The sequence below is a fragment of the Corythoichthys intestinalis genome, chromosome 7 (genome assembly GCF_030265065.1).
Source record: "Corythoichthys intestinalis isolate RoL2023-P3 chromosome 7, ASM3026506v1, whole genome shotgun sequence".
Taxonomy (NCBI): Eukaryota; Metazoa; Chordata; class Actinopteri; order Syngnathiformes; family Syngnathidae; genus Corythoichthys; species Corythoichthys intestinalis.
This window is the reverse complement of record NC_080401.1, coordinates 26336176-26612445: the sequence shown is the minus strand read 5'-3', so window position 1 is coordinate 26612445 and position 276270 is coordinate 26336176. Positions and strand designations below refer to the sequence as shown.

Below are 276270 nucleotides of genomic sequence, written 5' to 3'. Positions count from 1 at the left end.
TGAGGATAAGCCTGAGAATGATCGGTTTTCTGTCTGCTCCATATAAGCAACATTTCAACATTGCTTACACGGCCGAAAGTCGGGGCAAACTGCCCGTATGTGTGCGTGACATGCACAGACAGTGCTTGTATGCTATCGATCTATATACAGTGCCTTGCAAAAGTATTCGGCCCCCTTGAATCTTGCAACCTTTCGCCACATTTCAGGCTTCAAACAAAAAGATATGAAATTTAATTTTTTTTGTCAAGAATCAACAACAAGTGGGACACAATCGTGAAGTGGAACAACATTTATTGGATAATTTAAACTTTTTTAACAAATAAAAAATTGAAAAGTGGGCATGCAATATTATTCGGCCCCTTTACTTTCAGTGCAGCAAACTCACTCCAGAAGTTCAGTGAGGATCTCTGAATGATCCAATGTTGTCCTAAATGACCGATGATGATAAATAGAATCCACCTGTGTGTAATCAAGTCTCCGTATAAATGCACCTGCTCTGTGATAGTCTCAGGGTTCTGTTTAAAGTGCAGAGAGCATTATGAAAACCAAGGAACACACCAGGCAGGTCAGAGATACTGTTGTGGAGAAGTTTAAAGCCGGATTTGGATGCAAAAAGATTTCCCAAGCTTTAAACATCTCAAGGAGCACTGTGCAAGCCATCATATTGAAATGGAAGGAGCATCAGACTACTGCAAATCTACCAAGACCCGGCCGTCCTTCCAAACTTTCTTCTCAAACAAGGAGAAAACTGATCAGAGTCAGCCAAGAGGCCCATGATCACTCTGGATGAACTGCAGAGATCTACAGCTGAGGTGGGAGAGTCTGTCCATAGGACAACAATCAGTCGTACACTGCACAAATCTGGCCTTTATGGAAGAGTGGCAAGAAGAAAGCCATTTCTCAAAGATATCCATAAAAAGTCTCGTTTAAAGTTTGCCACAAGCCACCTGGGAGACACACCAAACATGTGGAAGAAGGTGCTCTGGTCAGATGAAACCAAAATTGAACTTTTTGGCCACAATGCAAAACGATATGTTTGGCGTAAAAGCAACACAGCTCATCACCCTGAACACACCATCCCCACTGTCAAACATGGTGGTGGCAGCATCATGGTTTGGGCCTGCTTTTCTTCAGCAGGGACAGGGAAGATGGTTAAAATTGACGGGAAGATGGATGCAGCCAAATACAGGAACATTCTGGAAGAAAACCTGTTGGTATCTGCACAAGACCTGAGACTGGGACGGAGATTTATCTTCCAACAGGACAATGATCCAAAAAATAAAGCCAAATCTACAATGGAATGGTTCAAAAATAAACGTATCCAGGTGTTAGAATGGCCAAGTCAAAGTCCAGACCTGAATCCAATCGAGAATCTGTGGAAAGAGCTGAAGACTGCTGTTCACAAACACTCTCCATCCAACCTCACTGAGCTCTAGCTGTTTTGCAAGGAAGAATGGGCAAGAATGTCAGTCTCTCGATGTGCAAAACTCATAGAAACATACCCCAAGCGACTTGCAGCTGTAATTGGAGCAAAAGGTGGCGCTACAAAGTATTAACGCAAGGGGGCCGAATAATATTGCACGCCCCACTTTTCAGTTTTTTATTTGTTAAAAAAGTTTAAATTATCCAATAAATTTTGTTCCACTTCACGATTGTGTCCCACTTGTTGTTGATTCTTGACAAAAAATTAAAATTTTATATCTTTATGTTTGAAGCCTGAAATGTGGCGAAAGGTTGCAAGGTTCAAGGGGGCCGAATACTTTTGCAAGGCACTGTACTTTGAATATAAACCTAAACTGGGATTATTTATGTCTGTTGTTTGTGTCCTCTTTTTAAAAAGCAAAATATGATATCCCTGGAATGACGGATGACAGCCAGCATGTGTGTTGATGCTTCTGCGCATGCGGGTCGTCTTGCTCGGCGCGTGTCAAACTGCGAATTAGTGCGCATGCGTAATACTTGAATGGTCTCAATTGACAAAGGTAGTCTGAATGGGCACGCCAAAAAAACAGATATGACAAAAAATCGGATTTGTGCATTAAGACCTGTAGTATGAACCTAGCCTAAGTGACACCACAAGCAATGACGAGCATTGTTTTTATATGGAGTGTAAAGCTTTCGGTTAGCAGTTTAGCGAACGTACCTCCGGTGAACATTTCAAAATAAAAGCACGTGATGTTTGTCATATAAATAACAATTTCTGGAGTTAATCCCACATACTTCAGAATTAATATTATAATATTTTGAGTAAATACAACAGAATACCGCTTCTACACTAAGAATAGCTTTCAAATGACACTCTTTATGACAAATATGATTGGCAATGAATAATTATTATAATTAGTATACTACTATTATACTGTATATAGTAGTTTACTATAATAATAATGCTATCATTTTTTTTTAAGAATTGTTTTGAATAATGTTGTATTTGTACTTTGATAAAGAATTTAAGTGTTCCAAAATGGTTTTGTGAAGTAATAGGCGTAAAAAAAAATAAATTTATTGCTAAATTAGTAAAAAAAAGAAAAAAGAAAATGATTTGATTAGTCGAGTAATCGTAAAACTAGTCGGCTGACTAATCAGGAGAAAATTTGTCGTTTTGGACAGCCCTAGTGTACTGGAACATTTCCTCCACACCCTTCTCACCTTTTTAACCCCTGACCCTTGAAGAGGGCCCCTGGATATGTTCGCCTTAGGCCCAGGGGTGAAAGTGGGCCAGAACGGTCAGGAACGCATTTCCGGTATAAGATTCAGGGCAGGAACACAGTTCCGGTATAAGATTCAGGTCGGAAATCTATTCCGGTACACGGTGCTTTGATTCGAAAAATATGACAGCAACTGTCAAAACGCTATCTAAAAAAAACAACAACAAAAACGCACATGCATTTAATCTCCAAGAAGAAAACAATCTACCCTCATCAGATTTACATACACAAGTGTTAACAACAAGCATAATGAAGTGCTTGTGTAGCATAATCCGTTGCCACCGATATTTTTTATTTTATTCCACGGACGGCATGGAGGTTTCCCCAGCTGCTGCAGTTATATGAGTCTGATGATGTTGAGTCACATCAATGTGCGAATCCACGCAGCAAAGCAAAACGCCTGGACTCACGCAGGTATGTTTTATTAGTTTGTTGTAGCTCAACTCAGTCATCAGTGATGGTGAGGAAAAATATGAGATTAAAAATCTCAGAAAAGTCACAAAACTTACTATAAACTAAATATACAGAGTTTAAAAAGAAGGTGTGTACTCATTTATTATTTAATCATTTTATATAGACATCAGAGCATAGATCAATATCAGTTACTCTATTTTCATTTGGATTGTAATATATGCAGTTTTTGGCCCTCATGTGTCCATATGATTGTGATTATTTCTTATACCCTTATTAGGCCTGTCGCGATAAATTTTAGTGTGCGATAATTTATTTCATAAATTATTGCGATATGCGATATTATTGCACCCCCCCCCCCCATTTAAAAAATTACAATAACACTGTGAGATTACAGTATATATTAATAGATGATGTACACCCATTTAAACGCAATAAATGTTTACTCTTAAATTCAAAAATACTTTTTAGGAAATCACAACTAAAAACAATAGACCATGCCTCTTTTAAGTAAAAGACAACAATATTAATACTGCACAGAAACACAGAAGAAATTAAATGTGTTTTTTAAGAAAAATACAATTCCACTTAATAATTTAAGCATCTAGGCAAATGAAAACGTTTCCCCTCATAGCTTCTGCTATGGCGTTACATGTGTAATACAGTGGTACCTCTACATACGAAGTTAAATCGTTCCAGGAGCTTGTTTGTAAGTCGAAATGGTCGTATGTCGAGCAGGATTTTCCCATAGGAATACATTATAATTCCAATAATTCGTTCCACAGCCCAAAAACCCACACTACATCCTTAATAAATACTGCTGTTACTATTGCAAATAGCAATTACAAAGAGCAAAACAAATAAAATATGAATAAAAATCAGAATAACAATAATATAATAATAGCAATAATAACAATAATACAGTACAGTACCTGTTATAATGTAACAAATCGGCTTCTAATGTGGCGGACTTTTTTTTTTGCTGTACCTGAACGCACCGCGGGGCTGACGGTTAGCAGGAGAGCGCTATCTTACTTTCTGTTTCGATCCTGGCGTCAACAGCAGTGGACACTTGGCGAGTTGATGGAATAAATTATTTGAAACCTGACAATAAGAACTGTCTCCTTAACTTATGAAGACTGGCGAATGGAGGGGGACCGCCGGCCGAGATCGGCATTCTACGACCCAGTTCATGGATGCACACACCATGCTTATATTTTGCTGTCATTCACATCTTCATTTCAATGGTAAGCGTCACCTTTTCTTTTTTTTCTCCACCTGCACTAAACTTCAACTGCACTCAACTAAAAACAGAACTAAAATGCATTTTGCGTAGTTGGTAACAAGGAAGCCGAACTTTTAACAGCACGTCAGCCGCACGCGCGCACGCAGGTGCACGCGAGGCGATAAATCGCAGCGGAAAAATTATCGCCTTCATTTTTATTTACCGTGCGATAAATGGAATTATTGCATATTGCGACAGGCTTAACCCTTATATACCTGTTAGATATTTATCAGATACTATACTGTACTACATTACAAATGGCAATAAGCACAGACTGAGCAGTGAGCACCACTGCAAGACTGAGGTGATGTTTGGAAAAGGAACATCCAGCTTTAAGTGGCACATGAGTGCACAGACGTCATTGTGAAAGAAGATCGCATTTCCTTTCCTTAGCTGATCAGAGCTTAGCTGCAGCCTGATTAATAAAATTAGAGTACTTATGAATCACTTCATAAGAGCATTACTATTAGTATGCAATGTGGACACACTACTAAGCAGGGTGAATTTAAAAACTAATTTGTGAACTGTATGTGTTAAAAAGCATAAATGCTAATGTTGTTATAGAACAAAATTTCTCTTGACAGCCATAAGAAAATTGACAGATTAAGTGAATCAAGTCAAATAAATATCTTGTTGAGCACGCTATTTTTTATGACAAAGGAAATTGTGTGTCAATGTGGGGGGTAACTACTTTAGTAACCAGAGGTTATTGTAGGCAAGAAGTGAATGTCTGGTTGCCAAGAGGGACCTGCATCACATTTCAACTCACTGTTTTGCTGGCTTGTTGTCTGCTTTGGTTGTACATGACTCCCACTTCCACCGCTATCCGTACATTTAAGTAAATTATATTGAATCAGTAGGGCTGTCAAACGATTAAAATTTTTAATCGAGTTAATTACAGCTTAAAAATTAATTAATCGTAATTAATCGCAATTAATCGCAATTCAAACCATCTATAAAATATGCCATATTTTTCTGTAAATTATTGTTGGAATGGAAAGATAAGACAAGATGGATATATACATTCAACATACGGTACATAAGGACTGTATTTGTTTATTATAACAATAAATCAACAAGATGGCATTAACATTATTAACATTCTGTTAAAGTGATCCATGGATAGAAAGACTTGTAGTTCTTAAAAGATGAATATTAGTACAAGTTATAGAAATGTTATATTAAAACGCCTCTTAATGTTTTCGTTTTAATAAAATTTGTAAAATTTTCAATCAAAAAATAAACTAGTAGCCCTATTCTGTCCTCAATGTGTGTGAGTACACAAACTGACAGATAGCGAACATAAGTTCCAAAAAGAAATCAGACGGTGTGGCAAAGTTTCATGGGCTTTACTGAAGTAATCTCTTTTAGACAGGAGCACGTTTCTTGTATTTTTGTAAAACTGAAAATAACAAGGCAATGTGTCAATAACTTGCATAAATCACAAAATAACATAAAATGTACACACACGTGTCCATTTGAGCAGTAGCACTAGCCAATTAGCTCACAAGCATCTAACAATGTAACTGCATTTCACCATATATGTGAACAAATTCAAATACACATCATCAATAACTATCTAATGCTCATGAATATAAACAAAGGAGGAATATAACTCACAAGCGATGCATGTATTAGACACAAACAGTGTGATGGGGCTATGAGAACTGCCACTGAATACTGGATGCGGACGTTAGCTGGTCTGAATAGCACTGTCTATTAGTGTGAGTTCGCGTCGACATATAACCACGTCAGAAAAGCGCGCCAAAACCCAAATAATCAGCTGCACTGAATCGCCAGCAGAGGGCGACATTACGCCACATAACATATGCAAGTCACACCCAAGCGCCAGCAGAGGGCTGAAAAACTCCATAAAACACAATTAACAAGTTGGCCTTTCACTGTACTGACATTTAAATCTGTCTGAGCGGGCCTAGTGCGTTAATTGCATCAAATATTTTAACGTGATTAATTTAAAAAATTAATTAACGCCCGTTAACGCGATAATTTTGACAGCCCTAATTGAATGTTTTCAGCACAACTATCAGAATGAATTGCCACAGTGACACAAAAAATGCGCTGCTCTGGCCATGCCCGTAAGGGGGATAAATGTCAAATCCAAGTTCTCCGGACAAATGTCACGGTGGCTTTTTAGCCCAAAATGTGGCACTTCAAGGCAGTTTGACTGAGCCAAACACTCTGGGACACCCGGTGAGGCCCAATTGTGTTATTTATTGAAATTTTTTTAGCTGATATACACTCCTGGGCAAAAGTTTTGGCACCCCTGCAATTCTGTCAGATAATGCTCAATTTCTCCCAGAAAATGATTGCAATTACAAATGCTTTGGTAGTAATATCTTAATTTATTTTGCTTGCAATGAAAAAACACAAAAGACAATAAGAAAAAAAATTAAATCATTATCATTTTACACAAAACTCCATAAATGGGCTGGACAAAAGTATTGGCACCCTTTGAAAAATCATGTGATGCTTCTCTAATTTGTGTAATTAACAGCACCTGTTTCTTACCTGTGGCACATAACAGGTGGTGGCAATAACTAAATCACACTTGCAGCCAGTTAAAATGAATTAAATTTGACTCAAACCGATTTCAGTAATACTTGAATCAGTTTAGTATGATGGAGTGTTGTTGTAAACCAATACAAATGAAAAAATAATAAGTACTGTTAAAATAATACCTCTGACTACAGGTATATCTTGCAGATGTATCTCGTGATTGGCAGTTGTAGTCTGCTTCTGATAACATCTCAAAACATTTCAAACCTGTTATATATTTGTGTAGCTGCTGCACTTGGTGCCAGGGTGCACAAAAACTGCAACGTCACATCAATCTGAATAAATGTGTAAAGTTATTAAAGTCTTTATAAACCAAAATTGAATGTAATAATATACTCCTCTGTGTACATTAATCTAAGACAAATAGTCTTATCTACCCTCCACATTGACTAGTGTGGCTTAACAAACCATTTTATTTTACACCCTCCCTTGTGCAGTGAAGCAGCAAAAATCTGCTCTGACAAGGAAGCTATGAATATTTCAGGTATCGAGTCCGAGCACTAACACGTGGCTAGCACTGCTGTGTGCATGCAGTTGGAGGCACACGGGAGTTTTACTCTAGTATTAAACATTTAACCAAATAATCCACATTAAAACCCCAGGAAAGTTTCTACTAATCAATTCAAAAACTTCGGACTGACCAATTATTATCTTCAGTTCAGTTTTGATGTACTATCTTAGTCTTCTCTTAACCAAATGAAGCTCCATTTGCAAAGAGTTTACCTCACAAAATCCAATAAAGCCTTGAATCAGGTCCACTTGAATATGGAGTTTCAGTTTGCTGATATTGATAAACTGAGAAATTGACTCATGACAATCAGACCTCCACTCTGCTCCAAATGTATTGGAACTGCTCAAGCATGTGCAAGTAGATGAACAAGATACTTGCACTGGATGCAGAGTGCAACTATTTGGTTGCAGTTTGGAGCCCTGACCTAGTGCCACCATAACTTCTATAGCCATTGTCGATAGAGATGCTCTTTAAACTGGTAAATTATTCAGATATATTGTAAGGGAGCATTAAAATTATGACATGAAAACCAGTGATGGGAATACATAAAGGCATTATTTTATCAGTAACGGGGTAATCTAAGTAATTATTTTTTCCGCCCTTACAACGCCGTTACCGTTACTGATGGTCAAAAGCGGTGCGTTACTTACTTTGAATAAATTGAAGAAACTACCAGCCGTAGCGAGTCTACTCTGCTCTGTTTATTTGTCATCCAAGACTTGGGGTGCTTTCAGGTTCATGGCAATTAAAATAGTAAAAACACATAGCCTACCTTTGCAAGAACGATGGAGTTGCCATTTAATACGGTCATAATGTGCAGGTCCTGCACCCATCCGCAGCAAAACTGTTCGAGCTTTGTACCGATTTGTAATTTCGGATTCGCTGATGAGTTTAGTAACATACACCAAACAAATACAGCAGAATGTCCATTTCGCCTAATTGTGGAAGCCCGTCGACATCTTTACTCCATTTGTCTTTGGCTTGCTCGTAAGGGTCAACATTGTTCACATCCTTGCAGTAGTAACGAGTTTGTCTCTTTATTGAACTGGCAAGTTAAAGTTTAATGTCCCGCGAGCCAGACCTGCTTCCAATATGGCTGCGTTGTTGTCAAATCTCACGTGATCCCGCATTCTGTGACGTAAACACTCAAGCCTAATAGCGCACGTACTTCAGAGCCGGTGTTTTCACACACAAACCGGAACAGCGCGTGCGACAAACACACACACGCAAAACAGATGCAGAGGGATATGATGGCAGAGCATTCAGAGGAAAATTTGTCCTTTACGAGGTGGAAATATAAACACTATTTCAAGTTGGTCGAAGTTAAAGGAAAGAACGTGCATGTAAAGTGTAATTTATGTCCCGGGGCAAAGCTTTTTCTCGACATCTGTGGTAAGCAATTCAAATCTGTTTATTTTTGTTTCACTTCAAGTGTAGGATAAATCTGTTGCTGGTGAGGTGCAATAAATATTACAAGGTTCTATAACACAACTACCTGTCTGTTCTTCTCCATTCAACTGACTCGAATACTGCTCAGAAAATTTCAAATCTTTGACATACAACAACTTCTTTTTAAAGTAACGGAAGTAGTTACTTTCCCTGGTAACTAGTAATTCAGTTACTAACCCAGTTACTTTATGGAAGAAGTAGTGAGTAACTAGAACTAATTACTTTTTTAAAGTAACGTGCCCAACACTGATGAAAACGCAGTAGCATTATTCAAGGTCAACCAGTTCAATCAGGAAGAGTGAAAAGGATTTTGCCATAAATTCCACACTACAGAACACACCTTAACATACGCCACACCACCCAAAAATTCACAAAATTCAAAGAAAAAAAAAAACATATAAACCCCACCTGATTATATGCCGCAGGGGCCACGCTGAAATGTGATTTTTTTTATGGTACACAAGCATACCACATAGAAAGATTTCTTTTCCCTCAAATGTTTAGTTACCGTATTTTTCGGATTAGAAGTCGCAGTTTTTTCATAGTTTGGCTGGGGGTACAATTTATACTCTGGAGCGACTTAAGTGTGAAATTATTAACACATTATTATATCATTTCACATGTTATTTGTTGTTTTGGAGTGACGCTGATGGTTTAGTAAACGTGTTAGCATGTTCTTTATGCTATAGTTATCTGAATAATTCTTAATAGCTATGTCACGTTAACATACCGGCCACGTTCGCATTTCGTTGTTGATGCATCATGTAACATTATCATACTGTACACTTATTCAGCATGTTGTTCTCTATTGTATTTTTATTTTAAATTGCCTTTCAAGATGACATATCTGTTCTATGTGTTGGATTTTATCAAGTAAATTTCCCCCAAAAATGCGACTCATACTCCAGTGCGACTTATATACAGTTGTGGTCAAAAGTTTACATACACTTGTGAAGAACATAATGTCATGGCTCTCTTGAGTTTCCAGTTATTTTTACAACTCTGATTTTTCTCTGATAGAGTGATTGGAACAGATACTTCTTTGTCACAAAAAACATTCATGAAGTTTGGTTCTTTTATGACTTTATTATGGGCGAACAGAAAAAAGTGATCAAATCTGCTGGGTAAAAAAAATATACACACAGCAGCGCTAATATTTGGTAACATGTCCCTTGGCCATTTTCACTCCTATTAGGCGCTTTTGGTAGCCATCCACAAGCTTCTGGCAAGCTTCTGGTTGAATCTTTGACCACTCCTCTTGACAGAATTGGTGCAGTTCAGTTAAATTTGATGGCTTTCTGACATGGACTTGTTTCTTCAGCATTGTCCACAAGTTCTCAATGGGGTTTAAGGCAGGACTTTGGGAAGGCCATTGGAAAACCTTAATTCTAGCCTGATTTAGCCATTCCATTACTACTTTTGATGTGCGTTTGGGGTCATTGTCCTGTTGGAACACCCAACTGCGCCCAAGACCCAATCTTCGGGCTGATGACGTTAGGTTATCTTGAAGAATTTGATGGTAATCCTCCTTCTTCATTATCCCATTTACTCTCTGTAAAGCACCAGTTCCATTGGCAGCCAAACCGGCCTCACAGCATAATACTACCACCACCGTGCTTGACAGTAGGCATGGTGTACTTGGGGTTAAAGGCCTCACCTTTTCTCCTCCAAACATATTGCTGGGCATTGTGGCCAAACAGCTCGATTTTTGTTTCGTCTGACCACAGAACTTTCCTCCAGAAGGTTTTATCTTTGTCCATGTGATCAGCAGCAAACTTCAGTCGAGCCTTAAGGTGCCGCTTTTGGAGCAAGGGCTTCCTTCTTGCACGGCAGACTCTAAGTCCATGGAGATGCAAAACACGCTTGACTGTGGACACTGACACCTGTGTTCCAGCAGCTTCTAATTCTTGGCAGATCTGCTTTTTGGTGATTCTCGGTTGAATCTTCACCCTCCTGACCAATTTTCTCTAAGCAGCAGGTGATAGCTTGCGTTTTCTTCCTGATCGTGGCAGTGACAAAACAGTGCCATGCACTTTATACTTACAAATAATTGTTTGCACTGTTGCTCTTGGGACCTGCCGCTGCCATGAAATGGCTCCAAGTGACTTTCCTGACTTGTTCAAGTCAATGATTCGCTTTTTCAGATCCATGTATGTATGTATATTTTTGACCCAGCAGATTTGATCACTTTTTCTGTTAACCCATAATAAAGTCATAAAAGAACCAAACTTCATGAATGTTTTTTGTGACAAAGAAGTATCTGTTCCAATCACTCTATCGGAGAAAAATCAGAGTTGTAGAAATAACTGGAAACTCAAGAGAGCCATGACATTATGTTCTTCACAAGTGTATGTAAACTTTTGACCACAACTGTATGTTTTTTTTCTAATTTGTTGGGCATTTTATGGCTTGTGCGACTTATACTCAGGTGTAACCCATAGTCCAAAAAATACGGTACTAAACAACACAAGCATACTACATAGAAAGATTTTTTTCCCCCTCAAATGTTTAGTTACTAAACACAAGGGTCCAAATCGTGGGAAATCAAGTAGCATTTTGTTGAGCAAAAGTACTTAGGATGTAATGGTAAAACATTCATTCATTAATTGATCTTCTTTATCATTTTTCCTCACGAGGGTCGCGGGAATGCTGGAGCCGCTGCCTATCCCATTTAACTATGAGCAGGAGGCAGGTACACCCTGAACTGGCTGCCAGCCAGTTGCAGGGCACAAACAACCTTTCACACTCACAATCATACCTATGGAGAAGTTAGGGTTTTCAATCAGCACACCACGCAAATTGTTGTTGGGATGTGTTAGGAAGCCGGAGTACCCGGAGAAATTTCATACAGGCACTTGGAGAACATCTAAACTTCACACAGGAAGGCCGGAGCTCGGGATTGACCTCTGGTATCCATCCATTTTCTCCTGCTTATCTAAGGTCAGGTCGCGAGGGGCAGCAGCTTCAGCAGAGAAGCCCAGACCTACCTCTCCCCAGGCACTTCTTTCAGCTCTTCTTGGATGATCCCAGGGAAAGTGTAGGGAGAGCTAAGTTTTTTTTGTTTTTTCTTTAAATGGCCAGTTTGCATCAAAACTATTAAAATCACAAGAAATAATTTGATTTGATCTGTCATAATTTTTTCCAATATGGTCTCTGTTCAGTCATGACAAAACATTGCTGTGAAAACAAGTGTGTTTCTGAATACTGACATCAAATGACTGAACATAGCAGTTCCAGTTCGCCTGGATTTAAACCATTATTTTAAGATTTAAAAAATAATATTATTAATCAATGTATACAAATTAATAAACAAAAATAATCTAATAATAATAATTATTATTATTAGGGACTGTTTGTAAATAACATTATTTTCCCTAAACCTGTGTTATAATTTGATATCTTCTTTTGTTATCATTTTTTTCCTGTGTGATAAGTCATCTTCTGTTTGGGTGAAGACTACACAGAAATCATTGTCACAACATGTGTAGGTGTTGAACTAGTTTTTCAGTGTGGAAAATAATGAAGCCCACCACCACAGAACAACAAAGTACTGCTGGCATTACACCCACTATAAATAGCTTCTCTGAGTGAGGAAATGTTTTTCATGCTTGAGTTGGTGAACAATAATAACTTGTTACAGTCAAAAATGCGCTTTTTACCCAGCCTGTAGGCCTATTCCCAACTTTGTTTTCTTTCAGTCTTCTGGATAAACAGTACTTATATTGACTTGGTGGGAAAGAATTGCAGACAACGCATACAGTTTGGGCCTCTTCTTAAAGCATTATTTCATTACTTTACATGTACAGTATATATTATTAGTCATTATGAGGCAAAAGTAGTATTTGAAATGAAATGTGTTTCAATTTCCTGTAATAACGGGATTAAATTTTTTTGACACGAGACAATGTTTAGAATGTCGCTAAAAGGAATACTGCTAGAAGTCAATTCAATATCACATACAAACACATGTGACAAGCGAGAGCAGGACTGATTAAAATTACAATAGCTACCCAGAGAGCAAAATATAACTAGAGCGGACATGGGCCAGATGTACTGAAAATGTTGGCTCAACTTTGTAAAACAGATCCACCCCAGTGTCTTTTTGAACAATGGTAAATGGTGTTATACTTATATAGCGCTTTTCCACCTTTCAAGGCGCTCAAAGCGCTTTATGGCCCAAACTCAGCAAGGAGTCACTTGCCGGATCAGCAACCAGTTTTGGGCCAGAATTGGTCCAAAGTAGCAGACATGACATTAATGCATGGCCCGGATATGGCACATGTTAACAAATCTGGGCCAGATTTGTATCAAAACCGTTTTCAGTATTAAATTTGAAGTCCATTTTGTTCAGTGTACAGCATTATACTGTAATGTGTTTATATTGCAAATTAAATGTCTATTCAAAGCAAAAATGACAAGACTTCTTTTTCATGTCATTTATTAATGCTAACATATTAATGCAACATACAACAACATAACAGTATAACATTGATTTTGCACAAAATATTTCAATTGGAACAAGCAACTCCACATTAAAGATGACCCATTTTTAGACTGTAAACAACATATTGTATTTGTGCTGGGGTAACGGACCTAATTCACTGACGATGAGAAGGAGTGGTAGATAGTGTCCAAAGAATCCAGTGGGCAGTTTGGTGATAGAATAGGGCAGGCAGGCATTTTGCCAGACAAGCAGTACAGGATTTAGGGGGGGAATAACACAAAAATCAGCTCAGTATCGGGATTACAAGATTCTTTGTTAGCTGAAAGTCACATACCTTTAGGTGAGTTGTTGATCTGGCAATGATGTGAGGCCAAGGACCGGTTTAAGTAAGCTGATGAGGATTGGCGGCACCTGGTCCCAGGCTTACCCATCTGTGCAATCAAGGCGACAAATAAGGCAAAACTGTCATAGTGCTGATCAGGGGTCGCGTTAACCGAATATTTTCCGTCGTTGACCGTTTTTTTAAAACGGCGACGGAAAAAACTGAAGCCCGTCTGTCATTTTGACCGGTTGCAATTCACACCCCAGACCACAGGGTGGCGAGCGAGCATATTAATTAGCTATTGTCTCTTTTGATGCATCTCGCTATCCGGGTGCTGAGTGCTGACAGCGCATTGAAGAGTTAAGGACAGGAGGCTTTGGAGCACGTCTGGGTCACAGACCGGTGCAGCTGAACCACTGGTTCAGAAGGAGCGCATGCCGCGGGATTTCCTTCCGCTGAAGCGGGTGCTTGCGGGTTCAGAAAACCCCTCGTTCAGAGAGTCTTGTCGACTTTTGATCAGGTCACTTGGAGAAATGTTCCCTGATTTAAAAACTTTGGCTGAAGTGGCGCTTGTAATCCCAGTCTCCAGTGTGGCCGCAGAGCGCGGATTCAGCCTCCAGAACAACATCAAAACAACCATGAGAAGTCGTCTGTCCGAGGCAAAAGTCCAAAACCTCATGACAATACCCTCTGCAGCAATCCCACTTAAGACATTTCATTATGCACAAGCAGGCACGCAATGGCGTACCGCACGCATGCTATTTATAGACTGTGACGTCGCATCGTAAAGCGAAAGTAAAGCCGAAGTGGGACATTATAGACCCGCCTTCGCATAGGAAAAACGTAATTTGTGCCGCTTTTCTGGGGTTAATCTTTCAAAAACAAACATGCCGATCACGCATTGCTTTTTTGGAACTTGTAGAAACGACTCTAGACATTACGACACATGAAGGATGTTTTCTTCATACGTTTCCAGAAACCAAAAACTCCAAAAAATGTGAAGACCGAATCAACTTGCGCGGACTTTAACACCAGCTCGGTGAATCCATTCACATTTCATATGCAGTAAACATTTTGTTGGGTTGTCATGGTCTTTCAGAGGACAAAGAGGTAAGTCATTTTTCTTATATTTTTTTAGCGTAACGTTGTGCCGTACTGCTTCTGTCTGACAATGAATGACCTGAAAAGAATTACAATGGTATCTGACTGCCACTGTTACCATATATACATATACCTGTATATATATATATATATATATATATATATTTAATATATATATATATATAAAACACCAAAGAACGGTAAGAGACGTAGGACAACCAGAGGATGTATAAGAGAAACTAAATTCTATTGAATATGTCATTATTTTCATTTAAAAAATTTAAGTGACTGGTAAAAATAGATTATGATCGGATTTTTATGACCCTGTCAGTCAAAATGACAGACAACGAAAAAGTCTAGCGCAACCTCTGGTGCTGATCCGGGCCGCATCTGGCGCTCTGACGCTAAGCGTGAGTTTGAGCACGTCTGGTCTGCAAGGTCCGCCCTTGAGCAGTGCGTGACCTATCATTTGGACTGTCATAGTGCTGATCCTGGCTGCATCTGACGCGCTGACGTCATGCGGGTGTGTTTGCTATGCGGATCTGGCGAGCTGAGGCCGGATCCGGCACACAGTCGCCTGGTATTGGGGTAGGGAAACATGTTTTGTACATGTAAAATATGAAACCCTTGTCTTTGACCCTGAAAGGCAAGTCAAGAGCCTACACAAGGCCAGAAAAACTACCAAGATCGCCATCACTGATTGTTTAAGGCAAACTACAGCATCACACGTTTTAAAGGGATCCATGGATAGAAAGGCTTGTAATTCTTAAAAGATAAACGTTATTATGAGTTAAAATAATTTGATATTGGAACCCCTCTTGTTGTTTTCGTTTTTATACAATTTGTAAAATTAGTTTAACTAGTAGGTCACCCTTGTTGTTGACGTCGCAGGCCGGTGACGTCACGTGATTACGCTGCCGGGCCTCCAGAGTGACTCTAGCAACAGAAACATGTCATCTGTTCAACCCTTTCAATTTGAACCCAAGATGAACATAAATGAGCATGACAGCAATGTTGATATTTCACAAAATGAGCAGCAAAAGCAAAATGAACAGGAAAGACGGGATGAGATGAGACGAGACTAGGTAAAAAAAAAGTGTGCGACACGTCAAAACATGCTACAAGAGGCGAATTTGACACCCAAAGTACTACTGTGCGCTTTCAGCTTGTTTTTTTTAAAGATGCATACAGACAGAGCATACTAAAGATGCCTTAAGAAAATACTTCAACGTAGTAATATCAAATAAAGGTGGTTTAAATATGCTACGTGACTCATGTGGTCAACGGTTCAACAATCTGCTTTAAAGCTACCACAAGAAAACACAATGCTTGAAAGTATGAGAGGGAAACACATGCAAAGGCAATGAAAGGTAATAAAAGACTCAATAAAAATAAAAATAGTAAGTACTTGCCGCTTTTGAGCGATGTCTCGCCGCAGAGAAGGAATTGCAGTAACCCGGTAGTGTTTGTCTAGTGACAGTGACAAACTACGTCATCATCCCGCGTGTCCATTACGCGCATAAAACATGGCGCCCTCTGTAGGTCAAAACATGTACTAAATATTATAGATGTTTCAAACAATGGCGATACTTATGTGTTTCTCATAACATATTTTAGTAAAATAGAACAATTGTGGCTTATTAGAGTTTATTAGTCCTTAAGTCCGAGGTTCTCTTTAAACGAATTTGAGAAGTGTAAGGTCACGTTTTCTATACTCATTCACTCAACGGTCAAGGCCCATCATAGAGGGTCCAATCTGGCCCATGGTGGGTTGCGCTAGCTGTTAGCCATATTTTAGTTCATTCATACAGACAGAATCTTATTTTGAAACTGGAATTTATTTTAGACAATGCCTCCTAAAGGAATCACCATTGTTTGGAATTGGAAATAAAATGGGGATAGTTCAAAAATTCATGTCAATCATAACATGAAATATTTGTGGGAGGAATAACTAACTGCAACGTGTCACCAAAGATGTTTACTGCACACCATCTGTGGAGTTGAATTATTCATAAGAGAATTTAGATAAAAGCCCTGCACTTTCTTGAATACAGCAAGTGTTCCCAATTCACCACAGATTGCTCTTGGATTTGTGTTTTTGGTAGTGCAATTTATAGTAACATGGACATAAAACAAAATGAAAATAGAACCTAGCACAGTAGCTCCTTAGATCTTCACAGGTTATGTGTCTTCATCTCCGACCCTTCATCCTGTCCTCTTCTTGTCCTGGTCCATTGGTTCCGTGCAGTGGCTTGCTCCTTACTATTGGGCCCGTTGGTGGGTGGGGACCTTTGGGTGGAGAGTTAGCCTCCTTTTAGGGGATAGTTGTTGGCTCTGACAGAGGAAGTTCTTGGGCCTGGCTGATGTCCTGTTGGATGCTAATTTTGGGTGTGATCAATCACTAATTATTTCGCATTTAGCGAACATTGATGTTTTCATTCCCTTTAAATGTGGCGCTTTAGTGGTGCGCTACCGTTCCTTGACATGAGGAAAATGAAACTGATTTACTTGAATCCATGAGTAAATGCGAGTTGAGTTCCAATCATAAATTTTACCACAAGTCCTCAGTACCTGTGTATCTATCTGCCTACATAGCGATGACCTACCAACATGGCACCAAAAGTTAGACAGGGTATATAGAGGCATGAGGTCAAATCGACAGTTACCATATTGTCACATGCGATTTTTATATGGTGAAGTGCAGATAAACCGTGTGCGAAAATAAAGCCCGAGGGCATTTCTGATGACTACCATGCATGTGTGATGGTGTTGATTCACTACCATGTCCCTGTAGATAGACCTATGGGATTTATTTGACTAGTTATGAGCCACTATCTAATTAAAAATATTTTCCCATCTGTATACCATAATATGTTTTTATTCATAAATTTTCTATACAGATTATCTTCACGAGGGTAACTGGAGCCTATCTCAGCTAACCATTGGCAGGTCGCGTGTACTCCTTTAACTGGTTGCAAGCCAATTGCAGGGTACATTTAGACAAAAAAAAAAAAACAAAAAAAAAACAAAACAGGTAAAATGGTCTCCAGTGTAATTAAAAAAAATAATGTAAAAAGACAAACAAACAACAAATTTCAATGCCACTTTAATTTTTGTTTTTGCTACTGTAAAACAAATCCAAAATGTGACAAACAGTACACAACTGGGCAGATAAATCAAGGGTGTAGGTTTGCATCGGGATTGGAGAGACATAACACTACCAACTTTTCAAGATGCTCAAATTGTCCCAACCAACCTTTGAGCAACCTTAATTGCATTATATAATGACTTCAGTTATATAGGTAATTTAGATTGTCTTCCCAAATGTTGTAAGGATAGAACTGACCCTACCATTACAGGGATTCCCCTATATTCAACAGATTGTGGCGCACCGCCACACTAAAATGAAAGCCGCCACGCCTGGCAAATGAGATGTATTTTATTTATTTGTTTAAATAAAAAAAATTTTTTAAGGCCGCTTCAAACTAGCGGCAGCCGAGTGGGAGGAGTTCAGCGGACACCTATTCATTGTGTATTGTAGCCTAATGTTCGTAACTATGCAGGCCCCCCTTAAGAGACGCAAGGGGAACGAGTAGGAAGAATGGGAGAACGAGCGAGATAGCGAGAGATAGCGGTCGCATGTCGTAGCAGCCCGCTGTTATTTTGTTATTGTTTTTCTTTATTATTGTTACCACAATAAAGTGGGTAAGCAAATACAGACTTCTCTCCTTCTTGCCCATATCCGGGGCATTACAATAATTTGGATCGGACTTTTCGGCGAAAGTGAGCGGTGGACGGCCGTCTTGGACGGAAAGCAAACTTTGACTAACTTGCGCTGAGAGACTGCGGAGAGGCGGGGCCCAAAATAAAGCCTTGCTCTATTTTCAGAGCGTTGGTCACAGTAAACGATTTATCAGTTCAAGCAGAGTAAAATGATACATATTCACGGTACAAGAACGTCGTTTCTGGTTCCATCGATTGGTAAGAAAAGGCTGTTTGTACGAGTGACGTGTGGGCGCTCCCGTCAGGGGGGACATTTCACGTGGAGTGGCTATTTTTCGGCACAACACCGGCGCGCCAACTTCAGACAATTACGGCTGACGAAACTTTGATAAATGCGCCCCCCCCACCCAAATTTCGCGAGCTCTGGGACACTCGAAAAATGACTCTCATACCTCTCCTTGCTAAGTTAATGGTACCTCGACGTGCCTTTGTGTGGAAATTTAGTTTACGAACAACGGGGAAAAAACTATTCACCTTCTCACCGAATCAAGTAAAACTCTTTACACGGCTATTAGAATTCCCCCAGTGCTCTAAATGGGTCAGTTGACAGAAGGACTGTTATTGTTGTGGTAATGTAGTACTTATGAGGGTCAAATAAAAGGAAAAAGGAGGACTACGACGGTGGTCTGCAACCCGCGGCTCTCGGGCCGCATGCGGCTCTTTAGCGATGCTTCGGAGCTTTTTTTTTTTTTTTTTTTTTTTAAATGGAAAAAGATGGGGGAGGGAAATATATTTTTTTGTTTTAATAGGATTTCTAGGAGGACAAACATGACACAAACATTCTTTCAATTCATTAATATTGTAATGAAGTTAAACTTGTGGTGGCATAGTACAACAGAGTAGTCACGTGGTGCGTCATTCTCTATAGGATCCACTGCAGGGAAAACAAACATTTAATCATGAAGGCTAATTACGTATTTCTATAGTAGGCTAATATAGCTAGTATCGATAATTATAAGGCTTGTAAAAGGCTTTTAATTTTTTGTGGCTCCAGACATACTGTATCAGGTTTTTTTTTGTTTTTTTTGGGGTCAAATATGGCTCTTTCATCAGTTTGGGTTGCCAACCCTGAGTCACTACGAGATGTAAGTCGTACTATTGCCACGAGAAAAAAAGTCGCATTAGTACATCGGGTAACGTAGCTGTAATCAGCTACGCATTTTACATACATGTACTGTAGCTGAGAGGTACAACATTAGCCTGGCTAATGAAATATTTCAAATATATCTTTGTTATGGTTCTTCTTGGGGGAAAAAATGAAGAAAAAAAAATTCGCTGTGGCACGACATGGTGAGGCTGTCCGACTCCGATGCAGCCCACCACCACAGCTTCAAAAAATCCTAGGGGAAACACTGCATTATTAAGTGAATTACAGTACTTTCATCATGTTCAGAATTAGATTGACCCCTTTTCACTTGCTGAATGAGCCAGTCCATTTTCCCCTCAAACGCACGTTTGATTGGCTGATGACTTGAACCCCCCCCCACCCCCACGACACACACGCATTCACAGCCCGACTGAAATATAACGTGCTACCTCCTCTCCCCCCTTCGAAGACGAGGGATATTAGACGTTTTTTTCCGCCAGCAGCAGCCACTGTAAGTAATGTAAAGAGACGTCAGTGTTGTGGAGGTGGGGAACACATCACTTATTTTGCTACTGATAGTTTGTCCTGCATCAGAGTTAGCATAACATTAATCTTTGCAAATTTCTCAAACTTGAGGAAGAAGCTGCTTTGAGAGAAATAACCTCCTATATGTTTTCGTTAACATTAATTAAACTGTCAGAAATGTAGTGATCAAAGGTTTACCCCCTTCTCCCTGGTTTTGATTTTCATTTTATTTATGTGATCTTAAAGCTGCCCAAATTAAGGAGTTTTCATTTTTTTGTTGAGTTTGGCTGTGTTTGTGGACAAAAGCAGTAGTGTTTTACCTGATGGAAGGCTCCATTTTAATTAATTTTTGTTTTTCCCTGACTAAGAAGTTTTTTTGTCATAAATATAGTAATTTATTTAGACAGACAATTTTGAGTGGTATTAAGACAAATGTTTATTTTGCATTCCTGGGTAGTTAAGAGATGATTAATGAGTTTGTATTTCTTGTATGTTTATATAATTTGTGTTCAAATATTGCAATCTTAATTTGCTAATAAAATCCAGACATTTATTCTGGAAGTTTTCAAAATGTTTCTTTAGTAGTTTTTGAAAACAAAGGTTTGAATCGAACGGTGTATCACCTGAACCAATACATATGCACTGCAAAAACCCACCTCCTTAAAAGTGTTAAAAAAAAAATAAAAAAAAATAAAAAAAAAAGGAAAAACGTAAATTCCTGTTTTCAGTACAAATCTACTAGAAAAAGGTGAAATTATCTTCAAATGCTTCAAGTGAATTATACTCACTTAGATTTCTTGAAATAAGAAAAATAGCTAGCTGAAAATAAGCTTGACAGACTTATTTTAAGCAAAAAAGTTTGCATATTTAATCTATTAAAAAAAATTGTCAGAAATATATTCAGATAATGTTGAAAACATTATTTGAAAGCATTCTTTTCTTGATTTGGGTGAAAAATTACCAACTTTTAGATGTACGGGCTTAACAAGAACAAATAGTAGTATTTATTTAAAGTAAGTGGAAGAATCTGACACATTAACCTGTTAACTAGCCTTTAACACTCAAAACAAAATAGAGAAAATTATTCGACTAGATTTAAGAAAAATTATCAGATTAGGATGTTATAAATTTGCAGTGTGAAAGTTAGTATAAATCAATACAGATTTATTTTGCATTAATCATTTAGCCTATCAATTAATTCGGTTCATATTCGTGAGGAATGTAGCCCTGACCTCGTTCACCCAATCTATTTAGCCACATTAATCTACCGTCCCCAGCAAAAAGTGTACATGCAGGTTATACTGTTATAGCGTCCCTACCAATATTAAGACCAAACCTATGCCCTTGTTCAGAACCCGGTAATTTAATCATCCCATTGATAAGTTGTTCTTTGTTAAATGAACTTTGATGTGTGCAATTTTATAAAATGCCAAATCAGAGGAGCTTTCAGTGTCCTGAAGAGCCAAAGTCCACCTTGCAAGTATCAGGTAAAGAATTACCACGTAGAAGACAGTTAATAATTGTTCAAGTCACACTCAATTGTTCAAAGAGAAAATTCCAGACAAACTTCAGAGAGCAAAAAATGATGATGATGTTGCAAGTGACTAGGTCTGACCTTCTGACTGGGTTATTGCTATAGCAAGTGTGACCCAGATAACATTGCAGGTCAATCCTAAGACACGCACATACACTGTGCTTTGCTGTTAAAGCAGCTTAACTTTTAACCATGCAGCTAGTGGTACACTCTAGTCATTTTGATGATTTGTTTATAAATATATTTGTTTAAAGATAGGTGGTGAAAATGTGCACAGACTTAGAAGAACTGAATGCTGAATCGCTGAGTTCTAGCTAGAACTCTTGCTTTCTTACCACGCCCTCCACCCACTATCTAAGAACCCAGTGCTTTCCACTTGGCACAATTGCAGCTTCCTCGTTCACTTCGTCATCAAGCTCTGAGCCAAGTTACAGCCCCCGATCCCCCAAATGCATCATCTCTCACATATAGATGAGCTTTATTTTATTTAGGCTATGTCTCGCAGCTGGCCATCTGCTACGTCTTCCATTATTACATAAAAACAACTTTACATAAAACACATATTAACCTAACAGAAAATGTGTTTTGCTGACAGAGGTCGTAATTTTTCTGCTGCTGCCAACACCGTGTTCTCAATTGCCACTTATCTGCGGGCATCCCAGGCCGCTGCTCGCTTCTGGCAGGCTGTTTCGCTCTTGCTAAGCCCCACTGACGAGAAAGATGCTTCTCCTGGTGTTCACAAGCCTCACTAGCATGGTAGATGGGCTATGTAGACATGAGAAATATATAAACAAAATGTCATCAAGGTTGTTGGAAACGAGACGTTTGACATTTGAGCAGGGCATGGTTTGTGCCCAATCATTGGAGGTTTGAGACCTGATGGCCTGACATTAATTTTCTTTTTTTTTTTTTTTTTAAGCCTCATTAAATATAAGTAGCATATATCTATTTATATATTTTTTTAAATGGCACAGTTGTTAACAACAGTCTTCACTTTGACCCAATCAAATACCGGTAACTCATTTATATTGGAGTGTCCGATGAACCAGTGTGATTCTTAAAACAATGGCTTGCATCACTCTGACCCTTTATTTTTCACCTATTTTTCATTCATGACAAGAGTTATTGACAACTCATTTTATCTTTGATTACTTGTACTTTAGTAGTGATAATCAAGCCCGTCGACATGGGTGGTGGGACAACCGGATATGTTGTCCTGGGCCTCAGGACCCCTGAATGACCCTTAATTAATTTTAGTTTACATTCACATATTTCTTTTTTATTTAAATCATTCATTCATTCATTTTCCATGCCGCTTTTCGCATTTCCTCACAAGGGTCGCCGAGGTGCTGGAGCCTATCCCAGCTAACTACTAACCTACTAACTGCTAACTACACCCTGAACTGGTTGCCAGCCAATCGCAGGGCGCAAGGAGACATACAACCATTCACGCACACACTCGTACCTAAGGACAATTTAGAGTGTTCAATCAGCCTACCATGCATTGGGATGTGGGAGGAAACCGGAGTTCCTGGAGAAAACCCACGTAGGCACGGGGAGAACATGCAACCTCCTCCAGGAAGGCCGAAGCCTGGGATTAAATTATATATTGATAAAATATTATATTCTACTCGATATATACTTAAAAACTTTAACATATTAAATACCCCTGCTCTGGCGCACTCAAGGCTACACTACGCATGTGCCCTTAAGCGGGAAATTAAAATCTGTCATTGTTATAAACTCTAAACATGGCGAGTCAGCATAAATTGGGTGCGCAGAAAAGTTCCCTATAATGGTCTCTTGCAAGTCTGTTGACAGCCCTGGTGATACAGTAGTACTATATTAAACAAGTAACAGCAAGTTGCATATAAAGAAACTATCCACTATCTAAGGGACTGCTATAAACTCAACTATTGCTTACACTAACAGACTGCTTCACTGACATATTTATTCAACAGGCCATTACACTAATAAATAATGTATCAGTTAAAAAAAAAAAAAAAAAAAAAGTGCCGTTATTAAGTGCAATTAAAGGAAAAGTGTTAAGTGAGTCTACACGTAGGCGTCCTGCTGTTGGGAAGCTGCCCAGGTTTCTTTACGTTTTGCAGCATGAAGTCATATCAAAAGCCAACAGTTATGATTTATGTTAAGAATTCTTTCCTTTGAATATTTATAAGTTGTTTGTTTTTGATAGGAAAAAGTGCTTCACAGTGTTTAGACTCTAGACTGGAATGTAAGATAAATCTTGATAGGACTTTGGTTGCAATAAAACATATTATGTACGCATGTACAGTCATCTATATTTTTTCCCCTCATTACTGAGCAACAGCTAACCATGTGCATCTACAAGGACATACAGTAAATATCCCAAATGACGAGACTGATCCAACCTACATCATTGTTTTCATTGTGTGCTCATCCAAGCACAAAATGACCCGGCTATTTGATATTTAGTAGAATACAATGGAAGATGAACAAATGCTCACCTTGTCGGCATGCTTTTTGGGTGGTGTTTGATTTTCCTGTGGGTTATTTTAATATGCCAGCAACAGCAAAGAACATTGTCTTACTCTTCCTGTATTAGTATTACAGACCCCAATATTAATTTTACAGGATGGTATCTTGGTTTACTGTGTATGCATACAATATAAAACCAATACTGTCAACATGGGGTTGTAAGTGGATTAATTGTTTAAAATGCAATTTCATAATTTTCTCCGGCACAACTTTTAAGACAATCATTACATTTAGAAATGTAATATCAGAGAGAGAACAACAATAAAAATATCTGATGTATTTATCAGTGACCTGCTATTGGCTGGCTAATTCAGGGTGTAATCTTGCCCATTGTCCATAATTAGCTGGAATAGGCTCCATCACCCTCCGTGACCCTTGTGAGGATAAAGTAAATGTATAACCTCATATGTTGCTCATGCAGCATAATTAACAATACTGCTCACAAAAAGTTCCTTTAAGTTTTGTGAGCAGTGTATATACATTTAAATGGTGCTGCATACCCCAGTAGCAGGCGACTGCGTGCCAGATCCGGCCTCAGCTCGCCAGTTTTGCATAGTAATCACACCAGCTTATTGCCAGTGCGCCAGATGTGACCCGGATCAGCACTATGACAGTCCAAATGATAGGTTACGCACTTTTCAGGGCCGGACCTTGCACACCAAACGTGCTCAAACTCCCACTTAACGTCAGTGCACCAGATGTGGCCCGGATCAGCACTATGACAGTTTTGCTTTACTTGTCGCCTTGATTCCACAGATGGGGGAGCCTAGGACCAGTTGCTGCTGATCATCGTCAGAAACTTACTTAAACCGGTCCTTGGCCTCACATCATCACCAGATCAACAACTCACCTACAGGTATGTGACTTTCAGCTAACAAAGAATCTTGTAATCCTGATACTGAGCTCATTTTTGTGTGTGTCCCCCAGATCCTGTACTGATTGCCTGTTAAAATGCCTGCCTGCCCGTTCACCTGTTCTATCACCAAGCTGCCCACCGGATTCTTTGGACACTATCTACCACTCCCTCTCATCGTCACTGAATTCGGTCCCCCGTTACCCCAACACCTTAACAAATACAATATACTGTTTACAGTCTAAAAATGGGCCATCTTTACTGTGGAGTTGCTTGTTCCAATTAAAATATTTTGTGAAAAAAACAATGTTATATTGTTATGTTGTTGTATGTTGCATTAATATGTTAGCATTAATAAATGGCATGAAAAAGAAGTGTTGTCATTATCACTTTTAATAGACAAATGTCATTTCCAACATAAACATATTACAATAAGATACATTGAACAAAATGGACTCCATATTTAATACTGACAACGGTTTTGATACAAATCTGGCCCAGATTGGGTAACATGTGTGCCATATCCGGGCCATATATTGATGTCGTGTCTGCTACTTTGGACCAATTCTGGCCCCAAACTGGTTGGTGATCCAGCAAGTGACTCCTTACTGAGTTTGGGCCCTTGTTCAAAAAGACACTGGGGTGGATCCGTTTTACGAAGTTGGGCCAAAATTTGCAGTACATCTGGCCCATGTCCGCGGCAGTTATATTTTGCTATCTGGGTAACCTCATTTGCTGCATAACCTCGTATGTTGCTCATGCAAAGCAACATACACACAACATAATCATAATTAACTATGTACATTAAAAAAAAATCTTGCATTGTTGAGTGAATTTCATATACTGTATTTTCTTGTTTTTTGGGGGGGATGGCGCGAGCTACCCACACTAGTGTCGCGATTGACCAGCGACGTAACGAGTACCGCCGATCTAGCCTATCAATTAATTAGGTTCATATTTGTGAGAAATGTAGCCCTGACCCCTGTTCACCCAATCTAATTAATGTCCTATCCCCAGCAAAAATTGTATACGCAAGGTATACAGTTTTATCGTCCCTACCAATGTTGAGACTAAACATTGCCCTTGGTGTTGATGTTTTGAGCTTCAGTGTTTTGGTTATAAACAATTGAAGTGCATGTTTTTTCTTTGGCATTCCAGATTCCACATGCTGGTTTCATGGTAAACAGAGTGGAAACCAAACACTGGTCTCCGGGCGCCCAAGCACAGGTCACATGATTCAGTGGCAACGTGGTACATTTCTGGAACACATTCCCACCCCCATTACAGTCTCTGAAGTTTATACACACTTACATAAAGTGCTTTAACTAATCCATAGAGAAATAATATAATGTTAAATTCACTTCTCTACCGATGAACGTGTGCTATTTCAAAAAAAGACCACTGCCTGTTTGGCATTAGTTGTATTGATTCATTTCAATTAACAGTAGTACTCCATATCTGTTGTTAAGACTTCATCAACAGTGCTCACTCAAGGAAATGGGAAGGTAGACATATACAGTAAATAATTTAAGGAAAATCTGAAAGACTTTTGTAGAAGAAAAAAAAAGTACAGTGATTTTTAACAAGATTCCTGCAAGTCTTTGGATGTTCTTGCATGCGCAGAACAGAATTTTGCATGTGGGTTGAAATGAAAGGATGGAAAGCCTAGTTTGGAGAATACTGCTGTTTGTTGTGTAATGCACTCATCTTTGCATATCCACCCACTTGCCTTCTCCCTATTCTCTGTTACATGGTTCACTTCAACGCAAATCCCCGCTCAGTATTCATCCCAACATCTGTTTGAAAATCCCTCCATAATTTCTTTATTGATAGTAGATCCCTTCGTTGCTATCATTACTGGTGAGTCTTTGCATGAAACTTCACCCGATGATCCCAGCTGATTTGTACAGAAAAAACACGCACAAGTATTAATGTTAGCACAGCGTGACAGAAGGAACATCAGCTAACAGACTGTAGATACAATTGCTAAGCTACTGTAAATGACAGCTCAAATCCCTGAGTCTTATGGGTCATGAAGAGAGAATGTAGAAAATGGTTTTGATTGGCATATAGTGTTTTGGTTTAAACAAGCATGGAATACAAAGTGGTTGACTGACTCAAATCTTCCTTATCCATTTTATACAACTCTCGGATTAAAATCCATTAGACAGGTGACTTCGAGATGATTGTTTTTATTCCCATGAATTAGAATCTCTACCAATTTGCAAAATGAAAACATTCTTTCTTTAGCAAACTCCATTATTTGTGGCACATCATGGCACATAGTTAAGGCAGTAGATTGCTATGCATGAAAAGTTCTTAAGAATACATAAATGGACCTTCAGTGGTTTATTTAAAGGTTTTGTAAAAGCTCCGGTTTTGTCACCTTGACACATTTCCATCACCTTGCCAAACCCGTAGCACACATACCATTTCATTGTTCAAGCAATACACCATGTTCCGGGTAGGTAACAAACAAATCATGACTCCAAGTCTGTCTCTTGTCTTTTAACATTTACAGTGCTGTTTGTGTATATTTTTAATGCTCTTTCAGCCTGTCACTTTGTAGGTGCGTTGACCTCTTGAGCTAGACCACAATATCAACATTTGTAAATCATAATAATGGTAGTGTGAGTAGAAATATAAACTGGAGTTGGCCACTTACCCAATAGCACCTCTGACAGAGTATACAAGCCAAGAACATTGCTGCTAATACTCTTGTTTGTATTACTAGCAAATATATAGTGTAATGACAACTGCAAATACAAGTTGAAATGAAATTGCCTGTTTCTGACTGAGCAAATGATATCCATGTACTGACATAGCATTGACCATTGTGTTGAAGAAGCATGCCCATTCCCGGGTTCATTTTTTTGTAATATTTCCCCATTTTTTTGTATTATTTTATTTTTTTGTGCAGTTCCGAGTACTCATTGTCAGTTTAAATATGTGTGTGAATAGCATACCCAGTGATTAAAAGGGGCCAGGGGGGAATGTCATTGCATGTAATTGACTTTCCAATATATGAATTTAAATTTAAGACTTTGCCGGTGAAATGTTGTCTATAAAATTAGCAAAGCAATAAAACCAACAACAAAAATGAATGAAATGAACAAAAAAATATTTTTATAACGGGTCAAAATTAATTTTCAAACAGATCATGTGATGAGTACCTTAGAGACGGTCATTTGCTTTGCCTAGCCAAAACCACCTTAGGACAGAAGAAACAAGATGGATATAAATAGTTTTTTTTTGTTTTGTTTTGTTTTAATCTAAGCTTTCAAAAGCGACAACAACTACTGAGCAAGAACCAAGGATTGAAGACATGGACCATGAAACGCCAGAAAGCACCGCCAAAATGGTGAGAGGAATTTCAGTTTATCCCACTAAAGATGCTAATTGTACAACAGAGCATATTCAATGGACACCGTCCTTGGCCAAAAGCATACCTGTCCTAAGCGGTCTGTTTTCGAATTCCCCTAAAAAAAATGATGGGAAACAAAAAACTCTCATTTTCAGTGAATGGTTACAAATAGTCCTGGTTGGAATATTCAGTCAAAAAGGATTCTGTCTACCGTTTTGCCTGCCGCCATTTTCAAACTCACCAGGGTGTGGGTTCGTTTCGCAAGGGTGTGACTGACTGGAAAAACATGGCATTGAATTGTATAACTCCGCGGAACGCAAAAATTGGCGTCTCCTTTTCCACAGAAAAACACGCGCGCTCAAACACGCACACACACGCACATAGCTGAGATGCTTATATTTACGAGCCTGGGTTAAGCTGCTAACCGAGCATATACAGTGGGGCAAATAAATATTTAGTCAACCACCAACTGTACAAGTTCTCCTACTTGAAAAGATTAGGGAGGCCTGTAATTGTCAACATGGGTAAACCTCAACCATGAAAGACAAAATGTGGAAAAAAAACAGGAAATTACATTGTTTGATTTTTAAAGATTTTATTTCCAAATTAGAGCGGAAAATAAGTATTTGGTCACCTACAAAAAAGGAAAGGACAAAAATAATCAGGCAACTTAGCTCAATGTCACTTACAGCTACAAATCAAGTCAGAACCCTTGGCGTAGTTATTGACTCAGACCTAAAATTTGATAGCCATCTAAAGTCCGTCACTAAATCCACTTATTACCACCTAAAAAATATAACCAGAATTAAGGGGCTTCTGACTCAACAAGACATGGAAAAACTTATGCATGCATTCATTTTCAGCAGATTGGACTATTGCAACGGTATATTTACGGGTCTTGATAAAAAATCAGTCAGGAAGCTGCAGCTAGTGCAGAATGCTGCAGCCAGATCCTCACAAATACAAGGAAGCTGGACCACATTACACCGGTTTTGAAATCGCTACACTGGCTTCCAGTGAGTCAAAGGATAGACTATAAAATACTACTGCTCGTCTACAAAACACTTAATGGCCTTGGACCAAAATAAATGCTTGATTTGTTAGATTCCTATGAGACATCTAGACCTCTAAGGTCGTCAGGAACCGGTCTTCTGCATGTTTCAAGAACAAGAACCAAGCAGGGTGAGGCAGCATTTAGTTATTATGCTCCTCACCTCTGGAATAAGTTACCTGAATGTCTGAAGTACGCTCAAACTGTTAGCTCTTTTAAATCAGGGCTAAAACCGCTTTTGTTTAGCACTGCATATCCATAACTGTCTATAGATTTCAATCTACTTGCTTTCTATTCCTCTTGTGCTTATCTCCATTGCTGATTTCAATTATTATTATTAGTAGTAGTTTTTGTTTTATTTTTATTTATTTATTTCTATTCTATTTGTTATTAAATGTGATTTTTATGTATAATTTTATTTCCGATTTTGATTGTCTTGGTTGTATTGATTTAAATGTGATTTTTATGATCTTCATGTGATGTAAAGCACTTTGAATTGCCTTGTGTTGAATTGTTCTATATAAATAAATCTGCCTTGCCTTGCCTTACAAACAAGCAAGATTTCTGGCTGTCAAAGAGGTCTAACTTCTTCTAACAAGGTCTAACGAGGCTCCACTCATTACCTGTATTAATGTCACCTGTTTTAACTAATTATCGGTATGAAAGACACCTGTCCACAACCTCAGTCAGTCACACTCCAAACTCAACTATGGCCAAGACAAAAGAGCTGTCGAAGGACACCAGAGACAAAATTGTAGACCTGCACCAGGCTCGGAAGACTGAATCAGCAATAGGTAAAACGCTTAGTGTAAAGAAATCAACTTTGGGAGAAATTATTAGAAAATGAAACACATACAAGACCACTGATAATCTCCCTCGATCTGGGGCTCCATGCAAGATCTCACCCTGTGGCGTCAAAATGATAACAAGAACGGTGAGCAAAAATCCCAGAACCACACGGACGGACCTAGTGAATGACCTACAGAGAGCTGGGACCACAGTAACAAAGGCTACTATCAGTAACACAATGCGCCGCCAGGGACTCAAATCCTGCACTGCCAGACATGTCCCCCTGCTGAAGAAAGTACACATCCAGGCCCGTCTGCGGTTCACTAGAGAGCATTCGGATGATCCAGAAGAGGACTGGGAGAATGTGTTATGGTCAGATGAAACCAAAATAGAACTTTTTGGTAGAAACACAGGTTCTCCTGTTTGGAGGAGAAAGAATACTGAATTGCATCCGAAGAACACCATACCCACTGTGAAGCATGGGGGTGGAAACTTTAAGCTTTGTGGCTGTTTTTCTGCAAAGGGACAAGGACGACTGATCTGTGTAAAGGAAAGAATGAATGGGGCCATGTATCGAGAGATTTTGAGTGAAAATCTCCTTCCATCAGCAAGGGCATTGAAGATGAGACGTGGCTAGGTCTTTCAGCATGACAATGATCCCAAACACACAGCCAGGGCAACAAAGCAGTGGCTTCGTAAGAAGCATTTCAAGGTCCTTGAGTGGCCTAGCCAGTCTCCAGATCTCAACCCCATAGAAAATCTGTGGAGGGAGTTAAAAGTCTGTGTTGCCCAACGAAATCCGTGAAACATCACTGCTCTAGAGGAGATCTGCATGGAGGAATGGGCCAAAATACCAGCAACAGTGTGTGAAAAGCTTGTGAAGAATTACAGAAAACGTTCGGCCTCCGTGACTGCCAACAAAGGGTACATAACAAAGTATTGAGATGAAGTTTTGGTCTTGACCAAATACTTATTTTCCACCATGATTTGCAAATAAATTCTTTAAAAACTAAACAATGTGATTTTCTGTTTTTTTCCCCCCCACATTCAGTCTCTCATGGTTGAGCTTTACCCACGTTGACAATTACAGGCCTCTCTAATATTTTCAAGTGGGAGAACACAATTAGTGGTTGACTAAATACTTATTTGCCCCACTGTATCTTGTAAGTTCATTTTATTGTGACTCCGCGTTTCGGGGTCATCAACGTGTTTGGACCACCCCCTCCACAAAAGTCAAACCTCGCCTATGGTGAATTGTTGTGAATGTGGATGAATAAATGCCAATTCCATAACAGTGCAAGTCCATCTCAACAGGGCTGATTATAAATGTGCTTTTGTGTGCACGTGACTGTGCACTGGTATTCGGAATAGTCCCCTTTACTCACACTGTAAAGAGTTTGCTATTGACAGTGAGAGTGACAGGAGAGGGTCAAAAGAAAGAATGGCAAGGGCTCACAAAGGATATACTGGTGTGTATGGGCATAGCTAATGAGCCCGATTGGGCAAATGAGTTGTGTTCATAACAAAAGATGGACTTTACAGTGTCGGGAGCAATTGAATCAAGGGATTAGGCGTGTAGGCCAACAGTTTTCCATGCCCCAGGGCAGGCTTTCTGGTTGGCTGACTGTCGGGATGGAACACATGTCATGTGGCTGTTGTTTTGGTGACAGAGGGGCCCTTTTTTCACATATGACAAGGGAGCCTGCTTCACACAATAAATTGAAATTGTCAACCATCAAAAACTACAAGTGAGCTCACCTTTTTGGCCTATTTTATTTATTTATTTATTTATTTGAAATTTTGCATCATTAAAATGTATAAAAGACATTGAGGTAATAAATGTAGGACGAAGACAGCCTGCAGTGTCAACTACAGGTGTCAAAGAATTGGGTAGCGATTTGGTTGACAGTTCGGACACAACCAGATTGGAAGTTCAAGTCAAATGATTCTTCCATCATGTAATGGACAGTAGTATTCTCAATCTCATAGACTTTTTGAGTGTAAGTACCCGATTGCTTCCAACTTTGCTGCACTTTTGCGGAAGGTATTTTTTCCCTGTTCATTGCAGGACTGTGCTTGCACATACACCATCAAAGCCTGCTTTGATGTTCTGACTTCAAACCAATCAAACGAGTGACCTTAGACCTCACAAATCTTTCTTAAATTTTGACTTCTCTGTTCCTGTTGTTAAGCTGGCCAGTTGTCCCAATATTTTTGTTTAATTTAATGCTTTCCACCAAAATGATTGTTTGTCAAACCTACTTTTGACAACATTCAGTTTGAAGTGTTACTCTAAATTAATGACTGTTTTCAATATTCAAGTAATTTCAGCATACCCAAGTGCCTATAATTTATAAACTGTATGGAAATGAAGTGCAAAGTGTTATTTTACACACTTGGTATTTTTTCGGGTCACATCACCGTTTTTCTCGACCAGTCGTCAGTAATGTAGATTCACACTATTTCATCAACCCACGTTGCTTTGGGATTAGTCATGTTATGTTAGACACTTTCGTCTTGAGCAAGTGAGAGGCTGTGTTAGCAATCATTTTCCATTTCTTGTATAAGCTTGTTGGGAACAGGATGAAACTCTGGATCGTGCTTAGAAAATGATGTGACTTATTAGTGTTAAAGTATGTGTTACACAATCACATTCTGAATGTTGGATTCATCACAGTGTATTTCAATCGTGCCTTTTCCATCCTTATTTGTTTACTATGCAAAATCTTTGACAACAGATACTCTTTTCCCGCATCATGGGTGTGCATCTTGGTCAGTGAGATTTGGATGACCATTTGAATGTTTCCATGGACTTTTCCTGCTTCTTCTAGGTATGACATTTTTTATAACTCTCCTGCTCCCCACCAGAAAATTGTTGTGGCTATAGGAGAAGAACACTTGGCAGGTGCAATGAGTATCAATTTTAAGTTCTGTCAATGACAAAATGATAATTTAGTTACAGTAAATTGACAGGTTTAGCCTTGGCATGTCATCAGTTTTCCTCAAATCAGTTTACTACAAATCCTGAACTGTACTCTTTATTTAATTGCATTATTATTTTGTTTAGTGTACTATATTGACATTCTTTATGTATCTATGGTATCTGGTAAACTAGTCTTTGTCTGTACATTTTAATTAATGGACGGGATAAATCATGTTATGTTAACTGATAGGCTGCACTCATGTTTTGTTAAAATGTATGTATTGGAAATAACATTGCAATTAAGAGCAATCTAAAAACTTTTTTTTAGGTTATAAATGTGGAGAACTGGAAGGAAATCTGCAATATCTTTCATACTGAAAGCAATACGCATTAGATTAATGAGTGCTAGTAAGTGATCAAAGTATGTGCCTGTGGCACTTTACACTATTCTTTCAGTACACATTGTCACAGTTCCCTCTTTAATCACAATACCTGTAGTGGTAGGTGTGTAATCTGGAGCCATTTAGAAAAGAACAAAAGAACCGGTTTACTGTTGTGATAAAGAAGCCTGCATGCACTCCATTCTTCCTGTTGAGGGCGCAAAAGGACTTGAAGTCAGCACAGTGTCAGAGGAGAGACCAAAGCACCCACCAAGGTTATTATCGTAAAAAAAAAAATGCACTGACGAAAACTGAATTGAAAAAGCAATTCTCGTTAACTGAAATAAAATAAAAGCTACAATTAAAAGAAAAACAACTATGAGAAACTGTATTGTGTGGTCACAAACAGTGCTTAATTTGTAAATCATAAGGTGCCGGAACGGAAAGTACATATGACAGCGCAGGGAAGACGAGACGGGCACAGGTCCCGGAAAACGCAGAAAATGGTGCTGAAAACAACACGCAAAAGCCCACTTGCTATGCTGTGGGACTTACTAGCCTCAATTTCAGATAATATCCATGGTATAACTGTTATGACAACAATTTACAATTATTTAGGCTATACTCTGCACAGCAAGGGCAATTCCCATAGATGGGACTTACAGTAACGTACAGTCTAACTTGTAAAAATAAAAATAAAAATTTTTTAAAAAATCTGAAATTACAAAAAATAACACAAACCCATTCTTTTGCAAGTTTCATCCCTCCCGTCTTCTCTAGCCCCAAAGTTCTCACCGCCTTATAAATTGTGCAGCCCAAACCCGAATTTCCCATAAGGGCATTGGCCTGTTGCTCCGGCTGTTGGTGGTCCACCTGGCTGACTGCTGCCGCTGTAGCTGGACCCCACCAGCTGCTGCCACGGTAGCCTTGGTTGGCTTCCCGTTAGCATTATCGCTGCAGCTGCCCTCATCGCCGGTTGTTGCTTTTCTGACTCGCTTTGAACCATCTTTTCCTTCTTTTTGAAAAATGCAACTGTCTTTTTGGCATGTTGAAATACCGTTTGATCCTGGCTGCTTGCTCCCCAGATGCTGCAAATTTCCAAAGTTTATTTTATTATTATTATTTTTTTTTATGTCAGGGGCGTGATTTGTTGGTCCAGCTTTTCTTTGCATCAACAAATCTCCGACTCTTTCAAATGACGTTAAATTTTTATAAACAACATGCAATTCATGGGATTTGTTCTGTAAATTAATTTATGTATATTATTATTCTATTTTATACTGTAATATATGTAACTGTTTTCCGAGGCACCCTGAAGTGCACGCAACGTTACTGTTGTTTTGGTCACATGATGTGGGAGTGAGCTAGAGAGGCACAGCCTGCGGAGAGCCACGGGTTGTGTTCTTGCTGTTAGCTCCATGTGTTAATAAAGAAACAAAGTTGTCAGCACGTCGTGTGTTTGATACCTTTGTCAACAAAAAGCACAAAACAAGACGCAGTTCATGGTCCCTTTAATAGAGGCTGGGACTGGAGAGCTGTGAGTAGTAGGAAGCGAAGGGGAGACGGGCGAAAAGCAAAAGTTCACGGTCGAATGTGGCGGCAGTCTGCTGTTATTTTGTTTATTGTTTTTTTTATTTTTTTTATTGTTGCCACAATAAAGTGAGAAAAGCCATCAACGACTCCTCTCCTTTTTTCTCCCCATTCGGGGCTATTACAATACATTTTATAAAAACGTTAACGTATTCCTATTATTTTCTATACACGAGAGGTGCCGGATCTGCCCAAATAAGTCCTGGAACACAGGGAGGCCAAAATCAAGAGGTGCCGGATCTGGTTCACAAATTACCTTCTGGTCACAAAACTAACAAAAACATTGAAATTAACGACACTAATCCTTTTGTTTTCATATTTACAATATTTACACGACAAAAAGACAATTGAAAATGACTGTATACTTTTGAAAAAAAATCATTATTATTATAAAGCAAAACACATTCTTAACAATAAATCACTCCACATTCTTTACTGTTCTTTGATCGTGCCATATTTACACTACTGTTCAGAAGTTTGGAGTAATATTATTATAAATGTACAATAATTTCACTATCCATATAGAAATGAGCTACAAGAATAGTACATAATGGTGGCTATAGGGATCATACAAATATTTTATTCTTAAAATCCATATCAATAAAACGCAAACAGCTCAGCTCATGTATAAGGCAATACACAAGTCACTTCCTGGACAGAAATGGTTCTTTAACAGAAAAGGGCATTGCAGGTTGAGGGAAGATCTTCACTTACAGCCTCAGAGGGTACAGACTGCAACCTTTTGTGTTTCTGTTTGTGGAGTGAGGCCATGGAACAAATTAGATGGGAGGGCTCAAGCAATGTCCACGCATGACCCAGTTTAGGAAGCGGTATTAGAACTGGTTTTCACAGGTTGTAGGGAAGAGGAAGGAGTTTAATTATAGGGTGTTTTCACAAATCTGTTATTGGCTAGATCTTTTTATTTTGTGTTTATTTTTCATCTTATTTTGGTGGTTATTTACTTTATTTATTTTGTTAATATGAGGACTAGCAATAACACCAACTGATAATTGAGAAATTGAAAAAGGCGATAGGTTTTCATCATGGTTTTCATAAGCAAATGCTTCATCCCTACTCCTTTTTGGGTGTATTGAATGAATTCTGGTATTATTATTACTATTATTATAAATATTACAGTCTTGACTATTGCCATCGTTATGTTCAATGTCTCATTTTTTCTTTTTGTTGTTGTTGTTTTATTCTTTTTATTTTCTTTCTTCTAGCATATGTCCAAGATAAAACACTCATTCATTCATTATTTTCAATCTTTCACCTGACAAATAACCTAACATGTGAAACTATCCATCCATCCATACATCCATTTATTTTCAAACACCGCTTATCCTTGGCACGATCGCAGAGTGCTTGACCCTATCCCAGCTAACTCCTGATCTAGTTGATATTAAAACTAGGGGTGTCAAACAATAAAAATTTTAATCAAGTTAATTACAGCTTAAAAGTTAATTAATCGTAATTAATTGCAATTAATCGCAATTCAAACCATCTATAAAATATGCCATATTTTTCTGTAAATTATTGTTGGAATGGAAAGATAAGACAAAAGATGGATATATACATTCAACATACGGTACATAAGTACTGTATTTCTTTATTATAACAATAAATCAACAAGATGGCATTACCATTATTAACATTCTGTTAAAGCGATCCATGGATAGAAAGACTTTTAGTTCTTAAAAGATAAATGTTAGTTCAAGTTATAGAAATTTTATATTAAAACACCTCTTCATGTTTTAGTTTTAATAAAATTTGTAAAATTTTCAATCAAAAAATAAACTACTAGCCCACCGTTGTTGATGTCAATAATTACTTACACAATGCTCATGGGTGCTGAACCTATAAAATCAGTCGCACCCAAGCGCCAGCAGAGGGCAGCAAAACTCCGAAAAACGCAACAAGTACACCTTTCACTGTGCTCTCATTTTAATCTGTTTGAGCGGGGCATTTGTGCGTTAATTGCGTCAAATATTTTAACGGGATTAATGTAAAAAATTAATTACCGCTCGTTAACGCGATAATTTTGACAGGCCTAATTAAAACTAATAAAAACTTAAAAAAAAAAAAAAAAAAAAAAAAATTCAAGTAAAACAAAAGTCAATAAAAACTAGTAAATTCGCACCAAAAATAAATTAAAACTAACTGAAATCAAATATAAATAAAATTAAACTATAATGAAAAATCCAAAAAATACTACTAGTATAACCTTGGCACCCAATTTAGTATCAAGGACATTCAAAGGATAAAAAGTATGCCTCTGTGAATAAAGTAGTAATATTATGTTAATAATGTTGTAATACTAGAAAAACAATCACAATATTAAAGATTTATATCGCCCCATATTATTACGCTGTGGGCAAGCACTATATGAGTCACTGTGTTTAGGAATGTACATTGTCAAGTGGAGATAATAGAGGTGATAGATCTCCAACACTTATTATTAATCTCCCAGAACAAAATAGTCCCACAGTGCCAGTCAATCTTATTAGTCCAAAGGTAAGTATTTATAACGTTGGCCCTCAAAGAACTTTTGCTTCTTGTTTCAGGCATATATATTATATTCATATTCATATAAAATCTTACTACAACAATTCAAACTTTGTAAAGCCAACGATGCCCTGAATCTAAGCACAAAAGTTAGTAAAACATAACATTGAAAACACTCAAAAGTCCAAACAATTCAGACAGGCCGACTTTTGCGCGTCTTTTGCAATCAGTGTAATAGACCGCAAGATGGCGCCACCTCCGTACAATTATAAGAAAAATATGAACGTTCTACGGCTTAATATACTGTATAAGTATGAGTGATTGTACTTCAACACCCAGAGCTCCTCGATATTCATGACTGAAATCCCATATCACAGTTAACATGATTTTGCGTTGATTTTTATATTAGTTAACAACTGAAAACAGTACTATCAGATAGCTAAGATGTGACACATGATGTGATGACCCTACATGTTGTTTTAAGTAGCGTTGCGCATGTGATTCCCTTACTGTCTTATCCTCCAAAGTGTTTTCATCCAATCAGAGTGCTGCTACCCTCCTTGAGCCTGTGCGTCTTGGAGGCGCTGTGCTCAGCTGAGCTGCTGAGAGGTGGTCTTTCTTTGAAAGAGTTCAATAAGGTCCACGGACCCTGCACACTTCGCTCATCACGGAAGACACTCAAACAGCGAGTCGGGTCCCAACAGAAAGTATTCAAGTCGTGGAAGGACCCCGAAAGTTTCTGGTAAAAAAAGACACCCGAAGAGTTCGGACGGAGGCGCACCAAAGCTGTACCATGCGCAATTCCTCTTTTGGCTTATTTTTTAACAGGTCTTTTTAAAAACTCAATGGCTGGTTATCAAGACTGACTGTTTTTTTTATTTTTTTTTAACGAGAAGATATTTTCACAGAAGAAATGAGAACCATGTTCGGGTGGTTCTTCTTTGCCTTTTCAGTGGCGCTCTCATTCGGGCAGGACGCGGACACAAAAACCGCAGAAGAGGACATCCCGGAGGGGGCAGCCACGCTCGCATTCGTGTTTGACGTGACCGGCTCCATGTACGACGACCTGGTCCAAGTTATTGAGGGGGCGTCCAAGATTCTGGAGACATCCTTGAGTAGACCGAATCGACCGCTCTACAACTTTGCTCTGGTCCCCTTTCATGACCCAGGTTTGATTAAGACCAATTTCATTCATTTCTTGTTAAATTGAAAGCCATTGATGCCTTAATATTTGCATATAGATAAGTGAGAAATCTGTTAGTTTACTCACAATCAGCCCATTGAGTGACCAAGTTGCTAACGCCACCAGATGAGGTTTGGTGTCTCCACACAGATGTTCACCCTCGTGGTCACTATCATTAGCATTCCGCCAGCTTTCGTGTAGCTTTGCAATATACAGTAGCTTGATCATTATCATCACCAAAGGGTGCTCTATCATCCCGGTCAGCTCGTGACTCCTACACGCAGGTCTTATTTGATATCTTTGAAATTCTCGTTTTTGTCCTCTGAGCGTGGACAACTTTGGCATACTAATAGGACAGTGACAATAATCCCCCCCCCCCCCCCCTTATTATTATCCTTTTTTGTTTGACCTTGACTAATTAGTGCACAGCTTTACGTCACCAGTAACATGCCCTACTAGTTTGCCAAAGTCTGCTGAGGACAGAGTGGACCTTGTGCTATGTACGTAGGCATAAACAGAAGTACGTACGTACGTACATGCATACATACATGCATATGCACAGTGGGGAGAACAAGTATTTGATACACTGCCGATTTTGCTGGTTTTCCCACTTGCAAAGCATGTAGAGGTCTGTAATTTGTATCATAAATTCTCTTCAACTGTGAGGGACGGAATCTAATACAAAAATCCAGAAAATCACGTTGTATGATTTTTAAATAATAAATTTGCATTTAATTGCATGAAATAAGTATTTGATACATCACAAAATCGGACTTAATATTTGGTACAGAAACCTTTGTTTGCTATTACAGATACCAAATGTTTCCTGTAGTCCTTGACAAGGTTTGCACACACTGCAGCAGGGATTTTGGCCCACTCCTCCATGCAGATCTTCTCCAGAGACTTCAGGTTTCGGGGCTGCTGCCGGGCAACACGGACTTTCAGCTCCCTCCATAGATTTTCTATCGGGTTCAGATCTGGTGACTGGCTAGGCCACTCCAGGACCTTAAGATGCTTTTTACGGCGCCACTCTTTAATTGCCTTGGCTGTGTGCTTTGGGTCGTTGTCATGCTGGAAGACCCAGCCACGACCCATCTTCAGGGCTCTCACTGAAGGAAGGAGGTTGTCAGCCAAGATCTGGCGATACATAGCCCCATCCATCCTCCCCTCAATACGGTGCAGTCGTCTTGTACCCTTGGCAAAGAAGCAGCCCCAAAAAATGATGTTTCCTCCTCCATGTTTCACGGTTGGGATGGTGTTATTGGGGTTGTACCGGTACTCATCCTTCTTTTTCCTCCAAACACGACGAGCCGAGTTTAGACCAAAAAGTTCTGTTTTGGTCTCATCCGACCACATGACCTTCTCCCATTGCTCCTCTGGATTATCCAGATGGTCAGTGGCAAACTTCAGACGTGTCTGGACATGCACTGGCTTCAGCAGTGGGACCTTGCGTGCGCTGTAGGATTTGAATCCATGACGGCGTAATGTGTTTCCGATGGTTTTCTTCGAGACTGTTGTTCCAGCTCTCTTCAGGTCATTGACCAGGTCCTGCCGTGTAGTTCTGGGCTGATCCTTCCTCATGATCAGTGATACCCCACGAGGTGAGATCTTGCATGGAGCCCCAGAACGAGGCAGATTGACCGTCAACTTGAACTTCTTCCATTTTCTAATAATCGCTCCAACAGTTGTTACCTTGTCACCAAGCTGCTTGCTTATTTTCCTGTAGCCCATCCCAGCCTTGTGCAGGTCTATTATTTTATCCCTGATAACCTTACACAGCTCTTTGGTCTTGGCCATTGTGGAGAGGTTGGAGTTTGTTTGATTGAGCATGTGAACAGGTGTCTTTTATACAGGTAACAAGTTCAAACAGGTGCAGTTACTTCCGGTAATGAGTGGAGAACAGGAGGGGTTCTTAAAAAAGAACTAAGAGCCGATTTTTTCTAGTTGGTAATGTATCAAAAACTTATTTCATGCAGTTAAATACAAATTTATTATTTAAAAATTATACAATGTGATTTACTGGATTTTCGTATTAGATTTCGTCCCTCACAATTGAGGAGAACTTACATACAGTACATACCAAGGGCGTAGGTTTGCATAGGGACGGTAGGGACATAACACTACCAACTTTTCAGGATGCTCAAATTGTCCCCACCAACTTTTAAGCAACCTTATTTGCATTGTATGTATAATGCCTTCAGTTATATAGGTAATTTAGATTGTCTAGCCATATGTTGTAAGGATAGAAATGACCCTGCCATTATTAAGTGAATTACAGTACTTTCATTATTTCCGACTTATATTGACCCCTTTTCACTTGCTCAATGTGCCAGTCCATTTTTTCCCCTCAAACGCATGTTTGATTGGCTGATGACACCTCCGCCCCCTTCAAAGATGAGGGATATTATAATTTTTTCCCTGCCAGCAGCAGCCACTATAAGTAATGTAAAAAGACGTCAATGTTGTGGAGGTGGGGAACATACCACTAAGTTTGCTACTGAAAGTCCGACATGCACCAGTTAGCATGACATGAATATGTGTGCATTTCTCAAACTCGAGGAGGAAGCTGCTTTGAGAGGAATATTCTCCTGTTTGTTTTCTACTATTAACGTTAAAGGAAGTGATCAAAATCACCAGGAAATGACGCAAAACTGGTTTAGTAAACCAAAATCAACAGGATGTGACCCATAAATGCCCTAAAATCAATCGGAAGTGACCGAAAATTGACAGGAAGTGAACTGTGAATGCCCCAAAAGGATGGTGCTTGTCCACTGTGAGAGACAATGTAAAAAAAAAAAAGATTTTTAGCAATGTATTTGTATTATACTGCTACAAATAAGTATTTGAACACCTGAGAAAATCAATGTCAATATCTGGTACTCTCGCCTTTGTTTACAATTACAAAGGTCAAACGTTTCCTGTAACTTTTCTCCAGGTTTGCATAGACTGCAGCAGGGATTTTGCACCACTGCTCCACACAGATTTTCTCTAGTTCAATCAGGTTTCTGGGCTGTCGCTGAGAAAGATGGAGTTTGAGTTTCCTCCAAAGATTTTGTATTGGCTTCAGGTCTGGAGACTGGTTAGGCCCTCCAGAACCTTGATATGCTTTTTACAAAGTCACTCCTTGTTACTCTGACTGTCTGCTTCGGGCCATTGTCTTGTTTGAAGACCCAGTCACGACCCATTTTCAATGCTCTAACTGAGGGAAGGAGGTAATTCCCCAAAATCTCAGAATACATGGCCCTGGCCAACCTCTCCTTAATACAGTGCAGTCATCCAATCTCATGTGCAGAAAAACAACCTCAAAGCAGGACGCTACCACCCCCATGGTTCACAGTAGGGATGGTGTTCTTGGGATGGTACTCATCATTCTTCTTCCTCCAAAAACTATGACTGGAATTAAGACCAAAAAGTTCCATTTTAAGCTCATATGACCACATGACCTTCTCCCATAACTCCTCTGGATCATCCAAATGGTCACTGGCAAACTTAAAACGGGCCTGGACATGTACGGGTTTAAGCAGGGGAACCTTCCGTGCCATGCACGATTTTTAACCATGACGTGTTAGTCTATTACCAAAAGTAACCTTGGAAATGGTGGTCCCAGCTCCTTTCAGGTCATTGGCCAGCTCCTCCTGTGTAGGTCTTGGCTGATTTCTCACCATTCTTAGGATCATTGAGACCCCACAAGGTAGATCTTGCATGGAGCCCCAGTCCAAGGGAGATTGTCAGTCATGTTTAGCTTCTTCCATTTTCTAATAATTGCTCCAACGGAGGATCCTATATCCCCAAGCTGCTTGGCATTTTCCCCGTAACCCTTTCCAACCTTGTAGAGGTCCACAATTCTGTCTTTGGACAACACTTTGGTGTTGATCATGTTAGTAATTGGAGTCTTCCTGATTGTATGGGGTGGACAGGTGTTTATATGCAGCTAACCGCCTCAAGCAAGTTAAAAAGTCAGACTCAAAGAGTCCACCTCCACTCCACTTACGCATTGGACTTTTTATAGGTGACTAACAAGTCTTCGAGGCTCAAAATTCTAGCTAATAGACAGGTGTTGAAATATTTATTTGCAGCAGTATAGTACAAATAAAGCAAATAAATTGTTAAAAAATCATATATTGTGATTTCTGGATTGTTTTTTTTTTTTTAAAGATTGTCTCTCACGGTAGACGAGCACCTACCATGAAAATTTCAAACCCACCCATCATCTCTAAGTGGGAGAACTCGCAAAATCGCTGGGTGTTCAAATACGTATTTTCCTCACTGTACATACATACATAAACCATACATACGCTGAAAATACATGGCGGTAAACACTTGTTCCGCTCTGAGACCCCAAATTTGGCCAACTTTCAAAATTGTCCGATGTGCATGTGTGATACATCATTGGAAAGCTTAACATCTCAATTTTCCGGGGGAAGAAAAATTTTGAACAGCAGGGCATTTCTAAAAAAAAAACTTTTTTAAACAGCAAAACCCTATCTGGAGTTGAGAGTACGCGAGAGCAGAATTACAGACGCCATGACTTTAATGAGATATTATTGTGTACTTACCTTGTTTCGATCCAAAAACTCCATGTAGCATGTGTCACTGGGTGCCAAGTCATAGCTATGAATGGCCACAGCTGGATTTTTGTGGGATTTTATGGGTGAAACATGGAAATATAACAAGGGTCGCGATGCAGAAATCGCAGACATCAAGGAGTTGTTGAGATTTACTTTTTCATGTATTTACCCTTTTAAACGGTTTTCTTTTTTTTTTTTCAAATTTTCTTTGTTTGGATCGATTATTTATCATCTAACATATCGGAGAACATGCGACAGTAACAATAAAAAATACAATGAAAGTTATGAAGTAGATATCCATGACTTTTTTACAGACACCATTTTTTTCATTGTGACATAATTTGTTTAAAAGTTTAAAATATGTGAGTGAATAATTTTTTTTAAGTAGTTTTTTTTTTTTAAACAAAATATGAAATATCAATTAATGATTCTAAGCTAAAAACGACAGACATTTTGAATAATAAATATAATTAATTACCTTCGTTTTATGGCTGGGTTGAAACAAAAGCGGTATCGCGACCTCTGTAAATGGGGGTTTTCAGGGTAAAACTGACAAATTTAAAACAGTTCGGGGGCTTAATGCGCCATGAATCTGCTATGGCAGCATATAGACATATTGTTCTATCAAACGCAACAGTTGTTTTGGTTTTAAAATACGGTAGTTTCTTTTAAAGAAGAGTGCAACAGCAGAAACTCCTTTTTCAGTCTTTTCTGTGTTTTCCGCCACATATTTGTGTAAATGTATATTTTTTATATTTATATAAAGACAATCACTATTAAGGCAATTACTATTCACATTTTTATTTTTAATGTTACATATTTTATCAAAATATGCATCTCTGCCACATTTTTTACACACTTTGCTCCCACCTGGATGTCACCGGGCTGTCGTGAACATGTGTCCAGGGAGAAGCCCTAGTAGAGTAGGTGTCACGTTCCTGTTTCTCAGAAAACAAATGTGTTTTCAACGGAATCAACAGCAACTCTGTTGATTGTAGCCAAATAAAGTACTCCATTTAGCTGGACAATCAATCAGGTTCTTAAATTAATCTCAAGTTCCTCGTTAATTTAATTGTTTAAATGATCTTCAACAGTATGTTTTGTTTTAAATCAAATGAAATATTGTATGGGAGACATGAGTTTCGTCTTAATGCTTCTAACAGACACTAGTGCATCCAAAGAAATCTGGGAGATTGTCATGTAGTATTGAGCAGTGAAAAAAGGGATTCCTATTCCAGATGTTTGTTTTCCCCAGCTAAATTTCCGCATGTCGCAGATTCTTTTTACGTTCATTTCTGCAATTATTTATTTAGGCAGGCAGCTGTGTTGACTACAATAATTATCTTTTGGGAGAAACTATGCACAGTGTACACAAATGATGAACTAATTATTTCATGACTCTGGGGAAAGGCAAAACCAAAAGATCATTAGAAGATAATAAAAGGAAGCAGCAATAGTAAAATTAGGCTTAATTCTAGGCAACTCTTACCCTCACCAGGAACATTGCAATTACACAATAGCTCTATTGTTGTTGTTGTTGTGTTTGTCTACCATATGACATCTATTTCTTTCTCCGAGCTTTTACGAGGCTTATGTGAATGTGTTCCCCAAAACCTTCAGTGAACTGAAGGATGAACAGCACACCATTCTGCAAGCCAAAGTAGCAGAACATTTCCTAAATGTTCTTCCCCAGCCTCACTGTTGTCCTTCCTCGACCATATATTTTCATTTAGCTTTCTCCCAAATAATCTTTTTGAATTAGAAAACTGTTTATTAGATTTAGATGCCTTTCCCTGCTGACCCAGAATGATAAAACAGTCTCCCCCGTTTGATTTGGCTCCCTTTAAATCAGAGGCCAGAACTGTGACAGAGTAAACATTCAAGTGTGTGTTTGTGTTTCACTCACTCTGTGTTGTGTGCTTTAGTGTGTGTGTGCGTGTGTCAAGCGAGTGTCAAGAGGATGCTTGGATATTTGGTTCAGCCAGGAAACCCCCACAGTCCTCCTGACCTTTCTATCCTGCAGAGAGATATAGCAAAACGATACTTCACAGGTTGTTTTACTGAGGCGCAGTCTCATCCATTTCAAACTGCATGCTCTAATGAATCTGTTGAAAGATACCTCTTTCACTTTCAGTCCTTCGCTACTTTAAAAAAATAGAGTTCAAATTTCTCTATTGTACACATTAGCGCTTTCTTTCTTTATTCTTTCTTTATTCCCATCGATCCCAAGTTGGCCTGTTTGTGTATTCACTCATTCCCAAGCCAGGAAGTGATAAAAACCTGTTGCTACAAAGTCTCTGATGCAGTATTTGCAACTTCTGAATTATAGGTTAACATATTTTGGTGTAAATCAGGGGTGATTGCTCTAAGACTGTAATGAAACTCAGCTTCCCCTAAAGTGTAAAAAAAAAAAGTGATCAAATGTATACTGTTGTGTGTACATGTCACTGATTAAATATGCCCGACAACGCGCTCAACTTTTGTTCAGAATTAGCTTCTTATCACTGGTTACGACGCGGATTGCTTTCACAGTTTTTTAAACAGTGCAGACTGCACTGAGTCTCCAGAGTTAAGATTACATTGTTCCACTACAGCGAAACGAGACGAGTCATTTGCTAAAGGCTAGGTTTATCTGGTCCGTCGGACACTCAGTGTCTCTGGGGGTGTGTGGGCAGTGGGCGGGGCTCGGCCGGCCTGGACTATGCAATTTATCCATGATGATCGGATGATTTGCCAGAGGCTGAATCCCTTTTTGATTGACAGCGAAATGAGCAAAATTAATCATAATAATAATAATAATACATTTTATTTGCACAGCGCTTTTTTCCAATGCTCAAATACGATTTAAAGTAGGAACAGAAAACAGCAAACAATGTGAACAGAAAAAAATAATAAAGAAAATAATTATATGTTAAAAGCTAGTTTAAAAAGGTGAGTTTTTAACAGTTTTTTGAATGTGGGAAGGTCTTTACAGGTACGGATGGGTTTAGGGAGCGAGTTCCAAAGGGAGGGGGCAGCAACAGAGTAGGCTCTGTCCCCCCCATGTTCGGTGTGTTCTTTGTTGGGGCGGTGCAAGGATGTTGCCATTAGAAGAGCGGAGGTGACGGGAGGGGGTGTGGGGACAGAGAAGGTCTGTGAGGTAGGGAGGGGCCAAGTTATTGAGTGCTTTGTAAGTGATAAGGAGGATTTTGAACTGAATTCTGTATGAAATAGGAAGCCAGTGCAGTTTATGGAGGACGGGGGCAATGTGGTTCCTATAGGGGGTCCGGGTGAGAAGGCGTGCAGCGGAGTTTTGGATATATTGTAGTTTATTGATGAGTTTGGATGGAGAACCGAAAAGAATGCTGTTACAGTAGTCAAGTCTGGAGGAGATGAAGGCATGGATGAGGGTTTCAGCAGCAGAAAAGGTGAGGGAGGGGCGAAGACGGGCTATGTTCTTGAGGTGGAAGAAGGCAGTTCTGGTGATGTGGTTGACGTGCTGGTTGAATCTTAGTTTATGGTAAAAAATGATACCTAGGTTGCGGGAATGTGATGAGAGAGGCAGGGTGCAGTTGTTGATGGTGACGGAAAAGTGACTGTCTGTGATGAGAGCTGCAGGGGTCGAATGGTAAATGGTGTTACACTTACTATATAGCGCTTTTCCACCTTTCAAGGCGCTCAAAGCGCTTTACACTATCTCACCATCCACCTACTGGTGACGCAGCACCAGGAAGATGATTATGTCTGATTTGTTACTGTTGAGTTGAAGATAGTTTTCTTGCATCCAGGAATTAATTTCACTGAGGCAGTTGTGAAGTGTGGATTTGGTGCTGTGCGAGATTTGTTTTGTGGATATGTAAATTTGGATGTCGTCAGCGTTACAGTGAAATTGGAGTCCATGTTTGCGGATGATTTGGCCAAGGGGGAGGATGTAAAAATGAAGAGGAGGGGACCAAGAACTGAACCTTGGGGGACACCTTGTGGTAGGGGAACAGGAGGGGATGTGCACTGATTGATGGCGATGAATTGTTGTCGGTCGGTGAGGTAGGAGCGGAATCAGGAAAGTGTGGTGCTAGTGATGTGTAAAGATTCTAGTCGGGAGAGCAGGATGGTATGGTTGATAGTATCGAAGGCAGCAGTGAGGTTCAGGAGGATGAGGATAGTGAGTTGTCCGGAGTCCATAGAGAGGAAAATATCGTTGGTTATTTTGAGAAGGGCTGCTTCGGTGCTGTGCTGTGAGCGGAAGCCAGACTGAAAAAAAAAAGCGCTCTGCACTTTCCACCGTCACAACGCACTCACAGGCAGACACACTTTGAGCTTCCCCTCATGGAAGGACTAGCATCTAGCATACCTGTCAACCCGAGGCCGTTGGCAATCTAACAAATAGTGACGTATGCCGTTACAAGTTGGTGACTAATCTTACAACGTTGTATATAGCGTGCAATATGAAACAAAAATAAAACTCAATTTTTAAAATAATATGAATTTATTGGTAATATTTTAACATATGACCTGGTGCAATCAAAGAACAATCAATTTCAATTGCTTCAGCTACATCATGATTACTAAAATTTAACAGTGACTTGTGTTATAGTTGTATGTAGAACTTTTTCTATCATGTTTCAATGGCTGCACTTCAGCCCGCAATTCAGTTTGACTTGAAAGTAGTTCGTTAGTGTGTCCAATTATAAATTAAAAAGGTCAATTGATAAAATTAACTTACTGATGCAATCTTTGAGTCAGGGAACAATTCTTGTGCTAATTCTGAGAAGTGATCAGCAATAGTTGCAGGCAAATTGTGTTCGGGAACAAATTGGCAGAATAAAATCTCTGCTTTCGTCACTTTTAATTCTGCAGACTTCATTTTTATGACCAGTGCTGTTAAACTTACTTTTAGAAATTACAGTTACAAATTACTTCTCCCAAAAAGTAATTGAGTTAGTAATTGTTACCTGAATGTAAGCGTAATTAGTTACTTGGCAAAGTAACTGGTGTTACCTTTTATGTTATTTTTCATTTTAAAAAATTAAAAAACATAGTAACCTTTGCTATGTTTGGAAATCGTTTAATGTTGTGAATGAACTGTTAAAGTTGTTAAAATTGCTACCGTTTTTGCATAGTTCCCTTCTCTCTACTTTTGACATGTTAAAGTTTTAAAACTGTTTCATCATTTAAAGATAGATTCAAGTCAAACTTTTGCTGATTTAGGAGTATTTTAGATAAAAAGTTACTTAGGTTCGCTAGGAAGGTTCACTACAACAGAGCCTTTCTGAGAAGTCTACTGCTTCAAAATGGCCACTGTTTATTAACGCCGCCATCTGTCATTTCGCATGTAGTTCTATAAGCGTGCGATATCTAGGTGTAGATTGTAGGCTGTCGGCTACAGTCAGGAAATATTGGAGCCACCTAGCCTAGCATCGCGTTTGCTACAGCGTCTCTCAGTGTCTCTGACTTTTCTCGCGTCATTCAACCAATGTAGTAATGCATCGTAACATACATTGTCTTGTTTGCCGAAATGGTGACAAAGTCCGAAAGGAGAAAAAAAAACGTAATGCACGAAAAACGTACAGATTTTGAACGCAGACATTTAAAAATCAGTGCTCACTTGTACAAATTACGCAGAAACCGTACAATTCGACAGGTATGATCTAGACATGTGCCAATTACTGGTTTCAAGGTATACCGTGGCATGAAAACGTCAAGGTTTCAAAACCGCAAAAATTTTCCGTCAAACCGTCCCCAAGGTATTAGCTATTTTTATGTCCCCAAAATGCATGGAGAAATCCCTCACTTGCAGCTGCAAGGCTCAACCCTCCCCCACCTGTTGTTGCTCAGTGTCAGTGAGTAAGCTGTGCTACACAATGGCTGGATGAGGTGAAACTCCTGAATTTTTTCCCCCAGCAAAGAAAATAAAATCGCTGGTATGGGAATACTTCGGCTACAGAAAAGTTACAGATGGCCGTGGTTTCGAGGAGGAGGGCCAACTGACATGTAAAACATATTTGCGGAGGGTGGCTGCCGAGGAGGCGATACCTCCTCGGCAGCCACCCTGCGCAAATATGTTTTTGCATTTATACAAAATTAAAGGTTAGTAAACACTGTCATGCATTTATTTTAATTTTATTTAGAATACTTATATATTAGGGCTGTCAAACGATTAAAATTTTTAAACGAGTTAATCACAGCTTAAAAATTAATTAATCGTAATTAATCGTAATTAATCGCAATGTAAACCATCTCTAAAATATGCCATATTTTTCTGTAGATTATTGTTGGAATGGAAAGATACGACACAAGACGGATATATACATATAACATACTGTACATAAGTACTGTATTTGTTTATTATAACAATAAATCCACAAATGGCATTATTAAAATTCTTTCTGTTAAAGTGATCCACGGATAGAAAGACTTGTACTTCTTAAAAGATAAATGTTATAGTAATTTTATATTAAAACCCCTCTTGCTGTTTTCGTTTTGATAAAATTTGTAAAATTTTCAATCAAAAGTAGAGTTAATATAATAATAATAATAAGAAGAATAAAAATAACAATAATAATAGAGTGACCAAAGTCACCAAGGATTTACGTAAGTTTTACATGTATTTTGCATAGCTATTTTGATATGAAATGCCAGTTCATCTTGCATTGTTGTGTAACTGTGTGAGAATAGGGCCTCATTACTATAGAATCAAGTGCTTTTCTTTTTGTGAACATTTTTTTTTTTTTTTTGAGAGATAGGAATATTATTTTTGTTGTGCTTTCATTAAACGATACTTATGTTTGTTGTGAAGAGTTGCCGAAGCTTATGCCAATATACGGCGCGGTCCAAAGAACGCCTGTGTCCACTCGCCTTTATAACATATATATCTCTGTACATAGCTTACCCAAAATACAACAAGAGACACATAATTGCCACTAAAAGAAAGAAAACCTATCGAAATATGTGTGGAGCACATAGCACAATGCGACAGCATAAACGTCTCACAACGACTAATTCTCCCACGTTTAGAGGGAATAACATTTGTATGGAACGGCACTGCCCCCAAGCGGCCGGTGGCATTCTCTTCATTCTTAATGTCCATAAACGGCGTCATTCTAATCTGTTTGAGGCAATGTGTGAGCGGATCATTCACTGCATGCGTTAATTGCGTCAAATATTTTAACGTGATTAATTCAAAAAATTAATTAACGCCCGTTAATGCGATAATTTTGACAGCCCTATAATATATATATATTTTTAAACCCAGATATGTCGAATTAACACATTTTAGAGCTGTAATCGAAATACCGTGATACAGTGAAACAGTGATATTTTGGCTTAAGGTTATCATACTATCAGAATACCATACCGGCACATCTCTACTAGCATCCGCAACTGGTGTAAACCCTGCGACAGATTGTTGCCTACTTTGTTATTGCTCTTTAAACATCTTAAACCTATTTTGTTTTGTTTTAGATACTTGTGACAGTTACATAGATCCCATAAAACTGCAATTGGCCTTTAACTTGCTTTTGTTTCCCATTTTCAAGATGCAAATATTATGTTACTTCTATGCAAATACTTTGCCTGTCCCCATCAAGTAAGTCAATTCTTTGTGAGGCACCTTTCTGCCAAATGTGTGTCGTTGAAAAGTCCAGTCTGAATCCGTGTCATTTCTTTGGTTATCTGCATGCATCGAAATACTCTTATGCTCAATAAAATTCACAAATATGTGTGCTGCTTCCTATATATTTTAAATGAATGAAAGAATGAATGAATGAATGAATGAATGAATGAATGAATGAATGAATGAATGAATGAATGAATGAATGAATGAATGAATCTGGAAAGGTTCTGCCAAGTAGATGACCTGCCCGGACTGGCTCTGCCATCTCTCTTCAGTTTGAGGACTATTGAATCTTGAAGTGTGGAACAATGAAATGATGGTGTAGCACAGGGGTGAGCAAACTATTCCACAAAGGGCCACAGTGGGTGCGGGTTTTCGTTGTAACCTATCAAGAGGAAACCTTTTCGCCAATCTGGTGTCATACAAGTGCAATCAGTTGATTTCAATCAGGTACAACTTTTTTCCCCGGACCTATTATTGGTTAAACTGCCTGTGCTTGATCAGTTGTAACAAAGACCAGGACCCACTGCGGCCCTTGAGGACCGGTTTGCCCAGCCCTGGTGTAGCACATCAAAGGTCCTCATCTCAAACTTCTCCTTGTTGGTGTTTATTGTCAATCATCCCCCTTTATCTTTGTGCTCTTCATTTTAGAGTGGGCGTTTCTGTCTGAAGTGCCCCGCCTATGTAAGATTACAAGGAACCTGTTTTTCACAGTCAATTCACAGTCAATGATGCTATTAGACAGGAATGTAAAAAGATAGGTGAGGATCGTTAAGAGAACAGATGAGTGTGGCTAATTAGAATCAGTGCGTTCATCCTGGTACACCATATTTGAATTGGCTTACATTTGGGCTGGGCGCAACCACACTTTAGGCCTTTGGGCGCTCTCAACACAGTAGCCTTCCACTCCATTTAGCTTTGTAATTAGTGCTCAATGGTTTTCCCGCTATTATTTAAGAAGTCATCACATACCAAAGGCCTACAGGAACACGTGCTAAGAGAAAAGTTATGAGGAATTTATACTGTAGAAGTCAATTAAAATGCCCTGCATGATATAGCATCATTTTGCTCCTGCTGTGATGGCAACATAAAAGCTGGTGACGTCACCCATAGAGTCTGGCTCCTCCCCTTTGAATCTCACTTTTTCTGGTCAGGACGCCACCTAGACAGGCGCCAAGTTTCCCTCTCGCATTTGTGAAGCCCATATTTGGGGTATTTGGGCTGTACGCGTTTTTCTACGTCAGTGTATGGTGTCAGTGTGGTATTGCACGTCAGTGTAACCCGAAAGGGATAGATTCTGACTTCAGGCAAGGCAAGGCAAATTTATTTGAATAGCACAATTCAACACAAGGCAATTCAAAGTGCTTTACATCACAGGAAGATCATGAAAATAACATTCAATCAAAAGAAAGTTAAAACAAAAACAATCAAAACAGAAACCAAAATTATACACAAAAATCGCATTAAAACGAGTATAATTAACAAAAATACATAATATAAGACGGTGTTTTTTGCATTGAAATAAGACTGAAAAAGTGGGGGTCGTCTTTTATTCGCGGTCTAGACATTATACCCATTCACGACGCTAGATGGCGCCAGATATCATTGAAGCGATGTTCTGTCATGACAGATCTCAGCTACTCTCAAGTTTAACCAGTTTGCATTATTTTATTGCAATGTTTTCCTTATTCAGATTTGTTTCAAGACTACAGTTACAGTTAGACTTCACTTTGATGGTTAATGCAGTTATTGCAATTTTGTTGTTTTATCACAATTTATTTATATTTCAAAAACCCGAAGCCATTCATTTACGAATGTGATTGCACTTTAGTTTACATATTTAAATGTTCAGAAAATTAAAATTAAAATTTGAATGAGGCAAAATATCATGCTTTTTTTTCTCAAATATATTGTTATAATCATTTGTTTCGGATGTACTGTAATTATTTTCTGTATAAAAATTAATTTGTTGTTCAAAAAGTCTTTTTTCAAACTTGAGTCCGGAAAAAGAGGGGTCGTCTTATAATCTGGGCCGTCTTATATTCGGGCTAATACGGTATATAATAATTGAAGGCAAATTTATTCGTACATTAAGATCATGAAAATCACATTAAATCAAAAGAAAGTTAAAACAAAAACAGGCAAAACAAACATTAAAATTATACATAAAAATCACATTAAAAAACGAATATAATTTTAAAAAAAAAAGTAATAATTGAAATCAGTAGTGGAAATAAAGCAGAAAATGAATAAAAAGCAAATAGCTTATATAGACAATTATGGACATGCTGTAATAAACAAAAGTGTTTTTAGCCCTGATTTAAAGGAGCTAACAGTTTGAGCGCACTACAGACCTTCATTCAGGTCATTTGTTCCAGAGGTGAAGAGAATAATAACTAAATGCTGCCTCACCCTGCTTGGTTCTTGTTCGTGGAAAATACAGGAAACCGGTTTCAGACGACCTCAGGGGTCTAGATGTTTCATAGGGATCCAACAAATCAAACATGTATTTTGGTCCAAGGCCATTAAGTGTTTTCTAGACGAGCAGTAGTATTTTATAGTGTATCCTTTGACTCACTGGAAGCCAGTGTAACGATTTCAAAACCGGTGTAATGTGGTCCTATTTCCTTATATTTGTAGGGACTCTGGCAGCAGTATTCTGTACTAGCTGTAGCTTTATGACTGATTTTCTATCAAGACCTGTAAATATACCGTTGCAATAGTCCAATCTACTGAAAATGAATGCATACAAAAGTTTTTCGATGTCATGTTGAGTCAGAAGCTAATTAATTCTGGCTATGTTTTTAGGTGTTAGAATAGCCTTTTCAAGAAGAAGCCAGCATGCCCAAGCCATAGTATGACTTCCACTGACTTGCACCGTATGTTTGAGAATACATCCCTTCTTTATCTTTGCTTTAGCAGCGGTTTTTCTTTCATTTTCTCAACTTTGCAATCGCTAGTTCTTCGCTCATAGAGAATGGTATTGTTTTCACGATTTTCAAACTGCTAATTATTGTAAATGTAGTCTTTACAGACAAAACCTGAACCTAAGCATCAACAATCAGTGCTATTTCTGGGGGCGGGGGTGTTCACTAATCAATATAATTGAACAAAAAATAAACCGTGTCAAGTCTAAAAGTCAGTCAAAAATGGTTTGATTCCAATGAAAAAAATGTGCTTTCTTCTAAGTTGTCTAGCAGAGCCAGATGTAGATACTGGGCAATAAGAGGCAAAATGTTGATTTATTGTCCCATATTAAACTTTTGACATTAAACCAGAACGTAAAAATAATGGAGTTGGCCTCACTCTTACAACACCTGGAAGAGAGAGTACTCCAAACGCGTGACCCATTTTAGAAACAACAGTTAAATCCTTGTATCACTTCTATATTCGCCATTAAAATCCCAACTGGTGTGTAAGGCTTAAGTACCCATCTTTGATCTATTTAATTTGACTTTCAATGTAAGTTTAAAAATGGCAATTTTGCAGTGTTCAGACTATTCATCTCCCACTGACTCGTGCACATCAGATGCCCCCCCCACCCAAAAAAAAAAAAAACCAAAGGAAAAAAAAAAAAAAAACGACTCAGAATCAGCCCAGGGGATCGGCCCCTTGCACTTAGCGAAGAAAAAAAAAAGTGTCTCTAAGTATTGCAGTATATCACAACACCTGAAAATGTTATGCATTAATTGAATATGTATACTGTATTTGTATGGCTTGGTGTGGCTCAGCAACAGCTTGAGATACTTTGGTTAGAAAATTTAAAGAATGCAAATGCACAAATGCAGGGTAATTATATTTTGGTAACTAATGTACCATGAACTGTTTGTTGACGTTTCATTAGATGTCAGAATCGAATTGACCTCTAACCAATGATTGTGTCAATTGATTTGTCTGAGACATGTTTTGCCTTGGGACTAGATATGACAAACCTGACTGCTGTCTGACTCTCACCATGTGTCCACAGCCTAACCAGCCACTCAGTCAATTTGTCAAGGGTGCCCCCCACCCCAGCCTCTGCTATAAACCCCCCAAAGAGCACTGTTGAAATCCATAAAAAGGGCTCCATGGTCCTTTGCCAGCTACAGTTAAGCATTGTTCTGTGAATAACTAAGTCAGCATCTTACTGCAGCATTTTATCACCCACAGTAATGTAGCATCTGCCTTAAAACTTTAACTTATTTATAAGGCTGTCAAACGATTGAAATTTTTAATCGAGTTAATTAAAGCTTAAAAATTAATTAATCGTAATTAATCGCAATTCAAACCATCTATAAAATATGCCATATTTTTCTGTAAATTATTGTTGAAATGGAAAGATAAGACACAACACGGATATATACATTCAACATACGGTACATAAGTACTGTATTTGTTTATTATAACAGTAAATCAACAAGATGGCATTAACATTATTAACATTCTGTTAAAGCGATCCATGGATAGAAAGACTTGTAGTTCTTAAAAGATAAATGTTAGTACAAGTTATAGAAATTTTATATTAACTCCTCTTAATGTTTTCGTTTTAATAAAATTAGTAAAATTTTCAATCAAAAAATAAACTAGTAGCTCGCCATAGTTGATGTCAATAATTACACAATTCTCATTGTGCTGAAACCCATAAAATCAGTCGCAGCCAAGCGCCAGCAGAGGGTGACAAAACATTAAAAAAACACAAGTAACAAGTGGACATTACACTGTGCTGTCATTTTAATCTGTTTGAGCGGGGCATGTGCGTCAAATATTTTAACGTGATTAATCTAAAAAATTAATTACCGTCCGTTAACGCGATAATTTTGACAGCCTTACTTATTTATTGTAGAGAAAATTTAGTACTGGTAAATACTTTCATCAATTTAACATTTCCTCAACAACAACAACAACAAAAAAACATTTGTAGGAATACAGTATGTTGCTTCTTGCAACCTAACTATCTCCCTAGTTGTATTAAAACATTTCATCTTACACAGTAAAACTTGATGCATTGTCCAATTTACATCTGCCTTGCAGGTTTAGTGCTGTTGAAAACGCTTTTTTCACTTTAGACTTTTTGCACCACATCTCCAACTGTGTGGTGTTGAAGCATGCGAAAAGGTGGCCTGATTGACAAGAATGTCTGCATGTTTTATAATACATGCGTCAAGAGGATGCAACACAGGCTGGAGGAGTTACAGCTTCCAAGGGTGAAGGTCAGCCTGTCTGTGCCCCCTATTCCATGCTTCAGTGATGTGCTGGTGAGAAGTCATGTATCATGACGTCGCCGCTCCATGGCTGAGTGGGAAACACAACTTTTTATCACTGTTTGCCAAAACAGCATGTGCATTTACTATATCACATATGCACATTTTTGTAAGCATACTTCTATTCCTTTCTACAATTATTGATTTATTTATTGCATATATCCAAAGTACATCCACAGAGTTTATTAAATATATATTCCGTCTTTACCATTTGAGTAATACAGATAGACACAAAAAAAAAAAAAAAAAAAAAGACAATAATGATCAGAAAGACTAGTACTATACAATAGCTCTTTTTTTACAACACATCCCAACATTGCTCTTGTAAGATCTCGAACACAGTCTGAAAATCTCTAATAAGCATCTCCGTGTGTGGTCTTCAGTGCTAATCTGGTACAACTTAGGTTTCTTTGTAAGTTTTAGCATGCATAATTACAATTTGCCTTTTAAAACAAACAAGACACTTTATACCATATTACATTCAGTCACTGTTGAATAGACTCGTTATAAAGTGCTCAGTCATGAGATTCGCAGATTTGTGGTTGCATGTTGCCACTTAGTGTAGAGACTACTTAACTTAAATGAAGCAATTTGGGCAATTAAGGGAATCAAATGATTCATAGAATCATGCCCCAGCATAGCTCAGGCTTAGTCACATAATTTCTGTTTGTTGTGACCTTTAAGTAAGAAGCTAGGAGTGGGAACCTCTTGTTACCTCACGATACGATACGATTTGCGATACAAGGCTCACGATAACGATGATCTGACGATACGGCGATACAACGATTATCGATATGTTGGTCAGGAAATCATTGTAGGATATTCTACAAACAACTAATCAATAGAAAAACAAGCTTCTGCTGTGAATTGGAATGAGTTTATAACTAGTAGACGTTCAATCCGTTTGAAGTGGGAGGGATGGCAGCGAATGAACGGATGTTCATTCGTGCTGCCAATGATGGCCATAGACGTTCAATCCGTTTGAACGTCTATGGCCGTCATTGGCAGCCAATGCCAGGCAATGAGATAATTTTGGGCCATTTAAGGTCATTTACCTGTTGGTTTTCAGTTACTTCCTGTTGATTTGGGGGTATTTTATGGGTCTCTTCCTGTTTATTTTGAGTTACAGAACAGGAAGTAACCTGGGAATCACCCAAATGATTAGGTAGTGACTCAAACTCAACAGGAAATGACCTGTAAATGAACAGCAAGTGACCTGTAAATGCCCCCAAAAATCGGACAGAATGACTGCGAATGCTCTGGTGTCGAATTAGTGCTGCAACGATTAATCGATTAACTCGGGTATTTGATCAGAAAAAAAGATTCAATTTAAATTTTGCTTCTTCGAGAATTTGTTTAATTAAAGTGGCGTTGTAATGGTTTGTTTTGAAAGTGTTTGCATTTATTTTCATCGATTTGGGTGGATACACGGCCCTTTAGTCTACCTCATTTCACATGGCTGAATCCATCTGCTCCCTGTTAAGACCAACATACATACAAAGTTTTGTTTGCGCTAATGATTTTTTTGAATGCATTTGTAATTTAGTTGAACTCATTCACTCCCAGCCATTTTCACCGGAGCAAGGGCTTTCGCTCCCGGCCGTTTTACTGGATTTTAACTGATTTTGCAAGGCCCACAGAAAATTCTGTTCTATTGCTATATAAACATGGAACCCACCAAAAGAAAGATTAGACTCTCTTCTTTCAGCAGAAAAAAAAGTAAGTCCATATCTTTTTCCATTCTTTAGAAATCAGCATTAGAAAATAGATTAGTTTGAGCAATTTTCCAATTTCTGATGAAAAAACGGAGAAAATGAGCTGTTTGTAAACGCAAAAATTTCAAACACAACTTTGACTTTAACACGGCTATTTTTTGCTTCAGTTACATCTCAAACCTCTGAATAATGTTTTCCTTTTACAAAATAACATGAACAACCAGCCAAATAGAGTTTTTGATAGCAATGTAACAATTTATTCACACTTACCTAACTGAAAGATGACGTTTGGTGGCTACGACAGTGGTTAAACTTTTCCCTCATTGCCGATTGTCTCGTAAAGATGGATTTTTTAAAAGTCTTTTTTTTTGTGGTGACCACTGTCTTGTTCACCTGGGGAACTTGTGTTCCTGGGGGGGAACTGGTTTGGCCGTGTGCGTTTCCGTGCAGGACACTCGAGCGTGCGGGGGACCTGAGCGGCAAGCCTGCGGAAGGGCTCTGCTAAGTTACTAGCACGGTCACAACAAAGTTGTACTGGTTGAATCGGGTTGGGGGGGGTCTTACCAAATGCGCTACCGCCCTCCAGTGGCCAGTTTTATTGCTTTGAAATTGGTTTTGAGCTTTGTTTTTTGTTTCGGAGATAGATCGGAAGCAGAGGTTGCGCTAGACTTTTTCGTTGTCTGTCATTTTGACTGACAGTGTCATAAAAATCCGGTCATAATCTATTTTTACCCGTCACTTACATTTTTAAAATGATAATAATGACATATTCAATAGTATTTAGTTTTCATTCATTTTTAATTAATATTCTGTCCGAACAAGCTTAACAAGAGGCAGACAGACAGCGGAGTGCACCAATCAGCGACGGGCAGACGTGCCGTTAGCAAAGCGACGAGGGCAGGACGAGGGACTTGCGCGCGGAAGTAAACATACGAGGAGAACGGAGTTTATTCAACATGGCTAGCGCGAGACAGACTGTTGTCAATGTCTCGTGTCGATGTGTTTTAGCTCATTTAAAACTGAATTTACCGCGGATTGGAACATATTCTCGGCTCTCCCGCCATCCATGTTGTTGTAGAGACGACTTTCGGCGCGCAAGAGTGACGTTGCTCGTGAAGAACACGTCACGCAAATAAACAAATCTGATTTGTCGATTGATTTTGTACCTACTCGAGAGGCTGTGTCCCAGACTTTTCTCTCAGTGTTTGAAAAATACAGGGAGAACAGTCTGGCCGTGCCAGGCAAACACTCAGTTGCCTTGACATTTTTCCGAGTAAGGCCAACGACGTCATGCATCAAGAGAGACAATAGCTAATTAATATGCTCACTCGCCACCCTGTGGTCTGGGGTGTGAATTGCAACCTGTCAAAATGACGGATGGACTTCAGTTTTTTCCGTCACTGTTTTAAAAAACCGGTCAACGACGGAAAATATTCGGTTAACGCGACCCCTGATCGGAAGCTATAAATGCTTCTTGTAAAAAAACCCGCAAAAGACGTATAAATACATTTTAGGGACAATGAAGCCTTTAAAAATAGAACGTATTTATACGTTTTCTGGGAGCAAATGAGTTAAAGGTATATATGTGTCTGAGCCATTTGTTAAGAGCATTGTAAAAATGCGTTAGCATTTTATAGCATTTAAGCTAGCGGACTTTTGCTATGTAAGTTAGCTAATTGTTCTTATGTTGTACATAGATCCTCTTTTTTTTTATATATATATATACCGTGTGAGGCTCAGCTCAGGTATTTAAATTTTTTGTCCCTTATCCGATTTCTCGATTATTCGAAATAAATAGTTCATCGATTAATCGGCTACTAAAATAATCGATAGCTGCAGCCCTATTTCGAATGAACGAACATTCATACCAGTCTAAATGGATTGGACGTCGAGCACCATCAATAGCAGCCTTAGACACTATTATGGTGGAAGATTTTGGTAGCAACTTGTTGGTCAATTTTTTTTTTTTTTTAAACACTGACACCTTTTTAAAACGATATCTCGATTCTTGGCAGGAGCATATCGATAACCTTTTGAGATACAAAGTATCACAATATATCACCATTTAGATATTTTCTCACATCTATAAGAAGCCTATAGAAATTTAATAATCAAACAACACTCGAAGCCAATTTCGTCATTTTGAATCTTCAGCCCGAGTGTCGCCAAGGTTATGAAAAGAGCATCTGTCTGACCTCTTTGCTATGATGACTAATTGGTTAGAAAATGAATGAATTTGTGCTGGAGGAGACTAAATCACAACAAATTGTCATAAAATTTATCTGAACCTTTCCTCCGTGGTTATGTGAAGTATCATGTGAAATATCAAAATTCTTCAGGGACTATTGATATAAATTCATTTTTATTTTAGAGGGGGATTCAGGGGAGCTGTCTACTGTATATTTGCATGTTGTCCAAGATGTGTCATCTGGAATTTATTAGAACTGCATAGTTATGCCTTAAGGAACCTTTTATGACCAGAAAACCCATCAAAGTATTGTCAAACTGATGATATTGATTAAAATTGGACAGATTGTTAATTAAATTCTGTTTTCTCCTCTTGTGCTATTAGTTTCAATCAAAGAAGTAGATAATGATAATGTTGTCCAGATGTGTATTCACCATGTGTGGATCGAACTCATGTCATGGAGTTCAAGTCCATGGTTGAACAGCCATTAGGGTCAATGGTCAATTGTGGAAATGGGGTCAGACAGGGCCTAAAACTCAGCTGTTGTTGTAGTGCCCACCTTTGAATTGTATATTTGAGTATGCTGTATATTATTCGAACATCGCAAACCTGGAACCAAGGTTATCCCATTTTATACAAGATGTCATTACCTATATTTTTGGAAGTAATTAACTGATAAGCTTTGCAATGAAATTTCACCGAAGGACTATTCTGTCACATTCTGCTGCTGGTCAGATTGCGTTTTGTTACAGAGCCAGTTGTGGGATGAGTTCCCGATGTCGCACCTGCATCCAATCCCAGCTCATCAGCAGTGTATTTAAATGCAGGTGATCTACGCATGGTTGCTGAGATATTGACTTGCTGGTTGCCATTTGACAATTTGTATTCTTGAGCCCTTTGTTGTATTTAACTAGTTGCACCTAGGCATGTGCCGGTTACACGGTTTACCGTGGTGTGAAAACGTCGCGGTTTCAAAACCACTAAAATTTTCCATCAGACCGTAGTACGGTATTCGCTATTTTTCATGTGTCAAAAATGCAGCCAGAAGTGGCTTGGCGCGGCAGCGCTCACCCCCTCCCGTTTGTTGCTGTGTGTGAAAGTGACGCTATCGGCCTTACAGCCATTGAACCCAAAAACAAATACTCCAAACATGAAGTGTACTTTTCTTCAATTTATTGAGCTCTCAAATCGTGGTAAGTGGAATATTCAAAATGAATACATCTAAAACGTTGTACAATTGTATTTTCCCATGTGTGAGTAGCTTCAACAGATTAGCACCATGGAAAAGTTCGCCAAAAGCAAAACACATTTTCCTTTCAAATTCAATATACAAACTAACTAAAAGCTTACAAAGACGAATGTTAGCCTAGGCTTAGCTAGGAGAGCAACTTCGTCGAGTGTTACAGTCGCAGAGTGAGAAAACAAGCTTGATTTGCTTGAATGAAGGGCAAAAGGGGACAACATCAAAGATCGCTAATTGCGAAAGATGCTCTTGCCCTAAGCACAAATCCACGTTCGCTGGCTCAAGGAGAGGTCTCACTCCCAATTTTCCACAACAATATTTACACTAAACTAACTTATACATTTTTAACTAACTTATTAACTTATGAATTCTTTGTTTTTTTTAACACATAGGCATCACATCTTGTAGACTAGAGCTGACACAGTGGCTGAAAATGGCGAAACTTCACTTGAGCTTTTCCACCTTAAAAAAAATGTCATGAAGTAGAATTTAAAAATTTTTTTTATTCAGAAGTGTTTTTACTTTTATATGGAAATTATTTTGTTCTTGCTCTAATCTTGAGCAACTTAGTCTATAATAGTCTATAAGCTAGTATATAAGATAGTATATAGTCTATAAGCTATATTTATTTTAATTTTATTATTGAAAATAATTGTTTTTTTAATTGATCATTTATTTTAACAATATATTTATGTTCCAATTTGCAACTGTGTTCTGAAAAAAAAAAAAAAAAAATCTGTTCAATGGAATTTTTTTTTTTTTACCCCATACATCTCAAAATAACACATTTTGGAGCTATAATTGCAATACCGTGATACCACGAAACCGCGGTATTTTTGCCCACGATTATTGTACCGTCAAAATCTCATACCGGCACATGCCTAGTTGCACCCTTGCCTTGTTTTTTTTAGTTTGTCTGCCACCCTTGTTTTTGGAATCCTCTTGTGCAGGTATTTGAGTGCATTATTTGTTTTCGCCCTGAATTTGTGACACTTTGCCTTTCTTTTATTGATCACCAGCGACCTGCTGTCACGGAATCTTTCTGTTATCTTCCTTTTCGCACATACGCATTTTATTGTGTGTGTATTTAATAAACACATGTGCGCAATCCTTTGCTTCTGCATTCGTGGACTGTAACTAATTTCTTTGTCATCAAATTTCTTTGAAAAAATGATTGATTTGTTTTACCGGTAATTCATTTTCTGAACTGCTTATCCTCACGAGGGTTGTGGGAGCGCTGGACCCTATCCCAGCTAGCAGGAGGCAAAGTGGATTTCTTTTTCAATTTTAATGCTGTAATTTGTTGCATGTTTGAATCCTCATAGAGTATTGGAATCAAGTGTACTGTATTTTTCGGACTAGAAGGCGCCACACATTATGAGGCGCACCAAGTTCAGGGCCATGTACACTCCCAATGTCACTGGGCCATGAGATGCGTTTTTTGTTTCTTTTAATAAATTTTAGGGCTGTCAAACGATTAAAAATTTTAATCGAGTTAATTACAGCTTAAAAATTAATTAATCGTAATTAATCGCAATTAATCGCAATTCAAACCATCTATATAATATGCCATATTTTTCTGTAAATTATTGTTGGAATGGAAAGATAAGACGCAAGATGGATATATATATTCAACATACAGTACATAAGGACTGTATTTGTTTATTATAACAATAAATCAACAAGATGGCATTAACATTATTAACATTCTGTTAATGTGATCCATGGAAAAAAAGACTTGTAGTTCTTTATGAAAAATGTTAGTACAAGTTATAGAAATTTTATATTAAAACCCCTCTTAATGTTTTCGTTTTAATAAAATTTGTAAAAATTTCAATCAAAAAATAAACTAGTAGCCCGCCATTGTTGATGGCAATAATTACTTACACTATAAAATCAGTCGCACCCAAGCGCCAGCAGAGGGCAGCAAAACTCCGCAAAACACAATTAACAAGTGGGCCTTTCACTCCACTGTCATTTAAATCTGTCTGAGCTGGGCAAGTGCGTTAATTGCGTCAAATATTTTAACGTGATTAATTTAAAAAATTAATTAACGCCCGTTAACGCGATAATTTTGACAGCCCTAATAAATGTATTTATTTATTTATTTATTAAGCATAAATGAGTCGCTGTCGGCGGACCAAACCATTTTGCGCCTCAAAAGGGATGGGGGCAGTAATGTCTAATATGTTGAAAGGCTGTGATTTAAAGTTCATTCTCCTACATTAATTCATTGAAGAGCCAAGGTTATTCAAAATGACAAACATTTTTTAAATAAAAATTTGGATTTTCATGGGCCCTCCTCCCCCTTTGGGCCGTGGGTAGTTAGGGTAAGTTCCCTCTACTAACCACACCCAAGCATATGAAAGGCCTGTTAGGTGTGAAAACATTTTTGTGCACTTTCACGAGCAAATGCAATTGCGTTTTAATTTTTTTCACGAACAAAAAAATATGAATCACAGTACACAAACATGTTGGGGAACATCTCATGGTTTGCACCGTTTTTGTGTTTTTACTGGTGGTCAACTTTAAATGGCAGGCTGTTTGTATGAAGTTAGCAATGTTTTCGTTCAACACAACCCGCCAAAATGTATATGGCGGAAAACACTCAGGTGACTTGAAGTTCCGCTCCGAGACCCCCAATTTGGCCAAATTTCAAAATTGTCCTATATGCATGTGTGATACATCATTGGAAAGCTTAAAATCTCAATTTTCTGGGGGAAGAAAATTTTTCAACAGGAGGGCATTTTGGGAAAAAAAAAATTTTTTAAACACCAAAACCCTAACTGAAGGTGACAGCATGCGAGAGCAGAATTAAAGATGCCTCGTTTTAGTGAGGTACTATCGCGTACTTACCTCTTTTCGATCCAAAAAATCAATTTTTGGGGGATGTCATGGGTGAAACATGGTAATATAACAAGGGTCGCGATGCAGAAATCGCAGACATCAAGGAGTGGTTGAGATTTTCTTTTTGATATACTGTATTTATGCGTTCATTTTTTTTTTTTTCAATTTTTCTTTGTTTGGATCGATTGTTTATCATCTAACATATTGGGGAAAATGCAACACTAACAAAAAAAATACAAATAAGCGATAGTTATGAGGTAGATATCTGTGACTTTTTTACAGACACCATTTTTTTCATTGTGACGTAATTTGTTTAAAAGTTTAAAATATGCGAGTGAATGATTTTTGCAGGTCGTTTTAAAAAACTTTTTTTTTAAACGAAATCTTGGACATCGATTAATGATTCAAAGCTTAAAATGACAGACATTTTCAATAATAAATATAATTACCTTCTTTTTATGGCTGGTTTGAAACAAAAGCGGTTGGGCGACGTCTGTAAATGGGGGTTTCCAGGGTAAAAGGGACAAAGTAAAAATAGTTTGGGGGCTTAATGGGCCATGAATCTGCTATGGCAGCGTATACACATATTGTTCTATCAAACACAATAGTTCTTTTGGCTTAAAATACAGCAGTTTATTTTATAGAGGGTTGCAAGAGCAGAAACTGTTTTTTCAGTCTTGTCTGTGTTTTCCGCTATATACATCGTGTTCATGCAATCGTAGTATAATTTTCCTTTATCACCATTCTTCATTTTGGAACAGTTTAAACGGCATTCTGTAAAACAAAAAAAATTGTCGCATTAGTGCATCAATATACTGCATTTGTCAGTTTTGTATTTAACATTGTAATTATATTTTATTTGGTTTATTTTTTATAGGTTTGATTAATGTGTTTCTTGAGTAATACAGGGTGATTAAAAAAGAATGCACCAAAAAGAGCTCCCAATGTTTTTTCATCTTCTGAATTGCTTATCCTCACAACGCTCTCAGTATTTAAAAAGTGAAAAACAATATCTAACTCCATCTTAGACACAAATGTCGTACTGCACATACAGCAAAGATTTTATTTCATATTTTACAAGTGCTCAGTGTGGTCACCACCGGCAACACGGACAATATCAAACCGATGTGAGAATTCTTCCCAAACATATCTCCCCTTGAACCCTTGATTGCAGCTGTTATTCAATCTTTTGTCAAGATTTCAATGAGTCCATTTTTCATTTTACTCATAGCAGATTCAAATGATTGTGCGTGGCACAACAATGTTAATACATTCCATTGCCTCAAGATGCAAAATTCAGCTCACTTAACAGAGAGGGTTATGTTTTTAATCTCTTTGATACAGACTAAAAGCACTACATTCCAACTCAGGTCACCTGTCAATACCATTGCAGTTTAGTGTTCTTGCAACTGACACAGATTTAGTATCAATGTGCTGTGACCACGGATCACACATGAAATTATCTAAATTAGAGATGCACGATAATATCGGTCACCGATAATTATCGGCCGATAATGGCAATTATGACGTCACACAGATAATCCAGATAAAATGAAATTTAACCGATAATGCAATCCGATAATTATATACTTGATTTAGCCTCCAAATGTGCGCAATCAACAGTTTTGTCCAATTTTGCTTGTTTTAAGGAGGTGTTTTTGCAGTGTAGTAATGTGATATATGTTAAGAATGGCTTACTTTTAAAGGCATTTTTGTGCAACTTGGGTGTTTACTCTCGAAGTGATTGTTGCCAAAAGCTTACTATTACACAATGTCATTGCCATTGTTTAGATGTTGGAATTTACTCCTTGTTCACATTTGATGTGGGAAAAAAATGGCACTAAATTACTTTTTTGCACAGTAACATTTTCATCTTTGTATACTTTAAAATTTTACATACATATTTGAATAGAATTATCGGCGTGACATTATCGGTTATCGGGTGGAAGAGGCAGGAAATTATCGGTTATCGATATCGGTTGAAAAATGTATTATCGTGCATCACTAATCTAAATACAGTATAAGATATTGCTACCAAGTTCAAGCTAGTCAATTAGTTGTCACCACAGCAAAACATTTACCGTATTTTTTGGACTACAAGTCGCCCCTCAGTATAAGTCGCACCAGCCATAAAATGCCCAACGAAGAGAAAAAAAACATAAGTCACACCGGAGTATAGGTCACATTTTTGGGGGAAATTTCCTTGATAAAATTCAACACATAGAATAGATATGTCATCTTGAAAGGCAATTTAATATAAAAATACAATAGAGAACAACATGCTGAATAAGCGTACAGTGTACAGTGCATGAACAACGAAATGTGAATATACTGTCCTCACCAGGCCTCTACGGCTCTGTCCTGACTATACAGCGAGCTAAACTCCCAAATGACGATGCTGGACGTCCATATAATTTGCTGAATCAGTTTTGTCTTAGATACCAAACAGGTTCAACGCATCAACGTAAATAAATGATAATTAGGTGCTATTACAGCAATGACACAAACGGTTAGCATGCATTCGCTTGCATTAGCACATCGTTCGAACAACCACACAACTGGCTCTACGTGTCCGATCGCGGGTGGAAAACACACAACAACAACATAAAAGATGATACACACAGGCCTTGCCTATCTAGAGATATTTTACAAGCATAAACAACGAACGTAGGTTCGCAGCCGTGTCTCTCTCACTTTCTCGCTCGCCCACTCGCTCAGAGACGCTGCGTAGTTGTCCGTCTTCTTCTGGCGTAAACAAGTGCGAGTGCGCCCCCACGTGGGCGTGAAAGCGCCACAAACTAAAAGCATGCATTTCAATATAAAAAAGTCAATAATAGCATAATAGCAATAACATGGCCATAGCTATTAAGAAATATTCAGATAACTATAGCATAAAGAACATGCTAACAAGTTTACCAAAACATTAGTGTCACTCCAAAATACCAAAATAACATGTGAAATGATATAATAATGTGTTAATAATTTCACACATAAGTCACCCCTGAGTATAAGTCGCACCCCTAGCCAAACTAGGACAAAAACTGCGACTTTTAGTCCGAAAAATACGGTACATGATTTGTTTAGTAGTGTTTACAATGGATTTTCATTATTCACTGTGCACATAATTGTTGCATAAATTAAGGCATTCCGTGGAGACATAAACTTCTCAATGTTTTGTCTCAAACAGTAAGATAGCCAAATTAGTGACTTGGTTGATTTCATAGTTATTGCCACGAGCGATGTCCCGATCTAATCCAATGATCGGAAAGCCGGCCAATCGCAGCATTTTTAGAGAATCAGAATCAGTTGAAAATGATCGGGTTTTTAATTTTAAAAAAATATATGTTTTTCTGCTTCATTTCTCGTACAGCCTCTCACCCTCCCTCCTGTACCTTTTATGGTCACCAGTGCAGCTGGCGTATGGTACTTAAAGTTAAGGATGATTGACAGATTTGTAACTCTGATCCGGAGAGAACAGGCTCGGTAGCTTCAAGATCAAAGGCACAAATGTGTTAATCATCGTTCTACATTGTCTAGAGCAGCGGTCTCAAACCGACTCCACAAAGGGCCGCAGTGGGTCCTGGTTTTTGTTCCAACAGATCCAGCACAAACAGTTCAACCAATGAGGTTTCTACTAACATAAGCAGCACCTGATTGCAATCAACTGATTACACTTGTAAGAAACCAGATTGGTGAAAAGGTATTTGTCTCGTTTGGTTGGAATGAAATCCAGTACCCCCTGCGGCCCTTTGAGGACCGGTTTGAGACCACTGGTCTAGAGGCTGTTGTCGGCAGCATGAGCATCAAAGCGTGAGTGAATTTGAGTGGACTCACTCAATGAAACATTTAATAAAAACCAGCATTTTCTACATTATTTTTGTTTAAAAATAATTCACATTATAAAGGCGGGACAGTGGTTAGCACGTCCACCTTACAGTTCCGGGACCATGGGTTTAATCCTGGGTCCGGCCTTACTGTGTTGTGGAGATTGCATGTTCTTCTCGTGCCTGCGTGGGTTTTCTCCAGGTTCCTGCCACATCCCAAAAAAACGTGCACGGTATGCTGATTGAACACTCCAAATGGTCCGTAAGTGTGAGTGCGTGCGTGAATGGTTGTGTGTCTATATGTGCCCGGCGACTGGCTGGCAACCTGTTCAGGACTTCGCCTTCTGCCTGGAGTTAGCTGTGATAGGCTCCAGCACCCTTGCGACCCTCGTGAGGATAAGCAATTCAGAAGACGAATGAATTATTTTAATTTTATGGAGAGTGATTAAAAATGTGACGTTAAAGGTGCAGTTTTATTTTTCCAATATCCTTCAGGCCTAATTTATATATATACCGTATTGGCCCGAATATAAGACGGTGTTTTTTGCAATGAAATAAGACTGAAAAAGTGGGGGTCGTCTTATATTCGCGGTCTAGACATTATACCCATTCACGACGCTAGTTGGCGCCAGATATCATTGACGCGATGTTCTGTCATGACAGACATCAGCTACTCTTTTAGTTTAACCAGTTTACATTATTTTATTGCAATGTTTTTCCTTATTCAGATTTGTTTCAAGACTACAGTTACAGTTAGAGTTTACTTTGATGGTTAATACAGTTATTGCAATTTTGTTGTTTTATCACAATAGATTGGTTTATTTACATTTCAAAAACTAGAAGCCATTCATTTACGAATGTGATTGCACATTAGTTTACACATTGAAATTTTCAGATATTTAGATTTGAATGAGGCAAAATAACATGCTTTTTCTCTCAAATGTATTGTTATGATAATTTGTTTCAGATGTACTGTAATTATTTTCTGTTTAAAAATTAATTTGGTGTTCAAGAAGTCTTTTTTCAAACTTGAGTCTTGAAAAAGAGGGGGTCGTCTTATAATCAGGGCAGTCTTATATTCGGGCCAATACGGTATTTACTTTTTAAAGGCTAAAAGCTAACAAAATAATCCAGAAATACATTGGCATTGCCATAAAATACAAAAAAAGTATACATTTTATGCTCCGCAAACACCCGGAAAAAGTGGAAGAGTCAGTACTGATAAGAGTACAGTACTGTAACATGTTTGGAACTTTTGTTCAAAAAAAAAAAAAAAAAAAAAAAAGGTATCTGCAGATGTTTAAAATCATGTGACTCGGACTCGTGTGCAAAAATATACGATCAGGACATCCCTAATTTCAACTCTAAAGTGCTTCATCTGGATATTTTTGCCTTTTTTTCCATACAGATGTGTGTGTGTACATTATGTGGGTGTCATTTTTTTATCTCTTCAACTAAAATGTTAGTGTGGGATCATGGCCCAGTATTCAGTGATATATCTGTTGGATTAAGTGAAGTGGTGCCATAATAAGCAGACACATGGTGGTCCTTCTCCATGTTCAGGAACCTTCCATCGCATGCAAAGTTTATGGTAGTTTGAAATGAAAACCTGATGTCATCTCGATCACTGCAGGCCAAAAGTCATTATATGTCAACTACAGTTATCTAACATGGTAGACAGAGTGAAGAAGGTGTTGTAGGGAAATGACCCTAGATTTCTGATATATGCTGTGAGCAGAGCTAAGGCAAAGTAGGGCTGAAAATTTCCAGCTAATGAGTTTTACTCTAAAGCTTTTTCTATTTTTCCTGAGCGCATGAATTATGTCAGATAACAATATGACCTTATTTGTACATACAGTATAATATAATAGCGTGGCTTCTAAAGGTACGGTAGTGTACAATGCACGTGTTCTCTCAGTGAAGCCGATGGAATGAATTCCAGCTGATGGTCACTGACTGCTACTCTTGTTCTGGCATATTTTACCCTGAGTCAGCGGAATGACAGTACCCAACATGTGTTTATAGCCTCTTTTGCCTTTTAAGTGCTGTAACAGCTACTTGTTGTGAACTGAACATACTGTATGAGTGTGTGGGCTCAAAAATGTTCAAAGATAGTTACTGTCCTTTGTCACACTAATACAGTGGATCATCTAAAGTCAACCTCTACCGAGGTTATACATTTATGAATGTCCAATAAGGAAAGAAGCATGGCTGTCCTACTTTCTCAATGGTGCTGCTGCCAAAATTTGGTTTCCTCTCAAGACATCAATAACAGTGACGCCTTGGAATTCCATGCTGCTGATGTTGTTAGAAAACAGAACGTCACACCCCTGTGGATACAAATGTGATTACTTCCAAATTAGCCCTGGGGGATCTTAAAATGTCTTGAAAGTTTAAATGTACTAATCTTGAATCTTAAATTCTTTACATTTGAAATTGCATTACATTGCAAGAAATTGTTTCAGAGGATTTTCTTAACTTTCTCAGACTTACTGATTTTTTTGTGATTTTGGCCTTGAACTTTACGCCAGAATGGGCCTAAATTCCGTTTTATGTTCTCTTAAAAATGTCTTAAAATGTCTTATATTTCACTTGATGAAAACTGAAGGAAAGCCTGAATATAAATTGGAGGTGAAAATGAGATTGTAATTGGACATTTGCCCTTGTTCAATCCAGCACATTAGATTATTATTTGAGTGTCTAATCTTGCACGAGATGTGCAGATGTAGGCTGCATTCATTGCATTACAGATGCATGCTGTAAGAATACCTAAAGCTTTGATACTTCCTTATTAGCTCACTTGTGTCAACTTGGATTATAAGTAAACCGAGACAAAAGGAACAGGTGTAGAACTTTATTTCTTTTTGTCTGATCTATGCCGGTCAATTCTTTTCCCATGGTTCTTCTTTAAAATCTTAGCAGCATTCTTTCCTTCTGACTTCATCCACTTAGCCTTGTCCATGCCAATTATGTGTTCTTTGTCATCTTGGAGGCATTAAAGCAACACTAGGTAATTTTTCAACCTTTATAAAATATTTTCATAACATTTGTGATGATATGTCGACTGACAACTAGTTGAATGCCACCTTTTATACCTTGAGAGTGTCTGTATCGCTATCACCGGCACTAATTAACTTTGAGGAGGGTGGCAGGAACCTTGCCACACAAAAAAACTAAAAATGTGCGGACTGCTTTACATCATATGTCACTTCCCCTTCCCCCATCCGCATATTCTGCAAAGATGGCAGAGCAACAAAAGAAACAAAAAGTTTTGTCCGAGGAGACAAAAAAAAAAAAAAAAGGAGGCTGCCAGTATAAAGGGACACTCAAAAATGAACATTGGCCTGGCTTTCACTCGCTGGCGTGACCCCCCCCCCCCACACAATTAGAGGTAAGATCGTGCCCAAAAAATCCATCCCGACCAGACACAAGTCCGCGGGTATTAAAGCCCGGCCTGTCCCAAACGTAGTTATTGCCATTTCGGGCCGGGTCGGGTTCGGGCTCAGGCTTAAGATCTTACTTCGACTCAAGGTGCCAGTCATTCTGGTCTCATATGAGAGCAAAGTGCCACATTCGTTACATTTAGCGAAGCCGACACAGGTTTTCGTAGTAGCTTCAACAATCAATTTGAAGCCTTTCCAAATCATACTCTTACCGGTGCGTGTTTGTCTTTTCAATTCCCCCGTCTTTAGTTTGTTTTTAACTTCTTGCTGCTCCATATCGAAATACTAGGTCAAAAATATGTAATGGATGCGTAGGAAGATTAAAAAGAGGGTGAGGACACGGCGTTCTTGTGCGCAGGGCATGCTCTGGCTCTGCGGCTCTCGTTTGCAATTACCATACAGCGCCTTCTCTGTTTTATCCAAATTATTTATTTCATCACAAGTATTCCTTAGTTTAACACCCATACATCGTTTTAGTATACATAATATATTTATTTTTTTAAAAAGTTAGCAAGAGAGAAGCTCAACCCAACCCGAACATAATAATTGAAATTTTGGTCCCGACCCACGGGTTCGGACTCGGGCTTAAGATCTTACCTCTACCTCCAACCAAACTCGGCGCCGCTAACGGCTTTGAGTGGTGGTCATATGATATTGTTTAGCCACAACTGGATTATTTACCTCATTACTATTCATCCTTCACACAGCTGCTGGAATAGAAATATCTTTTATTCCATCTGCAGTCGACCGGGAGATGAGGATTTTATGACACTGTGCGCTGGTCCTCATGGGAAAGGCAGTCTTCCTTAAAGCAAAACACTACCACTTTTGTCCAATTGCGTTGCTAAAATCGACAACAACTGAAAAGTTTAGCGTTGCTTTAAATGTATTTCCTTTCCTTTTCTCTGCCAGGATTGTAGTTAGGATTCTCCTTTAAGGCACGTTGTTATGCATGGTTGGTATGTATCATGTACGTGTAATAAATGTGATCTATAACAATAGACCAATCCGTGTATACAGAAGTCACTGATGTTTGGATATGTCCTGTATTGAGAAATGACATGAATAATTATGGAGCTAGACCTTGTTTCAAACTTTAATTGCCTAAAAGTATTTGTCAAAAGTATTAAGAGAATATAATAATTCTTTTACACAATCTGTTTCAGACTTTATTTTTCATTGCAGAAATCGGACCCGTAACAATCACAACAGACCCAACGAAATTCCAGTATGAGCTGAGGGAGCTGTATGTTCAGGTGGGTTGAGAAAGCATCGGTTTTATAGCAGTTTTGACTGGTAGCAAACTCATGCTGATACATTTATTAGATATAGACAATGGATCCTTTTCAGTCAGTCAGCAGCTTTGCCCGTTGGGCTTTTGTTTGTAAGTGGGTTTGGTTTAGGTTCCAATTGCCAGTGAGCTAAAGATTTTAACCAGTCTTAACCCACAAAATCCTTCCTAATCTGCTAACATTTTGTATAGTGTACAATTGAAATGAATGTAAATGGAATTCTCATTGACTAATGGCAACAGAGACAAAGCAAGAATACCTCAGAGAAAGCAGTTGCTTATTGACTGAGCAACATTATCAGCAGTTTTTGTGTGTGAGTGTCGCGTGGAGCTTGGCCACAATCCAATTTCCTCTTACTTCCTGCTGGCTTTACTAGCAAGCCTATTTGCCCACCCCCACCACCACTCTCCCTCACCGGTCCAAGTTGTTTCTTTTAAAATACAATATAGCACATGTATTATATAGTATATTTCACACATAGACGAATGAGGAATTTTAAAATGTTGCAGAGTAATTTGGGTATGCCAATCAATTTTGTGCCAAAAGTCCAAAAGCAGTGTGTGGCCTTTCTTATGACTGGAATTCTGCAGAGGAAGTTTCTCTTTGACCCTAACAGGCATCCAGAGACAGATATTGACCATAGAATAACCAAGAAGCCAAGAAAGGCAATCACATGCTTTTTCTAATCTACTTGCTATGTTTGTTTTCTCTCTGTATCACAGTTACGTGACGACCAACTACACGCCGCACCAACTTTTAACTCAACAAGAACATAGATTTCAGACATGTAATTTGTATTTTATTTTGGTCAAAATATTTCAATTGTTTGGATAGCCTTTTGGCAGAGTTTTGCTTAGTGTGTGCGCCATGGCCCTGTAAAAAGAACAATATATGTAATCGCACGAATTTGTATTGAACTAATGCACCTAGGCCGCTGCATTAAGGACACACACAAATAATCTTTGCAGTTTAGACGCCTGTAAATGAGATAACATGAGTGGCGAGCGCTGCTGAGAAGCACTGGCAGAATTTGGGATGGTCGCTTAACACCACGTGATATCGCAACGCCTGGACAGAGCAGCCGCTTAGATCACTTTCACTGCCAGGGAGCCTCCATAGAGCAGCAAAACATTGTTATTACAAAATATATTCTGAAAATAATAAGGCTGAATGATTACTTGCTTTTACATAGAAATACTGAATATAGATATTACAGTTTTGAAATCGCCAAAGCAACGATATTTCATGTGCGCTTCACTGCCCCAGGCTCTGTTGTGTTGTGTCTTGCGTGTCTGTTTTTTTTTAACACGTTCTTGCTCTGTCCTCCTAGCCAGCTATTCATCAACTAATCAGAAGTCCCATGCTAATGTGTGATTGTGGCAGGTCATACCAATCAGGTCAGAGCTGGTTAAAAAAAAAAAAAAAAAAAAAAAGATAATAAAACAAAATAACTTCTTCCCTGGGCCATATTAGGAGGAGCAGCCACTCGGTAGCTAGCATTGCCTTTGTAGGTCAGCAGAAAAGTGTATTATTTTGACGCAGTTTTTGTCTGTCCTAGATGCTGACATCATACTTGTGCTAACCTACTTAATTTACCTACATCTGTAATTTTCATTTCATAATATATCAATGTTGACTGGTTTGTTTAAATGATAGAATTTATTTGCTTAATGTAAATTTGTAAGCATCTAACAATGTACCCTTGTCACTGCCAGGGTGGTGGTGACTGCCCAGAGATGAGCATTGGTGCTATTAAAATTGCCCTAGAGATTTCACAGCCTGGATCCTTTATTTATGTCTTTACGGACGCCCGGTCCAAAGATTACAAGCTCACCTATGATGTCCTTCAACTTATTCAGCAGAAACAATCCCAGGTTTGGCTGTTATTCATCAAAATAGATATAATTTGTTCATTTAAAATATTAAATCATATCATGTGTATGTAGGTTGTGTTTGTTTTGACAGGAGACTGTGACGACAGGACTCACATTGGCTACAAGGCTTACGAGGAGATCGCTTCCACCAGTTCTGGCCAGGTTTTCCATCTAGACAAGAAACAGGTCAATGAGGTAAGAGTGTTACTAAACAGAAATGCAGGAGTGCATTTTTGTACTCCTCTGAACTTTTAAGTGCAAGTTATCTACGTAATGGGACAAATATTTCAATTCACAAACAAATGCCTGGGCCACAGTGATAAAAACAGTCAATCATGGGAAAAATGTGGAATTGAATTAACTGCCTCTCTATGTGTGTTATGTGGAACTAGAATACTGTTCATGTTCTTACTCAGTAAATAAAACGGTTTTGAATACATAGTACATGTAACATACAGTGGGGCAAATAAGTATTTAGTCAACCACTAATTGTGCAAGTTCTCCGCCTTGAAATGATTAGAGAGGCCTGTAATCGTTAACATGGGTAAACCTTAACCATGAGAGACAGAATGTGGAAAAAACCCAGAAAATCACATTGTTTGATTTTTAAATAGTTTATTTGCAAATCATGGTGGAAAATAAGTATTTGGTCAATACCAAAAGTTCATCTCAATACTTTGTTATGTACCCTTTGTTGGCAATGACGGAGGCCAAACGTTTTCTGTAAGTCTTCACAAGCTTTTCACACGCTGTTGCTGGTATTTTGGCCCATTCCTCCAGGCAGATCTACTCTAGAGCAGTGACGTTTTGAGGCTGTCGTTGGTCAACACAGACTTTCAACTCCCTCCACAGATTTTCTATGGTGTTGAGATATGGAGACTGGCTAGGCCACTGCAGGACCTTGAAATGCTTCTTACGAAGCCACTCCTTTGTTGGCCTAGCTGTGTGTTTGGGATCATTGTAATGCTGAAAGACCCAGCCGCGTCTCGTCTTCAATGCCCTTGCTGATGGAAGGAGATTTTCACTCAAAATCTCTCAATACATGGCCCCATTCATTCTTTCCTTTACACAGATCAGTCGTCCTGGTCCCTTTGCAGAAAAACAGCCCCAAAGCATTATGTTTCCAACCCCGTGCTTCACAGTGGGTATGGTGTTCTTCGGATGCAATTCAGTATTCTTTCTCCTCCAAACACGAGAACCTGTGTTTCTACTAAAAAGTTCTATTTTGGTTTCATTTGACCATAACACATTCTCCCAATCCTCTTCTGGATCATCCAAATGCTCTCTAGCGAACCGCAGACGGGCCTGGACATTTACTGGCTTCAGCAGGGGGACACGTCTGGCAGTGCAGGATTTGAGTCCCTGGTGGCGCATTGTGTTACTGATAGTAGCCTTTGTTACAGTCGTCCCAGCTCTCTGTTTCACTAGGTGTGGTTCTGGGATTTTTGCTCACTGTTCTTGTTATCATTTTGACGCCATGGGGTGAGATCTTGCATGGAGCCCCAGATCGAGGGAGATTATCAGTGGTCTTGTATGTCTTCCATTTTCTAATAATTGCTCCCACAGTTGATTTCTTTACACCTAGCGTTTTACCTATTGCAGATTCAGTCTTCCCAGCCTGGTGCAGGTCTACAATTTTGTCTCTGGTGTCCTTCGACAGCTCTTTGGTCTTGGCCATAGTGGAGTTTGGAGTGTGACTGACTGTGGTTGTGAACAGGTGTCTTTTATACCGATAATGAGTTAAAATGGGTGCCATCAATACAGGTAACGAGTGGAGCCTCGTTAGACCTCGTTAAAAGAGGTTAGACCTCTTTGAAAGCCAGAAATCTTGCTTGTTTGAGTAGTATTGAGATGAACTTTTGGTATTGACCGAATCATTATTTTCCACTCTAATTTGGAAATAAATTCTTTAAAAATCAAACAATTTGATTTTCTGGGTTTTTTTCCACATTCTGTCTCTCATGGTTGATGTTTACCCATGTTGACAATTACAGGCCTCTCTAATCTTTTCAAGTCGGAGAACTTGCACAATTGGTGGTTGACTATATATATATATATATATATATATATATATATATATATATATATATATATATATATATATATATATATATATATATATATATATATATATATATATATATATTTATAAATTGTTTTTAAGCACTTAAAATGTGATAATTATGATAAGTTTTTAACATGTTTTTAACATGTTTTAACATGTGTACATGTTGGTTTGGCCATTCTCCCAATAAGGCTCACACACATCTCCCTGGTGCAGCAACAAAAGCCTGCAGCACATTGGGCTGGCGTGATGCAAAAAATAAACGACTTAATCTGCAAAATCAGCTGAATCCACAGTCCTTCTGTATGCTATATAGTAATGGCTTTATTGTGAGATGGTGATCTGGCTGACATCACATTCTCATTCTTCCTCAATCCAGGAAGTCACTACTTTTCATGGCGTGGTATTAAAAAAAATTGAATAAATAAATCGATCGCTTCCACACACTTCCAAGCGGTCCATTTCATTTGGGAGCATGAAATACCGCGTGAAATATGAAATAAACATGCATGTTGCTGTCATAGGCACTTTAAGTTCAGTTTACTCATCGATAGAAGTATGGCCAACATACATTATAATGCAAGTTAAATTATCTTAGTTAATCAAGTTCACAATATTAACTTGATAAAAGGAATAAGGAATACAGTATATAACAGGCTACTTACGTTACTCACTTTTTAACAGTGTAGTGAAAGCTCTGTTAAATTATTCCCAATAAGTGCTGTTTGGTGAAAAAAAGCAGATTTTAGACAGATTCTGTATGTTGCTGTCATCACTATGTTATATAGTATGTAGACTTTTTTTTATTTTTATTTTTTTAATGGCACCATTATTCATGTCACAGGTCCTGAAATGGGTGGAGGAGGCTGTACAGTCCTCTAAAGTCCACCTGTTGTCGACTGACCACTTCACTGGGGTCAGCAACACCTGGCAGATCCCCTTTGACCCCAGTCTTAAGGAAGTCACGGTTTCCCTCAGTGGTCCCACACCAGACATCCAGATAATAAACCCCCAGGGTATGATACCTGTTACATATATATAAATGTCTATAATATTGCATTTTTTTATGGTAGAGGTGATTAGGATCCAACATATGAACTTGTACTGCAACATTTAACCAATTATGAGTAGGTTTTGAAAATAAATTCATGTTGCTAGTATCTGTGAACAGGATAAATAATCAGCCCGTGTTTGTTTTTCTACCAGGGAGGATCATGGGGAAGAGTGATGGTCTGACTGAATTATTGCACATTCCCAACTCTGCCAAAGTTATCAACATCAAGGACCCACAGACCGGGTTGTGGTCTATTAAGGTACAAGGCTGATTACAGTATTTAACCAACAAATCCAAGAGTTCAAGAATCCAACTGTTTTTAACAAAAGACTTCAAGCAAAGTCTCCAGCAATGTAACGTCCAGATGAAATCACAAATCCTGCAACCCGGTCGAAACTTGACATTTGAGAAAGTTTCTTAAGTTGAAATACTGCACTTACATACTGTATTAGTGTGTTCGTATGCAGTGATAATTAGAGGTCAACCGGTATGGGATTTTCAATGCCTACAGGGTGACCCAAAAAAAAGTTTACACTGCCATAATACAACTTAAATGCTATGTTTATTCATCTTAGAATTAGAATTTAATCACAAATTATACATTATGGTAAAGAACATGTACAGTACACTCTATTTTTCAATGTGTCCTCCCTTAAGTGTCACAACAGCCTCCAGGCGCCTGCGGAACTCTTGACAGGTCTTCTTTATGTAGGATGCTGTCATCTTTTCCCAAGATCTAACAATGGACCTCTCCAAGGCTGCCACAGAAGTTTGTGGCTTCTTACAGGCACTGTCCTCCACAGTTGCCCATATGCTATAATCCAGGGGATTGAGATCTGGACTCTGGGTGGCCACATATCACCTTGGCAATCAATTTTTTGGTCCCCACAGATCGGGCACTCCCAGACCCAGGTTTTCGTGAGGCTGTTCCAGTAGCTTTCAGCTTCTTTTTAACTTTGTAGACTGCACATCTGGATATTCTCAGATTTGCTGCAATCTCAGTAGGTGTCAGATCGGCACGCAGCAATTCAGGTACAGCTAAAGTTTTCTTCATTTTCAGCAGAAGCACAGGAATTGTAGAGACGAGAGATTACCAGCTGCATTGAGTGACCTTAATGAATCACTTAAGCATGACAACCTATTTAGATATGTTTCAATGGCTTTTAAACAAGCAGTCAACTGAGTGTAAACTTTTTTTTGGGTCACCCTGTATACAGATATCTAAAAAAAAAAAAAAAAATTCTGCCGATTGCCGATATCCAAAGCTGATTTTGTAAGCCAATATTTGAGGGCGATATACTGTACTTAAAATTTTTTTTTTTAAATCACATAGAAGGGAAACTTCGAAAAAAAAAAATGCATCAACAGCTTAAAATTTACAATGAATACCTGAGACTTAAAGGATTAATTCAGTCTAGTGCTACCAAACCAACAAACGCAGCACTTCTTTTTATGATTATACATACTTAGCAAGAACAGTACATTATTTTCAAATAATTAAACCCACCAGGACGTCACGACGAGATGCAAAGAAGCGAGAGTTGAAGAGGACGCTCGCCATGCTAAAGCTAATGCTACCACGAATGCTACGGTAACGCTACGAGTTACATTTAGATTGGAAGGATCACTCAGTAATCACCTTAAAAGGGTAAAGCAACATTGCATATTCTCTCATGCAAGATATAAAAAAATCTTACAATATTTACAAAACAGGCAAGCCTGAAGCTTCCTGTAGCAGCTTGCCTTCAAGCTGCTGGTGGGTCCTTCCGGGGCCCTACCATTGGTCAGCGGCGGCCACAGTTGCCCACACGGATGCCTGATCAAAATCCTTTTTTTTTCAACGGCTTATTTGTTTTGTTAATCGGCCAATGGCCGATGCTGAAAAAATGTACATATATCGGCCCAATATATTGGCCGGCCGATATATCGGCCCAATATATTGGCCAGACGATATATCGGTCGACCTCTAGTGATACCCAAATAATTTGACGTGTTCTCTGCAAGGCAGAGGTTGCGCTAGACTTTTTCGTTGTCTGTCATTTTGACTGACAGGGTCATAAAAATCCGGTCATAATCTATTTTTACCTGTCACTTAAATTTTTAAAATGATGATAATGACATTGTGGTGACCCTTTGTTTGGCATAATTCACCTTCCGTACTTGTGTGTCCATTTGGCCGAGCGCGTTACCGGCTAGACACAGTCACGTGACAGAGACACTTAAGAGCCGCGCGCGTTCCGGCTTGAATAGAGAGTTCACAGAGAGCAGGAGAGCTACAGCGGCTGGACACAGCAATTCGAGCTAACAAGACTCTTAACATTGCATACCGCTTCAACATATTCAATAGTATTTAGTTTTCATTCATTTTAAATTTATATTCTGTCCGAACAAGCTTAACAGAGAATCCACACCGTGCCATCATCACACATCAAGCAGATTAGGTTACATATGGAACAATAAAATTAACAGTTCACCTGCTGTGGCCTGAACGCAGTCTTCCTCCTGGTGCGCATGGACTTGAATTGCGTGCCCGCTTGTGCAGTCCCTGTTTTTTCACCTCTTTTTCAACACCATCGTCGTTTTGGGGCTTTTTGAAGAAACTTCGGACACTCAGTTGCCTTGACATTTTTCAGAGTAAGGCCAACGACGTCATGCATCAAGAGAGACAATAGCTAATTAATATGCTCACTCGCCACCCTGTGGTCTGGGGTGTGAATTGCAACCTGTCAAAATGACAGATGGACTTCAGTTTTTTCCGTCACTGTTTTAAAAAATCGGTCAACGACGGAAAATATTCGGTTAACGCGACCCCTGCTGCAAGGAGTCTAGATGGAATTAGAGGCGGGCAGTTGGCTAAAAAGACTTTTCGGGAGACATCTTGTGGAACCCCCTCACATAGGCTTCTGTAGTTGAAACTAATGGAACCTTATATCAAGGGTTTGCCGAACAGGACACATTTCATGATCGAATCAGTGCCAGATGTTGGAAAATGACATGCATTTTTGCCTGAGTGATTTGTGAAAAGAGCTATCTATTCTCCGCTCATCTCTGCTCTAACTTTTACCCTCATTACTTCATTATAGATCGGCATGCGCTTGATTTACTGGGGAAAATAAGACTTTTGTGTTAAGGAAGTGTGACATCACTTAAAATCCACCCCAAATGACTCGAGTGATTCTTAAGGTTCCCTGTTTTGGTTTTACATAAGAATTTGGCAAGGGGCTGAGCCACTGGAACATGATGTGTTGGTCTCAGCTCTTTTGTTGCTCCTAAATCTTACTGCTTAAGCGTATTGAGACTTTTGGACTTTTACATGCTCAATTTTTCTGTTCCAGCTCTACTTTGTCCCTAGAAATAGGGTGTAGTAAATTATAAGTCCGTTTCTCTCGGACACGGTACGATCTAGGCCAGTAGTTACCCAACAAAAAACAAAAATAAATATCCCGAAGAAAAAAAAAAAGAATACAACTGTATATATACTGTAAATTGAGGAATGAATACTTTAATCACTGTGATATTTTAACATCATGCGTTTCTCTGTGCCCTCCTGCGTGTGCTTAGAGCCAAACAACCAATGGCAATATTTCCATGACAAGAATCAGTAATTTCTATCAAAACTGTCCTTCAAACATGTTTTGAAAGGCAGCAAAAAATTATAAAGAGGGCTGTCTTTTCTTTGTTTTAATAATACAAGTGCCAAGTTACCAAATACCATAGCTAGCAATTAATGAAACAACTGGAACAGTAACTGAAGAAATAATTAACACAGAATATGAATTTTGATTGTATGCCCAGCAATGCATGCTAGGAGATATGTTGGATGACAACAGCGTTGAGAGCAGGTGGCAGCAAAGATGGACCATCTCCCCCAAGGGAGCAGTGATGGCCAAATACAGCATCTTGAAGCAATGAAGCTTTGCAGCCCATTGGTTCAAAGCTTCATGTTGGGTCATTTCGTCTGATGATGCAGCAGTCAAAGTGTTACAGGTTAATATCTTTCGGTGTAAATATCCCATAATGCAGTGAGGACAGATGCGGCTTATAGTCCAGTGCGACTTATTTATGAACAAATGCCGTTTTCGTGTCAAACTTGGTGGGTAGCGATTTATAGTCAGGTGCGCCTTATAGTCCGAAAATGAATACAGCGACAAATTCTGGTGAAATATAGCATGATTAAAAAAATGTTTCTGATGAAATATAACCAAATAAACAACATTTAGGTCATATCACCATGAGAGGGAGTGATTTTCTACTTGGTGTGTACGATGCGAAGCCGGACCACTAGTTTTTTGTTATACAGTTCTAACGCTGCTTCAGAATGAAATACATTTCAATATCGATTATTATTATTATCGATTATTCATACTTCAGCTGCATTTCAGTTATTTTTATTGTAGATTAAACAATTTATATTTTTATTTTTACCATTATGTGAGAATGATTCAGTTCTTGGTCTGGTCCATAAACGGTCAGAAAATGGGTAAAAATGCTGAACATTGTTTTCCAATGCAAACGAAGATATCCATAATCTGTTCCTATGAATGTCATGACTAGATTCTCTACCACAATGATCATTTTGGAGTATAATTCTCTTTTTACTTACGCAATTGCCCCACTCTCATCTCTTGTTTTGTGTCCAACAAGGTCCTTCCATTTCCCACACAGCAAGGCAGACAGGCAGGCGCTATGTTTTTCAAACTTTTTTTTCATATGTCAGGCATGGAAAGGTTTGGAGTATGGGGGATAATCAGAATTCTACGTGTTGTCCCTGGAAGACTTTAACTTGTGGTGTGACATTTTTATTTGATTTTTACTGGCGCTTTGATGAAAATCATTATTACGCTGATAGCTTTCATCTAAAAGCTTCTATCAGTTACTGCATCTTTCTGGTGTTCTCATTCATATCACCCAATAAAAATAAAGGAAAATATTGGTTTATCGTTCATGGTGTTGAAGATGAAGCCCTTTTCCAAACTCAGCTCCTCCACAACTCTTTGCTGGCTTCAAGACTAAAAATAGCACTTTCTCATGTTTCCCAGGACATCCAAAGAACTGTTGAAACATACTTAATGGGGATTTCACTTTTCTGCCATCTCGGGTTTCACTAATACTAATTATCTGTGACAGAGCAGTGTAATGCTCTGACCATGAAGTGTGTTTGAGAAATAAACAGATCCTTTTAAATCTGCCTTTAATCAGATATTTTACAGTGAAGTGGACCGAAGAGTTTCAACCAATTGTTGCACTACCCTTACTCAGCTCTTTCATGCAGAAAGCCTATTTGCAATATTCATACAAAATGACACTGTTTTGTCGTCTCCTTCACACTTAGTTTGCGCAATCACCCGTACAGCTTTTAGCACAAGGTTTAGTTGGATTTGTAAACGTTTTCTGGTTGCTGAAACGTGTGAAATTTCAGATTTAGTAATGCCCCTAATTCATTTGGAACTTAAGGTATCTCATTGGTTTAACTTACAGATTTTACTTCATAGATGTTATCTTCATTTATGTACAACACACAGAGGTGGGTAGAGTAGCCAAAAATTTTACTCAAGTAAGAATAGCGTTACTTCTAAATAATATTACTCAAGTAAAAGTAGTCATCTAAAAATGTACTCAAGTACAGTAAAAAACGTATCCAGTGAAAAGAATACTCAAGTAATGAGTAATATTTGGAGTAGCTGCTTAGTTTTGTTAGATTTTTTTTTTTTTTTAGACAATGGTACTTTTTTTCTCATAGCACAAACGTATCTATATGAACTGTTGTCATAATGATACTGTACAATAACCCATTATACAACCATATTAAGCCAAAGGGAAAAAAAAATCCAGCATGAGAGAAAAAAAAAGAAAAAAACAGAAATTAAGCATTATTCGTCCAAAAAGCATGAGTGCCTGCCCTCTAGTGGAGAAAAGAGTTTCTAGTTTGAATAGTGAATACTTTAGTTCCTTCATAATTACTGTTATGAAATTAAAAGGATCATATCTCTGATTTTCCTCGGTCAATCGGTGCCAAATAAAAACTAGGAGAGAGTTTTATATCCGCAATTTCGATTCATGTTGAGTCTATGTCAAATACTTCATTTTTTGCTGTGCTTTCAAGACGCCACGAAATTGAACAGGCTAGCGTGGTCATAGAACGGCAATTTTGCGTATGATTTTTATAATGGAGTCATGTGATTGTTGTTGCGACGTCGCATTGGTAAAATTAGTAGCGCTACTCTTGGCAATGGCACCGCTAGCAAAAAAATAAAAAAATAAAAAAATAAATGTAATATGTAGAATAAAGACAGAAAATTTAACGATTCTTGTGTAGCCCAAAGTAGTGGAGTAAGAGTAGCATTTTTTCTTCACAAATCTACTCAAGTAAAAGTATAAAGTATGGCTTCGTAAAACTACTCTTAGATGTACATTTTTCTCAAAAAGTAAATGTAACAGAGCACATTTAACGAGTTACGACCCACCTCTGACAACACATAACCTACTGTATGGACGAGGATTCTTTCAAGATGGAATTTTGTCATATCGGAGTACACAACCTTTATGTGTTCTCTTTCATGCTGGACAAATGCTACTCACAGTTTAAGAGCACTCACAGCCAAGTCTGTGACATCTCCAAGGTGTTTTACCTTACCGCTCCCTAACCTATACTTTCATAGTAATTACTCGGTCTCCATGTGGGTCAGGCATCAAAGAAGAACCATTAGATGCCTTTGATTATAGTGCTAGTGTGTCTCTAATGAAAGCACGAATGCCAGACTGATTGGGTCATTTTCAAATTGGAGATCCTTATAAGATCAGGTTTAAGTTGTTTGAATATCATACAGTCAGACTTAATCATTTTGACTTGTCTACACTTGCATGCGCACAAAGTCTGTTACAGAGACCTTAGCTGTTCTGTCTATTATTAGAGAGGCAATGCCGACAACTGTACAAAATGCTTTACAGTGAGAATTTGTAGTGAAATCCAGACAGAACATTTACAGATTAATTTACTGGTAAGAGCAGACCACAACATAGTTGGTTATTAACAGCGTTGTTAATCTTACTTTCAAAAAAGTAATTAATTACAGTTACAAATTACTTCTCCCAAAAGTAATTGAGTTAATAAAAATCAGCTACCTGAATGTAAGAGTAATTAGTTACTAGGCAAAGTAACTGGTGTTAACTTTCATGTTTTTTTTTTTTTCATTCCAAAAAAAAGAACATGGTAACCTTCGCTTTGTTTGGAAGTAATTTAATTTTGTGAATCGACCGTTAAAGTTGTTAAAATTGCTCCCGTTATTGCATTAGTTCCCTTCTGTCTACTTTCGACATGTGAAAGTTTTAAAACTGTTTCGTCAAGATTTTGCCGATTTAGGAGTATTTTAGATAAAACGTTACTTAGGTTTGCTACAACAGAGCCTTCCTGAGAAATCTACTGCTTTAAGATAGTGTCTGTTTACTAACGCCGGTGAGTCTATCATTTCGCATGTAGTTCTCTATATATGTGCTAACGCTTTCGTGTCTGTCATTTCGCATCTAGTTCTAAATACATGTGATATCTACCCGTGGCATCATGTGGGTGTAGTTTGTAGGCTATTAGGTACAGTCAGGCATTATTAGAGCCACCCAGCATCGTGTTTGCGACGGCATCACAACTCCCTTCCTTCCCCTCCACCCCACTCCCGCTCTGCCCTCTTGTCTCCGTGAGTCTGTGTCTCTTAGACTTTTCTCGCATCATTCAACCAACGTAGTAACACCTAGTAACGCACGCCTTTATATCCTCAGTAATGGTAACAGCGTTGCCAAGATCAGTAAAGTAATTAATTAGATTATTCACTTTTGAAAAAAATAATGCCGTTACTAATTCTAAATGGTGTTATACTTGTATAGCATTTTTCCACCTGTCAAGGCCTCCAAAGCGCTTTAAACTACATCGCCAGCCACCTACTGGTGACTCAGCACCAGGATAACGCCGTTATATTCTAACGCTGTTATTAACAACATAAATGATCAATGACTCCAGTATAAGACAAGGACAGTCAATATTAAAAAGTTCTAAAACTACAGTCACGGTTAATGCATTCATCAAACTTGGCTAGCAGGCTAAAAGCCATTATTTAGATGCAGCTAACAAGGAATGTAGCATCCTGTCACTCAAAATGATGGTGATGTTTATGAACTCAGATCTCTACAATTTTGGTTTCATTTCACATGGACAGTTTGTTGACCATCCAATAAGATTTGTCCCCTTTATTTCCTCTGTTATTGCAGACTTCCAGCAATGGGAGGCACTCCGTCCGGATCTCAGGTCTTAGCAGTATAGACTTCCGAGCTGGGTTCTCCCAAAAGCGAACAATGGATTTCAAAAAAACGATTAGTCGACCAGTTCAAGGTTAGTGAGGTGAAATAATTTTCCATTTGGTATTTTTTCTACTTTTGTGTCATCATCTCACTAGTTTTTTTAATAGTAGCTACAACACAAATATAAAATGTATGACTTTTACAGGTATTCCTACGTACATCCTACTGAACACGACTGGAATTTCACCACCGGGCCGCCCTGACAGGCTTGAGCTCTTAGCAATCACAGGCAAAGTTATTAAAACTCTGCCAATCCGCTATTACCCTGAACGGCAACCTTACAGTCTCTGGAACGTCACCGATTTTATTCCACCAAATGAAGCATTCTTTCTGAGGCTGACAGGTTATGACAGTAATGGTTTTGTTTTCCAGAGAGTCTCTAGTGTGTCCTTCTCTAGCATTGTACCAGGTCAGTGATACATGCTTTACATACGAGTATACACATGGACGATATCGACAATGACGAGTTAACCTTTATTTCTGATTTATCGCTTAAAAGATGCCCCAAAGGTGCTGATGCCAGCAACTACCCATGGTTATTATCTTCAGAAAGGCGCTGTTAGATGTCAAGTGGAAAGCCTGATTCCCTTCACTTTACGTTTTAGCAGGGATGGGCGACGACTTGGGGTGGATCAGCTATTCAGGTTGGCCGTGATGTGGTTGAGGACATAAAACCAACAACTGTATTGTTGCATATCCTAAAGCTCTTATTTGATTCCAGGGAGTCTGACAAGGCATTATGGGAGATAGAAGAGGTAACTTTAAAAGATGAAGGTTTCTACGAGTGTATTGCTGTCAACAGCGCGGGGACAGGACGAGCTCGCACCTTTCTGGATGTATCAGGTTAGTATATATTTAGGCATATATCCCATACACTTACATTATGAATATTCACAGACATCAATCACCCCAAAGTACATTCAAATTGCTATTTTGCAATTTGTGTCATCAGTCAATAGAAAATAATACATTAGAAAAGTTTTTCTTATGTGTGTTTTTAGTTCAGAAACTATGAATTCATCTGTATGAAACTCAGTAAAACTGTCTAACAGATATTACCAATTCATAAAACCATACAAGTAATATGCTTTTACTTGTAGTTTTAAAGAGTAAAAAATGTTTCTCATTTTTTAGAAATATTCAGGGGAGCATTATATTTTCTATGATAAAGGAACAGATTTGGCACCACGAGTCCCAGCACGGCCACTAAAAATCACGTTTGTCCAAATGTTGCTGTCCAAACTTCCTGCTTTTTGAAACTCCCCTAAGGTTACCTAAAAGGAGGCCAAGGATAATGAAGGGAAAATAGATGAAACCATAGGTTAAAACCATGAAACATTCAGTGGCCGAAAAAGTAATAAACTTTGAACCTTTCCACATATTTCAATGTTACAAACACAAACGTAATCGTATTATATTTCTGTGTCTATAGTATGTAACAGCTTAACATAAAGATTGACATAATGGCGAAAGGAATAAAACTATGTTTGCCTTGTTTTTTAAGATTTTCACAAATAAAAATCTCAATTTTAGGGAATAGCATTTAAGTACAGTGGTACCTCGACATACGATCGCATCAACATACGATCCTTTCTGCATCCGATGTAAAATATTACTCGTCATTTGTCTCGACATATGACGACATGCTCAAAATACAACGATTTTTAACAGCGTTGCAATTTCATTGTTTTCCCGCAAGACGGACGCTAAGCGGATTTTCTTTTGAGAGAAATCAACATGGGTCCCAAGAAGGTTAGTGCAAGTGTTGAGAAAAGGAAAAAGGTGACGCTTACCATTGAAATCAAGGAGGAAATGGTAGAAAAATATGAGCGTGTTGTGCGTGTGAGTGAACTGGCTTGACACTATGGCTGGTCTTCTCCAACCTCCGTTCGTCAGTCTCTATAAGTTAAGGTGACAATCAGGCATGAAAAGCACTCACCTTTCGGTGAAATTCGCCGTTTTGAAGTCAAAAAGGTTGACCTAGGTGAATTGTGTAGATCTGAGGAGAAAATTTTTAAGGGGGGGGGGGGTCGTAATTCCAGCTAACTAACAAATGACATGTTTTATTGAAGTAAATAAGGTAAATTTAGGTAAAGGTTTATTGAGCTAAATAAAAATGAGGGCAATTATTTTTCACGGCTGGATATTATCACCGCGTGCGTGCGTGCATACATTTGTGCGTGCGTTTAGAAGACATGTGAGACTCCAGTTCATTTCACAAATGTTTATTGGTAATCAACACGCCGTAGAATTACAGTTCAGACATACAAAATAAGGGAACCCATGTATATTAAACACTAAACGTTAGCATTGATACATTGAGAGTAATGGGGAAAAAAAGACAACTTACTTTAGCCTGCTATAAAACATTGGCAGTCTTCTCCAAAATGCAAACTTGCGGTTAAAAGGTGACACTTCAAACATGAAAAAAATCGCTGGTTAACAGCATCTGCAAACAAAAAAATGAAAAGGAAAAAAAGAATCTATGAGTAACACCACAAGCAATCGAAAAGTGCTTTTTTTGCGGAGTGTGAAGCTGTTAGCGGTTTAGCGAACGTACTTCCGGAGAACATTCCAAAATAAAAGCACGTCACGTTCATATTAATAACAATTTCTGGAGATAATCCCCCATACATCAGAATTAATACTATAGTATGTAAATACTATAAGACTACAGAATTCAGATTCTACACTAAGAATAGCTTTAAAATAACACCCTTATTTAAAAATATGATTGGCAATGAATATTATAATTATTATTATAATGCTATTATTTATAGTACTATACTATAATGATAATGCTAGATATTTTTTTAAGAATTGTTTTGAATCATGTTAGAAAGGCGAAGTCAGTGTTCTGAATATGTTTACATTCCATTCTTTTGCACTAGTAAATGCTATCAACATTTGACCTCATTGTTTACGTGGGATTTATTATTGTTATGAACATGTTTATTTGTACTTTAAGAATTTAAGTGTTCCAAAATGTTTTTGTGAATAAATAAGCGTCAACAAAAATGTCATTGCTAAATTTGTAATTTGTAATTTTTTTTTTAAATTGTATGTACCGGTATATATTTTAACTAAATATTAGACATCAATTAATGATTCTAAGCTAAAATTGATAAACATTTCTAATAATAGATATTATTACTTACCTTCTTTTTATGGCTGGGTTGAAACAAAAGCGGTTGTGCGGTGTCTGTAAACAGGGGTGTCCAGGGTGAAACGAACAAATTAAAAATAGTTTGTGGGCTGAATGCGCCATGAAACTGGTATGGCAGCATATAGACATATTGTTCTATCAAACAAAACAGTTCTTTTGGCTTAAAATACAGCAGTTTATTTTAAAGAGGGATGCAAGAGCAGAAACTGCTTTTTCAACAGCCTCGTCTGTGTTTTTCTCCCATATACAGTGGGCAAATAAGTATTTAGTCAACCACTAATTGTGGAAGTTCTCCCACTTGAAAATATTAGAGAGGCCTGTAATTGTCAACATGGGTAAACCTCAACCATGAGAGACAGAATGTGGAAAAAAACAAAACAAAACAAAAAAACAGAAAATCACGTTGTTTGATTTTTAAAGAATTTATTAGCAAATCATGGTGGAAAATAAGTATTTGGTCTATACCAAAAGTCCATCTCAATACTTTGTTATGTACCCTTTGTTGGCAATAACGGAGGCCAAACGTTTTCTGTAACTCTTAACAAGCTTTTCACACACTGTTGCTGGCATTTTTGGCTCATTCCTCCATGCAGATCTCCTCTAGAGCAGTGATGTTTTGGGGCTGTCGTTGGGTAACATGGACTTTCAACTCCATCCCCACCCCGTGGCGTCAAAATGGTAACAAGAACGGGGAGCAAAAATCCCAAAACCACACAGGGGGACCTAGTGAATGACCTACAGAGAGCTGGGACCACAGTAACAAAGACTACTATCAGTTACACAATGCGCCGCCAGGGACTGCAATCCTGCACTGCCAGACGTGTCCCTCTGCTGAAGAAATTACACGTCCAGGCCCGTCTACGGTTCACTAGAGAGCAGACTGGGAGAATGTGTTATGGTCAGATAAAACCAAAATAGAACTTTTTGATAGAAACACAGGTTCTCTTGTTTGGAGTAAAAAGAATACTGAATTGCACCATACGCACTGTGAAGCACGGGAGTGGAAACATCATGTTTTGGGGTTGTTTTTCTGCAAAGGGACTATGACGACTGATCTGTGTAAAGGAAAGAGTGAATGGGGCCATGTATCGAGAGATTTTGAGTTAAAATCTCCTTCCATCAGCAAGCGCATTGAAGATGAGACGCGGCTGGGTCTTTCAGCATGACAATGATCCCAAACACACAGCCAGGGCAACAAAGGAGTGGCTTCGTAAGAAGCATTTCAAGGTCCTGGAGTGGCCTAGCCAGTCTCCAGGTCTCAACCCCATAGAAAATCTGCGGAGGGAGTTGAAATTCCGTGTTGGCCAACGACAGCCCCAAAACATCACTGCTCTAGAGGAGATCTGCATGGAGGAATGGGCCAAAAATACCAGCAACAGTGTGGAGCTTGTGAAGAGTTACAGAAAACGTTTGGCCTCCGTTATTGCCAACAATGGGTACATAACAAAGTATTGAGATGAACTTTTGGTATTGACCAAATACATTCTTTAAAAATCAAACAATGTGATTTTCTGTTTTTTTCCCCTCACATTCTGTCTCTCACGGTTGAGGTTTACCCATGTCTACAGTTACAGGCCTGTCTAATGTTTTCAAGTGGGAGAACTTGCACAATTAGTGGTTGACGAAATACTTATTTGCCCCACTGTATATATATTATATATATTTCTTAATATTATTTGTGTAGAATTTTACCATCCATTTTTTAGTGTCTGCATGAAAACCCCGTTCCTTCATACTAAATAATAGAAACTCCTCCATTATAATGTCCAGAGCCACCTCCTGCTATCACAGTTGAAGCCAATGTAACAGTTTCACCCGGATCCCAAGCTGTCCTCACCTGCCACGTTGTCAGCACAGTAAACTTCAACCTGACTTGGCTGAGAGAGGGCCTTGATGCCCGTCTGGATCCTCGGGTACATGTCCTGACCAACCTTTCGCTTCACTTATCTGCTGTAACGCCAGCTCACTCAGGCTGGTATGAGTGTGTTGCTGTAAATGAAGGAGGGATGACAGCTGAGCGCGTCAACCTGATTGTACAAGGTAAGCAGTGATTGTTCTGTTACATTAAAATTGGGACAAGTATCGTTTTTCTCTTGGACAAGGAGTTAAGTGTTTTTGTTTTTGCTGGTGAAAGGGCTTATTGTTGCAAATAGGAAAGAGAATATAGAGGTCTTATTTGTTGGAAGAGGTGGCCTGGTTCAGATTCTCTGTTTTGTTGTTTAACTCAAAGAGACTGGGTTGAAGTGAAGGCTATGAAGTGCATTGACCAAATTCAGAAAAATGCCTCAATGGAGTCTTGTTTATGCACTGGGGAACAGAGAAGTGGCTGTACACAAATGTTTTATTTGGTCAGTCCCTTTTAATACCATTTTTCCAAACGATTTCAAATGATTTTGACCTTTTTTGTGTGTGCGTGTGCCTCATCTCCTGCCGCCTCTGTCAAACAGCTGTCAGCAAGCCCTTTGTAATTACCCCCTAGTCTTTTCTATCCTAGTCATTTGCTCACTTTGAAGAGGGTCTGGTCTGCTGACCTGTGACTTTGATGGAATAAAGCGGACGTGATAGTAGGTTCACATTTAGATGACACAACTTGAAAGACATCATTGCGCTTTTTCCTAATTTTTGGATCAAGTTACATCATATACTATGTATAGTATACAATATCAAAGAGCACAGTGGAGGAGTGGTCACTATATCCCCTCATTGTTCTGAGATCAAATCAAACATCCAGTATAATATAATATGCTAATATGACCAAATCTTTGCAAAGGATAAAATGCAAACAATCCCCACCTATGTAGTGTGGACACTACAAAACAACATCCATGCTAGTTTAAAGGATGTGTCTTTGCTATCTGTGGACATGGTGACTTCATACTTCTTAAAAGGCAAAGAGAAGAGCCTACGATGGTATGAAAAAAAATCTGAACCTTTTGGAATTTCTAACATTTCTGCATAAAATCACCATCAAATGTGATCTGATTTTTGTCAAAATCACACAGATGAAAATACAGTGTCTGCTTTAACTAAAATCACCCAAACATTTATAGGTTTTCATATTTTGATGAGGATAGCATACAAACGATGACAGGAGGGGGAAAAATAAGTAAGTGAACCGTCTACCTAAGCAGACTTAAAAGAGCAATTCAAACCAATTTTTAACAAACATTTTAAGTCAGGTGTGTACCCAATCACTAATGAGTGGTTTAAAGCTGCCCTGCCCACTATAAAACATACACCTGGTAAAACAAATATTGATGAGAAGCATTGTCTGATGTGCATCATGGCTCTGTCGGTCAAGAGAGCTGTCAGAAGACCTGAATCAAGGACTGCTGATTTTTATAAAGCTGGGAAAGGTTGCAAAACCATCTGTAAAAGTCTGGATGTTCATCAATCGGCGGTCAGAGAAGTTGTCTACAAATTGAGAGAGTTAGGCACTGTTCATTCTCTCCCAAGGAGTGGCTGTCCACAAAACATGACGCCAAGAGTTCAGCGCAGAATACTCAAAGAGGTAAAAAAGAACCCAAAAGTGTCTGCTATAGACTGACAGAAATCACTGGCACAGTCCAATATCTCTGTGCACACATAAACTATATGTAAAACAATGGCCAAGAATTGTGTTCATTAGAGGACTCCATGGAGGAAGCCATTGCTGTCTAGAAAAAAGAAACCACTGTCGCCTGTTTAATGTTCACAAAAAGGCACTTAGACACTCCACAGAGGTTTTGGCAAAATATTTTCTGGACTGATGAAACCAAAGTTGAATTGTTTGGGAGTAACACAAAACGTCATGTGTGGAGGAAAAATGGAACAGCTCACCAACATCAACACCTCATCCCCACCGCGAATCATGGTGGACGGAGCATCATGATTTGGGGCTGTTTTGCTGACTCAGGGCCTGGACAACTTGCTCCATTAATGGAAGAATGAATTAAAAGTTTATCAGGATGTTTTGCAGGAAAACCTGAGGCCATCTGTTAGACAGTTGAAGCTAAAAAGAGGATGGATGCTGCAACAAGACACTGATCCAAAACACAGAAGTAAATCAACTTCAGAATGGTTTCAGAAGAACAAAATACACGTTCTGAAGTGACCAAGTCAAAGTCCAGATTTGATTCGGGCACTTAGACTTCCAATCTCCTTGTCAAACAGCTGAACAGGACAGGTTTAAAAAAAAAAAAAAAGTCCTGACTTGAACCCCATTGAGATGCTGTGGCATGACCTAAAGACAGAAAGTCTTGCCTGACATCCATCAATGGGCCAAGATTAGTCCTGATTGATCTGCCAGACTGATCTGCTGCTACAGGAAGCATCTGGTTGAAGGTATTGCTGCCAAACGGGGGGGGGGGGGGGGGGGGGGGGGGGCACAAAATATTTGAATGCGATGGTTAACTTACTAATTTTATTCCCTCCTGTTATTGTTTGCATACTATCCTCATTAAAATATGAAAACCTATAATTGTTTGGGTGGTTTTAGTTAGAGCAGACACTGTTTTTTCATCTCTGTAATTTTGACAAAGATCAGATCACATTTGATTTTATGCAGAAAAGTGAGAAATTCCTAAAGGTTCAGATACTTTTTCATACCACTGTAGTCGGAATGTATGAAAAGGCCCTCTGATATACAGTACTTACTGCATGTCTGGCAATCTGGCGTGTACAGCCCCTTGCCATGCTATGTAAGGCCACGTTTAGACAAAAAACGTACAATTCAAAAACGCAAAAGTGGGGTTTCGTTGTCACTTTTTTGTGTCTGCGTGCACACGGTGATGCAAAAGTGTATGGAACTTCCAATTTGTAGCCTATGCATGTCCAGTGTGTAGGTGGCAGCACCACCAATACTTGATTCTTGCGTGTAAGCCTTCTGATCCTGTTCTGGAGTATAGGAAACAGATAGTGTTGCCAGATTGCGTGGATTCCCGCCTAATATTGCTATTTTCAGAGACATCAGCCTGGAGAAAATTGGAATGGGCGAGTTGATAAAATTTGTGTTACTTTTGAACGGGAGTTTGTAATTTAGCCTGTTTTTACTGAACTGGGCAGTTTTTATGTTGGGATTGAGCTGGAGACCGTTTTTTCGATCTGGGAATCCTGTAGAGACGGATGCTACCGTCAACCATTTAGATGGTGACGACAGGGTGGAGCACTGTCAAGATTTCCACTCTGAAAGAACTTTTCACATTTTCGCCCCATAACCCTGCCTAAATGATATGGACATCTGGGAAAGTTTTTTTTTTTCTTGTGTGTGTGTTTGTCCCTCATTAGCATTGTTGTGTAAATGGCCCCTAAAACCATGTAAAAGGAACACTGGATTATGATGTCTGCTGTAAGCAGTTTCCCACACTTTACTTAATATGAGTTCAGCGACTTGGCAGTTAGAGTGGAACACACCCTTTAAGAGATGATGGTCACATCATGAATCACTTGGCTCATCTATGAAAGATTCCACAGTTTACCATTTCTTCAGAAAACATAAAGAAGTTGTGGAACATTATTAGTTGGAGCAACTCTGACTGATTGAATTTATGTTTGCCTGAAGCAGATGCTGTTTTACTGTAGCAGTACAACACTATGATGGATTATGTAAATATTGAATGTCATTTTCTCTTTAGAGGTGCCTAGAGTCTCAGTGGACCCTAAGAATCAGACATTCACAAGAGGAGGACAAGTGAAAATCAGATGTTCAGCCAGCGGCTACCCTGAGCCCCTTGTGGCCTGGACACACAATGACTTATTTATCATGACATCAAGCAGGTAGTTTCACTCATCATCTAAAAAATGTTCTATTGGCTCGTACAACATTTTAAAACATAATTTTATCCAGACATAGAATAACAGTTGATGGCACGTTATCAATAAGAAACATGGAGAAGATGGATGAAGGTGTTTATGGCTGCTTGGGCAGCAACCAAGCGGGAACCGACTCCAAAGTTTCCATCCTCGTTTACATTGGTGAGTAATACACTCAGACATTTCCTGAATACTGTATACATAGATGACAGATATTTACTTTGACCCAAATACTACACAGTACTTACCTTGTTACTTTGTCAATAGAATCTCCTGTGGTGAAAGTGGCTGTTGATGACATCCTCACTGGTGTTGGAGAAACCACTGTGATGGCCTGTTCCACATCAGGAATCCCTCAGCCAGAGATTTGGTGGTACAAAGGTAACAACCAGTGTTGTTAATAACGGCGTTACAATATAACGGCGTTACTAACAGCGTTATTTTTTTCAGTAGTGAGTAATCTAATTAATTACTTTTCTCATCTTGGCAACGCCGTTACCGTTACTGAGGCGGGAAAGACGTGCGTTACTATGTGTTACTAAGTTGGTTGAATAAAAAAAGTCAGAGAGATGGACTCACGGAGACGAGAGAGCAGAGCAGGAGTGGGGAAGACGGCGTTGCAAACGCAATGCTAGGTGGCTCCAATAATACATGACTGTAGCCTACAAACTACGCCCACATGATACGGTAGATATCACATATTATAGAACTAGATACAAATGTTAGACACGGCTGCATCGGCAACATGTTTAAGGACTACATGCGTTAGTAAACAGCCGCCATCTTAAAGCAGTAGACCTCTCAGGAAGGCTCTGTTGTAGAGATCCTTCCTAGCGAACTTACTTTAAAAAAAAAAAAAAAAAAAAAAATCTAAAATGGTCCTAAATTGGCAAAATCTTGACTTAAATCTATCTTTAAATGATGAAACAGTTTTAAAACTTAGGCATGTTGAAAGTAGACAGAAGGGAACTAATGCAATAGCGGAAGCAATTTTAACAACTTTAACGGTTGATTCACAACTTTAAATGACTTCCACACATAGCAAAGGTTACTATCTAGTTATCACAATACCCTTGTGTCTAGTTAAGTGGAGGGTAAAGAATTGGGCTAGGGCCATTTGTCCCAAAAACCCTTTAAACTTCACATTGTGTGACCTTTTTTTTTTTTTTTTGAGAAAAAAAAACAAAACATGAAAATTATCACTAGTTACTTTGCCAAGTAACTAATTACTCTTAAATTCAGGTAACTGAGTTACTAATGCAATTACTTTTTGGGAGAAGTAATTTGTAACTGTAATTAATTACTTTTTTAAAGTAAAATTAACAACACTGGTAACAACAAAGAAACAGAACAACGGAAATCACATTTCAGACCCGCCCTCAAAAACGACTGAAAACCTTGGAGTAAGTATATATGCATTATGTTCTGCTCTCCAGGTAATGTAAAATTGCAGTCAACATTTTCAGTGGACATAGATGTGCTGGCAGGTACAATAACCATCAAGAATACCCAGGAAGTTGATGCTGGAGACTACACTTGTTTGGCTTCAAACAGTGCCGGCACCTCATCAGGAAAGGTTGCTCTTGATGTTGGAGGTAACTACAAAAAATGCTACAATGAGCAAGTTGATTTTATTCAGATGAAATGTATCTTTTTTTTTTCAACTTCACTGCAGATGCACCAAAGTTCACGCAAGTACCATTAGACATAGCAGTGGATATCGGGTCTAATGTGACTCTAACATGCCAAGCCCACGGTTATCCAGAGCCACAGGTCACTTGGAGGAGACAAGATGGCTTGCCCCTTTTCAATAAACACCACATACATAGCACTATTAGTCAAGACGAGGGAGGTCTTCATATCAGGAGTAAGTTTCTCATTTACAGATCGTATGTGAACGTCTTTACTTGGATTTATTGTAAATTTGACAATTTCTTTCCCATGTCAGACGTGTGGGTTGATGATGAGACAGAATATATCTGTGAAGCTTCCAACCATTTTGGCAAGATCCAAACCCAAGCAAGCATCACTGTTACGGGACTCGGTATGAGCACTATTTATTATGAAATATCCACACACACACATTTTATTCTTGTGTCAATATGTACAAAGTTTACTGATCTTTTTTGTGCAGGGGCATTTCTAAAACAAAAAAGACCACCTATAAAATCAGTGCCAACATTTTCCTTTATGTATCGCTTTGAGCATTGACACATGCTACTTCATTAGTGCTGGAACACATGTACCTTGTTAACAACTGTTTCCGTTTGACTGTTCTTTTACTGTGAAAACACTCATAACCCTTATATGTAGGCCAAAGATCAACATTTACTTACGCTTATCAATATTATCTACAGTGCTGGCCAAAAGTATTGGCACCCCTGCAATTCTGTCAGATAATGCTCAATTACTCCCAGAAAATTATTGCAATTTCAAATGCTTTGGTAGTAATATCTTCATTGATTTTGCTTGCAATGAAAAAACACAAAAGAGAATGGAAATTTTTTAAAATAATTATCATTTTACACAAAACTCCAAAAATGGGCCAGACAAAAGTATTGGCACCCTTTGAAAAATCATGTGATACTTCTCTAATTTGTGTAATTAACAGCACCTGTTACTTACCTGTGGCACATAAAAGGTGGCGGCAATAATGAAATCACACTTGCAACCAGTAAAAATTGATTGAAGGTGACTCAACCTCTGTCCTGTGTCCTTGTGTGTACCACATTGAGCATGGAGAAAAGAAAGAAGACCAAAGAACTGTCTGAGTACTTGAGAAGCAAAAATTGAGAGGAAGCATGTGCAGTTTCAAGGCTACAAGTCAATCTCCAAAACCTGAATGTTCTTGTGTTTACAGTGCGCAGTGTCATCAATAAGTGTAAAGCCCATGGCACCATGGCTAACTTCCCTAGAGGTTGATGGAAAAGAAAAATTGATGAGAGATTTCAACAAAAGATTGTGCGGATGGTGGATAAAGAACCTTGACTAAAATCCAAACAAAATCAAGTTGTCCTGCAGTCCGAGGGTACAACAGTGTTAACACGTACTATCTGTCAGCGTCTGAATGAAAAGGGACTCTATGGTAGGAAACCCAGGAAGACCCCACATCTGACCCAGAGACATAAAAAAAGCCAGGCTGGAGTTTGCCAAAACTTACCTGAGAAAGCCAAAAACGTTTAGGAAGAATGTTCTCTGGTCAGTTGAGACAAAAGTAGAGCTTTTTGGGAAAATGCATCAACATAGAGTTTACAGGGGAAAAAAACGAGGCCTTCAAAGAAAAGAAGACGGTCCCCACAGTCAAACATGGCGGAGGCTCTTTGATGTTTTGGGGTTGCTTTGCTGCTTCTTGCACTGGACTGCTTGACCGTGTGCATGGCATTATGATGTCTGAAGACTAACAACAAATTTTGCAGCATAATATAGGGCCCATTGTGAGAAAGCTGGGTCTCAGAGGTCCTGGGTCTTCCAGCAGGACATTGAACCAAAACACACTTCAAAAAGCAGTAGAAAATGGTTTGAGAGAAAGCACTGGAAACTTTTAAAGTGGCCAGCAATGAGTCCAGACCTGAATCCCATAGAACACCTGTGGAGCAGTTTGGAGAAGGCACCCTTCAAATGTCAGAGACCTGGAGCAGTTGGCCAAAGAAGAATGGTCTAAAATCCCAGCAGCGCATTGTAACAATCTCATTGGCGGATACCGGAAGTGGTTGTTCGCAAACATTTTGTCTAAAGGTTGTGCTGCCGAGTTTTAGGCTTCGGGTGCCAGTACTTTTGTTCGGCCCATTTTTGGAGTTTTGTGTAAAATGATGATTTTTTTTTTCATTCTCTTTTGTGTTTTTTTTGTTGCAAGCAAAATAAATTAATATATTACTCCCAAAGCATTTGTAATTGCAATCATTTTCTGGGAGAAATTGAGAATTATCTGACAGAATTGCAGGGGTGCTAATACTTTTGGCCAGCACTAGTATCTCAGTATTTTATACAGTATCTAGTATACACACAAACACATGTAAAGGGATGCACATTTTACTGTAGTTTCTTTTGGACACGAGAAATCAGTTTTCATGATGTGTGTCTATTTGTGAATATGAGTTGTGTTCGATTGAACGCATACAAACTCTGTACGCCTTGTGCGGTGCTGTGGGCAGATGCATCAGATGCATGAAAAAGTATTTGACGACTACGATACCTGGATTACTGCATACAGTGGTAAAAAAAAAAAAAAAAAAAAAAATCTTCATCTCATTTAAAACAGTAAACAAACACTTGCTTGAATTCATACTGATGTAGACAAAGTACTATGTGTTGTTGTTTTTATTGGATATACCATCGAAACATTTACCATGCACAATGGAAAATTTTAGCCTGGCACGCCAATTTGACTTCCGCCATGTACAAGGCACACGGCAAGACAGTCTGCTCTGTGGTTTTAACTGGATTTCCACTCCAATCCATTATGGACTGACAAATCACTGCCCGTGAGATGGGACTTGGTGATGCGTTATGAATGAGGGTGACGGCAAATCGTTTTTTTACACTCGTAAGAGTTTTGGAATCTTGGATCGAAGAGGCTGCTGTAGGGGACTCGACAGCACGTTTTTCATCATCCTGCCATTGCTTGTACGACATAGGATCTTGTTCGAAGCTTGAGAGAACACCAAAATAACTTTGCAAATAAGCTCTCACTTGCTATCAGACCGAGGAGTCAATGGAGGCCCAGTTCCATAATTATTTTGAACGGACTTTTAGCATTTGTTCTCTTTTCAAAAACAAGTGCTATAGTCGACATTATATCAAAAACTCTTAGATTTTTCCGCAAAACCAGCAGTTTTTGTCCACCAGTGTGCTCATTCGATTCGACTGCATGCTATGATTGTGAACTATAAATTGACTGCAATAAACAGCATGAGTCACAGTACGTTACAGCCGTGCTTTCATGATTTGTCTTTCAGATTGAGTCTATGCTTGTTAGCCCCACGTCTAGCATCTTTTATTGAACTCCAGCCCAAACCACAGAAGTAATGATTTATCTTGCACTTAGCGAAAGTCAGGCTGGCTTGCCAGGCTAGGAAAATGTTTGATTAGTCAGTCAAATTACTTCAAGAACTAATTGGAGTCAAGAGTCATCCTACCTGGAGGCCAAAAAGCATGATGAAATGACCAAATGTTAGATAAAGCTTCCTTGCCCCATTAAAAACAAACAAGAAAACATCAGTTTGAAATGTTCTATTTTCAAGAAGCTGTGTCCTTAGCTTTAATTTCATTGTGTGTGCCATATTTTTTTAATTGGACAAAACCCCTAACAGTTCTTTGGTAAGTTGAATGTTTTTCATGAACAGTTGCTTTTCACTTGCATGTTATCTTCAGCGCCACCTGTTATTGCAATAAGTCCAGCAGTAATAGGGGTGATCGAGGACCAGCAGGTGACTTTACCCTGTGTGCTGTTGTCTGGCAATCCACTTCCTGAGAGACAGTGGCTGCACAACTATGGCCTTGTAAGTACTGTACAGCAAAACGTTTATAAATGGAGCTGGGTCAAATACAAGTTTTATATTTACCAATAGGGGTGTTACATTTCACAGAAGTCATGTTTCGACACGCATCTCGGTTTTAGGTCATCTGCATTCATACACAAATTTAGTACAAGAAAGAAGCATTCTACCTATGCTCCATTTGCAAGTAATCTTGATCTTTTAAGACAGGATGTGTCACAGTCCCCCCCCCCCCCCTCCCATTTGAATAGAATAGAATAAAGTGTACTTGCACACCCACTCAGTAGGTGGCGGTGGCGCTCTCATTTTCAGAGTGTGGGCAGTATTTTTGAACCAAACAAGAGCACACAGCAAAGAGCTCTGGAGATAGGAAGAGAGATATATGACGAAGCGTATGTAGCCTTTGGATTTTGGCTTTGACTTTTAATACAGTAAGAGACAAGGAAAGACCAGTCTGTTTACTGTGTCTAAAAATGTTTGCAGTGAACAGCCGGAAGCCAAATCAATTAAGATGTCATTTACAGACATTAGACCCCAATCACATTGATTAGCCGCTTGATTGTTTTTCAACAAAAATGTGCCGAATATAACCAACATTTGTCCCTCTTTGTCAGTGTTACATCAGTAAACCAGCGAGCACCGTTAGCATGCTCAGTGCAAAATAACACACCATAGCAAAGGAGCTGATACTGCCTGCAGCAAAAATAAAATATGTGCCTCCGTCCAATGAAGTCGTTTTTGTTCTATTTTTGTTTTTTCGGTCAAATTGTCTGGCATGTTGTCTTTGTAAGTTAATGTTGCTAATCAATTGGAACTCATTATTATTGATTGATTTTTATTAAATCTTATTTTCCTATATCAAATGGTCAAAAATGTACCTTGAGTGTATTTTTACAGTTTGGATGTGACTTTTTTTTTTTTTTTATTCAGGCTAATTGATGCACTTTAAGTCTTTTCTGTTAAAAACAAAACAATTTGAATAAAGTTATACTATTCGAAGTTGATCTATATTGCTTTTTTTCCTTTAATATAAAAAAGGACACAATGTTATGCAGAAGTGTACTTATAATAATAGTAATTTTAGAGACAAATGGTACTATTTACAGTAGTGGCAGAGAGTTGGGGGGGCGCACAACGTTTACGTCTTTCTGGCGGAGGGGGGGCGTAACAGAAAATAATTGAGAAGAACTGCTTTACACACACACACGTTTTGACCCATTTGCAGTTGTAGAATGGGAACAGTTTCAAACGACCTTTAATTTCATACAACAGCTAGTGCGGGTCAGAGGGGTGGTCATAGGCAGGTGGCAAGAACATCTTTGGGGTATATCAAGGTATGGTATGGTACGGACCAGTTTTCTAATGACCTTTATTTTCATAAAACGACGTTGTGTACACGTCCAAGGGCTTATAAAAACTGAATATTCCTAGTTCTTCTATCTATAAATACAAAATACAGTTGCATAGTACAACACCTTATTTGTAGGTGGAAAAATATCCTCCTCTTTCCACAAAAGTTTTACAGTTTTACACAGTATGCCAGACTGTTTAGATCAGGGGTGCTCATTGCTTTTTTGCTTCAAGATCTACTTTTCAAGGAGACAACCTCCCGCGATCTACCTTTACAGCGGGGGGTGCTGCATAACCTAATATGTTGTTGACTCAAAATAATTAACTATGTACATTAATTTTTTTTGACCCCGCGAGCTAACCACACTAGTGTTGCGATCGACCGTAATGGGCACCCTGGTTTAGATTGTCTAGCTTCTAATACACCTTGAGTCTATTTCTTGTGTGTTGTACGTCATGGTAAAGTGTGTAAGTTTCAATTTCAATCATTTTTTAAATTGAATTTTCAATCTAGAATCAAGTCCTGCTGTTTACAGTTCAAATAAATTTGCTACATTTTACTTACCAAGTTGCAGGTTGTGTAACAGGAGTGGGATAGGAGAATGAGACTGTGACAGGATGTAGTTGCAACTGTATTTAAAGTCTCAAACCTGCCTTTTCCAGGTGTCCTCGGATGAGTATGTTACTGTACGAAGGGATGGCAGTCTACACATTGAGCGAGTTCGACTCGATGATGCTGGTGATTACACCTGCTTGGCTGAGAGCGTTGTTGGAGCCACCAATCACACTACCACCGTCAATGTCTTTGGTATAATTTATGATAGATTACTGACATGCGAGACACTATGAAAATGTTCTGGTTTGCGAAAATATTTCATTGACTCTTCTATTTTTTATTTTAGTGACTCCATCCATTCAGCATGGCCCTCAAGTGTTCAGCACTATTGAGGGGACACCTGTATCTCTGCCCTGCCGTGCTAGTGGGATACCTGCACCTGAGATCACCTGGTCTAAGGTAGGAATCAGTATTAACATTATTTTAACATTCTTATAAACTGCAGATCACCCTTAGAGGAGTGAAAAAAACCAAGAGCCTATCCCAGTCAACATAGGATAAATGTGTCATCCACCTACTCAAAAGCCTGTCAGTCACAGACAACCATTCACATTGGCATTCACAGTATAGAAACAGTTTAGTGTCTTCACAAACTGCAAATAAAAAGGTCTCAATTCAATGCCAAATATCATCATTTAAATTAATCAGAATAATAAACTGTAAGAGAAGGAATACATCATGAATTTAAATGTAACTTTTCAGGGCTGTCTTCATCACAGGCATCAGTATAATGTCATGACTAATGTCAGATTAAATATTTTCCACACATTCATCCAAATGCAGGAGCATTTTATGACATATCGACTCCTAATTTGTGTCAGATACGTATACTGTACTTCCTCGCTAGATATGTTTTAAGAGAGGCTGTGACTTGCAGGCATGTTTGCATGCATCAAGCAGGGATGAGCTCGGCGTATTAAGCTGCAGTAGCTGTGTGTGTATTCAGTATCTTAAAGCTGCAGGTTAAGAACTCTAGGAGTTGTTTAGTGTCACATGCCTGGAAATCTTGTTGCACTATAAATCGACTCTGGAATTTCAATATTCCATGATAGGTAAAATGTCTGTGTGAGACCACATGTTTTCCCCATATGTTTGTACTATTAAACTACCTGTACGAATTGGCTTGTACAGTAGACTCCATACTGACATTTGCTGATTTGTGTAGTCCCTCATAATTGTAGCGCAATGCCCAAAAGATGAATGTGGTTAAACATTTCAAGATATTTATCCCTGCTACTGTATGTTCCACACACAATGTATAATCAATTACATGTGATGCATGCTAGCTTTGAGTTTTGATTTTCTTTTGAGTTGAATTGTACTTTTAATAACTTAAACAGCAGGAGGTTTCATTCACTCTTTGTGATCTGTTTTGAAGGGTGGGAAGCTTGTGTACTTGGGTGGTCCAGCCTTCTCCCTGGACTCTGACGGCAGCCTGCTCATTGCCTCACCCTCTGGAAATGAGACAGGAGAGTTCCTCTGCACAGCTGCCAATGCTGCTGCTCACGTCTCAAGAAAAGTTCAACTCACTGTCTATGGTAATAATTATGCAAAAAAGAAAGGCTAGATACCCATACAGTCAATGCATTTGAATGTTAGTCAATACCGTTATGCTTACTTTTCTTAAACTCTGGGGAAGCAAAGTTGTATGCAAAGACAATGGGCCAGTTTCAATAAAGATTGAGATAATTTTATTAAATGTATTTTTTGAACCCCCCTTTCTGAGCTGTCACCTTGTCGTGGTTGGAGCAATTTGTGTGTCCCAGAAAATAGGCTCTAGCTTGATAAACAGTCTATTGTTCGGTTTGCCTTGACAGACAGCTAGGGATCCAGTACCAGTCTTCTCTGAGTGGGGTTGGACTCGCTTCCACTCTGGAATTGCTCTTGGTGAGAAGCACCGGTTATGTGTGTGCATACTTAATACCATAGGCGGATCTACTATTCAGGCGAAGTAGACGATGGCCTTAGGCCCCCAACCAGTAGGGGGCCCCCAACCAGCTGCCCTTGCCCCAACGAGCAACGGCTTGGGCCACCGGAGCCAGCAGCACCCCCAACTATTCGTCATGTATAATTATGTCAGTATACCAAACAAACAAATAACAAAACAAAAAAGAAAGCCATTTGAATGCTGCATTTATATTACCCCCCCCCCCCCCCCCACACACACACACACACACTCTCGCTACAATGGACTGTTCCACGACGACGGACAGAGTATCAGTCGTTTAGCATCGCTTAGCTCCGCTTAACTGTTCGTTAGCTTCACTTAGCTCTCCCGCGGTTTTCACTCAACTAAGCTTGCTATTTTTACTGCTCACTTGCTACTTTGCACGTCGGCTATCGTTTATTTCGAACACATGCGCGAACGTGCTCTCCATGAGAGCCAAAGTGCAGTGAGGGAGAAGTTGAGAACAGGCCTCTAATGCCTCTTTTAACTTTCTTCTTCTTCTTCACACCGAACATAAAATACATGACAGCACACCCTGTGGCGAAACAATGTAGTACAGTTCCAATCTGTCAAACAATAACACTCAACAGCTGGTTAACAGCAAAAGCACGTCATGTTCGTCATATAAATAATGATTTCTGGATTCAGAATTAGTATTATAATATGTTGAGTAAATACTACATATTACAGATTCTACACCAAGAATAGCTTTCAAATGACACTCTTCATGACAAATATGATTGCAATGAATAATTATTATAATTATTATACTACTATTATACTGTATATAGTAGTATACTGTAATAATGCTAGAATTTTTTTTAAAGAATTTTTTTGAATAATGTTGGAAAGGCAAATTCAGTGTTCTGAATCTGTTTACTTTCCATTCTTTTGCACTAGTAAATGCTATCAGCATTCAACGTCATTCTCAATTTGTGATAAATTATTGTTATTTACATGATTATTTATACTTTAATAAAGAATTTAAGTGTTCCAAAATGGTTTTGTGAATTAATAAGCGTCAACAAAAATTTCATTGCTAAATTTGTAAAAAGAAAAAAAAAAAAGATTAGATTAGTCGATTAATCGTAAAACTAGTCGGCTGACTAATCAGGAGAAAATTTGTCATTTAGGACAGCCCTAGTGTACAAGAGCATATTTCCTCTACACCCTTCTCACCTTTTAACCTCTGACCCATGAAGAGGGCCCCTGGATATGTTTGCCTTAGGCCCCAAAATTGCCAAGTCCGCCACTGCTTAATACCCTTCCCCAGCTAGGCAGTTTCTATTGGGGTTCAACATCCGTGGATCAGAGCTCGGCCTCCTTCCACCTCCGTGTGGTAGGACGGGTTGTTTGTACCTATGAACCAGACAGCAGTTCAGAGTACTCACCCTTTATCTAGTCCTTAGAGGGGGAGCTGACGACCTCTCTTGCAGATAGCCCCTTAGTGCTGCTAGGGGACTTACAGACACTATGACGGATAATAGCCTTAAAAATGTAATTAGACTAACGGTCGGCCACACTAATATACTACTTGCCTGGATTAGTTGTTACAAGGATTATGGAGGCGGGGAATATTACCCACCACTTAATATAGTACAACTATCGGATACTAAGGAAGTGACATCATGGAGCATGCCATCGCCAATTTTAGTGCGGCAAGACAGCATTGTAAACAATTGAGGCGGACAATGAAGACCTGGCATTCCTGCTCCTCTTTTCTTTACCACAGTCATTGTCTACAGTTTATCATTCTAGAGTGTAGAACAGGTGTCAGAAACCTATGTCTCGCAAGTAATTTCTAATTCTTTTGATGAGTGCATCTGCCTCTCCACCAAGCCGTAATTTTAAATGTGGTACTGGTGGGCTCGCTGGACTTGAACGAGCTGTGATGAGCTGATAATGCATTCACACATTTTTCTAAAACCTTCAAACGTACGTCGCAATAATATGCTTCAATTCAATGCCCATTTGTGGTCCTCCCATCGCAGATTAGTTTATTGTTAAGTCTCTGATCAGCCAGCAGCGGGGCTGGCCCTTTCCAACACAATGCCGGCCGAACTGGAGTATATAAAAACTTCATCGAGGAAAATTTTAAACCCCGAAAATGAACTGCGTGGTACCCCAAGTCACAGAGGCGCTAGATCGGTTTCATTTTGATGACATTTCCGCCTGCCAAAATTGTCGCCACTTCCAGGAGCGCCACTGTTTTGCTAACCACTTCCAGGAAATATACGCAGCATCAAACCATATGTTTCTATTTGTTATTTTCCAAGAAGTGATTGCGCAACTGAGCATTGATTGTAACATCCCAAGTAACAATGTCAGGCTTTCGTTTTTGTTCTTTCCTTAAGATTTATTTAAATCACAACTGAGCAACTGCTTGTAAAAGCCGAGTGTGCCCTCAGGCCCTTCACTCTCGCTCCCACGTGATGCGTTCAATTGCGATCACGAAAAAAAAAACAGCGATCACAAAACGGCGTTCCCGACCCCTGGTCTAGAAGATGTAGTCATTTCTAAGTTTCCCACCGGTGAGAAATGAGTTTCCGGTTCAGGGGTAAACCGCGCCGGCAATGATGTAACACATGAGGCTGCTCCTTTCTACGTATGCGGGGGGGCTTAAACACACCTTAAACATAGTGCAAAATACCCTGGAGAAAATTATCTGTCCTAGTGTATACATAGACCTTAGCTGACATGGCTAATTCCAGTAAGACCTAGATGGTGCCTGTCTGACCTGGCGAGCCATACTTATTGTAAGGGTCTGCTGTCACAATGAAGGATATTAAACATGTCCCTTGCTGGATCATGGGCATTGAGTCCGAGTGACCATGTTCTGTGCTTATTTTGTTGCGAGACCACTTAAAAAAAAAATTTAATTAATAAATAAAAGAATTATATAATTCAGGCACAGAACGTTGACCGAATGGTAGGACTCAAGCCTTCCCGTATGGAGTTTGTATGTTCTGATTGTACCTGCATTGTTTTTTTTTTGCTGCTCCTGTTCCAGTTTCCTCCCACATTCCTAAAAGATCTGTGCCCACGACCCTAGTGAGGATAAACAGCACAGAGTGTGGATACATATGTAATTCAGTGAATAAATAGGCTCAAATTGTTAATATTTTAAGAAAGCTTTGAAATCTTTTCATCTGTTCGTTCTTTATTTGTATTTCAAGTTCGCCCTAGGTCTATTGCTGGCACTGCCAGTGGCTCTTCTGACCCAACAAGAATGTCAGTGATAGAAGGAAAAGATGCAGTTTTACCATGTGAAGTCCACAGTGTCCCCCCACCGTCTATTAGCTGGACCAGGGAGAGACGGCTCATCTCTCCTTACTCTCTGAGGTAAACCTACATTTTTTGGACAACACAAAATACTTTTGTTTTAATAGAAAGTCCCCAACATCTGTGTATACCTCTGGTATTTAAGCGGTTTTAAGATCAAATATCTTCATTGTGCCTGCAATTTATGGTTAATATTAGGGCTGTCAAACGATTAAAATTTTTAATCGAGTTAATTACAGCTTAAAAATTAATTAATCGTAATTAATCGCAATTAATCGCAATTCAAACCATCTATAAAATATGCCATATTTTTCTGTAAATTATTGTTGGAATGGAAAGATAAGACAAGATGGATATACATTCAACATACGGTACATAAGGACTGTATTTGTTTATTATAACAATAAATCAACAAGATGTCATTGACATTATTAACATTCTGTTAAAGTGATCCATGGATAGAAAGACTTGTAGTTCTTAAAAGATGAATATTAGTACAAGTTATAGAAATGTTATATTAAAACGCCTCTTAATGTTTTCGTTTTAATAAAATTTGTAAAATTTTCAATCAAAAAATAAACTAGTAGCCCTATTCTGTCCTCAATGTGTGTGAGTACACAAATTGACAGATAGCGAAATAAGTTCCAAAAAGAAATCAGACGGTGTGGCAAAGTTGCATGGGCTTTACTGAAGTCATCTCTTTTTGACAGGAGCACGTTTCTTGTATTTTTGTAAAACTGAAAATAACAAGGCAATGTGTCAATAACTTGCATAAATCACAAAATAACATAAAATGTACACACACGTGTCCATTTGGGCAGTAGCACTAGCCAATTAGCTCACAAGCATCTAACAATGTAATTGCATTTCACCATATATGTGAACAAATTCAAATACACATCATCAATAACTATCTAATGCTCATGAATATAAACAAAGGAGGAATATGACTCACAAGCGATGCATGTATTAGACACAAACAGTGTGATGGGGCTATGAGAACTGCCACTGAATACTGGATGCGGACGTTAGCTGGTCTGAATAGCACTGTCTAGTAGCGTGAGTTCGCGTCGACATATAATCACGTCAGAAAAGCGTGCCGAAACCCAAATAATCAGCTGCACTGAATCGCCAGCAGAGGGCGACATTATGCCACATAACATATGCAAGTCACACCCAAGCGCCAGCAGAGAGCGGAAAAACTCCATAAAACACAATTAACAAGTTGGCCTTTCACTGTACTGACATTTAAATCTGTCTGAGCGGGCCTAGTGCGTTAATTGCGTCAAATATTTTAACGTGATTAATTTAAAAAATTAATTAACGCCCGTTAACGCGATAATTTTGACAGCCCTAGTTAATATGCAACATTGTAATAATGACTAATGTGTGTATGTTCCATCCAGGCACGATCAGCTCCCTTCAGGCTCACTGAAGATCTTAGAGAGCAAAATTTCAGACAGTGGGCTCTATGTATGCATTGCCTCCAACATCGCTGGAAACCTAACTCAGTCCATTGAATTGAGTGTTTTGGGTAAGCTCACATTAACAGAATACTAGCAAATAAACCACGCTGCATTGTTACTGGAACTGAAGATTATTGTTTTCATACAGATCCTAATTTCAAGGTGCTAATTTTCCATGAATTCATATTCATAGAATAAGTGTTTTAAAACACCTCTATCATAAGGAAAAGATACCTAAATAACAAATACATTTTTGTATCTTCACCCCTACCGCAGTGCCCCCTAGTATCCAGGCTGGTCCGAAGGTCATAAAAGTCCAGATGGGTCATCCTGTGGAGCTTCTGTGTGTAGTCCAAGGGGTACCGAAACCCACCCTTTCCTGGACAAAGGATGGCAAGAAGTATCCTATGTCACCTGCTGGCAGTCTCATTTTGGGCCCAGTGGGGCTGGATGATGAAGGAACTTACACTTGTACGGCAGTCAACATTGCAGGCAGTGATGAAGCTCAAGTTCAACTACTAATACATGGTTGGTTTTAAGTATTATTTAATTTTGAGAATATTGTGTTTAAATTGGCCAAAAATGTTTTTACAGACTAATGAACCGCATGTCTTTTGGTGTAAATATCCCATGATAACAATGTAGACACCTGCTTATAATGCGGCTGTATACTTTACATACATACAGTATATAGCAGGGGTCCTCAAATACAAATCTTGAAGGTCCACAATTATTTTTTTTCATACAAGCATGGGTCTATTTGTTAATGTCGGTCAAGTACAAGGCAGGTCGAAGGTGGTGAAGGTGGTGAAGGTGGTTTTCTTTGAACCAAACAAAAATACCGTATAGGCCCAAATATAAGACGGCCCTGATTATAAGACGCCCCTCTCTTTTTCAAGACTCAAGTTTGAAAAAAGTATTTTTGAACACCAAATTACCGGTAATTTTTATACAGAAAATAATTACAACGATATATTTGAGAGAAAAAAAGCATGTTATTTTGCCTCATTCAAATCTTAATATCTGAACATTTAAATATGTAAACTAAAGTGCAATCACATTCGTAAATGAATGGCTTCTGGTTTTTGAAATGTGAATAAACCAATCTATTGTGATAAAACAACAAAATTGCAATAACTGCATTAACCATCAAAGTGAAGTCGAACTGTAACTGTAGTCTTGAAACAAATCTGAATAAGGAAAAACATTGCAATAAAATAATGCAAACTGGTTAATCTTGAGAGTAGCTGAGATATGTCATGACAGAACATCGCTTCAATGATATCTGGCACCATCTAGCATCGTGAATGGGTATAATGTCTGGACCGCATATATAAGACGACCCCCACTTTTTCAGTCTTAATTCAATGCAAAAAAACACCGTCTTATATTCGGGCCAATACGGTAAAATGTACATCCTGATTAAATAAAAATAAATTAACAAAACATTTTTTTTACTTGATTAAAAATACAAAAAATAAAAACAAGCAAGAACAATGTTTACACATGTACACTAAATAATTGACTAGATCTTTCATTAAGGTGCCATCAGTAACTATTGACAGTATATTTTGTAACTAAAACACTGCTGGACGAAAATGAAAACGTGCAAGTAGTACAGTACATGTTCACTTGTTCAGATATAAATGACAAGTGCTGTCATCAAGGCGCAAACATAACAATTATTGACTGTAACTTTAACTGTAAAACATTGCTCAATTAGAGAAATGGCATTTGGGGGTCACAAAGCTGTTTACCCACATTATCAGCCAGCACTTCATTGTGTCGTTTGGTTGATAAATCTGAGAGTGAGATTTGATTTTTGTTGCCATTTCCTCCTTTTCTTTCCCGTTGAACATTGCTGTCATCACTTGAGTCATACACTCTTTTATTATTTCTCCATCAGACAACGGCTTCATATGTTTGTCATTCCATTCCTCATTGACACTGCAATTTTTGTTGTCCACTTTTCTTCTCTTGGTCAACTTTGAGCATGCCATTTTGTTAGATTCGGTCTTCTACTGGTGGCACGTGTGGTGTTAGTAAACGTTATCTTAACGTTGTGATCTTCTACTGGTGGCATGTGTGGTGTTAGTGAACGTTGCTTAACGTTGTGATCTTGAACGTTGCCCTCATGCAGCGAGAGTGCCGGGGTAACACGGGGAAATAAATAAATCATGTTTGCTCACAGTGTGACTCACGTTCTTGAATGAAAAATAAAAGTACACGACAGCATGTACAAACAGATTGCAAAGTGCCGGGTGCGACTAGTGTTTGAGGTTGCTGACACTGCTGCGGTCCGTCCACGCTAGCTAGTAGCATGCAGGCTCTCTAAGCCAATCAGCGCAACCATGCACGCTCTCTCAGTCAATCAGTGCATCCACGCAGACTCTCTCAGCCAATCAGCGCATCGTTGTCATAGCGATGACAACAGAAGTGAAAACGTATGATATTTGACTAAAAATCAAACAGAATTATGCGATAGAATAGTAGCGCAAAGCGATAGACCGGCAATTCATATAAATGATGTATGTTGAAAAAAAGTTGGGGTTTTTTTCTTTACTTTTTTTGTACGTCCGTGGGTCCGCAGAGAGGTGTGCCATGGTCCGGTCGTGGACCGCGGTCCGCTAATTTAGAACCACGGCTATATAATAGTACTAATAATACATTTTATTTACAAAATTTTTACATTTGAAAAACAAATCTCATGTAGTAGTATGTAGTAGTATAATATAGTATACGTCAGGCGTCCCTTTTGTCCAAAAATTACAGTACAGTATATTTGTACTTTTTTCTTTTTATTTATTATCATTATTTATAGTTTTGCTCTGTATAAAAAAGGGACAAACAACAAAACAAAACAAAAATCCAAAAATCGCAGCTGTTGTATTTATCCCAAACACATGTATAAGCCTTCCCTTTGAAAGACAAAAAAGAATACAGCATATATACAATGAGGCGCAGTACCTATTTTCTAAGTGGGTGAGCTTGTAAAATCACAAGGGGTGCAAATACTTCTGCTCCTCACTGTATGTCTCAAGAGCTGTACTCGTCTTTTATGCAGATACATAAATTGTCCTAAATTGTCCATGTGTGTATTTTCAGTTCCCCCAGTGGTTGATGTTTTGGAACCCCCATTCAATAGTCCCTTACAAGAGAGAATTGCAAAACAACGTATTGCCTTCCCTTGTCCTGCAAAAGGTACATCACAAGATTTTTACCTCTGTCTTTTACAACAATGCAGTATAATTCTTTTATTTCTTTGCCCGTGGTTACAGGTCTTCCCAAGCCTGTGATTCGATGGTTGCGTAATGGCCAAGAGCTGACTGGTAATGAGCCCGGTGTGTCTATCTTGGAAGATGGCACACTTTTAATTCTGGCATCTTTGTCACCGCTGGATGACGGGGAGTATGTCTGCACTGCTGCTAACGATGCTGGGTCTACAGAGAAGAAGTACCAGCTCAAAGTCAATGGTAGCTGCTCTGATTAATGTGCTCAGCACAACCAAAGCTGATTGCATTTCTTATTTTAGAGGTGCATCGAAAATTCTGTGGGCGATGATTTTTGGCTGAAATGTGACTAAGATTGTGGTTTTGAATAGGGATCTCCCGATCCGATCACGTGATTGGAAGTCAGGATAATTGCGCCATTTTTCAGAAGATCGGAATTGGGTGAAAAGAATCGGGTTTTCACTAAAAAATATATATTTATGTTTTTCTGCTTCATGCTCGTACAGTCTCTCACTCTTCCTCCTGCTGCTTTTCTTGGTCAACAGTGCAGGTGGAGTTTGCCACTTAAGATTAACAATGATAGGTTTATAACTTTGATCTGGCGACTGAAGGCTCTGTAGCTCTATGACCATAGGCACAAATCTGTTAATCCTCGTATAGTCAATTTCCTTTGTCGGGAGGCTGTTCTCGGCAGCGTGAGCGTCACAGCATGAGTGAATTTGAGTGGACTCACTCATAAATTATATGAACGTTACGGAGAGTGATTCAAAGTACGGCTTTAAAGGTGATGCAATGAAAAATGTGGGTGTGCCTACATTTTGTGCTGGTGCACCTTAAGAAAAAAGTTAGCTGCACCAGTGCAACCGATGCAAAAAGTAAGTGTGGAGCCTTGGCAATGTTTGTCACAATGTTAATTGTTTCTAATATCATTTAGGGCTAATTTATATATATACAGTGGGGAGAACAAGTATTTGATACACTGCCGATTTTGCTGGTTTTCCCACTTGCAAAGCATGTAGAGGTCTGTAATTTGTATCATAAGTTCTCTTCAACTGTAAGGGACAGAATCTAATACAAAAATCCAGAAAATCATGTTGTATGAATTTTAAATAATACATTTGCATTTAATTGCATGAAATAGGTATTTGATACATCACAAAAATCGAACTTAATATTTGGTACAGAAACCTTTGTTTGCTATTACAGATACCAAACGTTTCCTGTAGTCCTTGACAAGGTTTTCACACACTGCAGCAGGGATTTTGGCCCACTCCTCCATGCAGATTTTCTCCAGAGCCTTCAGGTTTCGGGGCTGCCGCCGGGCAACACAGACTTTCAGCTCCCTCCATAGATTTTCTATCGGGTTCAGATCTGGTGACTGGCCAGGCCACTCCAGGACCTTAAGATGCTTCTTACGGAGCCACTCTTTAGTTGCCTTGGCTGTGTGCTTTGGGTCGTTGTCATGCTGGAAGACCCAGCCACGACCCATCTTCAGGGCTCTCACTGAAGGAAGGAGGGTGTCAGCCAAGATCTGGCGATACATAGCCCCATCCATCCTCAATACGGTCTCTGTACCCTTGGCAGAGAAGCAGCCCCAAAAAATGATGTTTCCTCCTCCATGTTTCACGGTTGGGGTGGTGTTCTTGGGGTTGTACTCATCCTTCTTTTTCCTCCAAACACGACGAGCCGAGTTTAGACCAAAAAGTTCAATTTTGGTCTTATCCGACCACATGACCTTCTCCCATTGCTCCTCTGGATCATCCAGATGGTCAGTGACAAACTTCAGATGTGTCTGGACATGCACTGGCTTCAGCAGCGGGATCTTGCGTGTGCTGTAGGATTTTAATCCATGACGGCGTAATGTGTTTCCGATGGTTTTCTTCGAGACTGTGGTTCCAGCTCTCTTCAGGTCAATGACAAGGTCCTGCCGTGTAGTTCTGGGCTGATCACTCACCTTCCTCATGATCAGTGATGCCCCACGAGATGAGATCTTGCATGGAGCCCTAGAACGAGGCAGATTGACCGTCAACTTGAACTTCTTCCATTTTCTAATAATCGTTCCAACAGTTGTTACCTTCTCACCAATCTGCTTGCTTATTTTCCTGTAGCCCATCCCAGCCTTGTGCATGTCTATTATTTTATCCCTGATGTCCTTGCACAGCTCTTTGGTCTTGGCCATTGTGGAGAGGTTGGAGTTTGTTTGTTTGAGCATGTGAACAGGTGTCTTTTATACAGGTAACAAGTTCAAACAGGTGCAGTTACTTAGGTGCAGTGATGAGTGGAGAACAGGAGGGTTCTTAAAAAATAACTAAGAGCCGAAATATTTACGAGTTGGTAATGTATCAAATACTTATTTCATGCAGTTCAATACAAATTTATTATTTAAAAATTATACAATATGTTTTTCTGGATTTTTGTATTAGATTCCATCCCTCACAGTTGAAGAGAGCTTATGATACAAATTATAGACCTCTACGTGGCTTACAAGTGGGAAAACCAGCAAAATCGGCAGTGTATCAAATACTTGTTCTCCCACTGTACTAATATATGTTGACTTTTGAAGGGCTAAAAAGTAACAAAATAATCCAGAAATACAATGGCATTGCCAAAAGATACAAAAAAATATATACGTGTTATATGCCGCGATACTACAAAAATACTACAAAAATATATACGTTTTGTACGACACAATACTCCTGGAAAAAGCGGAAGAGGAAGTACTGAAAAAGTACAATACTGTAACATGTTTAACTTTTGTTCAAATAAAAACAAAAAACACAAAAAAACACAACTTTTTTTCGGTATCTTCAATACTCGGTATAATCAAATCCTCAAAATCAGGTAACTTGCACTCATACTTGGGTGCAAAAATATGCGAACGACACATCGCTAGTTTTGAAACTTAGAGGCTATGTAGCTTTGGCTAGTAAGTATCGATCCTGGAAGACCAATTCTTTTATTTATTTATTTAATTTTTTATAATAAGGACTGATTTATTTATTGCGGACTTAATTTTGCCGTACATTTCAAGTTAACCAGTATATGCAGTCTTCAGTGAATAGTAGTGTATTCGGGTTTTGGCCTCAGCTTTCTCATATTTAGTTTCAGACATAAATTTTCATTTTTATGTATCATTATTCTAATCACATCTAATGCTCTCCAGTGCCACCAACATTCACTGAAAGTGACTCATCACTAAACGTGTCTGTGGTTGAGAGGCATCCCACCAGTTTGATCTGTGATGTAACAGGAAGTCCGACCCCAGTTATCACCTGGTACAAAGATAACATTTTTGTGAGTAAAATCACCCTTTATATTGTAAATTTATAACATCTAAATCAGATTTCTTTTCTTTAATCTAGTCAAATAATTTTCTCCATTTTGTTTTGAGTGTTAAAGACTAGTTAACTGTTTAATGCGTCATATTATTCCATTCGCTTTAAGTAAATATTACTGTTTGTTCTTATTAAGCCCATACATCCAAAATTTTCACCTAAATCAAGAAAAAGATTATTTCAAATAATGTTTTGAACAATATCTATTCTTGAATTAAGAACATAACTGACACGAGCATTTTTTAAGATTAGATAAACTATTTATTGCTTAAAATAGCTGTTAAGCTTATTTTTAGCTAGCTATTTTTATTTCAAGAAATCTGAGTAAAATTTAATTGAAGCGCTGACAGATAATTTAACTTATTTCTAGTAGAGTTACACTGAAAACAATGGAACTAGTTTTAAGAAGGTATGTTTTTGCAGTGTACAAGCTCAACTATGCATAACATTTGGTCCTTGACATTGTTTTAAGGCATGTCTTTTTCAAACAATCAATCAATAAATCAATAAATCAACCAACCAATCCATCCATCCATCCATCCATGCATCCATCCATCAACTTTGTTTATTTAAAAGATCCACAAAGGGAAGATGGTGTAGTTAATTAGTTAGTTAATCAGTTAGTTGGTTAGTTAGATCAGTGATATGGTTAGCATGGTCCCTTATCAAGGTTTCGCCCCCCCTCCCCCAAATGTTTTTTTTTTTTTTGTCGCTGTTTTATAAGAATCATCATATACACTTTATGAACATTCTATCTGTTCGCCTGCTGTATGATCAGGATTTAACTGGTAGGTAGTACAGATAGTTAAAGGCCTTTTATTTTGTCCTTTTTTTTTTAAATGCTATGTGTTTATCTCATTCACTGCTAGTGTAGTATTCACAGTGTATGCTGGAGTAGTTGGTAAAATAATAAAGAAAAATACAAATATTAAGACATATTGACAAGCCAATCAGTAAATGTATGAAATAACATTAAAGTAGTTACAACAGTAGAAAGGTTGTTGATCTGTCTCCTGAGTTGTATGCGATAAAATGCCATAGTTACTGTGTGGTCACCATAAAAATATTCATGTTTAGAGCAGTTGTGGTTCGCAGTTTTGGTTCAGTTATCACTGCCAGTGGCACCCAATGACGTAACATGTCACTATGCTTCTCAACAGGTAAAGGCTAGTAAAAATATTCAGATTCTTGATAAGGGAAAATCCTTAAAACTACTGAAGGCAACCTCAGCAGATGCGGGCAGCTTCACCTGTAAAGCCATCAATATTGCTGGCAGCACTGAAAAAGACTTCTTTGTGGATGTACTGAGTGAGTAAAGACTGCGATTATTGGTAAATTATATATTGAAAAAATGTAAGACTTTCAACCACAATACACAAACATGCAAGTTACGTTATTATCAATGAATTTTTTTTCCCATTAAAATGAAGGTGTTTCCTTCAGTATTATTCAATTGCTATAGGCTTTTTTTCTCAGACATTACTGGGTAAAATAGAAGCAGTAATTGATTAGTTATCAACCTTACTTCTTCTGTGCCACAGTTCCACCAACAATTGCAGGGTCGGATTTTCCAGAAGATATGACTGGAATTCTTAAACAGGAGATCACGTTGCAGTGCAAGGTGAAAAAAGGAGTGCCATTTCCCACCATCCAGTGGTACAAGGACCGAAAGTTAGTATTCATTAATATTATAATGGACGAATTGCTCATTAAAGTGCTTCTTTAATCATTCCTTTCCATTTATGTATACGCTCTAGGGTGGTATTTCTAGGGGATCCAAACTTGGAGGTCAGTGATAATGGTCAAGTTTTAAGAATAAAGAGTGCCCGTCTAGGAGACCAGGCAAGGTATCAATGTAGTGTCATGAATACAGCTGGCAAACAGTCCAAGGACTTCAATCTCAATGTGTATGGTGAGTGTTTGACTGAAAAAGAGCTTGTGGAATTAATGATTAAAGAGACGGTTGGAAAAAATATGTGGAACTTTTGCTCGGAAAGTAATATGACTTCAAGAGTAGAATGTTATAAAATATGATTTACGTACCTGTTGTAAATCGACACTTTTCCAAAGAAGAATGTATTGCACAAATTTATGAAGACAGATTAGTATCATCCAATACATTGACATGAAGTTTGTCACACAAAAATCCAGAGGAAAATTAGCTTATAAATTAAAATATGAATTTTCCCTCCCTATTTTCCAAGTCCCCCCATCCATTAGAGGTGGTAACCAAACAACAGAAGTTACCGCCCTGTTGGATACAACAGTCACACTTGAGTGTGAGGCACGTGGAGTCCCACACCCCACCATCACTTGGTACCGGAAAGGAGAGGCTATCCTGTCTAGCCGTCAATCTCAGTATGTAGAGCAAGGTCGTTACCTGAAGATCTCTCGGGTGCAGGCATCTGATGGTGGACAGTATACCTGCAAGGTGACCAGTGTGGCCGGGACCGATGAAAAGCGCTTTGAACTTGACGTCTACTGTAAGAAATTAACATTTTATTCTTACCGGGCTACATCAATTTAGTACTCATGTGAATGTAAAGTACCGTTCTTTCTGGAGTATAAGTCACATTTTTTCCACAGTTTGGCTAGGCCTGCAACTTGTATAAAGGTGCAACTTACTAGTATATACCGGTCCTTCTCTTTTTTTTTTTTTTCCCTCATATTGACAGCTGCAGGAAGAGTATGCTAAGCTTCCAGACTTGTTCAGAGGTGATACTGAAAATGAAGACATTAATGGATTTGGTAGCGAGATTGAAAGTTTGATAATGTTGGCATAGACTTCATCATATATTGACGGGGCACGGGGCCAATTGGTAGGGGGCCTATCTCCGTCAAACTGACCGAGTGGAAACACAGACAAAGAGCTTTTTCAGTTGAAAATTGCTTGTGGATAAATGCTTAAATCCCTAAATTCTTTATAGATGTGGACATAAAACAGTCTCGATTCTTAGTTAAAAGCAAAACCAAAAGTGCAGTTAGCATTAACTTTACGTAACTATTGAGAACTATAATGCTAGTCAGAAAGCAAATTAGCGGCCGCCATATCACAAAGAGCTTTTTCCGTTGAAAATTCTTGTGAATAAATGCTTAAATCCCTGTATTCTTTATAAATATGGACGTAAAACAGTCTCGATTCTTGGTTAAAAGCAACAAAAAAAAAAAAAAATGTGCAGTGAGCATTTATTTTACGTAAATGATGCGAACTATGATGCTAGTCAGTAAGCAAATTAGCGGCCGCTATATGCAACCAAAGAGCTTTTTCTGTTGAAAATTCTTATGAATAAATGCTTAAATCCCTGAATTCTTTATAGATATGGACGTAAAACAATCTTGAGTCTTGCTAAAAAAAAAACGGGCAGTTAGCATTTATTATACGTTAATATGTCGAATGTGCTGCTAGTCTTTAAGTTACTGTGGCGGCCACCTTAGTACAACGAAGAACTTTTTGCGTTGAAAATTCTTGTGAATAAATGTTTAGATTTTATAGACTTGGTTAAAAGCAAAAAAAACGGGCAGTTAGCAGTTATTTTACATAAATATTGCGATGTATAATGCTAATGTTGTAGCGGCTAATTTCTCCCATTGATTTTTTTTCTCACCATTTCAAAATGGGTTAGGCATGGTACGAAAAATATAATAATTACCTTGGATCCTCGAACAAATCACTCCTGAGATAATCCTTCCTGTTTGTATGCAGTACAGCTTTAGTATTTTTTCAACCTAAATCCGGCGTTAGATCGCTGCATGTGACTGACTGCTAATAAATAAAGCAGCAAGTGGGACGGCCCCCTTCGGGAAGGCGTGACGCAGTGAATGGCGAATGTGTCACGTCAATATATTATGAAGTCTATTATTTTGCATTGTTTAGTCGTTAGATACAGTATCAGAAAAACTGTTAATATGTCACATTAAATGCCAAATTATACCGGGCACCTCTGCGGTACGGAGCCGCCAATCCCCGTGTTGACTGCGTGCTCTGCAGTACGTCAAAAATTAGAACAAAACATACCGCACAACTGCGGCCGGCAGCTCCATCCCGTCGTGAGCTCTCGTGTGATCGCGAGCGATAATGTGGCATTAAAAACAACGACAAACACGGAGTCTGTACTCAACAGAGAAGCAGAGAGAGAGGTGGACATAATTTGACTGAAAATCTTTTCCCAAATTTTTTTTTGCTTTTACCATGGGTTTGTGACACCTGGTCAGCGTCAACAACCCGTTCTCTACTATTTAATTCATGTTTTAAATTACATAACTTGCATAACTCCACCATCTTCATAGCTTCTGCTAAGACATTCCATGCAGATTCCTTTTTAAATGTGTGACTTTCCACCTCCATAATGAGAATCGTTCATCGTCCATGTTCGCTGGTGTTTGAACCATGAATAAGCACCTGGCCTGTTGATCACCCGGCCGGGCTCCGCCCATTTTGATGGGTGTGTCTCTGGCAAAATTTGAAAATAGTGCAAACCATCCGGCGGGCTACGGCACAAAGTCGGAGATGGTCTGTAGTCAATCCGTAGCGCATATGCGGCCAATATAATTTGAACAATATGATAGGAGGGAAACAGATTGGCTCCGCCGTTATCTCTTGGCGGATCCATACCACAGACGCGTCCGGTTTAATTTGGCCTTAAGAGACGCCTATTTAGCCTGCTCTCAATTTTTTTCTTATTACTATACTGTATAATGTTGTTTCATGGTCTCTGATCAAATTAAATACTCCCCCAAAAATGTGACTTATACTCCAGTGTAACTTTGTATGATTTTTACCCCCCTTTACGTTATGCATTTTTGGGCTGATGATATTTATAGTTCAGAAATGCGGTAATTCAACAAAGTGAATAGAGTTGATGTAGAAAATCAGATAACCTGAACCATTTTCTGCAATTCGTCTTCTACCCGCAGTACCTCCTTCCATAGAAGGGGAACAAAGCGGGGTATCTGAAAGAAAAGTGCTTCTCAGTAAGGCTCTCATCTTGGAATGTGAGGCTGGTGGCTACCCTCCCCCTTCTCTTACCTGGCTGAAGGACGGCGTACCAGTGCAAGATGGAGACACTCTCCGGGTGCTTGACCATGGGAGGAAAATACAAATCCTGTCAGCCAAGGTGTTGGACTCAGGACGCTACGTTTGCGTGGCAACAAGCATCGCTGGGGAGACAGAGGTCAAGTACGACGTCAGAGTTTTGGGTACGCACAAATAGCTGGGTGGATTTATATACTGTAAATTTATACTGATCCCTCCCTATTGTACTTCAAACTTCGCGCCCTCAGTCCATCGCGGAAAAAAATAAATAAAAAAATACAGATGAGCTGTCCCTATCCGATCGCATAGTCTCACTCTCCCTCCTGCTCCTTTTGTTGGTCAGGCAGTGCACCGGAGTTGCTTATTAAAGTTAACAATAATTTACAGACGTTAAGATTTGATCTTGCCAGAGATGCCTGGAAGCCGAAACTTGAAAGTGCCGAATGCATCATTCGTCTGCTGCCGCCTGCTGTCAGCACTGTTGTTGTCCAACATGCCTCCTAGCATGCATTGCAGCGCCACATATGTAAATAACAATGAAAATTCATGTTCTGTGCTAATTATTTTTTCAAGTTATTGTTCCAGTTTCATTAATTGCTAGTTATGGTATTTTGTAACACTATTTGACAGTGGCGCCATATGGCTACCATAATTATGACATGACACTGCTATGGGTACTACTGAATGCTTATGACAAACGTCATTTTGTGTCATCCGACAAATTATCTCACTTTTGAATGGATGTAAAATATCCGAGCTGAACGTAAATGGAGTTAATGACATAATTTGCAGGATGACACTTAATGACATCTGTCATAAGCATTCAGATAAGCCCATGATACTGTCATGACACAATTATGACAGTCTTATGATGCCCCTGTCAAATAAAGTGTTGCTTAAAAAGAAATCAAATAAACAAATAAATACAAATCAATAAAAAAATAAAACGCACTTGATTAAAAGCAGCAGGATTCAAAATAAAGGAAAAAAGCGGCTTATAGTCCGAAAATTAGGGTACCTAAAAGTTAATTTTAATTTTTTTTTTTTTTTATTAATTTGTTTCTTTAATTAAATTTGTTTGATATGTATCTCTTTCCAATGCTAAATCAATAATATTGAACACACACACACAAAAAAGGGGGGTGGGGCGCTACTTCGTGGTTTTTCACTTATCCCGGCGGGTTCTAGTCCCATTAACTGCGAAAAATGAGGGATCACTATATTTAGTATGTGGCTATGTGTTTATTTAAACTTTGGCAGAAAATCATTTCAATTTCTTGCACAAATAGATTTTGAAGACATATAAGCGTTATAATCTATTTTACCATCCCTAAAATTCTTTCCGCTCAGTGCCACCTTTAATTGATGGAGGAGATGGAGTCACTGACAGGACCGTGATAATTAACAGCCCTCTTGAGCTTGATTGCCATGCCACTGGAACTCCGGCTCCTGCAGTAACGTAAAGATTGTTTTTTGGGACCAATTATACAGAATCTGAAAGGAAAGTAATTGCAAAGTCTTCTTCAATCTTAGGTGGTTTAAAGATGGGCAATTACTCAGACATGGTGAGGGGCTAAGACTTGCTGTCAGCGGGTGGCGACTGATAATCCCCCGGGCTCAGGTCTCTGACACAGGTCGCTTTCAATGTGTAGCCACCAATGAAGGAGGAGACGATGAGAAGGACTTCAATGTGATTGTACAGGGTAAGGGTTTTTCAAATACAAATACATAGTTTTAACATTGTGTGTTGTGCAAATCTTTAGGTGAGCATTTTCCATCTTCTTTTGTGTTATCCAAATGCCAGTTTGCTCATTCTTTTGTTCTATAAAACAGACAGTGAGTCTACACTCTCAATTATTTCAGTTCCTCCATCAGTTCGATCAACTGGAAGTGCTGAACGTGCAGTGGTTTTGCACAAATCCATTAGCCTGGAGTGCATGCCCAGTGGCATACCAGCGCCCACCATTACCTGGCTGAAAGATGGTCGACCTGTTGATACATCACAGATGCACTTTAAGGTTGAGTATTTTTTTCAGTATTAAAAGAGAGAAAACATGTGTTGGTGTATGTTTTATGCAAGGGCGTAGGTTTGGTATCAATATTGGTTGGGACGATATAACAGCATAACCTGCATAACAGCATAACCTGCATGTTTACTTTTTTGCTGAGGACTGGACATTAATATAACATATTAATATAAGCTGCACACAGACTACTTTTCATTTTGTCAATTTGTCATTTTGTCAGTGTTGTCCCATGAAAAGATATACTTAAATATCTTGAGGAATGTGAGAGGTGTACTCACTTTTGTGATACACTGTATACTAACTTTCACACTTCAAATTTACAGTATAATGTCTTAATCTGATATATATATATTTTTTAAATCTAGTCGAGTAATTTTCTTCATCTTGTTTTGAGTGTTAATGGCTAGTTAACAGATTAATGCGTCAGATTCTTCCACTTACTTTTAGTTAAATCTTACTATTTGTTCTAATTAAGCCCATACATCCAAAAGTTGGTCATTTTTCACCTAAATCAAGAAAAAATCCTTAACAATAATGTTTTGAACAATAACAATTCTTGAATTAAGAACATTTCTGCGAAACTGTTTTTTTAAAAGATTAAATATACAAACTTTTTAGTTTAAGTATTATTATATTATTATTGTTATTATATATATTATTATAGTATTATTTTCATCTAGCTATTTTTCTTATTTCAAGAAATCTAAGTAAAATTTACTTGAAGCACTGGCAGATAATTTTACTTATTTTTGGTAGATTTAGACTGAAAACAAGGGAATATAAGTTGTTGTTTTTTCCAGTTTTAAGAAGGTGGGTTTTCGCAGTGCATATGTATTCGTTCAGGTGATACACCATTGGATTCAAACATTTGTTTTCAAAAACTACTCCAAAAACATTTTGAAAACTTTCAGAATAAATGTCTGGATTTTTTTTTACAAATTTAAATTGCATTATTTGAACACAAATTATATCAACATACTGTAGATAAAACATACGGCTTCGGAAACATAAGAAATACAAAGTTGTTAATCATCTCTTAAGTATCCAGGAATGCAAAAAAAAATAAAATAAACATTTGTCATAATACCTCTCAAAGTTGTCTGTCTAAATAAATTAAATATGACAAAAAAACTTCGTCAGGGAATAACAGAAATAAAGAAAAAATTAGCCTTCCTTTAGGTAAAACCCTACTGTTTTTCTCCAAAAGCACGGCCAAACTGAACAAAAAAACGAAAGCTCCTTTGGGCTACTTTAAGACCACATCAATTAAATAAAAATGAAAACTGGGGGGAAGGGGGAGTGGTTCACTACATTTCTTACAGTTTAATTAACGTTAACGGTAGAAAACATGCAGAAGGATATTTCTCTCAAAGCAGCTTCCTCCTCGAGTTCGAGAAATTCTCACAGATTAATGTTATGCTAACTCTGATGCAGGTCAGACTTTCAGTAGCAAAATTAGTGGTGTGTTCACCACCTACACAACATTTACGTTTTTGCACTACTTATAGTAGCTGCTGCTGACGGAAAAAACTTATATTCCTCGTCTTCGAAGGGGGCAGCAGCGGCGGCAAGTTGTTTTTGTGTGGGGGGGAGTGCGTGTTTGTATGTGTGGGGAGGGTCAAGTCATCAGCCTATCAAACATGCGTTTGAGGGGAAAATAATTTAGTGGCACATTCAGCAAGTGAAAAGGGGTCGATATAAGTCTGAACATAATTAAAGTACTGTAATTCACTTAATAATGGTAGGGTCAATTCTATCCTTACAACGTATGGGAAGACAATCTAAATGACCAATATAACTGAAATCATTATATAATGCAAATAAGGTTGCTTAAAAGTTGGTGGGAAGAATTTGAGCATCCTGAAAAGTTGGTAGTGTTACGTCCCTACAGTCCCTATGTAAACCTACGCCTATGGTTTTATGTAATTTGAAGACCAGAGAGAACAAATTTATTTTAACTGTATTTGCGCTCTGAAATCTCAGAAGAAATGGTTAACCGTCAATTTTAACATAAACAGTAATGAGGCATGTTTATTGTGTGTCGTTGCATGTGTTTTCCTACACCAGCTGGATTCAGCGGGTAGAGTGCTAAAGGTCACGCGGGCAAGACAAGAGGATTCTGGGAAATACACTTGTCTGGCCACAAATGCTGCTGGTGAAGCACAAAAAAGCATGCGGCTCAGCGTCCATGGTAACAAAACAATATAGACTTGAGTCTGTCGCATCTTGTTTTCTCCTGTTTGTTGTCGTGGATTCCTCCAAATGTTCTTATATTCTAACTCTGTTTCAAAGTGCCGCCCACAATTTCCACTTCTGAAGACATCATCAACCAGACCATCCTGTCAGGTTTCTCCACTGAGCTTAAATGCACAGTCACAGGAAGTCCATTACCTGGTGAGACTCCCAAATGTCCTCATCTCTTCTCTCGTTCCAAGGCACAGTTTCTTCTGACCCGTACTGTGGCCTTGGCTTTCCCATGAACATATCAGCAGAAAATTGATCTCAGATGACTCCCTACAGGCAACTTCATTATATTATCACTACCATTCCTTCCAAGCGGTGTAGCGTGCACGGTACAGATAAGCACTCGCATTCCAGCATAATGAAAGACTACTCCAGTGATATTTTTCTCTACTTTGGATCTGATGTTGCATTCCAACTCTATTGGGGTTTTTAAATGATACATTGTAAAAATGTTTTAATGCACATCTTTTGCGAGCTGAGAGATATTATGGGGCCTTTAAAATAAAGGCATCAAACTTTTTTTTGCCAGTTTTTATATATATATTTTTAAGGCTGTTTTTTACTTTATGGTTAAAGTGCCTTTGACAACATAAAAAAATCTTAACTAGCATTATTTTGTGAATTAAAATCTTATTTTCAGATGATTCGACTATATACAATTTGGCAAAGCGCAGATGACAAGAAATTATTTTTCTAATCTGCTGTTTTGCCTCGTCTGTCATTATAGCAGACTAGCATCCAAAGCTGGATGATGACGTTGGCAGGATCACGATTTCAGCTGATTTAGAATTCAGCCCATTAAGGGGGAAGATTCAGAATGAGGAAAATGCAACACAGAGCAGCAAAATGTCATGATTGTTTCAATCTCTACTTCAATATTTTTACAGGATATTCTTTTTATCTAAGTATTTTTTAGCAATTGCTAAATAAATGGTATGACAAATAATAGTCTTGTGCTAAATGGAATATGAAATATTAAAAATGCATTTATTCAGTACGACAGGTCAAAATTACTGCATAATGGTCAAAACTGCCGACTTCTTGCACCTCCCGAACGGTATTTTATGCCACCGGAGTTAGTCCGGCTTTTGTCATTTCCCTGCCCAGACTTCGGAGACAGAGGAAAGAGGTAAACAAAACAGGATGCGTGACAGCTAGCCGACATGCTAACCCGAAACGAGCAGCGTTTCCAAGTCTTTTTCTACACTTTCGAAAACGAAAAATCACACAAAACTACCCCGACTCATGTCACACACGGCGGCGGGGTTGATTATCTTCACCGATCGGTATAATATTTTGCTCCCAAAGCTGTTGTGACAGTGAACAAGCCGTCTTTTATATTCAGTCGGACTCTCAATGTTATCCACAGGTGCTAAATAAACAACATAACATCGTAAACATTCATACAAATATGGCGTAAATTGCTAAAATGCTTAACGACACGGCGAAGATGTAAACAGTAAGAGAGAGAGGCGTGCCGTTGTTGCGTGCAGCTAACATGACAGGATGGGTCTGAGAATTTTTCTACATGTCCATCCATGATCAAATTAAAGTAAATATTAATAAAAATTAATTAAAGTAAATATTCCTTTATTTAAAGAAAGTTTGTAGTGTTTACTTTGTAACCGCTGTATTCGCGGCCATTTCTGATGTGGTGCAAAACGAAAGTTGACCGAACACCAGCAGCAAGCAAGTTAAGGCTCGTCGTTCTGTTGTGGCCCCAGCGGGCAGGCAGAGAGAGGCCGACGTCAGAGTGGGGAGCTGCTTGGGGCAAAGCCTATGTGGGCGGGCACACGAGGTCTAACAGGGAGTATTGTCAACAGGCATGAAAATCACTCACCTTTCGGCGAAATTCGCCGTTTTGAAGTCAAAAAGGGTGAGCTACGTGAATTGTGTAGATCCGAGGAGAAAATCTTTGGGGGGGGGGGTCGTAATTCCATTCAACTAACTACATGTTTTATTGAAGTTGCAAAGCCTGCGTTTTATCACCGCGCGTGTGCATACATTTGTTCGTGCGCGTAGATGACATATGAGACTCTAGTTGTTGTGTCGAGATGTTTATTGGTCATCAACACGCCATAGAGTTACAATTCACACATACAAAATAAGGAAACACGTCTATATTAAACACTGTAAACGTTAGCATTGCTACATTGAGACTCATGGGGGAAAAAAAACACACGCTGTCTGGCTGTCTTTTCCAAAACGTAAACTTGCGGTTAAAAGGTGACACATCAAACATGAAAATCGCTGGTTAACGGCATTTGCAAATGAAAAAATGAAAAAATCTATTAGCAACACCACAAACAATGACGAAAAGTGCTTTTTGCTGCGTGTAAAGTTGTTAGCGGTTTAGCGAACGTACTTCCGGTGAACATTTAAAAATAAAAGCATGTCACGTGTGATTGGCAATCAATATTATAATTGTAATACTATTATATATAGTAGTAGTATGCTACAATAATAATGCTAGATTTTTTTTTTTTAAGAATTGTTTTGAATCATGTTGGAAAGGCGAAGTCAGTGTTCTGAATCTGTTTACATTCCATTCTTTTGCACTAGTAAATGCTATCAGCTAAGCCTGCACATTATATCGTTTGAACATTGCCATTGCAATGTGCGCATGCGCAATAGTTACATCGCAGGATGTGCAATTGTTTTTATTTTTTTCAATATTTAAACTTTTTTTTACTTCATAAACGCAGCAAGTGTGCAGATCCTGGATTAAACTCACTTATATAAATTCGGGCCGATGGCGCCATTTTTCAGAGCATCGGAATCTGGTGAAAACGGTCGGGTTTTTATTTAAAAACATTCATGTTTTTCTGCTTCATGCTCGTACAGAACCACAGCGTCTCACTCTCCCTCCTGCTAGGCAGAGCGACCAAACTGTTTTTCTTGGTCAACAGTGCAGCTATCCCAAACATAGCTATTCAAGTTATTTGGTGAAAAAAATTCTCGTTTTAGTATGGCTAACTCCCCAAAAATGGCAATGATAGTTTTTATTGTTCAGGCCTACTATCAGCATTTGACCTAATTTTTTATGTGTGATTAATTATTCTTATTTACATGTTTATTTGTACTTTAATAAAAAAAATCAAATGTTTTTGTGAAGTAATAAGCATCAACAAAAATTTCATTGCTAAATTATTTGTTAAAAATAAAAATGAAAAATTATTAGTCGACTAATTGTAAAAATAGTCGGCTGACTAATCGGGAGAAAATTAGTCGTTTGGGACAGCCCTACCGGAACATATTTCCTCCACACCCTTCTCACCTTTTTAACCCCTGACCCATTTTCATGCCTGATTGTCACCCACAAAATGCAAGCCACCTCCTTATTAAAACGTGTGCCATGATCCCAGTATTTGACATGATACAAAACACATAGTTTACTCACTTCCTTGTCGGTACAATGGTCCCACAGTTGTGGGACTTGTTTTGGCCATTCTCCATGTGGTAAATGGGACCTTTTTGAAACCCCAAAAGGCTCACACGCCTCTCCCTGGTGCAGCAACAAAAGCTTGCAACACAGGCGGCTGATGTGATGTGAGAAATACACAAATTTATCCACAAAATCGTCTGAATCTGCAGCCCTTCTGCATGCTATGGTTAATGGCTGTATTGTGAGATGGTGACCCGGGTGACGTCACATTCACAATCTTCCTCAATATAGGAAGTCATTTTAATAGCGCGGGATTTAAAAAATTGAATAAATAAATCAGTCGCTTCCACACACATCCAAATGGTCCATTTCATTCAGGAGCATAAAATACCTTGTAAAATATGAAAGAAACGTGCTTTTTGCTGTCATAGGCACTTTAAACTGAATTAAACCAAGTAAAAAACATTAATGGAAAAAATGCCAAAGTTGTTTGTGAATACTCTGAAATACTGTCATTCCTTTCAAAGAAAGATGAATCAAGGACAATGAGCGTCCCTGTTACATGCATATAATTATATGCAGTATTGGCAATCCTGCAGCAACAATAATAATTCACTTGGGAAATTAGTGAGTCTGTTATGGAATATTAAAACGTTTTATTTTGTGCATTTTTTTACTCAACATGCAGAAAATACTACAGGCAAATGTTGTTGATGCACAATATAAGTATGATTTTTTGTTTGTTTGTTTTTTGTTTTTGGCCTCAACATTCAAATTTCTTTGTATCATAGCAATAACATGGTACAAAGACGGCCGACCTCTGACAAGTGCTGCTGGTGTGACCATGCTGAAACGTGGCCAGGTGTTGGAGATTGAAAGAGCTCAACTATCTGATGCAGGGATATACAGATGCGCAGCAGTCAACTTGGCTGGAGTTGCTGAGATATCCCACAGCTTGCAGGTGTTTGGTCAGTGTCTTTCCCCCTCTCCATTACAACAGATGTTTTCTAATCATCTGTCCATTTGTGTCAGTCAGTAAGAATGTCCGCTGCAGTAATTAATTTGTGCAGTAAATCTAAACATCCCTCCTCCCTTTCTTGTGCAGTGCCTCCGGTCATTTCGAGTCGAGGTGGGACAGTAACAGTAATAGTGAATGAGGCCGGCAGACTGGAATGTGAAGCTACTGGGGTTCCCTCACCTAGTCTTACTTGGCTCAAAGATGGTAGCCCTGTCACAAGCGTATCCCATGGCATACAGGTTATTTTCATGTTCTATTATTTTTAATGTTTGACATCATATGACACCCACCCATGAAAACTCACAATTCACAAATTGCTGAATACGCGTTTAGAAAATTATTTTAGGTTGTCAATTATACAGTTGTATAACATTTTCCTTTAAAGGATTAAAGATGTGTTGGGCATTCACAATGACAGAATGCAATGCCTAACTTTAGTTCGTTGCCGTCCCACAGGTACTGTCTAGTGGAAGGGTGCTAGCTCTGAGCAGTGCACAGGTGAGTGACACAGGCAGGTATACCTGTGTTGCTGTCAACGCTGGAGGAGAGCAACAGCGAGATTATGATCTGAGGGTGCATGGTGGGTCCATCATCATTACTGCATGTTTCATTTAAAAATTCACCCATTTGGTATCAGTTCATACTTCTTTAGCAATTTCGATCAAAATCTGGAACCTTAATGGTCATATGATTTTTGTGGATGAGTGTGTGTTTTTTTTTTTTTTTTTTTTGTTATTTATTTGCTGCCATTGACGGACATCAAATCTTCATTCACCTTCAACCCTCACAGTTAAAATGTATTTGACGTCTAGCACAATAGGTGGCAGTAAATGTGTTACATAGCTGTGGTAATTTTTAAAAGAAAATCATAATTCCACTGCAGCGTCAGCAAGCTGTCACCAGACGTTAGTCTTAAGTGGGGCATATGAAATGCTTTGAAGGGCACAACAATTATTACCCTATTTTAAATAAGCTTACAGCCTACTATAATATATATGGCGGAAAACACAGACAAGACTGAAAAAGCAGTTTCTGCTCTTGCACTCCTCTTTAAAAGAAACTGCTGTATTTTAAGCCAAAATACTGTTGTGTTTGATAGAACAACATGGCTATATGCTGCCATAGCAGATTCATGGCACATTAAGCCCCCGAACTATTTTTAATTTGTCCGTTTTACCCCGAAAACCCCCGTTTACAGACATCGCGCAACCGCTTTTGTTTTAACCCAGCCATATAAAGAAGATAAGTAACTATATTTATTCTTAAAAATGTCTGTCGTTTTTAGCTTAAGATCATTAATTGATGTCTCATATTTCGTTTAAAAAAAAAACCACTTTAAAAAAATTATTCACTCGCATATTTTAAACTTTTAAACAAATTATGTCACAATGAAAAAAATGGCGTCTATAAAAAAGTCACGAATATGGATCTCATAACTATCGCTTAATTGTATTTTTTTTTTTTTTTTTTTTAACTGTCACATTTTCGCCGATATGTTGGATGATAAATAATCGGTCCAAACAAAAAAAATAATAATAATTGAAAAAAAAAATTAAGGGTAAATGTATGAAAAAGAAAATCTCGACCACTCCTTGATATCTGCGATTTCTGCATTGCGACCCTTGTTATATTACCATGTTTCACCCATACAATCAAAAAAAAAATCCACCTGTGGCCATTCACAGCTGTGTCTTGATACTCAGTGATACATGCGACATGGAGTTTTCTGATCGAAACAAGGTAAGTACGCGATAATGTCTCATTAAAGTCATGGCGTCTGTAATTCTGCTCTCGCGTGCTCTCACCTCCAGATAGGGTTTTGCTGTTTAAAAAACTTTTTTTTTTTAAAATGCTTTCCTGTTCAAAATGTTTCTTCCCACAGAAAATGTATCGATTTTGATCGACAATTTTGAAAGTTGGCTAAATTGGGGGTCTCAGAGCGGAACTTCAAGTCACCTGAGTGTTTTCCGCCATATATATACTATAATAAGCTTACTCCATCCCTGCAGCACTTAATCATTACGTCTGAGGCAGGATTGGCTATTTCTGCTAAGTTGCAAAACATAACAAATATTATTTTAAAAACAAAACAGTAAAGAGTAATCAACGGAATTCAAACCCGGGACAAAAAGGTGTAAAATTTTTGCTGAAGTATTGCACCACTAGATACGAAATATAATTTTTTATTTCAAAGTTTCATTTATTAATTAATTTAATAAAAAATAAAATAAAAAGTCAGACATTTTAAAAAGGTCTGGCTGAATTAGTGTATTAAATTGCACAAAGGAGGTTGGGAGTTGATGACCCCACCCTAAAAACGAGCTGGTTCAACAGCTCTGCAGTGACATGGATTTTATAATTTAATCTTCATTACGTGTAATTTTCCTTGTTCAGTGTGTTTTATGTTGCAGTTAACCTGAAATGGAGTTTAAGAAAAGTCTCTAGTTTTTTTTTTGTTTGTTTAAATAATCTTGCATCCATATGTAGATGTCAAGCAGCATAATTGGTGTATCGTGACAAAGGTTCCGCTTGGAATGCAAACTGCAATTGAAAATCCTATGTTTTTAAACTGTTTTTCTTTGTGTAACTTATTTATCATAACTACGTAGCACATTAAAATGTTACCCATAATTTTTACCAATTTTGAGGCAATTTGTTGACCAATTGCTTCAAAAATATAAACTCGTTCTTCCTCTGGCAAACATGCTGCCTCCCACCAAGTATGACAACCGTGGAAACAAAGCCGGATAGAAAGACAATACATATGGTGATATGAAAAAGTATCTGAACCTTTTGAAATTTCTCACATTTCTGCATAAAATCACCATCAAATGTGATCTGATCTTTGTCAAAATCACACAGATGAAAAACTGTCTGCTTTAACTAAAACCACCCAAACATTTATGGGTTTTCATATTTTAATGAGGACAGCATGCAAAAAAAAAAAAAAAAAAGATAGACGGGGGAAAATAAGTAAGTGAACCCTCTGCCTAAGAGATTAAAGAGCAATTGAAACCAATTTTCAACAAACATTTTAAGTCAGGTGTGTGCCCAATCACTAATGAATGGTTTAAAGCTGCCCTGCCCACTGTAAAACACACACTGGGTAAGAATTGTCTTGATGAGAAGCATTGTGTGATGTGCATCGTGGCTCGGTCAAAAGAGCTGTCTAAGACCTGCGATCAAGCATTGTTGATTTGTATAAAGCTGGGAAAGCATAAAAAACCATCTCTAAGTCTGGATGTTTATCAATCGACAATCAGAGAAGTTGTCTAAAAATGGAGAGAGTTTGGCACTGTTGCTTCTCTCCCAAGAAGTGGCCGTCCACCAAAGATGACGCCAAGAGTTTAGCGCAGAATACTCCGAGAGGTAAAAAAGAACCCTAGAGTGTCTGCTAAAGACTTACAGAAATCACTGGCACAGTCCAATATCTGTGCACACATCAACTATATGTAAAACAATGGCCAAGAATGGTGTTCATGAAAGGACTCCACGGAGCAAGTGATTTTGCTGTCTAGAAAAAAAAACACTTTTGCTGGTTTAATGTTCATTAAAGGCAAATAGACACTCCACAAAGGTTTTGGCAAAATATTTTGTGGACTGATGAAACCAAAGTTGAATTGTTTGGGAGTAACACACAACGTCATGTGTGGAGGAAAAATGGAACAGCTCACCAACATCAACACTTCATCCCCACCGTGAAGCATGGTGGACGGAGCATCATGATTTGGAGCTGTTTTGCTGCCTCAGGGCCTGGACAACTTGCAATCATTAATGGAAGAATAAATTCAAAGGTTTATCAGGATTTTTTGCAGGAAACCCTGAGGACGTCTGTCAGACAATTGAAGCTATATAGAGGATGACTGCTGCAACAGGACAGCGATTCAAAACACAGAAGTAAATCAACTTCAGAATGGTTTCAGAAGGACAAAAAACATGTTCTGGAGTGGCCAAGTCAAAGTCCAGACTTGAACCCCATTGAGATGCTGTGGCATGACCTAAAGACAGCAATTCATGCTAGACATCCTAGGAATCTGACTGAACTACAGCAGTTATGTAGAGAAGAATGGGCCAAGATTAGTTCTCATCGATGTGCCAGACTAATCTGCAGCTACAGAAAGCGTCTGGTTGAAGTTATTGCTGCCAAAGGGGGGTAGGGGGGGCACAAAATATTAAATTTGATTGTTCACTTAATTATTTTTCCCCCATCTGTCATTATTTGCGTACTATCCTCATTAAAATATCAAAACCTATAAATCTTTGGGTGATTTTAGTTAAAGCAGACACTGTTTTTTCATCACATTTGATGGTGATTTTATGCAGAAATGTGAGAAATTCCAAAAGGCTCAGATACTTTTTCTTACCGCTGTAGACATTGACAAATTCTTATGAATTATTGTGTGATTAGTGTGGCTGTTGACAAGAAAATAATCTGTTTTCTGATGAAATAATTAGAAACACTCATCCAAAACGTCTGTAGGTCCATTGGTTTGCCATTATTTTAAACCCCTCTGCCGATAAGCAAGTACTGTAATTTTTTTTTTTTCTTTCAATCAAGTATTTCTCATATTTTGTGCCAGAAATGTGCTATGTCATAATACAACATATTTAAATATCACACAAAAATGTTGATGATGATAAATGATAAAGCTATTGGCGCACAGAAAGGAGCAATCAGAAAATAATTGTTCTTTTTCCAACCTTCCATTCTTTTTTTTACTGAAAAATTGCTATTGACATCATACTGTACTTTGTCTTCCAACAGTATGACAGATCACATGGGTGGCGTATCACAGGGGTCTTGAAAAGCATTGTGCATTGAGGAAGTGTGGTCAGAATAAGCTTAGCTTTTCAGAACATGTGGTCAGCTTCCTACTGGGAGCTATGCAATGACGGCATATCAGTAGTTATACAATTCCATTCAAAGCGGATGTCAGTTTGGCCACATAAGACAACGTTTACATGGAGGGGATCTGGAGGCTGCCCTTGTTTGTGTCTGTCCCTTCCATGTCTGTTTGAACAGACACTGAACGTATGTGAAAGGCAAACATCCACATGGTGTGCGTTTCCTCTAAAAAATCAAGAAGAGCTTGTCCAAAGAAATAAAGGCAGATTTGCCGCAGTAATTGTTACCATTCTTTAGCAGCTGCCTCCGTCTTGCCAAATACTGAGTTAAGGGCTTCGTTGAATCCTTCCTTGTTGACTTTCCTTGGAGTTATTTTATCAAATAAAAAAAGTAACTAGAGAATCAACTTGAAAAACACGAGTAAATACTGCAATACATAACTGGCAAAGTAATAAAATTGCTGCTTGACTTAATTAATTTTAACTTTATTAATTTGCTACGATAGGATCCTGCACATCCATGGATTTAATGAGGGAAAGCAGTATAAACAACGGATGAATGGATGTTTTACACAAGCTGTTGTTGTTTTTTCTCACAGTTACATAAAAGTAAAAACTAAAACAAATTTACAAAAACTTACAAATATAAAACTAATTCTAGATCACATCTACACTGTAAAAAATATAAGAAATTGACTTTACTTTAAAAAAAAAAAGCAAACTTGCTGCCCGAGAAAATGTAATTTATGTTACTTACATTAATTAGATGCAATTTACTTCATTATTTCATTATATCAAATTAACCTTAATAACTGGATCATAGTAAATTGTTTAGTTTGAGTTTGCAGTACTCAAATTAACATGAATGAATTAGACTAGACTAACTAAGTGAACTTCATTTTTTCTTAAACCTAAAATAATTATACAATACAAACAACACATGCTAATTTAATTAATAACACAATTTCCGACACAAATGACCCTACCCCAAATAAATGGGGGACGCTCAATGGTAACTCAGAGGAATTAAACTATTTTAAAATGCTCAACAATGCATTTAACACATTGGCTCTTGACATGCTGCTGAATGTTTTGTTAATGCCTGGGGTAAATTATAGGCATGTGCCGGTATGATATTCTGATGGTATTATAACCTTAAGCCAAAATATCACAGTTTCACGGTATTGCAATTACAGCTCTAAAAATGTGTTACTTTGAGATTTCTGGGTTTTAAAAAAACTTTTTTTTCTTTTGAAAGGATCTTTATTTAATTTTTTATTTATTTTATTTTTCATATATACAGTGGAGCAAATAAGTATTTAGTCAACCACTAATTGTGCAAGTTCTCCCACATGAAAATAATAGAGAGGCCTGTAATTGTCAACATGGGTAAACCTCAACCATGAGGGACAGAATGTGAAAAAAAAAACAGAAAATCACATTGTTTGATTTTTAAAGAATTTATTTGCAAATCATGGTGGAAAATAAGTATTTGGTCAATACCAAAAGTTCATCTCAATACTTTGTTATGTACCCTTTGTTGGCAATAACAGAGGCCAAATGTTTTCTGTAACTCTTCACAAGCTTTTCACACACTGTTGCTGGTATTTTGGCACATTCCTCCATGCAGATCTCCTCTAGAGCAGTGATGTTTTGGAGCTGTCGTTGGGCAACACGGATTTTCAACTCCCTCCACAGATTTTCTATGGGGTTGAGATCTGGAGACTGGCTAGGCCACTCCAGGACCTTGAAATGCTTCTTACGAAGCAACTCCTTTGTTGCCCTGGCTATGTATTTGGGATCATTGTCATGCTGAAAGACCCAGCCACGTCTCATCTTCAATGCCCTTGCTGATGAAAGGAGATTTTCACTCAAAATCTCTCAATACATGGCCCCATTCATTCTTTCCTTTAAACAGATCAGTCGTCCTGGTCCCTTTGCAGAAAAACAGCCTCAAAGCATGATGTTTCCACCCCCATGCTTCACAGTTGGTATGGTGTTCTTCGGATGCAATTCAGCATTCTTTCTCCTCCAAACAGGAGAACCTGTGTTTCTACCAAAAAGTTCTATTTTGGTTTCATCTGACCATAACACATTCTCCCAGTACTCTTCTGGATCATCCAAATTCTCTCTAGCGAACCGCAGACGGGCCTGGATGTGTACTTTCTTCAGCAGGAGGACATGTCTGGCAGTGCAGGATTTGAGTCCCTGGCGGCGCATTGTGTTACTGATAGTAGCCTTTGTTACTGTGGTCCCAGCTCTCTGTAGGTCATTCAGTAAGTCCCCCCGTGTGGTTCTGGGATTTTTGCTCACCGTTCTTGTTATCATTTTGACGCTACGGGGTGAGATCTTGCATGGAGCCCCAGATCGAGGGAGATTACCAGTGGTCTTGTATTTCTTTCATTTTCTAATAATTGCTCCCACTGTTTATTTCTTTACACCTTGTACCTATTGCAGATTCAGTCTTCCCAGCCTGGTGCAAGTCTACAATTTTGTCTCTGGTGTCCTTCGACAGCTCTTTGGCCTTGGCCATAGTGGAGTTTGGAGGGTGACTGACTGAGATTGTGGACAGGTGTTTTTTATACCAATAATGAGTTAAAACAGGTGCCATTAATACAGGTAACAAGTGGAGCCTCGTTAGACCTCGTTAGAAGAAGTTAGACCTCTTTGACAGCCAGAAATCTTGCTTGTTTGCATGTGACCAAATACTTATTTTCCACTCTAATTTGGAAATAAATTCTTTAAAAATCAAACAATGTGATTTTCTGTTTTTTTTCCCACATTCTGTCTCTCGTGGTTGAGGTTTACCCATGTTGACAATAACAGGCCTCTCTAATCTTTTCAACTAGGAGAACTTGCACAACTGGTGGTTGACTAAATACTTATTTGCCCCACTATATCATATTTTGTATATTAGCATTTACATTGTACCCTGGAGTCATGTTGTCCCATTATGTGCCTTTTGATTTTGTTACTGTCAAAATTTATCTCAGTACATGTGAAATTTTGGACGTGATAACGTGTTTGGTATGACAGTGTTAAAGTATTTGCTGCTGCCTTAGCACATGATAAAAAGCATAAGTTGCACAAATGCATATATTATGTATCAAGGGAGATGACATCATTCTATCTAATGATAACATTGTATGAACTAGAAACTGCAATTTCGGGAGAAATTACACCTGGTCTTTCCTCTGTGGAGATACAAATCTTAGCCCCACGCAGGTCTATCACTAGAATGGACAAACATGCCTAACAATGGCATGAAACAAAGTAAACGCCATTAGAAATGAATGAGAAATTTGGACGTCAATGGCCGTCAATGGCAGCACCCTCCATAAGCGTCAATGCAATCGGGGACATTTGGGGTACACGTCCTATTGATATCTGGTCATTTCCTGTTGATTTGGGCAATTTTTTTTTTTTTGCCATTGAAAATGAATGGGAAAATATTTGGACGTCCATGGACGTCAATGGTATCAACTTACATAAGCGTCAATGGAATACAAGTACATTGACATCAATAGAATGAACAAACATGAAAAAATGCCATTGGAAATGAACGGGAATTTTCGACGTCCATGGACGTCAATGGCATCACCCTCCATAAAAGGCAATGCAATCGGGGACATTTAGGGGACACGTCCTATTGATATCTAGTCATTTTCTGTTGATTTGGGGGGGAAAAAAAATTCCTATTGAAAATGAATGGGAAAATTTTTGGACGTCCATGGGCGTCAATGGTATCAATTTACATAACCGTCAATGGAATCCAAGTACATTGGCATCAATAGAATGAACAAACATAAAGAAATGCCATTGGAAATTAATGGGAAGTTTGGACGTCCATGGACGTCAATGGCATCACCCTCCATAAGCGGCAATGCAATCGGGGAGATTTGGGGGACACGTCCTATTGATATCTGGTCATTTTCTGTTGATTTGGGGAAATTTAGTTTTTTCCTCATTGAAAATGAATGGGAAACATTTTGGACGTCCATGGCCGTCAATGGCATCGACATCCACAAAGTCAATTGAATTCAAGTACATTGGCATCAATAGATTCGACATGCATGGCCGTCAGTGGCATCAATGCAATGTAAAAAATTCAATTGGAAATCCCATTGTAAGTGAATGGGAAATGTTCTCATTAGAAATGAATGGGACAGTTTTTGGCAAATTTCCGGGGGACCGTAATTTTTTATCAAAATTCTGTATACAACTTTTATGCCCCTCACCGTCACAGAATTTTTGATGCCCAAATTATGTGATTTGGTCAAAAATTTAAGGACTAGATACATTTTGAAACTTTTCTTTGTTTCCCATTAAAAATGAATGGGCCAGTTTTTAGCAAATTGCCGGGAAACCGTAGATTTTATCAAAAAATTTACCGTGTCATTTTTATGCCCCTCGCCATCCCGGAATTTTTGACGCCCATCTTGTGTGTTTTCGTCAAAAATTGACGGACTAGTAACAGTTTGAAACTTGTCTTTTTTTCCCATTAAAAATGAATGGGCAGGTTTTTGGCAAATTTCCGGGGAACCGTATATTTTTTCCAAATTATATTAATAACCTTTATTCCCCTACCTGTCCTGGAATTTTTGATGCCCAAATTGTGTGATTTGGTGAAAAATTGTAGGACTAGATACATTTTGAAACTTTTTTTTTCTCATTAAAAATGAATGGGCAAGTTTTTGTCAAATTTCTGGGGAACCGTAAATTTTTTCCAAATTCGGTATACAACTTTTATGCCCCTCACCGTCCCGGAATTTTTGATGCCCAAATTATGTGATTTAGTCAAAAATTGTAGGACAAGTAGCGCTTTGAAAATTGCTTTTTTTTTTTTTTTCGGAAAATTGCCGTTTACGGGCAAACGGAAAATTTTTTGGGGACTTTTGAAAAAGTCCCTGCGTCGCGCGAAAATTCCGGATGTGTCGATACTTGAATGGTGCCGATCGGTCAAGCGGTTCGGGCTGCGCAGCGCGCCGAAGGATTCCCATTCAAAAAAAAAAACAGAATAACATATAGGGGGAGGCCGTAGAATCTCACTACCTGATCTTTCCAAAGGAAAGACCAGGTAATTACTTCATAATGCAAAGTAAAAGTAATGTATGGGGAAAGACTGTCAGGCATCTTATTTAAAATTTTATAATCATACTTTTTCACAGTGCCGCCTAACATCAAGGGTGAAGAAATGAACGCCACCGTGATGCTCGGTAGTCCCGTGGAGCTCCACTGTCTAAGTGATGCCATTCCCCCTCCAACCCTGTTGTGGCGCAAAGATGGACGCCCGCTGTTCAGGAAACCTGGTTTGACGCTCTCAGCAGATGGGAGTTTGCTTAAGGTTGGAAAAACACCTCAGTGGACTAACTACAAAGTAGTGCTATAATCACATTTTGTTTAATACTGTATTGAGTAGAGCTGGGCAATATATGGTGTTCTTGGGATGGTACTCCTCATTCTTCTTCCTCCAAACACTATGAGTGGAATTAAGAGCAAAAAAGTTTCATTAAATCATATGACCAGATGACTTTCTCCCATTACTCCTCTGGATCATCCAAATGGTCATTTGCAAACTTAAAACGTGCTGGTGTAAGCAGGGGAACATTCCGTTCAATGCGTGATTTTAAACCATGACATCTTAGCATATTACGAACAGTTACCTTGGAAATGGTGGTCCCAGGTTCTTTCAGGTCATTGACCAGCTCCTCCTGTGTAGTTCTTGACTGATTCCTCACCTCACCTCACCTCATGTTTAGCTTCTTCCATTTTCTAATAATTGCTCCAACGGTGGCTCTTATACCTCCAAGCTGCTTGGCACTTGCCCCGTAAACCTTTCCAGCCTTGTAGAGGTCTAAAATTCTGTCTCTGGTGTCTTTGGACAGCTCTGTGGTATTGACCATGTTAGTAATTGGAGTATTCCTGATTGTATGGGGTGGGCAGGTGTTTATATGCAGCTAACCGCCTCAAACAGGTCAAAAAGTCAGACTCAAAAAGTCTACCTCCACTCCACTTATAAATTGGACTTTTTAAAAGGCGACTAACAGGTCTTTGAGGCTCATAATTTTAGCTAATAGACAGGTGTTTGTTTGTTTGTCTGTTTGTTTGTATGTATGTTTGTTTGTGTATTTATTTCCTTTTCAGGCATGACAGATCCAAACATACAGCATTCAGTTATGTTTATATTCAGTAAAACCCAAGAGGACAAGGGCTGACGGGAAAAGCCGAAGCTTATTAAATCCCGGCCCTAGTAGACCATAGGACGCAAATTATCGAATAACAATTTTGACATTTCAGATTGTGTGATGATTACAATTTTTTTCCCCCTCCCCTTGATTGTGTGATGCACATCTTCCCAATAGTCATTGTCGATCGCGGAGATTAGTTCGTTATGTTTATTTGATCCAGTAGATTAGTTCATGTTTCAGTGTGAGTTAGTTAATTCTGTTGATTTGATCCAGGAGCTGAGCTCGCAGCCCGTGCCCGCCACCTCCTTTCGTCGATTCAATCCTCGTCACGGTCTTCATTCCTCGTCGCGGTCTTCTTTCCTTGCTGCATTCCGGCAATGAATGTTCACTTATTTGCGGCAGTATAATACAAATAAATTGTTAAAAAATCATACACAGTGATTTTTGGATTTTTTTTTTCTTTAAATTGTCTCTCACATTGGAAAAGCACCTACCATGAAATTTTCAAACCCGCCTATCATTTCTAAGTGGGAGAACTTGCAAAATTGCAGGGTGTTCATATAGCCTACTTATTTTCCTCAATGTATATGTGTGTTCAAACCTCATCAAAGACTAGGACGGACTTCAGATTGTATGGCAGGTTACACCTCAAGTACTCAGACATGTTCTTCTGGACGAAAAAAGGGGCAGGGAGTTTCGTATACACGCACGCACACACTCCAAAATATTGCACCTACATTGTCTGACTATTAATGCAAATACAAGTAATATAGGTGTCAAGGTCAGGTCTTCCAATACTGCTCTGTTCATTCCTTAACGTGCAGTATCATGATTGGAGTGACCTTAAATTTTTTCCTTGTGAATCTTATTGCTAGGTTGACAGTGCTCAGATGCAGGATTCTGGAAGGTATACTTGTGAGGCTACTAACATTGCTGGCAAGACAGAAAAGAACTATAATGTAAACGTGTGGGGTGAGTTCCGTGCTTTTTCGGTATCTGTTCATGAAAAACATACAGAGCTTTAAGTCATCCATATTTCATTTCTCATAGTGAAGTCTTTACATCTGTAAAACAAAGAAAATGATGCATGATTACTACTGTTCGAACTTAGCCAACGGTATTGTAATCACTAACCATCTTTGTTTGGTGACCTGTCACCATTACAGTTTCTCCGAATATTCGAGGCTCAGAAGAGGTGTCTCCACTCACAGTAATTGAAGGAAGTCTCATCACGCTGGTGTGTGAATCCAGTGGAATACCTCCTCCCAGTTTGAGTTGGAGAAAAGATGGTAGGTTGGAATGTGTATGTTAATACAAGGCAGACGATATACTGGTACAGTATATCATGTATACTTTGAGCATAATTTACAAATCATTGTATTCTGTTTTCATTTAATATTAATTGTTATCATATTTTTAACGCAACGTCCCAACTACATTTGAATTTGGGTTCTAATTCTCACATTTCATACAACTGCTTGTGTCACAGGTGCAGAGCTTCAGTCTGACCAGCGGGTCAGGGTTTTGTCAGGAGGACGTCAGCTGCAGATTTCCAATGCTGAGAGTGCAGATTCAGCTTCCTATGTCTGTACAGCTTCCAGTGCTGCTGGCAGCACCTCCAAGGAGTACAGCTTGCAGGTTTATGGTTCGTGCACATTACGCTAATGATTTAAGGCCTAGACACATGTGTCTTAAGTTGTAGTGCTCAAGTGAACACATGGACCAATGTATGTGCTTTTCTCACTTCAGTCCGCCCTTCCATCAGACACAGCGAGGGTGACAAAGATGCTGTCGTTGTGACAAAAGGAGGCGATGTGACATTGCAATGCGCTGCAGATGGCGTGCCACGGCCAGCAGTCACCTGGCTGAAAGATGGGCGGCCCATCACAGCCATTCATGGTGCCAAGCTTCTGAATGAAGGAGGGCTGCTGCAGATTAAAAATGCTAAAATTTCAGACACCGGACGTTACACCTGTATTGCTGTTAATGTAGCAGGGCAAGCAGAAAAGAAGCATGACATCAGCGTGCACGGTATCAAGTATCCACTTTATTGCTTAGTCTAATGGAATTGTGTTTTAGTTAATTTTTTTTTCTAACTTTTTCTAGTCCCTCCTACTATCACTGCGGATGTGCAATTCCCTGAAAATGTCAGTGTTGTCCTGAAGAACCCTGTGGCTTTGAGCTGTGAGGCTTCTGGAATTCCTCTTCCTGCCATCACCTGGCTGAAGGATGGGCAGCCAATCAGAGGAACCAGTTCTGTTCGCATTCTTTCAGGTAAAATTAATTTATGTACACCAATGTTGTTTTTGGCAGCCATTTGTCTTAGTCTAGACTTTTGGAGGAAAATACTTATTAGTAGAGGCGGGAATCTTTGGGCACCTAACTATTCTATTCCGATTACCATTCAGAGGCTCCGATTATTGATGCTCCACCCCCCCCACCCCACCCCTCGTTTTTAATTTTTTTGTACACTAGTTCCAAAATTGTTTAAAAATCCTCTCAGGCTAAAAAAACTACCATTTCAGTACCAACTTAACCGATAAAAACAGTAAATAAAATACTCAAGCCCCCATTCAGTATCGGCAGCTTTAAACTACATTCAATTAATTTAATGTGAATCAACCGTTAAAGTTGTTAAAATTGCTCCCGTTATTCCATAATTTCCCTTCTGTCTACTTTCGACATGAAAGTTTTAAAACTGTTTCATCATTTAAAGATTTTGCCGATTTGGGGTTTTGTTTTTTTTAGATAAAAAGTAATTAGGTTCGCTACAACAGAGCCTTTTAGAGAAGTCTGCTGCTTTAAGATGGTGCCTGTTCACTAGCGCGGGAAAGTCCGTCATTTCGCATCTAGTTCTTGGTATATGATCTAACACGGCCGTCGTCTGTCATTTCACATTTAGTTCTAGATATATGTGATATCTACTATAGCCGTATGTTGCCGTATGTTTGTAGCAACTAGCAACTGGGCGCTGTTTGTAGCGGCTGACGGCCGCAGTCAGGTACTATTATTTTTTTGTTTTTTTTTATCTAGCGGCATGAGTTGAACATGATATTTACTCTTGGTCTGTTCCTCATTGCGTCCTGAAGACCGTGCTGACTGTGTTTAATTTCCGATTTCCCTGGTGTAAATCAATAATCAGAATTTGGATGTTTGTGAATCGTTCTCGAATCTTCCACGGCCGAATCGCGAATAATCTAAGAATCGGAAATTTTGCACGCCTCTACTTACAGTATTAGTCTTAGTCATATTTTAATCATGTCAAAATGTGTTCGTCTTCGTCTAGATTTAGTCAACGAAAACTCGCAAATTTCGTCTAGTTTTAGTCGACAATTATCAAAATGTTTTCGTTTATGAACTTCAAAAGTTTTAGTCTATGAATAAATAGATAAATAAAAGGTTTCCAACAATTTCGAATGAACATGACAGACGAGCACATAACTGTAGAGTACAAGGACATCACAGTTTTAATGATGATAATACACATGCAGCAGGAAAACAGAAACAATATTTGCAATTGATTAAACTCACCTGGACGCCACGAACTGTTTGTAAAATGTTTTCCAAGAGTTTAAGAAGACACCGAGTCACTGCGCTAAATGCTAATGCGAACGCTATGCTAATGCTACAAGTTAGTTTAGTGGGTGATCAACACTCACCACAGAACTTTAAAGGCTAAAGCAACATGGCATATCTAGCCAACATAAGAAAATAAAACTTACCAAGCTGCACCTGACACATATGTTTCACAAAATGAGCCTGGAAAGGGCACCAGCCGGTGAGTAAGCGTGTGTGTGTGGGGCGGAGGGAGGCACAGCACATCACATGAGTGACACGACCAAACACTGCTATATTTGTTCACACTACACATACAATAAGAAAATATCACACATTGTGAATTTATGATGGAAACTATGGCGAATTTTTAGCTTGTTCTTGTGTTACTGTCATCAGACGACAACTGTCATCCATCTCGTATAATTTCATATAATTTGAAGATGCAGTGTACTATCCATAAAGATTTTAAAAATATGAATGACACAAAATTATCATTCATTTTAATGTTCTTTTCATTTAGGCGGACGGAATCTGCGTCTGTTGCATGCAGCGGTTGAGGATGCTGGGAGGTACACCTGCATCGCCTCGAACAGTGCCGGAGAGGAAAAGAAAAATTTTCACCTCGACGTTCTTGGTAAATGAACATTTTATCCCATATTACGATGGTGAGTACCGATTATCAGGTTTTTACCTCATCACAACAGTTCCACCAAGCATTGAAGAGGAAGGAAGCGTGACAGACACAAAAGTCAAGGAGAAACACAACATTACTCTGACCTGTGAGGCCTCAGGTAAAATACATTATAAAGGATGTTTGTCAAAAAATTCCAAAGACTGTTGTCCGACATCAGGAATTTTAAATTCAAACTACAAAATTGCTCCCTTTAAATCAGTCCTTCTCAAATAGTAGGCCAATGCAATGCCAGGGGTTTGCGTGTGAACTTAGGGAACATGCTTTTTTCTGGGCCCTACTATAATTAAGTGTACTTGCACATCCACTACAGTAGGTGGCAGTGGCGCTCTCATTATCGCTATGATGCAGGGCTATTTTGCACTAAGCAAACAATATGAAGATTACAAACAAATCCTCAAAAGGCAACATTTTGCACAGGGATGAAAAGAATGGTGATGTTACGTGCACTGCCTTTTTAGTACCAGCGGCTTTCTATATGTGTAAGAACACAGAGTGCGCATGCCCGTTAGTGTTAAGCAGTGCTGTTAATAACAGCATTAGAGTATAACTGCATTTCTAACGGTGTTGGGTTTTTTTTCAGTAGTGAGTAAAACAATTAATAAATGTTTTCATCTTTGCAACGCCGTTACCGTTACTGAGAATGTGAAGGGGCTCGTTACTACAATTTGGTTGAATGAAGTGTGAATTGTCGACAGTTGATTTTGCCACACATTAGCTAACTCCTACCTGGAGAGAGCAGAGTGGGAGTGGGGAGGAGTGAAGGGGGTTGTGACACCATTGCAAACGTGATGATGATTGGCTAGGCTGTAGGATCATGCCCTGCTTCACTGCACGCTCTGGCAAACACAACAAGATAGCGATAATGGCGACAGCTCAGGGAATTTCAAAGGTAGCGTTCTCTAGCTGGCACTACTTTTCACTCATTGCAATTACAGCAATCCCTCGCTACTTTTCACCCTCAGTCCATCGCGGATTTTTTTCAATTTAAAAAAAAAAAATACAGATGAGCTGTTCCGAGCCAACCGTGTAGTCTCATTCTCCCCTTTCTCCTTCTCCCAGCTTCGTATTGGTTTTTGTACTTGAATTATTTTCGAGATTTAATGTTGTTACTTTACGAAATATTGTAGGACAGTGTTCTTTTTTTATTGTGCAGAAGGCCAATCATATAGTTTCAGAGATTTGCCTTGGTTGATGGTCAGCTTACCTTTGTGTTTTCTTAACAGAACAACATTATTTGATCCAAATAAATACCAAATGTTCTAAAATACAGTATATGATGTTTTTATTCTTCAATCAGTTAATACTGGAAATAGAACCATCCAGTAAGCGCAACTCACTGTTGTTTTTGTTGTTCTTAGGGGTTGGATGGGGAGTCATAACAGAAAATAATTGCAAAGCACTGCTTTAAAGTAGGCACTTTACCAATATTTAAGTGGAAAACTCTATGGTTTGGATTTGAACTTTATCTTCTGTTACATCAGTCTTGAAACATTTTGTACATTTTGACACCATCCGTTTTAAATTGATGTTACTTTTTTCATGTCACTTTTGTTTGTTAGGAAACCCAGTTCCAGAAATTTCCTGGCTAAAGGATGGGAAAGATATCATGCCTGACAGGCACCACCAAATCTTGTACCATGGCCGTTATCTCCAAATTTCTAGTGTGCAAGTAGCTGATACTGGCAGATACAGCTGCCTTGCATCGAACAATGCAGGAGATCGCAGCCGCCATTTCAACCTCAATGTCCTGGGTACATAATTGAGGATCTTTCCATTCCTGAGTAAAAATGTTCTCACGTCCTATAATTTGACTGTCTTCTATTCATGTCAGTCACTCCCACCATTGCTGGGTCAGGACCGGACGGTTCAGCAGAAGAGGTGACAGTAACGCTAAGTAGCCCCACCTCACTAGTGTGTGAAGTTCAGTCGTACCCTCCTGCACTGGTTACCTGGCTCAAAGATGGAAAAACGTTCGAATCCAGCCACAATGCCAGAGTTCTTCCAGGTTTTTTATATTTAAGTCTAACATTAATTTTATCATACCTATTAGGGATGGGAATCAAGAACCGGTTCCTATAGAGAACTGGAACCGTGTGTTTCAATTCCATGGAATAGTTTGGCAGTTTATCTAACAATTCTCTTATCAATTCCAACCAGCACGAATTAGGTTACGTAACCTCTGTGTTCTCCACTGATGGAGACACCATAAGTCCATAAAGATCGCGAATCCTTCCTGGAAAAACAGGCCATGCTTATTTTTTTGCAAAAGAATTGTTAATTTTGCATATTTGCACTACACACTGTTGTATTGTATTTGACAGTATTTACAGTGCCTTGCAAAAGTATTCGGCCCCCTTGAATCTTGCAACCTTTCGCCACATTTCAGGCTTCAAACATAAAGATATGAAATGTAATTTTTTTGTCAAGAATCAACAACAAGTGGGACACAATCGTGAAGTGGAACAACATTTATTGGATAATTCAAACTTTTTTAACAAATAAAAAACTGAAAAGTGGGGCGTGCAATATTATTCGGCCCCTTTACTTTCAGTGCAGCAAACTCACTCCAGAAGTTCAGTGAGGATCTCTGAATGATCCAATGTTGTCCTAAATGACTGATGATGATAAATAGAATCTACCTGTGTGTAATCAAGTCTCCGTATAAATGCACCTGCTCTGTGATAGTCTCAGGGTTCTGTTTAAAGTGCAGAGAGCATTATGAAAACCAAGGAACACACCAGGCAGGTCCGAGATACTGTTGTGGAGAAGTTTAAAGCCGGATTTGGATACAAAAAGATTTCCCAAGCTTTAAACATCTCAAGGAGCACTGTGCAAGCCATCATATTGAAATGGAAGGAGCATCAGACCACTGCAAATCTACCAAGACCCGGCCCTCCTTCCAAACTTTCTTCTCAAACAAGGAGAAAACTGATCACAGATGCAGCCAAGAGGCCCATGATCACTCTGGATGAACTGCAGAGATCTACAAAGAAGAAGAAGGTGCTCTGGTCAGATGAAACCAAAATTGAACTTTTTGGCTACAATGCAAAACGATATGTTTGGCGTAAAAGCAACACAGCTCATCACCCTGAACACACCATCCCCACTGTCAAACATGGTGGTGGCAGCATCATGGTTTGGGCCTGCTTTTCTTCAGCAGGGACAGGGAAGATGGTTAAAATTGATGGGAAGATGGATGCAGCCAAATACAGGAACATTCTGGAAGAAAACCTGTTGATATCTGCAAAAGACCTGAGACTGGGAAGGAGATTTATCTTCCAACAGGACAATGATCCAAAACATAAAGCCAAATCTACAATGGAATGGTTCAAAAATAAACGTATCCAGGTGTTAGAATGGCCAAGTCAAAGTCCAGACCTGAATCCAATCGAGAATCTGTGGAAAGAGCTGAAGACTGCTGTTCACAAACACTCTCCATCCAACCTCACTGAGCTCGAGCTGTTTTGCAAGGAAGAATGGGCAAGAATGTCAGTCTCTCGATGTGCAAAACTGATAGAAACATACCCCAAGCGACTGGCAGCTGTAATTGGAGCAAAAGGTGGCGCTACAAAGTATTAACGCAAGGGGGCCGAATAATATTGCACGCCCCACTTTTCAGTTTTTTATTTGTTAAAAAAGTTTAAATTATCCAATAAATTTTGTTCCACTTCACGATTGTGTCCCACTTGTTGTTGATTCTTGACAAAAAATTAAAATTTTATATCTTAATGTTTGAAGCCTGAAATGTGGCGAAAGGTTGCAAGGTTCAAGCGGGCCGAATACTTTTGCAAGGCACTGTATCTTTTTAAAAAAATATTTTTAAGTGCTATCAGCTCATATGTTCCTTTAAAAAGGAGGAATTTTCATTTCTTTTAGAAAAATGTTTCAGTAAAATGCTACACATTCTTGTGTATTTGCCACAGTTACAAAATGCCACAGTTAACCTTGAGGCTTTGGGCCTCTTTTGACCTCTATGTGAGTTTGTAAGGTTGTGACTTCTGATTAAACAAACTTGATGCCTATCAAAATATTTGTTCTTCTCCTTCCCCAAATTAGAATCGATAAGCGAATCGATAAAGACTAGAATCGTTGGGCAATATCGATAATGGAATGGGAATCGTAAAAATCGTATCAATTCCCATCCCTAATACCTATAATATAATTTTATAACGGACCACATAATTTACTTTGCTACAGGAATATGTATCAGTTTGATGTTAGTAACATACTGTTGAAACACAATGTGAATAAATTACTTCACATCCTGAAGTTCTTTGTTTACCCTTTCTCAGGTGGCCGAACCCTGCAGATTCTTAATGCAAAAGAAGAGGATGCTGGTCGTTACACATGTGTTGCCACTAACGAAGCCGGAGAGACACTCAAGAACTTTGACGTCAAAGTATATGGTGAGTTCACGTCCTTGCAACTTATTCAGTAAACCTTGCACCTCCTCATTCTAATAATTGGCTGTCCCTTTTCTCTTTGTTAACCCCAGTTCCCCCACAGATCGATAAAAATGATATCCCAGGTGAAGGGCTTTCTCCAAAAGAAGTCAAGATCAGGGTCAACAGCACACTTACCCTGGAATGTGCAGCTCAGGCCTTTCCTTCCCCAGCATTGCAGTGGTATATGGATGGAAAGGTACACTATCACCTTTCAACTTTTGGATTCACCTTATGTCTGTAAATTAAACTCTTTTCTTCCTCATAGATTCTGCGGGCAGACGAGCACGTGTCCATCACAGCTAATGGTCGAATTGTTCAGATCAGACATGCTCAGGTGTCCGACACTGGCCGTTACACTTGCATAGCCACTAATGTAGCTGGAGAGGACGAGAAGGACTTTGATGTAAATATACAAGGTGAACTGGGTTGACTGATGATAACAGACTAATACTGAATTTCATGGGGTTTTATATCGTTGATGTGAAATATGTTATTTAAAACTCTTGAGCGTAATTCCAAATTATATGTTCAGTCATATCTCATGAGATTACCGCACTGCAACATAACAAACTGGTCCATAATTATTTTTTCCCCTTTTAATAAACTCTCAAAATGGAAATACAGTATCTTTCTTTGTTTTTTGTTGTTTTTCCCGGCAGTTCCTCCTAGTTTCAACAGACCCACTGGAATTGGCGATGCACTGTCTCCGTCAGGCTTCGGAGTGGATGCTCGTGATGTGATACTCAATAATCCGATCTCTTTATATTGTGAGACCAATGCTGTACCTCCTCCCACACTCACGTGGTACAAAGATGGCCAACCCCTGACCTCCAATGACAACATTTTGATCATGCCAGGTGAGACAGAAGCAACTGAAAGAAAGAGTAGAAAGAGAGAATGAGTGAAGGCATGCCGACATATACAGTGAGGAAAATGAGTATTTAAAAACCATGCGATTTTTCAAGTTCAACCATGTAGAAATAATGAGTGGGTTAGAAATTTTTATGGCAGGTGCTTGTCCACTGTTAAAGACAATCTAAAGAAAAAAAATCCAGAAATCAAAGTGAATGATTTTTTTGAACAATTTATTAATATTATACTGCTGCAAATAGTTATTTGAACACCTGTCAATCAGCTAGAATTGTGAGTCTCAAAGACCTGTTAGTCGCCTTTAAAAAGTCCAAGAAATAAGTGGAATAGACCCCAATCACCAACGTCACACAATCACGTGATCGCCGTATTGTGCCGCCATATTGTCCGTCATTGTGTGTCCGTATTGTCAATGATCATAGTTTCTAAAGGTGGATTCACTTGCAAATTATGGAAGCCCCGGTGCTTTCAGACGCTGTAAACTCATTGGATGAGTCGAATAAAAACCGTCATTTGGAAAAGCTTTGTTCGATCCAGTCGCCAGATCCATATTTGATGCTCAAATCGATGTTTCTTCCTGTCCGGTCCCATCCCGTGCAAAAACCTCCAGTCATACTCCAGTTGATGTTACGATGACGCGTCAGGTACCCAAAATCGGCACCGGCCCGAATATAAACCGTCATTTGGGCAGCTGAGCGTCACCATTGTCACGATTGTAAAATGAAACTGGATCGGCGGTTCGACAACGGGCACGCCTATTTATAACGCTTTATTGAAGTGAAAACATCAAATGTTTTCATGGACGCATTACAGTTTTGGATTTACGACTGTAAAATCAGTTTTAAATAAATAAATTACGCAAAATATTAGTACTGTATTTTAGCAACAAATCGTGGTCGTGGGCTGGGCCACATAACCATCTTTGAACAGAAATGTATCAGTCTACAGGTTTTCACGACCATATCCCAATGACAATCACACAGGTATGACATTTATTAGTTCAAGCAGAGTAAAATAATACATGATGATGTCTGCGATCGTGTTGGCATCACGACTATTAATGTTTTCGCCGCTGTCTGACGGCTGTCGACACAAACGCATCATGGACCGAGATAAACAAGCCGTGCTGCTTTAGAGATTTGCCCTTTTAACAATGGGCACACAGTAACTACTAAAATGACCCTTATCTTCTCTGTTACTGCAACCAACCGCCACACATGCCTTCACCATTTTGATTAATCAATGTTAACAGGAAGGTTTTTGGGTTTGTTAACTAGGCGGTGATTCCTTAGACAAGCAGAAAAACACGCAGTAATAGGAGGAATGTACGTAGTGGTAATATATAAACACGATGAGCTGACGAACAATATGGCGGCTCAAATCAGGGGGGCGGAGTTGTGACGTCATGTGAATGGGGTCTATAGAGGTAGACTTTTTGAGTCTGATTATTTTTACCTGTTTGAGACCGTTAGCTGCATATAAACACCTGTCCACACCATACACCCAAAAGAGCTGTCCAAAGACACCAGAGACAGAATTGTAGACCCCTACAAGGCTGGAAAGAGTTACGGCCAATTGCCAAGTAGCTTGGTGATATAAGATCCACCATTGAAAAAATGATTAGAAAATGAAAGAAGCTACACATGACTGTCAATCTCCCTCGGACTGGGAATCCATGCAAAATCTACCTCGTTGGGTCTCAATGATCCTAAGGATAGGGAGGAATCAGTCAAGAACTACACAAGAGGAGCTGGTCAATGACCCGAAAGGAGCTGGGACCACCATTTCCAAGGTTACTGTTCGTAATACACTAAGACATCATGGTTTAAAATCATGCATGGAACGGAATGTTCCCCTGCTTAAACCTGCACATGTCTTTGGCCCTGCCAATGACCATTTGGATGATATAGAGGAGTCATAGGAGAAAGTCATGTGGTCATATGAGATTAAACTTTTTGGTCTTCATTCTACTCATAGTGTTTGGAGGAAGAAGAATGATGATTAACATCCCAAGAACAGCATCCCAACTGTGAAATGGGGGTGGTAGTGTCAGTCTTGGGGGGTTTTCCTGCTCATGGGACTGGACGACTGCAATGTATTAAAGAGAGGATGACCATGGCCATGTATTGTGAGATGTTGGGGAAAACCTTCTACCTTCAGTGAGAGCATTGAAAATGGGTCATGACTGGGTCTTCCAACATGACAATGGCCTGGAGCAGAGAGCCAGAATTACCAAGGAGTGGCTTTGTAGTAAGCGTGTCATGGTTCTGGAGGGACCTAGCCAATCTCCAGACCCAAACCCAATAGAAAATCTTCGGAGGAAGCTCAAACTTCGTGTTTCTCAGTGACAGCCAAGAAACCTGATTGATCTAGAGAAGATCTCTATGGAGCAGTTGTGCAAAATCCCTGCTGTAGTCTGTGCAAACCTGGTGAAAAGTTACAGGAAACGTTTGACCTCTGTAATTGTAATCAAAGGCTACTGTACAAAACATTAACATTTTTTTCTCAGGTGTTCAAATACTTATTTGCAGCAGTATAATATTGATAAATTGTTGAAAAAAATCATACGCAATGATTTCTGGATTTGTTTTTCTTTAGATGTCTCTCACAGTGGACAATTACCTACCATGAAAATTTCAAACCGGTCCATCATTTCTAAGTATGAGAACTTAGAAAATCGCAGGGTGTTTAAATACGTAATTTCCTCACTTTAAGTACTTTACTGTCAGGTGGAAGAGTGTTACAAATCCCCAGGACTCAAGCGGACGACTCGGGCAGATACACATGCGTGGCTGTCAACGAAGCAGGAGAAGACTCTATTCAGTATGATGTTAGGGTATTATGTGAGTACCGGATATTAAATTTGGACTGAATTCAGCATTTTTTTTTTTTTAATGTATTTTTCAACCTCAGTTGATATATATGTCTCATATCAGTTCCCCCCACAATACGTGGAAAACAAAATGACTTACCCGATGAGGTGACAGTTTTGGCCAATAAAACAACTTTGCTGGAGTGCCGGGTGGATGGAAATCCTGCACCCAAGATCACCTGGTTTAAGGACAGTGAGGCAGTAAGCCCTGATGGAAGTCATATGATTCTGGCCAATGGCAGAACACTTCAGGTAGCATGTTTGTATATATTATATATTCATTCATTCATTCATTGTCCATGCCGCTTTTCCTCACTAGGGTCTTATATATATCATATTATTGGACAATAATTCACAATAGTCTGTATGTCTGTCTTTATTTGGACACTATGACTTACACAGTCATCAAACTTTGGAAGGAAGATGTATCTTGGCCTAAGGAAGAATGACTTTATATGTTTTAAGCAGTTTGTTCACAAATGGTCTCAAAACCAGTCCAAATATAGTATTTATATGAGGATTCTGAATTCGTAAAAAGGATTCTAAATACAGTGGTACCTCGATATTCGATCGCTTTGACACACCATCTTCTCGACATCCGACGAGAAATTTGAATCGCCATTTGTTTCTACATCCGACGACATGCTTGAAATACGACGATTTATGACAGCGCTGCAGTTTCTTTGTTTTCCCGCATGACGGACGAACGGTGGATTTTCTTGGGAGATTAATCAACATGGGTTCCAAAAATGTTAGTGCAGGTGGTGAAAAAAGGAAAAAGGCGAGGCTTACAATTGAAATGAAGATGGAAATGACAGAAAAATATGAGCGTGGTGTGGGCGTCCATGAACTAGCTCCACAATACGACCGTAGAATGTCTACTATCTCGACGGCCTTCCTTCGACCTCCGTCTGCCAGTCTTTATAAGTCATGGTGACAGTTATTATTGTGATAACATCGCTAAAACAATCAGCATCTTTGTCAGGGTTTTAATCATTTATTTCAGAACTTGTACAACACAATATGCAAACACAACACAACAAAAGTAAAAAGTCCTCTCTCAAGTCAGCCACGTTCAGGTACACCACGCGAAACACATCGGCCACGTTAGAACCCGATTCGTTACATTATTACAGGTGTTATTATTATTACTATTATTATATTATTTTTCTCATTTTTATTCATAATTTATTTGTTTTGCTCTGTGTAATTGCTATTTACAATAGTACCAGCAGCATTTATTAAGGATTTAGTGTAGGTTTTTAGACTGCGGAACGAATTAATGGAATTATAATGTATTCGTATGGGAAAATCCCGCTCGACATATGACCATTTCGACTTACAAACAAGGTCCTGGAACGAATTAACTTCGTATGTAGCGGTACCACTGTATTAGTCTCATGACAAGGAAATTTACTCATAAGTTGCACGTATTCAAAGGATTGAAATGTTTTTATTGCCACTGTAAAGGACACCGTGACGTTCTTTTCCAACATAGGTTGTACTCCACACATGTTTTTTACAGGCTGAAGGCCTGAAAAGTAGCCATAGTTGTTGTTAGAGTTCTTGTTGGTGGTGTGTACACCAAGGGCATAGGTTTGGTCTCAACATTGGTAGGGATGATATAACAGCACAACCCGCATGTACACTTTTTGCTTGGGACGGGGACCAAACAGATTGGGTGAACGGGGGTCAGGGCTACATTTCTCAGGAATATGAACCTAATTATTATGATAGGGTAAATGATCAATGCGAAATTAATCTGTATTGACTTATACTAACTAAATATAACTGGAAAAAAAGGTAAAACACAACTGCTTTTGGACACAAGCACAGCCAAACTCGACAAAAAATGAGAGCTCATTTGGGCTGCTTTAAGACCACGTATATAAAATAAAAATGAGAAGAGAAGAAGAGGTAAAAACCTTGGTTCACTACATTTCTCACAGTTTAATTAACGTTAACAGTAGTTAACACTACTCGAATTTTGCAGCTTAGCAAATTCACACAGTTTAATGTTATGCTAACTCTGATGCAGGTCAGACTTTCAGTAGCAAAATTAGTGGTGTGTTCCCCATCTCCTCAACATTGACGTCTTTTTACATTACTTACAGTGGCTGCTACCGCTGCTGGCTGGAAGGAAAAAAAAACTTCTAATATCCCTCCTCTTTCAAAGGGGACAGAGGAGGCGGCATGTTGTTGACATGTTGTATTTCTGTCAGGGCTGTGAGTGTGTGTGTGGGGGGGTCAGGTTTTCAGCCAATCGAACGTGTGTTTGAGGGGGGAATGGACTGGCACATTCGGTCTAAACATAGTGAAAATAATTCACTTAATAATGGTAGGGTCAATCCCATCCTCACAATTTATGGGAAGACAATCTAAATTACCTATATAACTGAAGTCATTATATAATGCAAATAAGGTTGCTTAAAAGTTGGTGGGGACAATGTGATCATCCTGAAAAGTTGGTAGTGTTATGTCCCTACCGTCCCTATGCACACCTACGCCCTTGGTGTACACCATCATTTTGAGCTATCCCTCCATTATTCAGATCACAATAAAATCTGGCAGGTATATTCTAGAGATGTATAGGCATCGATCCTCAGAGCTTGATTTTTATATTTTTTTGTATCAGGGCTAATTATTTACGGTAATTGTGGAATTATAGCTAGGAGTTAGCCGGTAGAGGGCAGCCTTCTGTAGGTTAGGAAATTGCCAGTAAAGGGCATGCGCGCACAGCACAATGACTCATTGGTGCCTGTATTGCCTGTAGGTTACAGGATTGCCAGTAGATAGCTGCCTTCAGCCTGTAATAGCACATCCAATTCTTGTTTTGATCAGTATTCTTCAGCATTCTGTTTTCTTATTTTTTTTAGCTTATTTTTTAAATTAATTTGGCCCCAGCACAAATAAATTTCCTTATATAAACTGCGTGCTTAGTATTTTATGTAATTTGATGGGTGGAATGTAAAAATGTCTTGTAACTGCCTATGACAGGTAACCACTTATTTCTAGTTCAGTCGACTTAACGCTTATATTTAATACCTGTCTTTGTGTTTGTGTACTGTCAGGTGTTGACGGCTCAAGTGGCTGACACAGGACGTTATGTGTGTGTGGCTGACAATGTTGCAGGAAGTGTTGAAAAATCTTTTAATCTTAATGTGCACGGTAAGATAGAAACTGTAAATTTCTTCCATTAGTTTGATTCGTTTTTTGACCCAATTCTCCGTGTAACTTTCTTCTTTCAGTTCCTCCTACTATTTTAGGCCTAAGCCATGAGAATGTGACTGTGGTAGTCAACAACTTTGTTTCCATGTCATGTGAAGCCACTGGTTTTCCACCTCCCACCTTGAGTTGGTTAAATGACAGGGGTCCAATTCAGGCCAACACCAATGCACTCATCATGCCAGGTACATTAAATGGATGTCAGAGAAAAGTACTAAACTGTAACAATTAATTATGCAGATTCTTAATATTACACATCTTAATATTTGTTGCAGGTGGTCGTACTTTACAAATCCTAAAAGCCAAAGTATCAGATGGCGGAAAGTACATTTGTGTAGCCATGAATGCAGCCGGGGAGACTTCAAAGAACATATACCTTACAGTTTTTGGTCAGTCGTCCCTGTATGTGCTGTACACTGCATGCAAAAAAAGAAAGCATCATTCAAGAGGGTAAAAAAAAGTACCATCCTTCCTGGCTTTTCAGTTCCCCCCAGTATCCGGGGCAACAATGGGGATTCTCCGGTGGTTGTGAATGTGCTTGCTGGTGAATCAGTGACCCTGGAGTGTGAATCCAATGCAGTACCTCCTCCTACCATCACCTGGTACAAGAATGGAAGGATGGTGACAGAGTCTGGCAACTTGCGCACACCGGCTGGGGGACAGACACTAGAAATCAGAACATCAGAGGTAAGACTCATTTTTGTTCAAATGTAGTTTTGACCCATTTCGATGTATTTGTCAAGTTGTTTATTCTTGTTTGTTTTTGCAGCCTGTATGTTGGGAAACCATCTTTTTTTATTGTCTTTAGTATGTTTACATAAAATAAATATGGCGGAAAACACAGGTGACTTGAAGTTCCGCTCTGAAACCCCCAATATGGCCAACTTTCAAAATTGTCCGATATGCATGTGTGATGCATCATTGGAAAGTTTAAAATCTCAATTTTCTGGGGAAAGAAAAATTTTGAACAGGAGGGCATTTTAAAAAATGTTTTCTAAACAGCAAAACCCTATCTGGAGGTGAGAACACGCGAGAGCAGAATTACAGACGCCATGACTTTAACGAGATATTATCGCGTACTTACCTTGTTTCGATCCAAAAACTCCATGTAACATGTATCACTGAGTGTCAACAAACAGCTGTGAATGGCCACAGCTGGATTTTTGGGGGATTACATGGGTGAAACATGATAATATAACAAGGGTCGCGATGCAGAAATCGCAGACATCAAGGAGTGGTCGAAATTTTCTTTTTCATATATTTAACTTTTTAAATGTTTTTTTCCATTTTATTTTGTTTGGATCAATTATTTATCATCTAACATATCAGAGAAAATGCTACAGTAACAAAAAATATATATAATTAAGCAATAGTTATGAAGTAGATATCCGTGACTTTTTTACAGACGCCATTTTTTTCATTGTGACATAATTTGTTTAAAAGTTTTAAAATATGTGAGTGAATCATTTTTTAAAGTCGTTTTTTTTTTTTTTTTTTAACAAAATAATGAGACAATGAAATATGAGACATTAATGAATGATTCTAAGCTAAAAACAACAGACATTTTGAATAATAAATATAATTAATTACCTACTACCTTGAAACAAAAGCTGTTGTGCGACGGGGGTTTTCAGGGTATAACGGACAAATTAAAAATTGTTCGGGGGCTTAATACGCCATTAATCTGCTATGGCAGCATATAGACATATCGTTCTATCAAACGCAAAAGCTTTTTTGGCTTAAAATACAGCAGTTAATTGTAAAGAGGAGTGCAAGAGCTGAAACTGCTTTTTCAGTCTTGTCTGTGTTTTCCGCCATATATAAATGGATGATTAAAAACGGAATCTTACATTTTAGAGCAATCTGATAAATATAATTTCATTTCCAGGTGTCTGATACCGGACAGTATGTGTGCAAAGCCACTAATGTTGCTGGTCAGGTGGAAAAAAACTTCCATTTAAATATTTATGGTATTCAGTCTTAGCTAACCATTTATTTATATGCATTTTAATTTTGAAGTAAAGACTGTTCATTTGGACCTCCCTTTTAGTTCATCCTGGTTTCGAAGGTCCGGCTGATGAAAAGATTGTGGAAACCATCAGTAACCCAGTTACCTTTGCCTGTGATGCCACAGGGATCCCTCCTCCCAGCCTAAGGTGGCTAAAGAATGGACAGCCAATAGGTAAACCTGTCCACATAAAGACATGCAGTGTTTTGTCTTTGGGGGTCTTCATGTCAAGTTGTCTCAGTGGTTTGAAAACTTTTAATATTAAATTGTGTTGGAATTTTTCATTGATTGAATAAGTTATGTCAATGTGATTTGTTTAGAGAGCTCAGGTTCTTTGGAAATGCACATCTTCTCTGGTGGCAGCAAGCTTCAGATTGCACGATCACAGATGTCAGACAGTGGCACTTACACTTGTTTGGCCTCTAACCTGTTAGGCAAGGCGCAGAAAAACTACCACCTCACCATACAAGGTATTTGAAGCTTTGATCTGGAAGTCTTATAACATGTTCTCAAACAAACGTGTTGCATTACCTGAATGCGTCCGAAAGCTTGACACTAAAACCAACCGTACCCTTCTAAGTTCCCCCTAGTATCTCTGGATCAGAGCTGCCCAGTGAAATAGGAGTACTACTAAATGAAAGCATACAACTGGAGTGTCAGGTCAATGGATTGCCGACACCGTCCATTCAATGGTTAAAAGATGGAGAAGTCATCAACAATGCAGGGAATAAGGACCTCAGGTACATCATTTACATATAGCACTGAAAATATACACATACCGGATGGATATTGCTGCTATGCTATTATGATGATGTCATGGCCATGTTTAGAATTAGTCCAGATGGCAGCATTCTCACTGTGACCGCTGCCAACACCACTGACAGTGGCAAGTACACTTGTGTAGCCTCCAACAGAGCAGGGGAAGAAGACAGGATATTCAATTTGAACATATATGGTGGGTCAAACACAAAAGTGTAATGTTTGCCATATAGAATTACAGTAATCCCTCATTTTTGCTGTTAATGTAGCTTATATATATATATGCATTTATTCAGATTTAGCATTGGAAAGAGATACATAAGACATGTTTTTCCCTTTTTTTCCCCAAAGTATAATCCTTTATTAAATGCTTCATTGAGTGGGTCCTCTCAAATCAACTCGTGCTGCTTAGAACAGCACACAACACAATGGCTACGTTCATACTACAGGTCTTAATGCACGAATCCGATTTTTTCGTGTTTTTCCGACTCGAGTGAGGCATTAACTTGACGGTCTGAACGTGACAAGTCGCATAGAACTGGACCATTTCAAATCCAATCTGGGTCACTTTCGTATGTGGTTTAAATCCGATCTGGGCCACATTTTTCCAGACTGTCGCGGCAGTCTGTACTGTCCAGTCTCTTAAATCGGAATTCATGCAGCAATTACGTCATCAAAAAGCAAGAGAGACGCCACGGTAGCGGTGCAGCTGTGCGTTATTAGCGCCTAGCTTGCCTTGAACACGGCTTTTTAGGAAGGGCCGGACTTGACAACAGTCATAAAAAAAAATAAAAATGGGTTGAGGATAAGCCTGAGAATGATCGGTTTTCTGTCTGCTCCATATCAGCAATATTTCAACATTGTTACACGGCCGAGAGTCGGGGCAAACTGCGCGTATGTGTGTGTGACATGCACGGACAGTGCGTGCATGCTATCGATCCATATACTTTGAATATAAACCTAAACTGGGATTGTTTATGTCTGTTATTTGTGTCCTCTTTTTAAAAAGCAAAATATGATATCCCTGGAATGATGGATGACAGCCAGCATGTGTGGTCATTTGTTTTGATGCTTCTGCGCATGCGGGTCGTCTTGCTCAGCGCGTGTCGGACTGCGAATTAGTGCGCATGCGTAATACTTGAATGGTCTCAATGGACAAAGGCAGTCTGAACGGGCACGCCAAAAAAACAGATATGACAAAAAATCGGATTTGTGCATTAAGACCTGTAGTATGAACGTAGCCATTGAGTCGCCATAGCACACTACAGCCAATGTTTAGCAAGTTCAACTAGTCAGCGCCTTTGAAAGGTAGTACTCTCAAGCTTCTGTGGCAAGTTCACAGCAGCTCCCTTGTCACTCATCGTTAACTTTAACAAGCTGCAGCTGCCTGGTGAGAAAGAAAAACTTCTGGTGGGAGAGTGAGAGGCTGTACGTGATATCTATAAAATCTTGCTTTTTTTTTTTTTTTAATTGAAAAAAAATCTGCAATGGACATGCGATCCATCGCAGATTTTTTTTCCCAATTAAAACATAAATAAAGTACAGATGAGCTGTCCCGAGCCGATCGCTTAGTCTCACTCTCGCACCCTCCCTCCTTCCCTCTCCATGCTCTTTTGTTCGTCAGGCATTGCACTGGAGTTGCTTATTAAAGTTAACAATGTAGACATATGTTTGGGTTTGATCTTGCCACAGATGCTTGTGAGCCAAAGCTTCAAAGCGCCGTGTCAATCATCGTTTTAACTTGTTAAACAGTTGCTGTGGCAACTCATCGTGTGTAAGTGAGCATCTTGAGAGGATTTGAGAGGACTCACTCAATGAAGCATTTACTAAAGCCAAGCATTTTTCTACTACTTTATTCTTGTTTAAAAATAATTCGGTGGGACAGTAACATGTTTAAAACTTATCATAAGTATTACATTTGAAGTGCTTAAAAACCATTTATTAATATATATATATATATATATATATATATATATATATACTGTACAGTTGTGGTCAAAAGTTTACATACACTTGTGAAGAACATAATGTCATGGCTCTCTTGAGTTTCCAGTTATTTCTACAACTCTGATTTTTCTCCGATAGAGTGATTGGAACAGATACTTCTTTGTCACAAAAACATTCATGAAGTTTGGTTCTTTTATGACTTTACTATGGGTGAACAGAAAAAAGTGATCAAATCTGCTGGGTCAAAAATATACATACAGCAGCGCTAATATTTGGTAACATGTCCCTTGGCCATTTTCACTTTAATTAGGCGCTTTTGGTAGCCATTCACAAGCTTCTGGCAAGCTTCTGGTTGAATCTTTGACCACTCCTCTTGACAGAATTGGTGCAGTTCAGTTAAATTTGATGGCTTTCTGACATGGACTTGTTTCTTCAGCATTGTCCACAAGTTCTCAATGGGGTTTAAGTCAGGACTTTGTGAAAGCCATTGGAAAACCTTAATTCTAGCCTGATTTAGCCATTCCATTACCACTTTTGATGTGTGTTTGGGGTCATTGTCCTGTTGCAACACCCAACTGCGCCCAAGACCCAATCTTCGGGCTGATGACGTTAGGTTATCTCTAAGAATTTGAAGGTAATCCTCCTTCTTCATTATCCCATTTGCATCAAAACAGCCCCACAGCATAATACTACCACCACCGTGCTTGACGGTAGGCATGGTGTACTTGGGGTTAAAGGCCTCATATTTTCTCCTCCAAACATATTGCTGGGCATTGTGGCCAAACAGCTCGATTTTTGTTTCGTCTGACCGCAGAACTTTCCTCCAGAAGGTCTTATCTTTGTCCATGTGATCAGCAGCAAACTTTAGTCAAGCCTTAAGGTGCCGCTTTTGGAGCAAGGGCTTCCTTCTTGCACGGCAGCCTCTCAGTCCATAGAGCTGCAAAACACGCTTGACTGTGGACACTGACACCTGTGTTCCAGCAGCTTCTAATTCTTGGCAGATCTGCTTTTTGGTGATTCTCGGTTGAATCTTCACCCTCCTGACCAATTTTCTCTCAGCAGCAGGTGATAAGTTGCGTTTTCTTCCTGATTGTGGCAGTGACAAAACAGTGCCATGCACTTTATACTTACAAACAATTGTTTGCACTGTTGCTCTTGGGACCTGCAGCTGCTTTGAAATGGCTCCAAGTGACTTTCCTGACTTGTTCAAGTCAATGATTCGCTTTTTCAGATCCATGTATGTATATTTTTGACCCAGCAGATTTGATCACTTTTTCTGTTAACCCATAATAAAGTCATAAAAGAACCAAACTTCATGAATGTTTTTTGTGACAAAGAAGTATCTGTTCCAATCACTCTATCGGAGAAAAATCAGAGTTGTAGAAATACCTGGAAACTCAAGAGAGCCATGACATTATGTTCTTCACAAGTGTATGTAAACTTTTGACCACAACTGTGTATATATATATATATATTAGGGCTGTCAAACGATTAAAATTTTTAATCGAGTTAATTACAGCTTAAAAATTAATTAATCGTAATTAATCGCAATGAATCGCAATTCAAGCCATCTATAAAAGATGCCATATTTTTCTGTAAATTATATATATATTCTGTAAAATAAATTGTTGGAATGGAAAGATAAGACACAAGATGGCTATATACATTCAACATACGGTACATAAGGACTGTAGTGGGCATTTCACTCTACTGTCATTTAAATCTGTCTATGCTGTCCTCACTCCGAAGCGTCTACTTTTTCCAAAGCTAGACAGCTAGTGAACGACGCCTTAATAATCAGACTTCTTCCTTTTTCATCTGATTTATTAATAAAATGGCCTCAAAACATTGTCCTCTTTAGACTGTAGTAAAACTAAAAAAAAAAGTACACAAGCATTGCATTAGCAACAACGTTAGCTTAGCACGCTATACAGGTTCACTAAACATAAACAAAAAGCGTCTCATACAAAAAATATAACATTTCGCTTACTAACATAATATGTACATTCTTTACAACAACCATACTTACGGACAAATCTTGTCCAAGGATCATATAAGCACATCATTACAACGTAGGCGTCAGCCCGAGACGTCGTGCAGCCATATTGAACTGGCAAGAAAGCAATAAACCATGTCGCAAAGCGACCACAAGAGTTCGCTGTTAGACAGCACAAAAAAACTTGCTGTAAAACATAACAAAAGGCAGAATACTGTCTGACCGGGACATGTGCGTTAATTGCGTCAAATATTTTAACGTGATTAATTTAAAAAATTAATTACCGTGCGTTAACGCGATAATTTTGACAGCCCTAATATATATATATATATATATATATATATATATATATATATATACATATATATATGTATATAATATATATATAGAGAGAGAGAGAGAAAGAGAGAGCGAGAGAGAGACCAGCGGTATAGATTATACATAAAATCGGATTTCTTGATCACACCCATCATTTATTTGCTCACTCAAAACTGTTAAAAATGAAAGATCTTGTCAACTATCATAAAGCTATAATTTTTATTTAAAAAATATCATAAATTACTGCCATATAATGTCCAAAACCTTTTTAAGGTTCATGAGAGTATGCATAGTCTGTGAGGCTCTGGAGATTTTATGTTACCCAGATTTCGAACTACTCGCAAACGCTTTTGTGTGTCTGTATGTGGAGTGAAACTTTGGAACAATTCAGACAATCACTTCAAGCATTGTCATAATATCCCAAAATTTAAATTTTCTATAAAAACATGGTCTGGTGACAGTATAATAACATTTGCTGACAACGTGTGTTGGCAATGCTGAATCTTAATAAGTACATTGAACACCCAATGGGGTTTGGGGGTGCGCTACTTTGCGGTTTTTCACTTATCGCGGCGGGTTCTGGTCCCCATTAACCGCGAAAAACGAGGGATCACTGTATCTCCAAACTTCTTTGCTTTCCTGCTAATCACATTATGGCCCACCTACTCCCTCAGTGCCTCCTGTGATCGAAGGCAACACTCTGAAAGCTAAAGAGTTGACCACAGTCCAAGACAGCTCAGTCAACATAGAGTGTGTTGCAAAAGGATCTCCTCCACCACAGCTTAACTGGCTCAGAAATGGCCTCCCCCTTCCAGTGTCTTCACACTTACGTCTTCTCTCCGCAGGTCAGGTGCTCAGGTAGGTCTTTTGCATACATCCCAAGTTCCAAAAAGTCAATTCAGGGAGATGTTTATCGACCCTATCCAAAGTCGTAGTCTCAGTTAAACTATAGAGAAGTTTCCGAGGTTCTTGCGCATTTCTACTCGCGACTTCCGTTTTACACTTTCTCCAACCAAAACGACAGTGGAGCTGTAGTAACATTACTCATTAAAATCCCTCAAAAAAGACAACTTGGAAATACCGGATACATCTGCCATCATCACGACATGGGAGGACAACATGTTGTTGAAGGCAGATGTTGAACCAAGCCCGTGCCACCACAAAGACTGGGTGTTTATGTAGCCATGTTGCCGCTGGTGTTATGGAAGTTATGTTCTTCCTATCCCTGCATTTTCATGTGTCCGGTGCTCAAAAAATACTAAAGCTAAAATCTTGCGCATGAAACGACTTGTTGTTTTTGATATTGTTATGTTACGTCGATGGACATTTCGCGAGACTACGTGCGTTCTACTTTGATGGTGAAAGGCTCCACTTATGCTCCATCTTCGTTAATATTTCTCTAATATTTTTTATAAATTGTGATTAATTCACCTGTTTTGCACATGCACCAATCGTTTTAAATGAATCAAGAAATGGAATCATGTTGTCCAAATGTTTCATTGCGATCAATATCTGCAATAAAAAAGAATGAAATTCTATTTTTGTTTATATGTACATAACTTGTAGTATTTCCTTGTAACAACAAAATCCATGTCAACCCTTCTGCATTTGGCAACTGTAATATTATTTGTCATTTCACCTCATTTCAGTCACTCAAGTGGCTGGCGTATCAATCCACACCTCACATCAACACAGGCTGACAAGTTGTTATAATTTGTCCACGAATGATCAAAAAAGGATAAGAACAAACATACAATCTTTTATGAAGAGCTTAGTTTTAAAGCACATCCGTAACTTATTGTCTGCAGCTGCTTTCGATTTAAGGCGTATAGCGAGGTAGATCCACACTGAAGCTGGACGCTGTTCAAAACATTCCACTTCCAACATTATATATAGGCACTTCCAGGAGTTCCCGCACAGCACAGAAAGTCTCGGAGTCTCATCTACGTCGTGCTGAATCCATTTTTGGAGATTCCGTGGGTTCCTCTGGTTTGATTTTGCTCTTTTCACTTTGTCATCACACTGCTTCCTTCACCCGCACTTCATGTTGTTCTGTCTAAACCGGAAGTTCCGAGCAGAAATTATCAAAGATGGCGCCGCCCATGTTTGGTTCAGGAAACTTATACTGCGGAAAATACAGAAGTCTGTGGTGCCTTGATACAAAACTTCAATTGTCAGATGTCACATTGTTTAACATATTGGGCATGATCCATCAACCAGAATTACACGCATCCAAGTGTCAGATGGAGGTAGCTACACCTGTGTTGCATCTAATAGAGCAGGAGTTGACAACAGAAATTACAACCTCCATGTGCTGGGTAAGTCTATTGTGATAATGTTTCAAACTCTCAGACTACAGTCTATGAGAAACTCTACACTGTTAACACGTTATTTTTCTCCCAGTCCCTCCAGCTTTGGATGGAGCAGGAAGCACTGAGGAGATGATTGTAGTTAGAGGAAGCCTGGCATCTCTGCTGTGTGTAGCAGATGGAACCCCGGCCCCGTCTGTCGCCTGGCTCAAAGACGGGGTGCATCTTTCATCAGAAACCAACCTGAGACTACTGAACCAAAATACTACTATGCAGATTGTCCAGGCTCAAGCGAGCGACACAGGACACTACACATGCATCGCGAGCAACACAGCAGGTCAAGCAAGCCGTCACATTAACTTGAAAGTGCTTGGTAAGTCACAACAAGATTTTTAGCTTCCCTTACCTTCTTGAGATTAGTGATAGGTGATGTGTCTAAACATTTCTTTTCAGAACCTCCACAAATCAAAGCATCTGGTGTACCAGCAGAAGTGTCTGTGATAGTTAATAATGTACTGGAGCTTCAGTGTGAGGCCTCGGGTATCCCTCCACCCACTTTAACGTGGCTGAAGGATGGACGCCCACTCCCACAGACAGACAGCCTGCGACTCCTTCAAGAAGGACATGTGCTTCGTGTAGCCTCAGCACAGGTCATAAATTCTATTATATTTTAAGTGGTATTTTGCATGACTTGTTGTTAACGCATACTACAATACAAGCAAAATATTTTATTGAATAGCAAAAGATTCATTTTAAATTAAAGTTTAAAATGTTATTTCAGTTGGAGGACACTGGCAGATACAGCTGCCTAGCCAACAGTCCAGCAGGTGATGATGACAAAGAGTTTGTGGTGAGAGTGCATGGTGAGTAATACTCATAGTTAGAGTTGGTGGTACCCAAATCCTTTAAATGGGGTGTAAAATGTATCAAGCTTTGTTTTTCAGTTCCTCCGAACATTGCGGGCGAGACCACACCTCAGGATGTGTCAGTGTTGCAAAACAGACAGGTGACTCTGGAATGCAAATCCGATGCGGTTCCACCTCCAACTTTGAGCTGGCTCAAAGATGGTCAACCATTGCAAGTAATATTTATTTTCTTTTCTGGGTGTTGCAATGGCTTTTCCTGGTTCATGTGCATTTATGGCTTTTTAGGTGTCTGCACGTGTGCGTCTTCTCTCAGCGGGCCGTTACCTACAGATCAACATGGCTGGCCTCAATGACAAAGCTCAGTATACTTGTGTGGCCAGCAACATCGTTGGGGAGACCACACGGGATTTTAATCTGATTGTCAATGGTAAATGTATTTATGTATACACAATGCAGAATGCTGGTAAACAGTAGGCAAACTTCAAAACCATGTTGAATATGTTCCCATTGATCTTTAAAATAACCTTATCATGCCTTTGATAGCTAATTGATGAATATGTTGCAGAAAATCCAAAAGTGAAGGCCTACTTTTGAAACTGAACTGTCAATTCTGCAATGATCCATCTGTGGTAAATTTTTGTGTGCTTAATGGGTCCAATGAATAAACTATTAAAATTTGTCTCTTCAGCGGCCCCAAAAATTCAAGATGGCCCACAGACAGTGTCTGTTCATCTCAATAAGACAGCTGTACTTGAGTGTATTGTTAGCGGTGTACCAGCACCTCGGGTCACATGGAGGAAAAATGGAGCTATGCTGGCTGGAAATAACCCAAGGTAGTCACACACTCTTGCACATGCTCAAAAGGTTGTGTGCTATACTTCAAGTTCATTTGGTAGGAATGGTACTACCACCATTGTTGTGCAAACTCTGTCATGCAAACATGCTAGTTTTTTTTTATCCATTTGTGTGCAGGTACACGTTTATTGAGGATGGCTCATTACAGATCCACCCTGCGCAGGTGACTGACACAGGCCGCTACCTGTGTATGGCAACAAACCAAGCTGGGACACAACTGAAGAGAATGGACCTTGAAGTATATGGTGGGAAATAAACATTCAAAGACATGAATATATACAAGTAACTGTTCAGCTGCAAATAAACACATTATTTGTGTGCTCTGATCTTGCAGTGCCCCCTTCTATTCTTGATGGACGCACCAATGTGACGGTCACAGTTAATGTTCAGACTACCCTTGCTTGTGAGGCCAGTGGCATACCCAATCCCTCTGTGATCTGGATGAAAAACGGCCAAGCAATCAATACTGACCAGAACCAGAATATGTACAGGTTGAATCAGGTTTTACTAATCCTCTGTTTAAGTTCTCCAGGGTCCCCTTACTTAGACCACTAGCTCAGACAGAATATTTCAAATACTCAATTGGAGTGGTTTTCATATATTTTACAGGTTCCCCTTTAAAGAATACTTGTCTCCTAGAACCACCATCAGGGCAAAAATTGAAATATGTTAGTGTATAAGGCTGAAATGTTCACAAAAAAGGCGAGTCATTTTTTTTTTAATTCATTTTTATTTTTATAAGACACAGTTTGAGCATTAACACTGAATTTAGATTTTTTTTTTTTGAGGGAAAAAAAATGTAATGCACTTTAGAATTGCTTTAAATGGTACAACACATAGATGATATTCCTAAATATTTGAAAAGAAACAGTTCTAAAACAATAAATCTGAATCTTTTTTTATTAATTTAAGTTGTATAAACCAAACAGGTGGTGGTTTTCAGCAAATAACAGAAGATCCAAGAAAACTGAATGCCAAACTACAAATATCCGAGTGTTTTCTGTACATCCAAACCAAACCTTTACTTTATTGTTATTTGTAGGTTACTTTCATCAGGTTCTCTGGTCGTGATAGCACCCACAGTGGAGGACACAGCTTTGTATGTGTGTGTTGTCTCTAACGAGGCAGGAGAAGCTTCCAGAACCATCAGTCTCACCGTCCAAGGTGACATCATGCTTCCTTTAATATTTATATTTTTTATCAGTGTTTGTACTCTGCATATGATTTGCATTTATTCTAGTATTGCACCGATACCGATACCTGGCTGTGCAGTATCGGCCGATACCATACCGAAACCATTTAGTTTGAAATATATATATATATACAGTGCCTTGCAAAAGTATTCGGCCCCCTTGAACCTTGCAACCTTTCGCCACATTTCAGGCTTCAAACATAAAGATATAAAATTTTAGTTTTTTGTCAAGAATCAACAACAAGTGGGACACAATCGTGAAGTGGAACAAAATTTATTGGATGATTTAAACTTTTTTAACAAATAAAAAACTGAAAAGTGGGGCGTGCAATATTATTCGGCCCCCTTGCGTTAATACTTTGTAGCGCCACCTTTTGCTCCAGTTACAGCTGCAAGTCGCTTGGGGTATGTTTCTATCGGTTTTGCACATCGAGAGACTGACATTCTTGCCCATTCTTCCTTGCAAAACAGCTCGAGCTCAGTGAGGTTGGATAGAGAGTGTTTGTGAACAGTAGTCTTCAGCTCTTTCCACAGATTCTCGATTGGATTCAGGTCTGGACTTTGACTTGGCCATTCTAACACCTGGATACCATTCCATTGAACCATTCCATTGTAGATTTGGCTTTATGTTTTGGATCATTGTCCTGTTGGAAGATAAATCTCCGTCCCAGTCTCAGGTCTTGTGCAGATACCAACAAGTTTTCTTCCAGAATGTTCCTGTATTTGGCTGCATCCATCTTCCCGTCAATTTTAACCATCTTCCCTGTCCCTGCTGAAGAAAAGCAGGCCCAAACCATGATGCTGCCACCACCATGTTTGAAAGTGGGGATGGTGTGTTCAGGGTGATGAGCTGTGTTGCTTTTACACCAAACATATCGTTTTGCATTGTGGCCAAAAAGTTCAATTTTGGTTTCATCTGACCAGAGCACCTTCTTCCACATGTTTGGTGTGTCTCCCAGGTGGCTTGTGGCAAACTTTAAACGAGACTTTTTATGGATATCTTTGAGAAATAGCTTTCTTCTTGCCACTCTTCCATAAAGGCCAGATTTGTGCAGTGTACGACTCATTGTTGTCCTATGGACAGACTCTCCCACCTCAGCTGTAGATCTCTGCAGTTCATCCAGAGTGATCATGGGCCTCTTGGCTGCATCTCTGATCAGTTTTCTCCTTGTTTGAGAAGAAAGTTTGGAAGGACGGCCGGGTCTTGGTAGATTTGCAGTGGTCTGATGCTCCTTCCATTTCAATATGATGGCTTGCACAGTGCTCCTTGAGATGTTTAAAGCTTGGGAAATCTTTTTGTATCCAAATCCGGCTTTAAACTTCTCCACAACAGTATCTCGGACCTGCCTGGTGTGTTGCTTGGTTTTCATAATGCTCTCTGCACTTTAAACAGAACCCTGAGACTATCACAGAGCAGGTGCATTTATACGGAGACTTGATTACACACAGGTGGATTCCATTTATCATCATCGGTCATTTAGGACAACATTGGATCATTCAGAGATCCTCACTGAACTTCTGGAGTGAGTTTGCTGCACTGAAAGTAAAGAAGCCGAATAATATTGCACGCCCCACTTTTCAGTTTTTTATTTGTTAAAAAAGTTTAAATTATCCAATAAATGTTGTTCCACTTCACGATTGTGTCCCACTTGTTGTTGATTCTTGACAAAAAAATTAAATTTCATATCTTTATGTTGGAAGCCTGAAATGTGGCGAAAGGTTGCAAGATTCAAGGGGGCCGAATACTTTTGCAAGGCACTGTATATATATATATATATATATATATATATATATATATATATATATATATATATATATATATATATATATATAAATATATATATTATTGGATCTGAAATCATTGCTATCGTGGCTTTGTCAGGCTGGTGCTTACCATTCTGAAACACGAAAAAGACTAATACAAAGTGAATCCAGTATTACTTTTATTCCATACCTGGTGTGGGTGACAATCATAAAATAAACCTTTGGCTCTTAAATGCCAAAAAAGTGCTAAATTCGTGAAATTAAAACATGTATAATACTAGCCCAACAGTAAGAAAGTAAAAAAAAAAAAAAAAAAAAAAAGAATGAACTGAATCAACTTTTTTAAACCGTGAGTTTTGGCTCTCAAAGGCCAAACAGGGCAACTTTCATGAAATTATAAGTAATAATATATGACCACAGCATCCTCTATTAGTCTTTCTCTATTAGTCTCCCTCTTTGTGCACCAGCATCAACATAACTGAACTCCATCTATAGCTACGCACAAATGCAAACAGCGAACGAGTGAGACGCTCTTTGACACAAGCACACTTAGCCAGTTAGCTTAGCTTACTTTGCTTACTTCTACAGCACTTTTGAATAGGCTTGCCACCAGCCCTTTGAAATAAGGAATCGTTCTGAATTGGGACTTAAAAGTTGTGTTCCGTATTGAAAGAATACGGAATACATATAAACAGATACATTTCTATGCATTTTAGGAGCTTTGGGGATGTCTCTTTTCTTTCATCACCTGTACGGCTTTGGGCGCAAGGAGGATGTCCCTTATTTTTATTTCTGAATGGTGGCAACCCTACTTTTGAAAAATGGTTTCAAATTACTGCGGCATTTATTTCAGTAAAAGACAATAAGAGTAAAGTAGATGAAGTGAACTGACCAGGGATTGTTGCGCCGGTCCAGTCCCTTCCCCTGGATAGCAGTCCTGCTGTTGCAGCCTGAAATTCTTTGTGTTCATTGTTTATGTTTTGTCTTCAAATGTTTTATCAGTTTCGCGGTATTGAAACTGGCGGATTTAACTTCACCTTTCGAAACTTTCAGGAAGCAAATTTTGCATGCAGCCATTGTACTTGACGGAGATCTTTCTATGCTGAAATATTTCCAGACCGCCAACATTTTCCTCTCCTAGTTTGTTTGTTTTTCCTCCATATAAAAAAGCTGACCCGGCATTGGTTAAGAGCGGCTATTGGCCCACTCTCATTGGTATGAAGCATGTCAATAGCGATAGCTGCTTGGCATCACGTGTGATCACACAACAAAGAAGTGAAGTGAGCGTCAGGAGAAAGAAGGCTGGGGTCAAGTGTTATATTACTGGACCGGTAAATGGTATCGGGGCCCTATTTGTTGGTACTCGCCAATACCGATACCACCATTTTAGTGCTGGATTACCACCACCCCCCCCCACCCCCCGCCGATATTGGTATCGGTATCGGTGCATCTTTATTTTTTTTCCTCTAGAGAAAAGATCATTTAAGTCAAATGTATAACTGCTGTTGTTTTCCCAGTTCCTCCATCAATCGCAGATGAACCCACAGACCTGGTTGTCACCAGATTGTCCCCAGTGGTCATTGCATGTACTGCATCAGGTGTCCCAGATCCCACAATTCACTGGTCCAAAGACGGCATTAAACTTGTCAAACAGGGACAAGGATACCAGATCTTGCAAACGGGTCAGTGTTATAATGTCTTCTTTTTTGTTATTACTTAGTTCAGCTTCATATTTTCACAGTAGAGCAGGTGTACCTCCATCTGGTTCTTGTACTGTAGAACAGTGATTAATTGTGCTAAATTAGTTTATTGCATTGTGTTCAGGTCAAGTAGGCATAGACTCAGCTGAACTCAGTCATGCAGGACGCTACTCATGCACAGCTAAGAATGCTGCAGGCTCCACTCATCGCCATGTGCAGCTGACAGTACAAGGCAAGAAGAAAAGCATTTGTGTTTTGTTCCAGCTTGCTTTGTTGAAACATTTTGAGAATTGCAATATGACTTGCTCCCTTTTACATAAGTACTTCAATGATGTTATATTTTCCCAGAGCTTCCTGTGATCCATTCCCACCCATCCAACCTGGAGGTGATTCTAAATAACGCCATTGTGCTGCCCTGTAATGCCACAGGCTCACCAAGGCCAACAATAACCTGGCAGAAGGAGGGCATTAATATACATACCACAGGTAACCATTTTTCCAATATGTGTCTGTGTAAGCAATCATTTGTGATGGCTTGTACAATAAGTCTTTGGTTTTTCAATAGGTGGAAGTTTCACAGTGCTACCTAATGGAAGTCTACAGATAGCCAAGGCATCTGTGGCCAACTCTGGAACCTATATTTGTGTAGCTCAAAACCCAGCGGGTACAGCCTTGGGAAAGACCAAACTCAGAGTACAGGGTAAGACACGGTTACTGAAATTTTTGGACTATAAGCCGCCACCCACCAATTTTGACATGAAAATTTTAAGCCACACTGGACTATTAGCCGCAGGATTTAAAATGAGTAAAAAAAGTAGTGGCTTATAGTCTGAAAATTACGGTAAGTTCTTGAGTCTGTCATTGTAAAGTCATTTGTTTTGTGAAACAAAAAAAAACTAGAAGCAACGAGACGGTAACACGTGGTGATGAAACGAGGTAAAGACAGAACGTCAATGTTGAATTGTGATATAGTTAGGGATCGCGGAACCGGGGGGAGGATCCCCACACAGACAAAGGGGAAGCAGAGTAGGTTGATGTCACGTTTATTTAGCACAGGGGCCTTTTTCTCAGGCGGAAAGGAGGATTGTTGCGGTGGGCACCGTAGATGCCAACGTGAGTAGCCGGCAGTTGTCTGGTTTGGCAGTAGGGATGGGCGAATCGATACCAAAATATCGATATTTCGATCCAGCGCATTATGTTTTAGGTATCAATCCCCAAGCAAAAGTATCGATACTTGGAATTAATATATTATATTTTCTTTGTCTTTTTTTGGGAATATTTTTGCGCACATTTTTGAAAAATATTTTATGTTTAATATATATATTTTTTTGTTTAATATGTATTTTTCTGTGAAATATTCTTCCTTATTGTTTTTATGTTACAAACAAATGCTTGATTTCTTATGTTTTTTTGCTATTTTTATTTGTTAAAGGTCCGTTTAAATTATTTCAAAATCTGTTTAAAAATTGTGTTAGTAAATTAAAATTCAAAAACAGCAAGTGACTATTGTTTATTGGATTTGTTTTTAATACCATTAGAGGGTGGTAACATACTACTATTAATTCGTTCTTTAATTAGATCAATAATGTTTAACTTAGAGTAAAATTTGATCAAATACAACGTGTAGCAGGGAATGTTCAGTGCATATGAATTTAAGGGTCACTAGCCACGTTTACATGGAGCCAAATATTCCAATTGCAATCGGTTTAGATGTTCAAACCGAATAAATGTGTTCCATATAAACACCTCATTCGGAATGAACAGGCCCAAACCGAATGGAATTTCATTCCGTTTGACAGGGGTGGAATATTCCTTTTCCCAAACCGATTAGAAGTAAAATTATATCATGTAAACAGGGAAGCGGAATGGTGTCTGGTTGCGTTCTTTCTGTACATGCTCCGTACTGACGTGGTGACGTCACTTGGTGACGTAAGTAACGTCACCTGCAACATGGCTTCCAAGCACACGCACAGCGCACCTAATTGGAGTCCGGCGGAAAGTTTATATGCATGAATCCCTCCACCAGCCCACACAACTTTTTAAATGAACGGCGTGTCATTCTGAAGTTTTGTTTCCACTCGAAAAGTTAAAACAGCAGCTGATCTGACGATCGATCTCCATGTTTTGCAACGTGACGCTTTGTTTTGATTAATCTGCGCATGTCAGACAGCAGTTGTCAAACGTCCTTTCGGAATAAAGGCAGACACATGTAAACGCTGAATCGGAATAGATGAAGTGACATATAAACAGCTGATCTGAAATTTCCATTCGGAATTATTTGAATCGGTATGAATAAAAGTCAGGATGTAAACGTGGCTATTGTTAAAGAGACTGACAAACCAGATTTTGTGAGTTTGTAGGGAAACTGCTTTGCTAGTTATTAAAAGCAGCAATTTTTCCATTGCAATGCATATTTAACACAAAGAGACTTTTAATAGTTTTTTTGTGCTTGCTGTAGTTGTACATTAGATATCATCAGAATGGCTGAGAACTCTGCAGGGTTGTATATATATATTATATATATATATGAACTTCTGGTATCGATATCGGATCGGGATCACAATATTTGGCCTTGGTGTTACTTGGTATCAGATCGAATCCAAAATCACTGGTATCGCCCATCCCTATTTGGCAGTTCACCGGGGAAGCGGAGATATCCGACAAGGGGCGAGCTGATCAGGTCCTGGAGGCAAGGAAAAGAGGTCGTGAGCCAGGTGTCAAAAGCAATATGTATAATAGGAGTGCGAGAACAACTGACCGGAAAACACAACAAGCTGATCGGGCGAAGTGGTGGTGCGTCCGCTGGGCTTTTAAAGCTGGCTGATGGTAATTGCCCACAGCTGTGGCCGCTCCACCCATCTGACCTGTAATCAGGCAAAATCCCCTCACCTGAGGCAGGGCTCAGGAAGGAGGAGCGGAGGCCCTAACATAAGGTGACCATATTTTGATTTCCAAAAAAGAGGACACTCAGCCCGGCCTCAAGATACTTGAATTTTACTCCAAGTTCACTCAAAGATGCCTATATCACTTTAAAGTGTGCCCCCTCACTCTGAATGGAAAAATGCAGTTTGGAAAAAAAATAAATAATAATAATATATATAGAATGCAGACCCATGGAAATGTAGTCCAGTCAATACACATCCACACAGTAGGCTATGTGCCAACTAAACATTTTTATAAATTACTATCACGACAATTGTCCTTGACGAATTGTTATTCCCATTCAATTGATTTTCTCATTCAATGTTCTAGATTGCACACAAACAATAACCGAAATAAACTGACAAACAATTCAACCAGCATGTTTCCAGACTTTGCAGTTCAAAACTACGTTTCCCATAATGCCTAGCGTGGTTTAGCTTACTGATAGCTACCTGAGGCAAAAATAAAACTTTGCTATAAAAGTTGAATCATCGGCAGCGCAACGATGCGACACCAAACGGGATTTTACAGTCAAAGCTCCGACAGAAGTCAACAATTGCCATTATGTACGTATTTATCGTAAAAAACTTAACAACTGGGCAGGTGTTGTGGCCAAATCGTCAACCCAGTAAATGGCGGTAATGCCTCATGATAGGGGTAAACTGCCAACAAAAACAAGAAGAACTACTCCTTTCCTCCCTACTACTAGGAGTCATGTCATCGCAGGCAGGCGCTGCCACCCAGCGGCCGGAGGGATTCTCTTCAAATTGGTCCCGTGAAAAATCATAAAAACCGGACATTTTTATGAATTTATAAAACCCGCCTGGACGACGAGGATACTACGTGAAAGTAGGACTTGTCCGGGCAAAAGAGGACGTTTGGTCACCCTACCCTAACAGATATTAAAAAATGTGACATAAAACAATCTAGCAATCAAATGTCAATGTCATGTGTGCTATTCTCAACTGTTGGCTTGATTGTTTCAAAATATGGCTAGGTTCATACTGCAGGTCTTAATGCACAATTCCGATTTTTTGGTCATATCTGTTTTTTGGGCGTGCCCGTTCAGACTGCCTTTGTCCATTGAGCGTGTTCAAGTATCACGTATGCACACTAATTGACAGTCTGAGATGCACTGAGCAAACTGACCCGCATGACAGGAGCATCAAAACAGATGACTACACATAACGCAATAACGCACACACACAGTTGCCCGACTGTCCACCGTGGAAGCAGTCTTAAAATATTGTTCATTTGGAGCAGAGAGAAAACTGAATATTTTCAAGCTTATCCTCAACCCATTTTATTTTTTTGATGACTGTTGTCAAGCCTGCTCCTTCCCCAAAAGCCGCGTTCAAGTTAGGCGCTAACGCTAATGCACAGCTGCACTGCTATTGTTGCGCACTGTCTCTCTCACTCTTTGCTGATGTAATTACTGCATGAATTCCGATTTGGGGGACTTGACAGTTCAGCCCGCAGCCACATTCTGGAAAAATGTGGTCCAGAATTGATTTTAACTATATACGAAAGGGACTTAGATAGGATTTGAAATGGTCCACTTATATGCGACTTTTCCCGTTCTGACTGTCAAGGTAATGCTTCACTGGAGTCGGAACAACACGAAAAAATCGGATTCGTGCATTAAGACCTGCGGTATAATCCCAGCCTATGTGAATTTAAGGAAGCTTGATGGTAGTATTATCCTATTATCCTCTCCAGTCCCTCCAGTCATCAACTCAGAAACCCAAAAATACTTGGCTCCTGTGGACTCATCTGTGACGCTGCAGTGTCTGTCGGATGGTGTCCCTAGCCCTTCGGTCACATGGCTCAAAGACGGGCAACTCCTGAGCGAATCTGTACGGCAGCGGGTACTCAGTTCAGGCTCCCTACAGGTCGCATTCATCCAGCCGAGTGATACAGGAAGATACACTTGCACTGCTGCCAATGCTGCGGGAACCACGAGCCTCGAGATGAGCCTGACGGTGCAGAGTGAGTTGTCATACCTGCTCACGGTTATTGTTATTCTATTTGTCAAATATCTTTCTGATCATTAATAATTGAACTCTTTCCAGTTCCCCCCTCTATTCTTGACTTCGAACAGGAAGTAGTTGTGGTTGAGCGTAGTCATGCCCAGCTGGTTTGTGTAGCGATGGGTGTCCCTCAACCGACAATTTCTTGGGAGAAGGACGGTGTTCTGTTAGGTGAAGAGATTGGGGAGTATACCACTTTGCCCTCTGGAGAGCTAGTTATTGATACTGCTCAGGTGAGGCCTATACTTCTGTATTTAGTGAATGTTCGTACTGTACGTTGTGTGTTCCATTTAGTTTCTCACATGAAAAATAATGAAGTCCTTTTTTTTTCACCATCTCCATCAGCCTGGTGATGCAGGCAGGTATACGTGTGTTGCCACCAACGATGTGGGTCATGATAGTAAAACAGTGATCCTGTCTGTTCATACCCACCCTATCTTCACTCATTTGGTTGGAGATATCTCACTCAACAAGGGTGAACGCCTTCTGCTGGACTGTGGAGCCAATGGTATCCCCCTACCGAGGATCACATGGGCCTTCAACAACAAAATAATGCCAGGTGCAACTATTGATGATCAAAATTACACTGTATAGGAACGAGTAAAAGTTTGATAAAATAAACACGTTCTTATTACTTTAAAGAGGCGGTGATCAAATCCATTTGGACTGCAAGCCCTCCAAACTAAAATGTAATACTGTAATGAGTTTACATGAGTTAATGTTAAAGTTAAATGAATCATAAGCATTTATCTTTTAAAGCTTCATTCGCAGACTAATTTAGTTTTGCAATCTTTTAACAGTTTTCTATCATTCTCTCCCATGTATTGCTGCTGTAGTTCACTATGATCACATGAACGGCCACAGTGAGTTGGTGATCGAGAAAGTGAGTAAAGAGGATTCTGGTACTTATACCTGTGTGGCAGAAAACACTGTTGGAAGTATCAAGTCTTTGGGCTTTGTTCATGTCAAAGGTAAGAAGACTTTTCTCATCCTCATCAAGGACGTATAGGTTTGCATAAGGAGGGTAGGGACATAAAACTACCAACTTTTCAGGATGCTCAAATTGTTTCCACCAACTTTTAAGCAACTGTATTTTGCACTATACAATGACTTCAGTTATATAGGTAATTTAGATTGTCTTCCCATATGTTGTAAGGATAGAATAGACCCTACCATTATTAAAACCCTTTAATGCCTGCAATATGAAGCAATTATCAGAGAATCACAAAATTTGAAAAATAGGGTCTTAATGAAACCTTTTTTTCAAATTTGTCAAAAGAAAAGTCAAAATGTATACGTGTAATAAGCGCTCTAATATCTTTAACCCTTGCTAACACCTGTGTTTTTTTTCTCATGGAACCTGAAGATGCATCCATCATTTTTTTTTTTTCAAAAAGAAATGTCAAAATTCTGAATTAGTCTCAAAATCATGAAATTTTAGGTGTATCAAATGTGATACATTTGGCAATATAGGGTTAAGTGAATTATTTTCATTATTGTCAGATTTGCATTGACCCCTTTTCATTTGCTGAATGTGCCAGTCCATTTTTTATTCTCCTCAAGCGCACGTTTGATTGGCTGATGACATGACACCTCTCCCCAAAGTCAAAGTTTTTTTTTTCCACCAGCAGCAGCAGCAGCCACTCTAAGTAATGTAAATATATCAGTGTTGTGGAGGTGGGGAACACACCACTAAATTTGCTACTGAAAGTCATCAGAGTTAGCATAACATTAATCTGTGTGAATTTCTCGAACTCGAGGAGGAAGCTGCTTCGAGAGAAATATCCTTTTGTATGTTTTCTACTGTTAATGTTAATTGAATTAAAGAAAGGTAGTGAACCAAGGTTTACCCCCTTCTCACCAATTTTTATTTTTATTTTATTTACAGTGTATGTGGTCTTAAAGCAGCCCAAAGGAGCTTTCATTTTTTGTTGAGTTTGGCTGTGCTTGTGGACAAAAGCAGTAGTGTTTAACCTGAAGGAAGGCTCCATCTTTATTTATTTTTGTTATTCCCTGACTAAGAAGTTTTTTTGTGATATTTAATTTATTTAGACAGACAATTTTGAGGGGTCTTAAGGCAAACGCTTATTTATTTATTTATTTGTTTAGTTATTTTATTTTATTTTATTTTTTCGCATTCCTGGATAGTTAGAGATAATTAACAAGTTTATATTTCTTGTGTATGTTCATATAATTTGTGTTCAAATATTGCAGTTTAAACTTGCTTATAAAATCCAGACATTTATTATGGAAGTTTTCAAAATGTGTCTTCAATAGTTTAAAACAAAGGTTTGAATCGAACAGTATATCACCTGAACCAATACTGTACATATGCACTGCAAAAACCCACCTCCTTAAAACTGGAAGAAAAAAAGGAACTTAAATTCTCTTGTTTTCAGTGTAAATCTACTACAAATATGTGAAATTATCTGCCAGTGCTGCATGTAAATTTTACTCAAGTTTCTAGAAAATAGCCAACTGAAAATAAGTTTAACAGACTTATTTTAAGCGAAAAGTTTGTATATTTAATGTTTGTCAGAAATGTTCTTAATTCAAGAATAGATAATGTTCAAAACATTATTAGAAAGCAATTTTTTCGAGGTTTAGGTGAAAAATGACCAACTTTTAGATGTATGGGCTTATTAGGAACATATAGTAATTGTAGGATCCACAACGAAGCCCTCAACCCGACACTATCCTCTTCCGTCCTCTTCACTAGCCCGCGGGACAGCGGCAAAGAAAAACTCTCACGCCGCTCTCTTGAGTTAATCCACAGCTTGACATCCAAAACGTAAACAAAAGGGCAACTGAGAGATCGATGGAAAGAGAGGTAGATATAAAGAAAATGGTCAAAAAATTGTCTGGGCTCTAATCCTTACTCCTTCCTGCCTTTACGCTGACTCACTCGCCCAAAACAGCTCTCGCTTAGCCTTTATATCGTACGACATGATGTCACAAGCCCGTCTCACAAACCCAAACAACCAAATAAACAGCCCGTCCCATATAACCAAATAAATTATTCCCAATTAACATGAATAATTATCCAAACGTTATTTTAGGCACCTACAGTAATATTAAAGTAAATGGAATAATCTGATGCATTAACTAGCCTTTAACACTCACAACAAGATGAGGAAAATTATTCGACTGCCTATCAATTAATTAGGTTCATATTGGTGAAAAAAGCAAAAAGCAAAAAGTGTACATGTTATGCTGTTACATCGTCCCTACCAATATTGAGACCAAACCTACGCCCTTGATCCTCATATACAGTTGAAAACTTTATTTTTACATTTTTCCACTTGCACGGTCAGAGCCTCCAATCATTGACGGGGACCTTCACTCCAATCGAATTGAACCTCTGGGCGGCAATGCTATTCTGAACTGTGACGTTCGGGGAGATCCACTTCCCAAGATTCAGTGGAGCAAAAATGGAATGAACCTGCACATTAACAACCGCATCCGACAACTGGACAATGGTTCTTTGGCCATCTATGGCACTGTGGTAGGAAAGCACTTTGGATAGTGCGTGTCTAACATTGTAACGATTCTCAGGTATTTTCTTCGCATAACATTGTGTGGCTTTTATTGAAAATTTTAGACTGAAGATGCAGGCAACTACGTTTGTGTGGCAACGAATGATGCTGGTGTTGTGGAAAAAAGTGTTATGCTTACTTTGCAGAGTAAGTCTCTTACAAAAGTAATTTTCAGAATTCACCCAAAGACCACTTACAGTACTTATTTTTGATTTCTCAGGTGCACCCACCATTATAGTAGAACCTGTAACAACAGTGGTTGATGCTGGCACTACATTGGTGCTCAACTGCCAGGCGCAGGGTGAGCCTACCCCAATAATAGAATGGTCCCGCCAAGGGCATCTTCTTTTAGGCAACGACCACTTCTCCACTTTATCGAATGGGTCTCTCAGGATAAAAAGTGCCCAGAAGGAGGACACAGCTGAATATATATGTGTGGCGAGAAACTCACTTGGCTCAGTACTGGTTCCAGTTGGTCTAACTGTTCGTGGTAGGTCTCTGCTTGTAATCATCAAGATCATACATAATACCAAAACATTGACAATGGTGTCTTTTGGTCTATTTTCTAGTTCATGGAGTTTACTCCGAGTGGGCCGAGTGGGGTCCTTGCAGTTTAACATGTGGGATTGGTTCTCAGAAGAGACAGAGACAATGTAGCAATCCCGTTCCTGCCAATGGAGGACGCCACTGTACTGGATTAGACACAGAGACTCGCAATTGTCATGGGAAGCCTTGTCCAGGTACGAATTTACAGTCTCTGATGGTGGATATTATAAATGTAACAGCACAGTGGGGCAAATAAGTATTTAGTCAACCACTAATTGTGTAAGTTCTCCCACTTGAAAATATTAGAGAGGCCTGTAATTGTCAACATGGTTAAACCTCAACCATGAGAGACAGAATGTGGAAAAAAAAAAAAAAAAACAGAAAATCACATCGTTTGATTTTTAAATAATTTATTTGCAAATCATGGTGGAAAATAAGTATTTGGTCAATACTAAAAGTTCATCTCAATACTTTTTTATGTACCCTTTTTGGCAATAACGGAGGCCAAACGTTTTCTGTAACTCTTCACAAGCTTTTCACACACTGTTGCTGGTCTTTTGGCCCATGCTTTCATGCAGATCTCCTCTAGAGCAGTGATGTTTTGGGGCTGTCATTTGGCAACATGGACTTTCAGGTCCCTCTGCAGATTTTCTATGGGGTTAAAACCTGGAGACTGGTTGGCCACTCCAGGACCTTGAAATGCTTCTTACGAAGCCACTGCTATGTTGCCCTGGCTGTGTGTGTGGGATCAGTGTCATGCTGAAAGACCCAGCCACGTCTCATCTTGAATTGCCTTGCAGATGGAAGGAGATTTTCACTCAAAATCTCTCCATACATGGCCCCATTCATTCTTTCCTTTACACGGATCAGTCGTCCTGGTCCCTTTGCAGAAAAACAGACCCAAAGCATGATGTTTCCACCCCCACGCTTCACAGTGGGTATGGTGCAATTCAGTATTCTTTTTCCTCCAAACAAGAGAACCTGTGTTTCTACCAAAAAGTTCTATTTTGGTTTCATCTGACCATAACACATTCTCCCAGTCCTCTTCTGGATCATCCAAATGCTCTCTAGCGAACCGCAGACGGGCCTGGACGTGTACTTTCTTCAGCAGGGGGCCACGTCTGGCAGTGCAGGATTTGAGTCATTGGCGGCGCATTGTGTTTCTGATAGTAGCCTTTGTTACTGTGGTCCCAGCTCTACGTAGGTCATTCACTAGGTCCCCCCGTGTGATTCTGGGATTTTTGCTCCCCGTTCTTGTTATCATTTTGATGCCACAGGGTAAGGAGGGAGTTGAAAGTCCGTGTTGCCCAATGACACCGCCACAACATCACTGCTCTAGAGGAGATCTGCATGGAGGAATGGGCCAAAATACCAGCAAGAGTGTGTGAAAGGCTTGTGAAGAGTTACAGAAAACGTTTGGCCTCCGTTATTGCCAACAAAGGGTACATAACAAAGTATTGAGATGAACTTTTGGTACAGACCAAATACTTATTTTCCACCATGATTTGCGAATATTTTTTTAAAAAATCAAACAATGTGATTTTCTGTTTTTTTTTTCCACATTCTGTCTCTCATGGTTGAAGTTTACCCATGTTGACAATTACAGGCCTCTCTAATCTTTTCAAGTAGGAGTACTTGCACAATTGGTGGTTGACTAAATACCTATTTGCCCCACTGTACCATATTTTGTATATTAGCATTTACATTGTACCCTGGAGTCATGTCGTCCCATTATGTGCCTTTTGATTTTGTTGCTGTCAAAATACATCTCAGTACATGTGAAATTTTGGGTGTGATAACGTGTTTGATATGAAAGTGTTAAAGTCTTTGCTGATGCCTTAGCACAAGATGTTGTCATTTACAGGCCTCGCTAATATTTTCAAGTGGGAAAACTTGCACAATTAGTTGTTGACTAAAGACTTATTTGCCCCACTGTAATGCGAAACTTGACAATTTGTCCATTTCCATCTTTAGTTGATGGTAAGTGGTCAGAGTGGTCTTCGTGGGAGGAGTGCTCTCGTACATGTGGTCATGGTAACAGAACAAGGGTGCGGACCTGCAGTAACCCCACACCTCAGCATGGTGGGAGGCCCTGTGAAGGAAGGACCGTGGAGGTCATCATGTGCAGTGTCCGACCTTGTCCAGGTAAGCATAAGACTACTGTAACACTGTGGTCGCTGGTCATTATACAACCTAATGATTTATCATTGAAGCATCAAAGAAATCCCATCAAGGTGCACGAAGGTAGGATAAAGTTTTGCCAAAAATGTACAGTTCCACCAAAATCTGTCTTCCCTCATTCATTTCCAATCGTCCCATTCATTTTTAAATGTACATTTATTTAATTTCAACACATTACTAAAAAATTGCACACTCTTGACCAAAGGTGCACCAAAATCAGTGTGAGTTTATTGACCAGCATTGAAAGCATTCCCATGCAATTACTCCAGAAATGGCCTTTTCTAGTTGTCAGATTAGATCCCAAGGTTGCCTTTGCAAAGTTAATTATAATCCATGTTTATTTTTTGTTTGTTTGTTTTTTAAATAATTTTATCACAGTGAAAATGAAGAATTACTATCTAACATTCTACATGGGCCTTAAGTGAATTGCTAACTATTTGCACCGATGCAGTTGCAGGTGGCTGGGGGCCTTGGCTACCTTGGAGCCCATGCAGTGAGACCTGTGGAAAGGGTATGCAGTCAAGAATCCGTCTGTGCAACAACCCCCCTCCGGCATTTGATGGGTCACCGTGTGAGGGCACAGACACACAAACGCAAGTGTGCAAGGAGTGGCCATGTCCTGGTAAGCACTCTGTAGTTGGCTGTATACCCTAACCCTAACTATTACCTAGTTGGGTCATTCCATAAATGGAGGACATTTCACGTCCTACCCTTCAAATTTTAAATAACCCACATACAAAATACTAAAACATGCAGTTTATGTATACAGTAAATGTACTTGCTCAGAAAACCAGCACCCCGTAAAAATGCTATTTCTTCCTCTTCCCACCCCAATGACCAAAATGAAACGCAAATATAACAGTTATAGTGAATGCACAAAATGCATGCAACCCTTTTACCATAATCATTTTATACTGGTAGATGAAGAAATCAGGGAATCAAAAAAGAGTTAGCCTTGATAAAATGTCTCACTTTACGTCATTGTCTTAGTCAATTAGACAATTATTATTATTATCCTTAGTCAATTAGACAATTATTATTATTATCCTTATTTTGATTTTTTTTTTTTTTTTTTAAACGAATTCACAGGATGTTAGCCGAAGAGCAAAATTATTGTTGTCTTTTTTTTTTTGGGTTGTTTATTTTTGGCAAATTGAGATTTCCGCATGTTCCTCTCCTACCATTTGCTGCATCATCTAGCCATACTGCCTCTCTTCTAAGCCAATCAGAACCGTTTAAAAAGACTCTTTTTCCAAAAATGCTTAAATATGATGAGGTAATTATGCTATTAGGCTAACAATAAGTAAATTTGTCCTCTTGATCAGCAGTAACAGCTAGATAAACTCTGATTTGACCAAATACTGTAATAAATCATGGGGTAAATATTTTAACATTGGTCTGTAAGGCGAGCTAAACTAGGGTGACCAAATGCCCTCTTTTGCCCGGACATGTCCACTTTTCACGTTCTGTCCTTATCATCCGGCCAAGTTATATAAATTCATGAAAATGTTTTTCATTTTTCACGGGACCAATTTGAAGACAATCCGTCCGGCTGCTAGGGGGGCAGCGGCTGCCTGCGTTGACTTGGCTTCCACTAGTGGGGGAGAAGGAGTAGTTCTAAGAGATGTTTATGCTACCGGCATCCCCAAGGGGCCGCTATCCTTTTTCAGTATGACTGGCATTACAAATATAGCGCAAAACAAGAAATTGGGCAGAGCGAAAGAGAGGCAGGTGTTGAAGTTGTGCGGGAGCACCGTGTTGAGTGGCAGTGTCCCAGGCTGGTTTTGTTTTGTTCATAAAAAGTTTCCACTGAAAAAGCCATCCGACGCACCCATGTGTTTTATACACTTCGCCATCCACTCGAAGGAAGAATCTGATCTGTTACTTTATCTCCTGTGAATGTGGATAATGTGTCTCCTGTTGTATATTGGGTTTACACAGAGATACAGTGTATTGTATTAGTCTTGTAGTAATTGTTCTGCGTTCGTGTATTTGGTTGAATGTTAGTATTATATTCTGAGTACCTGTGTTTCTTATGGCTCAGGGTTCCGTCATCTATGTTAATAAAAGGAAATTCCAAACTGACACAGAGGAGTATTTCTTCACAATTAGCGTGTGTTGAAATTGACTGACACTTTGCAGAGAATACCACGATACTGTGCTGCCTGTGACGTGTTCCCATAGAGCCTGCCCAGTTGTTAAGAGTTATGATCAATACGTACTGTATATAATCAAATGAACCCAAAAGAGTAATTAAGTTGAAAATACCTTTATTCTACATACAAATTTGCGCATGCGTACGCAGTCACAGGCTGCATACATACATATATTTCCATGGGTCTGCATTATATTATTATTATCATTATTATCATCATACCATTATTATACGATTATTTAATTATTATCATTATTATTTTTTTTTTTTTTTTTTGCGTTTTTATTGTTTGATTATTTTTTAGGAACAATAAAGCCTGTTGAGTAACCTATAACTTGTTTGGTAAAAAAAATATTGCCATATAGTATATGATATATACTATGTGGCAATATTTTTTTTCATTATAAAACTGAATTTTTCTATCCAGACCGAGGCACACTTTAAATAAAAGTTATATAGGCACCTTTGAGTGAACTTAAAAAATTAGAAAATTAAAATTTAGTAAAATTAGAGTATCTTGAGGCCGGGGTCAGTGTCCTCTTTTTTGAAAATCAAAGTATGGTCACACTAAGCTAAACGAGTCTTTGATAGTTTATTATCTACACTATTAATGAATATGGAGCAGCAAATCAGAAAGCGAAAGCAAATTTTGAATCAGAAATGTCCTCCAATTCTCGAATGACCCAGTAGACACATTAATTGATGATGTCATAGTGAAATTGCTTTTCAGGCATGTAGGTAACTTAACAAATGCTCATATTGACTAGTGGATGGGAAGTGGTCATCATGGATGAGCTGGGGAGCCTGCAGTGTTTCCTGTGGGGGCGGTACCAGACATAGAACACGTTTCTGTGCCAGCCCCGCACCGCAATATGGTGGCAGGACATGTGAAGGCAACGACGTACACAGCGACTTTTGTAATAGCGAACCCTGCCCTAGTGAGTTATCCGGTTAAGCTATGTACATGTTATATGTGACTTCATTCATGTGGTTGATCTTGTGGTACATTCTGCCCATCAGTCAGTGGGAACTGGGGTCCATGGAGCAGCTGGGGAAGTTGCAGCAAGACATGTAATGGAGGACAGATGAGACGCCACAGGACATGTGACAACCCCAGACCGGCCAATGGTGGCAGAGCGTGTGCAGGCGCCGATGCACAAACTCAGAGATGCAACGCAGCCACGTGTCCTGGTGTGTGTTGGTAACTTAAGTTGAATACGGTCTAGGCTTCTGCACTGAAAAACATACTCCAATTTTCGAACAATCAACATTTTTGTTTGTACATACAAATGAGGTGAATTTGTTTTGCGTTATTGTAGTTAATGGAAATTGGGGAGCATGGCAGTCTTGGGGAGAATGTTCTGCTTCCTGTGGGGGTGGAGAAAGAACACGCGTTCGTCTCTGTAATAACCCGCCGGCGAGCAACGGGGGGCGCCCGTGCCCAGGAGACTCCTCCCAGCTGTCAAGATGTAACGTTGAGGCTTGTCCAGGTAAAATGTGTGGATACCACGTGTCTTGTTGTATTGTTGCGCTAAAACATCATTTAAATATCTTGTATCCTTGTTAGGTGGACCACAGATGGCACGAGGAAGCATCATAGGGAATATTAACGATCACGAGTTTGGTATCGCCATACTAAATGCCACCATCATAGACACTATGTCGGGTAGCAAGCTCATCAAAGCATCGATTTCAAATATACCAAGATCATTAGGTCAGTTTCAAAACCAGTTTACGCAGCTGTCATGGTTTGAATCCATTCCAAATGAATGGTTATTTCCTCTAAATTTCATTGAAGGGCCTGCAATGAGGAAGCTAATTTCCATTCTGAATCCCATCTACTGGACCACAGCACAAGAAGTAGGAGAGGCTGCAAATGGCTACACATTAACTGGGGCTATCTTCAGGCGGGAAACACAGGTGGAATTTGCTACAGGTACATATTTTGCGTAAAACTCACCGTGGTTCATGTACCTGACAGCTGAGCAGGCAGCTTGGGTTCAGTTTTGCCAGAACGAAAAGAGTCTCCTAAGTCTCCAGCCATAATTATGACTTCTGTTCTGATGTTTCCCCTATACTATATCTCTATGTATAGTTTGGTCGAATCATTGCTGTTTCGCCCAGAAGCGTCAGGGGAAATGTAGGTCTTTAAAAGGTTAAAACTATTGTATTATTCAATACAGTAAGGAACACATCTATTAATAATTAACCGTATATTTATTCATTATGCAAAATAAATAAATAAAAAGAAACACATGTTTTTCCATAGAAAGTTTGTCAAAGTACAACTTTAACAAAATTTTCCAGAGCTGATTCCAAAGTGCATTCAAAGTATTTCGATTGAGATTGGTGTCAAATGCAAGAAGTCCACCTGTCACTGGGAAATGATTGAAAACACACCTGGATAAAAAGCAAAATAGGGATGTCCCGATCGCATATTTTTGCACCCGAGTCAGAGTCACCTGATTTTGAAAATCTGCTGATACCGAGTCCCAATCCAATACCGAAAAAAAAGTGTTCTTAAAAAGAAAAAAAAAAATCATTTTAAATGTTACCTTCCCACTAAATTATTTTTAAACAAAAATAACTTTGAAAAATGCTTAAATGCTTCATTGAGTGCCTCCACTCAAATCCACTCATGCTGTTGAGAAAGCCACACATACACAATGAGTTGCCACAGCACACTACCGGTAGTGTTTAACAAGCTCAACAAGCGCATACTTTCGGCGCCTTTCAAAGTGGCGCTCCCAAGCTTCTCTGGCAAGATCAAAGCTGTCACTCATAGTTAACTTTAACAAGCAGCTGCTTGGTGAGCAAGAAAAGCAGCAGGAGGGACAGCGAGATGCTGTGCGAGCAAGGTGCAGAAAACCAAATGTATTTTTAAAATTAAAAACCCAAACCCGATCCTTTTCACCCGATTCCGATCCTCTGAAAAATAGCGTGATCTGCCTGATTTCCGATCACGTGATTGGATTGGGAATTCTCTACAACAAAATCTAAACAAATACAGTGCATCTAACGCGTTTTAACATCATGTCATTTTTCAAATTATTATGTACAGTGATACCTCGACATATGATCGCTTCGACACACGAGCTTTTCGACATCGACGTAAAATTTGACTCGATTTGTTTCTACATCCGACACCATGATCGAAATACGACAATTTATGACAGCGCCGCAGTTTCTTTGTTTTCCTGCCAGACGGACGCACGATGGATTTTCTTGTAAGAGAACTCAACATGGGTTTCAAGAAAGTTAGTGCAGGTGGTTAAAAAAGGAAAAAGGTGATGCTTACCATTGAAATGAAGATGGAAATGATGGAAAAACGTAGAATGTCTTTGATCTCGACGGTCCTCCTCCTACCTCCGTTTGCCAGTCTTTATAAGTTAAGGTGAAAATTATTATTGTGGTAACATCGCCAAAAAATCGCCAGCTTCGTCAGGTTTTTAATCATTTATTTCAAAACTCGGGCAACACAACATGTCTACTGTCCACCGCAGCTGAACAAAGTGAAAATAAAAAGTCCCTCTCTCACTCTATCAAGTCAGCCACGTGGTACGTTTAGGTACAGCACGCAAAACACATCCGCCACATTAGAAACCAATTTGTTACATTATTACAGGTACTATTATTAGTATTACTATTATTATATTATTATTCTGTTTTTATTCATAATTTATTTGTTTTGCTCTGTGTAATTGCCATTTGAAATTGGACCAGCAGCATTTATTGAGGATTTAGTGTAGGTTTTTGAGCTGTGCAACAAATTAATGGAATTATAATGTATTCTTATGCGAAAATCCTGCTCGACATACGACCATTTCTACTTACAAACAAGGTCCTGGAACGAGTAACTTCGTATGTAGAAGTATCACTGTAGTTGAATTTGACCATGTACCTAAAATCAGAAATTAAATTTTTTAAATCGAGTTAATTACAGCTTAAAAATTAATTAATCGTAATTAACTGCAATTAATCGCAATTCACCCCATCTATAAAGTATGCCATATTTTTCTGTAAATTATTGTTGGAATGGAAAGACACAAGATGGATATATACATTCAACATATGGTACATAAGGACTTTTTTTTTTTTATTATAACAATAAATCAACAAGATGGCATTAACATTATTAACATTCTGTTAAAGTGATCCATGGATAGAAAGACTTGTAGTTCTTAAAAGAAAAATGTGAGTACAAGTTATAGAAATTTTATATTAAAACCCCTCTTAATGTTTTCATTTTAATAAAAATTGTAAAATTTTCAATCAAAAAATAAATTAGTAGCCCGCCATTGCTGATGTCAATAATTACTTACACAATGCTCATGGGTGCTGAAGCCTATAAAATCAGTTGCACCCAAGCGCCAGCAGAGGGCGGCAAAACTCAAAACAATTAACAAGTGAGCGTTTCACTGGACTGTCATTTAAATTTTTCTGAGCGGGGCATCTGCGTTAATTGCGTCAAATTAATTGAAAATAATAATTAACGCCCGGTAACGCGATTATTTTGACAGTCCTAGTTAAAACTAATCAAAACGGTTTCTTCCAAAACTGCAGAATCTTTTAAGAACTATCCCACATTTTATCAACCTACCCAATGCATTTCTCTCACACAGAGTCTTTGAAAATAGTTCGATTGGGTGACAACCCGCCCAATCTGGCAACTCTGAGTAGGTTCAGTACCCTCTCATTAACAGTTAAAATTTAAAATGATTGTCTCTTTTGTTGCTTCACAAATTTAGGTGAGATTCTAAGGATGACTCACATTGCCCGGGGCTTAGACTCAGATGGAGCCTTGTTACTGGACATAGTAGTAAACGGGCACATCCTCCAGCTGCCTTCACATGTCGACATTACCATCAAGGTATACAGACGGATAGGCATGTACTGCCCTTGTACAATCATTTGTGAGCCATTCCACCCAAGCCAGACAATTAGGTCAAAAATGGCATTGCATTGCATTTTTGTCCTTCAATTTGAGGAAATTTAAGATATTAGAATATGCAAAAATGGCCAAAGACGCCTTTGAAACCATCCTTTTTTTTGTTTTTTAAACTAAACTATTGACCATAATTTTGGTCATTTATAGAAAATTGGCATGACCACCCTGATATTGTATTTAGCTGCTTGTGTCTCTAATATGGTGAAAATCATCTCAAAAGGGTATAGCATTGTTGTTTTTTTTACTGATATGTTTGCTTTAAAGGATGCCAACTTGAAGGGAATGTTTATGATGTTATAGTTATTCGTAAAGCATTTAGAAAATAAAGTCTTTGAAAAAATACACTTAGTACCTCCAGAGAACGTCATATGACACTGTGAGGAGTGTCTGGTTTCAGTGGAACGGCCCACTTACTTTTAATATTCTCAAATAGTCAGCGCAAATACATAACGCGTTAATAGGCTAAAGCCATGCGTGCCATGTTCATGTCAGGACTACACAGAGGACTACATCCAGACAGGCCCAGGCCAGCTTTATGCTCTGTCCACACGAATGTTCAGCATTGACAGGGAGAGCGTGCCCTACTCCTGGAACCACACCATTTCCTATGACGTGTCTAGAGGAAAGATGCCCTATTTAGTGCAGACGCTTCATGCCACAGCAATCAGTGCTCAGTATCACGCCATGGAAGAGGTGCTGGAATACAGCATCCAAGCTCGTATTACCAAGGGTAAGAGGAATGACATTGCTGAAAAATCCAAACAGAGTTATTATGTTTCTTTTAGGTTTATATATTGTTTTCTGTCCTTCACGAATAAATTCCAATGTTCATCATTTTAGGTGATCGCAGCAACCAGTGTCCTCATGGGTTTACTTTGGTTTCTGCCGGGCCGTACTGTGCAGGTGGGTCTTGGCATAGTTTGTTGTCGATAATGTAACTCTTAGCGTTGACATTCTTACTTGAGAAAATTTGCATTTGGCGGAAAGGGACTCATTGCTTGAGAATTAAAGTACCATGTAGATCTTGTAGTCTAGCTTTGTTGATGCCATTCTTGTATAAATTACCTGGAAGCGATAGGAGGGTAAAATAATACTGAAATTTCTGTGGTCCTCAATAAAAGATGGCGAGAATTTACTGTTGTTTACCCTTTTTATAAATATATAATAAAAATAATAATAATAATAAAATATATATTTGCTTTTTACTCTTTTTGCCTTTAGGCCACTATTAAAAGGCTAAAAAGCAAATACAAAGAAAGGACAAATTTGGGGGGTCAACTATGTCCCAAAATGATTGAATCGTGATTATACGAGTAATCCATTCATTTGCTCATCAATGAATCGATAATCAATTAATCTTTGCAGCCTAGTTGGCAGACATAATAGCCTCCTCACAATTTGACGCAGCTCGGACAGCACGCAGGTCAGGGTGGTGGCAGATCGTCCTCTCATCATTTCATTAGAACCTAACATGCTCCAAACTCACCTCTTTTTTTGGGATTAGAAATACATTCACACATCTAAAAGAAAAAAAAACCTATTGAAGAGGAGAAAAGAGGGCACTACTGAGCTGTGCAGCCTGATGCAGGTTTGAGGCCAGTTGATTTTTTTTCCCTTGGAGGAGGAGCCTGTCTCGTATAAAAGGGTGTTTCTTGTTCTCAGCAATGGGCGCCAGGCCTAATGGGTAATATTCCACTGCAGTTATGTTCAGGTTGGGATACCTCTGGGATGCCAGATATGAAAAAGACTGAACCCTGTATCAGGGAGTTATTAGTCATTTATTGAATTTGGCATGCTGCCAGAAAATGTCCGACTTTGGCAATCGCCCAGGTCCGGCCCGTGAATAAAAACTCACCATTTGGATAACTTAAGATCTCATATGTCTCATGAAAATTCTCACCAATTTTGAGTAGGATCCAACTAACTCCCTAGGCGCCAAGGTCTCAAACGTCTCAAACCCTGTATATCGACTAAAATTGCATATTTATTTACATTCAATCCAAAATACCCGATTTACTGTTGGGTTTGGTATGTGGGTGCGGAGACTTTTTGGAGCAGTTTTGCACAAGGTATCGAAATTTCATCGCTCTATGTTGAAGAAATGTAGTAGGAGAGGCCTTTTTGAAAAATTCAAGACGGCGCCACTGCACCATTGTGTTACATTTTTTTGCAACGTTGCAAGATTATCAAAATTTATACCAAGTCGCATGTATGTGCAAATTTTGGTGAGTTTTCGAGCATGTTAAGGCCTCCAAATTGCCCATTTTCACTTGCCATGAAAAAAAATCCTTTTCATTCCAATAGGGCTCTCGCACCACTCAGTGCTCGGGCCCTATTTAAATTGAATTTTAAAACATGAAATGATTCTGGTTCTGGCCCCCAACAACACTTGAAAGTACATAATACGTATTTAACTAATCTTTCAGTGCCACTGACAGTACTACACATCCCATCCACTTTGACTTAATTAAATGAGAGCCCTATAAAGGATTAAGTACCGTAACAGAGTATTTGTGCTTCTTTACATGATAAGACTGGCTAACTACTATGTACTCTATGTGTCGCAGATGAGAATGAGTGTCAAGTGGGAAACCCCTGTTCTCATGCATGCCACAATGCTATGGGCACGTACTACTGCTCTTGTCCTCGTGGCCTCACTATCTCAGCCGACGGCAGGACCTGTCAAGGTATACAGCACACACATAAGACAATAAACATCCATTGTTGCCATCTCAGAATGCATTATAACCCAAACATTTGCCCCACCAGATATTGACGAGTGTTTGTTGGGTGCGAACGTGTGTCACGATGGACTGGACTGTGAGAACACTATTGGCTCCTACCGGTGCGTTATGCGCTGTGGCCGCGGGTTCAGGAGAACAGCAGATAGTCTCAGTTGCACAGGTACAAATAAAACAGTAGAACTAGCAAATTATTCCTTTTCTGCAGTGAGGCATTTTGAAGTCTTAACTTTTTAAATCCGTTATCTTTGTTGCTTAGATATAAATGAGTGCCAAGAGTCCAATCCTTGCAATCAACACTGTCTTAATACCATTGGTAGTTATCGCTGCACCTGTGAACCTGGATTTCAACTCCGGAACAGACGCTGTGTTGGTAAGCATCCTCTTAAAATAGTTATTTACTTTTATTAAGATGCTAACATTGTAGTTTATCCCATACTGATGCCCTTTCTCTCAAATGTCACCTCAGATATAAATGAGTGCAGACAGAGAGTTTGTCGATCAGACCAGCAGTGTAAAAATACCCGCGGTGGTTACAACTGCATTGACCTATGCCCCAGCGGTATGACCAAGGGTCCCAATGGGACATGTGTGGGTGAGTTTGACACACTCTTTGTGCATGTACAACATACTAGGTGCGTTTTTGGTGTACACCACACTCTGTCATAGATATTGACGAGTGCAGAGATGGCACTCATCAGTGCAGATACAACCAGATCTGTGAAAACACAAGAGGGAGTTACCACTGCACTTGTCCGCGTGGCTACCGATCTCAGGGAGTGGGCAGGCCCTGTGTTGGTACGTGCTTCCTCTTTGATTTGTTTTGATTTACAAAGACTGAACAGCTTTTAAAGTATTCATTCACAAAGACTGAGCAGCTAACTTTTAATTGCTGGTATGCAAAAATGGTACGCTGAAGGGGTGAACTTTGCTGCCAATTGAATTTTTTTAAGGACCTGCTTGTTGCTCGTGCTTCTCTTAAGCTTTTGTATGTCTGCCATCAAATTCTCCTGTAAACACACATGTACAATAATTGTGCTGCTGTCTGCCATCTTGTCCGAAGAGGTTATGGTTACTTGCAGAAGTAAGCATAACCACGTTGTCTCACTGTTTGCCTACAAAGGACTCTAGAGTAGGGCTGTCAAAATTATCGCGTTAACGGGCGGTAATTAATTTTTCCAATTAATCACGTTAAAATATTTGACGCATTTAACGCACATGCCCCGCTCAAACAGATTAAAATAACAGCACAGTGTCATGTCCATTTGAAACTTGTGTTTTTTTTGGTGTTTTGTCGCCCTCTGCTGGCGCTTGGGTGCGACTGATTTTACGGGTTTCAGCACAATGAGCATTGAGTAATTATTGACATCAACAATGGCGAGCTACTAGTTTATTTTTTGTTTGAAATTTTACAAATTTTATTAAAACGAAAACATTAAGAGGGTTTTAATATAACATTTCTATAACTTGTACTAACATTTATCTTTTAAGAACTACAAGTCTTTCTATCCATGGATCGCTTTAACAGAATGTTAATAATGTTAATGCCATCTTGTTGATTTATTGTGCTGCGTCACCAGTAGGTAGATGGCATTGTAGTGTAAAGCGCTTTGAGCACCTTGAAAAGTGGAAAAGCGCTATACAAGTATAACACCATTTACCATTTATAATAAACAAGTACAGTACTTATGCACAGTATGTTGAATGTACATATCCGTCTTGTGTCTAATCTTTCCATTCCAACAATAATTTACAGAAAAATATGGCCTATTTTATAGATGGTTTAAATTGCGATTAATTACGATTAATTAATTTTTAAGCTGTGATTAACTCGATTAAAAATTTTAACCGTTCGACAGCCCTACTCTAGAGTGCAATTCTATAGCGCTTTATCTGTATTACTGGTTCTCTAAGTGAAGTAGGAATACCACCAGTAGCGGTACACGAATCCTTTGTATTTACCAAGGACTATTGAGTTGCATTCAATTTGCAAAACCTCTCATTTAACGTTTTAAAAAGGTTTATTTTAAATATTTGGGAACAACATGTAAGGCAGGGGTGCCCAATCTCGGTCCAGCTTGCTTTCCATGTCTCCCTCCTCTAACACACCTGAATCAACTAATCAGGATCGTTATCAGGCTGCTGCAGAGCTTGCTGATGAGCTGATCATTTGATTCAGGTGTGTTAAAGGAGGGAGACAGGGAAAACAAGCTGGACAGGGGCTCTTGAGGACCGGGATTGGGCACCCCTGATCTAAGCGTTGTACCGCTTAACTCAATCTTAAGCAGAGGTGAGTAGAGTAGTCAAAAATTTTACTCAAGTGAGAGTAGCGTTACTTGTAAATAATATTACTCAAGTAAAAGTAAAAGTAGTCATCCAAAAATTTACTCAAGTAGAAGTAAAAAAGTATTCATTGAAAAAAATACTCAAGTAATGAGTAACATTGTAACTGCTTGCTGTGTCAGATTTTTTTCCGCAGCACAACTTCATTTATATGAACTGTTATTATTATACTGTACTGTAACCTATTACATTACCATATTAGGCCAAAAAGATGATACAAAAATCATCAAATTCAGACCAGAACAACACTATGAAACATCACCGTCCAAAGAGCTTGAGTGCCATCTACGGAGAAAAAAACATTGTTACTTCTTATTGGTGTAATGGAGTCATACAGTTATTGTTGTGATGTCTCATTGGTGAAACTGAGACAGCTACCGCCAGCATATCTGGCAAATAAAAGTCAATATATAGAATAAATAGGAAAAATGACCAGCACCATTTCATTTCATATCTGCCACACCCTCCCTCTTTTTACTCTTTTCCATTCTTGTTCAAATCCTCATTTGACTATGCTTCTTAACAGCGCACTCCCACCTGTGAAATCATTAACATGTCTTATGTTGTATTTTGTCTTAAAACTCTTGTCAAATTTCCCCCTTCATTCTTATATTTTCAGATTTTGGCAAATGTAATTGATATCGTTGGGGACTAATGGTCTTCAAATGTAAATGATAAACTTTATATTAGAAGCAGCAATCCTACTAAAAGACTAATGTATATTACGACGCAATACATTTCATGTAGCATTGAAATGTATTGTTATATAGTGAAGTAACTGATATATCCCCCATCCTCATCTCTCCTTATTTTTCAATTTCCACCTCATCTTATTTCCTCTTATGTCTCCACATGGCTTACCTATGCTTACTACAACTTCCTCTACTCTCCTTTATTGCTTTTTCTATTCTTCTGGTGCTGGTCTTTGTGTTGAGGGCAGATATGAATGAATGCGAGCGGATTCCGCATCCCTGTGCCCATCGGTGCGTCAACACTCCAGGCAGCTTTAGATGCACCTGCCCACCGGGGCGCTACCTGCTGGGGGACGGCAAGTCTTGTGCCGGGCTTGAGCGTCTGCCAACTTTTGAGAGTTACTCATATGGCTTCCGAACATCGCAGTCCCAGCCCGAACGCTACTCCTATCGGCGCCTCAACCACAACTTGGCTTCACACAGCTATCACTCCTACAATGCGGACACTCGCGTGCTCAACAGGGGGCGTAATCGCCGAGGAGTAACCATCAGCTCGGCACATCAGGACCTTGAAGCTTGTCAGGATGGGTTTGTGCTCAAAAATGGTCACTGCTTAGGTAAATATGGAGTGTTGGGAGGAGAAATACAGAGCATCTGCTTTAATTTTAACTTGTTGTATTACACTGATTAGAATTCTTCTAGGAGAACATTATTGAACAATCTTCTAAAATATTTATTCCATGTACTTTGGACTTTTTATATATGGCGGAAAACACTCAGGTGATTTGAAGTTCCGCTCTGAGACCCCCAATTTGACCAAATTTTTAAATTGTCCGATATGCATGTGTGATACATCATTGGAAAGCTTAAAATCTCTATTTTCTGAGGGAAGAAAAATTTTGAACAGGAGGGCATTTAAAAAATAAAATAAAATAAACAGCAAAACCCTAACTGGAGGCGAGAGCACGCGAGAGCAGAATTAAAGACGCCATGATTTTACCGAGATATTATCGCATACTTACGTTGTTTCGATCCAAAAACTCCATATAGCATGTATCAACGAGTGTCAAGACACAGATGTGAATGGCCACAGCTGGATTTTTTGGGATTTTATGGGTGAAAGATGGTAATATAACAAGGGTCACGATGCAGAAATCGCAGACATCAAGGGGTGTTCGAGATGTTCTTTTTCATATACTTACCCTTTTAAAAGTTTTTTTTTTTTCAACTTTTCTTTGTTGGTTCGATTATTTATCATCTAACATATCGGGGAAAATTCGACAGTAAAAAAAATAAAATAAAATAAATTAAGCCATAGTTATCAGGTAGATATCCGTGACTTTTTTTACAGACACCATTTTCTTCATTGTGACGTCGTTTGTGTGAAAGTTTAAAATATGCGGGTGCATAATTTTTTTAATATAAGTAATATAAGTTTTTTTTTTTTTTTTTAAATGAAATATTAGACATCAATTAATGATTCCAAGCTAAAAATGACTGACATTTTGAATAAGAAATATAATTACTTACCTTCTTTTTATGGCTGGGTTAAAACAAAAGCGGTTGTGCGACGTCTGTAAACGGGGGTTTCCAGGGTAAAACGGACATATTAAAAATAGTTTGTGGGCTTAATGCGCCATGAATCTGCTATTGCAGCATATAGACATATCGTTCTATCAAACACAACAGTTATTTTGGCTTAAAATACAGCAGTTTCTTTTAAAGAGAGGTGCAAGAGCAGAAACTTCTTTTTCAGTCATGTCTGTGTTTTCCGCCATATATAAAATAATCAATTCGTAGTCTTTAATAAACAGCAAAAATATTGAACAGAGGCATTAGTTGAACAGTTCTGTATGTTTAGTGATGTGGTACTGTTGCAATGTTATGTAATTTCATTAATCATAGCGGGAGGTGATTCGAGGTTTTTTGTAAAATCATCTAGCTTTATAGGAAGGGCAAATACGGCAATAGAAACAGTAACCCAAGTTGAATATTGTGTTCAACTTACCGTTTTGATGATTCTCTGCTTGGGTTCCCCCATATGTTACAGATATTAACGAGTGTGAGGTGAGGGATTCCTGCCAGCATGAGTGTTTAAACACACCTGGGAGCCACAGGTGTCTTTGCCCAGCTGGTTACCACCTCATGACCAACGGCAAGACATGTCAAGGTGAGCACCTCACTTCTGCATCACTAAAACTGATGGGATTGAATGACTGTTAACCAGATTTAGGCCCACCACAATGGGAAAAGACATTTGGACATAAGTTGCCTGCTGTATTTCCAGACATTGACGAGTGTCTTGAGCAGAACATCCAATGTGGAGCCAACCGCATGTGTTTCAACATGAGAGGAAGTTACCAATGCATTGACACACCTTGCCCACCAAACTACCAGAGAGAGCCTTCTACAGGGTAAATAAAAATTCATCAGAAAGTTTCAATACCCGCTCAGTTTAAACTCACAAACCCGCTTAGCTTCACTGAAGCACTTAAGCATTATGTATTATGCCTTTTATTTAAAGGGATCCACGGATAGAAAGACTTGTAGTTCTTAAAAGATAAACATTATTATGAGTTACAATAATTTGATATTAAAACTTTTCTTGATGTTTTTGTTTTTATACAATCTGTAAAAATGGTTTAACTAGTAGATCGCCATTGTTGTTGATGTCGCATGGCGGTGATGTCACATGGTTACACTGCCGGGCTTCCAGGGCATGACTCTAGCGAGATAAACGTGTCATCTGTTCAACCCGAGAGGAACATTAATGAGCAGGACAGCACTGTCGATATTTCACAAAACGAGCAGCAAAAGTAAAATGAACAGGAAAGACGGGATGAGAGTAGTAAGCGTCCTACAAGAGGCGAATTTGACCTCCAAAGTAGTTCCGTGCACTTTCAGCTTGTTTTGTAGATGCGTACAGACAGGACACACTAAAGATGCCTTAAGAAAACACTTGAATGTAGTAATTTTAAATAAGAGTGATTTAAATATACTATCCAGATCCACAGATCCACAAGCTGCTTTAAAGCTGCCACAAGAAAACTCAATGCTTGAAAGTATGAGAAACACATGCAAAGGCAATGAAAGGTAATAAAACTCAATAAAAACACAAATAGTAAGTACTCGCCGCTTTTAACCGATGTGTGCATGTGTTGGACGTCTCGCCGCGTAGAAGAAATTGCAGTCACCCGGGAGTGTTCCTCTAGTGACAGTGACAAACTACGTCATCACCCCGAGCGTCCATTGCGCGCATAAAACATGGCGCCCTCCGTAGGTGAAAACATTTACTAAATATTATAGATTTTTAAATCAATGGCAATATTTTATGTGTTTCTAATAACATATTTTAGCAAAAGAGAACAATTGTGGCTGATTAGTCTTTAAGTTCAAGGTTTAAAAGATCCCTTATTCTAAAAATGTTTTGCTCCTATGCAGTTTAATGCATTCCTCCAAACATGATACCTCAAATACCTTTAGAAAAAGTTGATTTTCTCCCCCCTAAACGTCAGAAACACAATGCTTTGTGTTTAATGGTCACAGTGTAGCCATTCCAACGAAGCCAGACAAATGTAAAAACTTGAACAACTAGATTTTTGGCTGCCATTTTGGTGCTTTTTGTTAGGTGAGGTTAAATGTGTTTGGATGGTAGACTCCGAATCTTATGCAGCCCGATCACAAGCCACTGTACGTATTGGCCACAGCATTGCATGATAACCCTTTTCTCACATGCTTACTCACTGGCTCACTATGGCAAACTTCATGTGAAAGTACACATCATGTCCTCACTGGAACAGTTTAGACCTGGACGTAATAGCAAAACATATGGCAACTGCTCATAACAAAATACGAGCAAAAGGGAATACAGTGGTACCTTGACGTACGATCCTTTCGACATAAAATTTGCCACCTCATTTGTCGAGAAAAATGACGACATGCGCGAAATACTTCAATTCGATTTACAAACCAGGTTCTGGAACTAATTAAATTTGTATGTAGAGGTACCACCGTAATTGTTGTATCTTCATTTAGCAGCTTAGATTTGCAATATAGTGAAAGCTGCTCAAAACAGGCAGCTTTGGAATTCTAATAGCTGTTTTTAGCTGTGATATCTCATACCTAATCTGTAGGTTTTAGTATGACTTTGGCCTGTCATTTGTAGCTGCAACAGCTTCAACCATTCTGAGAAGTGTTTGCTCGAGGTTTAAGAGTTGACGTGAATTGTTCGACCATTCTTTTAGAAGCAATTTGTTAGGATACTCACTGATGTTGGATGAGAGAGCCTTGATCTCAGTTTCTGCACTAATTCATATCACAGGTGTTCTGTCAAGTTGAGGTGAAGATTATACACTTAAATTCATCCTCACAAAAAGCTTTACTCCATGTCTTTATCTACATTTGAGCAGTGGATGTTAGAACAGGAAACTGCTATCACCAAACTGTTTCCACAAAGCTGTGGAAGCATAGAATAGTCCAATGCTGTAGTAATAAATGTTATTTTCACTGGGCCAATATTGTGGACAAGGGCATAGGTTTGCATAGGGACGGTAGGGACATAACACTACCAACTTTTCAGGATGCTCAAATTGTCTCCACCAACTTTTAAGCAACCATATTTGCATTATATAATCGCTTCAGTTATACAGGTCATTTAGATTGTCTTCCCATATGTTGTAACGATAGAACTACAGTACTTTCATTATGTTCAGACTTACATTGACCCCTTTTCACTTGCTGAAGGTGCCAGTCCATTTTTTCTCCTCAAACGCATGTTTGACTGACTTATGACTTGACCCCCCCCCACACATACACACACACACACACATTCACAACCCGAGAGAAATACAACATGCCGCCTCCTCCGCCCCCTTTGAATACTAGTTTTTTTCTGCCAGCAGCAGCAGCCACTGTAAGTAATGTAAAACAACGCCAATGTTATGGAGGTGGGGAACACACCACTAATTTTGCTATTGAAAGTCTGACCTCCATCAGAATTTCTCAAACTCAAGGAAAAAGCTGTGTTGAGGAAAAGGATCTTGCATGTTTTCTATTGTTTACGTTAATTAAACTGTAAGAAATGTAGTGAACTAAGGATTACCCCCTTATAGATAGTTAATTGATGATTAAATGTATGTTAAATGTACTAATTAAATCCAGACATTTATTCTGGAAGTTATCAAAATGTTTCTTAAGCAGTTTTTGAAAACCAAGGTTTGATTCGAACGGTGCATCCCCTGAACAACCATACACATAAAAGTTAATATAAGTCAATACAGATTTATTTTGCATTGATTATTTAGCCTATCAATTAATTAGGTTCATATTGGTGAGAAATGTAGCCCTGACCCCCGTTCACCCAGTCTGTTTGGTTTTAGAAATGTCCCGTCCCCAGCAAAAAGTGTACATGCAGGTTATGCTGTTATATCGTCCCTACCAATATTGAAACCAAACATACACCCTTGATCGTGGACAATGTCATGTTCCCAAATTTGTTCAGGGATGGCCTGTTCATGTCCAAAAATGGCTTTGCCCCAATGTGTAAAAGTAAAGATGACAAAGCTTAGTGTAGATTAACCTGATTGGTCTTAACGAAGTCCTTACCTGAACTCAATAGAACACTTTTGGATATTTTCCGAGATTCCGGCTGGTCATACAAATCAGTGTTTGTTCTTACAAATGTGCTTCTGAAGAAATGGTCAAAAGTTCCTATAAACGCACATCCATTCATCCATCCATTTGAAAACCCTGTCCAGAAGAGTTGAAGATGTTATACCTGAAGAAGGTGGCCGAAAAGTGTCATTGCATGAAATTGACTTTCCTATATATATAAAAGTTGCAAAGCAATAAAACTGCAACAAAAATGAATGAAATGAACAGAAAAATATGTTATTATAATGGGCCAAAAATTATTTTTTTTTAACAGATCATGTGACTAGTGTCTTAGATATCATTTGCTTTGCATATAATTTTTCAAAGAAAAAAAAATTAGGGGAAGGCAATTTTATTTTTCAAATATTTTTGTACATGCCTATCCATGATCAAACATAAGTAGTCCTTTATTTAAAGAAAGTTTATAGTGTTAACTTTGTAATCTCTGTATTCGCGGCTATTTTTAACACAAAGTTGCAATTACAGAACACCGGGCATATGAAGAGGGCTATAAGCAGACTATAGTGCTCTCCCGGCAGGGGGATGTGCAACAAGCCGCCAGTCGTCGGCCGAGGGGACAAGGAGCATTTCAGCCACAAAATGCAAGCCACTTACATATTAAAATGATCCCAGTATTTGACATAATACAAAAGACGATGTTTACTCACTTCCTCGTAAGTCCCATGGTCCCACAGTAGTAGGGCTTGTTTTGGCCAAAATCCACCGGCGAATGGGAACATTTTAAAACCCCAAAAAGGCGCTCACGCTTCTCCCTCGTACAGCAAGATTTTTCTGCAGTCGTTTGGCTGGCGTGATGCGAAAAATAAACGTATTAATCCGCAAAATTAACTGAATCCTTAGTCCTTCTCATACAACAGCACGGCTGTATAGTGCAGAGGACTCCTTCCTCCGTACACATCACAGCGCCCTCTTTCTCAACTCGAAACTTTTGCCGGAAGTCACTCATTTTCATGGCGCGGAATTCAAAAAACTAAATAATTATAGCGATCGCTTCCACACACATCCAAGCGGTCCATTTCATTCAAGAGCATAAAATACCGCGTAATATGAAATAAACATGCTTTTTCGTGTCACATGCACTTTAAATGTAAGCAGTTTAGAGTCACTTTATGACTGCTGTATTTCAGATTCTGTCTGAAGAACTGTCCTCCAAACGACCTCGAATGTGCTCTGAGCCCTTACGCTCTCGAGTACAAGCTCCTCTCCCTTCCCTTCGGCATTGCGGCCAACCAAGACCTCATCAGACTGGTGGCGTACACACAGGATGGAGTGATGCACCCTCGGACCACTTTCCTCGTTGTGGATGAGGACGTCACGTTACCTTTCGCCATTCGAGACGAGAACCTCAAAGGGGTGCTGTTTACTACTCGAGCGTTGCGAGAGCCTCACACTTACCGCATGAAGGTGAGAGCCCTCTCCTACAGCGAAGACGGAGGCATCGAATACCAGACCACCTTCATCGTCTACATCGCAGTCTCAGCCTACCCTTACTGAGAGCACTTTAAATGATAAAGACTAAAGGTGCTGGGTTTTCATTACTTACTCCTCAGGCAACACCACTGGGATACATTGAGAATCAACTGAGAACAATGACTTGTGTGTGCGGGACTTTTGGAAAAAGTGGATTAAAAGACAAAACAAGTTGCGGCTATTTATTTGAATTCCTGCCCTCGTATTTGTAAGTTAATCATTAAATGATGAATATGGTTTCCTGTCACATGTATAACACTCAGAAAAGCATCTTCATTCAGCGGTCAAAGGGTATTGGGACATTACACTGACAGGAATTAAAATAAGAGCATTTGGAGATGTGATGAAACAAACAACAGGTTGCAGACCAACAACATTTGCTCTAGTTCATCTCAGACCTGTTCAGTGGGCTGGAAAAAGCCTCTTCTAAAATGTGTCCACAAAAATGCAATTATCCAAAATGTCTTGCGAAGATGAAGAATTAAACGTAGAGGTGTCCCAAGGTTTTTGTCCTCAAATATTTTATCTTATTGGGAGGTTCTTGAACATAATTACTTGGAGGAAATGTCACGCTGCGTCATTCATCAGTTGATGCTAGGATGTATTTTATTATCATGACTTGTACATATGTTTTGTAACATGTCTTGCTATACTGTACTTGATTATTTTTTAAGATAAAATAAAATTCCATCACAGTGTAATAAAGCTTTTGAATTTAATAATAAATGCTGGCTTGCTGAAGTAGCTGGACCACGCCCACCGCGGCCTTTTGCCACTGTTTTGTGGCAAAAGGTGGATTTTTCAGATGAATCTTCCATTGAATTACAACACAATCGCCACAAATATTGCAGGAGACTTACTGGAGCCCGCATGGATCCAAGAGTCACTCAGAAAACAGTGAAGTTTGGTGGTGGCAAAATCATGATCTGGGGTTACATCCAGTATGGGGGTGTGCGAGAGATCTGCAGGGTGGAAGGCAACATAAATAGTCTGAAATATCAACAAATCTTAGCTGCCTCTTACATTCCTAACCATAAATTCTGCAGCAGGATGGTGCTTCATCGCATACTTCAATCAGGATCCTGCAGGACTGGCCAGCTCAGTCACCAGACATGAACACCATTGAGCATGTCTGGGGTAGGATGAAAGGCACACGGTGCTTTGATTCCGAAAACGTGACAGCAACTGTCAAAACGCTATGTTTTAAAAATGCTAAGCTGCCACACATGCATGTCAGCTCCAAGAAGAAAACAATCTACCAACATCAGATTTACATAGACAAGTGTTAACAACAAGCATAATAAAGTGCTTGTGTAGCGTAGTCCGTTCCCACCGATATTTATTATTGATTTTATTCCACGGACGACATGGAGGTTTCCCATGTTGCTGCAGTTATCGGAGTCTGACGATGAGTCACGTCAATGTGCGAATTCATGCAGCAAAGCAAAACGCTTGGACTCATTTATCTGTTCAATTGGCTGACAAACTGACATGTGATCAGCAGAGATGGTTAGCTCTGATTGTTTCAAATGTGCATGTTTTCTGGAACAGCAAAAAAAAAAAATAGAAGCTTGTTGAATTGATGCGACAAAAAAAAGGGCAATGCAACATAAACTGGATCAAATCTTTAAGAGCAACAAAAGAGTTGAGGAGGCTTATTTCTCATAGTTTTATTTGCTCTGATGGGGAGGTTCAGAACGTCTTAGCTGTCAGTGTGCACTTTGGACTTATATTTGTTCATTTATGTTCGGCTACCAATTCATTTCCTTATGATTTAAAAAAGTCAATGTTTGCGCAATCTTCAAAATATATTCCATTTCACTCTGCATAAGTAATTTGTACATATTTTTCTGAATGTATTTTTCTTTTATCTTTATTATTAAAAAAAAAAAAAAAAAGTAAATGTTTACATGAACTTCAATTTGAATATATATCCTATGTTCATAAGTAGATAAAACTGAGATTTGGCATTTAGGATGTGAGGAATTGAGGGAAAATAAAAATTAGGAGACGGAGGATGGGGTTATTGCTGTTTTTTTTTTTAACTTTTATTTTGCAAATCATTGAAAAATTACAAGTTTGAATAAAAAATAAATTTTTAAAAATTCTGGCTCCGTGGCGACCTTCACGTCGGGGAGTTCCGGCAAGAAATTCTAGCCACTTTCACCCCTGATGAAAGGGGAAGCATGGAAGACGATTTTTGTACATTCAACATCATTTGGGAGAGTTAGCTTTCATATGAGACGTTTCTGAAACAAATTGAATAGTTAAAAGTCAGGTTATTAGTAATTGTTTCTACAAAATGGATAAGCGACAAGACTTTTGTCAGGGACTGTACTTATGAACCCCAGTAAATTACAAATTACTTATTGAAAAATCATACAATGAGAGTTCCGGATTTTTTTTTTTTTTTTAATGTTTCTATAAGTGGAAATGGATCTATGATTGAAATGTCAGACCTCTACCTATTTCCTAAGTGGGTGAACTTGCAAAATCACAAGGGGTGCAAATACTTCATATAGAGATTAACCAATTTTAAAATTATATAATTATAATTTAGACCTGGCGTCCACATACCTAGACATCACATTTTGGGTGATGTAGGCCACACTTCAAAATCAAATGTTAAAGATGCAGGCACTAAAGTAATTTTCCAGTACTGAACGGTTTCTTGTAAAAGATGTGGAAAATGCGAGATTGCCTTGGTTGAAATGTGTTATCGGTGTCGTTGATTGCTATTGCATTTCAAGTTAATTAAAATTAAAAGTTTCAGAATTGGTCCTGGTGTGATGTCACATAATTATGCAAGTACCTGCCCTCTTTGTTCTAACTCCATGCTCACTAATTTCGGGAGCGCTGATCACTAAGCAAATCCGTCTGAAGGTTGCCACTTTTTAAGTGAGCCCCACCAAGCATACGGTATAGTGCAGTATTCAAATGTATATGCAGGAATTCGCTGTGGTTTTGTACAATACTTTTGTCACACGACGGATATCTTAAATACAACTACGACCTCCAGCCTTGAAGCCATAGTTGTCTACAGCCTTTTGTTTGTGTTGGCGCCAGGTTGTCAATATTCCTTATTTCTGCGTAAATAAAAGCGGCATGGAAAATGAATGAATGAATAAATCATCAACAACGCATTTTGGAAGCAGGAAGTTACAGCAAAAGCTTGCCTCCTGACTGAAATACGCCTCGTTTGTGCATGGAAAGCCCTTTTCTTGAAGCGAGAGTGTCAAGTCAGTGACTATTTTAGGGTTTTGTAAAAAAAATAAAATAAAAATAAAAAAATGAACACTTCAGTCCCTCTCTAATATTGCGGGCTAAAAGACCCAACATGTTATGTTCGCCTATATTTACCATTTACCATTACTGTATGAGGATGCCAGCTCTTAATGAGTTATTTTTTCTTTTTATTACCAAAAATAGTCACTCTGTAAAGGGCTAAAATGGCAAATTGAACCCAACAATGGCAAAAATCATAATGGATGGTAGGAGAACAAACAAAAAGTCAGTTTAATCCAGCATTCATACCATTTATTTGTTTTTTGTCAAAAAAGCACAAACATAAAAAAGGAATATTTTATAAGGCAATTTTTTATACATCAGTTTGGTATGTTTCCTTCACTCCTCACCCTGCGACTAGAAACATGAAGCAGAAGCTGTGTAGTTCTGCTCATGTCAAAACAGCCTATACTGCATTAGAAAATACATCTAGCATGTTAAGATGCATAACCACCTGATGACATGACTAAACTATTATGACTTCTTTTCAGTGAATGAAAATAAAGTCAAGAGTAGTGAAGCTTTGGTGGATCAATGAGGAAACTTCAAGCATCAGTGATTGGAAATAAGCAGAGAAATCCAAAACTGTAGAGGGAATGCATTATTGCCTCTAAAAAGGGTTGCTGCACTTAAATAGTTGTATTTATGTCCATGGTATTATGTTTACTATACAAGGGCGTCTAAGTAATTGTTAACTGAACCTAATGGTTTCATTTGGCAACAGATGAGCTCTGCCCATAAGGCAGACAACACAAAATGCTGGGGATAATAACGTAAAGAAAAGACAAATCGATGTGCGTTGTATTTGAACTTAACACACAAAATATACAAAAACAACACAGGGTTAAAGCCCAATTCTTTTTTTAAATTGACAATTTCTCTATGTGCTTACACACACACACAGGCCAAAAAATATTTATCACCTATTGGTCTTTCTCACAAAGCACGAATGCTGATCTTGTTCAAAATCCTTTAAAACACTTGAACGCAGTTGGGATTTGGTCATGAGGTGGTTAAAACGCAGAAAAAAGAACATATTTCTGTTGAACAATGTAAAAGAACTACTGAGGGCCATTAGTCCTAGTTGGAAAAACTCCTAGAAACACAAACGGTGGATTGAAGATGTGTGCACTTAGTGACAAACATGACTTTGAGCACGTGGATAACAGTGCCCATTTCTTTTAGAACCTATTGTGACCCAGATAAGATTTAGTCAAGCAATTTGACACAATCCTACCGGGTTCACTCATCTGATTTTCCATGTAGTCCGTTTTACATTGTGTGTGTCAAACATGTGCTCCTAATTTTAGACCGTCTTCCTGGCTGTCAGCACCCGAACAATGCTGCCCACTCCTCCGGCGGCCAGTGCCTGCAGATATACACAAAAGGTTTCTTTTACTTGACAGTCAACAGATATTTTGCATTGATAGTCATTTTCGGACTATAAACTGCTATTTTTCTTCTCCATTTTGTCCAGATTAGACAGACTGTGTGCAACTCCAGATTAACAAATGTTACACTAAATGCCTCCCAAAATGTCCCCCACGTCAATCTTAGACAGTTTAGCCTCTTGGACTATGCCACTTTAACAGAAATTGTGTCAAAATTAAAGCCCACAACATGCTGCCTTGACATCCTTCCTTCAAACTTTTTCAAAACTGTTTTTCATTGCATAGCCCCAGACATACTTCAGATTATAAATACTTCTCTCCAAACAGGAGAGTTTCCTCAGACTTTAAAAACTGCAGTAATAAAACCTCTCCTAAAACAACCTAATCTGGATGCCTCAACCATTAGTCATTACAGGCCAATATCAAATCTGACATTCCTGGGGAAAATTATCGAAAGGGTTGTGTTCGAACAGATCCAGAATTATATGATGCAAAACAATCTTTTTAACTCATTTCAGTCTGGATTTCGACCACAACACAGCACCGAGACTGTGCTTATCAAAGTCCTAAATGATATTCGTCGGAATACCGATGCAGGCAAATCATCTGTTCTGCTACTATTGGATCTCAGCGCCGCATTTGACACGGTTGATCACAACATACTACTCAGCAGATTGGAACAGTGGGTAGGGCTTACTGACACTATTCTTCAGTGGTTCACATCCTATTTACATGATAGGGATTTCTTTGTGTCAATCGGAAACCATCAGTCAAAACGAACCAAATTCACGTGTGGAGTCCCTCAAGGGTCAGTTCTTGGACCACTCTTATTTAACATCTATATGCTTCCGTTAGCTCAGATAATGGAACAGTACGACATCTCCTATCACACTTATGCAGATGACACACAACTGTACATTTCTGTGTCCCCACATGATTATAGTCCCTTAGTCACCCTGAGCAAATGCATTCATCAAATCAATGAATGGACGTGCCAGAATTTTCTCCAGTTAAATGTGCAGAAGACAGAGGTGATCATTTTTGGGCCAAAAAAGGAAAGGTCAAAGATAAGCAGCCAACTTAGCACAATGTCACTTACAGCTACAAATCAAGTCAGAAACCTTGGCGTAATTATTGACTCAGACCTAAAATTTGATAGCCATTTAAAGTCCGTCACTAAATCCGCTTATTACCACCTAAAAAATATAATCAAATCAAAATCAAATCAAATTCCAGAATTAAGGGGCTTCTGACTCAACAAGACATGGAAAAACTTATGCATGCATTCATTTTCAGCAGATTGGACTATTGCAACGGTATATTTACAGTTCTTGATAAAAAATCAGTCAGGAAGTTGCAGCTGGTACAGAATGCTGCAGCCAGAGTCCTCACAAATACAAGGAAGTTGGACCACATTACACCAGTTTTGAAATCGCTACACTGGCTTCCAGTAAGTCAAAGGATAGACTATAAAATACTACTGCTCGTCTACAAAACACTTAATGGCCTTGGACCAAAATACATGCTTGACTTGTTAGAGTCCTATGAGACATGTAGACCCCTAAGGTCGTCTGGAACCGGTCTTCTGCATGTTCCAAGAACAAGAACCAAGCAGGGTGAGGCAGCATTTAGTTATTATGCTCCTCACCTCTGGAACAAGTTACCCGAACGTCTGAAGTATGCTCAAACTGTTAGCTCTTTTAAATCAGGGCTAAAAACACTTTTGTTTAGCACTGCATATCTATAACTGTCTATATATTTCAATCTACCTGCTTTCTATTCCTCTTGTTTTTATCTCCATTGCTGATTTCAATTATTATTAGTAGTAGTAGTTTTTGTTTTATTTTTATTTTATTTATTTATTTTTATTCTGTGATTAAATGCGATCTTTTGTCTTCGTTTCTACGTTGTGTTGATTTAAATGTTATTTTTATGATCTTCATGTGATGTAAAGCACTTTGAATTGCCTTGTGTTGAATTGTGCTATATAAATAAATTTGCCTTGCCATTTGAACTCTGCAGCTTTTATAATGAAGCAGCTTATTTAGGATTATCATTTTGGGACAAATGAGTGTGATGATTTCTTGTTAAATTTTTTTTTTTTTAATTAACATTTCATTTACTGTATTTTCCGGACAATAAGGCGCAACTAAAAGCCTTTGATTTTCTCAAAAACCGACAGTGCGCGTTATAATCAAATGTGCCTTACATACAGTGGGGCAAATAAGTATTTAGTCAACCGCTAATTGTGCAAGTTCTCCCACTTGAAAATATTAGAGAGGCATGTAATTGTCAACATGGGTAAACCTCAACCATAAGAGACAGAAGGGGGGGGGGGGGGGGGGGGGACAGAAAATCACATTGTCTGATTTTTAAAGACTGTATTTGGTCAATACCAAAAGTTCATCTCAATACTTTGTTACGTACCCTTTGTTGCCAATAACAGAGGCCAAACGTTTTCTGCAACTCTTCACAAGCTTTTCACACACTGTTGCTGGTATTTTGACCCATTCCTCCATGCAGATCTCCTCTAGAGCAGAGATGTTTTGGAGCTGTCGTTGGGCAACACGGACTTTCAACTCCCTCCACAGATTTTCTATGGGGTTGAGATCTGGAGACTGGCTAGGCCACTCAAGGACCTTGACATGCTTCTTACGAAGCCACTCCTTTGTTGCCCTGGCTGTGTGTTTGGGATCATTGTCATGCTGAAAGACCCAGCCACGTCTCATCTTCAATGCCCTTGCTGATGGAAGGAGATTTTCACTCAAAATCTCTCGATACATGGCCCCATTCATTCTTTCCTTTACACAGATCAGTCGTCCTGGTCCCTTTGCAGAAAAACAGCCCCAAAGCATGATGTTTCCACCCACATGCTTCACAGTGGGTATGGTGTTCTTCGGATGCAATTCAGTATTCTTTCTTCTCCAAACACGAGAACCTTTGTTTCTACCACAAAGTTCTATTTTGGTTTCATCTGACAATAACACATTCTCCCAGTCCTCTTTTGGATCATCCAAATGCTCTCTAGCAAACCGCAGACGGGCCTGGATGTGTACTGGCTTCAGCAGGGAGACACGTCTGGCAGTGCAGGATTTGAGTCCCTGGCGGCGCATTGTGTTACTGATAGTAGCCTTTGTTACTGTGGTCCCAGCTCTCTGTAGCGAGATTGTCAGTTGTCTTGTATAGCTTCCATTTTCTAATAATTGCTCCCACAGTTGATTTCTTTACACAAAGCGTTTTACCGATTACAAATTCAGTCTTCCCAGCCTGGTGCAGGTCTACAATTTTGTCTCTGGTGTTCTTCGACAGCTCTTTGGTCTTGGCCATAGTGGAGTTATGAGTGTGACTGAGTTGTGGACAGGTGTCTTTTATACCGATAATGAGTTAAAACAGGTGCCATTAATACAGGTAACGAGTGGAGCCTCGTTAGAAGAGGTTAGACCTCTTTGACGGTCAGAAATGTTGCTTGTTTGTAGGTGACCAAATACTTATTTTCCACTCTAATTTGGAAAAAATTCTTTTAAAATCTAACAATGTGATTTTCTGTTTTTTTATTTCCACATTTTGTATCTCATGGTTGAGGTTTACCCATGTTGACAACTGCAGGCCTCTCTAATCTTTTCAAGTAGGAGAACTTGCAAAATTGGTGGTTGACTAAATACTTATTTGTCCCACTGTATATGGATCAATATTGGTTACTCATGGCATGACATTCCCTTTAGCGCAGCTCCATCTAGTGGATACATAACGCAACCCCAACCACTACTACTACTACTACGCCTTATAATGTGGAAAATAAGGTTGTTTCGCTCGTTTTCGCGTCAAGATGATTTTGCTACATGGGTATGTGTGCATTCATAGTCTCTAAAAACTAGCACAAGTGTTCCATTAAGACAACACCTGAGTTTAGTGCTGCAATGATCAATCGATTAAATCGAGTAATTGGATTAGAAAAATGCTTCGAATCAAATTTTGCTGCTTCGAGGATTCGTTCAATTAGGGTGTCATTGTCATTTTTTTTTTTTTTTTTTTTTTTTAAGTGTTGCATTTCGTTTTATTGACTTGGGTGGACACAACAACAATGAATATGCCATAACTCCATAACTCATCTAACATGGCTGAATCCAGATGCTCCCTGTTAAGACCAACGTAAGTTTTTTTGTTTGAGCTCATGTATTTATTTTTTTATACTATAAAGTGTTTAGGGGTGCAGTTATCGATTATTTTAGTAGTCAATTAATCGATGGACTAGTTATTTCGAATAATCGAATAAGGAATATAAAAAAATTTAAATACCTGAGTTGAGCCTCAAATGGTATAAAAAATAAATGAGGATATATGTACAACAAAAGAACAATTGGCTAACTTATATAGCATAAGTCCGCGAGCTTAAATGCTATAAAATTTCATTGTTTTTTTTTTTTTTTTTTTTTTTAAAACAATGCTCTTAACAAATAGCTCATATTCCCACAAGAAATGGCTAAATAAACATTTAAACTAAATTACAAATGCATTTAAAAAAAAAACCATTAGCTCCAACAAAAACGTAGCTTATCTTGATCTTAACAGGGAGCAGCTGGATTCAGCCATGTGAAATGAGGCAGACTAGAGGGCAGCGTATCCGCCCAAATCAATAAAACTAAATGCAAACACTTTCAAAACAAACCATTACAGCGCCACTTTAATTACTCGAAGCAGCAAAATTTAATTCGAATTTTTTTTTTTCAAATCGAATACTCAAACGAATAATCGTTGCTGCACTAAAAGTGTTTGAAGAAAAACTCATATTTTGTTTTTGCATTTAATATTTTCTTCAAAGTGCAATCTTGGCAAGGCAAAATTAATGTTATTGCAGGCATAAACACTTGTTTTTTTGTTTCACATATCCTATAATTTATTCTGCAGCACATTAAATGTTTGTAATCCGATTACTCGAGTATTTGAATGAACAAATCCATATAATTAAAGCATATACTTAAATATTCCATTGCTGTAGCCCTACTCGAGTTCTCGTGTGCTCCAACGCAAATACATCCATAGCTTTGCGTCAAGGTTCTAAAAACTGATTGTAGAAGATGAGCTTTTAATGCAAAAAAAAGATTTTTAGCGCCAATACAATGCACTGCAAGCACCAATTAGCAGTGTTGAACCAGCACTGAGGACTTTATTGTTGACAAAGGATCAGTTCAATGCTAGATGCCTTTGCAGAAGAATAATTTAAGGCTAGATGTGACAGATTTAAAGAGGACAGACAGCCACAATGCGCTACGACAAAGTTGCTCAGCTGTTAATGTAATAATATTCGAGATTTTCACTCAGCATCTCTGTTTCCACAGCCTGTCATAAATATGATATTAACAGATGAAGTTACTGACCAAAGATGAACAATCAAATGTTCAAAAGCGTTCATACTTCATCCTATATTAGTTGTATGATACTTTTAGGGAGCCGGGTGATCATAGTTCATTTGAACTTGTTCTAATATTCCTGAGTGGACCTGGATTAATAATGTACCTTTTCATGCCACTGTAGGAGGACAGCGCTGCTATTTTCCGATGGCCTCTCAAAGCCTTTGTAAATGTATTTCATCAGCAGGTCCACTCCATTTTTGTCCAGTGACTGAACTCCTTTCTCAATGTCGCTGCTCTTGAAGGCGCTGAGCACTTTCAGCACCAAGTTCTCCGCACGGTCCTGGTGAGAAATGGAAAGAGCTGGGATGATCCAAACACTGCACCAGATGACAAAATGGCATGAAGAACCAAGACCCACCTTGACGTTCTGGTTCTTGGTGTTGATTGGTGGGTTCTTGAGAACAGCGTGTAGAGCTGCCATGTTGTCACCTGTGCAGGGTCCAATTAAGGATATGACATACTAACAAGCTAAATGAGACATAATAGCGTACCGCACAAAGGCTATTTTTAGACCGCAAGGCTGCGTGACGTCACCATCGTAAACCGGAAGGGGGTCAACATAGAAGCGCGCTTGCATACACCTAATGCTAGAACTGCTTGTTTTCTGCTGGTAATCTTTCAAAAAAGAACATGCTGATTAAACATTGCTGCTATGGAACTTGTAGAAACGACTCTAAACATTACGACCGTCCGCATACGAAGCATGTTTTCTTCATACGGTTCCCGAAGCCAAAAACTCAGAGGGAAAAAATGTGAACAATGGATTAACTTGTGCGGACGTCCAAAACACCAGTTAAACTAGAGGTGCCCGATAATGGGAATTATGACGTCATCCCAATAAATCCAATAACAATATGTTATCAGACCTATTAATATTTTTGGCACGGTGTCGGTTTGGGATGTGTGCGTTGGTTTCCATTCCTGTTTTGCCGGTATGCAAAGTTTTGTTACTGTTCTAGAGGCCATATTTTTCCTTCACTGAGTTATAAACCTTACTATGGCAATTAGCAAATGTTTGCATTTTACAGTGTTATGTTTACAAGTTCTAGAGAGGCCTTTTGGTTATTGATAGGCTTGCTGTTCTATAATTGACAAGTTAAGAAAGTCGTTTCATGGACCAAGACGAACAAAGGCTCCTCTCCTGTTGCACCTAATGTTTTATCTGCTGACAAAGCACAATACCTGTTGGGTTTATGTTTGTTTTAGATCAGTGCTCATGGTTCAGGGGGACACATCGTCAATGATATTGACTGATTGATTGTGATTGACTCAAATTATATTTATTTGAAAAAATTAATATGGGCACTTTATTTGAAGTCAAAACTGTTCTTGTCATTGTTTTGTTTATTATAATAATGTTCATATCATCATGAAAATTCTGGTTTGATCAAAGGCAAATCTATGCTGAATCAACCACTAATATTTTTTACCTACAGGTGTTCAAAAACTCAGGTGAATATACATTGAAAAATTATATATATATTATAGGTTATCATATCAGTATCGGCCTTAAGGAGTAGGAAGTTATCGATATCGGTTTCAAAAAATGGATATCATCCACCCCTAAGTTTAACGCCAGCAAGATGAAGCCATTCACTTTCATATACAGTAAACATTTTGTTGGGGGCCATGCTCCTACAGATCGACAATCCTGCCCCGAAGAGGTATGCCATTTTGATATTTTTACTTATTTTTTAGCGTGTCGTTTTGCCGTGGTGTTTCTGCCTGACAATGAATAACCTGAAAAAAAATTAATTTTTATTTATATATCACAAAAGTCATGTAGGCCTATTTTTCTAAACTATGGATATTTAAATAAATTAGCCATGTTTGGCCTTGGTCTTTTTGTAGTAAGCCTGTTCATGCTTACAGGTAGGCTGTGGATCAGGTCAGCTCTTATTCCCCGTGTTTTTAAACCCTTGACACACAAGCCATCTCTTTAACTCAACATTTGTATACTCTTCCACATCTTTACCAGTGAATTTGGCACCAGCGACATCATTTTCAGACAGAATTGGTAGGTTTGGCTCAGTAAACATCTCGCTTGTAAACCATTTACATACATCCAGCATGAGGGACTAACGTGAGTTTGACCCCCACCTAGCAACAGTTGCTAACGTTATGAATATTAATGAGCAAAGGTGACGTGTTACGAGCGGTATTCTACTGTTGCTTTTTCTTTAAAATAAATAATACTATCACTGAATAGCATTCGATTGGCAGAAACAAATGTTTAAAAAAAATAAAAAATAAATAAAAAAAACAATACAACGAATCTTCCTATCTAATAGGCGGAAAAGTGAGGTGGGTGGGGCTTAGCCCTTTTACAATAAGGAAGTGCCGCACTTTCATACCTTATAAGGCCTAACATCCAAACATTACCCGTCGCTTTGCTATGTAACAAGTTGAACCGCGCAAAAAAAAGCACTGGCGTATTGTGTTTTTTTTTTTAGCAGTAGTCACTCGTTTTTCGAGAACTAATGGTTTAAACACAAGGGAGAAAAGGGGAAGCTGGCTTCAAGCGTATTCAGCCACACTTGGAAACAGAAATCCCTAGGAATGTGACTAACAGGCAAGTCTAGGCAGTGACTGGCCTCATTCGTAGACGCCCGATTAGGAAGAGACCGTGTCTTCTATCTTAACGCTACAAAAGCAAATTTCGAACAGATTTTACTGTAAAACTGTAACAACAACAAAAACTCCGCAATATGCTTTGCATGTTATAAAAAGCGGGATAATACACGAAAAGGATATTGTCTGACGAGAGAGTCCACCTCCGCCTCGTCGGGACCCAGCTGGTTCTCCCCTCCGTCCTCCTCGTCTACAAATTTGTTCTCGTCGTACTCGTCCACGTCCACTCGCCTAAAGCGGGCAGACATAACGTTCTTCGACATTTCGCTAATGAAAGAAAACGGCGAATTCCTATAGAATCAAAGAGCGTTAATGTTGAAGCTTAATTTCCGGCCTTTTCGCAGTCAACTGACAAGCAGGAAGCCTCCTGGCGTGCTCTCCTTCCTTGTGTGGCTTTTGGTTCCGCATTGTACGCCATTGCCCCTCGTGGTTAATATCTGAAACTGCAAGCAATCCTGACCGTGACCGCAAGAGAGCCCTCACACCTAGCAAATGTGTCAAAAGAGTGAACCTTTACAGCGATACTGGGTTTATTCTAATTTTATTTAAACCATATAATAAAATACGGAATCCAGCACAGCTCTTAAATTCAACGCTAAACAAGAACGTTTTTAAAGAAATAATTTATTGACACGTCATTCCATTACGAGCCCTTTACAGACAAGTGACTGTGTTATTTTTTGATAAATAAAAAGACAAAAAAGAAACAACCTCATAAAGATCTCGCGTCCACATACGTAGACATCACATTTTTGTGGATTAAAACTGAAGATAAGGTAAACATTGACTTTTATATATATAATAATAATAATAATAAAGATATGAGTAACAAAAAATAAGTACAAATGACTTTAATTATGCACAGTGAAATGGAATATATTTTGAAGATAAAGCAAAACATTGACTTAAAGGAAATAAATAACTAGCCTTACATAAATGAACAACAATAAGTCCAAAACGCACAATAAAATGGAAGCTGTTCCGAGCCTCCACAATAAAATAAAATAAACCCCATCAACTCTTTTCCTATCTCTTAGAGATCTGATCAGTTTTCTGTTGTCTTGCCCGTGTAATTCAATAAGCTTGTTTTTTTTCTCTATTGTTAAAAAACGTGCAATTAGAGCTAACTATCCATGCTGATCACAAGTCTGTATGTCAGCCAATTGAACAGACAGCAGAGTCCAGTTATTTAAAAAAAAAATTTTTTTTTTTTGCTGCCTGCTTTGTGCTCACCGACGCGACTTGTCAGATACAGAGAGATGCTGGAAAGAACAATGTAGAAAAAATAAATGAATAATATCGATGGAAACGGATTACACTACTCAAACACTTTATTAGGCTCATTGTTAACACTTGTGTATGTAAATCTGATGTTGGTAGCTTGTTCTTTTTGGAGATGCATGTGTGGCAGTATGGCATTAAAAAAAAATTTTTTTTTAAACATGGAGTTTTGACAATTGCCGTCATATTTTCGGGATCAAAGCACCGCATGCCGGAACAGTGTTCCAGCCTCGAAACTCATGCCGGTGTAGGTTCACTATCCTCTTCCCCTCACTATCCACTCGCTCTCGCTATATGATTGGCCGAAGAGTCGAAATGCTGTCCTGTGAAATGCCTGTTTAAAAATGTTCCCGTTGTTACTTCTTGCGTTCGCTTAAAAGTGCCCATTTAAAAAGGAAAAGCAATGGATGATACTCCATGCAGAGCGAATTATTAACAAATGTTACACCATTAACACCATTATAATCATATAGCGAGAATAAGGAACGTCACTGAGAAGCGCAGGCCCCCGCGAGTGGATAGTGAGGGGAATAGGATAGTGCACCTACACCGGTACGGAGTTCCGGCTCACTTTCACTCCTGCCTTCTTGCATTTGCACCAAAAAATAATTTGTTCCGAAGAGAGAAAAAAGAAGGGAGCACTAGTGCGAGCAAAGATTTTTCCTCTTTAATTCACTTTTGCTCCTGTAAAACATAAGAGATCTGAAGATGTCTTGATCCATATCTTTTTAGCTCACAACTAATCAGTTGTTATTTTAGAGCTGACAATTTTTACAGGCGAGTATGCCTCCAATAGCTAGCAAGATTCACAAATTCCGATCAGATTGGCTCAAACTCTTCACCTTGGCTAATGCTAGAAGACTATCTTATGTTCTGTAATTATTGCAAAGGGCAGAAGCAAACTGCGGTCAAGCCAGCGGACCTTCGTGTTCCCGTGATCAAATGAGTGGACCCTAAGATTAGCACACACGCTTAGTCTAAGCATAACAGTAAATGCAATCCAAGGGGCAGGGCCGGCGCTAGCTATTTTGGTGCCGTAGGCATAAATGCTTTGTGGTGACCCCCCTCCCCCATCCACCAATACAAGACAAAACATTCAGGGATTATACGGTGAAATATTGTTTTGAACCATGGTACAAACATTTTCTAAATTAATTATAGTATTATGCAGGCCTATATTTGAAACACAGATACATGAAAACTTTAATATTCTACCTTTATAGACATGGACTGATAGGGCACTATATAAACATTCTGGACATAATGTGGAAACAATGAATATGAAAGGGGAAATCTACATAGCTTTAAGATTTTTTTTTTTTCTAATTAGTTTCACCAGTAGATGTCGCTCTTGGCCTCTGAACCTCTCGAAAATGACTACGGCTTCTTACTAATGGAAAAATTTCGGTATCAACATAGTCGTTGCATAAAACCACTACTGGTATGTCTCGTAACATTCCATTTAATTTTCATTGTGCAATGAATTTGCAAGTCACATCATTTCCACCACAGCGTTTTGGAGTGTTTTTTTTGGTTGTGCACACTAATTAACCGATCATAACCCGATTTCTGAAGTTAACATATTATTCAACTGGTCATGTAAAGAGCATGATCCGCTATCCTTTATCTGATAAACACCGCTATTTTACATCTCTGAGCATGTGTACAAATGGAAAAACGGATGTCGCTAGAGAGGCCTTAGGGACGCCAAACTGATTCGCTATCAGCCTATGGGCCTACTCTGCAGTTAGCGAGCTTGTGTAACGCAATCGCCACACTCGCATTTGAAGAGGTTCAGTGGGACAACTTCAAACAAGCATGGGTTTTTGGTAAACATGGAGGAAGGCCTATGCTGAGACCAAGAGTTTTACGTCATGTACTTGGAAAGAAATCGAACTATTGACTTAACATGTAAACCAGTTTTTTCCTGATTATCACATCACTGAAGTGCACGTAAATGCGTCAAATCTCATTATTGTCATTACGTGGTTATTCCCAGTTATCAGATTATTGTAGTCATGTAAACGTAGCTGATAATAAATAAACAATTATTAAAAAAAAAAAAAAAAAAAAAAAAAAAACATTCTTACCTGCAAGTGATGCACGGGCATCATCTTGCTGCTTTTTCCTCTTCCTTTTTTCCGCCCCTGACTCTTGTCTTTTCGATGACATTTCCTTTCAAGAATAAACTTCTGCCAAATTTGCGACTGAAGCATAATGGAGCAAACCACTAGGGAATTGGGGGGGGGGGGGGGGGGGGGGGCACCAAAGGTAGACTGAAGAGAGGGCCGCACAGGAGATTCTTTTTTTGTGTAAATAATGAGCCTATGTTATTTATATTTGTATTAATTGCATTTATCAGGCTTTACAAAGTTTTATTTTAAATACTATATATTGTTGTTATTATTACAATTACTATTTTTTAGGATTTTTTACAAACTTGATTTTTTTTTGTGCCCCTTCAGGCAGAGTTGGTGCCCTACGCGCAGTGCGTGTTATGCGTATGGGGAGCGCCGTGTCTGCCAAGGGGTAAGACTAGGTATTAGGTGGTAGGGTGTCCTAACTTTTTCCTCAGTTAGAATATGCATTTTTGTTGATATATTTGGTTTAATGAGTAAAACAATGTTAATTTTTGTTGTTTACTTGCAATTAAATCTTTCTTTTCCAGAGATAAAGAAAAACAAGATCGGACATTGATATGTGAACATTTCTTATTATAGAACTGAATATTTAATGGCGTGGCCTAATTTTTTCACATGACTGTAAATAAAAAGCAGCAGTATGGGAAGTTTTTGCTGCTCAAAAAAGACAGAAAATTTTGAAATGCCCTGCGAATTCATTGCCAATCATAGATGAGCGATGAGCGCAGGCAGAGGGCGATGCGTGTCGCGGTCGCTCGCCGCTGCAGTAGCATCGCGCACCTTGTGTTGGCTTTCAGCTCAACGGCGATGGCTTTCACATTTCGCCATCGCTCATCACCTTCCGTGTGTTCTGCTCCCTAAAAAAGGTGCTTAGGGGCATCGCTTATATCTCCATCTCTGCCATGGTGACTTTTTCTCTGTGGCACCAAACCCCGCAAGACTATGGTGTAAAGAAGCCACCCGGGATAACGCTCACAAATGTAATAAAAATTTTGTTTTAAAAACTCACGAGATGTTGTTGTTACATCAGCAGACTGCAAGGCAATGCTGCTGCGCACTGCCAATAAGTGGACGGGAGTAGAAGTGCAGCCAGTGAACGGTTTATTTCCACCAAAACACACATATAAGAAATGATACAGCTGGATTTTGAATTGCTACGAGAATTGCGTGACGTATTATCACGGTATATCTCAGAATAGATTTTTTTAAAACCCCTAGTCAATAGTCAATAAAAATAAAGAAAACACATTGAATGACAAAGTTTGTGATGTTTATTTAGAAAGGGGGCTTGAACAAATAACTTTAGGCCCAATTTACTTGTTTGAATAATTCTTGGATTTAACAAGGTCAGTGAGCTATGCATCAAGGTCTGCCTCCTAAATTAAACATTCTTTGTAGAAATTAGGCACATTAAGAATGATGAACTTCACCCCCAAAACCAAATTATTGTTAAATTGCACAGGCATACAAGAAACAATCCAAAACCCATTGAGACAAAAGTATGCATAAAAGATGCAATGATGAAAGAGGAACTGGATAGAATATATAGACTATATATATATTATATGTAAGTATAAACCTTATATATGAAGCATTACTTTTTTCTTTTCACATAGGGTGCACTTTTACCTCATGGTACATCACATTCGCCAGGGATGTGGACTTCCAACCCACTACGTTACGCTTTACAACACAGCCAACCTCTCACCAAACCATCTCCAAAGGTTACTTTAGCCCAGTGCTTCTCAATTATCTTCTGTCACGCCCCCCCAAGGAAGATGTAAATGTTTCGCACCCCCCCAAACTCTCTGCCGCCACTGTAAATAGTATCATTTGTCTATAAAATTACTATTATAAATACGCATCTGCCTAACATTGTGTCCTTTTTTTCTAATAAAGAAAAAAATTAACAGATCAACTTATAATAAAGTATAACTTCATTAACATGGTTTTGTTTGTAACAGAGAAGACTTGACGTGCATCAATTTGCCTGAATTTTTAAAAAAAATTCACATCCAAACTAAAAAATACACTCAAGGTACATTTTTGACCATTTGATACAGAAAAATAAAATCAGTAAATAATAACAAATTAAAATTGATTGGAAACATTCACTCATGAGGACAATATGCCAAAAAATTTGACCGAAAAAACAAAACTGAACAAAAGAGGGAAAAAAAAGGTGTCCTTGGACAGGACAGTTTGTATTTTTGCTGCTCACAGTATTTACGTCCTTTGCAATGGTGTGGAGTTATTTTGCAATGAGCATGCTAACAATGCTCACTGGTTTACTGATATAACACTGAAAAAGAAGGACGATTGTTGGCAATATTCGGCACGTTTTCACTGAAAAAAATCAAGCGGCTTAACAATGAGATTGGGGTCTAATGTCTTTAAGTGGCGTCTTAATTGATTTGGCTTCTGGCTGTCTGCTATAATTTTTTTTAGACACAGCAGTGGTCTTTCATCATCACCCACTGTATTAAAAGTCAAAGCTAAAAGGCAAACGGCACGAAAAAAGCGCATTCACGGCGGCCGAGGGAGAGCCGTAGGTGAGGGCGGTCGTCGTGACGATCCCAAGCCGAAAATGGCACTTCTCGGGCGGCGACGTGAGAACCGGACAAGACAGTGGGTCGCTGCGTGAGTGAGTCCGGTCGGAAAACGGCTTTTGAAAACGGCGGCGGCACACTGCTCTTCATATCTGTTGTCTGTGTGTGCTGAGTGCTCTTCCTTAGTTCAAAAATACTGCGCGCACTCTGAAAATGAGAGCGCCACTGCCACCTACTGAGTGGATGTGCAAGTACACTTTATTCCAGTACGGCAAAAAAAAAAAAAAAAAAAACATGTTCCCCGAGGACACGTGCGCCCCCCCTGGCATCGCTCTGCGCCCCCTCAGGGGGGCGCGCCCCACTATTTGAGAAGTACTGCTTTAGCCAAATATGAATCCAAATAATGCTGATGTACTTTTCAAATGGATTTCCCTTTTGAATAAGCACTATGCACTTAAATGGTAACACATTACATGTTTAATGTAAACACAGCACACGTTATTGTGTTGACAACTCGTTTTAACCAGTTGACAACTCATTTCAACCTACTGCTAACCATGTTAATGTATTGCCACACTGGTTTTAACATCTCATTTTAACATATTGGCAAACTCGTTTTAATGTATTGGCAAACTCGTTTCAACGACTAGTTACTGGCAAAGGCTACATGCTAAAAACTTTACCTTTTCCCATAGTTCCCCAGTGTTTGGGCATGCACAGTTGATGGCTTTATGAGCGAAACAATGGCAAGGCACAGAGAGACAGTTCCAGTTTGACCTGAAGAGACCTCAATTTGAGGATGGTGTGTTGGAGGTCAGTGTTGGGGGTGAGGGACTGTAGCTCCTTCAGGTAGCCAGAGATGTTGGTCAGGCACATGTTGGTGAAGTGGGGTCTGATACGAAAAAGAAATTGCTTTGAAGTTGAAATCGGACTGTACAAATTTAACCTAAATGATTCATTCTAGTAAGGGGGTATTCAAGCTTGTAAGGCGACAAAGTTACCCAATAAGACAGGATACTATTTAATGATGTAATGGAGGGATGAAAGTGATTTTGTAACTTTTGAGATTTAAAACAAGAATTGCCTAAGCATGGGCCGGCATTATAACCTTAAACTACTGATGCACCGATACCAATACCAGTCTCGGCAGGGGGGTTGATACGACCCAAAATAGTGGTATCGGTATCGGCAAGTACCAACAAGCAGGGTGGAGATAACATTTACCGGTCCGGTAACACTGAATGCAGGCTTTTTTTCCCTTACACTCTGTGTTGTGTGATCACACGTGATTATTTTGCATGCCAAGCAGCTATCGCTATTAACCTGCTCCAGACCAATGAGACCCGGCCAATAGTTGCTCTTAACCAATGCCCGGGCAGCTTTTTCATCATATGGAGGAAAAACAAACTAGGAGTAAGATTCACTTTGTATTAGTCTTTTTCCTGTTTTGTAAAGGTAAGCAGCAGCCTGACAAAGCCATGATAGCAATGATTTCACATCTAAGTATGTAGCTCTTTGGAAAAAAAAAAATATATATATATGGAGAGGTATCAGTATGGTATCAGTATCGGCTAATACAGCACAGCCAGGTACCCTACCGTTCAAAAGTTTGGCGTCCCTTTGACCCCAAACTTTTGAACCGGATTGTACATAATAAAATATCCCATATGATACACTACTGTTCAAAAGTTTGGACCGGATTGTACATAATAAAATATCCCATATGATACACTACTGTTCAAAAGTTTGGGGTCTTCCAAACTTTTGAACGGTAGTGTAACAGTATCGGGGCCAAAAAATGGTATCGGTGCAACACTACCTTAAACCCAAATTTCCCGGTTTCACGGTATTGCAATTATAGCTCTAAAATGTGTTACTTTGAGATATCTGGGTTTAGAAAAAAAAAACTTTTTTCCATTGAACAGGATTTTTATTCTTCAAACGTTTAGGTTAGTTTAAGGCAAAATATTTTGTACAACATAACAAAATATTCTAAATAAATTATAAACACAGTCCTATAGGTGTAAAATGTAAATATTTTGGTTCCCATTTTTGACATTTTAAATTTTTTTTTTAAATAAATAAAATGTTTATTTAAAAATAATTTGTTTAGTAATAATAATTTAGCAATCATTTTAATTGTATTAACATTCTTTCCTTTTTAAGTGGAAAAAAAATCAAAAAGGGAAAAGTGGGAAGTGTATTCTGGATCTACCCCATATTCCTGCCAGGGGGGTTAAGGGTAATATAAAAATTAACCATATTAACCAGTAGAGTACTTTCTATTGACAAACAACAAACAACAGTAGGTTTCATTATGATAACCATTTGGTACAAGGTGTGTTCCTTCATTCACTGACCAGATTGGGACAAAGTAAAAAAATCAAAACCGGTGCATGCCAGTGCCACTAAGGTGGAAAACGACAAAAGTTCATGTCACCGAAGGTTACGCCGGGCCAATCTGACTGTGACCATAGCGTGCTCAACTTTTGAGAAAATTAGTGTCCGTTTCCGCGTGAGAAGTAATGTTAAAGTTAGCAAATGCACCACGGACAGGTACCGATCCCTGGCACAATGGTTGGGGTTCACTGCTCTTGAGGCCTACCGTTCAGAAGTGGGCACTTTGCTGGGGTCATCCACATAACCTGATAGGAGGTGGTGGATGCACTCCATTAAGTGAAGAGGTTTGTTCTGAAGCTGCCAACAAGGGTCCTTTGAAGGAAAATGTTCATGCATCGTTATCACTTTTCCTTTTTGACATTTTTTAATGACTGATACTGTAACTGAGATGATACGTGGTACTTGGCACGTGCCTTGATCCTGAAAAGCTGGTCGTACACCTCGAAAAGGCGCGGCAGCTGAACCCCGATCTCCCGCATGATGTCGGTGACAAAGCCTACATCCCAGGAGAGGCGGCAAACCTCCTGCTCCAAATACTTCACCAGGAATTCTACAAACATATAATGGACACAGTAGACACTGCACCATACAGTACTTACCATAGAACACATAGCACAGACGTCAACACATGACATATCAACCACACGATGTATAAACTAGCTAATGTGTGTGTGTAAGAACACACAGTTAACAGGGTATAACATTTCATTTTAAACTCACACAACACACACACAAACAAAACACTGCACTAGGAAGGAGTCCACGGTGTGAGTCTACAGCAGTGGTCTCAAACCGGTCCTCAAAGGGCCGCAGGGGGTACTGGATTTCATTCCAACCAAACGAGACAAATACCTTTTCACCAATCTGGTTTCTTACAAGTGTAATCAGTTGATTGCAATCAGGTGCTGCTTATGTTAGTAGAAACCTCATTGGTTGAACTGTTTGTGCTGGATCTGTTGGAACAAAAACCAGGATCCACTGCGGCCCTTTGTGGAGTCGGTTTGAGACCGCTGGTCTACAGAGAGGACATGCTAAAACGAGGCGCTTTAATGTCAGGAAAACTACTAAGGAACAAGAAATGATTTTAATTACACACCTATGAGCTACATAATCAGCACAACAAGATGCACTAAACTGGGAGACTTACCTAGTGGAAAATATTGCGGTGTTCCTGCATAGATCTTGCCCAGCGAAACAAGCTTCAAACTGAGGGACCGCATTCTGCTCACCGGACTCATGGCCACCGTGTCCGCCAGCTCTGGAACACAAGATTGGCAGCATCCAATCAGCAAACAACAGTGGAATCAAATGCTAAAGAGAACAAAGAGAAAAGGTATACACCTTTCGCTTGGATTTCCTGCCACAGCGAGTTCACTAGATTTGAATCGGAGTGTCTTGTATAGTGAATGATGGCCAGCTTACACTCTGACAGTTGGAAGTGGTCTGCATATTCCCCATAGAGCTGCAGACATGATATCACACAGATACAAATGACTCACATTACGTCACCTGGAGGACTCCTGGAGCGCAGACCTCCACCTAAGCAGGTTACCTCAAAAGTAGGGGTAGGAACCTCCAGGTACCTCACGATACGATACAAGGCTCACGATAGCCAGGGTTAGACAATAAGGGAAATTAGTTTAACGGATTAGTTCAACGGATCGTCGCATACGTTTCTTCGAAACAACATGGCTGTGTCAATTTAAAAAATCGGTCTTTATATATATATATATATATATATTAGTGGTGGGACTCGATTAAAATTTTTAATCGAGTTAATTACAGGGTCTGTAATTAATTAATCGAAATTAATCGCATTCTAATTGAAAACCATATATTGACAAAACAAATCGTGTTCTCAATAAAAAAGCCTTTTTGAGCTTAACAACAAATTTATTACTGTTAATATGTAATGTCATCAGCATACAATTGGTCAAAGTGCTAATACAGCTATTCAGGTTTAAAGTGTTTCAGGCACCCGGATTATTTATGTTCTTTGAAAACATTTTTCTTTAGATAGTTACTGTTTTTTAACTGTATACATAACTACTTTTCAGTAGTTACAAGATAAAACTATGAGGCATAAAATATTGCCAAATATTTTCTTTCAAATAGTGAAATATAAACACTGATAATTAAACTGCAAGAAAATAACAAAGTGCAACACTTCAACATTAAGTTATTCAACAATCCGTACCAATTGTTGTGACTTTTCGTTCAATCTCCCAAGACTCAGCTACCGAAAAAAAACTGGTCTGCACGGTTTACTGTTTAGCGTCTGTCGTTGGCTTTTTGCACAGTCAGGACGAAAGACGCCAAATGACATTCATTGTTGACGACTTGTATTGTATGTGCGGTCACTCCGTAATAGTTAGAATTGCTCAAGAAAGTCCAGTGGTCCCGTGTCAAACCAACATACTCAACAGACTTCAATCGGTCTTCTTTGGTCTGCTTTTCGTCATCGAATAGCAGCTTGCACAAGCGCCGGCCGAGGCAGCCCGCCGGGTGCAACCGTGACCGCCAAGCCGACCGCGCCGGGACCCTCGCCGCCACTGCGCCCTGGTTAAAGGGTGGGGGGGAAGAGGGGGACGAGGAAGGCCCGCGGCCGTGTCGGCAGCTTGCACAAAACAATGCTCTTGTCCATTGTCCCATCAGGATGCGTTTTATAAGGGAAAACTAGCCCCTAACTGTCCAAATAAAATGTCGCCTCCCATCACTGCTGCTGTTAGCGTTTGTTTGTGTGCGTCAGATTTACCGGCGTACCAGAAACACATGATTAGGAAGGTTCCGCATGCGGACAAATGGAACTGAAACAATTAATTGCGTTAAAATTTTTAACGCGTTAAAAGCTTTATAATTAATTAATCGAAATTAATGCGTTAAAGTCCCAGCCTTAATATATATATATATATATATATATATATATATATATACATACATATATATATATATATATTTCTGTCTACATCCCTGTACCCGTGTATAATGCGCACCATGATTTTACAAGTTGATTTTGTGGAAAAAAAAGTTTGCGTTATATTCGGGAAATTACGGTAAATGTAACGAAGTAAATGTAACTCGTTACTACCTCCCTCTGGTCACTTCCTGCAGATTTTGGGTTAGAGAACAGGAAGCAAATGAATAGGCAGTGACTCAAAATCTACAGGAAGCGACCATCTAAATGGCCTAAAATGAACAAAGTTAGCTGTAAATTCCCAGAAAATTGTAAAAACTGGCTGCGAATGCTCTGCTTTCGAATGAACAAACGTTCATTCAGCCCTCCCAGTCTAAATGGATTGGGCGTCTTGCGCAGGCAGAATATTTTGTTAGCAACTTGTTGGTTCCTTTTTTAAACAGTGACACCTTTTTAAAATGATATATTGATTCTTTGGCAGGAGCATATCGATAACCCTTTGGCATACAAAGTATCACGATTTCGATATTTTGTCACACCGCTAATCCAAAGCATTGACATATTTGATAGAGTGGGTACTAACTTCTTTCTTGTCTTTCCTCTCGTTAACTGACCTTCCCTCCAAATTGGAGATAAACAGGCTGATCCGTCATCAGGTTATTGCGAAATTCGTGTTCTGAGACCTTTGACCTCATTATCTTAAAAATTAAAGCACCTCTTCTGTTTTCATATTACAAACATATCCAGCAAGTTATTATTTATTTGTTCTTCAGTTATCTTGAACACATAACCTCCCGCTTTGCAAGTTCCACCTACTGGCAGAGGTAATTTGTTTTTTCATCCTTTTAGCACAAAACAAAAATGATCTGAAATAATTATCTTGTCTTAATATAGTCACAAATTTACAGTGTGATCAGCAATGATTTGATTGTATGAATGGCAAAAGGAGAGCTACACAAGATTTGTCGTGGCATGGTGTTTTAAAGTGCCTGTGACACGAAAAAGCATGTTTATTTCAAAATACACACAGTATTTTATGCTCCTGAATGAAATGGACCGCTTGGATGTGTGTGGAAGCGATCGCTATATTTTAGTTTTTTGAATCCCGTGCCATGAAAACGAGTGACTTCCGGCAACAGTCTCAAGTTGAGAAAGAGGGCACTGTGACGTATACGGAGGAAGGTGTCCTCTTCACTATACAGCCGTACTGTTGTATGAGAAGGACTAAGGATTCAGCTGATTTTGCAATTAATACGTTTACTTTTCGCATCACGCCAGCCAAATGACTGCAGAAAAATCATGCTGTACGAGGGAGAAGCGTGTGCGCCTTTTTGGGGTTTCAAAAGGTTCCCATTCACCGGTGGATATTGGCCAAAACAACCACCTTTACTGTGGGAACATGGGACTTACGAGGAAGTGAGTAAACATCGTGTTTTGTATTATGTCAAATATTAGGATCATTTTAATATGCAGGTGGCTTGCATTTTATGGCTGACATGCTCTTTGTCCCCTCGGCCGACGACCGGCGGCTTGTCACACATCCCCCCGCCGGGAGAGCACTATACTCTGCTTACTGCCCTCTTTATGTGCCCAGTGTTCAGTCAAATTTTCCGACCGATCAGAAATTGCAACTTTGTGTTAAAAATAGCCGCGAATACAGCAATTACAAAGTAAACGCTACAAACTTTCTTTAAATAAACGACTACTTACGTTTGATCATGGATGGTCATGTAAAAAGCTCTCCTCATACACATTAGCTGCAAATGTTAGCTGCACAACAACTGCAGCCGCCCTCCTCCACTGAGTCTCTCTGTTTATGACTTTGCCGTGTAGAAAAGCACTGTTTCGTCATATTCGTGTTGACCATTTGGCAGCGACACGCTCCGCCGACGTCAGGTCATTGTCCAGCTGCTTCCCCGGCGAGCTCTGCTGTCCTTAGTAGCAGGGCAACGAGCTGTAAACTACTCTCCGCCGGGCGGTTTGCCGATCGGCAAAGACAATCGACAACCCAGTCATCATGTGAAATGACCCGGGCTAGTTATGTGTGATTTTCCGCTTCGAAGACTTTGAAACATCACCCGGTTCGGGTTAGCATGTCGGCTAGCTGTCACACCTCTTGGTTTGTTTACATTCTCCGTAGCCGGGGAAGGGAAATGACATAAGCCCGATTTAGGTGGCATAAAGTATCGTTCGGGAGGTGCGACAGTAAAGTTGAAGTCGACAGTAAAGGTGAAGTTGACAGTTTTGACCATTATGGAGTAATTTTGCCATGTCGTCCTGAATAAATGCAATTTTGTTATTTCATATGCCATTTAGCACAAGACTTATTTGTCATGACCATGCCATTTATTTAGCTATTGGGGGAAAATACTTGGATAAAAAGAATATCCTGTAAAAATATTGGAGTAGAGAGACTGAAACAATGACATTTTGCGACTCTCTTCGTCACGTTTTCCACGTTCTGAATAATTCCCCCTCAACGGGCTGACTGGTCCTTCTCAAGCCATTTATTTAGCTATTGGGGGAAAATACTTGGATAAATAGAATATCCTGTAAAAATATTGGAGTAGAGAGACTGAAACAATGACATTTTGCGGCTCTCTTCGTCACGTTTTCCTCGTTCTGAATAATTACCCCTCAACGGGCTGACTGGTCCTTCTCAAGTCATTTATTCAGCTATTGGGGAAAAATACTTGGAAAAAAATGAAAATCCTGTAAAAATATTGGAGTAAAGAGACTGAAACAATGACATTTTGCGGCTCTCTACGTCGCGTTTTCCTCGTTGTGAATAATTCCCCTTCAATGGGCTGCATACTAAATCAGATGAAATAGTTACTACGCTGACGTCATCCACCTGTTGGGGAAGCTAGAGCCCTGTAATGGTAGGCGTGGCTAACAGGCAGATTAAAATTTCTCATCATCTGCACTTTGCTAAATTGTTATATATAGTCGAATAGTCTCAATATATGATTCTAATTGACATAATAATCCTATTTAAGACTTTTTTTCTCTTGTCGTATGCACTTTAAATCACCCTGAGACATACCACAACCAATTTTAAACTGAATGGCCTATTTGCCCTACAATTGTGAAGCTTTTGTATGCGACTGCCAGCGTGGTACAAAACACCACAGGCATAACTTACAAATTAACTTATTATGTGTCACCTTGGTGATGTTCACAAGTTTCGAATCCAACTGAGAAATGGCATTTTTCACCGAAGCGCGATTGGAGTACTGCTGGATCAGCGCCTCCTGAATCTGAACTTGGATGCGCACCACCTAGATGAATGCAAAGTAGCATTAGTCTTGTGGAATTCTGCTTTTTAAAAATTTTCCAAATCACTCAGGGCAAAAAAATGGAAACAAGGTTACAGAATGTGTATTTGTATGTTGTAAACAGTTTTATGTATTATTTTTATCTGCATAATACCTCTCTCTTGTGGTCAGGAGTCAGGACGCACCAATGAGTAGGAACACTCAAATTCTTACCATTCTTCCACAATAATGTGAGGTGATTTTTTTTTTAATAAAAGCATGTTACAATTCTTTTAACTCGGTAGTGGAAGGGACTTTTAACTAGCTAGCTAACTATTAAAGGTGACTGACATCTAATCCATTTGAACTGGAAGGGCTGGCAGTAGAGATTAGTCAATGGAAGTGAAGCATGATCAGTTAAATGAATAGGACATCTGTCACCATTATTGTCAAGACAGTGAACAAGTAAATAGCATTTCATTTGAGATATGAGTGTTTTAAGTTTTGAGCTTCGCCACTGAATAAATGACTGTATTTTCCAGACTATAAAGTGCTCAGCAGTGTATCTCATACTAGTCAAATGATGTCATGTCATCGAAAAAAAAAAACAAACAAACAAAATTCGCACCGACCTATAAGTTATCTTTTTTGTGGGGAAAAATTTACGTCACTCTTAACAAAAACACCCACACAGGCCACCATACATATTGTGCACGACAGGCTAATTGCAGGCAGGACACTCAAAAATGCACAAATCTAACAGTACAGGACCTCACTCAGCTTCTCCATTTCATAGCCACTTCCACATACTTCCAATTCAGAAACACCATCTACAGGCAAAAGGAAGGATTCGCCACGGTAGACACACTGTCTGCCATCATGTGCGGTTTCTTCATGGAACAGCCCCAGATGAATACAGACCCACACTAAGGAAACGCTACGTAGACGACATTCTGGAAAAACTAAAAACAGGACATACACAACGACTCACGGACCACCTCAACCCCATAGACACCACTGGCAGCATCAAATTCACCCATGAAGAGGAAACAGATCAATCCATAGCCTTTCTGGACAGAAACATACATAACACTGTTAGGTTTTGTGTTTGTTTTCTCCTAGTGTGACTTGTCCCTGTGATTGCCCATTGCTTTCACCTGTGTGTGTTCTCCCAGTGTATCCTGCAATCTGCATCCACCTGTGTTACCCAGCTGTTCCTCGTCTCGTTACCCCTTGTCTGCGTGTGTGTATATAAAGACCCAGTTTCTTGTCACTCCTTGTTGCGTCATTGTCAATGTACTGGTCCACGTTCATGCCTGCGTTCCCCCCCAGTTCCTTGTGTTACTCGCCCTGCTTTGAAAGTAAGTTTTGTTTGAACCTTGCCTTTTGATCCCTAGTCCTTTTGTTTGTACTTTGTGCTTTTGTTAGTCATAATTAAAACCATTTTTTGAGTTCTCTGCCACCTGCCTTGCATTATTGTTTCACTGCATTTGGGTCCACACAACCTGCCTGCCCGCGCATTCCCTGACAAACACAGACAACGGCCACATCTAAATAAAAGTACACAGAAAACCCACATCCACCGACCAATACCTTCTATGGACATCTGAACACCCCACTGTCCACAAACTGTCAGTAGTCAGAACATTACATGAACGTATGACAATAATCACAGACCCGGATGACAGAACACAGGAGGAAAAACTAATACAAAATGCACTAAAATGGTGTCAGTATCCACAGTCAGGAATAGTAAAAGGTGCAAGACATGTCAAAAACAAGAACAGCACAACACAGGGGGGAAAGAATAAACAAACCAAACCAGAACAGAGATATGGTGACCTTGCCATACATGAGAGGAGTCACGGAATATATCCAAAGAGTCATAAAAAAATACAACATAAACACACCGGTCGAACCACACACAACACTCCGCCAGATATTGGTCCATCCAAAGGACAAAATCCACCCAGAAAACAAATGTAACTCCATATATGAAATTCCATGCAAATCATGCAATAAATCATACATCGGGCAGACAAGGAGGAGCCTTATTACAAGAAAAACAGAACACAAGAAGGATTGTGAGGAGACAACAATAAGACAAACAAGGGCAATGAAAGAATAAGCACAACAGGAACATCACAACTCAGCCATCACCAATCACTGCAAAAGGGAAAACCACATTATGGACTTGGAAAAGGCCAGAGTCATCTGCAACGGAGAAAACAAATATCAGCATTGGATCAGGTAGGCCATTGAGATCCTCAAGCAGGGCCCGAGGACCATCAACAGGGACGAGGGTGCTTACATGCTCCCTACTACCTGGACCAGCATCATGGATGAGGGAATGGTCAGCAGAGGGCGTGACTTGCATGTCAGTCTGACAGGCAAGTCACTCGCCTGTCAATCTCACAGGCGAGTCACTCGCCTGTCAAACTCACAGGCGAGCAGGCGAGTCACTCGCCTGTCAATCTGACAGGCGAGTCACGCCTTCATCCATCATATGATAAAGATGCATCACTCCAACAATAGTTACTCTCTGATAAAGGTGGAAGTGTGCGCCGAAACATGTCAGGTAATTAAAACAACTTAAAACAATTGACTGGGATAAAAGAAAAATTCAACTAAAAATGTTTGTCATCCCCAAATAGCTATTCACTAGTAATACTTTATCATTACTTGGCATCGAAACCACCTCAGTGGCAAATGGATGCTCCTTTTACAAGTGGTCTAATAAAAAACACAGCTACAAAAAATATTGGTGTAGAGAGACTGAAACAATGACATTATGCGGCTCTCTTCGTCACGTTTCCCTCGTTCTGAATAATTCCCCCTCAACGGGCTGACTGGTCATTCTCAAGCCATTTATTTAGCTATTGGGGAAAAATACTTGGATAAAAAGAATATCCTGTAAAAATATTGGAGTTGGAGTAGAGAGACTGAAACAATGACATTTCCGGCTCTCTTCGTCGCGTTTTCCTCATTGTGAATAATTCCCCCTCAATGGGCTGCATACTAAATCAGAAGAAATCGTGACTTCACTGACATCATCCACCTGTTGGGGATGCTAGAGCCCTATAATGGTAGGCGTGGCTAAACGACAGATTAAAAGACTAATTTCTTGTCATCTGCGCTTTGCTAAATTGTTGTATATAGTCGAATCGTCTCAAAATGATTGTAATTCACATATTAATCCTATTTAGGACTTTTTTTTTCTCCTGTCGTACGCACTTTAAGTTTAAGGCACAACTGTTTTACAGCCTATACTTTATTTTCATAGGCTCAAGACACTCTTAACTGTACCTCCATTTTCTTTTCCAGCTCAAGGAGAAGCTTTTTGTCTGCCACCTTAGCAGAGATCCAGAAGGCGGTCTTAGCAAACATAATGGCCCGTGCAAGGTATTCCAGTCGCTGCTTGAGGGAAATCTCAGTGCTGTGTATTTTTACAGTAAAGAAGCACACTGATGGTGGTATAACGACATTGTTCGGTGTTTGTCACCTTCACACACCTATGTATGTCAACGAGGCATGACAAGACATGGGCAGCTTCGCCAAAGTTGCGGTTTTTCTGGTAGTAGCGCCACAGAACATCCATGTTGTGCACCTTGCTCTGATCCTGTTTGATAATATGAATGAGATGCTCTTCAAGGTACGGTGAATTCACCTGGACAACAGAAGGTACAAATAGAAAAGATAATCATTTTTCATTCTCAATATATATATATATTTTTTTTGACTCGTGCACGGGACACATTAGTTAGAGTAGGCAAAAACGCTTTATTTTTATTGTCGCTCATCTGTCTAATTTACCTGCGTCGATTAGGCCGGCGTACTCAAGCCATAGTAAAGAGCCCTGGAGGACACCAAAAATAGTTGCATCTAACAAAGGCTGCCACAAAAAATTCCAGTTATATTACTTTGACTTAACCTTTTAGGTTTCATCATGGACTACATATATTAGACATTTTGTGTTAAGAGGCTTAACGGGGAAGTTCAGAATTTTTAACATCACGCTTAATCTTCGAATTAGCGAGGGTTTAATTAGTCAGGAGAGTTAATTTCAACAAATTCCGTGTAGTTTGTTAGTTATTTCTTAGTTTCAGGGCTCCGGAGTGGCTAAGCTAGCGCGAGTCAATTGGGCTGACTTAGCATGCCAATAAAAAACAACATATGCACACATGAAAATCATCGATGACCCATGCAATCAATAGTGTTGGCTATGTTTTCAGGATAAAGTTAAAACTTACCATTGCATGTCAATAATTGCAGTATGAACTGCAATATTTGTAATCAAGCAGCTCTGCAGAGGAGCAGAGCGAAGTGATATCACATCGTTATTTTCACCGCTGATTTTTTATGTCGTACCCAGCAGTAAGTAACCAGTTTATATTGTTCCTCATTTTTCATAGGGAATTTGGGGAAACTTTGCTTTTCCCATATCTTCTGTCTGTTTCCACAGCCTCTAAATGCACATTTTGACATTCTGTCAATTAACTCAGCAGACTGATGCTGCATTCGAGGAAGGTGGGAAGTTTCCAACCTCCGATCTGGAAAAATATCATTGGAACGCCTCCGCTATTTGATCGCTTCCGAGAAGGCAGGTTTGCTGAAGGTAAAAATGTCTTTTGATGGCCAAAATAATAAAGAACTTGGCGCGACCAGCCATGTTTGCTGTTTACATTCGCTTGAAACACTTTGAGGTCGCAACTGGTGCCATCAAGTTGGGATAAGTGCGACTTCCTACCTTCTTCGAGTGCATCGTGAGCACGAGTGGCCAAAGCACTCCTCTCTATTGTGGTCATATTACGCATCTAAAAAAGTAGTCCCGCAAAATGAAATGAATTATGGCAGTTTGGTGTGACATTGTTTTGGCTGCATGGGTGTTTTGGTACAATGACCTGCAATTTGAATTTATTTGACTATGTTGGATCTGTTTGTAGATCTGTAACGTTTGTACTGGCATGATAAGCAGGCACCTTTGACTCTCAGGGAGTGCCAAAAAATCGATGATTAGATGCATCGCGATTTGACACGTGATGATTCGATTACGATTCATAAATGTACAAAAACGATGATTTTCCCTATAAATGTATGACAGCCGCTCGTAGCGGAAAAAAATTCAAGACAAGTCTGCCGCCTGGACACCTTTACCGTACGCACGCAAAACGTTCTGTTGGATGCTGCTGGTTACCGAGCGAGAGATTTACTCCTTTTCAAAAGACTGCAAAATAAATTTGTGTATGAATGAGGCAGGTACCCAGCGGTCACGCTTCTGTGCGCAAGTTATATTTTAGAGCGAGAGGGAAAGAGAGATAGTTTGTTGCTCCTTGTCTCTCAGTTGTCCATCAGTAGTTTCAGGTCATGCCAATTGAAAAATGTCTTGCGTGTGTTTCTAAGACCCGTGTGCGTCTATAGACCCTACTCACATGACGTCACAACCACGCCTCCGCGCCATATTGTCCGTCAACTCGTCGTGTTGACGCATTACCGCTATGTAAATTCCTCCCATTATTGCGTGTTTTTCTGCTCATTAACATTAATAATCAAAATGGTGAAGGCGTGTGTGACGGTTGGTTGCAATAACAGAGAAGAAAGACGGAGAGTCTTGAAGTTCTACCGTATTCAGAGAGACCCGGAGAGGAGAGCGAGATGGACTGCTGCAATTCGACGAGAAAACTGGGCTCCAAATGATTACCACAGATTATGTAGTAGTCATTTTATATCTGGTAAGATGCATTTAATATATATTTAGAGGTTTTTGGGCTGACAACCACAATTAAGATCATTGCGAGGCTAATCGCCAACAACATACAGTTTCAAATTCAAGATGCTTAGTTCTTCCACCATCATTACATTTTGAATAATATTTAGCTGGTACCAAGTGAAAGAAGCTGGCCTCGTCTACGGATCATCAGTTAAACAGGTGTGTCCAAACCTTTTGCAAAGGGGGCCAGATTTGGTGTGGTAAAAATGCGGGGGGCTACCTTGGCTGATTTACATAGAACAATATATTTAAACAAATTTTAGCAAGCCCTTCTGTGTGTCACATTTGCTTTATTATTTTTTTTAATTCATAATTTCAACAGTCTCATCTTTGTGGCGTTCTCTTTCGACACTCAGGCTCTTGCGAAATACTGCTGCTGTGAAATGAAACTAGCTTCAAGTTGCTATAATTTCTCGCTGCGTATCTTCCCTGTAATGTTGTCGTACATGTCAGCGTGTCTTGTTCGGTAATATCATTATCGCGTCACATCGAACTCTTTGAAAACAGCAACTGTCTCTTTGCAAATGAGGCAGACACAGTTGTTGCGTGTTTTATTGAAGAAATAGTCCAATATCCACCTATCCTTGAAGCGTCGGCCATCGCAGTCAACTTTTTTTTTTTAATTGATTGTCGCCATTTTAGAAAATTGGAAGTAAAGGGTCACACGGGGTAATGTTGCTTAGAGTGCTGCTCTTAAAGTTTTTCAAACTTTCGTGAGAATAGCCTGATTTTGTGTGGACAATATAGTTGTAGATATCAGGGTAGCAGATGTCAGGCAGAGAGGGCGAAGGCAGCGGGTCAAAAAATATCGATTTAGGCATCAAATATGGATCTGGCGAATGGATAGACTGAAGCTTTTCCACATAACGCCTTTTATGCAACGCATCCAATGAGTTTACAGCGTCTGAAAGCACTGGGGCTTCCATGAATTGCACTATAAATTGCACGACAAATTGAAACCATTGAGAATACGGATAAACAATGACGGACAATATGGCGGCCGGATACAGCAACACGTCATTCTGTGACGTTGGTGAGTAGGGGCTATAAGAGGTGAGTACACGAACCCTCTTGTACTGTTTAGCCTTTATTGTTGTTGTTTTTGAGATGTTAACAGTTAGCGCCGAACGCTAAACTAATTAGCTCATTTGCTATCGTGTATTTCCAAGTCTTTTTGTGCGTTGTTTGTTGGTGTACAAAAATCCATATGCAGAACGTGTAAAACCATGATTAAGTATACAGCGGTAACACTACAAACATGCGAAATAGTACAGAAATTTATGAAAACAAAGTATATTGGTTAAAAGAAATCTTATTTCTAAAGACACTTTGTTTCCAGAAAATGTGGAATTAATTCAACCTCTGTAAATATTATTGTGAGTAGGCTACTGCCTTTAAAATGGTTAATGTTTTTGCACTCTAAAGCAGTTTATGGGCAGCATTTTGTGGTATGGGCATGTTTCCATCGTTCCTGTTGAATCATTAGCGTATTTTAAATAAATAATGGACAAATTTGTTTGGCTACTTTATTAATCAGCAATGTACGATGCATCGATAATCGTGATAATTGTGATAACCGTGATCATCGTCAATACCATGATCATCGTTCAACAATCGAATCGTAGCACCCTGAATCATAATCGAATCTAATTGTGGGGTGCCTAAGATGGCACACTCCTAATTGACTTGCACTACCTTAGCCACTAGGTTAGCCAGAAAAAAATTGTACCTCGAGCAGCTTGTCTGCTAGATTGGCCTGAATAAGCCAATTGTAGAGGATGATGTGAAACAGCTTGTCTTGGGACCTCTGGGCCAGATCAAAAATCTGTTCAAACTAAAGTCGCAAGAGGTTCTCATTAAAATGCACAGAAGCAAACATCCATTTCACACTCACGTGGGCCGTTGCTTCCTCATCACTCAGCATATTAGGATCTGAGGTGAGAACGGGAGGCCCCGGCTGCTTTGGGACGCTGGGGGACTGAGGCTCCCCTTTGCTTTGGTTCACTAGCTCCTGCATGGTGTCCGTGATGCACTTATAACATGATAGCCTGCACACAGGGGATGCCCAAGATATTGCCGCTTTTTGTGGTGTTTGGTTGTGGATTTAAGGAGTCAATCATTTGTAGTAATTATCGTCATCTTCGCATCATTTAAGTGGAGTGTGTGCTTCTTTCTGTCAATGTTACCTTTCCTGGAAGGCCAGCTGGCCCGTCTCGTCCTCTTTAGGCTCTCCATTTCTGTAAAAAAGTGGGCCCAGCCCATGGGGGTCTCTTTTGTTGGCTGCCGTGAGGCACAGCTCGAGAATGCCCTCATAGAAACGCTCTACTAGAGCACATTTGCAACAATAAAAACACAGGCGCCCGTGCGCGGTGATGACAGTGTTGTCGAGCGGCACTCCACCTTGTTTGTACTGGGAGCAAACCAGCGGCAGGTCAGTGTGCTGGCTGATCTGCTGGTAGAGATGTAGCGACTCTCTCAGGGTTATCTCCTTATCGGCTTTGTTCTGGATCTGCTTGGAGCTCTGCAGCAATTTGTTAGCCTGAGTAGAAGAACATGAATATTTGAATCCCTGAAACTGAGAATGATGGAAATCCATGGACTCTGCAGTGTACCTTGAAGCAGACACTGTCGTCGGTGCTGTAGAGCAGTGGGCAGAGGTCCAGCAGGTGATTGTTAATGGCATCTACAGAGGCATTATGTTTGATGTAGACAGTAATGAGCGCTGTGATGAGGGCTCTTGAAAGCTCCTTCCCGCGGATAACCACATCTTTGAAACTCGCTAACTTAATCTGCTCTTGAAACTCCTTGTAATTACAGGTCGAGTGAGATATTAGGAAAGCAACAGCATACAAGTGTATTTTTGAGGTAGTCGTATAATTGCTACTTTGGGCAGTTCCGATATGATGAGGCTGAACTGATGATCGCAGAGAAGCTTCCACAAGGCCAGAGTTTGATAGGAGAGCTGCACTAGAGCCTGGATGCTCTGCAGGGACTCTTTCTCATCGAGCGGAGCCTTGCCTGCAAACAAGAATGAGAAATGACTGTTGAAGATGCAATGCTAGCTACATGGAGTAGGGAGGCAAAACAGCCACTGTAGTCTGTAGATGCCCAGATGCTCATCACTTACAATGACATTTTCTCTGAAATTCCTGTTGGATTCCCTGAGAACTAGTGCTGGGCCTAAATCCCAGCAGTCTTTGCGGCCAGTTGCCAGGGGAACTGAAGCAAAACAGCAAGCGTACATTGGACTGCATGAACATATCAGATACAGTACATGTCACATATGGACAAAGAAATCGGAATTGACCTGCGGTGTGGACGATAGATACTGCTGCATTTTAATTTTTAGGTAAAGTAATTTGAAAATTTGTGGTTTCAAGTTTTTAACTTTTCAGTTATTTTTTTAGAGGACTACTGCATCTGCTTTTAAAAAAAAGTCTTGTTCCACAGTTTATGTTGAATGGTTTACAATAAAATAAAGATTGATTGGAAAGTCAAAAAGGTGCATGCTGTTGTTTATTGGGGCGGAAAAATTGGGAATAGGGCTGCAGCAATCAATTATTTAATTAATCGATTAATATTGATTAGTTTGACTAAAAAAAGAAGTGTTTATGCTCACTATAATATTTATTTTGGCTTGCTAAGATTCCACTTTCAAAAGAGCATTAAATGTGAATACAAAGTAAACATTCCTGAGTGTCACTTCAAACTGTGCAGAATTTCACTTACATTTCATCAGAGTAATAAATGCATTTAAATTAAAATACCTGAGTTCAGACTCAAACATTAAAAAAAAAAAAAAAAAAAAAAAAATTAACGAAGCTCTAAGTACAACTAAAGAACAATTGACTAACTTGCAAAAGTCCACTAGCTTAAATGTGGAAAAAAATGTTAGCGTTATTTTATTCTATTTATTCATTTATTTTTACACAAAGCTCTTAGCAAATCATTTAAACACATATTCCAATGAAAAAATTCTAAATATACTTCCAAACAAAATTACAAACGCATACACCATAGTAGCTCAAACAAAAACTCACAGCTTTATTTTGAGAGCACTGCAGTATAATTCAGCCATTAGGTGAGTTATGTCATATTCATTGTTGCCACTAGAAGGCAGTGTATCCACCCAAATCAATAAAACTAAATGCAAAGACTTTCAAAAACAAACTATTACAACACCACTAATTAACCCTTCAACACCTGAACCCATTTTGTTCGAATTTGCATGCCTTTGATGTTGCCTTTATATTTTAAAGAAAAAATTGCTCACAATGGCAAGGTTGGGTCCCTTTTTTCAGGACACCATAACCTTCATGTCCAAACTGTTGTTTTCTTCACTAACCAATTATAATAAACATTTTGCACACAAAAAGACCAATAAATATATATATTTGTTAATTTGTAATATTGATGTCCCACTGACAACCAAACATGCTTGACGAAACGTTTTGAAGCGTGATAATATTTATTCAACTTGTTAAGATAAACATTCAACAGAAAACAATGAGACTGAATAGTTTTATATTTGACAATTCAACAAAAACAGCAGCATACTATGGTCTCTAAATGTGCAAAACAGGTCATAAATTGAAAACTATATACATTTTTTTAGTCTTTGAATCCTCAGAGGCCTTGGTGGAACTGTCAGTGGCAGTTCCACTCTTCTTCTCTTTGGCTGGAGACACAGGCCCACATTGCATGTCTCACACATCCAGGCAGTGCTCCTTTGAGTTTGCAGTTGGCTTCCCATGCTGGCTCTCTGCGATTTCAGTCTATAAACACACTGGGATCTCCAGCTCTAGCATCTCCACAGCCCTCTCCAGGACATAGGCCACGTAAGGAAGAAAACGAGTACTTATTATTTATTTAATTGTCATTTCATAGCACATACACAGTATAGCTGTTCCTCATCACAACAATGTATGGATTGCTGCACATAAATGAACATAATAATTTTATATACTTAGAAACAAGACTTTGACAATGCTACACTGTTCAAATATCGTTGCTAAGCCAACGAGGCAAGCATCATACATATAACGGGAACGGCATTTCTGGCCACTACATACATAGTAGATTGCCATGCGCATATTTGCGCATTTACACTCTGCATATTGAACTGTAAGTCTACAAATAATACAAACATGTTTTATCCATAAAGTACCGTGCACAAAGTAAAAATGAGCTTGAGAAAAGTACAGAGAGACGTTCAACTACAGAGAAACGATCGATACCTTGATTCACCAAAAGTTGCTCCTCCCGATACACCATTGCTCCCACACTCTTCTCTAAACCTCTGTGGAGGTTTTATTGTCCTGGATAACCATCTTGCTGGCATATCCTCGCAAAAAATAATAAAACCTGTCGTCCTTTGCTTTTTTTTTTTAACTACTGTCCTGACTTCTCTTCTCATGCGTAAATGCGCCACTGCAAGCACATCAGAGAATAAAGGAGCTGATTCGCTGGTTTCCTGTTGGTAGGAGAGTGAGATCACAGCAATGACAACCTCTCAGCTTTCAGGAACCGTTGAAATGCATGCAGAAATGTGTCGCCAGGGACACATCCATCGTTAAAGCGTTAAACGAATACCCGAAGCAGCAAAATGTGATTCGAAGCTTTTTTTCCAACTGAATTACTTGAGTTAAAATGATTAATAGTTGAAGCACTAATCGGATCAGCAAAAATTGCGATCGGCAGGTTAGGCTTTTCAAAAATCGGTGAAGTCCTAATTTAAAGGTTAGCCTGCAGTTATTGCATCTCTTGTGTATGAGTAAATATAGACTGTCCTACTGTTAGGGAAATATTAGTAAGAAAAAGGGAATTGCATTAATCCTAGTTAGTGGTTTTATTAAATTGTAACCCATGTATTCACTATGTGCCTTAAATTGCCACAGGTCACATTCCACAGTAAAGAGGGGGTGGTGGGCTGGCTACTCAAAGCCTCCCCTGGGGATAAGTTTACGATGTTGCTCCAAACAAATGGTGTTTCTTGAGGTACTCATTGTTGTAAACATTTTGACATTATCTCACTAGGGAAAGAAACACATGTGACTGGGGAGGGCGAGTGAAGAGGAGGGCCACTCACTTTTACCTGATTTGAATATAACCAATAGACCATTGCCATGTTTGAATGTTTATTCTGTTTCATGAATATGTATCCATGTTGCTTTAAAGGAAAAGTATGTGCTGAAATAAACCAAGTTGGCTTGTGAACGCATCCTGTGTGTGTTTCGCTTCCTGCTTCCATGCGCATGTAAAAGAAACTCGAGTGACGTCCGTGTGGACGACTGGCCTGATGATTTAATCCCCAATGGGTGGGAGGCGAGACTCCTGGTGTTATTAAGGATTTTCCTGACACCTACCTTGCGCCGCTGAGGGATGACTGACTGAAGTGAGAGATTTTGTCCAGAAATTCATTCAAGCATGAGAGATCCAAAAGGACTGACTCCAGATGAAGCGAAGAAACACTGCTTTCCATCTGATGATGAGATGTGTTTAACAGCATTAAACAGGGTGGTATAAAAAAGCATCTGAACCTTTTGGAATTTGTCACATTTCTGCATAAAATCACCATCAAGTGTGATCTGATCTTTGTCAAAATCACACAGATGTAAAAACGGTGTCTGCTTTAACTAAAACTACCCAAACATTTATAGGTTTTCATATATTAATGAGGACAGAAGGGGGAAAATAAGTAAGTGAACCATCACATTTAATATTTTGTGGCCCCCACTTTGGCACCAATAACTTCAACCAGATACTTCCTGTAGCTGCAGATCAGTCTAGCACATCGATCAGGACTAATCTTGGCCCATTCTTCCATAAAAAACTGCTGTAGTTCAGTCAGATTCCTGGGATGTCTGGCATGAATCGCTGTCTTTAGTTTTTGCCACAGCATCTCAATGGGGTTCAAGTCTGGAGTTTTACTTGACCACTCAAGAACGTGTTATTTTGTTCTTCTGAAACCATTCTGAAGTTGACTTCTGTGTTTTAGATAACTAATCTTGTTGCAGCATCCATCCTCTTTTTAGCTTCAACTGTCTTACAGACGGCCTCAGGTTTTCCTGCAAAACATCCTGATAAACTTTTGAATTCATTCTTCCATTAATGATTGCAAGTTGTCCAGGCCCTGAGAGAGCAAAACAGCCCAAAATCATGTTGCTCCCTCCACCATGCTTCACAGTGGGTATGAGGTGTTGATGTTGGTTAGTTGTTCCGTTTTTCCTCTACACATGACGTCGTGTGTTACTCCCAAACAATTCAACTTTGGTTTCATCAGTCCACAAAATATTTAGCCAAAACTTCTGTGGAGTGTCCAAGTGTCGTTTTGCGAACAGTAAATGAGCAACAATGTTTTTTTAGACAGCATTGGCTTCCTCCGTGGAGTCCTCCCATGAACACCATTCTTGGCCATAGTTTTACATACACTAGTAGTTGATGTGTGCACAGAGAGATGGAATGTGCCAGTGATTTCTGTAAAGTCTTTAGCAGACACTCTAAGGTTCTTTTTTACCTCTGAGTATTTTGCGCTTAACTCTTTATGTCATCTTTCGTGGACGGCCACTCCTTGGGAGAGAAGCAACAGTGCCAAACTCTCCATTTGTAGACAACTTCTCTGACTGTCAATTGAAGAACATCCAGACTTTTAAAGATGGTTTTGTATCTTTTCCCAACATTATACAAATCAACAATCCTTGATCGCAAGTCTTCAGACAGCTCTTTTGACCAAGCTATGATGCACATCAGACATTGCTTCTCATCAAAACACCACTCATCAGTGATTGGGCACACATCTGGCAAATTGTTTGGTAAAAATTGGTTTCAATTTTTCTTTAAGTGTCCTTAGGCAGAGGGTTTTCCCTTATTTTCCACCCTTCTGTCATTGTTTGCATGCGCTTCTCATTAAAATACAGGCATGAAAATGGGTCAGGGGTTAAAAAGGTGAGAAGGGTATGGAGGAAATATGTTCCAGTACACTGTACACCCCAACAAAATATTGAGCTCTGTCGACCCACACTGTGTTTCAGCAGGGCCGTGCAGAGACCGGTGGAGGGGCGGGTGCTCGTAGATCAAAAGGGGCACATGAACAAGTATTTAATACACCTTAAAACAACATAACTTCAATTTTAACCAGCTTTAGATAATAATTGGCTGCGACTGTGACATACTTTAATTGGGAGGGGGCAACAGTGAATAAAAATCAAAACTGTCATCAACACTTTCTGGCTGTGACTCAGTCAGTCTGCCTCTTTTCTTCCTTCAACCTCTGCATCAAAACTTCCTTCCTCAACTTGTTCATCTGAGAACAAACCACATCAGATGGTCACTGAGCCACCAACAGCACAGTTTTCTTAAAACTATTATTTCATTATTATCCATACTTAACAACTCTAGCACCTAATGATTAATAAAGCAATGACATAAAAATCTTATAGAAAAATAACATTGTAATTGTGTTTATAATTGTATTTAATACCCGACTATTCTTGCAAACTTGTTCTTACCAGGTCTGCTATTCACCCAGCTGATGAGGTATCCACTGCCTTTAGCAGCCTCATCTAACTCCTTTTTTTTATCCCTCAATCTCCCTTCCCTACGACGCATGTCTATGTAATGAGATATAAATATTAAAAAAAAACAAAAAAACAGACTCCCCGGTGGCTTTTAGTTTTAAAGCTTTCTTAATTTCTTTCTCCCTCAATAACGATGGAGGTAGATTTGTGTTTTTATTATTCAATCAAAAAACAAAGTTACTTCTATCAAAAACAAAGTTGCTTCAATCAAAATACAGTTATACTTTTAATCCCAAAAGTCACTTCAATAAAAAAAATTGTTTTTGATTGCAAAATAAATTTGAGACAAAAAAAGCATTTGAAAACTATTTTTCTTGATTGAAACAAATTTTTCCATTGAAGTAATGTTGTTTTGCGTTTGGGCCAGATTTTGGCTAGGACATTTGTGTCTTTATTATTCAATCAAATAAGTTGCTTCAAACAAAAAAATATATATAAAAAGAAAAACTTCGCACATGTGTCAATCACCGTTTAACAAAGCCTGAGAGGGTTTGAGTAGACTCACTATGAAGCATTTAATAAAGCCAAGCATTTTCTTACGACTTGATTCTTGTTTAAAAATAATTCGGTGGGGCAGTAACATGTTTAAAACTTACCATAATTCTTACATTTTGAAGTGCTTGAAAACCATTTATAAATGATACTTTGGTGAAAAAAGTGAAAAAACATGTCTTATATATATATGTATCTTTTTTCCAATGTAAAATCTGAATAAATACATAGAACACACACAAAAAAATGGGGGGGGGGGCGCTACTTCGCGGTTTTCACTTATTGCGGCGGGTTCTGGTCCCCAATAACCGCGAAAAACGAGGGATCCCTGTATTTCTGAAAAGCTTTAAGAAGCAAGAGTCATTCCCACCACTCGTCGGGCCGGTGTTGTGCCGACACCGGCCGTCAACTCAAGTCCCAGCCGAAAATAACGCGTCTAAGGCGGTCGGCGGGAGCGATGCGATGCGAGGCGACCCCTCAATCCGAGAGCATGCCGCTTAATTTGACTCAACAGTGTGTTTCTTCGTTTATATTACCGCTAAACACACAAGCTTGACGCCAATTTAACGGGAGCTATTTTTTTTCATGGGAGATTTGGCTACCCCTGGCAGTGTTCAACGCAAGCTGCAACGAATGGCAGTAACTTTTTTATATCGCAAAATGTGAAAACGATTGAAACCATTACTCACCAAATTCAATCTGCTGGCAAATACAGGCAAGTGTGTATGCTGCGCTCTGGTCTGCCCCGGTGTGGATAAGGCCTGCTTTTATTTTTCGCAGCTTTGCAATGCAACCAAAGGCTCTCCGAGCACTCCATGTACGGCAGTGCTTCTCAATTATTTTCTGTTACGCCCCCCAAGGAAGACGTAAATGTTTCGCGCCCCCCCCCAACTCTCTGCCGCCACTGTAAATAGTATCATTTGTCTATAATATTACGATTATAAGCACGCCTCAGCCTAACAGTGTCCTTTTTTTCTATTAAAGAAAAAAAGTAACATAGATCAACTTATAATAAAGTATAACTTTATTAACATTGTTTTGCTTGTAACAGAAAAGACTTAAAGCGCATCAATTTGCCTGAAAAAAAAAAAAAAAAAAAGGCACATCCAAACTGTAAAAATACACTCAAAGTACATTTTTGACCATTTGATACTGAAAAAATAAAATGTAATAAAATCAGTAAATAATAAGTTCAAATTGATTAGAAACATTTACTCTTCAGGACAACATGCCCAAAAAATTGACCGAAAAAAACAAAACTGAATAGAAGGGGGAGGGGGGGGGTGTCTTTGGACAGAAGGAAAGTTTTTATTTTCGCTGATTCACCACAGTGCTCACTGGTTTACTGATATAACACTGACAAAGCGGGACGATTGTGACAATTGGCAATATTCGGCACGTTTTCGCTGAAAAACAATCAAGCGGCTTATCAATGTGATTGAGGTCTAATGTCTTTAAGTGGCGTCTTAACTGATTTGGCTTCAGACTCTCCGCTATAATCATTTTCAGACTCAGTAAACAGTGGTCTTTCCTCATTTCCCACTGTATTAAAAGTCAAAGCCAAAAGGCAAACGGCCCGACAAAAAGCGTATTCTCGGCGGCCGAGGGAGAACCGTAGGTGAGGGCGGTGGTCGTGACGATCCCAAGCCGAAAACGGCACTTCTCAGCCGGACACGTGAGAACCGGAGAAGACCGTGGGTCGCTGCGTGAGGCCAGCTCTGCATGAGTCTCTTCCGTGTGCTCTTGCTTACTTCAAAAATACTGCACGCACTATGGAAATGAGAGCGCCACTGCCACCCACGGAGTGGATGTGCAAGTACACTTTATTCTAGTACGGCTAAAAAAAAAAAAAAGCATGTTCCCCGAGGTCACTTGCGCCACCCCTGGCATTGCTCTGCGCCCCCCTGGGGGGGCGCGCCCCACCATTTGAGAAGTACTGATGTACGGTAAGGAGTGCGCGCGTTTGGAATAATGGAACGCAGCTTGGACCGATGATTGGTTCTCGTCAGCGAAGCATCTAGAAGGATTGGCTGACTGTGTTCTTAAGTGCTCAGTTTACGTACTAAGTTAATCACATGATGATAATAATAATAATAATTAAATAAAACCTCCCGACCCCCCCCCCCTCCTCCCAAAAAGAATTTCTCCTCGGATCTACGCAATTCACGTAGGTCGCCCTTTTTGACTTCAAAATGGCGAATTTCGCTGAAAGGTGAGAGATTTTCATGCCTGAAATATGTAAACCTATAAATGTTTGGGTGGCCTTAGTTAAAGCAGACACTGTATTTTCATCTGTATGATATTGAGAAAGATCAGATCACATTTGTTGGTGATTTTACGCAGAAATGTGAGAAATTCCAAAAGGTTCAGAAACTTTTTCATACCCCTGTAGATATGTAACAAAATGTAATGTAACAATATATTCAATTGATCGGGGGCCCTTGAATCGTGGTAGACTTTGTAATATTGGCAAATACTATATCGGCTTCCAAAGTACAAATATTGTGAAATTGACAACGACATCCCTACTGGGAACAATTTAAATTGTAGATGGAGAAAAACAACATATTCATTTCATAAGACTCGAAGGAATTTATACATACTGTACATAAATCCCACTTACAAGACTGACAGTCTGACTTCCTTGGCTGATGCTTTTCTCCACTGCTAGGCTACCATCCCAAATGTTTCTGGATGTGAGAAGCCAGTGGGGGGAAAAAACAGGGGGCGTGAATCGTGAGTCTTTCACACTTGTTTTACACGAGGCTACTAAACAGTGATGATCAAGGGACAAAACAGACACACTGACCCGAGGATGCGAGCAAAGTAGACACAGATACTGTTGTACTTCCCGGTGAAAACTGATATCGGGGTGATGGGGAAGGACCTAATTTGCGTCGGGGCAATGGGCGTGGCCAGGGATAGAGGCAAAATTCCTGCTGGATGGATCAAATCATACATTATTAGTAGAGGTAAGACCAAAAATAGCTTAAAAGGTATTGCTATTTTCGGCACATCTCTATTAGGTAATACAGCAATTGGCTAGTACATTTTATTACACCCACACAATCTCATTGTGCAAACACATACCAGGTGCAGGAGAGCGCATTACGGGTCCAACATTGATGGGCGCTGACAAAGCTGCAGGTTCTTTCTGCTCTTGTGCTTCTTCGCCATATCTGATGACAACAATTACATGTGCACATTTAATAATACAGGGGGTTTCTATTTGTTTACTGTATACTAGCGGTGCAACGGTTTCCGGTTCAAAGCCGAACCATACGGTTCGCCCTGTACGGTTCAATATACCTTTATGAACCGCGCCTTTTCGGTTTGCAATTAATGTATTCCGAACGCTTGTGGAATGAATTGATAAGGCTCCGTGTGCCTGTGTGTGACGTGAAGCACTGCTGTGGAGAAATTCCCGCCCCGCAAGTAAATGTCGGATCGCTGTCAAGCACCTGTGTAATAGAAGCCGAGTAACGCCCTCTCTCGCTTACGAGCGAAGTGAAAGTGAAACAAGAAAGAAAACAAATAGCTATGGCGAGCGGAGGAACGGAGAGACCGAATTTTGAGGAAGCACCGGCTTCTTTTAAATCTGCGGTGTGGCAACATTTTGGTTTCCCCGTGGACTACAATGCGGAGGGAGAGAAAATATTGGGGAAAAAAATGCAAGCATTGCTCACCGCTTGTTCCCCATGCTAATGGCAACACTTTTATAACATGACTCCGGCACCTCAGCCTGCATCAACAACAGATATCACTTTCTCAGGGTAGGACAACCCCGAAGTTGACACCAGTGAAAACACACGGCGGGCTTCGTTAATTTATTTGCATCGTTTGACCCGCATTACACTGTTCCCTCGCGGACATATTTCTCCGACAACGTAATCCCCGACATTTATGAAATGGCACGCAAAGCCATCGAAGATGATTTCGCTAAAGCACATAGTTTCGCCCTGACCACTGATAGTTGGAAGTTGGACGTTCCGTGCTATAGAGTGCTACTACCTAACTGTGACTGTCCACTATAATTCATACCTGTCAAGTTGTACGGTCTCGTCGTAATTTGAACAAATGTGAGCACTCATTTTTAAATGTGTATGCTGTACGTTACGTTCAAAATCTGCACATTTTTCGTGCTTTTTTTTTTTTTTTTCATCCGTTCGGATTTGGTCACCGTTTCTGCAACGAGACAATGTTCGTTAATATGTCGGTTGAATGGCGCGAGAAAAGTCATAGACACGGAGAGTGAAGAGTGTTTGTTGAGACGCTGTAGCAAACGCGATCCTAGGCTAGGTGGCTCCAATATTTCCTGATTTAGCCGACAGCATACAATCTACGCCTAGATATCTCATGCATATAGAACTACATGCGAAATGACAGACTCGGTAGCGTTAGTAAACAGCCGCCATTTTAGAGCAGTAAACTTCTCAGAAAGGCTCTGTTGTAGTAAACCTTACGAGCGAGCCTAAGCAACTTTGAATCTAAAATAGTCCTAAATCGGCAAAATCTTGACTTGAGTCTATCTTTAAAGGATGAAACAGTTTTAAAATTTTCACATGTCGAAAGTAGACAGAAGGGAACTAATGCAAAAACGGGAGCAATTCTATCAACTTTAATGGTTGATTCACAACATTAAATGACCTCCAAACATAGCAAAGGTTACTATGTTTTTGTTTTTGTTTTGTTTTGTTTTTTAAATGACAAAAAAAAACATGAACAGTATCACCAGTTACTTTGCCAAGTAACTTTTTTACTACTGTGTGTGTATTTCAGTAGTCAGTTACTACACTAGCCAAAGAGCTAAGAGGCATTTTAACAGTCGAAAATGTTTACATTTTAAGTGTTTATTTCATTTTTTTAAAGCAAAATAAGGGCAGTAAAAAAAAAAAAAAAGCAAAACGCAAACCGAAACCGTGATCCCAAAACCTAGGTTCAAACCGAACCGTGGGCTAACTGAACTACTGTATACGTATCTACACATAACATAGGGATCTACTCTCCCCACTGGGTTAAATGCTCTCGACTGAATTCCTGTTTTCTCTATCTATTCTACTACAGCGATCCTCCGATTCTCCATCTTGACTCAAGCAGCTGAGGCAGATGTTCACATCTAAGCACATGAGTTCTGTTTACGATTTCTACTAGAGCTTTGGTGATAGACAACGGCGTGCTGAAAAATGACATGTCTCCACCAAAGGATTGAAACTCACTCTGTCTATTAGAATTTTAGTCACAAAACTACACTGCTATTAAATGTGCTTCTATTTTTGTTGTGTACCAAATAAATATATCAGGGTTGGGCCCTGTTTGAGTTTTATTCAATACCTGTTACTACTCGGCACTTTTTAAAATTCTTGAAACAATCCCTACCCACCTTCCAAAAAGCACACATTTAGTCAAATGTGTTAGCATTTTGTGTTTTAAGACGGTTTCTGTAGGAGGACAAACATGACAAAACATTCTTTCAATTCATTAATATTGTCATGAAGTTAAACTTGAGGTGGCGTCATACAACAGAGTAGTTACGTGGTGCGTCATTCTCTATAGGATCCACTGCATGGTAAATAAACATTTAATCATGAAGGCTAATTAAGTATTTGTAGCCAACATAGTCCTTTTGATAGTAGGCTAATATAGCTAATATTGATAAATACAGCCAGTGTTGCTTTCATTATAAGGTTTACGTTTAAATTTTTTGAGGCTCCAGACATACTGTGTCAGTTTGTTTGTTTTTTTGGTCAAATATGGCTCTTTCAACATTTTGGTTTGCCAACCCCTGGGTCACTACAAGATGTAAGTCATACTATTGCTACGAGAAAAAAAGTCGTATTATTAAGTAGTGTAACGTAGCTGTAATCAGCCATGCATTTTATGTACATGTACCGTAGCTGAGAGCTACGACATTAGCCTGGCTAATGAAATAGTTCAAATATATCTTTGTTATGGTTCTTTACTTTTGGGGGGGGCATGAAAAAAAATGTCACCATGGTACGACATGGTGAGGCTGTCCGACTCCAATGCAGCCCACCACCCTGTACACTGTTCTAGTGCCGCGCATTGTCATATATGATAAATAAATAAATAAATACATAAATAAATAAATAGACAACTGTCAGATTGTACAGTTGTCTATTTTTATATATATTTCTTTTATTTCATTTTTACTTGCCACTGAGGTTAGAGTCACGCAATTTCAATTCTCTGTCTGTCCTTGCACATGTGGTAGAATTGACAATAAAGCAAACTTTGAACTTTGATGATTTTTACACCCGCAAATAAATAATGTCGGCGGTGAGTCCCTGGGACCTGGTGGAGTCGCATCGTCAGAACACCCTCGAGCCCCAGCCTTGGTTTATCTTTTGTTTTCAGACCTGAAGAAAGCTCTGGTGGCCCACTGTGAGACCACTCCGTCACAAGCCGCTTTGGAACAAGCCAGGATCAAGGCTGTCACACAGGCCTGCTTCCCCTGAACACAAAACAGTCACATTTAAGTCTAAACATGTTCCGAGGGTGCGCTGGTCCCGTGCCAAAGAATTAAACTTTTACCCTGTCTAACTTGAAGAAACGCTCAATCTCTTCGCTCTCACCTCCCGCACTGCTCACAAGCAGGTGACGCAGCTGATCCACTGGACGCAGCTTTTGAAAGATGTGACTCCCCTACGGAAAAGCAAGAAGGTTGCCCTTAGTATTCCAAAGAACATTATGTTTCGTCCTTTAACAGGCTTTAAACCTTTGTTGAAAGGAGGACAAATTTCTGAGAGGGGATGTTGTGCTGCAAGACCACCATAGGCGGATCGGTGATTGGGATCACCTCCTTGTTCAGGGGAGTACATATCTTGGCTGGCCTTTTCTCACTGATGGCGCTGAAAGCCAATATATGTCCATCGATATGAGAGATCATCTAAATGAGAAAACGATTTTATTATCGCTGTACAATCATATGAGGTCCAACACAAGTGACAATACAATGCCATAGAGCGGGGACGCCATTTCCTTATATTTTATTGACCTCTTGCACCAACCTGAGTCTCCATCAAAGGTTTCTTGAAGGGGAAAGAGTCATGGTTAATGCACCAAAGGAGGTCATTGTTCTCCGTCTCATAATCTGCCATCAGTAAAACACCTGCAAGGTGATCCTAGATTATTCATGATGCTCAATAAAGAAACGCTGGTATTTTACACCTTTACCTTTACTGTGCAGCACCTTGTGGACATTGGCTGGTTTCTGCTGTGTGGAAGACATGGAGAAGCCTGGCGGTAGGCGGACGTGAGCCAGAGAGAGAAGGGATGGTCGGGCCAGCAGGTGTTTATGTCGTGGCGGGGCAAAAGGCGTTGTGGTGAAGTACAGACGCACCCCTGTAGAAAGAAAAAAACTAAAGTCTAAGTTTAATTTGTCAAAAAGACAAACAATCGAAAGCTACGTACACAAATTATGGCAAGCAAAATCGGAACTTTTTTTGTGCTGTGTGTGACATGCTTTTTCTTCCTTACCTGCGTGCGTCACAGCAAGCAGGTGACAGTCAGACGACTCCGATCTGCTGATCACTGAGATTTGGACAATAGGCTTGAAGATGGAATGATCGATCGTGCTTCATGGGATCAGTTTAAAAATCAATATTAGTTCCCTTGGGTTTGAAATATGTAAGCATGTAAACCATGCTTCATTGTGCAGATATACCTGTCAATGTTTGCTGCAGCTGCGACAATGACATTTTGAGACATGGTGGCCACACAACTCATACCATGGCCGTCAGCACCCAGGTCATAGACCTGATAAGAGAACAGTGTTTTAATCCAGAGCACAGACAATCAACTCAAATCTAGAAGCAGACATATAATCTAAAATGTACCTTTTAAAAAATGTACTCGAGTTGTACAGGTTGCAGGTCACAATAATGCCAAAAACATGTTCTTCAAAACATGTTCTTTAAGGGTTTTTTTCCAGGAATTGATTTTTATATCGCACACGAAAAAACCAGGCATTATAATTATGGATACTTTTTGTGACACTTTTGTTTGGTGGTATCCTATGATGACATTTTTCTTTATGTAAACACCTTTTCTAATGTAACGCTTTGTTGTCTTAACAGGTTGGAAAACTTAAGTCCTTCAACTCTGAAGTATTTTGACAACTTGAATTGTTTTAAATTGTAAAAAAAAGCATGTCTCTTAGACATCGTAATATAATAATGTAGTTGTGAAGTCTATGCATGTCTCCTACAAATTATTTACACCATACATAGAATTGCAGTAATACCTGTAGGACTCCTTTCTCAGAGCGAGTAAAGAGCGTGTTGCGGGAATTGTCCACAGCAATCTGCACAATTGGGTCTGGTAAACAAATTAAGATTAAAGGTGGGGAGGATGTTCGATGTTCGGCAAACATACCGAGCTATTTCCATAGCATGGGAATCCTCTGTGCTTACCGTCATCAGAGAAGGCGAACTGGAGAACAGAGGGGACAAGGAAGGCCTGGAAGCTCTTGGAGTGGTTGATCTTGCGGCAGCGTTGACTAAACCAGCCCGCCTTCGCCTGGTAGGCGATCTCGTACAGGCAGCCGTCCGTGCCTGCCATGAAGATGCGACCCAGGTCAGAGGAAGTAATCGAGATGATATCGGTGTTGGTGGGGATAGAAAAGAGGGGTTCTGGCAACATCAGTAGGCTGCCAAACATGCCGTCGTTCAGCCCTGAGACAAAATAAAAAATGGAAGTCGCACTTAAGTTTTTTTTGTTTTTTTTTAAATTGATTTTCATAACCTTGGTTGTTATTTGTCCAGGTTTGCGCGACAATTTGCGTTGAAAGCAGTCTTGTTAATAACGGTGTGAGAGAATAGCAGCTTTACTAACACCGTTATTTTTTTCAGTAGTGAGTAATATAATTAATTACTTTTCTCATCTTTGCAACACCGTTACCGTTACAGAGGATGTAAAGGCATGCATTACTACGTTGGTTCAATGATGCGTGAAAAGTCTGAGAGACACGCCCTCATGGAGACGAGAGAGCAGAGCAGGAGTCGGGAGGAGGCAAGGGAGTTATAACGCCGTTGCAAACGCGATGCTAGGTGGTTCCAATAATACTTGACTGACCTGACTGTAGCCGACATCCTACAAACTACGCCCACATGATGCTATGGTAGATCTCACATGTATATAGAAGTAGATGCGAAATGAGAAACACAGCGGCATTAAGCACATGTATAGAGAAATAGATGCAAAACGATAGACTCGTCGGCGTTAGGAAACGGCCGCCATCTTAAAGCAGTAGACTTCTCAGGAAGGCTCTGTTGTAGAAAACCTTCCTAGCGAACCTAAGTAACTTTCTATCTAAAATACTTGACTTGACTACAATCTATCTTTAAATGGTAAACAGTTTTAAAACTTTCACATGTCGAAAGTAGACAGAAGGGAACTAATGCAATAACGGGAGCAATTTTACCAACTTTAACGGTTGACTCAAAACATTAAATGACTTCCAAACATAGCAAAGGTTACTATCTAGTTATCGCAATATCTGCAATACCCCTGTGTCTACTTAAGTTTAAAGAATTTGGCTAGGACCAAATGTCCCAAAAACCCTTTGAAGTTCACATTGTGTGCCCTATCATTATTTTTTATATTTTTGGGGGAATGGAAAAAAAAAAAAGAAAAGTAACACCAGTTACTTTGCCAAGTAACTAGTTAATCTTTCGTTCGGTAACTGAGTTAACTCAGTTACGTTTGGCAGAAGTAATTTGTAACTGTAATTAATTACTTTTTAAAGTAGGATTAACAACACTAGTTGAAAGTGCCTTTATGTCATTAAGCCATTTAAGTTGATCATTTTCTTAGCCATTCTGCAAAATTCCAATTCTTATTAATACAGTTGTGGTCAAAAGTTTACATACACTTGTGAAGAACATAATGTCATTGCTCTCTTGAGTTTCCAGTTATTTCTACAACTCTGATTTTTCTCTGATAGAGTGATTGGAACAGATACTTCTTTGTCACAAAAAACATTCATGAAGTTTGGTTCCTTTATGACTTTATTATGGGTGAACAGAAAAAAGTGATCAAATCTGCTGGGTCAAAAATATACATACAGCAGCGCTAATATTTGGTAACATGTCCATCGGCCATTTTCAATTAGGCGCTTTTGGTAGCCATTCACAAGCTTCTGGCAAGCTTCTGGTTGAATCTTTGACCACTCCTCTTGACAGAATTGGTGCAGTTCAGTTAAATTTGATGGCTTTCTGACATGGACTTGTTTCTTCAGCATTGTCCACAAGTTCTCAATGGGGTTTAAGTCAGGACTTTGGGAAGGCCATTCGAAAACCTTAATTCTAGCCTGATTTAGCCATTCCATTACCACTTTTGATGTGTGTTTGGGGTCATTGTCCTGTTGGAACACCCAACTGCGCCCAAGACCCAATCTTCGGGCTGATGACGTTAGGTTATCTTGAAGAATTTGAAGGTAATCCTCCTTCTTCATTATCCCATTTACTCTCTGTAAAGCACCAGTTATATTGGCAGCAAAACAGCACCACAGCATAATACTACCACCACCGTGCTTGACGGTAGGCATGGTGTACTTGGGGTTAAAGGCCTCACCTTTTCTCCTCCAAACACATTGCTGGGCATTGTGGCCAAACAGCTCGATTTTTGTTTCGTCTGACCGCAGAACTTTCCTCCAGAAGGTCTTATCTTTGTCCATGTGATCAGCAGCAAACTTCAGTCGAGCCTTAAGGTGCCGCTTTTGGAGCAAGGGCTTCCTTCTTGCACGGCAGCCTCTCAGTCCATGGAGATGCAAAACACGCTTGACTGTGGACACTGACACCTGTGTTCCAGCAGCTTCTAATTCTTGGCAGATCTGCTTTTTGGTGATTCTCGGTTGAATCTTCACCCTCCTGACCAATTTTCTCTCAGCAGCAGGTGATAGCTTGCATTTTCTTCCTGATCGTGGCAGTGACAAAACGGTGCCATGCACTTTATACTTACAAACAATTGTTTGCACTGTTGCTCTTGGGACCTGCAGCTGCTTTGACATGGCTCCAAGTGACTTTCCTGACTTGTTCAAGTCAATGATTCGCTTTTTCAGATCCATGTATGTCTATTTTTGACCCAGCAGATTTGATCACTTTTTCTGTTAGCCCATAATAAAGTCATAAAAGAACCAAACTTCATGAATGTTTTTTTGTGACAAAGAAGTATCTGTTCCAATCACTCTATAGGAGAAAAATCAGAGTTGTAGAAATAACTGGAAACTCAAGAGAGCCATGACATTATGTTCTTCACAAGTGTATGTAAACTTTTGACCACAACTGTACATATTACTGGAGTTAATTTGCATAGTCTTTGTTCTGGAGCTGGATGGTCGGTGGGAAGCTCATGGGCATTTACATTCCATGTGGTGACTAACACGTCACAGAGAAGCGGAATACAATCTCCTTAAAAATGATACCAAGCTTCTCTTTTTTACATTAATACAAACTCACCAGTAATACAAACTCACCAGCTTGGCCCCTTGGAAAGGTCAGTCCAAGGATTGTCACATCCACAGATGTGGCCAACACAAGCAGGTAACTAATGTGAGGCTGTAAAATCCCTGGAAAGATAAAAATGAAACATCTCATTGAAAAGGGCCGAAACTATTACCGGTAATAATTGCTCTCGCATACCTTGCTTTGGTTTCACAAGCCCAACTGCCAAAATGATTTTGATGAGGTTGTCGAAATAAACTACGTCTTCCCTGAAAGTCAAATTACACCACATAAATCACCTTTAAGTCGCTTACTCTGAATGTACTCACCCATCCTCATAATTCCACATGAAGAGAACATTGTCGCTCGTGACCCAGGCCCGAGAAATCTCAGGAAAAATGCCCACCCTGTCTTTGGACTGAATATCTGCATATTGTGTTAAAGGGATCCAAGGATAAACAGACTTGTAGTTCATAAAAGATGAACGTTATTATGAGATAAAATAAATTGATATTAAAACCCCTCTTGATGTTTTTGTTTTTATTCAATTTGTAAAATTAGTTTAACTCGTAGGTCACCATTGCTGTTGACATCGCAGGGTAGTGACGTCACTGGGCTTCCAGAGTATGACTCTGGCTACATAAACATGTTAGCTGTTCAACCCTTTCAATTTGAACCCGAGATGACAGCACTGTTGATATTTCACAAAATGAGCAGTAAAAGCATAATGAACAGGAAAGATAGGATGATACGAGACGGGAGTATAGCAAAACCGGTGTTCTGCCAAAATGTGGTACACCAGCAAAACGTCCTACAAGAGGCAAATTTGACACCCAAAGTACCACCATGCGCTTTGATGTTGTTTTGTTTAGATACATAAAGACAACGTAGTAAAGATGCCTTATGGAAATACTTAAAAGTAGTAATATCAAATCATGGTGTTTGAAATACACTATGTGTCTAATGTAGTCAACAGATCAACAATCTGCTTTAAAGAGCATATGACACGAGAAAAAAAGTCTTAAATGGCATTATTATGTGAATTAGAATCATATTTTGAGACGATTCGACTATATACAACAATTTAGCAAAGCACAGATGACGAGAAATTTGTCTTTTAATCTGCCGGTTAGCCACGCCTACCATTATAGGGCTTTAGCGTCCCCAACAGGTGGATGACGTCAGCGGTAGACTTGGCTCATTGATTTTACTATTCAGCCCATTGAGGGGAAATTATTCAGAACGAGGAAAACGCGACGAAGAAAGCCGCAAAATGTCATTGTTTCAGTCTCTCTACTCCAATATTTTTACAGGATATTCTTTTTACCCAAGTATTTTTCCCCAATAGCTATATAAATGGTTTGAGAAGGACCAGTCAGCCCGTTGAGGGGGAACTATTCACAACGAGGAAAACGAGACGAAGAGAGCGGCAAAATGTCATTGTTTCTGTCTCTTTACTTCAATATTTTTACAGGATACTCTTTTTATCCAAGTATTTTCCCCAATTGCTAAATAAATGGCATGGTCATGACAAATAACAGTCTTGTGCTGAATGGAATATGAAATAATAAAAATGCATTTATTCAGGACGACATGGCAAAATGACTCCATAATGGTCAAAACTGTCGACTTCACCTTTACTGTCGCACCTCCCGAACGATATTTTATGACACCTAAATCTGACATATGTCATTTCCCTTCCCCGGCTTCGGAGAATGTAAACAAACCAGAAGGCGTGACAGCTAGCCGACATGCTAACCCGAACCGAGTGATGTTTCAAAGTCTTCAAAGCGGAAAATCACACATAGCTATCCTGGATTATTTGACATGACGACCCGGTTGTCGAATGTCTTAGCGGATCGGCAAACCGCCCGGCAGAGAGCAATTTACAGTTCGTTCCCCGGAGGAGGGTGGCTGGAGTTGTTGTGCAGCTAACAGTGCTGCTGCTAATGCATTAGGAGAGCTTTTTACATGCCTATCAATGATCAAACGTAAGTAGTCCTTCATTTAAAGGAAGTTTGTAGTGTTTACTTTGTAATCGCTGTATTCGTATTTGACATAATACAAAACAAGATGTTTACTCACTTCCTCGTTAGTCCAATGGTCCCACAGTAAATATCCACGGTGAATGGGAACCTTTTGAAACTCCAAAAAGGCGCATACGCCTCTCCCTCATACAGAATGATTTTTCTGCAGCCGTTTGGCTGGCGTGATGCGAAAAATAAACGTATTAATCCGCAAAATCAGCTGAATCCTTCGTCCTCATACACAACAGTACACTGTAGCGTGAAGAGGACGTCTTCTACCGTACACGTCACAGCGCCCTCCTCCTCAATGCGAGACCGAAGCCGGAAGTCACTCATTTTCCTGGCGCGGGATTCAAAAAACTAAATAAATATAGCGATCGCTTCCACACACATCCAAGCGGTCCATATCATTCAGGAGCATAAAATACCGCGTGCATTATGAAATAAACATGCTTTTTCGTGTCACAGGCACTTTAAAGCTACCACAAAAAAACACAATACTTAAAAGTATGATGCAAAAGTATTTTGAGGCAATGAAAAGGTAATAAAAGACTCAATAAAAACACAAATATTAAGTAATCGCTGCTTTTAACCAATGTGCGCATGTGTTGGACGTCTTGCCAAGGAATTACAAAACACCGGTAGTGTTCGTCTAGTGACAGTGACAAACTACGTCATCACCCCGAGCGTCCATTAAGCGCATAAAACATGGCGCCCTCCGTAGGTCAAAACATGTACCAAATATGATAGATTTTTAAAACAATGTCACTATTTTATGTGTTTCTAATAACATGTTTCAGTAAAAGAGAACGATTGTGGCTTATTAGAGCCTACAAATATTTCTGTCCAAGGTTCCCTTGAAGGGGGAACATGGATTGCATAGTCTTCATTCATTTATTTAAAAAGGTGATGTTAAATATAGATAAGGGATTCACTGAAAATTCAGTTTTAATGACGTAAGCAAAAAAAACTTTTTTAAGTCCCACTGAAATGTTACAGTGTACTTAACTGAATTACATTGGACTTGATTTAGCCACAACCCGCAGTCCTTTTGTTCACAAAGTAAACCACCGTAGCCATTTCAATCCCATTTTTAAGAACCTGCCAACAAAAAGATGTTTCAAATGGCGCTGACCCTCATTTGGGTGACAACTACAGTTGACAGTGGCTTATTGGAAGCACCAGTCCTGAACATTATTTTCCAGTATGGACCATTTCCACCCAAGAATTTTCTCAGCTTTCCTGTAATTCAGATTTTAATGTATGTACTTCAACAGTGTCACTTGAGAGTTACAATGTATTCAAATTGTGTTAACTCGTCACATAAATCGAAAGTTATGAATGTAAGAACAGTTTTATGAATGTAACTACAGTTCTATGAATCCGCCAGAGGGCGGTAGTGCAGCACTGGCTTCCGGCAGTCAGTAGTAATGAAATACATAGAACCTTCCTTACGCAACATGAAATTTTCAGTCAAAAGGATACTGCTGAATTTCTTTTGCAGCTCTGGGGGTATCGGTACTTGCCGAACTGTACTCAGCTCCTGTAGGTTAGGCACACTCGGACCCTGGAGTGAATAGGCCATGTCCGACAGTCCAGAGAGGGATGGTAAATCTGAGGGCACAGAAATCAAAATGTGAATTTTCATCACAAAACAACAGAGATGACAAATACCGGGCTATTGAATTTTCAGAAGATTATCCTACAACTGGGGTTTTCAACCTTTTGCAAATTGGGTACGCCCAAAGCAGATTCAGCCTAGTGGAGCCTCCACACTGCGAACTCACCTGACATAGTACACCCATTTAACCTATTTACATAACGACGGACCAAGTGCTGATCGATATAGTTAATAGGTCTGGGTATTATTACGTCAAAATAAAAAAATCCCCAAAAATTCTCATCACAATTTTCCCTCCTCCTTTTAAAAAGGAAACAAATACAAACTAGGCCTGCAAACAGGACTGAATGGGCCCTTGCAGTTTGGCGCAACTCGGGCGGCACACAGCTCGGATGGCACGCAGCTGAGGGTGGTGGCAGATCGTCCCCCTCTCATCATTTAATGAAAAACTAACATGTGCTTGAAACTCTGCTCTTTTTGTGTGGAACGTCTTTTATGTTGTGAGCATGGCTGACAGGGATGCTTTTGTATATCCTGAGATGAGAAATACATTCACACACCTAGGTGGGAAAACCCTATTGAGGAGGGTCCTTGAAAAAAAGGGGACGCTACTAAGCTGTGCAGCCATACCCTTATTCAAAACCAAAATGATGTGGTGGTCCTAGCCCACACTCCCCTCTACTGGCTTTTATTGTTGTTGCACTTCCTGTTTTTATGTGGCATGAGTTCAACCTTGACAGGCTGGGTGTGGCAGACCTGGGAGTGCACCTGCAGCTCATCACAATCAACACTGCTTATAAGGCGCGGCCTGAGCAGCAAGCAGGTGCCAGATGATTCCGTCAGTCTCCATTGGTACATCGGCCAACTACTCCTGTAGTTTTTTGATGATCGTTCATTGAACTATTGACTAATCTTGTTTCTTGCCATCAGGACACCCACCCTCCAAGCCATCGCAGCCACAGCCTGAACCTCAGCCACAGCCTCAGCCACAGCCATATCCACAGCCATAGCCATTGTTCAATAAAAACCCTTCATTCCACTTCCGCCTCCTGGTCGCACTTTGGTCCACATCGACTTTTCCAACTTTGCCTCAACAAATGATTCTTCTAATTGGGCTAATTTGACAAAGTGTGCCAAATTCCATGGCTCTCCAAGCTGTCCCTAAGTTCCCTAAAGAAATCTACTTCCTTGTCATGCCAAGAAAGAGTTGGCATGGCAACAGACATATACATGTGGACATGGCCTTAAAATGTAGCATGACAGAGGTATTGTAACTACACTGACCAACCTGAAAGGAACTGGACATATAAGTATAATGTATGTAATGTATAACGTATAAGTAAAATGACTGGCTTTCTGTTACCTCTATTTGGCACTGAAGGGTTGATGCATACGACCCCTACAGGACCCTTGAGGGTACAACTCTCACCAAGCAAGGAAAGTTTGGCGCAGATATGTTGTCTATGTGCAAAGTTATGACTGTTCAAAATATGTGGTGAGACAAAATGGCGACGGTCATTTTCACATTCCTGGTTGGTCTCCTCTGGTTCAATGAAAACAAAATATTTTCATGTGTCACTTGAACACGTCTTAAGGCTCCTCTGATGCAGGTTTAAGGTCAATTTTTTTTTTTCCATTGGAGGAGGAGCCTGTCTAGTAAAACGGTGTTTCAATTTAATTGATTTTTTTCCATTGGGGGAGGAGCTTGTCTAGTAAAACAGGGTGTTTCCATTTCCCAGCAGGGGGTCATCAGACCTCATGGGTAATATTTCAATTTAGTCGTGTTCAGGCTGGGATACGTCTCATACATGCCAGATATGAAAAAGGATCAGGGAGTTATTAGTCATTTACTGAATTTGGCATGTTGTCAAAATAAATAAATAACTAAATAAGGCTGACTTTGGCACCCCGCCCAGGTCAGACCCGTGAATGAAAACCCTGTACACGATTTTTGTCGATTTACAGGGTGCACATTTGAAACATTAGCACCTAGGGAGTTAGTCAGATCCACCTCAAAATTGGTGAGACTGTTCTTGAGAAAAATGGGATCTAAAGGTATCAAAATAGTGAGTTTTCATTAGAATAGGGCTTTTGCACCACATGGTGCTTGGCCACTAATAAAAATCATTTGCAGTACAATGGGGCTCTTGCACCACTTGGTGCTCGCGTCCTGAAGTTTCTTTTTCCCCAAATATCAGTAAGTACTTAACATAACCATCATTTCCCTCTGTCTCAATTAAAACACTTATGTAAACAAATAGTGAATAAACTCTATTAATAGGCTTGATTCTGTGCATATTTTGACGTTTGATCAACTTTGCTTGAACTTAAGTGCAAGACACGTTTTTTACACTTCTATAAACAAATAGTTTACCACATCATTTCAAATATATACAGTACTGTGCAAAAGTTTTAGGCAGGACACCTGCCTAAAACTTTTGCACAGTAGTGTATTTTTTATTTTTTTAATTATTAAATTTATTAGGATCATGGAAGCTTCCACTTGGGGAAAATATATACATACAGTATATCCTGTATATACATAATATAATAAAAATATACAGTACTGTGCAAAAGTTTTAGGCAGGTGTCCTGCCTAAAACTTTTGCACAGTACTGTAAATCAAGTTCAACATTGTTTTGTGCTTGCCTTAATCCTTAATTAGGCATAGAACTCTGAATTCAATCAAGACACAAAGCATTGTCTACTCTTTTTATGCTTTATTGTCAACAAGAGTATGGAGGTATATTTCTGTCTTTATTATTTAATTAAAAAAAGTTGCTTCAATAAAAAAAAAGTTGCTTGAATCAAAATACAGTGATACCTCAGCTCACGAACATAATTGGTTCCCAGAAAGTGTGCGTGAGGCGAAAAGTTCGTCTTCCGAACATTTATTTCCCATAAGAAACCATTAAAATGAGAATAATCCGTTCCCAGGTCCCCATAAAACATAATTTTCTACTAAATAAGCCTTAAAACTACACAAAAATATACCTTATTTTATGTATAATAAGTGTGCTATTGTATTATAATTAAAGAAATAAACTGTACTGTATAATAAAGTTGTTTTATTTACCTTTGCGATGGTATGGGAGTGGGAGGAGTGGGAGGAGGAAGGAGGGAGTTACTGTTTGGAAGGAGAGTGTTACCGGCAAAGTGCGCAGTTAGCGTAGACTCCACTGCTGTGCCCCCCACATGCTTTTGGTTGTTAATAAAAGTGCCCACAAAAAGCCATCCGACGCCTCTGGGTGTTTGTATGCACGCCGCCTCCTTTCTGGAGAGGAAATCGGGCGAACCGAAGACAACCGACGACAACGAGCCAACGTGACTCGCCGGTCCACTTCTCATGACGGTGGGAAGCTGAAAGCACCGCCAATTACCAGTCGAGGGCGAATTGGTAACACGAGTCACCTTCCATAAGGACTGTATGTAACTCTTTTTCGGTCCCATAATAGCAAAAGTACACTCAATATGGTCCAAAATGTCTGTCAAACACAAACCACGTCCGCACTCAACGAAAGGGAGGGGACGAACTGGGACGCCGTGAGCGTGCGTCAGCTTCTCGTGGCGCTGTCCGACCGCGTGGCTTGGTTCGTCCGCCGAAAACTAGTTCGCCAGCAGAGACTATATGCTCGCGAATTTAATGTTCTTGAGGCGAAAAGTTCGTGAGCTTAAGCGTTCGTGAGCCGAGGTATCACTGTATATATTTTCAATTAAAAAAAAAAGTCGCTTCAGTCAAATTGCATTAAAAAAAATATATTCAAAACTTTTCGCACTTAAAAAAAAAGTGATAGTTTAATTTAAAAACAATCAAATAAGAATGATATTTTCAACAACAAAAAAAAAGGGGATGGCAATTTTATTTTTTTAAATTAATTAATCATAATTAATCGCAATTTAACCCATCTCTAAAATATGCCATATTTTTCTGTAAACTATTGTTGGAATTGAAAGATAAGTAAAGTAGTGATTGAAAATACACCACAAGGTGTCAATGGCGAGTTTTAAATTAATTAGAGCTCTGGCCAAGGCAAAGTCTGAGTAAGCTTTATGTGTATTTTGCATAGCAATTTAATTGGGAATTCCAGTTCTCTTTGCATTGAGCACTTTTCTTTTTGTGAACCGTATTTTTTTTTTGAGAGAGATAGGAATATTATTTTTGGTGTACTTTCACTAAATGATACTGTAGCGACTTAGCTGTTCTGCCCAAATGCATGATGGAAATTGGGCAACCATGACTCTCAGTAGCGGCTGCAAATGGTATACAGTATATTCTGCGTTGTAGGCTGTATTGGCACCATGGAAAAAGTGCTTAGAAAATAGATTTCGTTCCACTGAAATGGATCTACATGACCGCTGCATTATAATATACATACAATGCTAACTAGTACCAAAAAAAAGTTCTACTCACGGTTTCCAGTCATTTTTTAGTAATTAGCGTTTTTGTGTCGGTCTTTTTTCCCCCCGTGGCGCAGTGATATTGATACGGCGGAGTCGTATCGTCAGTGTGTGAAGCTATTTTAGGTCACGTGCACCAATAGGAGACGAGGATTGTTGCTATGGGTTTGGAAAACAAACAACATGGCGGCGACCGTGTCAAGCTACGACACGAGCGAAGATGAACAAAAGATAAGAAAACCGCATTCGAAATGTAGTCAAAAGGCATGGAAACGATGCTATATGCATCCCTCATCTGTCCATGGGCGAAAAAGGGCAGGAATTTGGCCGAAACGGCATGCAACTTGCTAAGCCTTCGTGGCTACGTCAGACAATGGCTTTCTCTCCAGGCTCCGTCGAAGGATCCTGCTGAAAATTCGTCGACTGGGATTTTTAACGACATTGACTCCAGGTAAGCCACACACACGCCTTTTGTTGTGAATAACTATGGGAGTTGGGGGGCTTCTGGTCAGATCACATATGAAGTTAAGACTTGCAATGTGAGTTCTGGGCTGTAGCGGTCATTATTATGATGTTAGATTGTTAACTTTGAGCAAAAAGTTTAGATTGACAGATAACATAGGTTTTTCATAGTATTTAGTTTAACTGTAGTTCCAAAAACCTATTTGATAATATTATTCAGGAAAAAATGGCAGAATAGACAAGCCTAGATAATTTGGATTGGAAGATTATGTAAATATGATATGGATGAAACAGTTCACACATGGTTTATGTGTGTGTGCGTGTTTTTCAGAACTGAAACACCCTTCACTGACAGCTACAACTTCTTCTGTGGGACCATCGTCCATTAAAAGATTAGAGTTGACCAGGATCTGCTGCGAATGGACAAGCTTGTGGAAATATGGCTTTATTGGGACCATGGAAAAAGTGCTTAGAAAATGGATTTCATTCCACTACGCTGGATCTATGCGTTCAATGCATTTTTTCTAAGCCAATACCCTTCTAACTTAGTCACCAGCCAGAAATGTATCTTGATGTGAATACACAAAAATACAGATCTAGTGTTGCTGTTTTTGCTTGTTTTAAGTGTTATATTAATTCTGGCAACACAAAATCTTTATCAAATGTCATAAACACATCTACCAAACATTTGAAACAAGTATTGGTGCCTTAGTATACACATAGGTGAATTCATGTAAATGAAATGAAATCAAATCAAATCAAATGCAAATGTAGCTAATTTCTTGAAGGAAACACTTCAACATTAATGATTTGCACCCAGCACAATGAAATATATATTGAATTAAGCTAAAGGCTTATGTATCATATATTAAAAATATCACAACCTACTATGCAATGAAATATATAAAATAAAAAATGCACACCATGATCATAAATGGCTGAAAATCAACCGAATTGCTACCACACCCTCCTAAATGTGAATCATGGCAAAAATGGAATAAGACAAAAAATTATAGGGTGATCAAAAAATAATGTGCCAAAATCATAAGGTGATACTTAAAAAATAAAAGACATCACAAAAGAAGTGATGGACACGTGTTGAAGATAACTTCCAAGTTTTATTTCATGTTTCACAAGTGCTCAAATGTGAGCACACCCAGCAGCACGGACAAAATCAAGCCACGATGAGAATTCCTCTCAAACTTGTGCATGTCGCAGTTATTGTCTTGATTGCAACTGTTGTTCGATATTTCACATCATCAGTACTTGCTGGACGTGTTGGTATGTTAAAGACAAAGTTCATTATCCATCTTTATGGCACATAACGTATGTTATACACTAAGTGTATGTTCCACCACTTCCAGCAAATATTGATGACATGAAAGATCGAATAACAGACTATATCAATGCGAGAGGGAGGAATTCTCATGTCAACTTGGATGTTGTCCATTCTGCTGGTGATGGCCATATTTGAATACTATGAAAACATGAAATTGAACATAGTTACTTCCTACATCTGTCCAAGGTAGTTTTTTTTTTTTTTTTTTTTTAATGTTTTTTGTTTTTGACATGGCATTATGATTTTGGCACAGCCTTTTTTAATCACACTGTATATACACAAAAGGTTGGAATCATTCAAGTATGGTACTGTTGGTACACAACATTTATTTAAACATGGAAGTGTCTCATACTATAAAAATACACATACAAATATTGAAAAACGAATTTAATATATATATATATATATATATATATATATATATATATATATATATATATATATAGAAATAAAAAATAGTAAAACTGTACATGACAACATTACTCCTCAAAATCGCTTTCATCAAAGTCATCAGCCCATCCAAGTGTCTTCTGTTTCTTTGGAAACATTCTCGCATGCTTGGCACCGATATAAATCAGTACAAGAAAGTTTTGCAGACATATAGGAACATCTTCCCATGTCACAATTGGTTGCCTTTCCACTACAGTTGACTACTTGCAAAACAGTATCAGGGGTAGGATTTTTAGTCATCCATGTCACTGCCAACTGCCCATCCTCAATGTCCCACCCATTCCCAATGGGTGAAGGGGCACACATTTTACCTGTCAGACAATGTTTCATAATTGCTGCTTGATAGTTTGCTGTCCTGCAATGTTGGTACAGAGCATCAGTTTTTGGGGGAATAGAATGTTCTGGCAAGATTGACGAGGCCATACAGAAAGATCTGCATTTGGCATCATTTTTGGCATATAACTGGCCAAACAGGTGGCACACGTATTTCCACAACGTGTTAAATGTTTGTAGGTCAAGTTTAAAACTGCTGCCCAGCTTTGCAAACCCAGTCAGGTACTCTTTTTTTATGACGTGCAAAAGAATTTTTTTCCCCCCTTTGCCATGAAAGGCACAAGCAGAGTCACAACCTGTGAATGTATGGATGCCAATGAGTGCTAAACACACACTAGTGCCAGGAGCTGCAGAGACCTCAGAGACGTCAGTCCTCGTTCTGTTGCCTCCTCCTGTGAAAAAATGCAATTTACACTGTAAATCTATCTGCAGACTTACAGCAATCACTGCCACGTCAGTATCAGGGCTTTTATTGACTACAGCTTGATGTTCTTGAGCCAAAAGGTTTATTTAACCATTGTCACCCATAACAGGTATGCAATAAAAAGTTCTACTGGATTCACTTTCTATACACTGTACATACATTTTATAACAAAGTTGTATTGATATCTGGGCTAAAAAATGGCATCGTTACAACACTAGTTTGAATAAGATTTTTGTGAGCATAGGTTAATAACAATTAACCTTGTAGCAAAGGCGTGCGTGTGGCTTACCTGTAGTGAATGTCGTTAAAAATCCCAGTCTACGCATTTTCAGCAATATCCTTCGACGGAGCCTGGGGAGAAAGCCATTGTCTGACGCAACCACGCGGCTCTGCACGTTTTTTCCAAATTCCTGCCCTTTTTCGCCCTTGGACAGTTGAGAGATGCATATAGCATCGTTTCGATGCCTTTTGACTAAATTTCGAATGCGGTTTTCTTATCTTTTGTTCATCTTCGCTCGTGTCGTAGTTTGACACGGTCGCCGCCATGTTGTTTGTTTTCCAAACCCATAGCAACAATCCTCGTCTCCTATTGGTGCACGTGACCTAAAATGGCTTCACACACTGACGATACGACTCCGCCGTATCAATATCACTGCGCCACGGGGGAAAAAAAGACCGACACAAAAACGCTAATTACTAAAAAATGACTGGAAACCGTGAGTAGAACTTTTTTTTGGGCACTAATTAGCAACGTATGTAAATTACAATGCAGAGGTTATGTAGATCCACTTTAGTGGAACGAACCAACACAGTTTTCGCTCAGCCAATACAGCCTATTGTGCTCAATTAAGCGAGTTAAGAAAAAGATCGTGTCATGCTCTTCCCAATTGCATGATGGGAAGTTGGGCAACCATGACTGTCAGTAGTGGCTGCAAATGGCATACAATATGTTCTTCGTATGTTAACTTAAGCGTGTTAAGAAAAAGATCGTCTCCTGCTCTGCCCAAATGCAGGTCAATAAAATACGATAATATTTTACTTGTGGTCACCCCTCGGCCACTTCTTTATGTTTTCTTCCCATGTCGGGATGGCGGAAGGATGTGTATGTGTATTTTCAAACGTGGTTTTTCAGAGTTTTTAGTGAGTGATGCCAACCCAGCGCCATTGAAGTCAATGGTAAAAAAAAAAAGAAAACCGAAGTTGTAGGCAGACATAAGGAAGTAAAGCGGAAGTATCTCGGAAACTTGTCTGTAAAGGCACACATGTCCTAGCCAAAATGTGGCCCAAACGCAAAACATTGCTTCAATCAAAAAGTTGATTCAATCAAAAAAAAAAAAATTAGATCAATGAAAAATAATTTTTCAAATGGACTTTTTGAGTTTCAAATTTATTTTTGCATTCAAACACATCGAAGGGATTTTTTTTTTAATTGAATATATATATAATGATTGAAGCAACTTATTTTTTAATTCAATAATAAAGATAAAATCTACCTCATTGCACCAACAATCGTTTCCTCCCCCGCCCAACGCTTCATAACTCCTCCTCCAGCCACACACATATCCTATTACCTCATCACGCATGACGCGCAGTCACATACACGACAGTGGGAAGTTGTGTTCGGCATAAATACGAACAATGATTAGCAAATCATATTGCACCATATTTAATACATCACAAAGAGAATTTAATGTTCAAATTGCCCTATTGTGACTTACGATGAGAACGCACGCTGAGGAGCTCCGACAGGTCTGGAAAGCAGCGGTCATCCTGCAGGTGTCGGTCGACGACACGGGCCGAGCTGTCGGCAAGAGCAGCGGTGGGGCTGCTGGGTCCGCCGCTGGACTGCATGGCTTCAGACTGCAGCTGACCAACGAAACTAGCCAGCAAAACGCTCAATTAGACGAGCAAATAGATCAAAACACGCCGCCTTGTGAACGTCACTTGATGTTTTAATTGGAGATGACGTGGGTGACGTGAAACTAGTTCGAACAAGTGAATTAGTTTACAGGGGTGTCCAAACTATATGGGTCATTATCACTATAAAGTGCCTTTTGGTGTCCTCACCAGAATTACTCAGTTATCATGAAAATTTATACAAATAATTAAACTCTGAAGTCTTATTATAGGAGAACAAAGATTTTCTCACATATCTGGACAACAATATGACTCTTAAAATGTGTTTCTTCAGTTTGGCTTGTCCCACACACTGCACTGCTAACTTCATTGTGTGACTAAATGGTTAACTGAAACGAAATGAAAAATCTTTACATATGGCGGAAAACACTCAGGTGACTTGAAATTCTGCTCTGAGACCCTCAATTTGGCCAAATCTTTACATATGGCGGAAAACACTAAGGTGACTTGAAATTCTGCTCTGAGACCCTCAATTTGGCCAAATTTCAAAATTGTCCTACAAGCATGTGTGGTACATCATTGGAAAGCTTAAAATCTCAATTTTCTGGGGGAATAAAAATTTTGAACAAGAGGGCATTAAAAAAAAAAATTAAACAGCAAAACCCTAATTGAAGGTGAGAGCATGAATAAGTAAAGACGCCATGATTTTAATCGCGTACTTACCTCTTTTCGATCCAAAAAGTCCATGTAGCATGTATCACCGAGTGTCAAGACACAGCTGTGAATGGCCACAGCCGGATTTTGGGGGGATTTTAGGGGTGAAACATGGTAATATAACATGGGTCGCGATGCAGAAATCGCAGACATCAAGGAGTGGTCGAGATGTTCTTTTTCATATATTTACCCTTTGAAACTTTTTTTTTCTTTCTTTCTTTGGATCGATTATCATCTAAAATATTGGGGGAAATGCGACAGTAACAAAAAAAATACAATAAGTTATGAGGTAGATATCTGTGACTTATTTACAGACACTATTTTTCGTAACATGACGTAACTTGTTTAAAAGTTAAAGATATGCGTGTGAATAATTTTTAAAGTCTTTTTTTTTTTTTTTTAAACTAAATATTCGATATCAATTAATGATTCTAAGCTAAAAATGACCGACATTTCCAATAAAAAATATAATTACTTACCTTCTTTTTATGGCCGGGTTGAAACAAAAGCGGTTGCGCGACATCTGTAAACGGGGATTTGCGGGGTAAAACGGACAAATTAAAAGTATTTCGGGGGCTTAATGTGCCATTAATCTTCTGAGACAGCATAGTGACATATTGTTCTTTCGGACACAACAATTCTTTTGACTTAAAATACAGCAGTTTATTTTAAAGAGGGGTGCAAGAGCAGAAACTGCTTTTTAGCCTTGTCTGTGTTTTCCACCATATGTATTTATTGTCACATGTTATTTGATACAACTGGTCATTTTGATCATGTATAATGTATATTCTTACTTTCATAATCATATCTAACATTTTACGGCTGGAATACAATGTCCCTAAAAATTATATAGTCTGCCATTTAGGGCTAACTTCCTTGGGAAACCTGCTGATTTTTCACTGACGTCTCAACACCAATTTTGTCTTCCTTTAGTGGTGACTGAAAGAGAGGCTAGTTGCAGAGTAAGTATTTACACTTATGTTTTGCAATTTTTGTCATATTAAGTGAGTAGTCAGATCTTGTCAAGCTTAACATGTCCACTCTGTCATTATAAAATATCAATTGATATTAAAACGTTTATTAAATGATAGAGACACTGTATATGTTAAAAAGTCCACAGTCTGCTTGCTAGTTTTTTAAATGAAGGTCCACTGTGTGGTTATTAAATGCTAACATTAGACAAAAATCTCCACCGTCATTGTCCTCCATGTCAGCAAGCCTTCCATGACAGAGTAGACACGGTTCTTAAAAGCCACATACTGATAATGTTGACATGCTAATTTGATAAGCGCTATTACAGACATTTCATCTCTGCATCAGGTTGGCACTTTTCCCCGTCTTTTTCAGCCCTCGCACTCAAGCCATCTCTTTAATGCAACATTTGTATAATAACAATAATAATAATAATAATACATTTTATTTGTAGAGCGCTTTTACTAATGCTCAAAAACGCTTTACAGTTGGGAAAAAAATTACAGTTGGAAAAAAAATCAGCAAACAACTTGAACAGAACAAAACATTTGAGAAAAAAATATAAGTTAAAAGCTAGTTTAAAAAGTTGAGTTTTTAACGGTTTCTTGAATGTGGGAAGGTCTGAACAGGTACGGATGGGTTTAGGGCAGTACTTCTCAAATAGTGGGGCGCGCCCCCCTGGGGGGGCACAGAGCGATGCCAGGGGGGGGCGCATGTGACCTCGGGGATATGCTTTTTTTTTTTCTTTCTTTCTTTGCCGTACTGGAATAAAGTGTACTTGTACATCCACTCAGTGGGTGGCAGTGGTGCTCTCATTTTCAGAGTGCGCACAGTATTTTTGAACTAAGGAAGAGCACTCAGCACACACAGAAAACAGATAGGAAGAGCAGTGTGCCGCCGCTGTTTTCGAAAGCCAGTTTCCGACCGGACTCACTCACGCAGCGACCCACTGTCTTGTCCGGTTCTCACGTCGCCGCCCGAGAAGTGCCATTTTCGGCTTGGGATCGTCACGACGACCGCCCTCACCTACGGTTCTACCTCGGCCGCCGAGAATGCGCTTTTTTCGTGCCGTTTGCCCTTTAGCTTTGACTTTTAATACAGTGGGTGATGGGGAAAGACCACTGTTTACTGTGCCTAAAAATAATTATAGCGGACAGCCAGAAGCCAAATCAATTAAGACGCCACTTAAAGACATTAGACCCCAATCTCATTGATAAGCCGCTTGATTGTTTTTCAGCGAAAACGTGCCGAATATTGCCAACAATCGTCCTGCTTTGTCATTGTTATATCAGTAAACTAGTGAGCATTGTTCGCATGCTCATTGCAAAATAACTCCACACTATTGCAAAGGAGGTAATACTGTGAGCAGCAAAAATAAAAACTGTCCTTCTGTCCAAGGACATTCTTTTTTTCTTTTATTCAGTTTTGTTTTTTTCGGTCAAATTTTTTGGCATATTGTCCTCATGAGTGAATGTTTCTAATCAATTTTAATTTGTTATTATTTACTGATTTTATTACATTTTATTTTTCTGTATCAAATGGTCAAAAATGTACTGTACCTTGAGTGTATTTTTTACAGTTTGGATGTGACTTTTTTTTTTAATTCAGGCAAATTGATGCGCGTCAAGTCTTCTCTGTTACAAACAAAACAATGTTAATAAAGTTATACTTTATTATAAGTTGATCTATGTTATTTTTTTTCTTCAGAAGAAAAAAAAGGACAGTGTTAGGCAGATGTGTATTTATAATAGTAATTTTATAGACAAATGATACTATTTACAGTGGCGGCAGAGAGTTTGGGGGGCGCGAAACATTTACGTCTTCCTTGGGGGGGCGTAACAGAAAATAATTGAGAAGCACTGGTTTAGGGAGTGAGTTCCAAAGGGAGGGGGCAGCAACGGAGAAGGCTCTGTGCCCCCAAGTTCAGTGTGTTCTTTGTTGGGGCGGTGCGAGGATGTTTCCATTAGAATAGCGGAGGTGACGGGAAGGGGTGTGGGGACAGAGAAGGTCTGTGAGCCAAATTATTGAGTGCTTTGTAAGTGAGAAGGAGGATTTTGAACTGAATTCTGTATGGAATAGGAAGCCAGTGCAGTTTATGGAGGACGGGGGTAATGTGGTTCCTATAGACCCTACTCACATGACGTCACAACCACGCCTCCGCGCCATATTGTCCGTCTACTCGTCGTTTTGATGCATTACCGCTACGTAAATTCCTCCTATTATGGCGTGTTTTTCTGCTCGTTAACATTAATAATCAAAATGGTGAAGGCCTGCGTGGCGGTTGGTTGCAATAAAAGAGAAGACAGACGGAGATACTTGAAGTTCTACCGTATTCCGAGAGACCCGGAGAGGAGAGCGAGATGGACTGCTGCAATTCGACGAGAAAACTGGGCTCCAAACGATTACCACGGATTATGTAGTAGTCATTTTATATATGGTAAGATGCATTTAATATATATTTAGAGGGTTTTGGGCTGACAACCACAATTAAGTTCATTGCGAGGCTAATCGCCAAAAACATACAGTTTCAAATTCAAGATGCTTATTTCTTCCACCATCATTACATTTTGAATAATATTTAGCTGGTACCAAGTGAAAGAAGCTGACCTCGTCTACGGATCATCAGCTAAACAGGTGTGTCCAAACCTTTTGCAAAGGGGGCCAGATTTAATGTGGTAAAAATGCGGGGGGCTACCTTGGCTGATTTACATAGAACAATATATTTAAACAAATGTTAGCAAGCCCTTCTGTGTGTCACATTTGCTTTATTATTTTTTTAAATTCATAATTTCAAGTCTCGTCTTTGTGGCGTTCTCTTTCGACACTCGGGCTCTTGCGAAATACTGCTGCTGTGAAATTAAACTAGCTTCAAGTTGCTATAATTTCTCGCTGCGTATCTTCCTTGTAATGTTGTCGTACATGTCAGCATGTCTTTGAAAACAGCGACTGTCTCTTTGCAAATGAGGCAGACACAGTTGTTGTGTGTTTTATTGAAGATATAGTCCAATATCCACCTATCCTTGAAGCGTCGGCCATCGCAGTCAACTTTTTTTTTTTTTTGATTGTCACCGTTTTAGAAATCACACAGGGTAATGTTGCTTAGAGTGCTGCTCTTAATGATTTCAAAGTTTCGTGAGAATAGCCTGATTTTGTGTGGACAATATAGTTGTAGATATCAGAGTAGCAGATGTCAGGCAGAGAGGGCGAAGACAGCGGGTCGAAAAATATCGATTTAGGCATTAAATATGGATCTGGCGAATGGATAGACTGAAGCTTTTCCACATAACGCCTTTTATGCAACGCATCCAATGAGTTTACAGCGTCTGACAGCACCGGGGCTTCCATGAATTGCTCTATAAACTGAACGACTAATTGAAACCATTGAGAATAGGGCAAAACAGAGACGGACAATATGGCGGCCGGATACAGCGACACGTCATTCTGTGACGTCGGTGAGTAGGGTCTATAGGGGGTCCGGGTGAGAAGGCGTGCAGCAGAGTTTTGGATATATTGCAGTTTATTGATGAGTTTGGATGGAGAACCGAAAAGAATGCTGTTACAGTTGTCAAGTCTGGAGGTGATGAAGGCATGGATGAGGGTTTCAGCAGCAGAGAAGGTGAGGGAGGGGCAAAGACGAGCTATGCTCTTGAGGTGGAAAAAGGCAGTTCTGGTGATGTAGTTGACATGCAGGTCGAATCTTAGTTTACTGTCGAAAATGATACCTAGGTTGCGGGTATGTGTTGAGAGAGGCGGGGTGCAGTTGTTGATGGTGAGGGAAAATTGACTGTCTTTAATGTGAGCTGCAGGGTCGATGATGATTATGTCCGATTTGTTACTAGTATTAGTATGTTCTTCCACATCTTCACCAGTGAATTTGGCACCATTTTCGGACAGAATTGGTAGGTTGAGCTCAGTAAACATCTCGTTCGTACACTATTTACATGCATCAAGCATGAGGGCCAAACGCAAATTTGATACCCCCCCCCCCCCCCCCCAGAAACAGTTGCCAACGTCATGAATATTAATGAGCAAAGGTGACGTGTTACGTGCGGTACGCTATTCAAAAGCACTTGGGTCATTTTAGCCTCTACTCTGGGTTTTTCCGTGGGAGAGGCCAAACTGACCATTGCTTGGGACTATTAGGAGTACTTTTGGTATTTAGATTACTCATTTAGACTAACCCCATTAGAAACGCCGTTTTATTCTAACGCCGTTATTATCAACACTGATCCTCAGTAACGGTAACGGCGTTGCAAAGATGGGAAAACTAGGTAATTCACTACTGAAAAAAAAAGTTAGAAACGCTGTTATTAACAACACTGATTAACAGTAGAACAAACATACAGGAGGACACTTCTCTTAAAGTAGCTTCCTACTCCAGTTTCCAGTCTCCAGTTAGCAAGTTCACACAGTTTAGAGATGCTAACTGATGCATGTCGGACTTTCCGTAGCAAAAATTTGTGGTGTACTCACTGTACTGTATTACCCACCTCCACCACATTGATGCCTTTTACATTACTTACTATGGCTGCTGAAGCTGCAGGGCGAAAGAAACTTCTAATATCCCTCCTCTTCGGAGGGGGCGGTAGAGGCGGACACGGTGCCGTGCCAATGTAGGGTCAGAAATTGTTTCACCTAGCAGCGGGAACGCGCCGCTCACTGCAGCGCAGGCATTCGGAGCAGGCGGAGCCACAGCACTGCACTTGATTTGATTGATTTCCGTGTTGTCGTGAAAATTATTATTATTTTTTTTTTTTTTTAATTAAATTTAATTATCATTATTATTTGGTGTTGATTTTTATTTCCTACGAGAATTTGTAACATGGCCCATCCATCAAAAAGTTTTTTTCTTTCGTATAACGTAACTTGCGCACTGAACGTAAAAACATAGGATAACAT

General features: G+C 39.1%; 3 protein-coding genes across 18 annotated transcripts; 1 reads left to right on the top strand and 2 right to left on the bottom strand.

Moving 5' to 3' along the window:
* The first annotated feature begins 38345 nt into the window (after positions 1-38345).
* On the top strand, positions 38346-205053 carry hmcn1 (hemicentin 1). Of its 5 annotated transcripts, XM_057840739.1 has the most exons (107): positions 38346-38881; positions 72740-72810; positions 74562-74720; positions 74793-74915; positions 77630-77801; positions 77992-78098; positions 86096-86216; positions 86331-86594; positions 86685-86829; positions 86907-87028; positions 91122-91391; positions 94964-95105; positions 95176-95303; positions 95409-95522; positions 96578-96736; positions 96817-97008; positions 97090-97185; positions 100512-100639; positions 102650-102794; positions 102889-103001; positions 103981-104140; positions 107727-107892; positions 109239-109366; positions 109575-109826; positions 112404-112499; positions 112577-112771; positions 115692-115822; positions 117024-117171; positions 117405-117534; positions 117621-117775; positions 118068-118346; positions 120778-121059; positions 122246-122354; positions 122429-122598; positions 122759-122913; positions 124990-125113; positions 125215-125316; positions 129343-129519; positions 129657-129808; positions 130026-130149; positions 139583-139758; positions 141478-141574; positions 141769-141891; positions 142092-142247; positions 142352-142633; positions 142709-142876; positions 144681-144794; positions 144865-144951; positions 146414-146605; positions 146686-146859; positions 149147-149260; positions 149350-149495; positions 149565-149715; positions 149959-150156; positions 152899-153012; positions 153106-153293; positions 156113-156209; positions 156290-156451; positions 156542-156655; positions 156751-156953; positions 158155-158236; positions 158317-158448; positions 158595-158744; positions 158855-159014; positions 159105-159229; positions 163969-164152; positions 165515-165612; positions 165698-165976; positions 166057-166253; positions 166385-166466; positions 166548-166684; positions 166755-166896; positions 167158-167302; positions 167442-167569; positions 167659-167815; positions 168367-168488; positions 171798-171962; positions 172105-172212; positions 172329-172466; positions 172546-172680; positions 176622-176891; positions 176975-177165; positions 177278-177491; positions 177769-177903; positions 180247-180437; positions 180534-180615; positions 180689-180958; positions 181038-181208; positions 182989-183159; positions 183647-183817; positions 186118-186288; positions 186371-186541; positions 186670-186840; positions 186918-187064; positions 187149-187286; positions 190099-190220; positions 190791-191028; positions 191139-191201; positions 192866-192985; positions 193068-193202; positions 193299-193412; positions 193509-193634; positions 193709-193837; positions 196323-196691; positions 198125-198244; positions 198362-198488; positions 202875-205053. In XM_057840739.1, the coding sequence occupies exons 1-107, from the start codon at positions 38626-38628 to the stop codon at positions 203239-203241; spliced, it is 16878 nt and encodes a 5625-aa protein (XP_057696722.1). In that variant the 5' UTR covers positions 38346-38625; the 3' UTR covers positions 203242-205053. The 5 variants fall into 5 exon arrangements, 4 of the variants coding, with proteins under 4 accessions (XP_057696722.1, XP_057696723.1, XP_057696725.1 ...); XM_057840740.1 differs by lacking the exon at positions 196323-196691; XR_009063824.1 differs by lacking the exons at positions 196323-196691; positions 198125-198244; positions 198362-198488; positions 202875-205053 and having other exon boundaries at positions 193360-193412; positions 193709-193731.
* A 1679-nt stretch (positions 205054-206732) lies between these two features.
* Positions 206733-216356, bottom strand: arpc5b (actin related protein 2/3 complex, subunit 5B). 2 transcript variants are annotated; one of them, XM_057840745.1, is made up of 4 exons: positions 216059-216352; positions 213663-213735; positions 213408-213584; positions 206733-207871 (listed from the first exon to the last, which is right to left on the bottom strand). In XM_057840745.1, exons 1-4 carry the CDS (start codon positions 216196-216198, stop codon positions 207809-207811), a joined length of 453 nt encoding a protein of 150 aa, XP_057696728.1. In that variant the 5' UTR covers positions 216199-216352; the 3' UTR covers positions 206733-207808. The 2 variants fall into 2 exon arrangements, with proteins under 2 accessions (XP_057696728.1, XP_057696727.1); XM_057840744.1 differs by having other exon boundaries at positions 213408-213735; positions 216059-216356.
* Positions 216357-222360: 6004 nt separating this feature from the next.
* Positions 222361-275994, bottom strand: LOC130919180 (nuclear pore complex protein Nup155-like). Of its 11 annotated transcripts, XM_057841673.1 has the most exons (34): positions 275895-275994; positions 269547-269707; positions 260287-260415; positions 257104-257200; positions 256973-257043; positions 256807-256899; positions 253745-254005; positions 253576-253649; positions 252997-253088; positions 252810-252907; positions 252507-252674; positions 252341-252441; positions 252049-252219; positions 251865-251975; positions 251690-251784; positions 248403-248491; positions 248122-248251; positions 247936-248002; positions 242610-242725; positions 239372-239463; positions 239129-239262; positions 238857-239048; positions 238645-238783; positions 238431-238566; positions 238139-238292; positions 237974-238078; positions 233990-234144; positions 233784-233913; positions 230388-230501; positions 225648-225768; positions 225454-225564; positions 224720-224856; positions 224512-224618; positions 222361-222798 (listed from the first exon to the last, which is right to left on the bottom strand). In XM_057841673.1, the coding sequence occupies exons 2-34, from the start codon at positions 269677-269679 to the stop codon at positions 222636-222638; spliced, it is 4086 nt and encodes a 1361-aa protein (XP_057697656.1). In that variant the 5' UTR covers positions 269680-269707; positions 275895-275994; the 3' UTR covers positions 222361-222635. The 11 variants fall into 11 exon arrangements, 9 of the variants coding, with proteins under 9 accessions (XP_057697656.1, XP_057697657.1, XP_057697660.1 ...); XM_057841674.1 differs by lacking the exon at positions 275895-275994 and having other exon boundaries at positions 248122-248248; positions 269547-269808; XM_057841677.1 differs by lacking the exons at positions 269547-269707; positions 275895-275994 and adding an exon at positions 269322-269340.
* Positions 275995-276270: the final 276 nt, after the last annotated feature.

Coding starts and splice junctions, on each gene's coding strand:
- hmcn1 (XM_057840739.1), top strand. CDS start 38,626: ATGAGAACCATGTTCGGGTGGTTCTTCTTTGCCTTTTCAGTGGCGCTC. Junction 167,816..168,366: donor CAGAACCAGAATATGTACAG/GTTGAATCAGGT, acceptor TGTTATTTGTAG/GTTACTTTCATCAGGTTCTC. Junction 180,438..180,533: donor TGGCCATCTATGGCACTGTG/GTAGGAAAGCAC, acceptor TGAAAATTTTAG/ACTGAAGATGCAGGCAACTA.
- arpc5b (XM_057840744.1), bottom strand. CDS start 216,198: ATGTCGAAGAACGTTATGTCTGCCCGCTTTAGGCGAGTGGACGTGGAC. Junction 213,736..216,058: donor GTGGACTCTCTCGTCAGACA/ATATCCTTTTCG, acceptor TGGACCCTGCAC/AGGTGACAACATGGCAGCTC. Junction 207,872..213,407: donor TCCTACAGTGGCATGAAAAG/GTACATTATTAA, acceptor GTATATCTGCAG/GCACTGGCCGCCGGAGGAGT.
- LOC130919180 (XM_057841668.1), bottom strand. CDS start 263,872: ATGGGACCGAAAAAGAGTTACATACAGTCCTTATGGAAGGTGACTCGT. Junction 257,201..260,286: donor GCTGCAAAAGAAATTCAGCA/GTATCCTTTTGA, acceptor CACAATATGCAG/ATATTCAGTCCAAAGACAGG. Junction 248,492..251,689: donor GCCACCAGAGCTTTCTTCAG/GTCTGAAAACAA, acceptor TGTTGTCATCAG/ATATGGCGAAGAAGCACAAG.